Raw genomic sequence first — 239,543 nt, 5'->3', positions numbered from 1 at the left:
CAGATCTAGAGACTATGGAAATCCAGATGAGTCCCATGAATTTCAAAAAGACCCAGTGAGAACTCAAATATGAATGCCTGCTTCATGTTTTGTGTCTCCAGAGAAGGAGATGGCTTTAAAAGAAGACTGTCTCATCCACTCCCTCAAAGCTTGTCATGTGGTCCTATCACACCATGCACTCAAGCCTACTGATAAGCTGCAGATAGATCTAGCAAAAGGCACTCTGCCTTTGTATATTGCCAGGAAGAAGTCATTGTTCAGAGAAACAAAATCTACACCTTCTTCTTACATCCATGCTTGAGACACAGTGGGCATAGGAAAGAGAAAGTAGACACAGCTCTGGCACAGACAAAAAAAAAATTTCTTCTCCTGCCCACAAAGGCCAAGACTTTTTCACTGGGGGGAATTTGCCCTCCCACTCATTGCTTTCCCACTGATAAAAAACTGGTTAGTTAAAATAGGTTTTTTTGGGCTAACTCCGAAACTGCCATCTGAAATTAGATAATTTAATTCCATTTTTTGCACACCTTCAGATCTTTTGTGTGATTAGTCAATAGAATCAACATATGTTGGAGTTCATATAGAAGATACATGTATGTTTCCTGTGCAATGCAAAAAGCAGTGAGCAAATACATGTAGTGAGTACCCTGTTACACAGTTACCAAAGAGACAGCACATTAAAAGAACTGTTTTCCTTATTCCTGATCTAGAATTAAAAGCAACACCTTTTCTATTCTTGTTGAATTCTTTTTGCTTCTGTTGCTCATAGACGAGGTGCTGAATTGCTGGTCATATCCTTGTGTTTAAGATCAACGAACAACCTGTTTCATGCATACTCCTCCAAGCTGCTGAAAACCAAGAATGCAGACTCAGTCCCACCATCTCTGGGGTTGAGCAGAGTTCAGATCTCAGAGCTCTCCACTTTGTTCCTTAAACCATGCTCACACAATTTCCTGTTTAGATGCAAAAAAGGGGCTAAAGACATCTTGGTGCTTCCTGTTCTAGGCTGAGTACAGTCGTTTCTTCCACAGCAGCAGCTGACTGTCAGGGTATTTCTCTGAAAGGCACTTGAGTTGATTTTTCACATTCTTATCAGTTCAGATGGCTTATTTGTAAGAGCAGTTTCAAAACCTAATTTCAAGTGGCCAAAAAATAATCAGATAAAATAGGTTCTTTGGATTGTAAGAGCATTAGCTGAGCAGACTTGGTTTTGTGTCAGAGAAGCACAAAGCATTCTGGAGACAGTTAATACCCTAGAAAAGCTCTGTAAGCTTTGTAAAGAATCAAAGTTCTGCAGACATTGCTGTTCCTTTGCTATATTCTCTGCACTTCTCTGAGGTTTAGAAAAGGGTCCTGATACTTGCTAGCTCCTACAATGTAAACGTATGTTGTTTTACTGAGTTCGGAGGTGAAGTGATGCATTCTGGATGCTGTTGCAATGTGGATGGGGGATGAACCTTGCACTCCAGGAGCTCGCAGAGATACACAATCTAGCTGCAACCTCATTGCACGGCAGTGGAAAGCTTTGCAGCTGAGGCCCTTCGGTTGTTAATTTCTCCTTGCTGTTTGGGGAAATTAGTGTCTCGGTGACTGGGGTTAATAGATTCACTGAAAGGTCAGCAAGACACGTCGCATATGAGAAATGAGAAACAATTCTAATTGAGGCTTCTTTCTTTTTCTGGTTGGTTTGACTCAAATCTTTCCAAGATGACAAGTCCAAAGAGAAGCTCTGGCAAAGCCAACAGGGAGACAGACCTCCAAGAAGAAAACAAGTTTTTAAAACATACAGGGGGGTCAATACAGTTCAGGTGGCTGAGGGTTGATATTACTGGAGCCCTCAAAGGCCTGGCTGGGAAAACTGCTGAGTGATGGCAAGACCCCTGTTCCAGAGTATATTCCTTCGCCCAAGATGGATTATGTCCAGGACATAAAAGGACACAAACCAAGTGACATGGTACGCCTTTTCCCCACCTTCAATATCCCCTCCCCAATTTTAACATCTACTCTATTTTCTGCTCTATATTATTTTGTCACTAATTGCACAATAATTCTTCAATTACTGTAGACTGGAGAACAGGGAAATCCATCTGTCGGATGCTCTGTGTCCTTATGACTCTTCCTGACCTAAATTTGCAAAGGCTCCACCTTGTACCTCCTTTCCATTCCCTCAGGGTGTTAACTCCCAGGCACTAACAGATTAAACTGAAGTACTAAGTGCCAGCAGTCTGCCCTGTCTAGCTCCCAGCAATTAATAGTCTCGCAGAAGGGACAGATGAACCGCATATGAAGCAGCATCCTGAATCATGCTGTAATTTGTAAGCCATGATATTCAAGTCATGAAATCAGAGCTGTTTACTTACATATGCAAGGCCAGAAACTGGTGATGTAAAATTCCCTTTCTGCTTCAGGGAAAAGAGAGCTTTGGATCCCAGAGAATGTCTTCAGGAATAAACTGAGATCCTGAATTAGACGCTGCCTGTTTTTGTCCTCATCTGGACAATCGGTGCTATTTGTGCAGTGTGAAAAACAGCAGCACATAATTCAGGGTCAGAAGGACCTAGCATCCAGCAGTGCTGGTGAGGCAGGAGGTGGTGTCTGGGGCTTTTTTTAAGTATTTGCACGCTGCAACTTTGTGATCCTATTGACTCTCCAAATGCAGTAATAAGCACTTTTACATCTTCAAAGTGCTTACAGATACTATCTCGCTTAATCTCCTAGAGAAGGAAAATGATCAGTAACAGATAAGTAAATGATTTAATTTTGTAAAAGAACTCAAAGCTTAAGGGGAATTAAAGACCTAATAAGCTAAATCAAAGCAATGGAAATGAGCTGGAACTTGGATCTAGCCAAGGTTTCTAGTAGGCAAAAGTGAATTTCACCACTCCCCGAATATGGTCTAGGTGTGGAGGCCCTTGTCTGGTGAAAGGGCAGAAGAGAGAAAGGACAGTACTATATGAAGAGCTGAGCTGAGATCCCTGGGGAACAGGGCTCGTGCTTTCATTGCCAGCAGGACGGTGGGACTGGCAATAGCTGGTGCAGAGAAAACCACTCTCCCTCCAGCCCCCTGCCGTGGCCATTTGAGCCCTTCCACCAGGGCAGCAAACTTATGGCTCTCCTTGGTAACTGCCTACCTTGCCCTGGCCAGAGCCAGCCCTGTTGCAGCCCTTCTGTGACATGCCAGTGTCACTATGCTGGGAATAAATGTCACATGAAGGGATAAATTAGAGCTAGGAGCGCCCGAATCCCAGAGAAATGCCCAGTTTACGAATTAACACAGTACCGCTCACAAAGACCCTGGCGTATTTTGTTATAGGGGATGCCAGTTGGATGAAAATATTTCTTTTTGGATGCTAGTTATAGAAGAATAGGAGGACTGGGGTCATAGAAAGCTAAAATCTTTGCAAAGGCCAAGTGCTGGTTTGAATGTGCCTCTTTCTTTCAAGATCTTCAGCTATTCCCTGCATGCTTAGAAACACTTTCTGAAGAACCATTTTTGAAGTGGTACAACACAAGAAAGGCATTCCTCCTTCAGCAAGCACTGAATACTAATTTACTGTTGGCAGGTTGTAGAAAAAAAAAAAAAGACTCATCACGGTCCCCTTTCATGAGGATGTTGTTTTCCTGTCCTTTTTGGATTTAACAATGTGTCAAATTAGGATTAAAGTGCTCTGTTTCCTCAGCTCTACTCTGGCTTTGATGCTATACAAGACCTACCCAACACTGCTTTTCTAAGGCACTGCTCAGATGTAAGACTGTCCCAACGGCATTCTGTAAAGCTGCTAATTAGGCAATGTTGAAGCAGTGACAAGTGAAGTGAGTATGTAAACATGACAGGCTTTATATCCACCCCAATATCCTACATACTGATGCGAACACTGGCACCAGATAAGGCATGGTTGGTTTTATGTCTGGCTGGCCAGCACATCCCAGCTAGACACCAGACTGGCTTTGAAAACCCTATTCAGTCACCAGCTCTTGGATAAATTTTTAGTAGGTCAACTCTCAGATGTTAAACATCTGAGCACTGTTTGGGTGAGGAACCTCACTGCTTTAGGTTAAAGTCCATATATGCTGGGTATTTTGCTCTTGTTCAAAATTCCTTTAGAATAAGTTGGATCTTGAAGAAGAAAAAAAAAAAATTCCGCCCCAGGTCCTCAAGCTTTACCCATCTAAAGGCTCCCGCTATCCTTGTGGGACATGTCAGGGTCCTTTCAGAAAGAGCCTGATGTCCCACAGTACCATTGCAACTGAGGCAAATAAAAGACCCCTTGGACGTGCATTAGGGCAGAGCGTAGGCCTGCCCTTCTCCACCAGGGAAATCTCACCAAATTGTCTCAAGCCTTTACCTTGCCAATACAGACACAAGGGAAGTCTAGACTCAGGTGCAAATTGGCAATAATTTCTAAGCCAAGCCAGGTTTTATGTTGTAATGATGGTTCATTAAACTAAATTATGTCTTTAATGACATCTGGTTTGTGAAGCTTAAATAGGCAAATACATCTACAGATGTTGTCAATCACTTGGATTATAGGATTGTATATTAATCTTTTACAGCCATGAAAACATGTGGACGTTACTGTTCAGTGGTTCTCTTAGAGCTCGTCATTACAAAACACGGGACAATCCAAATGTGTAAAATGCATGCACCTTGGAAAGGTTTTAAAAGTGTTGTGTCTGTGTGGTGATTAGACCATAATCTATGTACTGATTCACTGTTTAAAAAAAAAAGAAGTCCACTGCACTCCTAGACCTCCATAAATCTCCAGGTATTTACAGGAGCGGTTTCCTTTTTTACTTATGATCAAATAGTGGTTTAGAGCAGGGCTGGCTGATAGGTAGAGAATTCAGGCATGTCCAGACCTGCCGTACAGACAATAAAAGTGATGTACTGTGAGAAGCTGGGACTTAAATCCCTTTTTATGTGAGATGCTGAAATGACTCTAAAAAGCTGTCATTATCACAGTTTGTCTGACCTAGAGCTGAAGGTATATTCAAAAAGGAATCAAACCATACTGAGCTTTGGAGGAATATCAAATGTGAAGTGGTGTCTAGTTCATATGCTATTCATTTCCCAGATACTGGATAAATGAGCGGTTGAATGAGAAAAAGAACAATAAGAGAGCGAAGTGCAGGTATCCAACTAGCTCACAATATCCAATGCTTTTGATAACATAATTATAACTGTAATGTTATAATTTTCTATCCTGTGAAAGCAATGTCAGGTAACACAGATGACAACGTGGTATTCATTACCAGGTTGTCATGCACGATTACCATTCATGCACGATTTTTGCAGATCCTGTAGCTTTTTTTGAAGTGGATTGTACACTGAAATTGAACAGAATGACCCTGAAAATGATTGGACTCTGTAAGCAGGCACTGCATGCATGGCTATGGAAAAGTTATCTTTCAGTTTTTATCTTTTCTCCTGTGAGTGAATTCCTTTAGTGATACTGTGTTTTCGGACCTGAGAGGTCAAGCCTGGGAATACTTTCCAGTTCTGAATGGTCCCGTACTGGAACAAGTAGCTCTAATGTGCAGAAAGACTTAGGCAGAGATCTTATCAAAGAGGCTGTTGTCATACTAAAATGGAACCATAAGGTCTTGTTCTGAATTTCAGCTGCATCTCTCCCTGGCCTTTGGCATGACACACGTGTTTATATTCATGACCATGTGTAATTCATGTAATTAATTGCATCCATGATAAATTTATTTACATAATTAACATCCGCATATATAATCTGGAAGGAATCAACACAGAGCAGGATTGTATCAGCCTAGTGTTTAAGGCTAGTTTTTGAAATTACATGTTCTGCATGAAGATCTTCTGAGTTGAAAGCAAGGCTCAGCGTAGTCTGCTCAGGCTGTGCCCTTGGTTTCGCCTTGCTCGCAAGCACAATTATAAGGGAGTCTGTGGTAGCTGCATAGAAATTGTTTTGGTTAAGAACTTCCTTTTCTTGGTATGAATCAAAGTCCGGCTCTGGCTTAGTTGCTGCAACTGTAGCAGATATTCCCTTAAACCAGCAGAGTACAGAGCACGGTTCAGTTCTGTCCTCTTCCTTCTTGCATCTCTCAGTGTTACCATAGTCCCCCGTGGACCCTTTTGAAGAATACAGCAAAAAATACCCATTCTCTCCTTTAGCCTTTTAATTTTGTTTAGCATGTTTTTTCTTCTTTTTCTCCCAGTGTCTTCTCAGTCTTGTTTTCTCTTTTCCTTCCTCATTTCATCTAAGCTGTTTCATGTTGAATAAAGTACCATCCCCTATAACAGGCAATTTAATTTAAGAAGAGATAACACCTATTCTTTTTTTTCTTTTTGTAGCAGTCTCCTTTGAGTAGGCAAAGGTTTTCTGCATTGTATTCTGTAATTGACTTGTCTTTGAGTCAACCAGTACGCTCTACTAATGCAAATCATTTTCTAGCTAAGATCGTTTATTGGTTGAAAGAAAATTCATGTTTTAATCAAAGTAATGTTAAAAAGTAACTCAGCTGGTTTAGTGGTTCTGAAAATTTGGAAATGGAAAATTTGCTAAGGATGTCAATATTCATGAAACCTTTGATTGGATCTGAATGGGGGTGCTTTCTGCGTCCTGCAGTTACATATAAGCCACATTGTGTTTCCTATTCCAAGATATTTCCATTCTGCAGTAGAATGGATCTTGGGCCTTTCAAAATGCCTAGGAAAAGAATCTGAGGGAGCAATGGGAGAAATGGCTTTTATCCAGCTCAGACTACTTAGTCACTGGCTGGAAGGACACCTATGAGAGATAAAGGAGGCTTAAACACAAAGATCATTTTAGTGTTTCCTAGCTAATGCTTGAACCAGAGTAAACGTGGGAGCTGTAGGTTGCAGTAGTGGAGCAGAAATACTGCAGAGTGGCATTGTCAGTGAAGAAGGTGGGTGGGAAAGTGTTTAGGATGCTCAGAATCCCAGTGTGAGTCTGCTCTAGCCCCCTTCCCAGATGAAGGGTGGGATGGGCTCTTCATCATTCTGAGAGAATGAATATTCCTCTCCTTGGAGACTCAGGCTAGAAATTCAAGCCACACTGAACCTGGTCCATATGTTCTTACAGAAAGTTCATGTTTCAGCAATCAAGTGTTTTTGTCCCAAAAAAGAATACAGTTTTGCTGTTGACCTCAGTATGTCCAAGATTCCACTTCTAAATTGCCTTAAAATCTTTGGCACTTGGCTGCAGCTCATTTCTCCTACAAATCCCTGAGGTCATGATTCAACAATACAATAATTCCAGCTTAAGGGCTCCTTGTGTCGGATCAGAAAAGTCATGACACAGAATCACATCACACAGAGCGCTGATCCAGAGTAAGCAAACTCACCTATTCAAATGTATTAAAAAAAAAATAATAATGACAAGTTTACATTGGACCAGAAGTCTCACTCCTAGATGAGGCATCTTCTGCAGCTACTGCTCCAACATTTTTACTCTATCAGAAATTGTCTGTCCTCTTCTAGGCAGGGGAAAATTAGCGTAAACACTGTGTTCTGCACTCCAGCTACTTCACCAGAAATACGATCATGTGCCGATGTCTGATCCACATCAAATGTGTACTCCTGGCAGATCAGCAGTGCAGAGGTCTGCTATTAATGATCACAGAACCAGGGCCTCAGTCCAGAAGCATGGGAAGACACTTGAAAAAAGAAACAGTGCTTTTTCAGAGGCACTCAGAGAAGATCAGGGTAGCCATTTCTCCTGGTCCTTTCATCAGGGAAGTGAGCAAAGCTGCACAGGCAAATCACTGCAAATTCTTCCTTCAGCACTGGAAAGACTTAAGAGTCCAATGAGATATCGCCAAATGAGAAAGCAGCTGTGAAACATTCCAGCTGTGGCTGGAATGGAGAGCTACTCCTCCCCAGTCCATCACGTGAAGATTTCCTAAGCTGGCCCCTGCCGAACATTCACTGGTAGTAAATGACTGAAGTGGTCAGGCCTGAAATAGTTTAAATACTTCGTCGCAGCAAGGAAAAACTTAGCAAATCAAGGTGATTCATTTCATAAATTCCTTTGGCTAATAGCATCTGATTTTAAGGAAATAAATTATACTTTCATGTAAAGCAAGTAGCAGTTCCAAACTGAGTTCCTGTTGAGAGAAAGAATTGATCACTGATTGCAAATTTGCTTGAGTTTTTCTGGATTTTTTTGTGGCCTGAAGCCATCCGTGCATTTGCTTTCAGTATTTCAACAAGACACCTTTTCTCTGTGAGACGTGTTATCGTGTAATGAAATTTTATTACCCGTTTCCATTTAGGCACTTTGACTCAAGGAGTAACTTCATTGTGCGACACAGGTGCCAGGTGAACATTTCACACTAACTGGGGATATTTCTTTGTGGTCCCTTGACCATGCTGCTAAATCCTCCCAGTGATAGAAATAATAACTAAGGCATCTGAGGTCACATTCACTATAGCCAGAACAATCCTGCAGTCTCTTCCAGAAAACAAGGAATTGCAGTAAACAAGGGAGAGGCTTCCCAGAAAGAGTCCTTTCACACTGAGCTCAGTCCATCATGAGCCATAGAGAATTGAAGCAGTTTATTGTAGTACTCCTGCAGGTCATCCCTGATGGAGAGTGAACATGGATGTTTACAGTGTTTACAAATCTGAAGGCTTTGACTGATGTATTTAGGGACAGAATCCTTTCTGAACTATAGAATCATTTAGGTTGGAAAAGACCTTTAAGATCATCAAGTCCAACGTTAACCTAGTACTGCCAGGTCCACCACCAAACCATGTCCCTAAGCACCACATTTACATGGCTTTTCAATACCTCCAGGGATGGTGACTCCAGCACTTCCCTGGGCAGCCTGTGCCAATGCTTGACAACCCTTTTGATGAAGAAATTTTTCCTAATATCCAATCTAAACCTCCCCTGGCACAACTTGAGGCCATTGCCTTTTGTCCTATTGCTTGTTACTTGGGAGAAGAGACCGACCCCCACCTCGCTACAACCTCCTTTCAGGTAGTTGTAGAGAGCGATGAGGTCTCCCCTCAGCCTCCTTTTCTCCAGGCTAAACAACCCCAGTTCCCTCAGCCGCTCCTCGTAAGACTTGTGCTCTAGACCCTTCATCAGCCTCGTTGCCCTTCTCTGGACACGCTCCAGCACCTCAATGTCCTTCTTGTAGTGAGGGGCCCAAAACTGAACACAGTATTCAAGGTGCGGCCTCACCAGTGCCGAGTACAGGGGCACGATCACTTCCCTACTCCTGCTGGCCACACTATTTCTGATACAGGCCAGGATGCCATTGGCCTTCTTGGCTGCCTGGGCACACTGCCGGCTCATGTTCAGCCGGCTGTCGACCAGCACCCCCAGGTCCTTTTGCGCCAGGCAGCTTTCCAGCCACTCTTCCCCAAGCCTGTAGCACTGCATGGGGTTGTTGTGACCCAAGTGCAGGACCTGACACTTGGCCTTGTTGAACCTCATACAGTTGGCCTGGGCCCATCGATCCAGCCTGTCCAGGTCCCTCTGCAGAGCCTTCCTACCCTCGAGCAGATCAACACTCCCGCCCAACTTGGTGTCGTCTGCAAACTGACTGAGGGTGTACTCGATCCCCTCATCCAGATCATTGATAAAGATATTGAACAGAACTGGCCCCACTACTGAGCCCTGAGGAATATGGTGGTATTCGTCCTTCAGTACAACTATTTTGTCTTTATAGCTGTTAAATATAATCTGTGCTGAAAGGAAAAAATGTTAATTAATTAATGAGTGATAATGCTCATTGTTTTCTTCTACAGTTTGTGTACAGAGCACGCAACATAGCACAGCCCCAAGGCCTTACCTATTGCAACAACCCACGGAGGAGAGCTCCAGAGACGGGATTTCCCATGTCATAACACTGATGCCCTGAACCACACAGGGTATTTTGTTCTGCTGTGAGGCAAAGTCTCCAGTCAGATAGTTATTATTGCTGACTCTTCTTTTAATAATAAAAAAAGCTCTCCAACAGCAAACTGAATGAAAGTGTGTAAGGAAAGACGCTAGTTCAATTTCTTGGAGTCCATAAAAATTGCAGAACTCCTGGAATGGATGGATTCCTGGCACTAAAGCAAAATCAGAGAGGCATAAAAAAAAATGGGAATGATACCTGGGCGTGTAAAATAATCACAATCAAGATTTGTTTCTGTTTTAAGCAAGACAAATATATAGGATTATTATGATAGGAGAGGCTACAAAAACATTTGGGTGGTTAAGATTCTAGTCAGGAGTGAGGCTCTGTTGTGTTCAGTCTTATATAAATACATAATAAGATGCAGCCCCTAGCCTGGAGAAATTATGTTCTGAAAGGCAGCACTCAGAGAGGCTGGAAAGGGACAGAGGCACAGAGAAGGGAAGCAACGTGCCCCAATTCAGACAATAGCTTAGTGGCAGCAGCAAAAATAGAATCGGAGCCAGCTTCTTCCCACACTGGTGTGACGGGATCGCACTCCCTCCTTGACCGATTGTGGTGAAATAAATCATCGTTCACAGAAATGAGACACGTACTACTCACATACTTAGCTGCAAATCTATTCCACGCAGAGGTTTTCAGCTATTTGTTGAGCTGTAGGTTTTCTATTAGATGTGTGGTCCCTGAATAGTGAATTTAAGCCTAGTAACAACAAGATTGCTTTTCTTAGTAGTGTTTTGTGGATCCCTTAGAAGTAGTCCTTGGAATCCCAGGTGTTTGCAGATTACAATTTGAAAGCCTGTGTTTTATAAGACTCTTTATACATTCTTGGTCTTCAGTGTTTTGTGGATATTTACACTAAATACGAACAGCTGCAGAAATTCTGAGCCACCCCACTTCTTGTCATCTTCTTTTGACCAAAGTAAATGAAATAATTGAACTTTGCATGCTGAATGGAAACTGTGAAAGTGAATTAAAGTGAACTTTGAACAGTTCCTACAACAATTCAGGCATGTAGAATCAAAATTGCATCCAAGCTAATTCTACTTCCTTTGAAACCCAGGGCCCCTAAGATACACATATTGCCAACAGATTTGGGGGTGTCCAGATGAGTCTCTGATCAATAGCGGAAACATTTACCATTGTACCCAGGAGTCGATATTTTAGAAATCTCCGTGGAGATAATTGCCATGGCAATTCAACAATGCCTAGTATGTGAAACACAATCATATTAATAACTCTAATTTGTCCAAAATGCCCTTTTTCCATTCTTGCAATATGCTAGAAAAAGAAAAAGATATTGCATGTTGGATTAGATTTCCAATTACTATCAGAATACTCAGTTGTTGACAGATATGTCTTCCTGTTGGAAATAAATGTAAACCAGAATAGGAAAGCTGAACTGATCAAACTGAGGTCTTTTCAAAGTGAAAAATAGAACAATTACCGGATGCAAGTAGATAAAAATTTTCCTATGGGACAAAAATTCCTTGGAACGTGCTGTTTTTGCAAAACTAAAACCTTCCCCAGGAATGCATCGATTCAGTTTAGCATTGCAGGAAAAAAAATCTAAGTTGAATTGTTTAAATTTTTTTAATTTGTTATTTATTACTTTTTGAAGAAGTAACAATAAAAGAAATGTCACTGTTAAGACACAATTTCTACGGCTCTTTATACATATACAAATGTTGTCTCGAAATCAACACAAAACGGTTTGGTTGTGTCAAAAAAAAAATTTGCTTTCCTAGAAGCATCACAACTTTTTGTGGTTTTTTTTTGAGTTTGGAACAAAGCAAATTTGGAATTACAGCCTTATAGAAAAACTGAGTTTGTAAGGGACCTCTGGAGGCCACATGGTCCAAGCTCCTGCTCAAAGCAGAGCTAATTTCTGAGTTAGATCAGGTTGCGGAGGACCTTGTCCTCTCACAAATTTTGAAATTCTGCAAGAACTGAGATTCCACAGCCTCTCTGGATCCCTGTTCCAGTGATTCACCACTCTCTTTGTGAACATTTTTTCCCCTTAGATTTGATCAGAATTTCCTTTTTTGTAACTTGTGGCCGTCTCCTCTCAAACCACAGCGTAGCATCATGCCAGGAAGTTAAGTTGGAAAAGGATAAGCACGAAGGATTCTCCTGTCCAGGCATCCTGGAATTCAAAGTCATGTTTATGCCCATGAGGTCAGTCAGCCATAACAGCAGGGCTGGGGAATGCAGGATGATGTGGTGATGAGGAAGCCAATTGTGTTGATTTGCTTTTGACTGTTGCTGTGAAGTATCATCTGAAAAAGAAACTGGCTAATACTTATCACACGGAAAAGGCAAAAAGGCAGGGTGACGGGCAGCCCAATGCTGGCAGTGTCTCACTTGCCAAATCTGTGTTTCTTAGTTGCCTTCTTGTATTCTCCCCTCCCAGTGCTCCTTCACCATCTTTACCCTTCCTCATCATCGACATCTTTCAGGGAGTCAATCTTTATCTCAGCAGCAGTTCATCAGTGCAGATCACTTTAGAGACACAGAAAATGTCTCTTGGCCTCCTTGTAATGTGCAGAAAACCGTAAGCCAAAATGGCTTTCTTACCCTTCTGCCAAGGCTCTGCCATCATTTTTAAGTAAGTGGACGATGCAAAATGTTAGGTTTTTTATTTCCTGCAGACCTGCAGCATTCTTTTCCCTGATATTTTAGCACTGGGTGGAAGTGGAAAACTCTTAACAGCCAGGGAAGTGCCTAGCGTCTGAAGATAAAGACACAGCTAAGATGGTTTCCTGAGCGCATGAGGAAAGGTGACTGCCTAACACAACAAAAGCTGGGGAAGGACCAAGCTCTCAGATTATTTTCAACTGGTTGAAATGGGAGACCAGAGCAGGTCATAAAAGGCAAACAACAGCTTGCAGGATTCCTTGGGGGTTTGATGTAAAATGCAGTTGCTGCAATTGCACTTGCAAGGAGAATAAAAAACCAAAATAGGTTGTTTGGCGTGTCCTGTGGCATAACACAACTTTCATTACTTGGTAAACGTATCAGCTGCGGTGTTGGGAAATACAGCAGTCAGAAGTGGCTCACTTCACACTGCGCAAATGTAAGGCAGTACCTCTGAGGAAGTATCTTGTAAACATTGGTGCGTTTACACTAAGCACCCTGCCTAATCAAAGGCTTCACCTTGCTGCGCTCTTTGAGACAGTAGTGATAATTTCATTAAACAATGAGTGTTTTCTGAAGCTATGGCTGTGTTTAAAAACTTTCATCATTGGAAATACAGTCAAAATGAAATAGAATATATGTCCTATTATCCTGTTATCTTGTGGGTGTATGGGACAGAAAGAGGGGGATTAATGAATAAGCTGAAAAAACTTTCAGTTCATGTTTTCTGGTAATTTGGGCTGTCGGATAGTACATGAGACCTTGCACATTTTTCACTTTGTTGGTTTTCCTGCTTGTGAAGTGATACACAAAGCCTGAAGATTTCCTGTCTGAGACACAGATTGCTCATCTGACGGGGGAGTGATGTTTCTCCTTGATGTAAGTCACAGCTGAAGAAAGGACAGAGAACCAAGTCTCAGGACAGCCCAGCATGCTTGGCTTTCCACAGGCACATACGCACACAAGTGGGATGCTAAAATCACTCAAGGGCCAGAAATACCTGGCCAGAAACTCCTGCTGAGGGAAGGTGTCAAAATGTTTCTTCTTGTCTTTTAAGAAAAGAAATTCTGAAGGCTGGAGAGAATGTGCTCAGCCATTATAAAATGAAGATAGCAAATAAATAAACAACTCAATCACCAAAGTGCCTTACATGCACAAGGACATTCTCCATAGTACAGAAAAAAATGCAAACCCATACCAGTATAGACACCGCAAACTGTCTGACACATGCACAGTTCCATTGCTGGTTCAGTTCAAAGCAAGATACGGAGCCAGAAAATGCTAGCTCGGTCACTTGGAGAAGCCGAGCACAACTACCATTGCCTGTGGCTGAGTAAAATTAAACCATCTGATTCTGCCAGAGCAAGCCACAGCCTTCAACCTGGGGACTTTTCAGGAACCAGCAATAAAGTGAACTCTTGTGTCAGACTGGCAAATTATATTACAGTCAGGCCACTCGAGAGGTAAGTGTATTTGGACACATGAGGATACACCAGTAGAGAGGATTTGCTGTTAAACTGGAGCAGACAAAGCGGGTTTCTCTGTTACTTACCCTTGCTATTACCATCAAGAGGTGCAGGAAGGCAAACATAATAGCTGTAGCAGAGGCCCCAGCTCTTGTGGCGCTTTAGCAACCAAAACAAGCTGAAACTACCCTCAGACAGATCTGAGTAGGTGCAAGGACATTACAGGGTCAGTGGCAACGATGTGGAACAGAATAATGAAATTTGGGGGTCTCCAGATGAGTCTCGGTGATTGCCATAATCATATATCACACACCACAGCTGCACCTCTGTCACTTGTGTTTTGGGCAGATAGTCTGGAGTCCTGTATCCTGCAGTAATGAGAAAGGGACTAGGATGATCAAAAAGGGTTTTTCCACATCGAATTTCTCTGATGCTGTTTCTTTTGAAAAGGACTGTAGGCTATTGCATTATTTCCACCTTTATAGAAAAATTTTATCTTAAAAAGATTCTTATTACATAGTCTCCTGCTGGGATTGAGTTACAGAGTTGGGTTATCTGAGCACTCCAGAGTGGTCTGAAAATAGAAGAGGGAAAATGCTTCAATGAGGGAGAAAAATGCATGCCTGTTCGTAAATGTTAATGTGAAATTTCCTAGTGTTGGACACACAGAGAATTGTGGCTATTGAATTAATTTACTCACTAAAAAATCTTCTAGTCAACTCCAAATAGCCTCCTCTACTCATGTATGTTTCCAAAAGCCTTCTGAAGATTTTCTCTTCGAAACCAACCTTCCTGCCATCTTCTGCTTGGTCTTCTTTGGTGATGCTTTTGGGGTCAGTTATTTTTTCTGAACACATTTCATTCCTTTGTCAGGCTGGCTCACATGTAACCAATGCTGTGTCTTCCATTGAAAACAAGCATCAGTTGTGGAAGCATCTCAAAGTCACTCATGAACAACACTTATGTGGTTTAAAGCATTGTACAGCCATAGAAAAGTAGTCCCTCCACCAAGGAATTTGTGATCTGACCCCCAGCAGTCCAACCCTAGACCTGCTCCACCCAGTCTAATCCTAACAATCTAATTTACAGTATAGGATGTCAGATACAAACACCTAGAGACAAATTTCTGACTATGTAGCCACAGTCTTCCTTCGGTGTGGCGTGGAAGTTTCCCTTTTAAATCCAGGCTGCTGTAGATTTATGTCATACTAATGACTGAATCCTTGTCTTGCCGCTTGGAAGATATTCAAGGTGAGCTGGTAGCAGTGTCTGCATATACTGGGCAGCTGGACTCCCAGGGCAACACTTGTCTACTGTGGTGATGTTCAAGAGGGTGTGCCTCCAGGAGTTCGGTTTGCTTTTATGATCTGAGGGTGTACGTATGCCAGCACTCTGATCTGTATCGTTTTCTCACTCGTTTTGTGTTATGAAGGGAGAGAATGCTTAAATGGCCACCAAGGACATCCCCGCTAATTGCTCAAAGCTAATCTGGAACTTGGGACAGGAGATAATTCAGGCCTCTGATAAAACTGCGTATTGCTCATTGCTCCTGAAGGGCATGATTATTTCATTTTGATGAACTGTGTTGAGAGCTTTGTTTTTCATATGTCTTCAACAGTTTGGGGAAATTAACTGATCCCTTACCATATCAATGTCCAAACAGATTATCCCAAGCACTGAAGTTAGACAAAAGTTAATCGCTACTTTAGAGGCTCTGATTGTGTCCTTTGAATTCAGCTACGTCTCTCCACTGATCCATGGGTGAGCTGAAGGAAATAAAAACTAGACAGGAAGGTCATCCAGTCTGTGCCATCGTTTGTCCTCTGATGCACCGTGATGTCCAGGTGGGAAGGAAATATGGGAACTATGTCCTCTCCTTTATCACCAGGTAGCAAGCAAATATAGAAAATACTGCTTTTCTTCAAGGCCTTTCTGACAGGCCTTGCAAAGATCAATGACTGAAGAACACAAAAAACATCTTATCACTTGTAAGTTCTTAAGTTATCCTGAAAAACTACTTCATCGTGTAGGATACTTTTCAAGGAACTACATCAAAGAGGAGATTACAGCTACTAGAGAACTCACACCAGTGGAGATGACCCATTGTCAATATTAAGCTGCTCCTTAAGTCAATATGAAGCCATCACACTGAAAGGAAGGTGTAAAAATGCAACCACGCTGCAGCGATGAAGCTGTCAAAGTCAGAGCACTATAATACATTCTTTTTAGCGATCGTTTCTTCCTGAGCTTGTCAAGAAGAACATCTTGGCTCAGTGATCTTGCTGAGAAACACCATTTAAATTTAATAGATACCCAGCATGGTGCCCAACCTCCAGCCATCTTTTCTGTAGCATCCACTGCTTGAAAACTAGTTCAAGACACCTGGCCCTGTGCTCTAGATTAATCTGATCTTGTTTTTAACCAGCATAGTGGGGAAGCTCTGCAACATCGCAGATGTATGCTTGATGCACTGTGCGATTGATTTATTATGGTGAAACCAAATGTACCTTCTGGTGTGAGAGGAGGTAGAGGAAAGATAATGTTACTTCTGAATCAAATTAGCCTTCTTTTTTATACTTAATTAAGAACAATCTTGCTCGAGGCTGAAAAGCTTTGGCTTCAGTTTACACGGACAGTGTTGTATCTGTCTGCCCATCCAAATTTTTTACCCTTACGCATTACAGCAAAATCTCTGTGCCGGGTCCTATAAAAATTGATCACAAAAAGCCTATTGATTTCAGCTGAGCAGGAGCCAGTAGATGCTGATTTTACCTGGACAGTGTTCTTTAACAGATGTAGCTCAGTAATAATTCATGTAGTTGAAGCCAACATAAAACTATGAATGCACAATAAAAAAATCACAGTTCTGAATCTAGTTTTTTCCTTTCCACTTAACCAACAGGAACAGAGAGAAGGACCAGATGACCTGTAACAAAAGGTCTTTAAGATTTCTTCTGTACTTCATTGCAGAAATGAACATCATCTTTCTCTCTGAAAGAGTGAGAGGGTAACACAGTACCCCATTACTATTTATAAGACATTTTCTTTGGTGATGCTTTTACCATACCACATTTGTAACTGTTGAAACACAATCTGGATCAGAAAGCCTAGTAAAGTGAAAAAGGTGGTTGTTCTGTAGAAGAGGATAGCGAAGTACCATTTCAATTATGGGTAGCAAACAGAGTTTGTATCAGACGACACAAGGATAAGAGACATTGCTGTAACTTACTTGCACGGAGGAATTGTGGAATTACGTTAGTTATTCATTGCAGCAACCTGTGGGGTATCCAGCCACAGGGAATCTGTAAGTGCATGATGAGACAGATAAGAGTTCACCGGTTCTGTCCTGGAAAATACCGATGGTCCCTGGGAGAGTCTGAGTACTCTCAGGTCTCAGGTCTCTTCAGGGCTCCATGGAGGTTTATCCTGAATCCATCTCTGCACCAGTCAATCTCGTACACCAGGCTGCTGAAGCAGGAGCTCTCTGGTCCTTTCTGAATGTTCAGTGATTTCTGAACTGGGTCTGAACATAAACTGTGAATGTGTCTTTCCCCCTTCCCTTGAAATAGAGTGGAAGGTCAAATCTGGCTGTGGATTCAAATACTGAATTTCAGGCCCATCTGTGATTTATATTGGTCTGTCATGCTTGTAACATGAAAAGTACTCTGTTTAATGAGAAAGTGGACTCTGTTCCTATTCCAGCTCCCGTATCCCTGATTCAATCTAAACCACATTTCCCTCACAAAGAACCTTTCAAAAGCAAAGAATTTAAAAAATCACTGCTATGAGTGGTCCAAGAACCTACATTGTAAAGAAGTCCCCAAATGATCTATCACCATTGCAGATTTGTTTGTTAGCTTGGATTTCTTGGTCCAGCAATGAGTCAATTTTCACACACATACAAAAAGATCTTTTGTTTTCCCAAGTATGTGTGAATCTTATGGAATCCTTTTAGAAAAAAGCATATCCTTAGTTTCAAAGTGTAACATGCCAGAACCAGTTGCTTTGAAAACATCCTTGCCTCTAACGTGTTTTTCATTAGGAAAAACGTATTCCCAAACTGAAATTATTACCAGTTTTCAGGAAGGACTCAAGTGTGTTCTTGCCTGGACATCTGTTGTTATAAATAATGTAGTAAAATGTGAATTCAGAAGAATTATTATGTATATTTGAGAAGATAACTTGTAACTGGGTAGTAATTCTGACAACCTGCTTGTAAATGCAGAGCTGTACTCAACTCAAATACTAAACCCTGCATAAAGGAACAATATAATTATTGCTGGATCACACTTGCAGATCGGTTTTACAAGTTGCAACCAAATAAAAGAGAAATTGCAGACTGGCACGGAAGTGTCACTAGGGAGCAACCTTGGGAACAGTTAAGCTTGGAAAGGAAGTTTACAGTGAAAGCTGTTTTGTTGTTGTGATTTACATTTCCAGTAAAGCTAAACCCCAGGAGAATTTTGGCCTGTGTGGGGTGTTTGCAAGCTGGTGAATGCAGAATGTGGACTTCCTCCACTAATCAGATTTTAAAACTCGCCAAAAAAATATCCTCGCAGAATGAAAAGCTGTAAGCTGTGCATTAATATTAGGGATAGTTGCATTAATAGGACAATAATTAATTGGCAGTTGCCCTAACAGGACTCTTCTGACCTTACTTTAAGATCTAATCATTATCATTTTGCACAGGATTTGCTGTGCAAAATAACTAGTAAGCAACCTCCTCCCCTTTCCTCGTATGCTGCATGAGGGATTGGTAAGTAGCACTCATTCTTTCTGCAGTGAGATTGACTTGCTGGGAGCAGTTTAAATGCTTGAATGGAAAAGACAGAAACTTGAGCATACATTTCACTGCTTTTACTTCAATTTTTGAGCATTGTGCCCTCCTGCCTTGAGTGAAGCCTCCTACTATCTGGTGTCCATAGCAAGAGTATAACCAGAACCTCTCTACCCGGCTCCACAGGCACTATTTGGGGTTGCTGCTCCATTTTGTGCCTCTGGGTTAAGTGAAGGCTTTGTGTGTTCTTGCTGTTTATCCTGTTCAGAGACTTTCAGTTTCTATTAATCTGCTGAGAGGAAAACTCGGTGATCTGCAAGCAGATTCAGAGGCCATTGTCTGGGGTGGCAGCATTTGCCAGGAGGGCAGAGCAGGTGGCTGGGGGCCAGTCACCAGTTCCATACCGTGTTTTAACCTGCCCTTACATTTCTATCGGAGCTCTTTCCCAGCACATCACTCAGACTCTTTTTTAAATTTCGGTCCAACATGCACTAGAAACAAACCTTCTTGGTTTCTTGCCTGGTTTACATTTAAGAGGATGAGCTTGTGCTGGTTTAATTTAATTCCACATCAATTCTTAAACCCTTTTCCCACTGGAAGGCTTCAGCTTTTCCGGCTGTGCTGAAAGTAGCATTTGGCATAAGTCATAAACCCTACTTCAGACAACTTAATCTATTCAAAATGGTGCTGAAAGGAAAAAAGAGCACTATTGCAAACAAAGGCTTGTGTATCCTTATCTAAGGCTGAGAACCTTATGGTTGTGAGAGACAAGTTTTGTCTTTGGATCCAGCTGTATAAGACATTACTATTTCAGCTGTTTGCTCTGTCCCTCCGCTCAGTCTAGAGTAGAGCTGGCTCGTTTATGCCTTGCGACTGCAAATGCGTCTGAGTTCAGTGAAGATGCACTTTGAATCAGTTCTTGTATTATTGTACCTGAGACAGTGAAGATGCTTGGAGTTTAGGTTCCGAAGAGTACATGAGATCAAATCTAATCATCTGTGCGCAGCAGACAATTGTATTTGCCCAGTCTGTTGAGCCCAATAATTGGTGTTTCATTCAAGCATCCATTCCAGAAAGACAGCGTTCTTACTTTGTGTAGTAGAAGAAATGGTGAACCAGTCAATTGCCTTGACTGTTTCTTCCAGAGGTTAATCACCTTTCCTTATAAAAACGCATGCCTAGTTTGTTCAGTTTGTCTATCTTCAGCCTTTAGCCGCTGATCCTTGTTATGTCATGCTGTGCTCAGCTACAAGATACCAGTTCATCCCCCAGCAAAACATCATCTTCTCTCTTCACCCCCCAGCACCAGGTAGTGTGGTTCACATTTATATAGTTTGATGCCCCATTACAGTAGGTTTTGTTAATTGGATAAAATTGTTAGTTGAATCTCCTCTATGTCCCAGGTCCCTGATTCTTCTGGGAATATGCCATCCCATTCACTGCAATTAAATCACCAGCTAGGGCAAAAATGTGCTCAATTTATGACTGACTCCCCCGTGCACTCATGTAATAATCCTCACATAAACTGATCATGAGATTGTACTGCTTAAAGCCAGTGTTTATCTTTCCAAGCACTTAAGGCATTAAGTATCAGTATGAGATGAAAATGAAATGTTGGCAGAGAGTTTTCAGAAACAGACATGAACTGGAATATTCAGAGGCTTGATGCAAGGAGGGCCATCTAGCAGATTTATGGTTTCATCTGACAGGTTCTAGCTTTTAAACAAGGCAGATGAAGATAGTAAGTTTTGTAGTGTTTCTGATTTACAGCTCTGATGTAAGATATACTGCTCTGTACAGATCATTGAGATTCTCTATCAAATCACTCCATAATTGCATCCATATTAACCCAGTGGCAGTGCGATTCTGGAAGCTTAAGGATTCTCCAGAAAGTTGGCCTAAGTGTGTTAGAAGGAAGATACGGCTAGATGCAAGGTGCTTCCTGGAAAACAGCTTGAAAGAGAAAGGAAGTGCTTATTTCTGACTTTTAAAGTCTTTTGTGATTCTGTCTGAAATGTTGTTCGTTAACCCTGTGATTCCAACTGAACTGAAGGTGTTTGGGGAAAAAAAAGTCAAAACATTTCCAAACAGAATATAGTATCTGATGACAGCCAACACAAGGATATTGAAAACAGCTGCTACAGTGAATACTGATACATTGATAGGGATACTGAAACCCTTTCATTGCAAAATAGACCAGAGTCACTTTTCATCTAGAAAAGAGTATAGTGCTTCTCTCTATTCTTACTAGTTATTTTCAAATGCTTTTAATAGCCTACAGATAACAGAATAATTTGTCACTTTATAACATGAGTATCATTTTATGATAAAGAGTTATGATTCTTTTTCTGAAAAAATGCTAGTATTTTTGCATAAAACTTTAGGGGGGGTTGCAGGATTTCTGCTCTCAAGAATTGTGACAGCTTTTATTTTTATTTTGGTTTGGAACTCGGCAAAATTCAAACACTGAAATTTTAAGTTAAATATACTTTTCATGCTCTTTGGTATGATAGCACACCCTTCGTTGTTACATTCTAGGTGGAAGAGAGCTGAAAATTCAGACTTTGTCACAGCACGCTTTAAGTCTTTTCTGAGCCCTGTATTCTGTAGTCAGATTTCATATCAGTTTCCTCACATGAAACTTTTCTTGGTGCATAGTAACCTAGAAATCAATGTGAGAAGGCAGCATTCACACCTTTGCATAGGGGTGATCTCACCACAGCTCCTTTGCTCTCAGAGTCTCTGACTTCGCTGAGGACACCCCTGAGACCTGTTTGATTTCTGATTTTGGCAAAACACTTCCTCCCATGAAAACCGATGTCAGAATTAACTTCAGGGTGACAAGATTCAACTCTTATTATTTTTAAATCATGTCACTAATATACTTATTGGAGTCTTGCCCTGGGTGTAATAAAACAGAATTTAAATTGCCGAAGGGTTCAGCTTCTGCCTTGAACAGCTGCATTGCTGTAATTTGCCAATAGGATGTATTACATCCTGATTACAGTTTCTGTTGAGTGATAGGCCAAAATTACAAGGTAGAAATGTGGCTAATCGTGATAAAGGAGAGAAGTCTATTAATTTAATATTTGCAGAACAGATGCCGTTTGTTCCCCTTCAGCTGCATTTACGTGGAAATGCGCTTTCATTCTGAAGGTGTCTTAAGGTTAATGAAAAACCTTATTGGACATTTTGATGGGGGAGGGAGGGAGAAGGGTGAAATATCTTGGAAGGTTTCTTTTTGTTTCCCAGCCCTGATAAACTTACACAAATCAATCAGTTGCCATAAGATGAGCAAAGTGGGCTACTCTAGGCCAGAAACAGATCTCTGTGAAAGCTGAAGAGACCATGTTTTGAGCAGATGGGATTGCCAGCATAGGTGCAAATCACACTAGGAAAGACTGTACCTCTCCAGGGGTTAAGGCCCAAGTGGGCTGTGAATGGTCTTTTATTGCACTCATTCCCACTAAGCAATATGCAGTTCATCATGCTGCAATTAAACCATCTCTTTCAGTGTTTTACCTCGTTGGGCCATAAAGCCAAGCCTTAGATGAGGCCTGCATTAACACATTGCCCCCATTATACACCAGAGAGGTCCCAAAAGTGTAAGATTTGGGGGCAGAGGAGGTCTCGCTTCATGGCTCAGTAAGAGCTATATTCCACTTCCACAAGCCCACGGTTCCAGCGTGGGGTAATCTGTGAGAGATGCCCCCGTTCCCTGCTTTCGGCCCCCACCCAAGCACCACCACGTCCCTAAGAGGTGCAGTGCCAGGAGTAAGCGGAAGCGCGTCCGCCGGGGACGAGGCAAGAAAATGAGCTGCGGTCGTCACGCCTGGAACAGAGCTTATAGCTCATGTATTGACGGCGATTAAACAATGTCCCTTTTTGTGCTGTGTTGTGGAGCACTGAACTGAGCTAGACTCATACCGTAATGCACAAAATATCTTGCATCTCCCCTTCACCCCTCTCTGCAGCTCCTCCGGTGCCTTGTTGCTAAATAACTGCAACAATTCAAACTGGAGAGATTAGATCACCCCAGGGGTCCGTACAGCAGAGCCTACTTAACACCAGGCAGTAATCTGGCATTATGCACTCTTTGGAACAGCAGTCTATAAAAACACATGCAGAGCACGCCGGCAGTTTCCATGGGCTGGTCCGTGCGGCCAGGGCTGCCTGGTTCAGCTATTTTCTATTCTGCAAAGGCCCACCTACTCCTCGGACTGAGAATTTGCCGTTCACGTGTTGCAGCCTGCTATGACTCAGAGCAGCCTTGCTGTCTCCCATGCTCAGACCACGACTTCGCCTCTGAGTACTGAGCCTTTTTCTCCCTGATGGCTACCACGGCCTCCTAAACATCTCCTGGGGGGTCATGCGTTCACCCCATCCCTTAGCACCATCTGACTGCACTGCATAAAAGCTTGCTAAAATGAAGTAATCTGCTGTGTCTGACTCTCTGTATTAACCAAGAAGATTTTGGAGGATATTTCGCTCAGCTCTGTTGCTCCCTCCCTGTCAAAAGTGGATGCTGCCTTGTATCTGCTGCGCTTGTAATGTGGAGGAATAGAAAATCCTTTGGCTGTGCCAAATATAAAGCAGCCGTTGAACTGTTTCAATCTGTTCCTTGCCAGACGCAGCCCCCAGCATGCTGTCACCGCCGCTCACACCCTCCCTCGCTTTGTTGGGGGCAGAGCAGAGCCTCCCCAGCCCGGAGCCCCGACATACGGCAAAGCCCCCACTGAGCTGGGGCGCGAGGGACACCGCAGGCTCCTGTAAGGCAGCCCACAAGCCTTTGTGCGGCAGCAGGTCTTTAAAGCCTGATGAAAGGGCTGATAAGGCAAAACCAGGCTTTGAATACTAAATGGACACAAAACAGGGCACCTGACTATATAAAAAATACATTAAAAATGAAAAAGAAACCCCATGTCTCATGGTCATTAGCATAAATCCCAGGATGGAGCGTTATCCGTATTGCTCTGGTAAGGTGAGGAATGCACATATGAAGAGGCTGACTCCCCAGGCTGGGCTGTGGGGCCCTGTAACACATGGGCTGCTATTTCTGCTTCAATTCCATGGTAAAAGGCCTTTTCCTAAACAAGGGTATTGTGCTCCAGAACCACAGTACGGTCTGGTTTATACTACTCTTTCTGAAACACTCCGAGACCTCCTGATGAGAAGTATTACAGAAAAAATAGGTATTCTTAATTCCTTCTTTGTCTCCACCACTCCGGGTGCAAAATAGAATCCGTAATAGAGTCCCTAATATATCTGATCCAAGCATCAGCCACTTGCAGACATTCAGCTACACTAATGTGCTGCGAAGGATGATACTGAGGAGGCCTGGAGTCTTAAAATAGAGACAGTTTCCAATTTATGTTGCGTTATTGTGATATGCCAAGCGTGAGATCCCAAATGCACCACGAATAATTGGTCTTACGCTTTTACTCTTCATGTCCCAGTCTTTCTTCTGCTCAATTTTTGTCAGTTGTTTCTTGCATCCTTAATTATTAGCAAGGAAGGATAATGCTTGCAAGCACTGTGGGGTAAATACTTTTCCAGCCAAGCAACAGCAGACCCCAGAGAGAAGTTTTAGGTGCGTATAGCCCCTGTGACTAGCTGAGCTGCTCCTATTACAAACATAAGGGTTTGACATAATACCAATAAAGTCACTCTCTTGAGGAAAATGGAATTTTCGGTAATGCTGAAGTATAATCAACATTTTAAAAACAAAGCCATTTAATGTCTAATTCAGATTAGTCTTACAGGAGTGATGAGTAGAGAGGGAGGGAAGCGCTGAATCCTTGAAACACATTTCGCCCCAAACACAGCCACCTGGGATGTACATTCATCAGCCCCCTGGGCTGGGGCTGGGATTGGGGCTGGGTGTGTTTCCAAGACATTCTTTGTGACAAAGATAATCTTATATTTGACTGAGGGTTCGACAAGCATGGACTTGATTAACTTGGCTGTTGCAGTGCTGTTGGAGGAACAGGACTGTACAAACAAGAACTCCCTGGTGGGTTTTTCAGAACTGACCCAGCTGCACTCCAGTGAGGCCAGAGACAGACCAGCAGGAATGCTTTTGTACATCTCATCCTGTTTTTTTGTCCATGAAGTTCTTCAGAGCGTTAGCAAGATGGTATCGCAAGGTAGCCTGCCTGAGAAGATGAAATTGAGGTTGGAAACAAAACAAAACCCCACTAATTCTCTGTTATTAGTATCATTCATTAGGCTAATTTTTTCCATTAGGATTTATCCTGATGTCTTATCACAAGTGAGTAATTCCTTCACTTCCTCATTTTTCTCATGTGTATCTAACGTTGCTCATGCAATTGCTGTACTAGTGACTGCAAGCTTGATATTCCTGTGGTCAAAATGGGACCACATCTGCCAGTACACTACAGAGGCGATTCAAAGAGGGAATACGGGATCTTGTATGTTCTGCAAACTGGACTAAGGGCAAATGGGATGGTTATCTTGTATGAGTACTTTGGAGTCCCACTTCAAACCACTGCAGCAGTCAGGAGAAAATCCAAGGGAGGGACAAGCCGTGTGTCGCCCCTCCCAGCCCATCCAGCCGCTGCTGGTGAGTCAGCCCCAGATGCAGGGCACTGGGCCCCAACAGCGGCTGTCAAAGAGGGCACGGAACAGACACACCTGGAGAAGTTACCTGGAGGACACAAATACTTAGAAAAGATTTAGAAAGTCTTTAGAAAAATACTGTGTGGGAGGTATATGCTGACTGAGGACAACAAAGCAACCGAAGAGGCCAGGGTGATGCCTTCGCTTCCTCCATCCCTGGAGGGAGCTCGCCAAAGGCAGCGCAAGTGCTCTGCTTTGGCTTGCTGAGATGCCTTTGAGCGGCTGAGGAAGCTGTTTTGCCTCTGTGCTGAGCTCTTTCTTGAGCAGTGCGTCAAACCCCACACCACAGCTGGTGCTGATGAATTTCTTGCGATACTGCTGCCAGGCTTCAAGACCAGACTGAGACTGTTGTCTCAGTACCCCACAAGCTGTCAAATAAAAGTTTATCGTGGTCACTGAACCGGTAAGGCAAAGCCTCAGAGCATCGCAAGCTCTCTGCAAAGCTCCTTTCCGTTAGTTATGCCTGTCCCTACTGTCAGTCCTGTAAAAAATAACCATTTCCCTTCTTTCAGGGCAAGTTTTAGTAAGTTCAGTCCAGAATTGTAATGTCCCATGTAACCCTGTGCAGGAAGCTGCAAAACTTCACTCTGAAAGTGTCGTTCTTGCTCCCAAATCTGTTCCTGACCTCTCCGCGTTTATTTTACGTGGGTGTGAAATTCTCTTTGACCTAATTACAATTCCCACTTGGCATTTTGGCGCTGGAAATTTGGATGTAAAGCTGCTGAACAGAAAGTGTGTCAGATGCACTGTGGTCACCTCTGCCTTTCAGAGCAGAGATGAGCAGACAAGGGCTGCAGGCACTGAGATCATTTTACATTTAAGCCAGTGTTTAATTCTCCTAATAGCCCCAAGATTGCAAGAGCCTTACACCCAGGATTAAGAGACCTCCTAAATATAGGCTTGTTGTTGCAGGGAAGGTAAAAGAACAACAGAGTCGCTGAGAACTGTTCTTGAAAAACATTTATTTCTGTAATGGGTTTATAGCGCTGACTCCCAAGCCCCAGTACAACACAGTTTCCCCCTACACATAATTCTGGGGACCGTTACCTTTGATGGAAAAAAAAAGCCATACAAAGAAGCCCCCCAAACAAACAGTTTGGTACCAAGCAAACTGTGCCCAGGTTATCTCTGAGCCTCTGCTGTTGCATGTTTCATCCCGACCGGGACAGAGCTGCCCTGCTCCATCCCTCGGTCACTGCTGCAGGATGGTTCACTGCCTAAAGGCCCCAAATAACTGAAGATGTTGTGTTTAACTGCAAAAAAACAGGGGGGACATGGGCAGAGAAGGCTGCTAGGATTCCGCGGCTGCTATTTTTGCAGACATCATTTAAAAAGAAAATCTATGCATTTCAGTTTCACCTCCTGAGCCCCAGCGTTAGGAAAGTCAAATACAAACCCAGAGACCAATGTACACAAAATAGTGAACAAGTGTCCAGACATTTCTAAGCCCCTCATTTTACTGTGCCATGATACCTCCAAAAAACAACAAAACCTCCACATTCGGATCATGTTGGATCTTATTTTTAAGAGGGAGGGGTAGAGATGCAGCACATAGCATAGCAACTGTCAAGCAATGTTTAAGGCAAATTTATTCCCATTTATTAAGAGTTGAAGATTTTTTTTGTTTGTTCACTTTGTTTTTTAAGCTGTTAGATAACATCTTAGCTGGACATTCAAGCTTAGACAATTTAATCCAGGTTTGAGTGAAGTCAACTCAAGTTGACCTGAGCAAAAAACTGTATTCCCAAGAATATGGGAGAGAACAAATTTAAAAAAAAATCAAAATAATCAATGTTCAGAACTCCCCCAAAACTTTCTCCCCTCAGCGACCAGGTTGAGCCCAACTAAAACACACAGACATGCATGCATACGAAGAAGGACACAATGGCAAGCCTCTACGAACACAATGCTGAACAGGACCAAAGCAGAGCCAAACCTAAATTCCACAGACGCAAGAACATGGACAGAGTTATGAGTAAAAAAATGGGGGGGGGGAAAAACCCAGAACCCCAGAGAGGGATGTTTCATGAGATGGAATGGAAAATAAAAGTCTGCTGTATGCAAAGGAAGGGAGTTCTTAGGTGCACACACAGAAAGCTGGGGATTTCAGTTGCCTCATCTCTCAGTTGTGTTAGTTTGTTGTGCCTTTCCCCTCCCTTTGAGATCCAGGTGACGGTGCCAGGAGGTTCACGCGTTTACTCAGTCTGTGCATCATAATTAGCCCCCCCTGCTTTCTTCAGCTCGTTCTTGATGTAATCCTCATCCAGCTCTTTGTGGTCACTGATCACAAATTCTTTGGCAAAGTTCTACAAGAGATAAAGAAAAAGCCTGTTAAAAAAGGGATACTTGTCCAAGTACCTGAATAAAGAAGCGTTATCCAGCTTCCATGGCTGTATGAGCTGTATACCCTTATCTGCTGTGGTAGGTATGATAAATAGAAAGCTGTGGATGAGACAGAAGACTAGTGATGGTAAAACCTAAGACTTAACCTGGAGAAATTTTATGTTTCTACTTCTACAGTCACTGGCTGCAAGACCAAATTATGCCCTATGCAACAACTCTTCCTAGTGATAAATGCACAGTCTATTTTAGGTCAAGTTTCCTAAGTAGTATGAAACTAAAAAGCCCAAAATTGTTGACCTTCTAACTGCCACAGACCCTCAGCATAATCTTCGGCAAGTCACTAATCCTGCCTGTGCCCTGGTCCTTTTTAGGAGCCGTTCTCCCAAAACAAGGAGAACAGCGCTACACTACAGTACACTACAGCACCGTACCCCACCAGCTGATGGGAGGGTCCTTCGATTAAAGGTTGAGCAACATGCAGATGGTACCAAGAGCAAGTACATCTACTTCAATAGATTTACTGACTCGTCCTCTCAACTATCTACTACACATCATGGCCAAAACAAAGATACTGTACTAGACAGGCTGCTGGTTTTGTTAATAGGCTCCACTATGCTCTGTGGTCTAATGATCCAAAGTGACCTTTAAGGACATGCTTTATTAATATACTTGTGTACTGCAGGGCAGCTATCTAGCTGCTTGAATGCTCTCCGCAACTTATGGGAGCTGGGCAAGCCCTAGGCAGCATGCTGTGATGTGAGGCTGTGAACAGAGCAAACCTTTCTCAGAACAGATCGCTGTGAACGGGAACCCACGGTGCCTTTAGGGCACTTGTCACAGCAGCGTCACTACAGTCAGGGATTTGTTCCTTTTGGGGGGACTGTCCCTCCTGCCTTGTAGCAAGGGTGGCATGCATGTGTGTGCACAGGTATTTCAGCAAACATGCACATTTGCTTCTTGCTTTAGCATTTTCCTTCCCTTCCTAACCACAGCTGAAAACACTGCATGTGTCTTTCCCTTCCCCCCCAACCCACAGAGGTTTTAGCATGAAAAATGCAAGCATTCATTGCACTCTGCAGGGCCAGAGACAAACTGACGACAAAAAAAATGAATTAAAATCCCAACAGCCCTGCTGCAATGTCTCAGGAAAGCTGCAATGCCTGGCTCCCTGGGCAGTGAGCTCCCCGAAAGGTGACAGAGGCTGCCTGGGAGAATGAGGCGAAGCTTTGAGAGAGCAGCAGTCATCTCGTCCGGGTCTCCCTGGCACTGGAACAGCCCTGGCACAACCATGGAGGGGGGTTTCTAATTGGTTTCAGACTCTAAGCCATGGGAGAGCTCTTTATTTGGCAGCATCTCAAGGGTCTCAGTTTGGGATCAGAGTCGGGTAAAGGAGGGGGGTGGAGAAGGATTCAGCTTGAAAGAGCCTCAGCACCTCTTTCATGCAGTGGAAGAAATGGAAGGGAGAGCAAAACAGCTCCCTCCCCCACGCCAGTCTCCCAGGCTGCGGCTGATCCTGTTTCACACTGTAGGAAATCCTCACTACCGAAGAGTTGCTTAGGCAGGGGAGGAAGCTTATAGCAGCTATGAGAAGCCTTGTCTGCTCTGCTTTAGTTTATCATCAGCTGGACAAAGTCCTAAGACATTACAACTGCTTCACAGCACCGTTTTGCTCCACGCTTCAATGGTCGGCTATTCTAGTGTAAGGACAGACAGACATTATGGGCACTCATCCATGTCTTAGCAGAGTTCAGGGAAAATGGGAAAGAAATTGTTTATTTAGAGAAAAAAATCCGTTTTTTGAGATGGGAAATGAAGAGGCAAACTGCCCAAAACATTGGATTTGGTCATGCTCACAAGTGTCCAAGACTGTCCTACTTCCAGATTTCCCATGTGAGATCTCTGCAAAGCTCAGCTCTTGCTGAGACCAAACAAATGATTTTCAACTATTTGATGCTCACTGAGGTGTGCTACCTACATGATTTTTGAGCTGAGCCCTTTCAATTTCTTTTCTACGTGCTAACAGGTTTAACAAATTTTCCTCCACTCAGGAAGCAGATTATCCAGGACCACTCGACTTCAGTGCTCTTTGCCCTGACTTTAGTGAGAACTGAGGCAGGCCCATTTCTGAGAGGGATTCCATGAAAAGTGTGTGTATTTTATAAATGCGGGGAGGGCTTCCTTCAATGCCCAGTCTGCAGAATCCAGCTGATTCTGAAACTAAAACTGCAAGTGCACTCATGCATGAACAGAGGGGAACTAAATTACATGTACCACAAAGTAATTATAATTACTCAAATGTCTTCTCAACTAGACAGTTATCCAGATGATTCCTGGGTGGTGATCTGTGGGCATCAGCCACTATTTCATGTCAATGCCACCGAGACACCTTGCAAGGTTTGAACAATCTCCCCCTAGCAGTGGCCAGATGGGTTATGTTCCCAGCCTCTCTTAAATATCCTATTAGCTGACTGGGCCACCTCTTGTGCCAGATTTCTACCCTCAGAGTGCAATCTGGGTCACTGCTATTAATAACTCTTTGCTTTATTCCTTTCTGCTGGCAGGTGCTGTCAGGGGCTTCTTTGGTTCTTCACACCGGCTCTTACCCACCACGATGTCTCATCTAGCCTGGCCCCAAGGGGAGAAGATGCTTCCGGTGAGTTTGCTGCCTGGAGCTCCTGATTTCAATATTCTGCTTGACCCTTCTTCAGCCATAGCCTCCCTCATCACTCTGAATTCACTGTTTGAGCTCTCTGGGGTTGAGCTTTTGTTCAGGGTGCAAATCATAAGGTGAAGGGAGACATGTAAGTATTTTAGAGGCAGTTGAAACTGTCTCCTGTGTCATCAGGGCAGGAAGACAGGAGGGACTCTGGCTCTCAGATAAGGAGATTGGGCACCCACAATCAACAGCAGCACTTTTCAGCCGAGGGCCATCTTATCCGGAGTTACTTGTCCCCACTGAAGCTGCCAGAATGTAAAACTATTCCCAACTGATTTAATTGGGTCTGATGTTAGCTAGACCAGGCAATGGTCCTTATTTGGCATGACTGTCATCTGCAATTACAAGTAACCGATCATAGCAAACCAGCTCCTGCAAAGCACCAGGAAAAATCCTATCTTCAAGTGGCTAACAGCAATGCCAACAGGCATCCAACTTCAGCCAGATTTCTGCTCTGCCATCAGATTTTCTTTCTGCCCTTAAGAGGCTGGGGTGGGGAAAGATCCTGCTTTCTCTTCTCTCACACATACCGATACCTAATGCCTTTCAAGAGAATTGCAGAAGTTATAGCCGCCTAAGGCACAGTGCGTAACTCTGATGCTTGGGCCCTCACTTTGCTGACATGCATCTTCATTTTACATCCTCCACTTCCTTTTCTCTTCTCCTCCCCCTATCCCCAAGCTTTTTACAACTGCAGCAAGCCCTGCAAGTGAATTCTAGCCTTTGTATTCACCCCAGAGTCACCAGCAGCCTACCGATAACAAAAACAATGATGCCATTTATCTTTATCACTCTCACGACACAACAGTGACCACAGACTCTTTGCTTTGCCTCTCAAATCATTGAACACGATGTAAAAAGTAAGGTTTAGTCATGGTTCTTCAATACACCTATCTAGCACGTGCTTCACTTTGTGCCTGAGTAGCAGAGGGTCACAATTTTGCAACCCAATCCCCTGTGTCAACCTCCACGCGACACTACAGAGAGAAAGGGCTCCAACCATGCAGGTCAGGTTGCAAAAAGTGAGCCTGCATCTCTCCCTGGGAAGCATGAAATTTGTACAGCAAGCTCAGTCCAGCCTTTCTCTTCCAGACAACTTTATGGGGGAAAAAAAAAGGGTGGAGTAGATTTTCTTCCTATTCCAGGCCCTGAATGTTTAGCATATGGGGCTATAAAATTTCCCTAAGCCGGCCAAGGGAAAATCTGTCTGGTGCAGATACTGTACCAAAAAGGTCTGCAGAGGCCCTTATAAATCCCAGCATGGGTAGGCGTGAAGCCAGAAGGAAAATCCTTGTATCGTCTACAGACACTTGGGTTCTTAGCAGCTAGGGACGGTGCCAGGTAGTTGAGCAGCTTCTTGCTGTTTTTATTTACATTGGGGCTTGCAGCAGCCTCCACTGATGTTCAAACTCCTCAGTTCCACAGCGCTTAACGTCACCACTCCCATCCACTGGTCAACTTATTTTCAGTCAGATGCAGTACAGAGGAGATGACATCTCCCATGTTTCTTTTCCAGCATGGTATGAGTCCTAGACCTGGGGTCATGGGGAAGAAAGGATATGTCCTATGGCTGCAGCAGAGGTATGTTCTAGCAGGGCTTCTCTGAGTACAAGGAGAGCTATGAAGTGACAAGTGCCTATAGCAATACAGTACCACTGCCCTCCCCTCTACTCTGGCTACACCAAACCTGGTCCTGTGATCAGCTGTCAGAGTCCAAGCTATCAGCAAAAACCCTCTCTTCAAATTTACTCCTTGCCGATTTTTACATGGACCAGTTCCAGCCACTGGGAGAAGCCAGCCCAAACCTCTGGCAAACACATCTCAGCAATGGGAACTACATTTCAGCTGATCTGCAAATTCTTCCTATCTGTGCTGCATCCCACTGGAAAAGTCACAGGGCTGTGTGTCAGACGTGGGGTGATGACAAACTGCATATTCTGGCCTGAAGAAGTTATTTATAAAGTTACCACCTTCTCTAGACTAGGACTAGGGGTTCTTGTAAATCCGTATCCATTTGGTATGGTCATTACAGTAAACCAGAATAGGAAAAACAGTCAAAAAGAACAATTCTGTTTGCCTTCCCAGAAGGATCTCACTCACCCTCCTGGGAAAGACTGTCTCAAAGCCACTGTGACATAGCTGTTACCATATGAGTTTGATTTTCTGACTGCCTCTAACAAAGCTACTAAACCATCTTCTGTTTAGGGCACTGTAATAACATGAGAAACCTAATGCACATACATGGAGTTCTATGTGTTGTATCTGTCCCAAGACCAGGGACAGTAACCCTGAAAGCGGGTCCTCCCTCATGAGGTACCAGCATCAGTGCAGTGAGGAATCCAGAGGAAAAGAGAAAGTTGAACAAAAAATGATCTGGCCATGAGCTCCAAAGCAGGAACTCAGTAAACTTGCTGACATCACTAAAGCCAGTCAAATTCCTCACCAAAAATAATAATGAATAAAATGCCATGAATATTTGCTCACAGAAACAGAGCTGTTTTACCCTGAATATGATTTAGGCAAATAATAGAGCACATGACTTTGTGGGGGCAAGAGTGCTGAAGAAAACAGAGAAGAGTCAAAATTCATGGAAAATGAGACAAACTGGCAAAGGTTGGGTAGTCCCTTTGCTGAGACAGCCCTGCAGAGGAATTCAGTCCCGTCAGGAAAAAGACCTCCACGCTGCCTAATAAAGGGTTAAAATCTCCTGGTAGGAAATGCAGTCATGAAGACAAACAACTTGACAGAGAGGAAGCAAGACTCAGAGGGAAACCAAGTCCTGTTTTCAGTTCTTTGGCATTTACATCAAAACTGAACCACTTTAGCACCAGTTGCCACTCCAGCCCCACAACCGTTGTGCCTGGGCTTGTCCTTACTCAAAGAAAAGCACCGTAACATCATCCCTCTGCCTCTCCTCAAAGTGAACGGGGCTGTTTACTGGAAAGCCTGACGCTCCTCTACTTAAAACCCACAGCTGCCAGGTTTCACCTTGTAGGAATTTTTATGGCTGAACTGAACCTCATGCTGGCAGCCATTCCTAGCCATGACAAGCAGCTTACAATAGCCTTGATTTCTGGGCTTAAGCTGACCGACCTGTTTCTCCTGGGCCTCTGGAATAAAACAGGTCAAAACAATGGCCCTCAGAGCACAGCGAGTCTCCTGGATGGATTTGTACTAAGGCTGAATGCTTGTGCATATAAAGGAGGTAAAAGGCAGAACCATCCTTACTGCCAGGGACGTGAAATATAAGTTTAAGACCAGCTTTGGATGATCTGCTTTTTAGCCAAGTAGAAAATATGCCCAAAGCCTTTCCGTTCAGCTGGTGTCTACTGGCAGCTGGGTACAACCTTGGCATGACTGTGATCAAACTGCAGAGGACACAAATGCTGTGGGGTCTGCTGCATGTGTGGCTCACTGTAAGCATCTGCCAGTTCACCCACGTGCACAAGGTAAGACACACTACTGCTGATGACAAAATAGATGCAGCCTTGTAGTTTAAGTCATCCTGGCTTACTGTTTCATAAAGCTCCCCAGCTGTTAAGTTTAGATCATTCGAGATCTAGGTTTAGACTGTACCCCAGAAATGAACTCCCAAACATCTTAAGCAACGGTCTGCAGAGCACGGGATGTTGTGTGCTACTACCCCCCACCCCTAGGTCTGTCCTTGGCGTAGACAGAAGCTCAGTAGGGAAAAGATGGGGTACTGCATCACCTTACTCCATGTCTCCATTTACACAGGAAAGTCTCCACACATTAGTACTTAGCTACACCCTTAAGAAGATATAGATAAATACTTGTTCCCCTTCCTGGCCTTACTTCTAACCTGCTCTCAGCTGAACCACTTGGACCAGGTCACAGGCTTGATCCAAGATTTCCAGCTGAGGTAAAGAGGAAAGGATGGAAAATAAATGGCTGTGAAACAAAGCTACTGAATGTTCCTTAAATGCAAAATGCATTTTTCTACAATCCAAAATAAATACAATAAATGCAAACCCCATTTTCCAACAACATTAAAGAGGTAATAAGGATAGTCCCAAATAAGCAAAAAGACCTGATTCTCAGCTAGTGCAGATCAGGAGAACTATGGCTATTTGCACCAGATGAGTGCACCATCCCTGTAATTTTACAGTTATTACAGCTAAAAATCAATTGTCCTTTCTTCCTGAGAGATTTTCTGGCAACCTCCTCCGATGACTATCAGCACTGCTTCCCAAGCCACCTCCCTATAGACTTCACAGCACCTGCTCCCCCTTCCAAGGGAGGAATACAAAAAGCGAGGGCAACCCAGTTCCTCTCCTTGCTTTATGGTATTTCATCCTTTTGTTCACAGGCCCATAATCTACTCTTCAACAGTTAATGTCCCTTATGTTTTCCTTATGGCAGGTGCTTCTAGGCCACCGTTAATAATCACCATGTGTGAACACTCTCTATTCTACAGATGCAACGTGGTGGGTTTTGCTTGCTAGGCGGTATTCAAGCTGACTGTCTTTCACTTTGAGTGTCTCAGCGGAAGAACGTTTATTGGCGTTTGTTCAGCTTTGAGCAGAGCTCAACCGTAGCTCATCAGTGCATCTACAACGTAGCAGAGAATATATAGCAGGCCTCCCCTCACACTGGAGCTTTGGTCTTAAATAAAGAGCCACAGTTAGCTTTTGCAAAAAATTACAAGATAGTGAGAGCCCTTCAAGTTTTACTGAGGGCTTCTCAGACTGAAGAGCTGTTGTCCTAGAATCCCAACCACTCACTTTTATAGATCACAAAATCAATGCTGTTATCTGCTGTACAAAAAGCCTCCTTGTGCCACACTTCCTTGGAAGGAGAGCCATGTCGCACAGGGTAAGTGCACCTATGGGCCATGCACGCAACTAGAACTGCAGAGAGCCAAACTGCATCAATAGTCTAGATTCTCTTCAGGGTTTGTAAAGAAAATAATTCCCACTTCAGGGTACTGCTTATTCCAAATGGTGAACCAACACTGAGTCAGATTTGTAGTTTATCATTACAGCAACCAACCAACTGTATTTTCCTATGTATAACTCACATCTCAAATAATCTCTGTAAAAACCAGAAGCAGTGGGGTGACTGGGAATGTACTTGAAGGTCAAGAGAACTAGTAAGAGTGAAATAGCTCTGGGATAAATTCCCTCCACTAAATTTCAGTTGGACTTTCTTGTCCTCTTTTGTTTTGACAGATTATCTGCAAGGTTACATGCATTAAAAAAGGAAAATAGTTCTGCTTTTATCCCACCCCACTTAGAGGGATTCAGTTGCACATGTAGAACTATTCAAAAGAGTTGTCAAGATAATGTCTTATGGAAAGGAGATCACCACTGACATTACATTCAGAAATGCTTTGGAGTGGGTGGGTGTTGCAGTTTAACCTGGCAGGCAGCTAAACACCACACAGCCATTTGCTCACTCCCCCCGAGTGGGATGGGGGAGAGAATCAAAAAAAAAAAGTAAAATTTGTGGGTTGAGATAAAGACAGTTTAATAGGACAGAAAAGGAAGTGAAAATAATAATAATAATAATAATAATAATAATAATAATTATAATAATAATAATAATGATAAAAGAATATAGAAAATAAGTGATGCACAATGCAGTTGCTCACCACCTGCTGACTGATGCCCAACCAATTCCCGAGCAGCAGTCACCCCTCTGCCGGCCAACTCCCCCAGTTTACGTACTGAGCATGACGTCGTACGGTATGGAATATCCCTCTGGCCAGTTTGGGTCACCTGTCCTGGCTGTGCCCCCTCCCGGCTTCTCGCTGGCAGGGCATGAGAAGCTGAAAAGTCCTTGACTAGTGTAAGCACTGCTTAGCAACAACTAAAACATCGGTGTGTTATCAACAGTGTTCTCATACTAAATCCAAAACACAGCACTGTACCAGCTACTAGGAAGAAAATTAACTCTGTCCCAGCCGAAACCAGGACAGTGGGTTATAGACATGGTTGCTCAATAAAAGTGTATTAAGCACAAGTTGTATTGTTTTCATATTTCAGTACAGATTAATTGGAATGTGAAAGCTTTTAAGTAACAGCCAAGAATGGTTAATGTTCCACCAGATTATTAACTCATACAGACTACTAATCAAAGATGAAACAAGTGAAATTGCAAATTATATGTAACAGACCTGAGGGACAGATCTTAGAACAGCATTCAGGAATGCTATTCAACTCAACAGGAATAAATTGTATAAACATATTTTTAAAAAAATCTTGGGCTTTGTGACTCTTACATGAGTCATTCATTAGTACTCTATAATTTCATCTTCTGCTACAATTACACAGTTTCAGCTGCTTTGCATGAACAGAGATTTGCTTTCCTGTCTCTCAGGTGTCATTACAGAAGTTTCTATTCAGAATGGACCACTCTGCGTAGCTGTCGTTTTGAAAGATTTAGCACCAGTGCTTATCTTCTGGAAGGATATGAATTTATTATATTCTTCATGCTTCTTATCTAAATATAATCTTCTGTATCATACAAACTACCAATGAATTGAGGAGGACTTCATTCTCATCCTTCATATTGTCCTATTGGGAGATTTCTTTACATAGGCAAGAACACAGTTACTGAGGGAGATTGTTTCAATGGTGAGCCTGTTCTCCAAGTGCGTGAGAAAGACCATTTCTCAGGCATTGGAGAGCTGGCCCTAGGTTTAGTTGAAAGAGCTAGTCTTGCTTTAAACAATTCTTCAGAGAAAACATGCTAAACGTTAGCATCGTCTCCCTTAAAGTCAGCTTTTTGGCAGCAGTTCTTTGCAGCCTTCCACAATTCACTTCTCTCGCGGCTGTTGCTTGTTTTCACTCGCTTGGACTGAGCTTGGAGCCCAACAGAGTGAGCCCAGCTCAGAGTGCCCTGGGAGGCCTTGACAGAGTTAAATGATAAGCTCAGCTGGGGCAGGAAAATTCAAGTGAAGCCTTTCCAAGGTGTGTACTAAGCACAGTTCTCTTTTTCCCTGATATGCCCAAAGCCAAACAGAAGACTATACAAATCTAGTTAGCTATTAAGAGCTGTTAGTTAATTGGTACTGATAGGGACTTCAGACTTTAGTTGATTAGGTCCACGAATTCATTGTGCTGAGACAAAAGGCCTCAAGAGAAAAGTTTAAACAAGGGCGTGGGGTTTTCTGTTTAATTTTACCTGCTTAACTTAACACTGCCTTGTTCTCTACCATTCAGTATTATGTTATTTCCATATCAAGGAAGGACATGGGAAACATCTTAATGGTGACAAGGAGGGGAGTGCATGTATTCCCTCTTCATGAGATACTTAAGACAGCCTTAAGCTCAGATGTGTTTCTTTATGCCTGAGTGCTCAAAGGGCAGATGTTAAGTCTTCCTAGTAGGAAGACAGGCAGTAGGAAACCATCTTCTTTTTAAAGGATTAACTACTAAGTTGAAGGATGATCCGATCCTTCCCCCTCTCTTACCTCCTGCTGGTGTTTTTAGAGCTAAAAGCAATGAGAACTGGTGGTTAGAAGCAGAAGGAAGACGTTACCTGTACTACTTCTTTGACCAGAGTCTTGTCGGTCCCAGTTTTGGCTCTCTGCAGGCCACTGACATCCTCTCCAATCCAAGTGATGAGGGCAAACTTGACTCGCTTGCTCATGGCATCGCCGGTGGTGAATCGGACAAAGCCGAACAATCGAACATCATCTGGAGAGACAAAGCAACAAGGGTAAAGTGATTGAAAACAGAAACATCCTTGCCTTGCCATTTTCCAGGGTGAGACTATTGCTCTCCACTTAAAGACCAAGTCAAGGCACTGATCCTGTGTTACAACAGCATCATTCTGGATTAACAGGGCAATACAGGGGCTCTGCTCACATGCCCTTCACTTGCAAGGTGCACTTTGCCAGTGTTAGGTCTGACTTTCCTGGGGTGTTCTGAGTTACTGGGAGGAATCTGGCTGTGCCGCCCACCCTACACCACATTGGTGTGCTGCTAGTGAGTTTGGAAATGGCTAAAATACAGTCAACAGGCATCTCAGGAGCACAGAGCCAACCCCAGCTACACTCAGCCAGATCATTCATCTGCAGGTCACTGGTCAAGCAGGAAAGAAAGTGATTTCCCAGCATCTCTTTCTTACAGGATAGCAGGATTAGGGTCACATTTTATAACATATACCCAGAAACTGGCCACTGTGCAAATCTGATCCTTTCCTTCCCTTCAGCAACATTTCTGGCTCACTTGTGGTATGAGTTTACAAGGAGGGGAGAAGAAGGAGCAAAAGAAAAATCTGCAATTACTTCCCCAGATGTGCTTTTCTACTCCTTCCAAAGGCCTTGGATTTTAAAACTGTTCTGATCTTTGTTTCACAGCTGGTTTCTGCTATATCACACCAGACGAGTTATTTAGTCTGGCCACATGTGTAAAAACCTTGTAAACTCCTTGTCTCGAAGAGTTCGTTCCTTCATTGCAGGGTGACTCATCAACCAAGGCAGTTGGACGCCTTCATGACCACAGGCTCTTAGAAAGCGTGCGATACCATCCACTCATATCCCCAGCCTCGGTGGCATGCGTGATACTGGAGCCTTCAACCAGGATTGTGCAGAAAAGCAGAGCAGATGGACAGTTGTGCAATCGTGGAATATACCTAATCATAGCTACTTCATCTGTTATAGGTCACTCAAGACCTTTTAAATGAAATGAGTTGACTCAAAATAGAAGAACAAACTTGCTGTTTGTAAAGAATCCTGTTAATCCTGGTTACGCTTGTTGTGACCAGTTCAACATGTTTTATAGTTATTTGCTGTCTTGACTACTGCCAGGTGAAAACACAGGCTCCAGGTGGAGTAACGTTTGCCAACATCCCCATCCTTGGATCCATTACAGCGTGCTCCATGAACAGTCAGGACAGCCCCAGGAGCTCTGGGGATAGGGGAGAAGCACCTTGAAATTGCTCATCCTCAGAAAATAAGCTGCTAGAAATCAATGCAAAAAAGTGGGATTTTCTCTGAAAGCTGACAGATCTCAGAGCTTCTTTAACACTTTGTTTTGCCAAAGTGTGAGTAAAGACAACTTCCCCTAGATAAAAGGTAAGAAGTTTTTAAGTCTGGAAAAAACCCACCTATGCTCTCCCTGTTTTGTTTTCTATGTACTTTTTTGTCACTGACAGAAGACTACTGGGGAAAAATGGAAAATGTTTTTTGGGGGGGGGGGGGGGGTGAGCCAGTACAGTGTTTAAAACAAACTCCTCTAAAGATTTTAAATTTGAAACAAAGAAAAAGAGATCTTACTCAAAAGAAAAATCCACATGGACCTTTGGAAGGAGAATAAGAGTCGTGTATTGACAGTGCAGGCAAACAAAACTTCTCTCAGATACCCTATTACTGGCAAGTACAAGAAATGCACAGAGAGACTCCTGTTTCTGACAGTAAATCCTCTTCCCAAGATTGATTAGAACCATAAATGAACCGACAGCCAGGAAATACCCAAGGTGAAGAGAGACAGTAAATCCCCTAACGTTACTATTAACAGTTCTATGAAAAAACCCCTTGCTTTCCCAGATCTGACAGTAAAGGAGGCCACGCTCTGCTAAGAATTGTACTGTGGTTCCTATGGGAACACAGTGCTGAAGGCGCTTTAATGTCATCAAGTCCTGGCTCCTACTATACTGTAACCGTGTCACAGCCCTTCCCATGGACCCATCACTTTCCACCTTGAGTATGTAGGTTTTTCACCCCTGCCCCTTCTACCAAAGGCTGTTACAGATCCTGAAGACTGCTTTGGAATATGCCCCTTTATAATAAAGAGAATGCAAAAATATAATGAATGTGAAGAATTCCACGTTTTTCTGCAATGCTTTTTCATTGCAACGTAGAAAGGAGGTTGAAGGAATTTATCTGTCAGCATGAACTTTAATTTGACATGAGCCCACAGATCACTGGCAGCAGCAGGATTTGCTTCTCAGCAGAAGAGTTTGAGTGCTTTCCCCTCCTGTCCGAAAGCAGCTTGATCAGTGGCACCGAAGAGAGCCAAACCCAGCAATTCCACGTGGGCTTTTATCTATTAGATCACCTACTGCTCAGTGACTATGAGCACCTCTTACTTCATCACGTTAAGTCGCAGTAAGTTTAATGAGCAACTGAGGTTAGCTGTGGGGCTCTGAGTCACTATCTTGGGCAGAATTTACCTGGGGCAGGTTTACCTGTGGGGGCTTGAAAGGTTACACCCGAGCTGCGTGCTTTCTCCTCCTACCTCCCCATGGAGGTTGTATCCCCACAGCAGGCAGAACAGGCTCTTCAGCTGCCAGTTTTCAGTCCAGTGTATTTAATATAAACTACCAATACGTGATGCTTTAAGTTGATGTGCCAGTCTGTGAACTGCAGCAGCTGAGGAGCATTTCAGCAGCTGCAGATAAAGCCAAGAGGGCATATGAATTGGAGCCCTTAGCAATTAACACATCTCTTCCAAAAAGGGCAACAGGGACAGACGTGGAGATTTTTAGCACTAGTTCAGCCTGGCTATGTGCCCCTCCAACTGCAGGTCAAAATCCCTGAGCAGAAGTGGTTGAGTTTCACAGTTAGTCTGAAGCATGTTCAGAATGATAACGGGATCAAAACACAAGTTCTTTTATACTCCCAGATTTCCTCTTTCACAGTTAAGCGGTTCTACCCTACCAGATCACCTTGCTCTGCTGGAAGTCATCAGTTCCATCAGTGCCAACTCCCCTAGAAATCTCAAGGCATTAATATCCACCCCCCTCACATCCCCCCCCACCCCTTTTCACACAAAACCACTTATAGTGGTTTTAGGAATTGCTGGGTGTGGGGGGGAGCCTAACAAGTGATAGGGAGACAGCAGATTTCCTCTGAAAGAAGAAATCCTGCCTAGCTCTATGCAACCACCTTCCTAGTCACTAAGCCATGAATTTCAGGGCAGAGAGAAGCAACTAATAGATCTGGGTAGGTGGAAATAGCAGCTTTATTTGAGAAGATCTCACAAGTTACAAAGCAGAAATTAACAACATTAATTCCTACTAATATCACTACTCCTTTAACTACGATTGTACAGCAAGACAATAGGGCTATACAAACAATGAAAAGTACAATGAATGCCTTAATGAGCATCACTTAGTATTTTTCTCCAAACCCCTTACTTATCAGTAGGCAGGATTTTCCAAATATACTGATTAAGCTGCCCTTGGCTGTCAACAAAGCTCGATGCCAAGCTGCAGAGATTTCCTTGATGGTATTCTCCTCTTTTTCATCCACTCAAGCCCTTTGGTTCAACTGTACTAAAAAATTCCCCATTAGATTAAAATGCACTGACTCATCAGTAAAAGATAATAGCTGCAGGAAAGAAATACGCTGTCAAAAGCTTCATGGTTCTTAGTCTTACGGCTCTGAATGGCCAAGCCAGAGACATGCCAAGATAAGGCCACTGCTACCCAGCTTCACCTGCCTGTTAAATCAAGGTCACATACAGCAAGACAGCTGATGGAATGATCTGCTTCTGTGTTCTGTCCAACAATGAATTACTGATGGCAGGGGACAAGTTTCATGAAGGATTCATTTTGTTTGTTTCAGTTGGATTCATGTTAGATTAATTTGTCGATTTTCCACCTCTTCAGTCACCCCTGTAGTCATGTGGCTAGAAGTGCAGACAGAAAATCCTCCCTACCTCTTACGGTACTATGTTTTCCCTCTTTAACCCTCTGTTGAAGCACATATCTCTCTGATGCAATGCTGCCTCACACCATGCAGACACGTTCGTTAAGTCATCTGATACAAAATGTTTGACCTCAGGACCATAACCACAGGGCGTGCTGTAGCAGGGGCACCAACCTTACCCATGTAACCCGGGGTGGCTGACGTGAGTACAGGGTACTCGGGACGCAAGTGCGTGGGGAGGATGACTCCACACTGACTTCTCCAGCTTTCTCTGGTCCAGTGAAGCCACCAGCAGCATTTCATCAGAATGAGTTGCTGCTACCCCAGTGACAGTGGTCCTGCATTGGTCTGTCCTGGGACAGACATTGGTCTCTCTCCTGTCCTATACTGGACAGCAGAGTGGGAGGAAACAGGGGATCCAGCTAGTCTTTGGTACCCTTCCCTGAAGGAAGAAACGGTTGCGTTAGTTGGCCAGAAGTAAGGGCCAGGCAGGCCCCAAAACCAGGGGCATGCAAAAGATGTAACGCTCTTTACCTGCTCTTATGCCTAGCACAGGATGGTAAAATGCAGACCCACAGCCATGCTATTTTAATTAAGCATCACAAAACTAAACTGAATGCAGGGAGTTACTATTTCAGTGCAGAACTCGACCTAATGAGTTACTCCCACAAAAATTAATGAGAATATTCCCTAGAACAACCTCCTGTCCATTGCAAGGGACAGTCTAAGCCACAGCTCTAGCTGGCAGCCAGGAGATCGCTGTCGAACACATGCTATTTCAGCTGACCCTCCCAAGAGCAGGACTTTCACAGCAAGCAGGGAAGGCACAAGGGCCGAGAAATGCTGCAAAGGCAGCGTGAAATTCCTGTAAGCCACCCATGGCCCCAGGTCTTCCTTTAAATAGATCTTAAGGGAAAGCAGGCAAGGTGAACATTAAAGAGGAAAAATGAAAGCAGTAGGAGACTGATTTACAAAGCCCATTTTAGCAACTTAAGATGTAGCCAAATACAGATAAGCACCTATCTCATTATACGTCCTCGTGCATTTTTACAAATCTTTCCTACAACCTAAGGTGGCAACATAATCTTGGTGATCTCTCAACTCTTAGCTCCTAAATTTTATATGCAGGCCAGGCTTTATAGGACAATTGTCATAAGCCCAAAAGAGTTTGCATTTGTCTTAGGAGCCAATTCTATTTCTATTTTCTTCCTAATATTTTATGTCAACCAGAAATTATTTTATAGTGTATTTATTTGAGACCAAAGATTTTCAGTTCTTCCTTATGCTGAATGCACAGTGTGGTTTTGGTTTCATCTTTTCAGACACGCAAATAACTATCCCATTTCATGCTGTCATTGCGATTATTTATCTGGACTGGGGCTTTCCAAATAAAAGGCTCATTATTTCTATTGTCAGAGATGCATTGAAAAACAACTGTTCACATGTGGCATGGGGGGGAAACACAGTCTTCCGACCTCTCCGTTACTTAAATGGCAGAATACACACTTTAAAAAAATTAAAATATACTACAGACAGACACAATGCAATGCTCTGCCGCTTTGTAATACAGAAACTGAAGCAAGCTGTCCAGTGCAGTCAGGTATTACTGACACACACAAAAGTTTACGTGGATGTTTTTAACCGGACTTATAGTTCAGTATCTCAGTTGTATGTCATTCTACCTTTCTCAGCAACAGCATCACCAGCCCAGTTATGAAACCTTGAAATTAAAAACAACAACCCCCAAGAGCCTTCACATCCTTCCGTACAATAACCTTCAACTCTTATCTGTGTTTCTGGCTTCAAATCCACCAACTCAGCTGTTTTTTTTAAAAGTGTACTGATGGCACGTACTACTAAACACGGAATTAATGCTACGTCTGGATCCATGCCATCTGCAGAGGCAAGAGCTGTAACTGTGAAGTAAAATGGATCAAAAGCCTTGAATTAAGTCCTTGTTTAATGCAGAGGTAATCTGTGCTGTTAAGCCCAACCGAAACAGTCCTTAGCCAGAAGACACAGGGGGTGTCTACACAGTGTGTTTAATGACCCTGACACAATTAATGTCCTCAGCTTTGGTCTCCAGACTCTTTGGGTCAAAGGCCAATACAGTCACGTACGTTGGTCATTACGCAGGACTGCAAGAGGAGGTGCCACCAGTGGCCACCTCCTAATCATATAAGGACTTTACTGTACCAGTGGTTTAAACCAACCCCCTTGACTTTACTTTGGGATAGGCTGAGGAGAGGTGTTCACACATCCGAGGCTGGTCCTTGGAGGACAGAGAAGACTACTGCCTGAGACTAAAGCAGAGTCTACTGCATCCCAGCCAAAGTGTTTGAGTCATCTTGTGGCCTGACACAGACCTTGACAGCAACAGCATGACAGCAACTGATATGGAAAAGTCCAGGATTCAGGCTGTGTTTGCAGCATAATCCCAGGACCCTGAACAAAAGGGCACTGAAGAAGCTTTTCTTACCGTGTTTTCTTCCTTTAAGAGCGGCAATTGCTGTCCCCAGACAGTGGGATGGGAAAAGGATGATAGTTTGATTATGCAGTTCCTTAAACTTTTCTGCTAGTACACAAAGCTTAGTAAAGAGCTTAGGAAGAAAAAGCCTCCACCCCGGGATATGTAACATGTAGGTCTGATGTGCAGTGCATAGCTGAGAGTAGAGCAGTGAGAGTAACGAAACCTGCACAAGGTAGACCGGGTGCAGCAGCGGTTCCTGGCTCAGGGCACGGGCCTCACTGCCCCAGGAGCTCAGCATCTCGGTCTGTCGTGTGTTCCTTCAACGGCAGCCCACAGAGCGTTGCCGGAGAGCCAGTTTCTAACATGGTCTTTTTGAACTGCTACTTCCATTAAAAGAAGCAATTTCAGTTTCTTGCTTTCGCTTTTGTCCTCAACCACTTTCGTTCCCTGAGGAGGTTTGCAGGATCAGTAACGGGTTGGGCCATGGTCTACATGAAAAGGGTTCTGTATGGGGGGAAGAAACAGCAAAAATACAACCCTGCTACCAACAACCCCCTCCAGCCCTTCCTAACCTCTGTCGTTGCACAAGGCAGGCTATCCACCACAGACCAATGTCTTCCAAACTGGTACAAAAGACCTTCTTGGTCTCAGAGCCACAGGGATTAGCACACACTGACACCGCCTACTCTGTAATTTAATGCCCTGGAGGGAAGCAATACGTACCGCATGCTGAAGGTGCTTTTAATAAGAATGGTTATTAAAGAAAGCAGGGGACACAGATGTTTGCCACGCAGAGCGGCACTGAAATAGATGGTGCAGAAAGTAGAACAGAGCAAGCTCTGACGGAGGGGCTTGGTGACCCTTTGCACGCTAAGGTTTTCAATTCCAGCTCCAGCTCTCACCTTCAGCCACCAAATTATGCTCAGCTTCTACCAGAGGCAGCTGCAGCACTTTGTGGCTTTCAGGGCAGTGTTCTTCACAAAACAGGAATTCAAAACAAGGAAGGAAGTTTATTCTGATGCCAGTTTTTTTAATCTTTTAATCACATTTTCCAAAACCGTTTGCATTGATAGTAGCTCTTCTCCCCTCCAGCAAAATGTAGAAGGAGATGGGGTGTGGACCAGGAGCGAAGAGACGTAGCAATGGGAAGGAGTAATATTTAGCAGCTCTTCCCATCCCTTCCTACTCTTTTTTACTGACGCTGTTTCAGTAGAAATATTCCAACCAGCTCTACTTCGTAGTAACATTTGGCACCTTTCTTCCAGATGGGAAGGAAAGCTCTAACTTCACTGCTGGCACGAGCCTTGTTTTCTGACTACGTCTAGTGGTCCAGGCAAAGGGTTGCTGCACAGATGGAGGCACTGAAACTTGCATCTCTTGTTTCCCCAACTGCTGCACCGTAATTCGTGGGTGGAGGAAGGTCCTTTCTAGCACTTAGCCAAGAACCCGGTACCTGAATTTGCCTAGTTCTTGAAGTCTCCGACAGCTGTGCTCCAGAGGTAGGTTTGAGGACAACCTCTTGCCCCCGGAGCTGGCCAAGGAGCAGCCCATACCAGGTGCATGCGAAGGAAGAGGGAAAGGAGGAAGAGGGAAAGGGAGCAATGGAGCAGCGATAAGGGATTTAGCTCCACATTAAAGGCTAACGATAGGCCACAGTCTACCCCACAGATGCCCTTTATTTAACTCTTCCCTTACCGTGCTTATGCCTAAAATATGCAAAATTTCCTGTTTGCTGTAAAAATGCTTCAGTATTGGGGCCAGCTTGGCACTTTGCTGGTATAAAACAAGGTTTCCTTAAACTTGGTCTGTTTTAATACCCTGTTTATAAATAAGGATTTGGCACATGCAAATGATGGCAAGAAAACAAAACTGGCCATATTCCAAAGTGCAGTATGTGCCTCCATTAGTTGTTATACGCATCCTACCCAGCCCAACCCGTGCCTGCTCTCTGCCAAAGCCCCTCTGCCTGCTTAGCCACTGGATAAAAGTATTCCCTTTGCTACAGAAGGGAAGATGAGAACTGTTCTTGAGCGGGTGCCACTCCAGACAAAACATTAAAAATCAGTTCAGACAAAAAAAGAGATGGCCTCTCTAAAAACAAGGAGAGAAAATAAATGGGGAAGGTTTCTCTGCAAGCTTCAGATGTCTGGAGATGCTGGAGACACTGAGTTATGTCGGCCACAAGAGGAGACAGAGAACATGGCACTCAGATACGGAAGCTGTTGACCTCCCAAGAAAACTACTAACCCTTTAGATAACGTTGGCATGAACTTCAGCAGTGCCGAGCCCTGGGTTTCCCCATATGCCAGGTAATTGCTTTTTTCCTTATGTTGCCCATTAAGAAGAGTTGAGTGGGAAGGAGTTCTTGCAGTACAGAGTCATGAGCTCTTCTGACATCAACTACAAGAGGATCCTTTCTGGTTTTGAGAATTTTCCCTGCAAAGGTCTCGAGGACAGCCGGAAACAAGTAGCTGTGTTAATCCTAGTAAGACCCCACTGCAAATGTCGTAGCAGAGCAGTCTAAAACGCCTTGATTTAGTGGCTGCTTTCCAAGGACTAAAACGTATTTTCCTCCTGCGATATTTATTGACTGATCAGACCAGTCCTGCCCTCGTTTAAGTTACTGGAAGTTCTCCCCTCCAACTCAGTAAAACACAGCCAAGCCCTAGGACTTGACAGACCAATTTGGACAGGGACTGGCGTTTCAATAGCTGTGGGACCCTGACTACAGTGCCTCCGGGACTCGCCCCACCTTGAGAAGGGAGAGACTGCTCAATACACAATTCCTTCGCAGTACACATACGTAATTCTAAAAATACAGGTTAACCATAATACTTGATTGTAGAGTAACTAGATGAGTGAGGAAGACTTTGTTATAGTCCAGCATTAGTTACAAATGCTTCATATCTCGTGTCACTTGGCGACATTGTTAAATAGCAGCCAAGATAGGAGGAAAAGCCATACAATTTCCCCCTGTACGTTATTTTGAGAGAAATCAAAGCCCGCTTTTGTAAAACACATCAAAAGTTAAGATCAGATGAAGTTAAATATTCCTCAATTTATTTTCATTTTCCCCAGGCTTTGTTTCTTCTGTTAATGTTCTACAACCAACAGTTAAACAATCAACTGCCACGTTTAAACCTACAGCCGCAACTGTTGTGGTTGTGCAACACCACATACACGATTGTTTTCAGTGCTGTATTGTTTGAGCCGATCTTTGGCATAACCACTCTCTTCTCGGGTTTCATGTTCTTAAAAAATCCGAGCAAGCCTTCTAACTGCAGTTACTTTAGCGCTATGAATACAATTTACAGAAGAATTCTATTGCAAAATGATCTGTATGACTGCATCTTTTTAGCCACAAAAATTGAGTCATCTTTGCTCTTCAGCAATGCTTTGAAACAAGGAGACCGTTGCTAATCAAGCGTTTTATCTTGTTCATAACCGAGAAGCAATGAAAAACTGTGCAAAGGGGGGGAAAAAGCCCGAAGGACCTTAAGTCTAAGGGTGAGACAAAGGACCGGCTGGACTATGGACTTCAGCGAGTTGCACTCTGCGGCGGCTGGAAACCCGATCATGCAGGACAGGGCAAAGACGGGGAAGCAGCAGCAGCACTAATTCCAGTTCACCCAAGTTTCCTCCCGCCCTTTCCCCCCTTGCACCGGGCATCGGGTAAGGTGCAAGCAAACATGGTAAGGTGCCAAAGCGATCGAGACGGAGCTTACCTGTGCACTTCCTTTTAAAGGTTTCATAGTCTACCCCTTGGTCTCCAGGGACGATTGTAGAACCATTGTATTTAAAAGTCACCCTTTGGGAAGGGGAAAAGAGAAGGGGAATAATACATTTAAAAGTCATCCTTTGGAATGGGGGAAAGGGAAGGAGAATAATATATTTAACAGTCAGCCTTGTGGGAAAGGAAAAGAGGAGACGGGGAAGAATGTATTGTAAAAAAAACATCCTTTAGGAAGGGGGGAAGAGGAGAAGGGGAATAAGGGCTATAAAAGCCGCCCTTTCGCGAGGGGGGCGAGGAGAAGGGGAATCACAGAGCACCGGTGCCTGTCCGGGAGATGCCGGCGGCCACCTACCAGTTCACCTCGGTGGCATCGTCCCTGACGAGGTTGTACGCCTCCCTGCACGCCTCCTTGTCGATTTTGGTGGCCATGGGGGCGGCCGGGCGGGCGGCCGCGCCGGGGGAGGGGGGGGGAAGCGCGGAGCGGCGCGGAGTTGGGGGGGGGGGGGGGCCGCCGCCGCCGCCGCTGCTGCTGCCGCCGCACCGCACCGCGCAGCGCCGCGCAGTGCCGAGCCCGCTGCCGCCCGCGGCCCGCGGCCCGCCTCCGCCCCGCCGCCGGCTGCCAATGGCTCCGCGGCCTGCGCTGGGCCTGCCCCCGCCCGCCCCTCCCGGCCCCGGCGCGGGGGTTTCGGGGTGATGCAATAGCCCGGGGACGGGGGGACGGGGGACGGGGCGGGGGGGGGGCACCTGTCTTGAGGATGCAAAGCCGGGGCGCCGCCCGGGCGGGGGGGCGAGGGGCTCGTCCCGGCGCGGAGGGGCCGCCGCAGTGACGCGTTTGTCGGCCGCTGATCTTTCTCCAGCCCCCCCCGATGTTTTCCTCGCCCCTGAGGGGCGGGAGGAGGAAGGAGGGAGACGCGACGCGCAAGATGGAGCGGCCGCTGCCTGCGCGGCGGGGCCGGGAGCCGGGCCGGGCGCACGGGAGGTAGCCGAGCCAGGAGGAGCGAGAGCAGGTAGGCGAGGGGAAGGCGAGGGGAAGGCGAGGGGAAGGCGAGGGGAAGGCGAGGGGAAGGCGAGGGGAAGGCGAGGGGAAGGCGAGGGGCCGGCTCCGGACGGGGGGGCTGGAGGCCGGCGTGCGGGCTGTGCCAGCCGCCCCGGCCGGGCAGCGCTGCCGGGGCAGGGGCGGGAGCCGGGTACAGCGCCCCGCTGCTTGTGAGACTGCCGGCGGGGAGCGTCGCATCGCCCCGCACAGCCGCGGGCGGGAGCTGGCGACCGTCCCCGTTCCCCGTCCGTGCGGACGGGCCCAGACCTCTAACGGGGTCTGTGAGGGCGACCGGGTCGTGACAGCTCGCTGCCGCTTCAGGTGTGTGTGCAGCGCTGGGTGCCTGTGCCTGTGCGTGTGTGTGCGTGTGTGCGCGCCTGTGCGTGTGTTCTACCCCGTTTCAGATGGAGCGATCTCCCCCTACAGGGCTGCGCTTCCAGCACTGCAAATTAAAACCACACAACCAATACGCTAATGAGAGATGCTGGTTTTGAGGCAAAAGGGTAAGGGTTTTGTCTGTAAGATTACGCTTCGGTCCTATGTCCACAGAAAGAGAGACGGGCCCTTTGCTTTGCAGAACGCAGCTTGCAAGAAGTGTCGCCAGATGTTGTTGTGCCCAAGGACCGGAGTTTTAAAAGCCAGTCCTTGTACGTGTTAGTAGGTTTCTACCCTAAACCTGGGGGGTTGGCTATTGCAATTTTAATAAAAGCTACATTCCGTGATAAAAAGTATCACATTTTGTTTCTTTTAAAGTTTGCAGTGGGATGTTAATTATTTATTTCACGTCAGTACGTTGTAAATGTGAAGTCTGAACAGTAAGAAACCTCCTTACCACATAGTTACTCAGTGTTTCCAGACATCTCGAGGAACAAGATCGCCGGAGCGTGTGTTAATTGTAAGGCACATCATTTACCGCCATACAGTATGAAGCCCTAATCCTGCACGAAGCTTCTTCCAGAGAGTCCTGAATGACGTGAGGTTCCCTGGAGCACCAGGGCCCAAAACATGAGCGTATTGCTGCAGTGCATCTCTGTGATGTAGATGAGGTCATAGGGAAGAGAGAGATATTCCTGAAGTCAGTACAAGTGTAGGACACGGCATCTGGGTGAATCACAGTCTCTCTGTAGGCTGCAGGCTCTAGATGATAATATAATCACACATTAATAGGTCTGAATTTCTATCGATTTTCTTTTGGAACTGTCTTTAGGAACGCTTTTTCTTTTTTAAAAGCCTTTATGCTGACCATTATCTGCTCATAATTTTTTTTTCCATAGTCTGCATTTGTCATCCTTTGGCACTACCTTGCTGTTGTTTATACCTGTAACAACTGCTGGTCGTCCTTGTCTCTTCACGCTTGTTCCTCAGCTCCTGATGTTTCCTAGGGGAGAGGTGGGTGACTGAAACGTCATTTCCCTTAGAAGGAGAAAACCTCAACCTAGTTTAGGTCTCTGCGACCCAGTGGCTGGAGTGTTTGAATCATAATCATTAGGGACTTCATGCCTCACACTTTTAAGTGCCAGATGCAAACCTCAGAAATGCATGCCTTCCTCCTGGGGCCAAACCTCTTCTCTTTGCTTCTCTTCCTTGTCTTTGACACATTTTCATGTTTTTTTTCTTTTAACGCACGGAGGAATAAATATTGTGCTCAGTTTCATCAGGCTGTAACTGGAGAGGGGAAAATACCTACTTTTCTGGCTTCGGTGAGCTCTGATTTGCTTTTCATATGGGAGTTTTGAGCCCTCCGCCTTCCGCACACGGGTCTTTTCCTCCTGTGCAGGAAGATGTCACTAGCCTGGCAGGAGCATCTGCCTACCTCACAGGAGTCCTCGGAGAGGCAGCACAGACAACAGAAAAAGTGAAAAGACTTAAAAGAGGACTTACGGACTTCCTCAAAAAAACGTCTCCAGCAAGCACGAAGTCTTGGATATCTGGACTGACCTTCAGCTCTCTAGACTGTACTAATGAAGCTCAGGAAGGGTCTCGGAATATGTGGAGGGAGCTGAGCAAACAGGATGGTTCTGCACAGCCGTGGTCCCCCAGGAGGCCTAGCTGTTCTCCTGAAATATATTGCTAGTGCCTTGCTCCTGTGGCTCTTTGCCATCACACCTTTTTGCTTCTTTTCTGATCTTTCTGTATGGCTATCCCCAGTCCTGCTTCTCCATCCGTGTCTTTTCTGGGCAGGAGCAGAGAAAATAATGGAGAGAATAATACCCTATTTCAGGAAGAGGCTGCTGTGAATTTACAGGTCACAGTTAGCATTAGGGTTGTCAGCAAAGTAGGTTTTTTATTCGGATAGTCCAGGAATTGAGGGTCTTCATCCTGGGTCCCCATGGTCACAGAGGCTACAGGAGAGACCAAAGCTAGTAAAAATGCTTCTTGTCTTCAGACTCAGTGATCGATTAGATTAGTAGAAATCTATCGCCATCTCCGGTTTCTCTGGGGTGGCTGAAGAACAGACACAGCCGGCCAGATGCTACTGCCCCAGCGCCGGAGGAGTTACCTGCAGTGGAGGGCTGGATGACAGCTGGGGTAGGTGAAGGTGCTAACATCCCAGGCAGCCCTGGCACACTCCCCTTGTTTAAAATGCGGCTGCTCCACGCTGCACGCATCGTCTTCTGCCAGCACCAACTGCCCCGTCACCACGTGGGACACATGTCCAAGCTGGGCTGTCCTTGGTGAGAGCGGATGGAGCTTGGATGCAGACATAATCTTGCTGGCTTCTGCTGTCCTGACGATAACCTCTGGAAGATACCTGGGAGCGCTGGATTAACAAAGGGGTTTTTTCACTTGTAGCGTTTTAGTGAAGACCATTGCATGGAAATGGGACTCGGTGGGGTCTGCATGCAAAGTCTTTGCTTCTTACTTCATCCCTGAAGGAGGTGTACCGTCAGCCCTGCTGTTCACCACGGTGGTTTTTATTAACTTTTAAGCCTCCTGTGCCCTAATCCATGAGGAAAAAGCCCTACGGCAGCATGCACTGCTGAAGAGGTGCCAGTTGCAGGCTAGGCATTTTTGAGGTCAGATAGTTTCATGTCCAGGTAAGCAAGGTGAGGTGGTGACCGGGCTTCTCGCTGTACCTTAATGCACACACACACGCCCCCACTCTGAACAGTTTATCACCGCTGTACAAATTAACACCGCCAAGTATCCCGCGCTCGCTGTAACAAACGCCCCCGAGACGGACGTAGCGATGGCCTTGGCTGTGCCGCCATGGATGCCAGCCGGGCTCTGCGCCCAGGCCGTGCGCTCCTCACCCTGCCAGCATCATCCCCGGCCCGGCCTGCCGGCAGGGACAGGCCCCGAGCCCTCCCGAGGGGTCCCCGCCGCCGGGCCGCCCATGCCCAGCGGGCCGACAGCGAGGGCCCGGCCGCCATTTGCTCTCGGCGGGGTCACCGGAGGCGTCGAGGCCCTGCCCTGCCCCGCCGCGCCTCCCCCGGCGCCGCCCGGCCCCGCGGCCCGCCCGGCCCCGCTTCCCGCCCCGCCTTGGTCCCTCCCCGCTCCATCCAGCCGGCATTTCCTGGGCCGGCCGCGGTCGCGGCGGGCCCGGAGGCGAGGCTGCCCGCAGGGACGCCGCGCCGCGCCGTGGTAACTCCCCGCTCCCGCCGCGGGGGACGTTGCGGCTGCAACGGCCGGAGGGTGCGGGCGGCTGCGAGCCGGCTGCGAGGCCCCTTCCCCCGGCCGCCGCCGCCGCCTCCCCGGCTCCTGGTATTTGCCGTTGCTTTGCTTCCCCCCCCCCCCCCCCCTTTATTTGCGGCTAAATAAACGCTGTGGAAAAGCGCGGCCGATGTAGCTCCCGGAGGACGGGCCAGCAGCGGGCGGCGGATGAGCCGCCGCGGCGGGTCCCCGCGGGGCGCGGGGGGGTTGCGCGGTGCCGCCGCCGCCGCCGGCGGCGCTGGAGCGGGGCCAAGGCGCAGCCCCGCCGCCCGGGTCGGCCCTGCCCCGTGCAGGGTTTGGGGCCCAAAGCGCGGCGGTGCCGGCAATGAAAACGGAATGGTTTTACCCCCGGCGGCTGCGGCGAGAGCTGGCAGTAAGTAAATCACTCGCCGTCAGTAACAGAGGCGCTGGTCTTCGGTTGTTCCCTAGCGTACGCCCGGCTTGTTGACACAGCCAAGCACTAACAACAGGAGAAAACAACATCAGGGAGCGCAAAAAAAAAAAAAATTTTAACTCAAAACATTTTCAAACTGCAGGTTAACATGTGCAGGTCGTCTTAATTGTGTTCCTTATTAAGCACAACGTGTTTTTCAGCAGTCTGAAAGGGTTGGTATGCTGCTAACATCTCTCTCTGCTTTTGTTCTAGAAGTACTGCGGATCAGCCTGTCATGGAGGGAACCAGGCAAACCAGGATTTGCCGGCCACACAAGATAAGTGAATCCTCAAAGGTTTGTACATTTTGTGTGGCCTACCAAAAAAGCAAGTTACAGAAATAACCAGAAGGGGTGTAAAGGCTCTCCTCTGGATGGACTGTTTTGGAGGAATGTAAATATTCTGAGCTTTGAAAAACAGGTGTGAAAACGGTGGTCTACCTGCTCAAATATTTTTGATAGAAGAAGTTGCTACCTAGCGATTTTTAAAAAAAAAAAAGCAGCAGCAGCAGCAAACAGGCATCTGCTTATCATGACTCATAACTTAAAAAAGAAACCCACATCGTCGCAGCACAGTATTTTCTCAACACCAAAAGTTCAGTCATTAAATGCGATGTGTTTATTTTGGGAATTTTTTGTACTGATCCATCTCATATGGATGGATCATATGAGATCCATCATATATGGATCATACATATCCATATATGATCCAGGCTGGTTACGGAGGAAAGCTGGGATTACTTTTTAGATTTAGTCTTTGTTTTGTACAAGATGGGAGTCTTGATCCCCCAAACAGTAGTTATTCCAGTGAACTCGAGATGTTTTCTTAGGTTCGTGAGGTTAATTTTCTTTGTATAGAATCTCTGTCTGCCCAAATACATTGATTTTAGTTGGGAATCCAGGGAAGTCCATCTTAGGTAGCTCTTTATGCAGGTCATCAGGATGATGACCTAAGATTTATAAGATGTTAATATCGGCTGTAATTATTACGTTCACTTTGTTTCACACCAGTGAAAACTGCTTTTCTGTCCTAGTGCGCGCACTAGGTTACAGGTGCTGCAGAGCAAGTACCTTGTACTACCAACAACAGCTAGAAGAGAAAAACTTTTCAGTGCCTGTATCCGTCTTGTCAAAGTTGAGTGAGACAGATCGCATTTTCTTTTGCCTCCCTGACGAGTAGTGGTACTGCATTAACAATCTGAAAGAAATTAGATCTTTGAATCCGAAAGAAGTTAAAATACTGCTCTAATACAATGGATAAAAGATAAACGGGACTATTTTTTTAATGCATCCCTACCAATATAATCTTTCCCTGAGTGCTGATCCTGTCTACCATTTAAATGGTTTAGTCTGAATGTAATAATAATTCATCACATTAAAAAGTAATTAACTTGACGGCATTGTTTTATTTTCTTGCTTAGACAGCAGCTGTCGCTATCTGTTAAACTTAGAATTACTAGATAATGCTAGAGCTGTTCTACAGAATATAAATAGCTTGAGAAAGATGTTCATGTTTAGTATAAAATTAGTCTTGGTTTTGAAATGTGCAGCTATCAGCTTCTGTTATTTGCTCACTGAACGAATGAACTTGCTAAGTGGCTGAAATACGTTAATGTATTCTGAGTCCATCCAATGCCATGCGTAATGATTTTCTGCTGGATTCCTGAAGTAGCAGCAGTTCTACATGGCAACAAGGATTTTAGGAGTGCAAGTTGTCAGGCGTATTTGCGGTCAGGATTATGCTGCTGACTGGACAGCCAGCTAAGCAAATAGGGATGTCTGGCAAATCTTACATTCTGGTGTAATCTGGTTATGCGCGATGGCGGTATTGGAGAACGTCAGAGAGAAATGATCAGCCAGTCTACAGAGTCGAGAGGGAGTATGGTTTTGGCTTAATCCAGTAACTGTCCCCCATGAGTCAGATTCAGAAGAGGGTGCTGTAAGGTGTTAGTTACTGTCTGTTCAGCCACTATCCTTTATCATAGTTGCCACAAATGTGTGGTTTGTCCTTTGCCGTATTTATTCTTCTTCCCACCTCTTCCCTCCCCTGGCCTCTGCTTGGGCTCCTGTATGATACCAGCATTTCTCAACCTCAGAAAAATGAAGATAAAAAACTTTACAGTCCTTAAACCCCATATTTTTTTTCTGTTACAGATCTCTGGCAGTTTTATTCCTCAGTGGAAGTTACTTTGTTGTCTATGCCATAGATCCCTTTTTAAGTTCAGAGATACGATGAGGCAATGGGCGTAAGGCAAATTAAAGAGTTTTGGCCCAGAAAACTTACAATTATTGAAGCCTCTTCACTTAGATTGGTTTAACTCTGTACACTTGCATGTACAAAGTTACTCCAGCAGAAGGCTTTTTGGCAGCTTAGTCTCCATTGTTTAGAAAAGAGCGTAAGCAGAACTAAAGAGAAGCCACTGGGATATCACGCTAAGAGCAGCACGTTTGGTTATTAATTTGGGTCTCATCGTTGGCGGACTGCCTGTCGCTATACCACCGACTGCTAAAAGGCAGACGTGGGAGGTCAGGCTCCCCAGGTTGGCGTTAGCTCAGGATGATTGGCTGCCATCACGTCTGGACAGTGGTGAGCTGCGTGCATTAATCCTGATTATCTCTATATTATATATAATAATATATATTATATATAAATATAAATATTAATATTATATTTATATTAAATTTATATTAAATAAATATAAATATATATTATATATAATATAATATATATTATGTATACAAGTACAATTACCAAATTACGTGCAGAGAGGGCATATCCTGGAGTGAGGGTCGCGTGCAGGGGAAAAAACTTGGCTCTAGGACTTGAACCTTTCCCATCCAGGTGGGTAGAGAGGTTGTCTCACCATGATTTAACCAACCCGTTAATGGCTTAGCCAGACAGCAATAATCATGTGCTTTCTGTTTGGGAAACCAGGAAAGCCACGGATAGTTAGGATTTCTAGAAGCAACGGTTTGGTGAAGGAACGGTTGAATGCCTGAGAGGCTTGAAGAGACCTCAGGTCATCTGTGTGGCTGTTTCAATGTAGATATGGACCGAGACACCTTTTCAGGGTGTCGCTTCTGGGAATGCAGTCTGAGGGTGTAGAACTGGACAAGACCCAGGGTCCTACAGCCAGAACTGTTCAGAGCTAACTTAGGTACGATACAAAAATGTGCTTCCTTTCCACCTCCTTTCATTTCTCTTACATGTTCTTACAGGCTTTGCAACTCTGCCTGTTTTGGATTTGGTAATTAAAGTTAGGTATTTGCATTTAACTTAACCTGGCTTTTATTAAGAGAGATCACAAGGTAACTGACTGTACCATCAAGCATTCCACTCCTCCAGAAGGATGGTCCTAAAAGCTGCATCGCTTGACATACTGGGGTGACCAGCCCCTTCAATACGTGTTCTGCAGGACATTCAAGGAGTAACAAAACGTTTCCATTTTGGTTCTTCTTAAGACTGGTAACGCGAGTCTGTGAGAAAGAGGTGAACACTGGTTGCCTCAAAAGCTCTGTGGCACGTACAGAGCTGGTGGGAAGAATGTCTGGACCAGAGGGATCCCAGAAGGGCACTTAATGGACATGTTCCAAGGGCATTTTCCCCTTTCTTTAGAAGAAAAATATTTAGTCGTATTCATTAAAACAAAAACTACCTCGGCTTCTGGAAGCAAGTGGAAGTCTTATGGGAATAAGTGATCCATATGTGTGGCTTTGCACATAAATAAACAGCTATTATTTTTGAATGCAGTGTGTGTGCCTGGAATAATATGGAAAGAAAGAGAGGGATTTTACCCTAACGAGCTTAGAAATGCAGAGTTCTGAAAAGATTTAAGAGGGGGTAGCTGTCAAGTAAGCACTAACCCAAACAATACATGGGCTGAATGAAAATTTGGCATACTGCTGCATGTGTGTCTCCCACTACAAATATTTAGCGCGTAGCTTAGTTGAGAAGAGCTCTGTAGGGAGTCATCTGGGGGACAAGTAAGAAAGGAAATGTCAGCAAGATGTCTCGAAGACAATGAGTGGAAGAGTTTCAGAAAATTGTGCCTGTATAAATCATCAGGGAGGAGGTTTGGATGCAGCGTTGTGGAGGAGGTAGGAGTAAATTATAAAAAAAAAAGGGGAGTAGGAAGCAGTAAAAGTCTGCATAGGCCTTTCAAAGTGAAGGTGGGGAGCTTGGGCTCATACTACGTTGCTTGCCAACTGTTTCAAGTCAGAATTTGTTACGCATGTGCAACACAAGTAAGCTTTCTCTCTCTCGTGTATGACTACATCGAATGGGAAAACACTCTGTGCACACTGAAATTTATCTTGGTGAAGATAACATCGGCCTGACAATGTTTGTTTATTACAGGTGTACAGGTGGGATGACCACTCTAGTCTAGTTCTTCAGAGCCTGAATGAGCAGAGGCACCGAGGTCTCTTCTGTGACATCGTCCTCGTGGTGGACGAACAGAGAGTCCCTGCCCATCGGAACCTCCTCGCTGTTTGCAGTGACTACTTCAATTCTATGTTCACCATCGGTATGCGAGAAGCCCACCAAAAAGAGGTTGAGCTTTTTGGAGCCTCTTATATTGGTCTCAAGGCTGTGGTGGATTTCCTTTATGGCAGTGAGCTATCTTTAGATGGAGGCAATATCGACTATGTGCTCGAAACAGCTCACCTGCTGCAGATCTGGAAGGTGGTCGACTTCTGTTGCGAGTATCTGGAGAATGAAGTCAGCGAGGAGAACTATTTGTACCTGCAAGAGCTAGCCTCCATTTACAACCTGAAGCGCCTTGACTCCTACATTGATTCTTTCATCTTGCAGAACTTCGGCACGCTGTCTTTCACCCCGGACTTCCTGCAGAACATTTCCTTGCAGAAGTTGTGCCAATACCTGGACAGCAGCAACGTGCAGCAGGAGTGTGAGCACGACTTGCTGCAGGCTGCCTTGCAGTGGCTTACCCAGTACCCGGAAAGGGAGAATGAGGCTTACCAGGTTCTGGATAACATTCATTTTCCCTTGATACCCAAAAGTGATCTCCTCCATCGAGTCAAGCCTGCTGTCTGCTCTCTTCTTCCCAAAGAAGCAAACTGTGAGGGCTTTATAGAGGAGGCGGTGAACTATCACAATAACGTCACGGCTCAGCCAGTGCTGCAAAACAAACGGACAGCCCTGCGGACCTGCGAGGAAAGGCTCCTCTTTGTGGGTGGGGAGGTTTCCGAACGGTGCCTGGAACTGAGTGATGATACCTGCTTCTTGGACATCAGAAAGGGGCAGTGGGTAGCCGAAACCCCTCTCCCAGCCAGACGAAGTCACCACTGCGTTGCAGTCTTGGGAGGCTTTATCTTCATAGCTGGAGGCAGCTTTTCAAGAGACAATGGAGGGGATGCAGCTTCAAATCTCCTATATAGGTATGATCCCCGCTGTAACCAGTGGATAAAGGTGAGACTTAAGCTGTATTATTTCTCTGTTTAAAGTCCTTAACGTTTAGAGTGTTTTCTTCTTTTTGGTGGAAGGACAGGGCTGATTAGAACAGCCAACGTAGCAACGCTTGCAAATGGAAATTCAAGTTACTTAAGTTGAAAAAGCAGCTACTTGAATCCTTTGTGGGAGTGCTTAAGTGACACACACAGCGAAAGAGTTTGGGGCAGATTTTCAACTTCGCTTGGGATTTGGGCATCTCATCTGTGAAATTCCTGGTCAGCATCCACCTGCAACTCTTTAGATTACTTTTGGGAATAATGCTAGAATGGACTTACAGAGGTGATTGCTTAGTTCATCTTTCTCAAGCAGTAGCACATATAACTAAATCAAAAATGGCTCTGATGTAAAAAGGAAATGTCTCTGACGCTTGTCAAATGTCTCTGTGCTAAATGTCTCTTAGAACAAGCTATTCACTTCCAGTCGTGCTGTAAAACCCTGCGGCCAGTCCAGGTTCCTCTATGAACCAGTCATCCTGTGTGGTTCAGTTGTGGTTTTGAGTGATTCCAATATATGTTCCTTGCAGAGTTTTGGAAGGAGGCCCATGTAACACAAACATTTCTAGGGTAACCTGTCTCTTAGATGCTTCCTGTGGTCCCCTTTTTTGAAAATGAATGCTATGGAACATGCTACTGCAGAAAAAGAAAAGTATTTTATGAATGTAGTGGTCAAAACCAATAGCTCTCCTTTCCAAATAAGTGGGAAGAAGCAACTATCCTATCCTCAGACATGAATATACCTTAAGTCAGCTTGCTTACCAGATGTTGGAAGATGTCAGCATGTTATTTTTTTTGACAGGTTGCCTCCATGAGACAACGCCGTGTAGATTTCTACCTGGGAGCTATTACCGACATGCTGGTAGCCGTTGGTGGCAGGAATGAAAATGGGGCACTTTCTTCAGTTGAGACCTACAGTCCCCAGAAGGATTCATGGTCCTACATAGCAGGCTTGCCCAGGTAACAGAGATGTTTGGAAAGCTATCCTGTGTTTGAAGAACGGTAGTAAAGGGAGCTTGTGTGACTTTAGCTGATGAATGGGTATCCCTGGGAGGGAGGCAAGGGGATATATAACCAACATGGTATCAGCAAGTAACAAACCATATCAGCATTTGGTATTTGAGCAACCATCTCGTCCAGGCCGCGTGCCTCATGTCAACTTGATTGGTTTTAATTTTCGTCCTGAGGTACGTCTGAAGGATGGGAGGGAGAGCTCTTGTAATTTTGCTCTACTATTCTTAAAATATTTTTCCTAAGGTCACTTGGAGTTGAATCTTTTCAGAGGCACTGTTTAGATCTTGATCAAAGGCTTTTATAATTTATTGGGCCTTCCTTTGTCACCTTGGTGTGATTGTTTTCCTTGTAAGGTGTTTCTCTCTGGTTGGCTGTTGCAGATAAACCACGTTTACCTCTATTGCAAATAGATAACTCCAGCGAATGTGACCTCTCTTAACTCAGTCTGAGTTAAAACTTAGCTGCTCTACTTTTGAGAGGCTTTAGTACTGCAGCTCTTCTTGTAACAGCAGCACAGGACATTGCTAGTATTTTGAATCAACGTTTGAGTGGTGACTTCATAAGAATGGTACGATAGCATTTCATTTGCAAACAGCTATTCAGATTTAGTAATATTCATGGAAATTGCAGGAGTATTGACTATACAGATGGTATTTTCACGATGCCTGAAACCTGCAACTTCAGCAGCAGTGCCCGCTTTCTTAGCGGCATCACGAACAAGATACTTGCAATTTGATTTTAGAGTTCAGGGTTTTTTTCCCTTATTCCCTTAGCTGCAGAGCTGCAGAGCCATAGGCAGCCAGTGACGGCACAGAAGCCTGTTGCCCAATTCTATTTTGGGTAGGTGCTGCAATGCGAGTCTGATCCAGGCTAACAGCTGGGCTCGAGCGCTCTTCAGAAGCAGGATGCTTTTTTCCGTTTTATTTCTGCTCACGTAGGCAGATCTAGCAGTTGAGGCTAAACACCACGATCTTGCTGGGAAGCTGTGTGTGAGTATCTTCAGTGCCGAAGGCCTTCTGTTAGTCGGGGTGACCTGTGAGATCCCAGGAACATCTCACAGAAATTGCAGCACAGCTTTTCTTTTTTTCTTTTTTTTTTTTTTTTTTTTTTAAAACCATTTTTCAAAGAAATGTAGATGTGACCTGGCTGCCTTCTATGTTATTAGAAAAACACTCACCTTAGAACCGGTATGGATGGTTTTTTCCCAGCTTATCAGTGGTCCTGGGAAAGCTTGCAGGCTGTAAGCTGTCCGAAAAGGGGCAGTTTTTCTGCATGTTCCTACTGCTACCTGTGTGTTGGCTTTGGGACTTTTGCAGCTGCAGCATTTAAAAGTGAACTTTGACGTGGGGGCTGTTAATTTTTTATTAGATTGCCTAGCTGATCCGCTTGGCCTAGGCAAAAGTCCCCCTTATGGGATAGACCCCACTTACACTGACTTAGCTGGTTGCTAAACTGCAGGGTTAGGCTGTAGTACAGCGACTATTTTAAGTTATTGCTGCATCCCCCCAAAAAATAGTTCTGCATCCTCTCTTCCTGCCTGCTCTGCCCTCGTCCCGTGCTAACTGTCCCTTGTGCCAGCTCAGGTGTTTGTGCAGCTGCGTAGTGAACTCAATAGTTTCCCACTTTTCCACGTAGCTGCTCTCTTGCATGTTAATATGTCTTTAGTTAGATCTTAATGGACCCTTAGTACCTCCCGATTTTCTGTCTTTTCAGCCCTCTTTCTCCTTTTGGAGAACTCTTGCATCGGGCAGTACGTTGTTTGCAAGAACCGTTTTTCTGCGCAGAAGGAATAAAGTTAAAAGGACTTTATGCAGGTTGCAAAAGGCAAAAATCAGCGCAGAGGTGGACAACAGAGAGAACCCTTCTGAATGCGGGGGCAAGCGAGTGCTGCTTGAGCTCAGCGAGATGTGGCTCTGGCAGGTGTGGGTGGCTGCTGGAAGGGATCTGGGCAGGCCTTTCCTGATGTACTTCAGATGGATTTGCTGACAGCAGAGGAAGGATGAGAGAGAATTTTGTGACCTATTCAAGACTAGAAGAAAGCATGCTAGCTACAGTTCCTTCTGTGTGCTCCTAACTTCCCTTCAGCATGCTCTTGATCTGATCTCCGTTTTCCTCCTTACCACATGCTTTTGTTCCTCAGCCTGATCTTAGTTACTGGTTTTACCCAAATAACATCTGCCCCAGCCCTATTCCAGCAGCAAGTCTTTTCTCCTCGTGTAGAGGAAATCAGAAGCTCCAATCCTCTGCTTCCTGATGGCCTGATCAGGCAACATGTCCCAACATAGCTGCCTTGTTTCCTGCATTTTTCTGTCTTCTTCCTTCTGAAGAGAAAATGTGCAGGTTTTTTGTCCTCTTGGGTGCACAGCCACCAGAAGCAGGCTCCCTGCCCGCAGCGCTGGTGCTGTCTCTGACTGCTCTGAGCCAGCAGCTGCCTGGAAGACTAGTCCCTGGAGTGGTAGGCACGTGTGGAGGTCATTCTGGGATGTAGGCTTGCGTAGTTCGATTTGAGCTGTGTGGGGCTGGACTCCCAGAGGTTATATTTGTTACAGCTTCTACTCTGAACATGCAGAAAATGGTTGGGTTTTTTTTTTTCTCTCTTCCCAAGGGTTACAGCTTGCCATGCGTGTGGAGATTTTCAGGGGAAAGGCAATGGCTGCATCCTTGAATGCACATGCCTCCTGTCTGCTGCCAAATCCTGCGTCCACGTTGCTGTACACAGGCACAGTCATGCTCCTCTAAGGAAGAGCTTTGCAAGCTCTTTTTTATCTCTTCTTCCCCCCGCCCCCTTCCCACCCCAACATGGTCAAAACAACACGTTGTTTTCCCTAACCACTTTCTTGGAAGGAGCTGAGCTGTTTTGGCTGAAATAATGCTGTCTTACCGAGGAAGAAAACACAGTCTCTTGAGGCAGATGCTTAATGTGGAAAACTTCAGCCAAGCTATCTAAAGGGTGGACCTGGTCCAAGTTTGCTACAAGTGAATTTTGCCTGGCTCTCATTAGGGTCCTTGGTTGTGGAATACCTTTCCCATTCTTCAGAGAGGTCCTATTTTTTTTTTTTTCCACCATTTTCCCAGGCTCTTTGGGAGCAGTTGCTGCCATAGTTTCTAGCCTGGAGGGGAGCAGCGGTGGCTGACAAGCTTGGCAGAGCAGAAGTTAGTGCAATGTGTTCTCATCTTGAACAGACCACGAAAAAGTCTGCTGCAGACATCAGTGAAATTAATTGAGTAGCCCTAGGTTAAAGTTTGGCAGAACAACTGAAAGCAGTTGTATGAGGAAATGTGTTGGAACAGGTTAACAAACGATGGTATCTGCTCTGCTCGTTGTGTCATGAATAATCTCGCAGGGTTGCAACAGGTGGACACCGAGATTCGGAGCAACCACAGCTCGCCTGGACTTTGGCTGGAGTAGGGGGTTGCCAAAGCTTTATCGAGTTAGGCCAAGTGTTCTTCTGTTTAAGAAAATAAATGGTAGATTTTCTAGCATTTACTGAATGGTGTTACTGTGTCAGAAACTGTAGTTTTTGCAGCATTGTATCTAGGTAAGTCATTCAAAATCGGCAGCTGGCTCTAGCAAATGTTCTGAATCGAAACTTCTTTCTCCTTAATGCCTCTATCTTTTTCTGGCCACTCTTACAGATAACGCTGCCAAAACGCTTGGTGCTTTCTGTTGGAGGATGTCTGGACCCACTGTATCGAAGTGTCCTGTTCTGTTGCAGATTTAGAAATGCCCCTGTTTAAACCACAGGGCTTGCAGAAAGGATTCTTATTGATTGTTTTCAATTTGTGCATTATATTTCATGCAGTTTTCTATTAATGCGGAGCAGGGTACGTGCAATTCTGGATGAGCTGTTCAGAAGTCAGGCAAAGTGAAACACCTCTAGCGTATTTCAACGGGTAATCTCCCTATATTGGAAAATAACAAATTGACGGTCGATTTGATGCTTCCAATATGATTGCCTCTTTCAAATTACTCTTGCAGCTATTGCTGTTCACTGGACATACCCATTGATTGAGGCAAAAAGAAAAGCATCAGTGTTTTTTCTGGAGCTGTCTATGCTAGACTGCTTGCATGTGCTTGAGAGAAAATGTCTATTGCTTGCTCACCTGTAGAGAATTCCACTTTTCAGTTAGGATAGGAAAACATTTAGCCTACTTCTCCAAAGGTCACTCAAATTTTTCTTAACTTACGGTCTTTTTTTTTTTTTCCCAAATGCTGAATGTAATGTGATTGCTGTCAGCAGTACAATAACCCTGGGCTTTGTGTTGGATTCAATGTCATCGCACTCTTCTCCTTCTGACTCCTCAGAACTATCTGTTATCTGACACTACCTCCACAGTGGAGTGCACTGCACGTCCTCCAGGTAGCTTGCTGGTTAGATGTGGGTTTAAAAATCTAGTGCAGTCTGAGAAAGGAAATGGATTCAAGTTGTCCATCCCACTTCCCAGACAGGTAGTCTACTTTTTAAGACCCATTCCTGTGTATATCGAGAAGCACAGACTCTAGCAACCAGACTGGGTGCCGCTGGAGGCATACGCTCCCAGTTCCTGTCCGTAAGAGACCACAAACAAGGCAGAGCAGCATCTATGTACACTACACCTGCCACAGCATTTCTGGCAGGTGCAAAAGCTGGAGTGCATGTGCTCAGGATATTTCAGGTCAAACAGAAGCACCGAGCATGAGTTATGGGCTTCCATGGTTAGGCAGATTGTGAGCTGTGGAATTTTTGAGTTGCCTTTTTGGATAAAGTCTCATAACTATGCCTTAGTCCTCTCTTCTTTTCTTTCTTCCTTCTTCCTGAGTGGCTAAGAAGCAGTACAGTTCTGAAGTCATCTCTGCAAGGTCTCCAGGGATGGTGCTCCAGCCCCTGTAGTTGAAGGGTCTGTCCTGGTCACTCAGCATTCTTAGGCCAAGTGCGTCAAGGATTTTTCTGTTTCTTGTAGCAGGAGCCTGTTAAAATACCCGATTCAGACACTGGTCAGGGATGAGAAGCTTCGGTAGGCATCTAGAATAATAAGGATCTTTTAGCTTTTCTCAGAAGTGTTGTGCTTTCAGGGTAAATGTGGGTTTTCTTTTCTATTCCACCTTTTCCCTTGGCACAAAAGTGCTTGGCGCTTAGGTGTGTGGAAGAAGTTATGATACCGTTTGTGTAGCTGAGAGAAACTATTACCATGCGAAATAAAAACAGCTCAAGGTTCTATCCACAGTGAGTTTCCAGCGTGTTCAGGCATGGTTCAAAAGCATTCCAGGCTAAAGTAATGCTAACGTAGGTTTGTCTGCCATAGAGGTCGAGTTGTCTTGAGTCCTTGACTACAAAGGATGGTAGTAGAGGCTCGTGAGTGCAGCATGATGAGCAGCCCTATGGGTATTAAATTGTTTGGGCTCTTTGTACCGGTGTGAGAGCCAGTTTGCTGTGGCTGGTGCTGCAGCTACATCTTTTGACACCCCCCACACCCGAAAAAAGAAAAAAAGGCATGTGCAGGAAGGGTGTGTTCAAAGAAGCCGAAGCTGTCCCTCACCTTAGCATTGCAATTCTAAGAGCTCAAAAGGGTTTGGTCAGGAATATCCTAGTGTGAAGTTGAGAATAGCCTCGAATCAGGTTTGTAGTGGCTTTATTATAGCTGATCAAAGGGGTTTTCTCTCTGTCCTGTGGAAACAGCATGTGTGATGTTGGTTGTACCATCTCGTTTTGTCTTGTTTCAAACGTGGACTCTGATCTATGATTGACTGAGGTCTGTTGCCTTGTCTTGGGGTGACCAAAGAAGTTACCACCTGTATAGCAGAGGGTGGTAGAGCAGATGGATAGCTCCTGAAAAGGAGACTACGTGTATCGTGACTGCAGATAAACTGGGCCGTGAACACTAGCGGGTAAGAAATGTGATTCATAATCCTGAAGCTGTGGAAGGGGAAGGCAGCGGTAGGTTTTTTTGTTGGTTTTTCTTGGTTAATCGCTGCTGGTAAGTCTGAGAGGTATCATGATTATTTCCTCTTTCTGTCATAGAAACCCTTGCCGAGATGTGGATTTTTTCCTCTCTGGCCCTCTCAGACTGATCCAACCCAAGCACTGGAGCAGGAAAATGGGAGTGAAGGCCATGCCAACTAGAGCAGGATGGGTTACTTCTGTTGTATGACACACTGTAGAGGATGCCTTAAAAAGTGATTGTCATACCTTAGCTCTCTGTAGCGACCAGGTATGAAAAGGATGCCTTAAAAAGTGATTGTCGTACCTTAGCGCTCTGCAGCGCAGGGTGAAGCAGTATGAATAAGAATAGTTACCGGGTAACTAACAGGATTAGGGATTCTTCTGTCTTTAGTTACTGCTTATTTTCTTCTTTAGCACCAGTCCTTGTTGAATGCTTGTGTATCTTGATAAAATCCCTAAGTACTAAGTCGGATCGTTTTTGTTTGCCTGTCCTAGGTTTACCTACGGCCATGCTGGAACAGTCTACAAGGAATTTGTGTACATTTCAGGAGGCCATGATTACCAGATCGGCCCCTATAGAAAAAACCTGCTGTGTTACGATTACCGCACGGATGTTTGGGAGGAGAAGAGGCCAATGATCACTGCCCGAGGGTGGCACAGCATGTGCACCTTACAGGACAGTATCTACTCCATCGGCGGCAGCGATGACAACATAGAAACCATGGCTCGTTTTGACATTCTGAGTGTGGAGTCGTACAGCCCTCAGTGTAACCAGTGGACCAGAGTTGCTCCTCTGTTGCAAGCAAACAGTGAGTCAGGGGTGGCGGTTTGGGAAGGCAAGATTTATATCCTCGGAGGCTACAGCTGGGAAGAAACAGTCTTCTCCAAAACAGTCCAGGTTTATGATAAGGAGAAAAACAAGTGGTACAAAGGAACTGACTTACCCAAAGCAATTGCTGGTGTGTCTGCATGTGTCTGTGCATTGAAACCCAAAACAGAGGACAAAAAGAAAAAGACGAAAACAAAAAAACATCAAGATCGAGGAAGATGACTACTTCTGGATAACCACCCTTTGACGGTGGACTCCAAAAGGACCTTGTATTTAATCATTTCTATCTAACCTTGATTCTTTCTTTTTCTTTTTAAATGGGGGGGGGGAAGGCATCTTCTGAAGCCTCAGAAAATGTACAGTTGAATGTGGTTTTTGGATTAAGCTCATGTTTAAGGTAAAAACAACAAAAGAAACCAAAAAAACCCACCCTCCTACTATATAAGGGGTGATATGGCAAAAGAGGTTATGCTGCTCTCCTGAATATTAAGGCTTAGTCTTTTACTTCTGTGGTTCATGGCATTTCCGCATACATCATATTAAATCGACGTTTTTAAAATAAGGTTAAGAATCTGTGGCTGAGATGATAATGTCAAGGGGGAGGAGGCAGAGTAGTAGGTGTCTGGTTTGAAGTTACAGAGCAGTTCCAAGGAGTTCAGGAGCAACTGCTAAGAAAAACTGAAGTGGATCTTCAATGTAAATCTTGAATTTTTGTAATGTTAAATTTCATTTACAACACATTCTTGAGTTGTTAGTATCAGATTTCTGGAACATGAGTGTTCAAAGAGAATATTGCTTTTGGTGAATGCAGGTCAGATCAGCTTGAAGAGCAAATAACTCCACTGTACTCTTAAGGTTAAGAAGACCTTACTGTGAGGCTAAAGAACAGATGGGATTGACTTGGGCTTGGACTGACAGCATTGTGAATTTTGAAATCTGGGAAAGGTGAGATGACTTTGCATCCCTTGTTGTGGCACTTTTCATATCTAAACACAATAGCAAGTTTTTCCTGGGCTTTAAAACGTGCCCCAGAATGAGGAAAAAGATCTGTCGAAGAACTTGAAAGATTTGAGGATTTGTGTGGAAACTGTACAGTTTGCCTTGGGCTTCGAAGCAGATGGAACTGATAGAGCTCACTGTGAGTTTGGGGTTTGCTGAATAGGGCAACGGCGGGGAGAAATGGCAGGAGGATCCTTCAGGTGAACTTGAAGCAAGATGTCCCTCCCCAGCCCTACCAGGCTGTAGAGGCTGGGATCCACTTCATTTAACTCAAGCCTCACAGCGGTCACGGCTAGTGGCCAGTGTGAGCAGGGGCCCAGACTAGACTTGTCTGCTCTCAAAAAGCTTATTAACTGAGGATGGTTAATTGGGGTTCGGTAATCCTGAAGAACAGCAACTTGTTTTTTTACCTGAGCTAATAGCTCATGCTTTCCTCTTTTTTTCTTTCTTCTTTTTTTTTTTCCCCCCCCTCAAGTTTAAAATGTCCTTTCATGAGAGTAGCCTTTTCTGACGGGTTTGGTGGGGACTCAAAGCCACGGCTCATCAGGCATGCAACCGAACACCTTCCCCAGCGAGACAGGTTCAAAAGGAAGAAACCCAAAATATACTCAGGACCGTGTTTGGGATCCAGACAGTGGGACTGAACTGAAAATCGTCTGTTAGATCCTCTGCGTCACACTATCCTCTGCATACCAAGTAAGGAGATTTCCGACCCAAGTGTTAGTCCACCCTCTACAAACACAGCTGATTCTGCTGCAGATATTAAAATTCCCCGACTGTCTGGCCAGCTTTCAGGCATTCACCCTGCGGCATTTTACAAACGCACCTCTGATTTGCAAGAGGTCGATCACCAGCAATCTGATACAACCACTTCAGTTACTGTAATAATGCCAGGCCACAGATTAATATTCCTCCTTCCCAAAAGAAGAAATTTTTAGAAAGTTTTTAAAAACAACTTTTATACTTTTTTATAACACATTTTGCTAACTCAGTCTCGTTTGCCATACATTATATTATTTACTATAGAAGCTACTGCTCTGTAATTGTGACCCCGTTGTTGCCGTCAGGAACTCATCATTTGATGGATCTTTTAGTCTTTGTGTAGTTGGTCAGGACGCGATGCAGCTGTTAGAGCAGCATTTACATTCTCAGCATTGTCAGGCAGTCAGCTATAATTGTGACTATTGTACGGCCTCTTCCCTGGTAGTCCAGCTCACCAGACATGCTAATAAACACGCTTTATTTTCAGCTATTGGTGATCTGAGTGGATTTCAAGGGCTTTGGTTTAAAGTTCTGCTGGGGAACTGTTGAGTGTTGCTGTTATTTCTTCCTCAGTCCTTCTCTCGCATCTCCCTTGTGCACCATAACCATGTATTTCAGATTTGCCTTTTTTTTTTTTCCCCATCTGGTGTACGTACAGTTGATATCTTACTACCCTCTTTTTTTTCTTTTTTTTTTCCCCCCAACTATTTACCTCAATAATTGGAAAACGCTAAGAAAACATTTTTGCACTTAATTGCATTTGAAGCTCTTGTAAATTAAAGAATGCCTAGATATATTACAAGAACATATTTGTATTGAAAGAGGTACCTCTGAGTAAATTTCTGCAGTGCAAGGAAGTTACAGGTTTCTTCTTCAGTGCTAAGAAAGGATTTAAGAAACCTAGTTCAAATTAATTTTGTGAAACTCCTTGAGGTTTTTTTGGTGTTAAAAAAAAAAAACAAACCTCGGGAGTTAGTCTTTCATTTGCATTAATGGATTTATTTTAAAGCCTTTGTACACTGCATGAGGTAATGGTTATTCTTTTTTATCCTAAAAATAAATTAAAAAAAAAACCAAACCCAAAACCAAAACAAACATGAGTTGTTTGGGGGTTTTTGTATCTGAAATCCTTGATATGTTGACTGACAGCTACTTAAACTTTTTGGGACATTTTCATGTGTAAGTGTTGAACAAAAATTTCAAAGACTTGCTTTGTTTCTGTTACTGGGTTGCTTGTTACTATATCCCCCCTTTTAATGTGTTTATGTATTGCATTAATGTCTGGAAACAATAAATCCAGTTTAGAATATTGTATTCATCACCGTCTGACTTGGTATTGATTTAATTGAGGTTTTCCTTTTTGATAAATTGGAAAGAAGTAATTTTGTAATTATTTTTTGGTAGCATTGATAATGGTGGAAACATTTTAATAGGCAGAAGCTAAATGTAACGATATGAAGTAGAAATATAACTTATTTGGCTAATCTACCTTTTCTGCGTCATGCTCCAAACCAGACAGTCAGAAATTACTTTTCACATTTTTTGCAGCTGTGACAAAAGACCCAACCCGGTTTATATAGTGGTTTCAAAGATAATACTATCTTCGAATACTCTTAATGGGGAGTAGGTAAACGCAGTTACGACTTCGTAACATTAAACTTAATTGCATAGGCAAAACAGAACCTCGGTACTCATCAAAGCAAGCTTTATTTTTCCTGGTCCATTTATCATCCCTTCAAAAACAGAGGCTGTAGGTGAGTACGGGACATCTCTCATGTTATTAGGGGTCACCGGGGTATCGTACCTGTTGTTGCCGTAAGCATTTTTCCATTATTAAAGGAACAAATGATTACCGTTTGCGCCTACGAGACCCACGGCAGTAAGCGTGGCTAAAAGCACAGTCTGGCAGAGTGCCCTTTTATATTTTGGGTGTTGTGTACCCAGACGTGGCTTATCATCACTCGGGAAGTGTTAGTAGATAGCACACGGTGCTTGAAAATAACTTAAGCTCCTAAGTGCTGAACTGCTTCGTGAAATGGCTCTGCTGGAATTCTGCAAAAATGAAGGGGAGAATACGTATGAGACGAGTGGATTTCTACTTTGATTTTCGTAGCGCAAACAGCCCTCTCGGCGAGTAATTAAGACGGGCAGAGAAAAAGCGTATCCTGCTAGTCTCTGCTCTTAGAGAATCGGGCTCCTGCACCTGTACGTGCCACCACCTTCATCTGTAAGCTTTGTAAAACATTTTACTTCTTGTCAGGAAGCATAGCTCTTTCTTCCTGCCCTGGGGAAAAATAACTACTGCTCTACCTCATTTTTAAAAAGGCTCCTGTTGCCAAATTCTGAGGAAAGCTCGTTTTACCTGACACAAAACAGCTACCAAAACCCTCAGGTTTTCTCTTCCCACACTTCCATGGCTGTATCTTGGCATCAGCATGTCAAGGAGCTGCTGCCTGTAACGCTGACGTTAGATAACATAAATCCCTCGAGATATCCTGAGGAAAAATTACACCGTGGCGTGTGAGATGCAGTTGTTTTGAAGGCTTGAGAAAGAAGCTGGAAATATTTCTGTTCTCAAGTTGAAATCTTAAATGGAGAAAAATGTGCCTGTCTTTCTCTGTAAGAGATCAGACTGCTTTCTTCCAAACGCTGCTGTTTAGGATTCAGTATTCTTAAGTGATAGTGTCTCATGTCTAGAGAATTTAAATAAATAACTTAACCTTTAGTACTCTTTTTCAGGAGCAATTTAGCTTGCAGGAAAAAAAGTCTCGATTCTAATTGTGATTCTTATATTGCTGATACGTCTTAATGAAGCTCTGACCAGTAAGAAGTTTCTATGGGGAAAAAAGCGCAACAAACTTTATATATTATTTTGTTTCAGTTTCTTGTCACAGTTCTTCCCATGAATGTAATAATGAGTGAGAAGCTAATTATGCCTTCATGAACTTCTGGCTTTGAGTTGTCTTAGGGACCAGGTCAGGGCAGAGGCATCCCCAGTCCAGATGGAGAGGTTCAGTCGCTGCGCTGTGCGAGTCAGAGCATAGACGAGCTCCAGCTACTTCCAGTTTCCTTCTCCCTTCTGGTAACTCCACCGCTAAGTGAGAGACACGCAGCCCAGCAGCGGGTTTGTTGATACCACACACATTTTTTAGCATCGCGTAGGCTCTTTCTGGAACTCAGAATAGCTTTGGGAAAAAACGTACCTTCGTTTTTATCATGATGGGTTTGGTGACAGAACGTGAAAGGAAGGTGAGAGAGAGACTTGCAGGTTCTTTTGAGACTGCAGCCCTAAAATAGACCATTGCCTGAGAAGGGAGAAGGCTTGTGCTTAAGATAAGGATGAATAAGTCACAAATAATTCAGCCAAAAGGTCTGTGTAGATAATTGAAACGCAGAGCATACTGAGTCAAGCATCCACGTGATCTACTAAAGGCTGGCCCAGACTTCAAATTTATTTCAGGTTAACTTGAACTAGTCCATGCTTAAGTTCCTTACATTGACAAATGAAATGTATTTGCCACGAATTTTCAGCAAATTTAGGAATACGGAGTTTGAAGTCAGGTTTGCATTAATGCATTTTTGGAGTGAAACACCTCCTGTTGGTGTCCCCTGCTGCTCCGCTCCTCGCTCCCGCCTGCACAACCATTCCTGCGCTGCTGCTGTCTGAACTGCCCTTCGCAAGCACCGCGATGCCTGCTGCTGGCCCGGGCAATTTAGGCCTCAGAAAGTTCAAAACTTATTCCACAAGCTTGTTTCAGTACTCGGGGTACTCTGAAGTACGAGGCTTTGGGAAAACCTCAGGAGTGACTATCCAGCACAAGCAGCTGCCCAAAAAAGAGGTTCGACAAGGACCTAAGCAAGTTCTACAAAGGAAGGAGAAGCACTTTGTTGGGGTTGTAAAAATGTTGTATTATAACCCTGAGCAGCAAAAGGGACCTCCTTCAGCAGTGACTTCTGTTCCTCTTCATAGGCACCACGTCGTACAACAGCTTTTGTGCCCCTGTGACCACTGTGAAAACAGCTCGATTTACCTCTGGCACAGTTCCTGGCGTCTCTGTGGACCTTACGCTGGAGGAGCACTGTCGCAGCTGCATTTGATAGACCATGCCGATGACGTCTCTGGGGACGTTGACCCTAGAGTAGGCTGGTTTTCTATGGAAAACTTAAAATGCAAGGAGCCAACTGACCCACGAGCAGAAGCCCCTCCCCGAGATCCAACCAGGGAAGATGACTGCTGCTTGTAAATACTTTATGGTAGGCAACGGTGCGGATGGAGTGAAAAGAGCTCCCTCCCCAACACTGTTTTTGTGCCATTATGGGCACGAGGCTGGTACTACTACGGTCCCTTAGACTCCTGGTGCTTTAAATAACGTTTCTGGTTTTCCTCAGCACAGCAGCCACCTTAGCTTTCTGTGTCTTGGTCCCCCCAAAACAGTATAGTGCCGACTGGTTTTTTAATTCCCAGTTGAATCTCATTACCAGAATGACTGGAGAAGTACCAAAGCCCTTATTGTACCTAGAAACCATTGGGATAAAAGTTCTGCATCTGTGAAGAAAAAGTCTTCAGAGCTCCTAAAGCTCTTAGCACTAGGAGGAAGCTTTACATGGACAGCAGTAAACCTCCCGCAGTGATCAACCAGTTCTTGCAACACTACAGGAAGATATTCCCTTCTGCCCCTGAAAGAACGGACGTGTGGGTCCTACCGGTTGCTTCAGAGAAGTCATACGTATAAACCCTTCACCTCCTGGGCACAGGAGCTCACTTCGTGAGCAGGGGTCTTACGATCTAGTGAAATCATGAGGAGTATGGTACGGAGGGTGCGCCATTGCCAAGCACTTTGCATTTACAGTAGGATAAGAACAATTACAGTAGTTACTGGGAGGCAGCCGTCTTGGGAGTAGTTTATTCAGCTCACCAGCTAATGTCAGACAATCCTTTCTTATTTCCATAGCCACGGACCTCATTTGTTGTTGATCAATTCACAAAATAATTAAGTCAGTACCGTGTTGTTAGGAACATTACTTTACTCCGTGAATCTTAAGAACATGGATACACAGAAAGAAAAATACAGCACCACTTTTTTACAGTCGGAAAAGCAACATGTTGTTTGGGAGTTATAATTCATGGCCACTGGCATAAAGCATAGAAGGAAATAAAACTGATTTGTGCAACGCAGTAAGCAGTAATGAAATAACAGACCACTAAAAACAGCAAAAATGAACGATAAAACAGAACTGAGGTGGAAACTTTCCAGCAGGTAAGTTTCTTCAAAGCATGCTTTGCAATAAAACTTACAAAACTTACAGTATTACAAAATACTGTGGTAAAATGTTAACAGACTTTACAATGAAACTGTATTAAGACAGGATAAAATTGAAGGTGTTTTAAACGTTGCTGAACTATGAGACAGCGACATCGTTTCTGCCCACGTCAGTTTTCACCATCAGCTATGGCTTTTAACAGCACTGGCATTTGAATTAACTGGTTTTCAGGCAGGAGGCACTGGGCTCATTTGTGTTTTCAGCCATTTGAAGGGGCAGCCTTTCCAGCAAAAACAGTCAGTTTACTTAGGCAGTATTGTGGGCAGAAGGGAATTTTGCCTTCAACCAGATGAGCTACGTAAGGGTTTTCACTCCATTATTTACCTTGTAAATTAGACTCCCAAGGGGAGAGGGGGTTTCAGATGTTTGAAATGCTGTATGCAAAAAGCCTATACATTTGTCTCCCTTTTTTCTTTCTCTCTTTTAATACTAAACAGCCATTTTCACTCCTAGTTCTCTGCCTTAGGACAGAAGAGCAACACTTGCTAGAAACAAAAGAAAGGGAGCGGCACCAGGGTGTGCCAACTAAAAGGACAGAAGCTGATATAGAAAATCATTTACATTTAATGTTCCTTCCCATTGCTGTCACGAGCACGTGTTGAGTGTTGCACTTCATAAAACGAGAGGGAAATGTCCGTATCGCAGAGGTGGATAAATCTTTCCACTTCAAGTGAACCTCCTCTCTGAACAGCCAAAGACACAAAGGTCTTTATTTCCTTTTCTTCTCTTCAACTTCCACAGTAACGTTAAACTTTCTCCAACACTTACTTCCCAACTGAAGTACGCTTTTGCAGGATTTGGGAGTTCGTTTAAGGAAAAAAGTATGGAGTAAATTAGTGATTCATTTAATGGATCCTTGCCTGGGGCTTTCAGTATTCAGTTATGACTCAGTCCTCTCAAAATCATGAGATTGGCTTAGCCACTTAATTTTTTCTTTCCCAGATACAAACGCTGAACCCATTCCCTCTCTCGTCATTTGGGACAGATGCGGGACAGCTTTGCTCTGCCAGCACGTGGGCACCCAGCCTTCCCCTCACCTGCCGGAGTAACCCTTGGCACGCGGCCTTTCACAGGCTTTCGAGGTGAAGCCGTGATTAATCCCTCGTGGGCAGCCTGGCTGCTCGCACGCTTGCATTTTTTGCAGCTGCGTTTCTCCTGCACGGCACCACCTTACTCCGGTAGCACAGGGCCAGCTGCGCTACCTTGCCCAGGTTACTCAGCTGGGCCAACGGCTGCACGGCTGCAGCTCCAGCAGTGCGGGACCAAGCTCCCGCCACGGACTCTGGAGGCGGCAGGCTCGCCTCAGCCTGGGCCCGCCTCACGGCGGCCTCATGGCCACCCGCCTCACGACAGCTCCCCGGCCACAGGCGATGCCGGGGGGGGGGGGGGGGGGGCTGAAGGCGAAGTTTTCTGGCAGCCTCGCCCTCCCCTGCCCAGCTCCCCCCTCAGGGCGCCGGCCCCGCGAGTGGCGTCCGCCCCGCCGGGTCCCCCCGGCCCCGCAGCGCCCGCCGCTCCCCGCCGCCGGGCCCCTTCCTCAGGGCCGCCCCGCCCCCTGTTCGGCCGCCACCGCGCCTGCGCCGCCGCCGCCCGCCACCGCCGCCCTGCCCGCACGCAGGCGCAGAGGCGCGGCCGCCCCGCCCCGCCCCTCCCCGGCGGCGCTGTGCGCAGGCGCAGTGCGTGCCGCCTGCCCGCCCGGCTGGTGCGTGCGAGAGAGAAGATGGCGGCGGCGGGGGCAGCAGCGTGAGGCGCCCGGGAGACGCCGAGCTCCCCACGGACGCGGGGCGCCATGGCTGTGAACAGCGCCCAGGTACTGGTTGCCCCCGCGCTGCCGGCTCGGAGCGCTGCGGGGGCCCCTGACGGGCTCCGAGGGGCGGCCGGGCCCCGCGGCGCGGCTCGCCGAGGGGGGGAGCGTGGTGGCCGGGGCTAGGCCCAGGGTGATTCTGCAGCTTCATTGAATCTGCTCGGGGCGGTGAAGGGGTCTCGCTGCCGGTCGGGACGGCGACCTCCCGCACTCCCGGCGGCGGCCCGGCCCCGCGGAGGGGCCCAGCGTGCTGGGGCTCGCCCCCTCGCCGCGCCGGTGTCACCGCGCCTTGGCGAGGGGGAAGGAGCGGAGGGGAGGAGGAGGCCTGCAGGAGTCCTTTGCGGGGTGAAGTCGGTGCTGTACCCCCATCTGAGCCGTTGCGAAGAGAGGATGGTTGGAAGAGAGTCGATAGGTTGGGGTGTTTTTTGGTTTTTTTTTTTTGGTGGGGAGGAGAGACAGAAGTGATTCTATAATGAGAAGGGAATAAGGAGATTTGTAAACTAATCCCCCCCCCCCCCCCGCCCAAACACTCACTAAACCTCAGTGCATCGGGGTGCAAAGAGCTGAGTGTTGCAAGATTGCTATGTATAGGGATGCGTGTGCAGTTTCCCTGTCTCCCACTAAACCAGCCAGAAGATTTGTGCACGGAGTAAAAAAAAAAAACTGCAATCGTGGTACTTTTTCACTCGAAGTTAAAAGCTTGATTCCTGGTCTCATCTAGTGTGTGCTTAGAGCAAATGATTGAGTTAACTTCACTATTTCTTTCCTGTAAGGTTTTTCTTCTAAAAAGCTTTAAAGCAAAAATGTCAGGCAATGTGTGTGATGCACTGAGGTGCATATTTGCAAGACTTCATACAACTTTGTCTTTAGCAAATAATAAAGTTTAGAAAACTTTGATCGTGTTAAAGATAATTTATTAAGAAACCGTGTATTTTGTGGTGGAAAATATCTTTCATGAAATTTAAGTGTTTTAAACAAGGTGTTGCTTTATACTGAATTTTGTTCTTTTTTTCTGAAGGGCAGTTAAGGTACACATGTAATAAAGTTGTGCACGGGTGGCACTGACAATGGTTTTTCCATAAAGAAAAGTTTGTAATCGGTGAAAACTACAGTGACGTTTCTTGTCCAGCTTGATTTATTTATGTTTGAGAGAAAGAGGGACGTGATTTTGTTAACAGGGGTGTTCTGAGGGTGGTTGCAGTTTCTGGAGTTTGTTTAAAATTTAAAATGGTTTTAAAATTTTGTATCCTTCAACTTTTCTTTCAAAGTGGAGGAAACTCACTTGGTTTTGGACGTTCTTTTTTACTGCCATGATGAATGATGGTTAGAATGCATGTATATCAAAAGGATTCAGTGTCCAGCTCGGAAGCGGTTTTCCTTGCTGCTTTCCCCTCCCCTCAGTACTAGACAGCAGTGCATGGGGTCAGTTTGATAAGACTGGGTTTTACATTGCAGCTTTTTTCTTGATTTAGAAGAATTAAAGACATTTTTGTGCCTGTACTTCATGAAGTTGGTGTACCTTGAAACAAACCGAAGAATTCAGCTGGTGATTATGGTGAAGCACTGCATAGCTGTAATTAAAACTAGACTGTAAATCCATCTTTAGTAGTAACTTGTACGTAGACATTTTAAATCAACCCCCTCTATAGGTAAAGGTAGATATTAGGTCTCGTGAGGATTGCTGCTTAAATTTATGTACAATTTGGAAGCAAATCTGTAAGATATATTTCAGTTAATGCTTTGTTTGTGTCATTAAACACAAATGTGTGGTTTTGTGTGTTGATTTTTTTTCCCTAATGTAAACAGTTTGTTTAAATGCTGTCTGGATTTATGTGAATACATATTCTAGAGCAATACCGTGCTATAATGCTGAAGTAAGGTAACAATGTTTTGGACTTTTTTGGATGGAGAACCTGAAAATAAGTTCAGGGATGCAGTTTTACATGTAGGTGTTTCCTTTTTATTTTAGGATGGTAATGTTGCAGATCAGTGGAAAAATTAGAGAGTTTTGATAAAAATTGTTTGTTCTGAACATAAGACTAAATAACATTATTTAGTCATTATGTTTGTGTCATAATGCAGAATCCTAGGCAAAAGTGCTTAGTTTTTCCGTGTGACTGTAATTTGAGTGTACCATAATTGAGACCTTTTTTTGTCACACGGGGGGGGGGAAAAGTCTTCCAAGAAAATCATGTTCTTCTAATAGCTAAAATGTGTAGTCAGATTTCTGCCAATTAATGGATTCATGTAAGAGCGGGCAGAAATATTTCATGAGTCAGTTTGCAGATTCTAACAAACGAATCATGAAACATGACCATATCGTATATTTTCAAAGGGGCATTAATTTTGGATGGCCAGCTAGTCAGCAAGCACATGAGTATATGGTAACATAGTTTAGATATTGCTGGTCGTTTGTCCTTCTGTATTCCGTGTCATTATTTCATAATCATTTCATGAGATATTTAAGTGTTGCTGTCAGTTTTCTGGGCGTGTTGTGAGTATATTAAAAATCTGTAAGATTTTTTTTATTAAGGTGAGCTAGAAGTAAACCTGTTGTATCACTACAAGTTTTGTATGACACTACAGATGTTGAGCTGATTTAGCATGGGATATAGTTGAAACCATTTGTCATCAAGGTCATCTAAAAATAATCTTTAAAAAAAAGAAGACATTTTAAAAACTATTTCCCTGTTTGGAAAGAGTAATACTCTGTAGGAACTGTATGAACAGTTGTTTTAGCCACTTTTCCTATTGTTTTTCATAGAATTAATACAAACGCATCATTTACAAATCTTGTGAAAACAAGTTAAGCAGAAGAAAGGATACCATAACAGAATGAATCATTTATGCTTGTTTTGTTCTTTCACCATTACTGTGGTGTCAAATTAACTCAGTGCCATTTTAAATGTGCCGTATTGCCCCAAAACCCAGCTGAAGTAAAAGCCATTAGAGTTGGAGTTCAGAAAAAGCTGAACAAGCTTGTAAGCTGCTCATCCTCACCCAAGCCTGTGTCTGACCTGGCAACCAGAATAACTGGAACTCGGAACATGGCATGCAATCCGACTCCCTGAAATACTGCACTGCAAACTACCTCTTTTATGGCTGGCTTGAAGTGTTGCTCCCTGGCAGGGTGTAGTTTGATGTTCCCTTAAGCCAGCGCTGTTTCTGGAAGGAAAAAAAAAAAAAGCAGCAGTCTGTAGGCATTTGTTCTGTGCTGTCTTTGCAGTGTATTGCCTGATGTTTGCGGGTGACCTTGATTAGGAAATCGATCTGTCTCAAAAATAATCTTAAAAAAATGGTTGTTACGCAGCTGGACGAGTTTCTTGTGCTAGCTTGCTTGCATCCATGCAGATGTGTCTAATGTTACAGTGTCCTTACAGGCAGAAGGAAGTGTTTGGAGGGAGGGCAATGTGGATTCTGTCTGTCAGGTTCCTGAAATACGCTGAAAACTATGGGGAGCACCCTGAACACAAAATGAAAGGTGGCTCTGGGCAAGGGCTGTCAGTGGGTGGATTTGGAGAGAGGTGTTTGAGTGCATCATCTTGCTGTAGCTGCTGCTTCTCCCCTGCCCTGCTCAGTTGCTGTTCTGTGTTTTAAAGGGGTGAAGAAGCTGGATTTGCCTCCTTCCCCCCCCCCCCTTTTTTTTTTTTGAGTCCCGATTTCATTGCCTAGAAGGGGCTGGGTTGGTCCTTTTGCTAGAGCTTTTGCCAATGGAGTGAGTAGTTGTTCTAGGCTTCTGTGGTCTCGGGAATTCAGGCTGCAGCTGAAGCTGGGAGTTTAGGTAGCCAGAAGATACCATTTGTCTTTCTAAAATGTGAATGGTGAATCCATGCAGAGCACAGTGGGTGAATGTGGGTTGGTTAACTTAAAAAAGGAAGTCTGGGAAAACCGACATAGAACTTAAATTTGGAACTATATGGCAGCATGCAAATAATGGAATAAAACCCACAGCTTCTGTGAGTCACTGCTATTTATTCTGTGCATTCTAGACTATAGCACTGATTCAGAGACTTTTTACAATGGATCAAGCCATTTACCTATTAAGAAATTCAGTTTTTGTAGACAGTTGCTTAGACACACTGCTTTTTCCATTTGTGTAGCTGTTAAAATACTTGTAAAGTTAAGTGGGGGTTTGTTTATAGGTAAACTAAGCAGTCTGATTTCTGTTTAGTGATATACATGCAACATGCTGTGTCGTACAAAACAGCCAAATCTGTTGTAATAGAAGTTGCTGGCCTTGGGCCATTGGATTATAGTCATTTGTCACTCTAATGCCATTTCAGCAATGTAGATGTTCATTTCCAAAGAATTAAACGTGCTAGAACTGCGGTTTTTCTTTTTGGTGGAAGTGTTTTATGTGTGATCATTAAACATACAACTGAGGATTATGGAACAAAGGGCTATGCTTCATGGTGAAAAAAAAGTGTGTGTGTATGTACATGTGTGTGTCTATATATATACACACACGAACACTCCATAACGGAGTAGTCTGATTAAAGTTGGGATTTTAAACCCTATTTTTATTTTATGAAATTGTAACTTATGCATTTAAGACTACGTGTTTTAAGTATTCCCTATAATGGTGCCTTGTTGATTATTTTTAAAACACTTTAAAGGATTTTGTTAGATTGGTGCTCATGTTAATATATTCATTACTACTCTAATAGTAAGTAGTACTTGAAGTACATTAGTCTTTCATTTTGTATTTGACTCTCTAATACCTAATTTAGTTGCAGATGTTCTTGATATTATAAATACATGTAAGAACTTTTCCTCCTTATTTGACAGCGTAAGATTTATTGATCTTTGGTGTGTGCTACAAGGTCTGTTTTTCTTCATCTGTAGTTAGGCAGGAGGTAGCTTAAATCACAGTAGCCCTAACAAAGTATTTGTGTAAGGCTTATTTAAATCATACACCTTGTGGAAAAGCATGTGTTTAACATAAAATTAAGAAAGGCGTTCTTGAGATCCTATGATAGTCACAAATGTTAGTGCCATACAAACTGAAAGAAATGTGCAAGAGTGCTTTTGGGAATTTTGCTGCTTTGTAGTGTTGTATGTGAATTCATATCATGTATGGGCGTTTTAAAAGAAGCGTTGTATGGTATTTGAATTGAAATTATAGTAGGAAAGAAAGGGATATGGATCAGCTTCCATTGAATGTAATGTTAATGCAAACTGGAAAATCACTTAAGGGTTCTGGAACTCTTACTTTGTTAAAAAAGTAAACCCCCAAATTGGGGTTCAGCTTTGAGGTGGAAGAGAAAAATGCCCTATCTGTACGAAACTGTGTAGAAGAACGTATCTCTAAAGGTTGTGTGAAAAGATGCATTTAAAAAAACATATAAAATGTAGGTTTCCTTCAAAGAATTCTGTGTATGAAAGACTTCTCTCTCTTTGTTTTGTTTGAACTAAACTGAACATACTAGCAGAAATAGCAGTGCTGTATTCCCTTAGTGCAGTGGGCATGTTTTTTCTCACAACATTTAGAGCCTGCTGTAGTGATTCACAGGTTTCCTGCCTCATTTTTCCCCATGAATGTTGCAGGCTGGCAATGGATTTACCAGCGTAACTTAAAATACAGAAGTTGTATATCATTCATGCAAAGAAGTGAAGGCTTTTGTTGTGGAAAGGTTTTGTCTTGTTGGAGTGGGATTCCTTTGTAGGTAGTGTAGCAACATGTTATCAACAGTGATTCTTACAGTGTCAAGGTAGTGTTCTTATTTTCACGAGTAGTTAAGAGCTTTGCCATATGCACATACCTATCTCAGTGGGAACATGTATATGATTTGCTCTTCAGCCTGTATTGCAAAAATGTACATTGTGTTGTAAGTTGGTTGAAGATCGCCTGTTGTTAGCATAGAAAACTCCTAGAACACAGGTAGGGTTACCAGGTATTGGATGATAAGAGTGACTTTAGATGTGCTGACTTTCATTGTGTGAATGTATCAAGACTTCAAATGCTGCACGTGGTATCAAACCACAAGTATTCTCGCTCCTAGTTGTCTGCTGAAGCGGAGTTCCTGTTGCACGTGGCTCTCGTTTGAACAGGCTGAGTGTGAGTTTTAAAGAGGGAAATGAATTCAGAGCTAACCTGTGGGAGTTAAAGAAATGACTGAGAGGAACAAAGGGGAGATGGATGCAAGATATTGATAATCCCTTTGATTCTTGCTGAAAGCATTAGGATGGATGGAGAGGGAAATGGAAAAAGTTCAGTGGCTCAGTTTAATGGTAGCAACAGGCAATTAGGTTAATCGTATTGAAATAAATGTTTTTGGACCATCCTACTTAGGAGGGTATTTGGTTAAAAATGATGCTATACTGGTATATAATATGGGATGGTCTTGTCATTTTAAATATGAGTAGGTATGATAAAAGGAGAGGGAAATAAAGCAGAGAGAAAAAGAGTCATTATCAGCACAAGTTACAGCTGAATTGCAAGAAGAATCAAGTTCTCTTGAGTTCCAGTCTACTTCAGTCTATCATTAAATCATATGGTCTCTAATAATAGCTAGCTGTTTCCAAAGAAATTAAGAAATAGTGCTGTAATGTCCTTAAAGCATGAAAAACCTCACTTTCTGTTTCTCTGCTGCCTTTGGGATACAAAACCAAAGCTGCCACTGTTTGAAAATTTCTGTGGAGCACTGTAGTTAATTGATACAAAGTTGGAAAAAAGTCAAAGACAACTTAGTTGGGCAATTCCCAATACTCATTTTCTTCTCAGCTAAAGGCTGTGACCGTGGGCTATTGCCCCTTACCAAGAAGTTTAAGCTTTCATGAATCACAGATAGTGAAAGCTTCCTAACAAAACTTAAGACAACAAAAAAAGGGTTTATGCTGTTAATATGCTTTCATAGCAAGCAAGAATGAGATACATAAAATTATCATCCTGGCTTTGCAAGCGACAGAAAATGTGCAGCAGAATCATAAAAGTGTGAAAGAGGAGTAGTTAGCTTTCAGAGCAGGAGAAATAAAGCTGTTGTTTGCTCATGTCAACAGGTTTGCGTTCTCAGTCTTTTGAACTTTACCTTTGTTCAAACACAACACTGAATTGGGGTGGTCACTCTTGTTGCTGCGAGTCAGAACTACTGTAAATACCAGATGCTGGCATGCGGTGTTTCAGAGGTTGCCAAAGACTCAGGGTTTCCTTAATTGTGGAGGATAAAGACAATGGACACGTATTACACTTAGTACTAATGATTGTCACATAAAGGCCATTATGGTTTTCTGCTTTGGTGTAATTGCATCCTTAAAATAGAGATCTCCCCGAGTTCTCATCAGTGTTCACCCCTGGAAAGATACCTTAGGGCAGTTGTGCACGTTTTTTTCCTTTGCTTTGTGCTGCTGCTAGTAATGGTGGATACCACGATCAGAAGTTGCAGTGGGCTAGAGGGATCCCTCATTCCTAGAAGTAGTGCTTGATTGTGCGCTGAGCTACATATCATGTGCATGTACAATATTTTCACGGTAGTGTGACTTTATAGTTAGTCTGAATTCTTCACAGTTTTTTCTAGCCAAAAATCTTAGGGCTTAGCTAAGAGCTAAGGTATTTTATAGCTGTTTGGTTTGCATACCAAATTTTGTATGTGTGCTTCAAATTTATTTATTTTATGACAGCTTAGAAAAAAAAAGTGCTTGTAATTAGTGAACAACTGCTTATTATATTATCTTTGAAGGTCAGCTCCAAGTATGAGTGTCCAACACATGCAGTGTGTTTACTGAGTAGCCAGAGGTTGCGATATTTGTTAATGGCAGACATCACTAATTTGAAACTTAGTTCAGTTTGTATTTTCTGTCTTGTTTGCAAAACAGCCATTTTGAACAATAGTGCGAGTGACTGATCGTGTTTACCAAATGTTTTTATGATTTGCAAGATTTTGTTATTGGATTTGGGACCAAAGGAGGCAACGTACAGCCACATGAGAAACATGTTCTTTCAAAAGCTGCCTAAATTGGTGGTGTTTGAAAGTGGAAAATATTATAAAGTCACAATCCGCAGGCTGACATATGAGGGTGTGGTTTCATCATTGTTGCACAACCTTGTCAGCATTGCGGATTAGATGGCAATTTGCTAATATTTACGTGGGGTCCCCTAAAATGCTGTCGCTCCTTTGTACTGTAGGTGGATGAGGGTGAGGATAGAAAGTGCTGGAGTTGCAGACGTGCTCGTGGAGGTGAGGGGCGCGAGCAGGGACACTGCAGACAGCAGCTGCTCTGTCTCTGTCCTTGCAGTGAGTAAGCTGAAGAGCCAGTGCTGCGTTGTGTTTGTCTCCCCTGCCATGTATCGATATTCCCATTTGTAGATGGCTGCATGTGCAGGCCAAGGAAGTGGTGACTTCAGCTCCTCCCTGGATGGAGGGGGTACGTGAGCTATCCGTTGTGTATTCTGATCGCAGTGTTGTGGACTTTATCAGTAGTAGTGTGTCAGTATATACTCTAGTTTAGTCCCTTACTCTGGTTTAGAACCCTTTAGGTTCCCCCTCAGAAAGCAAGAGAATTTCAGTATCTTCAATACTGTAAATGTGTTGGGAAATACCTTGAGTGCTCTGTTTTGCATTCTGTTCATTCATAGGTGCAAAACAAATCTGAATGCTAACAGAAGATCTCGTATAAGGAAAGACATGAAGTAGCACCACTGTCAGTGTTACTCTTTTCAAATGAGCTACCTAAAAAAAAAAAAAAGTCTTAAAATTGACAGCGTTTTTATACAGTAAACTTACTGCCATATTCATATCCAGTTTTTAACGCTGCCATTTAAAAATATGGCTGTTAATATCTGCATTCGTTCTAACAGCTATCTTGCATCTACATAAAATTGTGTTGCAGATACTTAAGCTCTAAAACTATCTCAGGAGGAGGTGGCATATGTGTGGTGTCCCAATTTTCATTTTAACTTGCATACCACTTCAAAACACAAAGTTGCTGTCATGGGCGGTGCCAGATCCTCTCAGGTTTCCACCTGCCACGTACCACGTCAGGCTGGTAGAGGAGATGGACGGCTGCGTATATACTGAGAATCAAAACGATAGATGGTGTCCTCAGTTTCTGTCTGCCAGGGGACATACAGCATACGCCGTGTGTCACGTGGTGAAGTAGTGGAAGGGGCTTGAGTTTCCTGCAGAGAGAAAATAGAGTAAGAACCTCTGTAGAATTACTCTCAAACTTCAGCAGTTACAGAGCTTGAAATATAGAAGACTTTATTATGTGGTGGTAGTTGTGTTTCGTTTCTGTGATCCCCTTGAGTCATGTACCAATCATTGTGTTTTTAGCAAGTTCTCTAGTTTATTTTTGGCTGTTTCTCTATGAGATTAAACCCATTTTTGGCAGGTCACAAGTTGCAAAGGGGAAAGTCTCATTCTTTCTTGATCCTGGCCGCTTGCATTTTTCGCTTTACGCTGGTTCCTCACCTTCTCTTAACCCTCCTTCCCCCGGTGGCGGGGGGGGGGTGGGAATCATCTGGATCATTTTCTTTCAGTTTGAGTATAATCATCTTGCTGATCAGTTCAGCGTGTGCCAGAACTGGCACAGGAGAAGAGGTGGGATTGTGAATCCAGCAAAATGAAAAGGGGAGTAAAAACTGTGTGGCTTTGGTGAATGGAGCAGGCAGTGCTTGTTTTTAGTGATCAGCCAGTGTTTTCTCTTATTGTCACTGTTGAATGTGTGATGCCTTGCCGGGGAGGTTACCCCTGTACAAGCTCTGGGTATCATTAGCTTTTGCACTGTCTTTTTTTATTCTTGGTGGCTGGTGTGGTTTTGATAGGACTTTGCACCACATTTAGATTAATATTAAACTTTCTAGGTTAAATCTCACTCAGCTATAGTTCTGACCGTTTAGCAGTTCCGAAATTGTGTTGAGCTGTGAAGTTAGGCCTTCAGAAGAGCCGTATCAGTCCTGGGCAGGTGGGCTCAACTGCCTTCTGAAGGTGCTAATCTGTATTCCTTGTCAGGATGGAGTCCAGATAGCTAATTTTTACCTCACCTAATCTTAGCTGTCTTAAATCCTGCCCTGAGTAATTGCTTGTGAAAAGCATTGTGTGGGTGACTTGTCTAGCTGTGGTGCTGTTAGGGATAGATCATCGTTTTCCACAATATTTAGCTAGTTATTCAGAGGCTGCCCATTCTTTTCCCACTTTTCTTTGTCTTCCAGTGTATTTTTCAGCTTGCTTGACAAATTGGAACAGCAGTCTCCTTACTAACCAGGGTGGTATCATCCCCCAGCGTGGGTCTGTATTGATCCTGTGAGGTATTAGTCCTCTGCAAAGATGTGAATAGTGGAAATAAGTAAAGAATATATCGAACGTACACAAACTAGTGGGAATCAAATGAAAATACAAGCAGTCTTAATTTTTGTGCAGCTTTGCTTTTGATGACATTATTTTAGAAGCATAATTTTTAGTATCATTTCCTTATCTTAAATAATAGGGTGCTGTCCTGAATCTCACATGCTGTATCTGCAAGGTTAGCACCTTTACATAATGCAAAGGGCGTCTGCTATTCAAGCGCATGGAGCAATTCACAACAGGAGGAATATTATTAAAGGAGCTGAGATACATACTGCTGTAATTGAATTAAAGAGACTTCTGACAACAGTAGAAGGATTATGCAATTCCAGAATTTTGAGTGATAGTTCAGCTTTTGGAAAGGAGAGTGGTCTGGCAGGCACAGACCCGTTCTTTCCATTTCTTTTTTTTCCTGTGCTGTCTCTACCAGTAACTTCAGATCCTGTGTCATCTCTTCATCTAACTCTTGTCCCTCCTCTTCGGCCTCATCAAACCAATTGTAATCTCCTTCTTGAACCACTTAAAAATGTGCTTACATTCAAACTTGTTTAATTTCTTAAAACTCAGGGTCTTGTTGCACTTTTTCTTCCCAGAGCTCTACCTCTCTTTTTCTCTTTTTAATGATCTCATCCAATTCTAGATGTACTAGTTTTACTTTTTTAAATAATGGATTTGAAGGATAAAAGTTGCCTATGAGAAATTCAGGTATAGTAAGCACAGAAGAAGGGCTTTCCTCTGCCAGGGCACTGCCAAGCACCTCTGAAGCTTGGCAGTGGAAGCCATTACAGGGAAAGCCTGTCTTTGTTCTGGTAGCCCAGAGCATCCTGCCTTGCCGGGGTAGGAATGTACTGGCTCCTCCATGCTACGAACTATGCGGATGGTAGAAAGGATAGCGCATGTGCTGTTCTTCCACCTGGAGGAATTGAGAGAAGCTTGTTGAAAACAATCCTTCAAAATCTTAGTTGCTAAAATACCTGCTAAATAAAGATTTTGTAAACCTCAGAAGAATGCTGATTTATATAGCATGTCTGGAATTTGGGTGGACTCCTGTGAGGTTTTCAAAGACAATTTGCTATTTAATGTGGCCAAAGCAGTCTTCTCCAGATGCAAACCTGAGTTTACTACCGTGTTCTTAGAAGTTTGTTCTGCTGTAGGAATCTGGCACAAAAGGTTGCAGCCCTAATGATTTTAGTCTGGCAGAGAAAAAAATGGCTAACATCAAGGTTTTTCTGCTGGGAAGTATTAGATAAAATTAGTAAGACATTGTTTTGCCTGCCCCACCTATAATAAAATAGTAGTTAAACTGGCTGTGTTCTTGAGTAACTTCATGTTCCAACTTCTCTCTCCTCAGTGCTTATCATGCTATAGTAAATCAGAATAATTCAGGTCTTAATTATTTTTGTTCTGCATTATAGGAAGAGTTTACAATTTGCACATGAGACTCAGTAACTAGTTCAGTGCAAGCAGAGCTTGCAGTAAATGTGTTTGCTCAATTATGAGCAACCAGCTTGAAGCTGGTTTTTTCAAACTCTTCGAGGGTGTGGGGATAGAGGCTTAGCAATAGGTGTTTTACTGGCCACCGTTCTTGAATTCAAAACTGTGGAAGGACCTATCTACCCATTTTGGAAGTATTTATTTTTCTTCTGATATTTGCAAGGACTGTCTGCTTGGAGAATTTAATAGGAAAGTATTTTTGTTTGGCTTTTATTTTGATTTAACATCGCAAGAAAATAAGTTGGAAAATGTTAGCTCTCTGGATCACTGGCAGATGTTCTGTGGGCTTGTAGTGGTGGAGCTGCTGGTGTAAAGGTGTCAGAAATTCCATCTTTTGCTCTCCAAAGAGCTAAGATTTGATGTAGTCAGCTCTGACAATTCAGTTATCTTCCCTCTTGCTTGTTGTCTGGAATGTACTTTCCAGGTATTCCTGCTGTAGTCCCAAAATGACTGCTCTTCACTGCAGCTCTTGTTTGTATAACATGTGAATGTATGTTCTTAGCTTGGGTTCCTGTGGAAGGCCCAAGGAAGATATTTTCTTCTGTTAGAAAAAGGGTAAAGCAAGAATACATGATACTCGCTCATAGGATGCAAATTAAAAGGTATATAAAATGTAGATATAATCCTCCTGTCACTGGGCCATTGCTTTATGATCACATATAAGTGATACAGCTGCATTGCCCTCTTTATACTATTATTATTTACAAAATAAGATCGTGGCTGGTTTTGGGAGTGCTTTTTTTTTGTTGTGTGGAACAGAAAAAAAATAGCAATCGGGGAAAGCTTTAAGTGTGAAACAGCAGAGGTTTTTTGCTGGGGCAGTCCTGATTTGGAGACAAGAAGATAAGAGACTTTCCATGGTTGGGGAAGGTACACCGCACTCGTAAATGCAGTGGTGTCTGTGTAAGATGATGGGTTGTTTTTTATTCTTCAATTCCCTTTTCCTCCCCATACGAACTACAGTCAGCATTTTTATAGACGGCTTCCTTGGGCTAGTTGCACTTTGTGGCAGCTGCTGTTTGTTTGAAATGGAAGAATGCCAACAAGCACCTAATTTTTGGTAATAGAATGAAGAGAGTACATAAACAGAATTTGTTTGGGTGTAAGAAATTGGCTCATGTTTTGGCAGTTTTTTTGTATGGTTATTGTTGGGTGTGTTGCTCTTCTTTGAAATATGTTATGTAATTGATGAAAACTAATACTAATGAAAGAGCACAACTTGCTCTGCTTTTGCGAATATTTGAATTACAATCTTGAGGATAAACTGTTCTGATCCACATTGTGCCCCCATGATAGTGTCAGGCTGTAGGGGACATTTGTTCATTAAACCTGTCCTTCCAGTAACTCTGTGGCCGCAACTGAAATTTCACCAACTTGTGCTTTCATACTAGCCAGTGATCTGGTTTTTTCTCTGATCAGAAAATGAGCTTTTGAGAACGGTCATTCTTTTTTTTTTTTCATAATGGAATAAATTCCCCTCAGATTAATTCATGTAAAATGTGTGGAAAATGCCTAACTTCCTTCAACTGTAAGAATTCTGTAATAACATCCAAGAAACACTGAACGGGGGGGGGGGCGGGAAAGGGAGAGTACAGTCATGCACTATATTTTTGAGCCTTTGATTGCTTAAATGGTAGGCAGGCAGAGTTGCACTGACTCATGGGCTTAGCTGACCTACATTTACCTAGCTCTGATCTTTCTCCAGGCACTATGTAGATTTGTTAATGTTCTAGTTTTAGGCTGCGGGCTAGTGATAAAGGACTGTAAGCTGTACTGAGAGTTTGCTCATGATTTGTTGCATTTTCAACTGTTAAAAGCTTTAATATGCAACTGCTCCACGTTACAGTACAACTTCATTTCCATACATTTTTATTTATAAAAATGTACTTTATTTTTCCATAGAGAGGATATATCAACATAGGATTTTTTCAGAAACTGGTTGGCCTAAAATACTACTATTCAGGCTGTGATACAGCTGTAAATACATGACCAGTGGTCTTCATAGCTCCTGGTTACGGGTTGTTGTTTGCAAATTCAGGATCTAAAAAAACCCCAACCAAACCTGATTTTCAGTGTCACAATTTTGTCTGTGTTTTTATAAGCATTTTAGCAGTAAGTTTCTTCGGATTTGGAAGTTCAAAAAACCTTGTTGTATCAAATTAGATAATCATCCGTGTACTAAGACTTGATGGATTTCAGTTTGAAAAGGAAGGAGAACCTGAGGGAAGATTGTCTTTCCTTACGCTTTTCAGAAAAAAAAGCTGTCAAACCTTGACAAAGTGAGAGAGAAGTAGAGGGTGAGGGAGAAATTCCTTATTTGCCGCTCAGATGATTAATGTAAGAGCTTTTTCTCTGCTAATAAAATCCAAGTGCAGTCATACGCATGTGCCCTTTTTTCCTTGCCAGAAAACAGACTTCTGTCTGAATGGTTCATTTTCTTCCTCTATTTCAGCCTGTCCTGATAGCTCTAAGAATAGGTACACTTTGTAGAAGTAGCTCGGTGAGCAAGATTGTATAGCTTATGGTATACATAAACTATTTCATCATTTCAATCTATATGTGAACTAGTTTTGACTTGTTCGGCCTTCTGCTTAGATACAGTTGAATTATTCCTTGCCACCATTAAGTAAAAGCTGTATTCTTAACTCGTTTGTGGAAAAGCAGTTGAAGTGGGAGTATTTGCAGCTTAAACTAATTTGACTGGAAGATCTGAAGCTGTTGATTATTAGATGAAAGCCACGTTATTGCTTCTTGAAAGCAGAAATTGACACTTCATTTTCCTAGCTTTCTTGTAGCACAGGTGATGCCAAGATGATGATGCATCAGCAGTGCTATTTCTACCCATTTTTCTAGGACAAGCAGCTGTGTAACACGTACTCCTCCTCCTTGTATTCCTCCAGGAGAGTGTTCGTGTTGCTAGACTGGAATACCAGTGGAGATTTCATTACAGGCAGTTGGGGTAACATTAGCATTCATTCTTTAAGTGGTTAAGGAGAGCACAGCAAAAAACAGTCGACATGGGGAGAGCTTGCAGGTCAGGCATTTTAATCCTTTGGGGTCTTCGGAGAACCTTTTTTCCCCTTTCTTGGAATTAGTTCTGTTGCTGCTGCTTTTGTCTGCGTAGTTAAGATGCCACTTGGTCAGTTATAGTAATCAGCGTTGTTGTACAAATATAAAAGTACTCTTACTTTCATTTCGGTGTGTGAGAAAACAAATTTTCTTGTGTAGATTTATTTGGTTAATTGGTTTTATGTAGTTTGTGTTACAATCTAGATGCAGTTAGCATCTCCAAGATGTAAAGGTGATGTCATTGATGAAATGTTTCTTCAAAGTGGTGTAAAATCTGCTGGAGTGCAGATGTATGTTATACTATTGTAATCATATTAGAGAGATTAACTTAGAAACTCATTCCAGTTTTGTTGCGACTGGAAAGAGCAGCGACTGACAATCAGGAGGGCTTGGGATGTTGCTCTGAGAGGTATTTAACATGAGTATTTTTTTTAAAGAGAACTAATATTGGAAGGCAGGTACTCGACACAGGGAAGTTTGATCCCTTACAGCATGTCAGACTGAACACTAAAATTGGTGACAGCAGCTCACTAGTGAGTTTTGGAAACGCAGGCTGAAAGTCCTTTCCGCTGTATCAGCTTCAATAGTCTCATTCATTCAATATTCTTAACTTGTATTATAGAAAAAATACATTGCAAATGTGATACACTTAAAAATTATCATCTGCAGAATATTTGTATAATATTCTAGTCTCACAATTTTAAGCTCTTCAAGAGGAAGGCAAAGATACAGGTCTTTAGATGTCCTCTCCAGTCACACAGGAAGGAGTTCAGAGCTACAGTTGTATCTGGTTCTTTCAGACATTTTCAGGAATTTGGTTGTACTTTTTTTTTGTACTCACCAAGGCTGTATGAGAATGTTTTGAATTCAGTCCTCAAACTTTAATTGCAAAATCTTGATAGGTGGAAATGAGGCAAATAAATGAAATCTGAAGTTCTGGTAATATAAGAAAGTTTAATTAAAAACTGGAGCACCCATGCCACCAGATTTTTTTTTTTTTTAAATTTACGTGCTACTTGTTGTTAGTGTCAGTATCTGAAAGGAGAGATCTTATGTACATCGTGTACCATCCCGCCTAATGCTATCTCATTTTTAAGGTTTATTCAAGCATTGTTTACTTTTATTTTCATCCTTGGTCTCATAGATGTGAGCATCTGCAAAGAGACATTCACGTTTGAAAACTCCCAGAAGTTCAGAACTTGTGTATCTTGAAACTAGCATTTAAAAGAGGGTGGAAAGCAACCCTTGTGAATAACTTCGGTTTAAAAGTGATTGGTGGTTAAACCTCAGTATGAAAGATACTAGATGGAAAAAAACATCAATTTCTGATCATGCAGTGTAAGAAAGGCATTTTGTTATGTTGGTATATGTTTACTCGCGTTAGTTAAAATCATGTTAATATTAATATGTTTAATAACTTATTGTACATCTCTGGCAAACGGTCAGATTGGGTTACAGTCGTGAATTGCAAAATAGAATAGATCCATCAGTATGTTTTAGGTTTACTGTTCTGTTTTTCCACTCCAAAGGAGAGGTTTGGAAACACTGACGAGAAGGTAGAAACGTAGTAGAGGTAGATTTCCCCTCTCCCCTGCCAAGAATTCCACAAAGCCTTGTCCTCTCCACACCGCCATGCCCCTGCCTCCCTCCAGAGGAGACTATTATCTTCCACCTGTCTTTCTTATACAGCTGCAAGTGGAAGATCATTGAAATTTATATGATACTGTTTTGACATTGCTCTTAATCTATGGCAGAAGTCAAGCTCACCAGACTGAGGTATCTTATGGGATTCTTGAATACACTTAATGTGAGGTTAATGATTGCTCTGCAGAGTTAAATAATCTGGGGAGCAGCGGGAGAAATGCAGTGTGAAATATGTGCTCCCGAAAAAGTGAGAGGATTCCTTCCCAGGAGTTGGAACAGAAAGCTTCTATGTAGGTTGCAGAGACGGTTTGAGAAGGAGAGGGAGATCAGATTTGACTCTGAATTAAGCCTCTTAAGGATTATGTATCTTTAACGTTACCCCTAGACTTACTTTTACAATTGGAAATTTTCAGAACTTCCCCCCAGTATTCTCTTAGAGTTCTTCTTACAGATCCAGTGTTGGTGTAAGATTAGACTCTCTTTTCTAAGCATCATTCCTGCTCTACCTTGTGGGTTACCACTTAGACCATTGACTTTAGCATGTTTTTCAAGCAGATGCTTTTTTGTCTGAGTATATAAATCAAAATTAATTTTTGAAATATGTAATAGAAGGCTAAAAAATATTTTTTTCCTTGAGAGAGCTTACTTTTTTTGCCTTAAAATGAAGTTTGTGTAAGCTCTGAGTAATTAAGCTTCAACTTTTCGCTGGTAATATTTTTTAGTATTTTGGGTTTGTATTATATTTGTACTTCAGTTTACGTATTATCAATGGTAATAGGCATGGATTTTGCTGACTGGGCCAATTCAGCTGTCTGTTCGTATGCATTGTCACGGCAATTGTGCTCGTCCTTTGCTCAGGTAACTACAGTTATAGTTACTGTAAAGTAAAAGGCTCTTGATGCACTGACACATCGGTAATGGGCGGCATGACAAGCAGCTTACCTCTGAGCAAATCACAATCTCTTGCCTGCGTTAGGGCTGACCGTAAGCAGTCTGTATCTGAAAACCACTTTTTCCTTGGAACTTGTGTGGTGAAGTCCCAATCTGTTATCTGTGATTGGGACTTGGAAGTGCTGTGGCGTACACTCAAGTTTGGAGATTGATACAGTGTAGGGCAGATTCGAGTTCGGCATTTAAAGGAATCAATTTGATGTCCTAGTGGGCATGTCTGTTACGCAAATGCACACCTGAAAATATTAAAATTGGAATTTAAATAGTCTGAAATGGCTTTGGCAAAGTTTTAACACATGCCAGTGTCTCTCTGCTGTGTTTTAAATGTTGTTTGCGGAGTGTGGGTTAAACTCATGCTGATTGTGAGTGGCTTGTGTAGGAGTTGTGTAAATAATTTAATTAAACTTCTGTTTGACTGAACAGAATCAAAGTATTTGATTTTATTTGTCAATTTGAAAAAACAGCTCACTGAGGCTTTTGAAATTATGTGGAATAATTTAGAGTGTACAAGCTAGGTCCCCAGAAGCTCATACTGCTTGTGAGATTGTTTCTTGCAAGGGTGTATAGCTTTTATAAAATCCTAGTGCTCTCTTGCTTAAAAGTGCATACTGCTTAGGCATTTCAGTTGCAGAAAAACCTTTTAAATTTGAATTAATGGTTCAGAATAAGTACTAAAGTGATGTCTTTCTGAAGCTGTTTCACAACTAAAATAAGTATGTTCTAACACAGAGATCATTTGTATAGCGCCAGGCACTATTCATTGGGATGTATTGGAGGATCAGGTTGGACGAACAGCAGGCAGGGAGCTAGCACTGTATTTCAATTTGCTTAAAATGCAATGGCTTCCCCCCCCCATCCTTTTTTGTAGAGATTACTGTACTCGCCAAGTGACGTGGTATCTCGGTTCTTTTTCATATCAGCACGTAGTGTTACCTTAAAAAGGGTAGAAAATTCTGTCATGCTAGCAGAGTGTGCTGTGTGGGTAGCTTGCAGAAATCTACTTCTTGAGGGATGAGGCTGATTTGAGAGGCAGAGGACAGGAAGGTCGGTTAAGTTGGGTAGGTTTAATGTCATCAGTCATATGGCCTAATAAGTTTATTTTGAAACAGTGTTTGTCTCAGTTTTTTATGCAGGGATCTTTTAACTGGTTTACTTTGTGTTTGCAGGTATAAAACATTGTTAAATAAAGCCTCATAAAATCAAATAAAATTCTGGTTTCTTCAGGCCCAAATAGGATGGGTTTTTTTGCACTATAGTCTGACTAGGATTAGTTTTTGGGTTAGATGTTGGTAAATTTTTAATGTCCTCTCTTAAATTACGAAGAAACAGTTGCATAGACGCATCATTTCCCTATGTGAATACATCATTATATAGTAAAACAGTTCCCTTAAGATAGTATTAATGATCACTTTGTTTAACTTTTGTCTTGTGTTCCCTAATTAAAAAGTAGCACTTTCTTTTGCTCAGAAAGAAGTATCAGGCCTGTGATACCTCGGTTAAAAATGTTGGTAAATGAAAAGGCTGTATTATTATCTGGAGGAATTAGGGTTGGATCTATATAACTTTTAATAGTCTATAGTTGAGATTATTATTTTGTTTTGTTGCATGACTGCATCAAAAATAGCTCCTAAAAAACATAATTCGGTTATGATTCAGCAAGTGTTTTTTTGTAGGCATGTTTTTGGAATATGATAAATTCTAGCTGGTATGTTACTGAATAAAAATGACTTGGTTATATTGAGAGAGAGTATAAGCCAAGTTTAAGTCCTATGCCAAGAACTGTGAAGCCATTCACTTGAAGCACAATGTAGGGATGCCGTTCTGTTTAGGTGTTGTACTGTCTCAGTTGGTAATTAGCAGTCAGTTGTGTGAAGGTTATTTAAAGCATTAACTGTTTCACTGTGCTTCAGATGTTTCTATCGCAGATGTTCCAGTTTGTTGTGACTGTTAAGAATTGTTTGGTGACTAAACCAGATTATATGAATATTTGTTTAAAAAGACTGAAGGGCATTAAAATGGTTAAAGTCTTTTCACACATAAGTGATATATGTATAAATCACTTTTTGTGTAAGAAAACTACATTTTGTAATCGCTGTGGAATTTAGCTTGAACTTCAGCTTTGAAATTTATGAATGTAGATGGCTGTGAGCCATGCAAACAGCAAGTACATGAGTTTTGTTGGAATAAACCACCTAAAGTCTAAAAAAAAAATACTGTGATTGAATTACTGTGTCTACAGTTTGTGGCAACAGCCTGCACTTCACTAGAGATGATTTTTCAAATTTTGAGAACCTTTTTCTATGGTTCAACCTCCCAATCTAGTTAGTTGTATCTTGATACAGTCAAGCTAAGGATTTACCATGAGCAAGACTTGACACTGATGAAAAAGCTGGTGTCTGCCCCGCTTTTCTGATGGAAGGGTGGAGGATAGCAAAGAATTGTCTCAAATGACCATCAGAGTACACTGAAGATGAGTGAGAGTGGTAAGCTGTAAGGTACTGGACCAAACTGACCTGCTTTTATCTGTAGCCATAATATTTGTGACTAGTGACTGTTAATGTGAATATCCTTCCACATGCCAAGAATGTGTTGTTAGTGGTATTTTCCAGTCCTTTTGTCTGTTTTGTCAGTTTATTCAACTCCTTGTTCAGCTTCTTTCTGTCCCAGTATCTCTCTGCTGTCCTGAATGTTCAGATGCTATTCAGCTAATTACAGCTGGTGGGGGAAGTTTATAGAAACTTCCAGGTGCTACGAAATGCCAACATGTCAGGCCTTTTTATTGGGAATGTTTCATTTTCTGTAAACTAAATATAAGCTCTCATTTCAGTGTGGAGTTTTTTGTGGTCTTGTTAAATACTTATTTTTTTTCCATAGAAATATAGATGCAAAATATCTAAAAAGGTGCAGGAAGATAATGTTGGGAAAAGGCATTTCATCTTAGGTTTGTTATGCAGAGTTTCAGGCACAGGGCTAACAAAATTCGTAAGAGCAGCTGTACTGAAATTGATGATATTTAGATCTTGTGTATTTTTCTACACCTAGGCAGTTTCAGTTCTGTGCTTATGCACTCAGGTAGTGGTACCGTTAGTTTTGCAGAACTCCGGAAAAGTAATTCTTGTTTTTTCTGTTGTCAAGGGTAGGTATCTGTGGTGTTTTAGAAGGTAAACCAGCTTGTGTCTAGGCTTATATGAACTGATGCAACTTCTCACCCTACATGTTGGTTTAAAACTGGTCACGGGATGAGCTGCAGTTTGTCCTGTGATTACCTCTAATGGGAATTTGAAGAAAAATGCATTGTATACAGTTTTAGAGCCTAAAGTACTTTGCTAAAGACTTGGGAAGGAATTAAGATGAGATTTGGGATGCAAACAGGTGAGTTTCTGGCTCCCAACACGCAGGTTTTTTTGAATGCTAGTATCTTAATAAATTTTATCATTAATTTATTAATTGTATTGAATATAAAGCCTTCTTTAACAAAGATCCTTCTCTTTTATTTTTAGTATATTTTTGGGGAGTTCAGCCCTGATGAATTTAATCAGTTCTTTGTGACTCCACGATGCTCTGTTGAGGTAAGATCAACTTTAAACTTCTTCTAGAAATAACATTTTAAAGCTACATCTCTTTGTGTATATTTGAAATGTACCAACACAATGATTTTTTTATCATTCTCTCAGCTTGCTAATTTACAAACTGAAGATATTGAACAGGAGTCTTCTTTCCATGTATGTGAATGTTAAGTCAATTTTTAGAAATAAGAAATTAATTATTCCACCTTCTGCTTGTCATCTTTCAGAGCTGGAATAGCTGACATTGTAGTGATGGGATGTTAAAAGTGAGTTATCCAGTCCTATTACCTTAGCTTTGATTTTTATTTTTTTTTTTATTTTTATTTTTAGAAGTAGGTATAGAGAACTTTTTCAGCAGTGTTCTTAGTTGTAAGTAAGGTGGGCTTCTAAATCTTGTGAGCCTTTTGAAGTATAAGGATTCTTAATATTTTTTGACAGGTGAAGCACTGGTAACCATCAAAACTATGCTTACAAGGAAGGCTGTGCGTGAGGTCTGAGAAATGAGAGATGGATCAATAATGAACTAATTACAGTGGCAGTGAGAACCACAGAGTGAAACAGTTGTCTTTGTGTGTTTGAGTTCGTAACATACTACAGATAGCACTGTAGACTCATTCTCTGTAGTTCTTGGTAGAGAGTGAAGAAACTGTTTTCCTTTGTAGGGAAGGGTATTGTGCCATTGTCCTAATCTCCAGACTTGAAAAATAATTTTCCTCTAGGTCAATTTCCATGTTCTTCCTCCAAACATTTCTATTCAAACATTTCAATCATGCTTCCGTCCTCCCCCCCCAACTTAAAGGAAATGAACGCTTCAACTGTAGATGGGGAAATCCTTTTGTCGCATTTTACAAATCTGACGACCATTGTTAATGCGACTTAGTTTCCTGTAACTTAATTTTCCGAGTATAATTAGTATAGTATACTGCTAAACAATAAAAGTGCATCAAGGGAATGGGGTGGGGTGGGGGGTAGGGGAAGCTTAGGAAGAAAAAGATAGCTTCTACTTGCCTTTAGGGATAGCTTTGTATCTTCTCTGGTAGGTGGGAAGTAATGCAGACTGGATCTTCAGGTAATACATGCTTCTTCTGATTATATTGCTGTTTTCCCACCATTAAATACAATAGCAGCAGTATGACGTTTGCATCCTGTGTAGTGTCACCTTAAGTGTCCTACATCAGCTATTCTAACGCTTACATTGTGGAAGATGGAAATGTCATATCTTGACTTCTATAAAGCTATTCTCATAAGTTATGTTGAGGAAACGTGAACCTACAGTATTTGAACCAGTCTTGCTTCATTTTATAACTGTCTCAAGTGTACCACTTACTGGTTAGCTATCAAAATAAAAAACTGTGTTGAACGGTGTTCCTTAAGTTTGTCCTTGATCTGGTTCAGTTCAATGTTTTAATTATCTGGATGATGAAATAAGCATAATTTTTATTAGTTTTACACTGTGCAGATATTTCAGAGAAAAGTGGTCTGAAAAAATAGGGTGAAATTCAAGAAGGACAAGGCTGAGGTTACAATACTGTGGTGATGTTTGACATACATTCTGTTGGGGGCAGTGCCAGTTCTGGGAGTCCCAGCATCCGTTGATGCTGGTGTTCTTCTGAAGTCCCTTACCTGTAGAGTGAAGGGTGGGCTGAGGCAAGGGACTAGTTAAAGCTAAAAGTTGTCTAGAACGTCTCTTTTTACATGGCATTTTTAATGTATGTTCTATCAGATACCTCTTGACTGAGATGATTCGGATGACCCAGTTGTATGAAACAGGTCAACTCAGAAATCTCTACTTCGCAAAGGTGCTGTTGATTATCCAGATCTGTAGGGGACCAATAGGTGGACTACTTAATTATTCATTCATTCATTTATTTATTTATTTAATTTTTTACTCTGTATTTTCCTAAGCCCTTTGAATTGGAGAAATACAAGAATTACAAGTTTTATCATAAACTGTTGACTGTAGACTTTGAGTAACTTTTTTAGCTCTAACTATAAAATTATATTGAATCTGTGTTCAATATTAATATAGATAATAGGTTCTTAACAGCTTGGAGCCTCTTTCTGACCCATTGACTGTCATTTTTGACCTGGAAAGTTGGTGTATTTAGATGTATTATGGTTTGTAAATGGATTTTACAGTATGTGTTCTTTTTATGCACTTTTTTATAATGGAATTTTAGGACTATTTTTCTTGCCACTTCCAGTGCACTGTTGTCTACAGTGCTTTAAGGCGGCAATATGTAAGTATCTGTAGCTTTAGAGAACTGAAGACTTCAATGGAAAAGTCTTTGATATTTGTTACACCATTATAGTTAATATTTAGAATAGCATTATAAAACTGCACTATACTCTCAAAGTTTTATCTCCCACTGCAGAAACAGTTCAGCTGTTCTCTAGGGAGCTGCTGGATGCCAATGTCGCAATGGCTGCCAGTTCCTGCAGGCACAGGAGGCGGCTTTCAGCTGCTGGGGGAGTTTGGGGGCAGGTGAGGGGGGATTAGAAACTGCCTGCCTGTGGTTACGCAATAACAGGGTTTCTATCAACCACTGAGTCTGTAAAAAGATGCCAGTGTTTTATACTAGACATATTTACAATCCAGATAGAAACTATATGATGTGGTTACATTATGCTTAGTCTGATGATAAAAAAAATTTTTGTTTTTGTTAAATGTGATTAAGAATACACTGTAGCTGAAATATTTCAAGGGCAACACTCTAGGTGAACCAGCTTGAGAGTCAAAAGGTTTAGGTGTGACTGTTGTCTGTGCAAAACTTTGTTTCATCCTTTCACAGGTAATTTGGTCTATCTTCAGTTATTGTCTAAAAAGAGGATGTGTTCCTCATTTTAAAATCGTGGTGAGTTACTGTTGAGGAAGGAAGATCCTGATGCTGTGAGGTGAATTGCTTGAGAAGTTGATGAGCCTATGGTGTGTAACCAAGATAATCTTTATCTTTCAGTAATTGTGGTAATCTGCAAGGACACCTGAAGTTACAGTGTGGGATTTGATAAATATAGAAGCATGAGTTCAAGACATGCTCTCAGAAAATCAAACCTTAATGATGTTATTTTTAAAGGATTCAGATGTTTCAAATGAAACTGATATCAAATGTTAATAGAGTTGCTTTGTCTTTAAATAAGTTTAATTTCTTTTTTGTGCAGCTCCCCCCATACAATGAAACAGCTTCATGTGGTATTAAGTCCACAGGTAAGTTTCATGATGGTAAGAAATCATCATCCTTTTTTTTTTAAACTTAAAGTTGTGACACTTTCCTTAGATTTACTACAACTTCTCTTTGAATTTAATCTTTAGAACTCGTCCAGCAGGTATATATGCATATATTTAGCAGGTTGGTTTTTTAAACACCTTTTATTGAATGAGATCCATGAGAGTATTTGAAAATACTGCATTGAACTTCAGCTAATTAGGGTGGACGTGCTTACGCCTCCTTGATTGTGCTATGACACAATCTTAATGTCTTGCTGAAATATTGTAGGATGTAGCTGTAAAAATATGGGGGGCTGAAGCTTGCTAGAGAACTTGTACTGAAGAAAAAAGTAACTAGTGTGGCATTCAGCTGGCCCTCCTGTAAGAGCCATAGCATGAGTATTTTCTGGCATTTGCAACCTGAAGACAGCTCTGCAAGCAGTGCTCTGTTCAGTGTTCCCATTGACTCTTGTTTCTGTCTGGCTCAGCTATTTTTTGGGGAAATTCTTTTTTTTTTTTCCTTTTTTTTCTTTTGGTGAAAGTATGACTCTTGATGTAAAAATGCATTACAGAGTTCCCGTTTTAAAGCTGTAACAGTCACATGCCTACTCTGTCTCAACCCATACACCTTACAACCTGGCCTTACTTCATAGTTATATAAAGTTGACAGTTAAGTAGGAGTTGCCATGTGATCATCACTATATAGTTTAAACTGAACTTTCTCAGTATTTTAAGCAGCAGGTAAATTAGTGTTTGTTTTTTCCCCTGAACCAGGGGAGAGCAAGGAAGCTGAGACTTACCTAGATGTATATGAGAATGATACAAATGACATCCAGATCTCCTTCAAAATAATACAAGTGTCTGACTAGACATTTCTCAAAAGTCCGTAAGAGGACCAAAATGCACATATTAATGTTTAGGAACACCTGATCATTATGCTTAGCGACTTTGGCCTTGCATTTAAAGGTAAATAAGATAGCTAGTCGTAAAGAAGGACAACAGGTCCCATTTGAAAGCAGATGTGCAATATTTGTGAAAATTTGGGAGCTTTATTTAGTACAAGACCAGTTTTAGGACCCTGAGTAGTTTTAAGTAGGAGTTTGAAATGTTCATTAAAAGGACCATGTGGTATGAATTGTCTGTTGTTGATGACAGGGGCGTCCAGTCATATATTGCTTTGTCTAACTATGGATTTGAGTTCTGTTCTTTAAGACTGAGATTTTAATGTTCGCAAGCCATACAGAAAGTTGGTTTGTACAAATGTTTTTCAGATCATTCCTAGACCCTGAGAGAACCCCTCCCAGCCCTGAGATTAGGTAATGACAGCAAATTAGGTTTTGCCTGAAAAATGTCTTTAACAAGCTTGCACTGTACTGTGCATGCATATTATCACTGTGATGGCTGCATAAGAAGCTGTGGAAACTAAAATGGAATGCTGTGCTTATGCAGAATATTTATAATTATAATGAGATGACACACACTGACCATGTTGTCACCCCCCATAGTCTAATTTTTTTCCTATCCTTATCTTCAGTATTTAACTTTATTACAGAATTAGAAGATCTGTTAATACTAGGAATAATCAAATCACGGCTGAAGCTCTAATATGCAGAACTCTGTTCAGACTAATTAGTACTGTGTATTCACAGCTTTTGTTATTGTACATAGACTTTGTCCTTGGAGCATCTGTTGATACTTGTTTCAATATGCGTGTCATGTTGTTCATGACAGATATATCTGTTTCAGTCCATTCGGAAATAGCACTGTGAACTAGATTGAAACAAAGATGCCCGGAAGCAAAGTGGAAAGTCAAAACGAACAGAAAAAATTACCTCTCATTTTTTCAGAGGAACTTCAGACAATCTTACGGCAAATGAGCTTCTGCCAGTCATCCCATAGACTAACTATACAGTAGCTACTGGTATTTATTATTCTAATCCTGCTGTAAGGTGTAAGGTTTAATTCCTCAGCTGTAACTTCCTCATTTGTGTGTTAAATGCTAGAATATCAGTTATGCTCTTGGCAAGATTTTCGCCTACGATGTTTATGTTGCACCTTCAGCTACATTACCATTGTGCCATAATTGTAAGGGATATGTTTTGTTTTCTGTTACCCACTTGCCCTGAGCTGGCTCTTGTGATTGTCTAGTGTACAGTAAGCTGATAAGTTCACCAAAACAGAAGAAAAAAATACTGGCTTGGATTATTTTTTTTGCTAGGTTAGCTTTCAGTAACACAAATGCTGGAAGCTTGCTGGAGTAGAGGAGCAGAACAGGAGTGCGGAACTGAGAACTCTCACTTTTGGCTGTGGTAGGCTTAACTCAACCACAAAGGAAAGCCACGTTCTTTGTTTCGAAGCAATTATTATTTTTTTACCTGGGATTTTGGAAAAAAAACAGAAATCCCAGATTATCTTGAATTGGTAGGGATTTGAAATGTGCCCAGTAATTCATTCTTATCATGGTTGGAGGAATATTAGGTGTTACCAGTTGTTGCTTGTGCTTTTTACTGTTACAAACGGTAATGAGCTAGCTCTTGGTTCATGCTTGAACTAACAAGTTGCTCCATAAGTAGATAAACTAATGAGGAATAGTTTTGTTGTGGATTTGTGTTCCGTATCCCTTAAAACCCATGCCCTGCATTTGCAAGCAAATGAAGCTGTGGCTGGTTTCGAGCTGTGTGTGTCCTGACAGGTCAGCCAGTGTATAGCACTGATAGCCAGTTAGTGTTGCTGCTAAACATAGGTGATGCCTGAGATCTCCCAGCCCTTCCCTCTTAAGTGGATATCAGGCAGCAGCTTTCCACCTCCCTGTCTCTAGGCTGCTGATTTTTTTTAAAAGAAACTTAAGCCCTCTTTTCTGGTGGGTGATAGCTAGTCAGTGATCGCAGAAGTAGTTGGTGAATGGTGGATTGACAGGCATGGTGTTATAAAATGCTTTCTCATGGGTGTAGGGGAGAGGTGAAGAAAATTTGAAATTCAGGCTCTTGTTAACGTGATTTAGAGAAATCAGATGTGTATGGAGAGTTTTTCTCTTTTTTTTTTAAAGTTTCCTTTAGTCTGGCAGCAAGATGGAAATTGATATGTGAAATGTGTTTACTTCTCATTTAGTTAGGTTAATAGATCAAAGCAGAAAAGCAATTAACATATCTTTGTTCATTAATTCATAATATGTTGGTATTGCATGTGTAAGTCAGACCTCAACACACATTGAATGTTTGTTACTCTTCATGTGATACTAAAAAATATGTACCCTGTAGATTCTTGTTTCTTTCATGGTTTTTTTTTAAGCTAAAATTTTTGTCAGTGGACTGTTCTAGAAAGTATTTGGAGAGTTTCAAAACAGTTATGTTGACAGTTATGTATCAAAACATTCTCTACTAGACTCTGTTCTCCCATAGGATTATTTCCTTAGGTGTGCAAATAACTTTTTTTCCTTAGGAAGTGTTGCTTCCTTTTTGTTGTGTTTAAAAAAAACCAAACCACCACACCATTTTTTTTAATGAGTGTCTGTGTTATACTTGAAAATAAGCATTTGTTGACGTGTCGTACATAATGTAAGTTGCATAAATCTTTAAAGTTTAGTAGTGTATCCACTTATATTCCTTTGGAAATAGTATCTAGTTGTTTGGTTTTCTAGTAACAGTTGTAAAAATTTGAAATGTGTTTTTTAGTCCCCCATCTTTGAGGAAACAGAAAATATTAAAATTAATGTCTTTCAAACAGTAACATACATATCATAGAAAGACCTACGAAACTTTAAGTACTAAAATGTGAGCTTACCTTTAACATTCCTGAGACTCAGTTTCATTAATATTATCTCTTTATTTGATAATTATGGAAATAGTTGTAACTGAAGTATTCAGTGTTTCTAGTTAGCATGCATGCATTATAAAGCTAATTAAGTTCCATGAAATTGCAGAACTTTGACAATATTTTGTGATATTGCAGCCTGCCATGAGAATATTTCTTAGTGTTTCTTTAAAGAGCATGTCAATGTTCCAGGGTAAGTAAGTAAGTAAATAAATAAATAAAAACCCAACAAAACCCACACCAAAACAAAAATACCCAAACCCTAAACCCAGTCCTGTTCACAAATTTTTCGGTACTGCTTGTATGTACAAGTTGAACACTGACTTACATTGAGGCATATCTGTTGTATTTCTTGTCATAAAATCATATGGTCATATATATCATATTCTCATATAATAATAAATTCAACTGTGATAAAATTAAATAAGATATTGATGAGCCTAGAGTTTCAAAAGTTGTAATTGCAGTGTTTCCATACAACTAAGAATATATTTTTCAGTTATTAAGGATTATGATAAATCTTTACACACGAGGAAAGCCAAACAACCCCCCCAAGAAACAAACTCCACATGTGGAAATTATTTTTAAAAGTTAAACAGGCTAAACAAGGCTTGGATTTTGTAATTGTCAGTGGAAAAGACTGGCTTTAGAAGTGTGGAGTTAAATATTGCACCATATTTTATATGCAGTTATCCAGTAATTAATGCAGAATATGACTAAAGTCATTGGGCTTTAATAGTTTTTCTTAATAGGTGTTAGTTGGAGGAACTGTGCCGTGATTTGGAAAATTACATGCTCTGTTTAAGAAAACCTGAATCATACTCTGTTGTCTTTAGTAGGAAAATGATGTTTTGAAATGGCCTTCAGGATTGAGATAGAGAATAAGAATAATTTTAGTTTGAGGGAATGTCGTTTGTTTTCTCAGTTGCAGGAAAATATGGGTTTTTCTTAATTTTTGTAGCTTTTTGATTAGATGTCATTCACTAACTCAGGTTTGCTTTCTCTTGTTCAGGGGAAGAGTATCAGAGAATTGAATTTGGTGTTAATGAAGTTATTGAGACACAGTCATCTGTACTAAATAACACCGACTACAGTATTTCAAGTACTCTGAATCCTCAGGCTCCAGAATTCATTCTCAGTTGTGCACCTGCTCAGAAAAACCCTGATGATAGTCTCAGTGAAACAAACTACAACTCCATTGACTGCCAGTTCACTGATCCAACCCTCGCTTTGGACAGCGGTTCTAATGCTGAAAACGATGGCTTGTCTGGAGGCCTTGGACAAAGGGAGCGTAAAAAGAAGAAAAAAAGACCTCCTGGATACTACAGTTACTTGGAAGATGTCAGCGACGGCATTGCTCCCACAGAAGCTCTTGTAAATGGCCATGCAAATTCATCGGGACTAAACAGTATAAGCACGGAGGATACGGAACTGACGGGAGACATACCCTCCCTGGCCACACCAAGGACTTGCAACAGCCCAGACAATTCTGTGGACTTCATTAATGAAGCTGTCTCTGATGATTCTGTTTCTAGCGCACTAGACAATACCAGGACTGCAGGGCAGCCTGAGGTATGCCGTGTTACTAATTCTGAACAGTTTTGCATCCCCTCAGAGACTGGCAGAGATAGCCCCTTAAGGACAGCTGTTGTACAGTCTTATGCTGGTACTGATACTACTGAAAATCTTGGCGTTGCTAATGGACAAACACTTGAATCCTCTGGTGAGGACACAGCTGCCAATGGGGTAGAATTGCACACTGTGGAAAGCACTGACTCAGACCAAGCTAAGCCTGAGGAAGCTTCACCTACTACTGAGGCAACAGTCCCGGTTGCAGGATCAGTCTCTGTTAATCAGCCTGCAAAATCGTGGGCTAGTCTTTTTCACAATTCCAAGCCCTCTGCTTCCACATCTGTGGTCTATGTTGAGACTAAGTATACCCCTCCTGCCACATCTACTCTGGTCCCTGAAAAACAGGTTGAAGTCAAAGAGGGACCTGTTCCAGTTTCAGAGGATCCTGTAGCCATAAAGATTGCAGGTATAGTTAATACACACAAGTGGATGTTACACTGGAAGGGTATTAACTCTGCTTGTAAACAGGAGCGTGCACTATTGATAGAGAAGATTCCTCTGTTAATGTTCTTAATAAGATGACTGTTCAAACGCTGCTATGAAAGATGTAATTTAAATAAGCTAGTTTTGTATCCCCCTGAGTAAACATTCCAATGAGACATTACCATGTCGTTATCCCAGATGCGGTAAAACTATTGCTACTTGTCAAACAATATGTTTAAATGATCTGTGATTTTTAAATGGCTGGTTGCATTCAGCTGTGTGCTACTGTAGTAGGGAGAACACGTTAGAAAAGTTTATTCTGAAAATGGCGTGTTACATTATCCAGTAGTTATAATCTTGTAATGCATTCTATTACAAGAAGAGAAGAGTATTAATAAATTTATGCCAAAGTAGCTGAAATTCCTGGACATGTACAGTAGCTTAAATGTAACGTCTAAATAGATACTGTTTCAGAAATTCTAATTCAGGAAATAGTTTTTATATTTATTGATTTGCTGTTTGAGAGGTCTGTGTTTCTAATTGTGAAGAATTATCCTTAACCATTATAAACAATATTATTTTATCCAGAAACAATGCTAGCTATTGCCTGTTCAAGAATAACCGTAAGAAACTGTCCAGAGGGTACATCAGGAAAGGCGATGTGTGATATAAAGGCTTTGACCATTAGTCCTGTCATATTTGTGGTTCTAATAAGAAATGCTAGAATGTGCATGAGATTGATCGTTTTTGCAGATTCAGTCAGAAAATATGAAGAAAAATATCCGTTCGGTTGCATTTTGTGTCCCTGACTTACGAATGTTGGAACAAAAATAATTATTTTAAATCTGTGAAATAGTCTCTATGTAAAAAGGCTTGTGCAAAATCCTGCTATTTATGCTACGAGCTGATTTACAAGTACAGTGGCGTTCTGCGTGTGACAGCTTCAAGTCAAAGTTTTCTGCTCTAACCAGAATCTGACCTGGAGATTTCTATTCAGAATACCCAGAAGTATAGGCCTGCCTCTCATCCCCTCCTTTATAACCGTTTCATTACTCAAAATTGTCTGTTCAGAGGAAAGCTGTCAGAATAATTTATATCTCTGTGTATTTTTCACTTAGGTGTCACAAACACAGTTGACCGTATTAAAAAAAGTGTATAAGCAGATGATTATGGTTTGTATGATCCCATACATGTGGAGTATGTTGTACTCTTAAAATCTTAAGCTGTCATTTGGTAATGAATTTTAACTTAAAACTATTTTGTGACAACCGTAAAGCTAGAACTGCTTGCCATAGATGAAAAAGTTTTTTGTCTTGTCCAGGTTGCTTCAGCTTTAAGTTAACTTTCTAGACTTACACTGTTTCTGTACTATTTTTTGCCACCAGGTGGGAGCAGAGCTTTTTATTTTGTCTTTAATGTATTAAAATAGCAATATAATTTTTATACAGTTTTCTTCTGCACCTTCGCTATTAGCTAGCTGTTTTTGCAGAGGAATAATCTGAGTATAGATCCTTTTCCAGTGAAAAGGAATTCATCTTCTCATTGCAGCTGATTTAGGTAGGAGTTATATTGCTGCAATTCCTGTCATTCAGATGCTACTGATTTCGTTATGAAACATTTACTTGAAGATCTGAATGCCATGATACCTGTGCTTTGCTCTGTGGAAAAAGGTGATTTTCTTCATTGTCTGTTCTTTTTTAAATGTTTTCTGTCCTGTTTGGGGCAATAGGTACGTTAGTGCTTTGTTCATACACCCACACTCAAAAATACGTTACATGAGTTTCAGTTTATGATTTCCAGACAGATCATTTGCTCTGTTCCATACATATTTCATTTCAAATCTTCTGCCTAGGTTAACATCATCATATAAGGGTATATAGCAGTCCTGTATGTTTTTCATAGTTAGCTGCTGATTGTGTTCCTTGTTTTCTTTGTGGCTGAGTTGAGATCCTGTTGTTTGATTTGCTGGGAATTCACCAGTTTCAACTCATGCCAGTGGGAATGAATTTTTGACCACAAGTGCCATAGGGTGCTAAACACAGGTAAAACATAGACCTAAAGTATCTCGAGTTTAGCAAGCAAAATTAGCAAGTCTTCTGACTTAATGTTGGAGCTCTGAGGCCCTTCTGTACAGTTTTTGTTTAGAACATGTGCTCAAGGACACCAGAAGATAAGTTACTTTTACTTTTCTAGGGACAAATTGCTGGTTTGTGCCTTAACTTCACCAGTTATTACAAGGGAGGTTAATGATTCACAGGCACCTTGAAGATAGTTTAATGCTACTTGATTCAACCTGCAAAGGTCTGCGGTTTCTTAGTCCTCAAGTGTAAATGAAAGCTACACAAGTTAAGGAGATGAAAATCAGGACTAGAAAATAAGTAAAACAAATTTCATGTTAATCTTGATGAGAAAAAAATACCGAAGAGTTAATTTTAGCAAGTGGCAAAGGCGTGTGGTGAGAAGCTTTACTGGCAACACTAGTGAACAAGGTAAAGGAACTTCTGAAGCAAACTGAACCATTGATGTTTATTTGGCAAAACTCCAGGCAGATAACATCAGAATGGTAGAGGAGTACAGGTACGGCACTTGCATATTTAGAAAGGGACAACTGTACTAATTACACACCTTAGCCTAACTTAGATGCTAGGGCAAACATTTTAATAATTCATTTCTAAGGGATAGTAAGATTATAAATGGTCCATATTTGTAAAAAATAAGACTCAGGCTTCACTTGCCACGTTTCACAGTTACTACCCTCTGATGTATAACCTGATGATAGTTAATAATGCCTTATATAATATTCTAAGTAAGCTAGGGAAATAAGTGATTGGCAAACTAGCTATTCTCTGAGTAGTCTTTTAACTGTTCTTGGTAACTTTCAGAAAAATTTCAATGGGAGAATCTAAAAAGATTTTCTGAATCATGTTTTCTTGCAGTGTTTTCATTGTGGATGATGGAATTAACAGTACACATAAAATTTGTTTACAGCAGGCAGAATTTCAGATGAATTGAAGAACACAAACATTTAAGATCTGACTAAATCTGGAATGATTTTAAATTAGAAGGAGGGAAATCCAATAAATGCAAGTATGGAAAAGGATACGCCAGAACAGAAATCAAACACAAGCATACAGTATGAAGAACAAATGGTTGGTAACAGTATTAGAGAATAAAAGGATCTGGAAGTTCTAGGGAGTTGATAAGTGTCCTTAGTAAAGCTGAAGAAGACTTAAGTTTTATTTCCAGTGTGTGTTAATACCAATTTATATGAAAAAGATGGAAGATAACTATGATTCTGTTGTTGCTGTTGAGGACTCGATGAAAATGCCAGTCTTTGGGCATTACTTCTCAAGGAAGATGTAATAGTGCAGCAGAGAAAACGGAAGTAAGATTTGGAAACCACGCTCTTTTGGCAAACATAGAAAATTTGGATGTACTTTGTCTCAGATGAGATTGTTGGAGTGATCATGGACATAACTTCAAATAGGTGAAACAAATTCATAAAGAAGATGGCGATTCAGTGCTCTCCCAAGACTGTAGTGAACAAGACAAGAATTGCTTAGTTTAATTTGTAACAAAGGTGTTTCAATGTTACATACGAGAAAAAAAATTCTTATTGATAAAGCTAGGTAGGCACTAGAGCAAGTGGTTGTGGAATGGAAGTGTTGCAAGGTTTGGTTGGTTGTTTTTGGTTTTTTTTTATAAGCAACTTCAGAAATTTAGCCTGTTGTACTATCAAACTGCATTCTTGCAGAAACTGATTTTGTGTAGGGTTATCCAGCAGTGTTGTCCTGGCACTTTTTATCACTGCCCGGATTTGAAGAAAGATCTGAGTGACATACATAATATTTGCTCAAGCAATAATGGTCTCAAGTTAAGCGTTAAATTGCTAACTTGTAACACGTATCTCTTCGGCATGGAGACCATACCCACATGGTTTCTCTTTCGTTAAACTTTGGACTTGCATTGATTAGGGAACTACCGTTTGTTCTGTTGTTGTGTTGTGGTTTTTTTGTTGTTTGTTTGTTTGTTTTTAAATTTGACAGGTATTTGTAATAACACCACCCAGTGAATGAACAAAATGTTTTCTGTTTACCAACAGAAACTTCTAACCATGATAATACTGTTCTAGATGTTCTCAAATCAAGGCTGTGTTTCGCAATTCGGTATCCACCAAAGGGAACGTGAATTCTTTCTGATTAGTGACATGTGCTTTATAACAGGTTTTGCAATTTTAAGAAAGCTTTCTTGTGGTTGTAAGTGTATTTTTCTTCTGATACTCTTGTAAAAATTCTTTTAGTTATTGTGTAAATGTTGGATGTGAGATGAAAATGTGGTATTGAATGTAATTGCTATACACAAAAATAATTCTTTATGTAAAAAGAAACAAAACTCACTGTAATTGCTTTAGACATTGTTTACAAAGCAGTTTTATGACCACAAGAGGATGCTAGAGGTCCTAATAATATTTTTGTGTGACACAAAAATGTGGAAGATAGAGTTAACGTAAAAAGTTATTGATAGACATTAAAAATAAATACTTTTTTCATTATTTTTATCCTAATTTTAAACAGTGCTTAATTATATTAACAGAAAGATTGTATATGTGCACAACGTTTCAAACTTTGCTGCATTAACAATACATTCTGAAATACTTGAGCATTAGTAATTTAATAACAAATATATTCCAGCACTGGCAGAACGATTTTCATCTGCATCTGTGCTAGGTGCTAATGTCTTCCCTTTTACATTTTTTTGCTGCCTGCCCTTTCAGGTGTCAGGTTCTTTATGTGATAGAGGACTGATTTAAATATTTTCTATTTTTTGGCATGTTTTTATTTGGTTAGAACTGGCAGTGTCAGCAGGAGATACGATCTTATAGGTAAAGAGATAGTTTGGAAGAAGGAGGACATGGATTTTGTTCGCAATTCTGCCACCTCCTGTGCACAGTTATGGCTTTGTGCCTCTGCTTGTCCACCTGTGTCATGTTATCTTGTCTGTTTAGATAGTCCTTCTAGTGAATAGCTCAAACTCTTAAGTTTATGCAGTGTAGCATATAAGGGCTTTAGAGGCCCTCACGTTTATTATAAAAATAAATAACCCCCTTTGTAGACAGTTGCTATGTTTATTTGCATTTTTTTATTCTGTCTTGTATACCTCTTGTCCTTATTTTGCAAATTTAACGAAAATACTGGATCTGGTATATTTTAAACAGTTTTTATTTAGGTACCTAAATAACAGGTCAGACTTCCTGGAAAACCTCCCCCTGTTGCTCTCTGTTTTGTAACTGAGACAGACTTATTTATGTGCAGTGGTTTCTAATTTTTAAACTTGGGATGTTGCTGAGTTTTTGAAGGCAGGAAAACAGTAGGCATTATATTGTGTAAGCCTGTTATCTTGTAGATTTTGGAAGTCTTAAACCAGTAAATAAAACATAAGGTTCAGAAGGCCACATTAACGTCTGTCTGTCCTGTTTGCACTAAGATATTTTTGTAAGATAGTGTATGTTGAAACTTGTAAACTGAGACTGCTATATCAGCTTCATCTCTCTTCAGAGCAGAATAATTTGGGAAATACTTCATAAAATTGGTGGCAAGGGATTACAGCTAATGGGAATTTATATATGTATCTATATCTCAATAAAAGTATTTGATTTTAGGAAAACAAAAATAAAAACAAATGGGTCTTCTCAGTTTTGAAATGACAATGATAAGTTTTTGTACCAGCATCCTCCTGACCCAAATTCTGGGATGCCTTTGGTTGAAGAAATATGTCTGATTTGAAATATGAGCAGTGTTTAAATGGAGTGAAAATTATTTGCTGAAGTTTCTGGGAATCTTGTTAATTGATTTGAATTATTTGTAACACGTCAACAGATACTTGTTTTGATGGCTAGCATGTACATTTTGTTGATGCTCAATTTACTGTTCTCGTTCTGCAGAAATACTGGAAAATGTAAGACTAATACATAAACCAGTGTCTTTGCAACCGCGAGGGCTGATCAACAAAGGAAACTGGTGCTACATCAATGCTGTATCCTTACCTTGGAAAAAATCAATACACTTAAGTTAAAATTTGTATATTATATCTGTCAAGGTTTTTCTGGATGATTCTGGTAAGTATTTTATAAAAGTGTTCGTCTTCCCGTATCCTACTGCTGTGGTTAAAATGTTTAAGGGTCGCATCTAGAAATCCGGGGGTATTTTGGATCATTGAACCTTGTGTCCGGGGTTCCCCTGCAGTTGGTTGCACAATCCTGTTTGCAATTTGCCTCTGTTACTTCTGTCAAAGTATTTCAGAACTGTAACTTTCTCTCGACTGAAAACCTTCTTGTAATTTCTAGTTATGTTTACTCATGACTCTTTGTGCATCAACCTAAGTGGTTATTTCTCTTTTGTACTTGAAGTAACTATTCTTAGGCTTTGTTTTAGCAATTTGGTAAGCGGATCATTTGGTTTTCTGTTGAGCAGGCTGTCGCTATCATATAATCTGTGTAAATGCAGTGTTTAAAATAATCCTTTTACAACGGGATGGAAGATTAGCTCGCTCTTAATGTATTAGAATTGCATTCCCCTGCAAAAATAACTTGGGTAACAGAAATCTTCCTTCTTCGGTGCTGTATTATGATAGTTTTATTAACAATATTTTTTTATTAATATATCTCTCTCTCCTATGTTAGCAATGGCTCACTGCAAGTGACAATTAGGATAGTTTTACTTCAACTGCTGGTACTACTAGTGAAAAATATTAAGACCAATGTCAAGACTGATCATTGCAGAACCCAGTAACCTATTTCCAGACCAGCGACTGTGCTTTAAACTTCAGCTTTTATCTTACATAACCAGTTCTGCACTCATCTGATTGTATGTATTAGCTCCCATTTTCTCAGTCTTAAAATGTTACATGGGAATTTGTTACTCAATTTTTGCACACTGTAGGGATCCAGTTAATATATGTCTCTAGCTGTTGAGATCGCTGCCTTTTTTGTCATTTCCCTGCCCCTCCACTCGTTAGTACGCTTCCTCTGTTCACTGTTCTCGCCAAGTAGCATGGATTTTGATGTTTTATAGTATTTTCTCCCAACATACATTGTAGTTTTACTGGTTGCTCCAAACTCTTCTTTACACTGCAGAATGTTTCACATCACAGCGGGGTTTTTTGGTTTGGTTATGGGGGTGAATCATCACCTTTAACTTGAAGTCTGTCAGCTGGCTTCTTCCATTCTTTTCAGAAAACATGTTACAGGTTATCACTTGCCAATTTTCAAATTAACTTTATAAAGTCTTTCCTATGAAAGTTTTTTTTCCTCTCCTGCTTCTAGACTAAATGTTTCCTTCCCCTTTAATTAACGTTTGTGACATTGTTAAAATGTCAGTGAAATCACTGCATGTTACAAGATGCCGGGGTTTTTTTAGTAAACTTCTGTACATTCTTAGTTAATTTTGTGATAAAAGTCCATCCATCTGTTCCAATTTAGTTATTGGATTGGTCTACATAATAAAGAGTTAGCTTTGCTTTGCATATACTTTTAAATATAATTGAATATTCAGTTAATATGCAGATTACATTTTCTGAATATTTCCTTAATGCCACTGCGTAGACCCTGCAAGCCTTGGTTGCTTGCCCTCCAATGTATCATTTAATGAAGTCCATTCCAATGTATTCAAAATCACAGCGGCCGTGTACCTCAACACCAATGATAGACAGTTTGTAAGTAGCTTGTTAAAAAAAACTAAATCTGTCATCTAAGCTCATTCAAAAGTATCTAACAAATGATTGTTTACTGCAATTGTTGAAAGTTGATACGTATCCAGAAGTCTTTTTTGTGTATTTTGTTGGTGATATATGGCTTTTATAATGAACTTGGTATTTTACAATTGCTTGACTAGTCAAGGAAGATACTTCCTGTTGCCTGAGGAATATCATTTTTGCATATTAAACACTATTTAAAACTGAATCGTGAGAGCTGCAAGAACTAACCTAACACCTTGGTTTCATTAGCAGTGATCAGGTTAATGTTTGTGTCTGAACTTTACTCAGAATTCATTATGATATTCTTTGATTTTTTTTTTTTTGGCAGTCAGTAATGACAATGATTATTTGTCCTTCTAAATCTTAACTTGCTGCTCATGTCTAGTTGTTCCTTCCATTCTGTTTCAGTGTTCGTTTAATGAATGAGTTCACTAATATGCCTGTACCTCCTAAAGCAAAACAAGGTGAGTAGGAATAGGGGGAGAAAAGTCTTAAAATCATTCTAAGAAGGCTTTGGGGTAAGGATCTGCATTGTGTGATGTACTTAAGACCTTTAAATACTGGTGCTTGGTCCCCTTCATGGCGCTCTGGACTTTTGGGGTTTTTTGATATCCTAAAAAGTTTGCTGTTGCTTTTCTGTCAATGTTAATGCTTTTTCTTCTTGGCGATACATGTCAAGAAGTCATAGGTGTTGCACCTCACATTTTTTCTCCAATGTAGACCAAATGTACAAGTGCAATAAGAATAGTTTTTGTTGAAAGTTAGCTTAATTGTTAAGATGTCTTCTAAGGACATGCCCTTTCTAACAAAATCATTTGATATTCACTGTATTTTGCTCTGCTTCCTTCCTTACGTATTTCCAGCTCTTTGGTTTATCGGCTTGCTCAATTCTATCATTCTTCCTTAAATACTAAACGCTCACATTCATTTGGAACAAAACGGGGCCATAATAGGTCTCTTTAGCAGTTAGAGATTGCCTGCAGGCATGTTATCATGGCTTTTAATTCCTCCCCATCCTGTGAACTATTTCAGTGTGAAAACTTTAGAAGTGTATGATTCTTGCTAATACGGTGTTTAGGATCAATGATGATTATGTAGTGAGGAATAGAAGATTTTTTTGATGCAAATAAATTATCTTGTAGGTTTCTTTTTTTTTTTAATCTCTAAATCAAATCTGTTGTATTACAAACTTACAGAAATAAAAAACAGTTTCAGGAATGTGTTTGTGTAACATTATAAGAAAATATCACGAGGAGCTGGTTGTTCCAGTGATTTCCAAACGGTTCAGACATTTCTGTGGTTTGCTGCTTAAGTTTTGTTTCTGTAAAACAAATCTTACTGTCTTATGCAACTTATTATACTTCTAGGTCATTTTATTGTATTGTGTAGTTTTCAAATACAGTTTCTGAGACCTTGTATTGCCACTAGGTTGAACGTTCTGTCAAACTGTTTCTTGTTTGCTTGGGTTTTTTTTCTGCAGTGAGGAACAGTGATCTGTTAGAATTATGAATATATAAAAGATTTAAGGAAGTGTTCTTTGAATACAAAAGAAGTACAAAAATTTAAATAGAACTAGAATTGTTCTTTTATGATGGCTATGGATATTCTTGTTTATCTTCAGCGTTGACTATAAAAAGAGAGTACTAACTTTTCCAGACCATCTGTAAGTCTATGTAGGGTGATGTAAGATGTTTTTAAAAAAACATTTACGGGTGAAAGAGTTGTATCTTATGAATTCTGAGCTTGAGTCACTAAAATTGTAATAAAACTATTAATAAAAAATAATTTTGGATTCCAAAATCTAGTGATGTGTGAACAGTATGTTAAGGTATGATGTAGAAAAACTTTTATATATTGTTACTTATATGTACTTCTCTTTTTGTCTTGTAGCTTTAGGCGATAAAATTGTGAGAGACATCCGACCAGGGGCTGCCTTTGAACCTACATACATTTATAGACTTTTGACGGTTATAAAGTCAAGTCTGTCAGAAAAGGTGTGACTTAAAAATCTTTGACTTTTGTAACTGCATTGCAAGGCAGTCACTGTTATTTAAACAGTGTAAATCCATACACCAGGTTCTGTGCCTAAATACTAAAATCAACTAGTTGATAGTTCATTATAATGAAGCTAGACTGTCTTGGGACTTGTAATTAACATCTTTCTATAATTTAAGTTTGGCAGTTTGATATGTCAGAATAATAAAGAAATTACTATTGGAATGGAACATCTCTTTTTATAAAGAAGATACCTATTGATTTATATTTAAGAAATGAGCAGTTGTGCATTTCTCTTTGGCCTTCAGCTTGGAACGATTGAAGGTTCACAGAGACTTCAAAATACTATTTCAGGTTTAGTGTCAGTTTAAAGAAAAGATAATAGTTCAAACCATCTTTTGATTTGTCCTTGGTTTGACAGCAACTTTTAATACTACTTTTAAAAGAAATAGCAAAAAAAAAAATTACCAACTCACATGTTAAATTGAATTTGTATTGAAAAGAATGCAGAAATGCTTGTATCCAGGTCAAGCTTATGGCAAGTTACCAATTAATGTGTTGATTCATTTTGAACTGGTTAAAAATGAGGGGTTGTTATAGTAAAATTTAAACTTTATTTGACTTTACAACTTTGACTTAGTTGGTAAATTAGCTAAATTAATAGGAGAAAGCTAATGTTCAATGTCATGAACTTTCTGTTAAAATGAAAACATGAAAATGTCATATGATAATTGAAAAAAAAACATTTTATTCAGGGCAGGCAAGAGGATGCTGAAGAATACTTGGGATTTATCCTCAATGGACTACATGAAGAAATGCTGACCCTAAAGAAACTTCTTTCTCCACATAATGAAAGTTAGTGGATTATTTTTTTTGGCAGCAAACTTAATTTCTTTCAAATATTCTCCTTTTTTTGTGGTGATTCTGTAATACAGAGTAATGTTTGGAGTAGATGTTGAGGTAGGGATAGAATGCCATGTTTTAGGGTACTCAAAGACATTAACAAATAATCTTTTGTTGAAATCCGTCCAAAGGATAAAATGAGTCCATTCTGTCCAATTTACAAATGATCTGAAGTGTTACTGGGTATTTGGAAAAGCATTATCATTCTGTAAATGCTTTGGATGACGATAAGTAGTCATACACCTGGTCCTCCTAAACAACAAATTTCTGTATCACAAATTTTTACTGAGCTCAACCGAGCATTATTTGAGGCTAACTCGAGTTGACTGGTCTTGTCTTAAGCATTAGGTATGTTTGTCTGCCATTCATAATACCTGCGATGTCAGTTGTTTACTGGGGTTTTGGCTCTCTCCATGCTAGTTCAAAAATACATCAGTGTGCTTTTTCACTGATCTTTAAACCACTGTTAAGATCCTTTTTTGAAGTGGGAACTTCTAGACTAATGGCTAATTTATATCTAATATAAACCAGAACATATTAAATTATTTTGAAATTCTTATTGACAAAGTTGGAGAAAAATTTTCTTTGGAAGAAGTATTAGAATTTGTGTGCAGAGTAAAATGCCAGTGGCTTTATGTTTGTGTCCCCTATTAAAAATGAAACAAAACACTTAGTCTTAGCCAAGTATAGAATTAAGATCACTAGTTATCCAATTTCTCTTTAGTAGAGTAAATTTTTTATGATATAAAAATGATCATTCCATATTTTGTTCTTTAGCTGTGTGCAGTTTATAGCCTCCTGACTTTGGCAGTTGCAAAGAAAATATTTGCTAAGCCTTGGGTTCCCTGTAAAATACCTGTGCAGAAAAGGAGTTGTATTTAATAATGGCATAATTATGTTTCCAGAATAACACTTGACTTTCTAATTTTCTACCCCATAAACTTACTACTAAAAATATATCAAACTTTGCTAGAAAACTACATCTGTTTACATAGTCATCAGTGAGCTGCATTCTGTTAATACATGGATGTGTTCAGCTATGAGTGAGCCTGGAATATACTTGTTCTCATTTACTTTCTCAAATCTATGATCTATGAAAACATTTTATCCTCTGAAAATTATTTGTATTGGGTTTTTTGCCTTTCAAATTCTTTATCTGTATATATGTTTTATTTGTAAGTAGAATCAATGTGTGTTTTTCTTCTTCACTCTAAGAACTCTCAGTTTCCAATGGCCCTGAGGCTCAGACTGTTCATGAAGAAGAGGAGCAAGATGAGCAAGGGGAAGGCAGTGAGGATGAATGGGAGCAAGTGGGACCTCGCAACAAATCATCAGTCACTCGACAGGCTGACTTTGTTCAGACTCCCATTACTGATATTTTTGGTGGTCATATAAGGTATAGTACTTTTTCATAAAAGTTGTTGAGACCGTAGGCTGCTTTGCCTTTACAGATAACTTCTTCCTCTGCTTTGCTTTCTGTATTTTTCACCATTATTGGATAGTTGGATGGAAAAGACTGTTACACAGTTTGTTCAGGCCAGGAGATGTGAACGTTCTACCGTGAAGCATTTGTTAGGCAAGAGAGAGTTCAGAAGGTGGACCAGAATGATCAAAAGATTGATCAATGCTCAGATGATTCTATGACTTACTGTAGAGTCTGAATCTTTTTAAGTGTCTTAAAAGAACAGACTGTTTAGAGAACAAAAGCCCTGAATTGCATATAGAGGAGGAGTTTGAAATATGTATGCTTTGTATATTAATGTCTAAGAATTCCAAAGAACTTTAGAGCTACGTAACTTTTGTGACCTCTGAGGAGCCTTGTCTCATTTTGTAAATAAGGATACTACAGGATAATGAGATTTGCTGAGAGTTAAATCTGGTCAGTAAAAGAATGAAATAAAATAAAAAATTGTACACTTTTGGTTATTTAGACACTTAGGCTTCCCAAAAGCAGGAAAGTTACATGTAATAGTTAATAAGTGTTACAGGCGAAAGAAGTTTGGAAAAATGCAAATTACTACAAGATGTTACAGGAATGAAAAGAACGTGGGACATTACTTATATTCAGGTCTGATACCGGATGAAGGCAGAAAGTAGATACTGAAAGAATATTTTTTGGAAAGGAAGTCTCATGACTTGTTTGGAGAAATGTATAATTTAAAATGAAAGCAAGGTAAACACTTGCTAAAAACATACTCCAAAACAAAAATGCTAGACTTGAAGAATTATTTTTAAATTGGAGACAGACACTTAATTGCTAGTGTTTGACTCCCTGTGTTGCCAGGTACTCAGTCTAGAGGTGTGAATAATGTGGGCTAGTGCCTTCTGCCTGTGAAATGCACTGAAATTATTCTTCTGGGATTTGAGTCGGACAGCTGGCAAATAAAATGATATTTTCTATAGAAATATGGCAGACAGATGTTTGTACGTATTGATGAAATTCCGTGTTGATGGTATGTTCAAGTACCCAAGGTATTGTTAATACCCTTAGTGTATTTATCGCGGTCAGAATTGTTTAGATCTCTACCTGATTCCATTAGTTTTTAAATTAAGAATATCAAGAGAACGCTGTCTTCTGTAGAAGTCCACAGAAAATGACGTAAAGCAAAGGTAATGCTGAAAAAAGGCAGAAACTTTCACTGAGCAACAGAACCACAGGGTCCAATCCGACATCTGTTGTCTGCTGTCACCACACCCACTTTATTTAGCCTCCAAACCACGTCACACAATTTACCGCAGAAACAGTATCCCATGTTGTGATGTTGGAAAGCTTCATCCTCTGAGGCTGAGGGTGGAGATAGGAAGGATTGAATACAGGATTGCCGGTAGAATTCCACTAAATGAAAGCATCAGAAATTGGAAAAAGCAGCTAGGGAAACATGGTTTGAATTGGCATCTATTCGCTTGGGAAACTTCAGGCTGTCCTCTCGAGGCTTTAATTGTCTATTACATGCCAATTTAGGCATAATTGCTTAAAAAAACAAACCCCAAAAGTCTTCCTTAAGCAATGTGAGACTTAAATGTGTAAGTACAAAGATATACAGTTCTGTCAGGATTTGGTTTATTCATGTGCAGGAGTCCCTTTTGACTTTCAGCTTGTGTGAACTTCAAATATTTGTTATGCAAGCTAGCTCACAAGCCAGTTAGAAGTCTGCTAAATATTTCCATAAGTAGTACCAGCTTTTCCCTTCAAATGCACTGTTACTTTAAAAAAAAAAAAAAAAAAATTAAAAAATTACATTATTGTTTAAGCAGGGTGGCAATGGGCAGTGCCTGTTTTTGAAAAATTCTTACTGTATGGTTCTTACAGTACCTGAGAGTACTTATTAATTTAAAAAGATACATTTTCCTTTGACCAATTGAAATTTGTAATTATTCTAATAAATGATATTGTTACAGAAAATCATAGTCCAGCAAAGGTTTTGCTATCAAATCAATTTCTGCGTATCTTTTTGAAGAAAGCGTTTTGAAGAAATGTTACAACTTAATTTCTAATAATAATAAAAAAAATTCCCTTAACATTATCTTTTCAGAATATTATCCGTATTATTAATTAAATCTTTAATACATGGACTTGAAAACAGTTGGAGTTGTTAGCATTTTTCTGTTAATTATTGCACTAAATAATGGTTAGCTTAAAAAGGTTTTGGGAAGGCTATCCAAAAGCAGCAAGACTTACACAGTGAAGGGTTTGTTTGTTGAAACACTGCGCTTGCCATGTGTTGAAGGTTTTGTCCTTAAATATAGCCAAGGAGGAAGTGTCAAACTGAAATAAAGATGCTACTGTTTTTCATACGCTCCCTTTCCTCTAAAGGATATACATTTGCCAATATAAAGATGCATTGGTCTTCTGTTGGTGCTTCAGGGCTTTGCCCGAGTCAAAGGGGCTCTTTTGATTGGAGTCTGCAGTACAGGCATTAAACCTGTGTGTTAACTTTTCGTCCATGACTGGAGAAGTTTCAGCATGGCTACATGGATTAGAGCTATGTTAATTATCTTACTACTTTCAAGCTTTGTAAGGCACTGTAACAAGCGTAACAATGTAATAAATGAATGATTTCTTCGGCTGTATAAAACCACATTTTTGTAGCAGCTGGGGTTTTTTGATCTAAGTACTGCTTTCAAAATAAAAAAAAAAAAAAATCTTGAGCCATGTTTGGTGGTTTTAAGTTTTCAGTGAAGTTTAAGAAAAATTAAGATCAGGAAGAGTCCACTTAATGCAGTGATGTTGTGGCTGAAGAGTGTGCTGTCTTACTGCACAAAACAAAGGTCACCAAGCCAGGCTTCTTAAAGGCTGCAACTGAATACACTTCAAACAAAAATAAAAACCAAAAAAACAGGAAATGTACTCATGCCCTAGGTTGTTACTCCTGCCAGTTTTCCAAAAGACTCCAGCTTATGTACAAAGTCTGGACACAGAAAATGATGGGAGGAAAAGGAAATGCCAGTCCTCGATGAAGCATATTTTATATTTCCTATGGCAAGATTTAAGCAAACAATTTAAAATCACTGTGAAATTGGTCTTAGTGACTAAAAAAATTTGTGTATTTTTATTGGAGAATCTGGAATCAGTTGTAATTTTTACAGTAAAACATGCAGTTAGATAAGCACTAGTATTTTGCATTTCTGAAGATCTGTTGGAAAACAAAATTTCAAAACTCTAACGTGAAGAGAGTCCGGAGGGGAATCTTTTTAAATGCATTATCAAAAATTTCAGTATTTTTCTTTAAATTTTTGATGCTTATCCAGTAACTGTTTTAATCCTTGCTTAAACAAAACAATTCAAATACAATCCCATTCAGTATGCTCTAAGTGGATGTGAAAATCATTTAAATTGCAGTAAAGTGGATTCAGGTTGTTGAAACTTACGCTTGACCTTTGTATTTGTGTGTGTTGTTTTGGATTAACTATATATCAAGTTACTAAAGTAGACTTCAATCCGTTCTTACTTGAAGGTTCTATATTGTTGAAAATTACTCTGCTTTATTACATTTTAACTCTTTTGTTTCCATAGATCTGTTGTTTACCAGCAGAGTTCTAAGGAGTCTGCTACACTGCAACCTTTCTTCACCCTGCAACTGGATATCCAGTCAGACAAGATACGCACGGTTCAGGATGCGTTGGAAAGTTTGGTGGCAAGAGAGTCTGTCCAGGGTTACACCACAAAAACCAAGCAAGAGGTGTGTTCTGTTGACCCCTTTTTACAGTCAAATATGAAACTTTTTAAAAGGGTTTTTATACAGCTCTTGCATTACAAATAGTTACTCGAACACTATTACTTATGTTAACAGAAGAGGTACTAACCTTTTCAAAGTGTCCTGCAGCGGTAAAACGTATTACATTTCAACACATACACTGAAAGGAAGAGAACTAACTCTTCAACAAAACCGTGCCTGTAAATAGGTATGTTTTCTGGGTTGGTGTAGTAATTGGTTGGAAATTTTACTGGAGTGTATATTAAATTAACAGGGTGAACTGTGGTAATAATACATGCTATTATGAGTAAAATAGCCTTTAGCTGATCTTAACAGACTGATTCCTGGGGATTGCCAGATGTCCTTAGTAAAGGAGCAGCTCTTGAGAGTATCGTTTGAAAGCACACTTCTAGCTTTAATAAGAAAACTCTTGTAGCAGAACGCTTGCATGGTTGTCTGTGTGGCTATCCTCGATGGGTTTTGATTTACACATTTCACTTACAAATCAAAAATGAAAATATTCATTGGTGGTAGGCCTGGTAGAAGTCCATCTAGAACCTCACTAAAACATCTGATGATCACTACCTTTCTCTCTGGATTAATAATCTGAAATCTTTCAGTAGCCAGTAACACCTCCATTCAGTGTCCTTGGCACTGTATAGTTGGCTGGTTTGCTGTACACAGCCCTAAAAAAACCAACTTGTCAGTAATGCTATATTCAGTTTTAGGTCTTCAAGAAAAATGTTCTTCACAGTTGGAGAATATCTGGAAAAGAGCAATCAAAATGAGTGGCAGTATAAAAGTCGTGATGTAAAAGGAACGAATAAGGGGGAGGAGCTGTTCAGCATCAAGAATAAAAAACATGGAAGTAGAGGGATGGAACCAGATGTAAAACTTAATATGTCAAAGGCTGCTCTGAAAAGGAAAAGACTGATTTTTCTCAGTGATACTCAAACAGTAAATAGGAATAGGACCTAGACTAGGCGTTGGTGCCTGTAGGGTTGTCCTTGCTGCTTTAAGAGAAGGTTGGAGAAACACCAGTCGGGATTTACACAAATCATTATAATTGGTTCAGAGGGGATGGAGTGAAGGACCTTTTGAGATCTCCAAGCCCTGTGATTCTCTGTCACTTTAAGTACCAGGACATTTTATTCTGTATTCTCATGCAGCTCTGCAAACTATCATCTTATTTTTCAAATAATACAATGCATAATAGTAATAATTGCAATAGAAAAATACTTCATAGGAGGAAAAGCATGCTTTTGGCATTACAGTTTGAGAACTTGTGATACAGGGTAATAAATTAAACTTTTTCCCCACTAAGGAATTGCCTTGCTTCTTATGGTCTGTATTAGTAAAGAACATCATCTCTGGTGTGCATGGATTGCTCAGATGGAAATTTTGCATGCACTGTTCATAACTTCTTTCAGTAGGCCAGGATGGAAAGAGGCTCTCGAGTTGTAGATGTTCTCTCTGACATTCATTTCTGTATCTGTAAGTTTTCTAAATGCTCCAAATGAGAATATGGTTAGATAAAGAAAGGATGGACCATTTTCTTTGAAAGGCTAAAGATGGATAGCTGAAATTTGTCTGCCTTATATATACTCAGTAGGAGTGTTAGAGAACATTTATTTCTCCAGTTGTCTTCGATGTGAAAAACATTTGCAATGCAAGCTCATCATGATTTACCACATAGATTTTTGTTTTGCTAGTCGTTCATTTTTTGGTTTTTACTGCAGATGGTTTTAACTTCTCTACTGACAACCCAGTGTTCAATTATGGGGTTTGGAAGAAATGGGTGTTCAAATTAGGTGCTGGAGGTTTGGTCTGGCTTATATTTTAGAGTCTGACTGGAAATACAAGCATCCACAATGTATTTTAGATCTTTTTTTCAAAAGAAATTCAAGTTGAAATAGCTGTTCTTGTATTAAAATTGTAGTGAAAACACTGAACACATTGACTGTAGAACAAGCATAGGACTTTGCATATAGTAATTTTCAAAATGTATTGCAAAGAAGTACTTCATCTCCGTTTTATGGAAGGGGAACTCAGGACTACTGATAAAGCTAAACATCATATTATTATATTATTAAAAATTATTACTGTCTTCTGATTGTTTTAACCTGGATTGTATTCTTTACAAGTTGTGGGCATAAACAATAGATATGAAAAGAATAATCTTCCAAATATATGTGAATGATTTCTCTTAAAGTTCATTTTTTTAATCACTTTGAGCTGATTTTGAGTTTTATGTGTGATTAATATAAGCAGGAAATCAGTCAGGAAATCAAATGCAGTGTTTAAAATAATTAGGCGTTTTAAATGAAAATAGGTGTTTAAAACGGAGTGGCATTCTCTTGCTGTTTCTGACTCAATTTTACTTACCCACTAGCATTTGAAGAAAGTTGTTTTGGTTCCTTCTGGTCTTGCAGATCAGTTTGTTTACTCCCGAATATTTCAAAGTTAATACTTTTTTTAAAGGGCTTAATTTTTATCCTCACTGAAGTGATTTTCTTTTCAGTCTCTTACTCCTATTTGCAGACCTGCTCATGTTTTCTAACAAAAGTGAAGACTCCTGAGTAACAAACTAGCCTTACCTCGCTTACTTTTCCAGGTTACCTTCCACATACTCCTTAGAAGGAGCCTTCACGTCCCCTGGAGTTCTCAAACTGCTCCTTGAGGATCTTAGAAGTATTTTCTTGGGACTCTGACTCGTGTTCACTAAACAAACATTTGTGGCACTTTTAGCTGGTAATGTTGCTGCCAGAAATCAGGGCCCCTTCATGCAGTCAGGACAGCAGAACATGTGCCTATTCCTCAGCTGCTGCTCTTCAGTCTGGCACCGTCACACAAAACTGCTTTGATCTGTGGTTTAAGCTAATACGGAGCCGCGCAGCTGAGGTGCAGGCATCTGTTCCCATACGCCAGCTCGGTTACTGAGGATGGAGAATGGCAACTGCTTAAACCACTGCGGTGACGTTCTTCAGCACCCTCTATTCCTGGTTTGGGCTGGGAGCTGTTAAGTTCTTTTTGCACAAAACTCTGAATTCAAAGACTTCAGATTTGAGATTTAGAAGACTCAATACAGGAAAATCTTGAGATAGTAATAACCGGGTGAATCAAGTGCATATTTTTTTCTCTATATAAAGCCTCTCTGGATTTGCTCCCTAAAAGCAGAAGCTGTTCCATGCTAAGATGCGTGGAAGATGCGTGTTCTCATGAGTTGATCAGAGAATTGTGTGAATTTCTTGTCACCTTCACTTTCAGACTTTGCCTTCTAACTTCGTATTCTGCATGTTATTTCCTGGAAATTGAGGAGATGGGCACCAGCAGGCACTTGTTGAATGGAAAAGAACAGGGTCCTGTTTGGCTTGCTGGTTTAAAAGAAAAAACCAAAAAACACAAAAACCCCCTCTCAGTTCTCAGTGAAGCTGCCGCTGTTGCCAGGGGTTTGATGGGTTTTGGACGCAGAAGGGCATATTTTGAACCCTTAAGATGAAGGTGAAATTTTACAGTTTGTAGAGACTATTCCTGTTTCAAATGTAAAATTACTTCTTGTAAATTGGATCAGCTCAGATCCGTGAGGAAATCAAGTACCCTACAAAATCTGCTTGCTTCAGCATCATGAGAGGTTTTACTTTTACAAGCTTGGAAAAAGGCAGTAGCTTTTCCCCATGAGTTTCTATTCCACTCTTAGTAGGTTGCAGCAGAATTGGGCCCTGTATTGAAAAATAATGTGCTGATGATTTACAACAAAGAGATTTTTCTCAATCCAAAAAATTCAGAAAAACCTAAAGCAGTTATTTGGAGATGTGTTTTTTATGTCATAATTTCTAGGAAGGCAAAACATTTTTGTACTGCAATTCTGAGTCCAATTTCAGGTTTTCAGACAGTAACTTTGTGGATTATTTGGTTATAACTATCGAAAAATAAAGATTTAGTAGAAAACAGTGAGGTCATAACTCCTATTTTTCCCTCTGAATTTTCTTCAGAACCTTTTTCAAGAACCCAGCACACTTTTTTTTAAAAGCCTTTAATTACTTATCTCTTCTGTAGCAGCTGATCATGATGGCTAAATCATTTTTAGATAGTCTACATAACAGCTCACTTTGTTCTCCAAGGAACTTCTTGAACAATAAGTATCTTCTGGTTAATGCAAAATAATTTTTGAACTGTTGCCGTACTGATCTCTTACTCTTTAATGTATTAATCATTGTTATCCCCCCTGTGAATAGGTCTTTATTTTAATGATACCATTGTGAGAAGGTGTTTTTCAACAGTGTTTTAGGATTCTTTTGATGAGAAGGGGGGAATAAAGATAGTACCAGTTAAAACTGGAGAAGTCTGTTGTAGAAACTAGTATTTCAGCGGGGAATCGCGAGGTATGCTCAGGACACTCTTTAAAGCGACACAGCATTCAAACTTTTTAGCAAAGTGGTTGCAATACTGCTTTTGCATTTCAACTGGTATTTCTGGAGCATTAATGAAATTTCTCAAGATTAATGTAGATTTTGTTGTAAACACCAAAATCTTTTATCTTAGTAGTTTGCCTTTGTTTTATAGAGATTCTTTTTTGGTTATAGTTAATTTCCCTGTTGAAGAGTAAGAAGTGATTTGGATTAGTTCTTGTTTTTCCTTCTATTCAGCTTTTTGTAAAAAGTTGTCAGCTTTTAGAAATGAAAACTTTTGCCTCAGGTACTGAGGCATGGTGCTGTTGTCTTCTACAGTTCAGAGTTCTCTGAATTCAGCAGCATGCGTTACAAGTTATTGACCTTTGATTAGAGTATAATAGCTTGCTAAGAATTATTAATCACTAAACTTTAACGAGGAGTTTCTCCTGGGGGATCTCCAGCAGGGTGCTTTTAGTACTGCAGTACCTAAATATCCATGCTCATTCTAACATGTTACATTCTACTAAAAGACATTGGGGTTCTCCTTTAAGACAACACTTTGGTTGAAGATCCAATGTGTGTGAACTGCAGTGCTTATCATTAATATTAATTTTTAAAAACCTGTTTTTTCTGCTAGTGTATTTTAAAATTAACTACTTCTTACTCTTTTAAAGGAGTAATTTTGAGCAGTTAAAAAAAATTACTGTTTTTCTTCATCTTTGTTCTATGTATGTGTTAGGTGGAGATCAGTCGAAGAGTGACACTAGAAGAACTCCCCCCTGTTCTTGTTCTACACCTCAAGCGGTTTGTGTATGAGAAAACTGGTGGGTGCCAGAAGCTTATCAAGAATATTGAGTATCCCGTTGATCTGGAAATTAGTAAAGGTAAAGATTTTTTCAACAGAATGTTCCCCTCTTTAGGGAAAAGATAATGTTGTGTTTCCTGGGGTATCTGTTTCTGTTTCAGTTTTCTTCTTTGCTCCTAGCTTTATGCAGAAGATTCTTCTCCGTTGTTGTCTGGAAACTTAGTAATTTGGATGAATGTCTTGTATGCTGCTTTTTTTTTTTTTTTCCCCTTCATAAAAAGAATATATTTGGGTTTCTGGGTTCAGTCTTGCCGAACCTGACATTGCCTGTATATGAGTTTGGGCATCCATTTTGGAAAGAACATTATGGTGGAAGATCTTACAACCTTTGCCACATCCTAGACATCGGGTTGGCCAAATAAGAGCTTCCTGCAGATTTAAGGAGTAAGGTTATAGACGGCTGAGGACAAATATTGGAAGTGATCCTGTTGAATGAGGGGTATGTCTCTACACAAGGCTGTTGCCAAGTAATGCTAGCTATTTTTATCTCAAATTTTATTCACAGAAGTGGCAAATTATTGTAATAAACAGTGGCTGATGAATGGAAATTGGGCACTTTACAGAAAATGCAGCCTGGAGGCAGACAAGTAAGCTGTAGTTCAGAGGTTAAACAACAAAGTTCGTTCTTCTAACAAATATCTTAAGAGACACCGGTTTTACAGAGTGTGAGAGCTTGCATATAATCCAGCATCTGAAGCTTGCCAAATTAAATGCATTTTGTTTCGATCTGACAAATTGGCTGTTAGCCAGCCAGTAGTTCAAACATGAAAAAAAAAAAAATTAATGATTACTCATATCTCAAGTGACTTACATACTTTGTCAGACAGTCCCCTTTTTTTGTTTTACTTAAAGAATTTTTTAAAATAAAATATTACGTAATGGGTATTTGTAGAACTAGTTCAGTTTGCCTTGACTGACAAAAATGGTTGTAGTATGACTTGGAATCTGAAATTGATTTTTGTCATTGTCTGACAGCAGGAATGAAAGGGGGAAAAAAAAAATTCTGATCTTTTGCCCTCTTTTTTTTTTCTTCAGGTTTTTTTTTGGTGGTATTTTTAAACCTTCCATAAACGTTAGTGTTCAGCAAACCTCAAAATTCATTCCCTTGATTACCAGGTATCAGAACCGTGACCATTCTTTAAAGGCTGCAGAAGATGTTTTAATTAAACTTTCTCCTTTATGGTAGTGTTGGCTTCTCTTAGAAATAATTGATCCCTTTAAAATTTGAATTTCTAAACTTGCTAACTATTGCCTTTGTGACTTTTTTTTCCTCCTCCAGAGCTACTATCTCCTGGTGTGAAAAGTAAAATTTTTAAAGGCCAAAGAACCTACCGGCTCTTTGCAGGTATTTTATCTATATGCCTTTAGTCCCTATATTGCAAATACAAATTCTGCATATAGAATTATAGAAACACTGGAGTTTCCTGGATTATATAAAATACTTTCTTTTAAATTACACTGAAATAGCTTGTGGGTGTCCAATTCCTGTATTTAGTGGGGGTTTTTTGCATGTGTGCATATACACATATATTGTTATATCTGTATTTGTACATCTCACTGATCCAGCTTTGTGCAAAAACAGAGTTCTGTAACAGATCCACCCTGAAAAATAGCAGCAGAAGCTGAAATATAGCTGTAATATAACTATGCCTAAAATACACCACGTATTCTCAGAATAATGTTTCAAATGTCTTTTGAAATGGCTGTTTGAATGCTGGCTTTGCATCCCTTTGAACCCTCAAGACAAGTATTGCTGGCAGGGTATGAATAGCATATTGTAGGTGGAAAAGTTTAACTTGGAGGAGATGATGATTTTTGTGTGAGGAAACAATGTTTTTAAGAGTGTCTGCGATGTATATGACATATCTAAATTGGTAGTTAAGGTTGGAAGCTCATGTAGGAATTCAGAAGCAGCATTTTAATGTTGAACAAAACAGTCTCTGGGCAGTAATGACTTTCCTGAAGTTTAAAACTCCTGCACAGTTTATGATTTGCACCTGCTTATTTGTGTTGGCATCAGGAGAACATAATAAATGGGAGAACCGGAGGTCTTAACTTCTACGTCACCAAATCCGTGCCAGTACTGGTGGCCTTATGTGACTTGGTGGTTTGGATCCAGTTTTATGACCACTGAGGTTACAGAAGGAAATAACATACCTGTCTCTTGTGGAAATTCAGGACTGTTTCTGGCAGTGTAATTTTTTTTTTTATTGATAGTGGTTTTCATGGGACAAGTTTAGACAGCGTATTTAAGGTGGCTTGAAGAAAATGTGTGACCGTTGTAATTTTTTCTAACTCCTTCTATGGAAAAGTACAATACTTCAGTCCTCTGTCAGTCTAGGACTTCTTATCCACAGAAACTGAGCTTGTTAGATGAATTTTAAATTATTCAAATAAGCTTTTGAAGAATGACATTTTGGATAGCATCCAGGATTTCCCTTACTATCTAACAATAAATTTTAGAACATCAATAATTCAAGTTGAAGCTACTGTAAATAAATTATTTCCTAAATTCCCCAAAATGTATAGATGTAGTATATTCTGCCTTTTTGCTTTGCTTAAGTTATTCTAAAATGTTTATTTTCATAGAAGTATGAAGAAAATCTGAGTAAGCTTGGAGCGTGGCTCTAGTCTGAAAGAGTGTAAACAATTTCATAATTATATACTTCTGCTCTTGTGTCAAATACGGCAATTCTTTCAGGTTTTTTATTTGTTGTTAAGTATATGGTTAGGGCTCACATGTTCCTGGGAGTTAAATGCAATTTCTTATACGCATCCTTAGAATTACATACATAAAAGATCTCTTCCATTTGGAGGCAGTTGCCACGCCTAGCACTGAGAGCTCAGCGTTAAGCCTTGGGTTTGGTTTCTGCAAGGTGAGCTGTCTTCTCTGCAGAATGCTTCTGACAACGGAGATAACTGAGGAAAGAAGCCAGTTTGAGTCTGTCTTGGAAGTAGCAGTATTGGCAGTTAATCAGAGGTGTTCAGTTCACAATTTTGTTAAGGAGGTTACCGAGAACTAATAAATGTGAACTTGTGGATTGGTACTTCACTAGAACCTGTTTCCAGAGTAAAAGTATAGTAAGGACAAAATGAAAAACACGGTCAGAGGGGGAATGACTGGCTTACATTTGTAATCAACGCTGTTTGAAAAGTCATGCCTGACTTTTTTTTTTTATAGACTACTACATAGTGTTACCTGATTTTTTTTTTTTTTAAACAAATAGTTTCAATAAAATACTGTTGTCAGCAGGCAGAGTGAAATGTGTAGCTTAGAATATCTCGCTAAGCGTGGCAATACCTGTTGGAAGCTCTGAAGGGTGTGCTGCAGTGTTGCAGATGGCCTTTGTTGAGGCAGATCCTTCCCAGAAAATCCTCTAGGAAGTTATAAAAAGGAATTTGATGCTTTTGATTCTTAATTTACTTAAACCTCCTTTTAGAGTCATGAGATTTGGTATGCTGGAGAAACATTACTAATATTACATAGCATCAAATGTAAGCAAGCAAGCAGTAAACACTTAAAGATTCTTGCTTAAGCCAGATCGCACCATCCGCAAAACCAGGAGTATGCTATGAGGAGAGCAGTATGTGACATTTTTTCTTGCTTTACTTTTTCAGTGGATTATTTATCTATGTATAGCGTATATGCGCATCATGAATTTCTCTTTGCAGTTGTCTATCATCATGGAAACAGCGCGACTGGTGGCCATTACACTACGGACGTCTTCCAAATTGGTCTAAATGGCTGGTTACGCATCGATGACCAGGCAGTCAAAGTGATAAATCAGTACCAGGTGGTGAAGTCGTCTGCAGAACGCACAGCCTACCTCCTGTACTACCGCCGAGTTGACCTGCTGTGAAACTTTTCCCTTTTACGCTGTGTGTGCAAGATACCTGCTTTGTAGAACGCCAACTATCACTAACTTTTTTTTCTCCTGTAAATGCTCTTTTGAGTGAATCTTTTTTCTTTTTTTTCTTTTTTTTTTTCCCTTGCAACTATGGGATAGAGTGATAAAGGAAACTACCTTGGGTTTGTGCACAACATAGTTTGTGTTGACTTTTGACTTTGCAGAATGAAGTCACTTGGTTGAAAGACTCAGTCTCATGAATCACAAAAATAATTAAAAAAAAAAAAAAATTAATCTGAGTTAATGCTGAATCCTAAGATAATAAAAGGGGATTTGCATTTGATTCCCACTTTCTAATTGCGTAGTAGAAGAAAACCCTGCACCAGCAACAGAACTTGTAGATTTCTGTGAAAATGTTTTATCTTTACTTAAGTAAAAAAATAAAAAAATAAAAAAAATAAAAAGCGCTCTCTGCTTCCCCGATAGTTTTTGATAAGTGGTAAAATATGAGCCGATGTGTATGAGATGGAAATGGTCCTATGTGCTTCAGAAAATGTACAAACGTACAAAATGCAGAGTTGCTGGTTCCTAATAGGAAGACACATTTTAATAATTGTGCGATGAGAAACTGCTTAAGTACACATTGCAGATCAAATATTTGGAGTTAAGATGTTAGTCTATATAGATGGGTGATTGTAACTTTATTGCTATTAAGAAATTTCAAACTGCATTTATGCTTCTGTGTACATGAAATTTAAAAAATGGGCAAAATAATTAAGATTGATATTTCTTTAAGTCTGCTTTGTTTAATTTTGCTGTCTGCTCTCCTATAATGTTGAGTTCCTAATTGTACACAGTTTAGTGATATCTAGAAGTATAAAGTTGTCGCCCATCAATAAAAGTCACAAAGTTGGTTTAAGGTGTGTGTGTGGGTTTTGTTTTTCCTCAAATGTAAATTCTACCCTTGGAAACTCGAAAAATAGCTATGTAGCACTTCTACAAGGTGTAGATAGCGTTCCCCAAGTGAAGCGTAGATTTTTTTTTTTCTTTTGCAACTTCTTGAAACTTCAGAAATGTTCCTGTTCGGCATTGAGATGGAGCTGAGCTTTGAGGGGAGAGGGAAAGGGAGAGGGGATCAGTCAGCCCAGAACAGCTACAAGTCTAACGCAGGGCCCGCACCCAGGACGTGGTCGTCCCAGGGCCGAACACCCGTCGGCCAGAAAAGGGAATCGAATCCCTCCTGTATCCTGCGTGAAAGCCCTGCACGGTTGTTTTTCAGGTAGATGTTGTTTTGTTTGCCTTTGACTAAAAGGTTCCCTTCTTTAGCCAGCTGACGTTTTCATTGAAGACTTTGGTAAAAATATTTCCTTGATGAGTTTCCTGTTGCCTTCCCTGCTGCTGAAGATGATTAAAAAAAAAAAATCCATATATTGTTTAATCCTTAATTTGATGATAGTGGTGTTATGTGCTTATTGCATCACTGGAGAAGTGTTGTAATTGTTGTCGGTGAAAGAGGGCTAATTTTAGCACGGATTGTCAGTAAAAGGTGAAACTGCGTATACTCTGACCAAATACTGTTCACCTTTTTAAGGTGACGTTTAGGAAAATAAAAAGTTATTTTCCGCAAAGCTGTGGAAATAGTTAGCTGCGTTAATTTTACGTGTGCTGTGTTCCAATGAATTCCTTCAGCATTTCTTTAAACTGCTGGTCTCATTTTACTTTGAATGGCCTTTCTGTCCGGGAGATAGGGGTGCGGGTCTTCGGTGAGAAGCGGTGTTAGCTTTTTCAAGAGAAGGACGCAGCCCTGTAAACGCCTTAGGTTTCAGCCCACTGACGTGGGCTTCCCTCTTGTGTCAAACAGAAGACGGGGAGGCCCTTCGTGGCTGCTTCCTGGAGGGAGTTAGAGGTGGAGATGTTAAACCATGGCTGCAGCGCGCACGATTTCATGGTGTAGGGCAGTCGTGGCGGATGTGTGGAAACAAAATTCCCGCGACAGACCTGGGTGCTGGACGAGCAGCAAGACCTGCTGAAGAAAGCCCCGCTGATTTGCCCTCTTGACTTTTCTACCCTCTCATCGAATGGTGGAGAACTTGGGACTTTCCTGCCCGTGAATCACTCCTGGCGATGCTGTCCCACGTAAGGAGTGAGTGTGCTGCCCGGGGCTCCGGCGGTAAGTCGGAGCGTCCAGCCCCGTGGCCGGGGCGAGGCTGTTTGGGGTGGTCCTTTCTCTCTGCTCAAAGTTGAGTGATCTTCAGATGGATGATCTTCGGTCTCTTTCTCAAGTTATTAGGCAGCGTTAGCTTTATATCACTCGCACAATTCTGATGCTGAGAAAGTCTTACGGTATTTTGTCAGTTGTTTTGGATATCCAAATGTATAGTTATTTTTTCGTTGATAAGCAAATTTTATTAGTATTTAATGATCTGAAAATTGTGACTGAGACACTTCTTGATTTTTGGTGACATTCCACCAACTCCGAAACAATTTTCTGTCCAAAGACTTGTTTTGATTTTGGCCAGTTGCAGGGAAAACCTCAGCTCCTGGCCGCTCCCTGGGCACGGTGCCCTGAAGCTGGAGCTACGGAGGCAATGTGCCAGGGGGCTGCCGAAGGGCTGGTGCTTCCAGGGTTTCCCAACGCGGGGCCGCCCGTGATGGGAATTACCCCAGAGCCAGTCCTGGTGAGACACTGCTTCTGCTTTGAATTTGAAATTTGGAGGTGGGGAGGTGTTGTTCCAAACAGGAAAGAAACCAGATTTTGAAATTACCGTTTGTACTGGTTATTATTCACATCCTGTTCCTGCACCCTGGTTGAAGTCGTTTTCTGTACTGCAGAAATGTTTGGGGTTTTTTTTTTTTTCTTTTCCCCTTGTGGCTGTGTTGAGTATTTACCTGGATCTCCAGTGGGTTGTGAAAAAGTATGTTTCTGATAATGTAGGCTTACCAGAATATTCCAGATAAAATTGCAGGCGATGAGTGATTACTACATTACTTGATACCGGGTTCCTTGCAATTAACTTCGGTTCTGAATGGACGAGATGGTTGGCTGGCGAGTTTTGACCCGTGTTACTCAAAAATTACAGGTTTGCGTTTGTGGGTAGGATGTCAGGTATGTTTAGCAGAAACAAATTGGACCCCATGTTGTTGGTCTACTCTTGCACTAACGGGACTCTCGGTGGCGAGGGATTTCCTAGCAAAGAGCTTTTACTGTTTACAGATGTCTTAACCAGTTGTGGATGGGTTTGTAATACAGGTGTATTGAAAATACAGGTATAATAAAATCACTTTATTTTGAATTTTGGGGGCTAGTTGCTGTTTGCAAGCAGCCCTGCAAGGCTTTCCCAGGACTTGGGAATGTGCATTGAAGCAAAGTTCAACTTTTTGCTATCTGAAGTCTTGCATTTTGTTCCCTTCTGGAAAGGAAACGCTGTATTAGTCTCAGTCTTCCCGTGAATAACGAAACGAGTCTTCTCGGTTATAGGTGACTCGTCAACTTCAGAAATGACAGTGTTCGACCTGGAGCGGACGCCTCTGTGACGAGCAGTTTCGGGTGGAGTCCAGTGCGGCAGAAATAGCTTAAAAAGGGTAAAGTGAAAAAAAGAGGAGGGGAGGAAGAAATGAAGAGGAGGATGAGGAAGATGGAACTGGTGTACAATTAATGAGATTCTAGTGTTACGTCATTTAGCTGTGCTTGCGCTTCTGCCGAGGTTTGCTTAGAGTTGCTGCATATGTGATGGATTGATGTTACAGTATTTAAATTGCAGTTTAATCACCTAATACAGTTTTACCTAATACAGGCTTGGTCCTAAGAACATCCTAGTTGATATTTTTTGCTATCGGGAGGTTTTTGGTGTTGAGACGTACAGTTCTGCGTTCCTTTGCAGCTGCGGAAGCTCCAAGGGCTTTTCCTGTGTCCTGTGCGTCGTCCCCTGGGGTAAAAGAATAGAAAATGAATTTCTGTCACAACCCAAGTCCTGGTATACAACCTAGACCTTTCCTGTTCATAAAAGACCTGTATAGACATCTTCTAATAAAAATTGTCAGGATTGGAGAAGATGGTAAGAGAAGCTCTTGCTGCAACAATGCAATTCACTCTGCATCTTCAGTTCTACGTTTCACTTGACGTGAGCAGGTTACAAGTGTTATTAATTATTTTAAAGACATGGCAATGAGTAATTGCTGGTTTAAAAAGAAAGTGTTGAAATCCTCTCAGTATGAAATGGAAGTTGTTCAGATGGTATTAATTTTTTGGTTTTTCACTAAGGATATTACAAATGCACTTGTTGCTAAAATCTGTCTTTTGCAGTGTATTACTCAAAGGAAAAAAAAGAGTAAAAAGTATGTGGCAACAGTCTGATGTGAACACATAACCACAATTTTTATTTTCCATATTAAACTCCTCCCGTTGTTGCAAAACAAGGATTTTGCAGCCTTTTGATTATTTGCTTTGTCTGTGAGTGATTATGTAAAAGAAAAAAAAAAAACAACAAACCAACACCCAACACGGCTCCCCCCCAATACACCATAAATCTGGTGGTGGTTTACTGATGTTTAAACCAGGCTTTAAGAAATGGTTTTTAAAAAACGCACATTAAGACCTAAAGTTTTCAAAACGAGAAACTTTGGATGTGCGACCCCAAAAGGCCGTCAGAAAAATCTTAGGCTGTAAGCCAGGTCTGCACGGGGGATGATCTGATGGGGTGGGGGAGAAAGATTATCAAAAGCACAAGGTATTTGGGGGCGGGGGGAGGTTGTTGCGGTTTTTAATTAAGAAACTCTACAGTTTTCCACAATATCCGCCCGAGACGATGTCACTCCCGAGGCGGGACAGGCCTGGGGACGCGCTGCAGCAGAGGGCAGTGGTGGCACACGCGAGTTTCGTGGTGTTACAGCTCTAAAGCTGCTGCCAAAACTGCTGCCCGGAGTTCGGGGAGCTCCCGGGCTTTCGGCAAGGGGTTTATCTTCGTAAACCCCTCTTGTTTTGAATAGGAAGGAAGAGTGCGCCTTTGACATGCGGTGGATGTTCCCAAGCTGTTGGGATTCGTGCAACTGGGGGGTTTATTCCAGGGTATTTCTAACGACCCAAAGGCTTTTGGAAAGAATTTGTATTAGCAAATAACCAGGCGTAATGGCTGCGGAGCTTGTGATTGCAATTCACCTTCTCCCTTTGGGGTGAAATCTCCAAAAATGAGTGTTGGGTTAATATTTCTGAACTGTTTCAGTCTGCAGATCTGTACCGGTTACTTTATTATTAAAAAAGCGTGTTTCACCATCTCTCACTGCAGATGTAACCAGGAAATGTGGTGAGGTGCAATAACGAGGTGCGGGGTTCTGTAGTTTTTAGCTGACGTTTCACTTGTGCTTAGAGCGGTCAGCAGTGCCCCCAAAATTCAGCAATTAGTTTCTGAAATTGCTGCTTGTGGGCTTATTTCCTTGTCTTACTGACCTAATTTTTTACCTGGGCACTGACAAAACAGCAGAGGCTTTGGGAAGTTTTGGGGGGAGTTTTTTTCCTTGCGTATCATCAGCAGATTAAATGTTTGGGGAAATGTTCTTTATTATGAGGAGGAGGAAAAGAAGCCGCAGATGAACCTGGGTGGTCACAGTCCAGGCTGCCCCAAAACAGGAGAGCAGCGAGAGAGAATAAATAGGGGTTCACGGTGCCGAGTATTAGTTGTGTTTGGGAGTAAATCTATAAATGCCTGGCTTTCACTTCAGTGATTCAGGATCCCCATGCTGTGAACTCATCTGCCGGAGCAGCCTCCGTATAACGCCAAGGCAGCAGCATGCCGTACGGTCAGGAGACTGCGGCATCTTCATCCCATCCCTGCAGGAGGGCAGGACGGACGCGGCAGGGGTTTCTTGGCCACCTCTACCCCACTGCATCACCCTCCAGTGGAGACAAAGCCCAGACAGGAGGGGAAATGTAAGTAGACAGCGAAGCCGAGGATGCGGTTCCCCCAAAGACCGGCATGGCTGTGCCGCTGCCTGCCCGGTGCCCGTCAGGAGTAGCTCGTGGGCTGCTGGTCTTCTCCATTACACTCTCGTTGTACACGACTACAGCCAAGTTTCTGCACGTTTCCTATTGCCGCCGGGTTTGCTTCATCCCCGTTATTGCCCTTGTACTCCCTCTGCTCTGGAGCAGGAGTCAAAACCAGATAGTAACAGGAGTTAGCACCGCAGCTTTGAGTCTCTCGCCCTGTTCTTCGCTCTTCCCCTGCTCGTGTTCGGTGCTGTTATTGCTGAGCTACTATGTGAGTGGGAAATAAAGGGGAATTTAGTTGAAGCTGAAAATCAAGACATGCTGTCTGCATGTTCAATTAGGAGGGCATAGTGAAATCTGTGTTTCTTCCTATTCATTGGCTATTGCATTAAAAGCCTTCTCTCCTAATGTATACTTACATATGCAGCCTGCTTTATGTGGCTTTTACCACATACGAAACGGAGACGTTATAATCAAGGCGGTAATAATGCTGAATGATTAAAAGTAACTTCTGATTGTTTTGGCTTTGGTCAAATGTATGACCTGAAACTGCTGACTCGAGACAAAATGAGGCGCATAAAAATCCTCGTTCCGGGCTGTGCTCACCCCTAAGCACAACCGTGCACCGTGTATGACTTGTACAGTGAAGCCATACTGGTGTATATTAAAAAATAAATTAAAAAAGCAAACCTTTGTAAAGCAGCAGGGTTGATGGAGAAGTCAGACAGCCTAAACCATCCTACGGGGATTAATTTCCCATAGGAACGTTTGTGGAGATTACAAAATACTGGATTTCTCTGAGACCTGGAAATCATTTGTATGTCGGTACATGAGATTTAAAATGAGTTAATTCAACTTTCTGGTAGTTGGGGTGAATAGCACCTCCTGAGGCCCGTGACTCAGGGCTGTGGAGCTGCGTGGTTTTGGGGTGGCAGCCTGTGTGAGGGCACGATGGTTCACCACTGTTGGCCTTTGTTACTCAGGGAAATTAGGAAATGGGGGCTGCAGCTTTCAGCTGACGAAATAAGCCTTCTGCAAATACAGCAAACTCATTGATCCAGAGTGAATCAGAGGAGCAAGGAAAAAAAAAGAGGATACAGTGATTTTTAAAGTAAAGCGGTGCAGAACCTCCTGTCTACCCAGTTCTGTGTGGTCTTTGAATCGCCCGTGTTGGTGGCAGCATCTGAGCCTTTCTGGCAGTGAGCTGCCCAAATTGTACTGAATCACTCCTAGCAGGATAGAAGTGCCAGGTCCAAATGATGGACCATATGTTGTCGGTTCACATACACAGTTTGTTTTGAAGTAAATAGGAACTCTTTGTAAATACAGCTGGGAGAATGTGGCCAGTGGGGAAAAGCAGCCAGAAAGGGTGTCGTGGCCGTACCGGGCTGCAGGACTGGGGCTGACTGGTGAGGACTGGCTCCCCCACGTCCCAGCTACGACTCGGTTTAAAAGACGCAAGACCAGAAACGGTGCTGAAGATACACCCCAAGTGATGAGAATCTGCTACTTCTCAAAAAATTCTGAGGAAAATAGTGTAAGAGATCAAATCAGCAGATATATCTTGGAGCTGACTTCAGAGGGGTTGTTTTCTTTGCTCAGTGGAGTTGCTCTATCAGCCACCAATGTTTGCTGCTTTGCTTATGCGCTGTTGAACAAGTTTGATAAATGTCATTCTGCTTTTTGAGCACTGCTGGGTTTAAACAAGCCTCTCGGAGGCAGAATATCTTGTAAGCTTCCTTCTTGTAAACAGTAAATAAAATTGGTTGGTGTTTTGCTCAAAAAAGTAAATATTGACTGTTTAGAAGTGTGGAAGGACTTTTTTCCCCAAGAACTTTGAAGAGAGGACTTAGTGGATTTGGAAAAATCATAGCTGCTTTGCTTGGATATGCCAAAGCCAGGAGATGGGTGCTCCCCTGCCTCTGCCGGGCCATCGCTGGTGCCCCCTCTGCAGGGGGACACCCCGGGCTGGGGCTGGGTCACCCCGGGTATGTGCCAGCAGATGTGCCGACCCCGCAGTGCTGCCGGATGGGGACCCCAAGGGACTCCCATGGGTGGTGACTCCTGGACCTGCTCACTCCGGGCGCTCGGCACCGCAGCATCCCGCTGCGGGCTGGCAGCTGCTGCAGCAGAGGTGCTGTAATAGACTCATGTTGTTACTCCTGATACAGATTTACTTTTTCCTGTTTGTTTACTTAAAAAAGAGAAGGAACTTTCAGCTTGTCTTTTGCTCAATCGTTTCCTTTCACAGTGAATAAAATCGTGTTTCAACAGCGCACGTAGAATTGCAAACGCAGGCACGGAGCTCGATGCGAAAGCAGCTTTTTGGGCATCAGCCGCGCAGCAGAAGAGGTGAGCCTTGCCTAGATGTTTCACTAACTTTTTGTCTTGCTTATTCTCTGTAGCTCCCGCTGCTGCGCTGGAGCAGCGGGGCTGGACCGTGGGTGTGCGTGGGGAATGCCAGCGCTGGGCGAGCGCTGGGAACGAACCGCAGGGGGTGAGAGATCTCCTCCCGTTTCCCAGCCAAACGCCCAGCTCTGGAAAAAAAGGGGGCTGCCATGGGGTGTGCCCGAGCTGGACCCCAGCTCAGCCCCGCTGCCAGACCTGGGGACCCCGCGGCTCCGTCGGAGCTGCCTCAGCCCCGCAGCACCAGGACCCGCTGCGGGATTTTCCCGTTGGGGAAGCGGGAAACGAGACAGCTGGCTTCGGCCCCTCGCAGAAACCCCCTTTTCTTGAATTCCCCCTCCCTCATCACCGCAGCACCTCAGCGAGGCGTCCCGGCCCCCCCCCCCCCCCCCCGGCGGGGCGGACGCTCCCGTGCCCCCGGGAACCCGCCGGGCTGCGAGCTCTGCCTGAAAGCTGGCTGCAGGGGAAGGCGAAGCAAACCCTTTCATAGGATCATCTGGCTGCACTCCTCCTTCTCTCCCCCTCCCCGGGTGTTGTGTTACCGCCTTTGGGAGGATGGTCCTAATTTGCTGAGCCCCAATGACTATCTTCAAACTGCTGAGATCCCAAGCGACACCCCTCTGCTCCTTGCTCCTGCCTCCTTTTCCTATTCCCCCCCCCCCTCCTTTTATCCCCCCCCCTTCTTTTCGTTATTACTACGGGCCCGTTGCCAAACAAGATGATCCAGGGTTGTCCTCTTTGCCTGGAGAGCATAAATACCACTGGGGAGCTCTGTGAGACTGCAGTTGGTACGGGCTGCTGAGCCGAGACCTTGCATTCCTCGCACCTCCTGAGGCTTGTTTCATCCTTTTCCCCCTCCTCCTAGTTTAAATATTTCAGATATATAATTTATTTTCCACAAGCAGGCTTGGAGGAGCTACAATTTCCTGGGGACTTGGAAGCACTCGGCAAGGTAAGTGTAAGCTTTGGTCCCTGCTTCTGAAATGTGGTTTGGGGACTGTGTGTGTGTGCAAGGAATGTCTCTATTTAAGTAGGCACAATTTTAGCAGCTTCTCCAAAAAGTTGCTTGTGTGGTATGAAATAGCACAATACTGTCTGAGCTTCCCTTATGTATGCTTTGCAGAGGTTAATGCAATATTAATAAACATTAATCTTGAATGAATGGGAGGAGTTTGCAAGTACAGGAGTGGATTTCTACACAAACAGAAAATACCTAAGGGATGCTGTAGCAGTCTCTAATAGCTGACATCTAGTCTGTTCCAGGAAGCCTGTGTTTATGCAAGTCTGCTCTAAAGTCCTGTCTAAAAGGAGTTTCACAGTGTCGCCACATGTTGTGTCTGTTTCCAGTGGGTTTTCCGTGTGGTTTTGCATAGAAACTCACCCACTTCAGTTCTGTGGGAGTAATGGAAGATCCAGATGTTTTGGCCCGTGGCCTTGAAGATGCTGAATGCATAGTGTGTTCTGTGCAGACAACGCTATGTCCTGTGTCAAGGGACTTGTCATCCCACTTTTCTTTTGAAGCCAACACAGTTCTTCAAAGCCTGAAATGTGCGCATCTCGGTTAAACAGCTGACCCGAGGTTTAATGCGTGAAGTATGTTGTGGCTTTATCTCTGGATTTCTTTGAACAGGTTAAAAGCTGATCCCAGGTTAACTCCCCTCTGCTTTGCTGGTATCCCGACCTAACTCTTGCATTTTCCTGCCTTGTCAGCTTGTTCCATGTATAACTCCGCAGGTCCCAGGATGTTTTAGCTGCAAATGTCGTCCATAACCAAGGAGTAGAGACCCACTCGTATGCTTCACCAAGGAGGCAGTTAAAGATCAATAGCTGTAAGGAATAAGGTGAAGCGAGGACATAATGAAGTACAGAAGTCAGCCAGCATGTGGCTTTAGCAGGCAGCGCTGCATGCCAGGCTTCGAATGCTACCAACTCTTCTGCTTTCTGTGAAATGCAGACACCATCCATTAGCTGGGGAAATAGCTTTCTAAAAATAATCTTTTCCAAAGTCCGGTGCTGCTTTTTAACTTCCTCAGACCCCAGAAGAAGGCCTCCCCTTTGTCCCCAGTTTGGACAGGCTTTACAGCATATTAAGGAGTCGGTTTCTGCTGACTCACTTGTTTCTGATTGCTCCCAGATGTTTACCTGGCACCAGTATCAAGGGCCTGATGTGTTTAAAGGAAGGCTGTGCTAATGCTTCTCTTGAACCCTTGAAAACAACAGCAGAGACGTACTCAGCTGACTGTCAGCTGATAATTTTCTCCGAGTAATGTCAAATCCTGACTCAAAGGCGGTATGATTTCAATCTTCCCTGATGAGGAGCTCCTGATGCAGCCCAGACGTGCTGCCCCAGCTCCGCAGGGCACTTGGGCTGGCTGAGCTTTAACACATGTCTGAGCGTTTCGTTGCACCTGGGCACGAGGATATTAAGAGAGGCAAATGGATAGACATCTGAAATCGATGAGAGCTTCCTGAAATGTGAGCATCTATCTGCTGCTTTTAATTAATCTGGCCAGGGAGCTCTTTGCTCCTTGTCCCTCTCTGATCACTTCATCCTTCCTTTGGATGCTCAGCGCTCCCCACCTCGAGCCAAAGCAGAGGAAGGGACCTGCACCCCAGGTGAAAAAGAAGATAGTGCCAAAATGACCTAATTTTAGAGAGGTGCTAGTATCCCCTCGCTCACAAATGGGATACAGGGAAGAACATCCTGAGGAATAATGCACCATCTGTTGCAAGGTTTTGGCTGGGGCACAAAACCAGACACGTTGGCTTCATTGCGTAGCCGTGAGTGGGGCACCTCCTCTGGGCTTTCAGATGTTACAGCTGATTTTTTCAAGCTGTCCTTTCTGTAAAGTCAGTGTTTGCTGGGTGGTGGATACGGGCTCCTATTTAGCAAAGGGCACCCGGCCAAATGAGGGGGTACAACTGCAGCATATATTAGCTGTCTGTTCCTGCCTGCTCTACCTACAGGACAAGCTGCAGTTAAAATTGCTTGTGCTAAATGGCCACATTGTAAACGGCTGTGGCAGAGCATCTATTTTTAAACTCTTAGGGAAGTGCCTCAAAGTAGGAATTGTTCCCTGAATTTGGGTCAGACGGTCTACAAAAGCAACAGCTCGTTTTGCCTCCCCTACCCCTCTGTAGCCGGGTTAGAAAGTTGGGCTGCTGCTTGGGGGGGAGCAAATGCCAACAAACAAGGCTGAGAAGAGGATGAGGTTAAAGCAGTATTTGTCCCAACGCCACCGAACGTCCTGTCTTTCAGGTGTGCCTGGAGCTGGGGACAAGGCGTGTGTGTTCGACTTGCTCTGCAGAGCAGGAAATAATGAGAAGCCATTACCTAAACTGAGCAAATTACATTCCTGCATTGTTCTACTGAGGCAAAGGCTTAATGCTCTGCCTGGAGAGAGACTGAGGGCAGCTGGTTTTCATCTGCCTTAATACAGCACAAGAAAGAAGCCTCAAACGGGGACTTTGTCTCTTTTGTGTAGACGGCCAACAAGTTTTCAGGGTTTCTCAGTGGCCTCAGAGTTTTTTTTGGGGGGTCCCCCACCTGTGCAAAGCACCTTGTGCTTGCCGCTGTCCTCTGCAGATGCTGTTGTGCTGGGTCTGGGGAACAGGGGTTTGGGACTTCATGCTCGAGCGCAGCTTTTCCAGCTGGGATCTGGAAGGCGCTTCCCTGCCTTGGATGGTTTCCAACTCGTCCGGTGTCAGTGTGTCCAAATCCCTTGTCACTGGGCTGAAACTTCTCGAATAATTCCTGCTAATCTGGGGTTTATTTCCTGACACTGCGTAGGAATGCTTTCAGCGTGTCTTTTTAACCATGCTGTCAAAACTAGATCCTCACCTAGTGTTGAAGATGGGGATGGGGAAGCTTTCTTCCAAAATTTAGCCTTAAGGAGAGAGGATGCTGTGCTTGCACCGTCTGTACAGGTGCTTATTGCCCCTGAGGGATTGATTCTGCTCTGGTGCTGCAGAGCCATGCAGCAGCATGTATTTCCTTCCCTGAATAGCTCATGATCTAAATAAAACCAGCCAAGATGCTCAGGGCTCATTAGATGGAGAAGTTGGGGCAGGGCGGGAGAGGAAGGGAGGAAGAGTTTGGAAATGGCAGGTGGAACGGGAGCACTGTGGAGCAAGGGAGGGGGTGGAGATTAAATGAAGCCATTCAAACCCAGTAGTGACCAAATTGAGACCACCTCTCCAAGCCCTTGGTGCTGATGGCTACCAAGCATGCATGGGAACACCTAATCTTCTGGCTGGGGGAGCACGGGTGCTCCAGCTCCTCTCCTAATCTGTCATAATTCATATCGCTGGCTGCGCTCCCGCCTGCCGTAAAGCGATGCGTCAGCGAGAACACCCCGGTGCGTCATTCGCCAGCAGGGATTTTGGTTGTTGGACGTTACGGTGACATTTCACATAAACAGCTGCTTTCACAGAGTCTGGCAGCTGCTCCGCTGGAGTCTATTGGCAGAGCGGGGCCTCCGAAATAGCTCTTGCTGATGTCTGACCTCTGTGATCTGGCTTGCTGGGAATTTTACTTTCCCTTTTATTCATATCCGTTCTTCACTTTAACAGCTGGTCTTTGGGTGAATAGCTTCAAATGTCTCCCCTTCCCACCTGTGAACGGGGGGTTATTCAGAGCTGCTGGGCATTGCTGGGTGACACCTGCGCCCCTGGGATCTTCGGTGGAGAAGGCATCCACCGCCGTGCTGGAGGGCTGCCTGGCTAACGCTCGCTCCCAGTACGACGTCAGTGGAGTTCCCCGGTGTAATAAACTGAGTTCCCATCACTTACGGTGTTGTTGAGGTCTTCCTGTCACTGGGGTGAACGATAATTGCTTAGACTGTAGGCATCACTCTTTTTTCAAGCAAAAATCTGGGTTGTGTGGCTTCCCCGGTGGGGGTCATATGCACTGAGAGCTTCTCTGGCACTGCTCTGACTGCCTGTTTCTCCCCAAAATCCAGACCCGCGCTGAGCCACAGGACTCTCTGCAAGAAAACCTACCATCGTCTCCATCTCCGCTTCTGCTGGCTGTAGAGGAGGAGGCATGAATCCTGTCCTGCCTTGGATCCTTCCTCTTGGATGTGTACTGCTCCTGACAAAGGCAACTGAATGCTTTATCTTGCCCAACTCAAGTCACCTGGAGAGCATTTTGAGTAAATATCAGGATGGGGAAAGTCACTCCAGATCCAAGAGAGCCATTTTATTCTCAGACAGACAGGAGATACTGATGCTCCACAATAAATTGAGAGGTCAAGTGCACCCAGTGGCCTCTAATATGGAATACATGGTGAGTCTAGCTCCTGATACCTAACTTTATTACTGCTTTTTTTTTAACTTTAATTTTCCTTATGGTGCAAGAGTTGTAGCAAATTTCCTCTAAAGTGAGTTTTTCTCAAGAGGTTTCCTGGAGCAGTTTCATTCCAGAGTGAACGATGCTTTAGATCATTGGACTGTTTTTGTTGGAAAGGGCCAGTAACAGGTCATCGAGTCCATCCGCTGCATAGTTTCAGGACTGGTTCCATTATTCATAAACTAGCGTCTGGCCCAGTCCTGGACGCATCTCCAGTGATGGCAATTCCACAGCCTGCCTCAGCAGGTTCTTCCATTACCTTAATGTCATAAAAGCATCGAATTTTCCCTAGTGTTTAACCCACGTTCTCCCTGTGAAAGCTTTCAGACCGTTGTGACTGGTGTTTCAGGACATCACAGTGCTCAGAGAAACCTCTGATGGTCTTTGGGTTGCCATCAGCTACCGCCCAGTGCTGGAGGTAACATCTGCCCTTTTGTCATACGCTGATCACCAGAGATTATCAATGTGAGCCAAGCATCCATGATGCTGCTGGGAATCTGCTCAGCACCTTAGAGAAACAGGGCTTGAGGAATGCGGCTTCCATCTGCAAAGAATTTCAGTCACTGGAAATAGCTGGAAAGGCTTTGGGAGTTCATGGGTGGATGGGTCAGTGCTATTGGCTTTTCATAGTTCAAGAAACCAAAATAAAAGTTTGGTCGATGTATTCTCCCACTTCAGAGGGAGAACTTAAAAGTGTGAGTATGAAATATGCCTTTACCATCAACAGTTCAGATGAATAGGGTTTTTTTCACCTGATGCCAGAGACCCTACTTTGAGTTATTTTTGACATGCCATCAAAATATTGCAGGGTCAGAAAATGATGTAGGCAAATAATCTTTTTTTTTTTTTTTGAGCCTATTCCCAATGTGCAAATATAGTTATGACCGAAACTAGCCTGACTTCGTCTGTGCGCTCCTGCTGACAGATTAAATGATTAATGATTTGTTAAGACCGTGTTTAAAAGGGTAAAAGAAACAGTACGCTAAATGTAATATAAAATTGTTTGCCAGCTGTGCCGAAATGAGTGCTGCAAATGGAAAATCCTGCCTTTTGTGACTGTAGGGAAAAGAAAAGAGCAGGGGGAGCAGAGGACAGTAAGGAAGGACAACTGTCCGTCAGCTGGTCCTCGTTAGCATTCACGCTGCTGGTCTTTCCTCCCGCTTTTGTCAGAAATCGCGTGCCCTTCTAAGAACCGGTGCTTTGTATCTCTCTCGGCGGGCTCTCACGTTATCCTGCAGGCTGCCTGCAAGGTACTGCCAGAGAAGAGGTGACCTGATTGATTTCCAGAAAGTAAACACAAAGCATGAGAAAGCCAAATGTGTTTTGGTTGGCTTTGGGGATCTGAGAGGGCTGCCGTTGCGGACTGCCCACTGGCCGACTGCTGTTTACGCTTGCAGCGTGGTTACGCTTTTATGTTTGCCTTTGCTCAGTGTGCTTTTCTAGTGGTTTTTATGGGCGATTGAGGGCAAATGAAAGGGCCTTATATGCTGTGAAGAAAGGAGCTGGGTATAAGATGGTGCTACTTGGAAAGGCTATAATCAGTCTTTCATGTATTTGTGTTTACCCAATATTACTTGGACATGCTGTGTATATTCTGAACGTGAATTTCACTTTAATCCTTTGTTCTGCATAGGACATTTCTCATTTGGACTCATTTAAGAGGATGGTCTGTCTTTAGTACCGTAGATAAACTTTTCTCTTTGCCTTTGGTGCCAGCGTGGAGCTTCCCAGGCGACGTGTGGTGCTAATTTGTGGATAAGTAGGTAGAACTTGTTCTTGCCCGTCAACCTCCAGACACTGCCTTGTGAAAGTCCTTTCTCCCAGCTCCATATCTGACGTATTTTAAGTGATCTGAAGTGGCAAGGGGAGCTAATGTATTCCAGGAAAGGGACATACTTATCTACTACAGGATGAACTTTAGTCAGTGGAGGCTGTTAATAAGAAAGCAGTAACACAGTGAGTCCCGTGACTTATCTGGAGATCAAAAGAATTACATACATATGGGATAGAGGTAAAGTGGAGTGAAGAAATGAAGAAAGAAACAGTTTTGCTGCTGGGTTTGTATAATTAACTGAAAGCTAGCACAGGTATTCAGTGTTAATGGAAAATGAGCGAGCAGCCTACATCTTCCTGACAAAGCTGGTCAAATACAGAATTACCTTAACCCCTGTAACAACTTTATGATCAACGTTTCCACTGTGTGTTTGGACTTTATAACAGCAGTCACGGCAGCGGATGGGTGCCAAGACCCAAACAAACTCCTTGTTAATGAACCCAGAGTAAAGAGGACATAATAGGTCCTAAGACATCTTGACCTTTTAAGGTGGCTTAGTCAGATGGCTTTCAGCAGTCATGAAAGGCAGAAATCTTTCCTCTTGTGGAGGCCTCAAAGACAGCAGGATAAAACAACATTGTTCTCAGTACAGATTGCTGGAAGGAAAATAGTTTGTTTTCGTGTGTAAGGTATCCATCCTTCCTCTAAACTGTAGGGTGGTGACTTTCCTTGTCAGGATGGGAGAGTATTCCTGTGTGGGTTAGCAAAGCATGCCCAAGCTTCTGCCAGTACACGTCAGTCCTGGACTCTCATGCCACTTTTAAAAAAGTGAATTGCCAGTATTGCAAAAAGTCTAAGCTGGGGAGAAAAATGAGAGAGTGACCTGATCACTACAACTCAGCTGTCCAGGGTTTGGTTTATAAACTAGCTAGGCTGAGTAAATGGACTCCTTGTGGGGTATGTTCTTATCAAATCTGAACCTACAAATTGTAGTATAGTGTATGTATGCCATGCATGAATTTAACATGTATGGTGAACACTGTACTTTGAAAGGCCATTACAAATTTGCAGGAGTAACAAAGAGAGTCCATGTGCTAAATCACTTGGAATCGCCTGTAACCGAAGGCTTCTCAATCTCTCCCTGAGAAGGAAACTGAGCATAGACGTACACCACCCCTCTAGCTTCAGTAGAGGGGTGCTAGATACTGCTTTGAATATTGGCATAAAGGCTTCTTGCAAGCGTAGCTGGGAAAGTCTGAAATCTCTTTTTTTTTTTTTTTTTTAATGTTTATTGCTCTGAAATAATTCCAGCCTCCTAACCGCATTCATGTCTGAGAAGGAAACGGCAAATAACTGCTCTAATTTAAATGGGATGGCTTTGTAATCTGACGCCCGCAGAAATGAGCTTCTCTACTCATCAAGCACAAAGCCATGCAAAGTCGTAGCTCATTCCCAATTGCCTGTTGAGTATCTTTTGACTGAGTTCACTTATTTTATCCGTAGGCATCAAAGGAAGATGTAATGCATATGTTCACATCAATTTCCATTGAATGGCCTATTGCTCATAACGTCTCTGCATTAAATTAGGAGATTTGGAACGTCTCCGCCTTTGAGGCTGCAGGCAATAATGCTCTGCTAGGAAGTCTGAAGTACTAGCAGCGCATAATGTCGTGGGAGAGTTTCCGTGGCTTATGTGTTGGATGGGAAGGTGGATTGTGGCTGGTCATTGCCTGGTGCAGAAAGTGGGGACCACAAAAGCTTGTGTGTCTAGGCACGATTGCAATAGTCTGCTTGAACAGAGGTTTGGAAATGTGTGCGTGGTGGGTCAGATCCCATACGCCTTCAAGGAGTTGAAGGGCTGAGACGGAAAATGGTTTTATTCCCTCTGTCAGAGCTGTGTCTGCACGGGGTTTTGCAGACTGACATGAATTTGCTTGGCCACTGGTCAGTTCAAAGCCAAGCTGATGAGCTCAGAGCAGCTCTCGGATGTTGTTGGAATTTGGGTTGCTGAGCATGCTTAATGATAAGCTGTTCTCAGAGGTCTGGGCTGTTACCTCAGTTAGATGAGCTCATGTTTGCCTTACGAAGATAGTGTAGACACACCAAGTTCCAGGAGACGCTGCGTTTTCCTGTCGTCTTAGCCAGGGACATGCGGTCCCTCCCCATCCCAGTTATAACTGCCCGAGACTGTGTTCAGATACTTGCTTGGAATGAGCACTTGATGTTTTCTAAATGTGTTTGAAATGCCCTCCAGTCCTCCAAACGGGCTCTGGCAGGTCCTTTGATAAGTTTGAGATCGGCAGTTGCTTTTCTTCTGGAGAAGATGGGACTTGGAAATACCAGCTGGTTGTGATGGTAAATGTCCAAAGAGGACATAGTCTCGTGCTGGCACGTGAATGGGCTGGAGACACATTACAAGACCTCTCTTCTCTTTGGTTTTACTTGTAGGAATGTGCGGTAATATTTTAATCCCAACGAATTATCCTCTAAGGACTGTTTTGAATAGACCAGCTGTCAGTAATTACACAGTGAATTCAGGGCACTGTCTACTGGGTCCAGCAAGTCTGGCCTTTAAAACAAATACACTCCTGGGCAGTGGAGCCAATGAAGCCTGCTTTCCTATTTGCCTTTGTATCGTGTTTGAGCTCTCGTTTGGCTTACAGCTGGGTGGTATTCAGTGAGGACTGACCTCACACCAACATCCTTCCCTCAGCGGGAACATAAACGGGATTTGTCACTTCTAACCTGATGCCTGTTTCACTAAGAGTGATATTAGCTTAACAGCTCTGGGACTTCGCCACCTCTGTTAAATTTGACTGGATCCATCGGTGGACTCGGCAGTTAGTCTGGAAGGAGAAGGGGAGTTGGGACCGGGAGGCTCAGACCCACACCCCTTGCTCAAGAGGTTGGGCCAAAATCTCCACCTGTGTCGGTAGTGAAGGGCAGGAGCACATCCACTGCTGGAGTTCCGCTTGATGGGAAAGCCAGGGAATGTCCTGGTAGTAAGGACAATGGATGGAAAATCGTGCTGCAGCTACATCAGAGCACTGACTGCATGTTAGAAGTCTTGCAGATCTCAGAAATAGACGTCACGAGGAAGTGCTGGGATCTCTGTCCTTGATGTTTGTTTTATTTTTTTAACAGATTAGAAAAACACCTGTGTTTTAGGGTGGATAGTCTAGATGGGTTCTTGAGGTCTTGCTGGGTCTGTTTTCTACTGACCTATGCAAAGCATCTGCTAAGCAGCATGACATCAAGCAGGAAAAATAATAGACCCTTTAGTGCCCTGCATTTCCATGGCAGGGGGGCATCTTGAGAAACTTGCTTTCAGGTCAGGGCACATCATTAAAATGTGCTGGCTTCACAAGGACAGGCCAGACACCAGGGGTGAGCTGTAATGTAGTCTCTCTTTCTCCTCTAATTGCTGTTGGTTGAGTCTCTTGATCAAATAAGCTTGAGATGACAAATTTGCCTGTTCTTTTCTCTCCCCACCCCCTGCAGACCTGGGATGATGAGCTGGAAAGATCAGCCCACGCTTGGGCTCAGCAGTGCATCTGGGACCATGGGCCTAGTGCCCTCATCAGGTCAATTGGACAGAACTTGGCGGTTCACTGGGGCAGGTAAGAGTTGGGGTGCTACAAGCTCATCGCAAAGAGCAATTTATGGATCCTCCTTTAGAGCCGGTTGGAAAGGTTTGCCTTGCTGATGCTTAGTGGAGCACTGGGGAGACGGCAGAAAAGGTGAAGATCAATAATTGGTATTGCTGCAGTGAAATGGTTATAGCGATAACATCTGCAGCCACCTTCAGCAGACTGTTCCCAGCAAACCAACTTTGGTGCGGGTTACTCCATTTATCTGCATCTCCGGGTACTGCAGCTGTAACGTGCCTGAGGTTACTCTTACTCCTTAAGGAGAACAGGTACAGAAGCCGTAACCCTTGCTCCTAAATCTGCTGTTTCGGGGGGGTTTCCTGGCACCATGCTGAGAAGCGGCTGAAAGCTGAAGTTCCTCAGGAACAACATCTGGACTCAGCTGCGAGTTGAGAACTCATTGCTGTAATTTTGTTAATTATCTCTTGTAAATATTTATCCATCTCCTAATTTCTTTTTACTGAAACCACTTTGCATATTTTTTCTTCAACTTCCTGGGGAAGGTTTTTAACCTAGAGTTAACGCAGCTAGGAAAACCGATGTTAAGGCTTTCAAATGGATTTGCCTCTCCATCTCGTGGTGAAATTTGTTTATTGTTAAGCCCCTATTGTTAAGCCTGTTATAGGTTAAGCTTGCTTTGAACAGCAAACATCTTGTATGTGCTCGGGAGCCCTAATGGCTGGAAATGCAGTTATGCTTGTTGTAAATCGGATAGAACTTGGTTGAAAGCAATGGAAATATGCTGGTGTGAAATTGGTCTGATATAAAAATCGGGCCCGTTTTTGTTGGCAGAATTAAATAATGATTGGAAAGTAGAGTGGTTAATCCATTGGAAACAAAGTCAAAAGACCAGGCTGTTCTTGGCTCTCCTACAAGTGTTCAAGATGGCCATGGGTTACTGATGGAGGTAGATCCAATCTCCCTCCCTTTGCAGTCACTGAGAGGAAAAAGAAATCAGATTTATCTCAGTTTTTTCAGGAACGGGCCATAACTTGATTGCCTCAATTTCCTCTCCTGTAAAATAGGATTCGGAAAGTATTCACTTAATGACATCATGAGATTAATGTTTTTAAAGTACCTCTAATGAATTACTTTTAATGAAGAGTTGGCTGAAAGAACAAATTCCAGTTGGTAATGATATCATTTGTATTTCTGGCCGCTTGCTTCATGTGAGCTGTTGAAAGCAATAAAAAGTAGTGGGTTTGAAGCACCGCTCTGCTTTGATACAGAATTTGCAGGTTGCTCCGTTTGCTCACTGTGCATGTAGCATGCAAAAGGCCTATGAGTTTCTATAGGTAGTTTTAACACCGTTTGTGTTGCCCCGCACGGCACAAGCGGCATCAGTGCTGCCACGGACTGCAATATCTGGCGCATAGTTTGCACAAGGTGCGTGCAGTGTATGCGGGGGCTTGGCGCAGAGGGAAATGGCTGCAGTAAAAGGTGGGGTACGTCTGTAGTGCATCAACTGTTCTGCACCAAGTCTTGGTGTGACGTGAGTGTGAAGAAGCCCACTCGCTTTCAAAGGTCTTACAGTATTAACTGCTAGCGTACTTCCAGATTTAGCAAATTGCCTGGTGGTAAAATAGGTACCTGGTGGCTTTCGGTTTGAGATGTTTGGCAAACCTTAACTTCTGTTTACTTTCAAAATACAACTTTTTGCCAAACTAGAAGTTTTTTGTAGTTGTGTGGAAAAGTCAGGAGGACATTTCAGGTCAGCGGCACTTGAAGAGCATGTCAAACCTATAAATAATACAGAAAGTCAGACCGGGCTGTGAAGCTTAGGGAAAAAAATTATCTTTAACATTTTCAATGAGATTTTTTTTCTGTTCATTAGACCGTGTTGCTGGGTTCTTTAAGCAACACCTTCTCCATGAATGAAACTTCAGAAACTTTTATATAAAATTAGCAAAACTTGTGTTTAAAAAAATCTGAGCTACCAATATGGTAGGAGGCTACAGGTATTGTTTGAAAACTTCTACCAGACCTTGGTGACTTCAGCTGTGACAGGTCTTTGCTCCTTCAGGTATCGGTCTCCAGCTTTCCATGTCCAATCTTGGTATGATGAAGTTAAAGATTACACGTACCCGTATCCTCACGAGTGCAACCCGTGGTGCCCAGACAAATGCACTGGCTCTATGTGCACGCATTACACCCAGGTAAAGGAGACGAAGGGCTTTTGTATCTATACTCTCTGCACCCCCCCACGTCCCAGTTGTCACTGCGACGTGTGCCCAGAGGGGGGTAGCTTGCTTATTTTCAATAACTGCGTTGCACTTGCAGATAGTCTGGGCCACGACGAACAAGATCGGCTGTGCTGTGAACGTCTGCAAGCAGATGAACGTCTGGGGAGAAATCTGGGAGAACGCCGTCTACCTGGTCTGCAACTACTCACCGAAGTAAGGCAGATGCGCTGGGCTCTCTCCAGCTTTCCTAAAACTGGCAGGTTGCTTAACTAGCCCAGGGTCTGGGGAAGAGATTTCAGGCAGTCTAGACTAGTGGTTGTGGCTTTAAATTTTCTCTTTAGACGGCAGCACAGAGCTGGTTCAAGACTTCTGAGCATTGCCTGGAAAACTGAATGAGGGGCCGGGGCCAGGCCGGAGCTTTGATGTTCCTGCCATGGGAAGGAGGAGCAGGAGAAGGCCAGGACGGAGCTGGCGTGTGCTGCCAAGCGAGGCTTGCGCTCTCTCTGCTGCTCGGAGGGTGGGAGGGGATGGGGTGGTGATTAATGCCGCACAGCGCTGCTCCAGCAGCCAGGTAGGCTGCCGTATCATGACACATTTTCTCACCCTCCCTGCAAAATCTGCTGGTTTAAACACACTGCTGTTTTGTGCAAAGCCAGCCCAGCAGCAGTCGCTGGTGGAAGTGAAGCGAGCTGGGGCCCGCTGCAAGGAGCTGCGAAGAAATAAATCCCAGACCCGATGAGCTCCCTGTGGCTTAAAAACAAAAGTGAAATAGCTAAGTCTTGACTGATGCAGTTAACTCTATGGTTTGATTAAATTTCAGAATGAAAATTACATTTCTTGACTACTACATCCAGGAGAAGTTTCCTCCCTGGCAAGGGCAATTAATATTTTCTGCTTAAATGGCTAATAGGAGAAACATTCCGACTCCAAGTCCTTGGCGATTTAACTCGGCAACAAAATGAAATAGGGAAATCGCTATATACATATGGGGTGGCTTGGAGAGCATCTGACTTCTGGAGCTCATAGGGCAGAATAACGCAAGGAAATAAGATGTGCGGGTTCAGAGCTCATAGCACGATCCAGGCAGAGCCCTGTGGGTGGGTTGTCTAAGCCCCTCTCCCCACGTTAGCTACTGAGCACGTTGTGCTTGTGGTTTGGTGGGATTTAATAACCTGCTCCTCATATGGGATTGCACCATCTCGCATGGAGCTCCCGCAGCAGGCAGGGCTATTTGCACGTCATCCATTCAGGGCTGCTGGATGGAAAAATACTCCATTTCTGCAGTTTCTGCTTAATCTTTTCTCTCTGGCATCAGTGCGCATTGTCCTCATCTAGCCTTGTAGGTGGAGACAGCTGAAAGAGCAATAACCGAAGGGTTCGTAGCCATGGGCTGAACTCTGGCTCCTTCAACCTTCTCAGCCCCTGTAGTCTGCAGTACAGAATGCCAAAAAGGGCTTTTGTTTCTGGGTAGTTTCTTGGGGAAAATGCAGTAATCCATTGATTTACTCCTCTTTACACAAGATTGCAGTATTTATATTGGAGTTTAATGTAAAAGCGATATTGCATGCAATTTATCTAAGTAAACTCCTAAAAATGTCATCCTGGAGTTGAAATGAGAAGGAACATTTTTCTTACAACCAGCTTTCCTGGGCTGGTTGTTTAGTCTTTGCTGAGTTGCTCTGGGCCAGGACGATGTTTCTGTGGCCTCGGAGGCAAAATTGGGGGCTTGAGGATGCCAGGTTGGGTGAGGAGAAAGTGCAAAGTGCTGCTCTGTTTCCCAGATTATCTGGCGTGAGGGTCCATGTATTTCTGGTGTTTTTCTGTTTGAAAATGGTTCCGGATGGAAAATGGAGCAGCTTTTAAATGCTAAGAGCTGTGCTCCAGCCTGGCCCATGAAGGTGCCTGGGGGTGTTGCAGAAAATGGTGGGAGACTTGTGGCTCTGATGAACAAGAGAGGTGAAGGCAAGCGTCGGGCAAATGGGAGGCAGCAAGCAGGCAGCCCCTGAGCCTGCTGGAGGACAACAGGCGGCACAGGCATGGAAAGAGTGGTGACAGGCCATTTTTTTTCCCCATTTACAGCCCCCTATCCAAGGACGAGCACAGCAGAAGCACCCATTTTCCCCACTCCCTTAGTGCCAGGAGGTCTTGTGGGCTTGGATGGGTATTTGGGTGTCTGACGGGTGCGCGTTGCTCTTATGCTTGCAGGGGCAACTGGATCGGAGAAGCCCCGTACAAGACTGGCCGCCCCTGCTCCGAGTGCCCGCCGAGCTACGGAGGAGGCTGCCAGAACAACCTCTGCTACAAAGGTACGTGGTGGGGGGGCTCGGGCACCCTCCTGGGTTGGGGAAAAGGCTGGAGCAAACTTATGCCTGGAAACTTTTAATTAGAAGCAGCCGCAGCTTTATGTACCTTTTAATTAGCCATCCTTAATATTTCGACATCACAGCACGTGGTAAATCAGTGGCTGCTGCTGAAACCGAAAAGCCCTGAACCGCTTAAAATCCGGAGCTCGGATTCGGTGTGTTTTCCCCAGTGAAAATGAGAGCGAGCGCTCGGAAGGGGGGAAGCTGCTCTGAGCTTACACGGGTTTGGCTCGGGAGCTCCAGCAGGATTTTGAGCGCTGGCAGACTGCGGGCAGGAGTGATCCCGTCCTCGCGGGGTTTATTTGGGAAGGGAATGTTCTCCAGCGCTTACCAGAGGCAACGTGGGTGGGCAGAGCTTGGCTGCCTGCCCCGCTGCTTCGGGGGCCGGGGACAGAGCGCTTCCCTCTCTCCCCACCTTGGTTTTCACGGCTGCAAAACGAATATAGGGATTCGTGTCTCTTGGAGGAGAGGAGGGGATCGTGGACAGTTTTTTCCTGAAAAAAAAAAAAAATCTAAAAAATATTCTTCGCACTGAAATCTCCAGTGAAGCAGTGCTATTCCCCCAGCACGCAGGATTTTCTGGGGTCATGCATTGAGGGCATTTTTCTTCTGCCATGTGTTTTGCTTCACAGACAACTGGGCTCTTAGAAACAGGCAGGTTCCCTGGAGAAGGGAACCAGAACTTGCTGTTCCCGAAGCAGAGGCTTATTTTGCTGCAACGTTGCATTTATCATGTTTAGCCTGGGGTTGCAGGTCCAGCGGGAGGTCCCTGGGTGCAGGTGGGCTGGGGAGGGGATGCCCTGGTGGTAGAAAGCCCTCCCGGAGCCACCATCCATCATCCCTTTGTTTGCATCGTTCATCTCCTCATTGCCGAGGACGAGAGCGGTGCAGGGTTTCGGGTAGGACTGGCCAAGCAGAATGAATTTTGCTGGCACCATTTCCCAAATCCCTTTGCCCGGCTGCAACAGCAGACAGCTTGTTCTCCATCAAAGGGTAAAGCGAGGGATAAACCCGCCACAGGCACTAAAGCCAGGATCACACTGTAGCAGGACCCGTGCTTTACCGGAGGACCGGCTGAAGCCGTGCTGATGGGGTGCTTTGAAGAAGCAAACCCAGGTGGGAGGGAGGAGAAGAGGTTTCAGCCACCTTCCCAAATACTAGGGCCCTCTTCTTGCACGCGCCCTTCAGCAAATTTGTGTTTTCCTCCAGAGAGAAAGAGCTGTATGGGAAACAGAAGAAGAAACAGCAGCACTTTTTTTTCACTAATTAGTGGGGATCATTTCAAACCTTTATTGTAAGATGCTCTAAATGCCGCTTCGTGCGCAGAGGAGCGGGAGAGGAGCAGATCTCCCCTCCTGGTGCTGCACCTGCCCTGGCAATAGCCCTGCGCTACCTTTAACCGGCATTTTTGAGTTTCCAACTACCTAAAAGCAGATCCTCATCAAACTAAATCGCATCTCTCAAAACATGAACCTGTCCAACTTCCTCATCAATGCGAACACGCTGTAATTATTTTTAATCCCCTCTTCTAACAAGATTACCGTTACGAAGATCCCGTCATCGCTGAGGCGGATGAGACTAACGAAGTGGAGATTTCGCAAGTTGCGGAGCAAAAGCCAGTGCGGTTCTACCCTCCCGAGGCCAAGCCCAGCAAACCCAAGAAAATCATCCCGGACTCCTACATGAGTAAGACGGCCTCTTTCTTTTTCAGTGCCTATAAGTTTTAAAGTACCTCTATGGGAAAAGGTGTGGAAAGCGATGAGGAGGCTCGGAGAAAAAATAACTGGGAGGATGTCTGAGTGGAGGGAGAGGTAATCTGCGTGAAAGTTCCCTGTTAGTTATAGCAGAAGCCTGCCAGAAGCGGGGAGCAAAGCTTTCAAAAGCCACTCGTGCCTTCTGCACGTCAATCTGCAATAGTTATTTGTTCTTTTAAGACATTTTAAGGAAGTATTGATGAGCCGAAGGTCCACAGATCAGCAATCACTTTAGGAAATACTGGTTTTATTTCCCAGTTAAAATACTCTACACTCAGCAGTTAGCCCCTTTGCAGCTTTGGGGGTTTTTTTTAGTTTGTTTCCTTCTTATTTCTTGCTTGGGAAAATTCCTGAAGTTATTTGTGGAGCTGGTAGTACTTCCTCAGTTGTTTTCTAATCGCTGTTAATTAAAAGAGACTTATTGTGAAAACAAGGTGAGGCAAGCCAACGTGTCCTTTTCAAGTTTTATCTACCAGCATCTCGAGAGTCTGTAATTAAACGGAGAATGAGAGCTCTGGCTGCAGACCTCGGGCTGTAAATCAAAGCCTTCAGCTGTCAGATGTTTCTTCCTTGCTAATATTTCCGAAGACACCTGTCTCAGGTGAAGGGCTAAAGAGGCACGAACTGCTCCAGGCTGGTTGGTCTGTGATAAGATTTTATCTCGCTGCACCAGAGACCTCCAGGAAAGTTGCATGGTGGTTGCTTATCTCCATAGCTCGAGAGCAGGCTGTGGCAGTCTCTTTCCTTTTTAAAATATGTATTTATCTTATTTTTTTTCTCCCCAGCACAAGTCATTACCTGTGAAACCAAGATGAGAGACAAATGCAGAGGCTCAACGTGCAACAGGTAGCGTTTTATTGATACCTCTTGGAGCGCTGTGGGAAAAAGTGGCCTAAAAATTGTCCAGTCTTGCAAACATAGGCTAAGCTATACTATGTATTTCTTGTGACTATCCAGTTAGGTCTCTTAAAAAAAAAAAACAAACCAACAAACCAACCAAAAAACCCCCTGCCTTAATTTCTCTTAATACAAAGCCTTCAGCCAAGCCTAGCAATAAGGTGACTCAGTTTATTTTATTCAGCCATGATGACCCACAGTTCCAGGTGTCCCAAATCATTTAATAAATTTTGGCAGAGTCACTTTTAAGCCTTTTTCATGCATTCCACCTCAGTCCAAGCTAGACCAATAATTCATGGCTTGTCCCCTCCCAGCCAGTCAAGAACTTCTGGTTAAGGTTTCTGCAAAGAACGGGACAGTTTATCACTTGGAGAAAAACCAAATCCGCAGAATCTAAATATTGGTCGAGCTTTTAAGGAGGGTGGAGAAACTGTTTTAGAAAGTAGCTATTTTGCAATCTTGTTTTTAAATGGAAGAGTTACGTGAAATGAATGGAATGACTATTAAATGAAATAGAGTCAAAGTCTGTTTTTCTTGAATTGTTTTTTCACCACCCTCAAAGATATATATCTTTACCAGGTATTTGTGCCCAGCTGGCTGCTTGTACAGTAAGGGAAAGATCTTTGGAACATTTTATTACGAGAGCGTAAGTACCTTTTAATAGCTCATAGATGTAATTTGTGGGGAGTTAGCGGTAATAACAGAAATGGGAAATGCCAACAATTCTAGTGTAATTTGGCTTTTCATATCCTCCAGTTGTGGTGCTGTAAAATGGTGCTAATAAAGATTATCTGTATTTTCCTCATCTTAGTGATGAAAAAAGAAGCAGTCTGGAAAGGCAAAGTGATTCCAGACTTGATTTTTTTCATGAATGCCCTTAATGTGCAATGAAACCCATGGAAAGTGAGGGATGAGGATCAATAGACAGCTCTTACAAAGTTCTCTTCTTTAGTGTGGGCAGCTGTCATGCTAAGCAGAAACTTTATACCAAAAAAACTGTTAAATGTAACTAAATAATATTTTGGGCTGATTTGCTGGATCTTGAATTAGCAAGATAATTTATAAATAAAGCATGGCACTGTTTTCCCGTCAAAACCACTTTTTGGGGTGAAGAAAGGTTGAAGATAAAAGGGTTTTTGTGTAAAAGCGTGTTTGCTTTCCCCATTCTCACTGTTGGTGCATGACTGCATCGCCCGTGATACATCTTTGCCCTGCAACTTCTGTGACTGCAGACAGCCGCCTCTTCCAAGTGGTTTCAGCAGAAATATTTTGGGTTTGAATATTTTGTTGAGAACTGGAAATATTTCATACTGGTTGTTAATTTCCAATGCTGCTTTTCTTCTAAATTATATCTAAATGTACGGGTTTGTTATTTAAAAAAGCTTGCCATTCAAACAGGCAGTGCTTAAAATAATAATAATAATAATAATAATAATAATAATAAAAAAAGAATAAGGCTGTGTTGGGAGAGTAAGATTTAACAACCAGATTCCAAAGGAGCGTACTCAGTTTGTTTTCCATTTGGCGCTTTGGTGGTGGTTTCATTTCTTCTTCATTTTTTGCACAGCGGTCGGTCAGCATTGCTCTGTGAATGAGATTTATTTTGCATACTATTTGTATTTGTACTCTTGTCAGTCATCAAGCATATGTCGTGCTGCAATTCATTACGGCATCCTGGACAATAAAGGAGGACTGGTTGATATCACGAGGAAGGGGAGGACACCGGCTTTTGTGAAGTCTACCAGGAATGGTGTGGAGTCTTTTAGGTACAGCCTTCGTGAAAAAGTTTTTGTATTTGCTTTAAGCATAAGCAGGTGTTCAGTTGTCCTTGTTACTCATATGTAGACATAGTGATTCACGTAACTCTAGTATGCTTATTTTTTTAATAAATGGGTTTTGTTTGCTTGTTTTGCAGGAAAAGTAAGCCTTCAAATGCATTCATGGTTTCCAAAGTCACAAGTAAGTTTTAAAAGTTGAGAAGAAACCATTATTGCTAGAGTTTTATGGGATCTTTGAAAACACCATTCCTTACGGTGCTCTTTTTCATTTTAAGTAGTCGTGTCAAATGGTTCAGTACCACAGCTAAACCCTAGAGTGGCGATCCATCACCCGTTCTGGGCAATTCCACCATCAACCACCTCATTTTTCTGTGGGGATCTGAGAGGAAGGTACAGAAAAAGGTGATAACTGGCCATTTCCAGCAGCGTCTCCTGGTGACGGATCACAGTCAGGTCCAAACATCAGCTGCAGTGTCACAAGCTGCTGATAGTAAAGTGATGGAAGTTGGGGCATCCTTGTAGGAAAGCCTCAGTCTAGAGTGAACACTATAAAAACTGAAAAAAAGTCACTAATATAATAGTGCAATGGTATAATGAAACACATAATACATATGAAATTAGTTTATAACAGTGAGTCGTCATATTTCTGATAAACATATAAATAAATGCTATGGAGTTCTGCTTTTTAAACAATTCCCACTTTCTGAATATCTTTGAATAATTCCTCTTCCTCCTACATATAATCATAATTTTGATTACATCCACTTGAGCCACTTTCAGGGAAAACTATAGGTCTCAGGTTATTTGGACTCCATGTCTGGAGCTGTAGCAAAAATACGCCGTCTTGTGGGTCAGCTGCTTTTCTCTTTTGAGAGCTGTGACCTTTTTAAGGCCACGTTGTAGCACGGTAGCAGGATTTCTGCTGGAGAGCTGGTCAGCCCTCTCCTGGGTGCATGCTGCTGGTAAAGGAGCGAGCAGCTTTCCTCCTGGTGCCCTCAGCTGGACGTGGGTCTCGCCAGATGCGTTGCGTGACTGTGACTTGCGTTTTCTGCAGCTGCCGGAGCTATTAGGCCTAGTAATTTGCCCTTCCACATTTATTTCCGCAGCACAGACGCTGGATTGCTATACTACAGTAGCTGAGCTGTGCCAGTTCAAAAAGCCGGCGACCCATTGCCCAAGGTAACTGTGTGCCATGAGCACGAGCCTGCTTATGTTCCGCTTAAACCCGCTCTGCTCTGAGGATGGAGGATGCTGAGATGCTGAGGTCCCCAAATCTGAGGGCTAGCAGGAATGGAGCTGATTTTACCAGATGAACTGGAGGAGGGGGTTGGGAATGGTGTGTTTCCTCCTGCCACCGTGCTTTTTCTCGGCATCACGATAGAAAATTCATGTTAAGTTTTCAGACTGCTCCAGTAACGTCTAAGTCAGGCTACGCGATCCCGTTTCAGCACACCCCTACGTATGAGCGTGCAGCTTCGCGCTCTGTCTTTAATCTCCTGCACTTGCTGGTTTTTGGATGTGGTTTTCCTTTCCACCTTAAAACATGGAAGAAGTTTGTTCTAGAAGGCTGCTTTGTGCAGGTGTACGTCGTGGCACGGCAGGAGGGCACAAACACATGCAAATAATTACGTGCACAGCGTTGAGCAGAAATCTAGGTACTCCCCTTTGAAAATGTCATAAATGACCAATCCCTCTTTTACCGGTCTAAACCCCTCTATTTGCAGTTCTGCAGTAACTACCAAATGTCATCTGAGGGGAAGGAATAATTAAATTCACTGTTGCCACCTGCAGACCAGATGCAGGCACTTGAAATCTCCCAAGAATGCAGCTTGCTTTCCTGTTGAGCCTCGATATAGAGCATAACTATGAATAAATTGTTTTCTAGGATTTATTGTCCAGCCCACTGTAAAGACGAGCCATCGTACTGGGCACCGGTGTTTGGCACAAACGTTTATGCGGACGTGAGTATGCTCCTTTCCCCGACGACCCCCTGTGTCACGATGTCTATATCGCAGAGCTGGGGTCGTACTCTGCGGTCTAGGGAAGGCAGCCAAACTCTCCATGATCATTGCAATGAGGGGATGGGGTAAGTGGGGAGGAAGGAAGAGGTAGCACCAACAAAGTGCAACAGCTACGACGCCGGGCTGGGGTCGATGGGCCTGGGGAGCCCCTCCACTCTCCGGCACCGACTTATTCTTACGGACTCAGACAGGGCGCTTAACCTCTCCGTGCCTTAGGGACTACGGCTGTGAGACAATGGCAGCGCTTGTCCGCCTTTGCAATGTCTTGAGATCTGCGGATGAGCACCGAAGGGCTTTTATTATATACTATCACACTATATAGTTGGCAAAAATAGGCCTTCTTCCCCCTCCCCTGTCCTCCTCTTTCTGGGAGCCGAACAGTGTTTTTGAGCAGTCGGGACACAGTGCAGAGCAGTGGAAAGAGAGCATGCGGATTGGTTTTATTGGTTTGTTTTTCTAAACTCTGCTCACGGGGATGAGCAGAGACTTGATGCTAAAACTAGGCAAAGAGTCATTTTTTTGAAATCTCTTAATATTAGGCCTCTAAAAACTGGGTTTCAGTGTTTTCCATTTGCGGGTGCTTCTTTTCTTTTTTTTTCTTTTTTTTCTTTTTTTTTCTTTTTTTCTTTTTTTCTTTTTTTCTTTTTTTCTTTTTTTCTTTTTTTCTTTTTTTCTTTTTTCTTTTTTCTTTTTTCTTTTTTCTTTTTTCTTTTTTCTTTTTTCTTTTTTCTTTTTTCTTTTTTCTTTTTTCTTTTTTCTTTTTTCTTTTTTCTTTTTTCTTTTTTCTTTTTTCTTTTTTCTTTTTTCTTTTTTCTTTTTTCTTTTTTTCTTTTTTCTTTTCTTTTTTCTTTTCTTTTTTTCTTTTCTTTTTTTCTTTTCTTTTTTCTTTTTTTCTTTTTTTCTTTTTTTCTTTTTTCTTTTTTCTTTTTTCTTTTTTTCTTTTTTTCTTTTTTTCTTTTTTCTTTTTTTCTTTTTTCTTTTTTCTTTTTTCTTTTTTTCTTTTTTTCTTTTTTTCTTTTTTTCTTTTTTTCTTTTTTTCTTTTTTTCTTTTTTTCTTTTTTTCTTTTTTTCTTTTTTTCTTTTTTTCTTTTTTTCTTTTTTTTCTTTTTTTTCTTTTTTTTCTTTTTTTTCTTTTTTTTCTTTTTTTTCTTTTTTTTCTTTTTTTCTTTTTTTTCTTTTTCTTTCCCCATCAGAGATTGCGCTTAGCAATGCCAGCTCCCTGGCTGGTGTGTGTAGCCTATAGGAACGTGCTTTTTGAAGGCCTGGGGGAAGCAGTCAGCAGATCGTGGACCCCTAGCTTGGGGTCACCGTGGAGCTTTGCAGACTCCTGAGAAAAAACATCCAGCAGAAATCATACAATAATTTGGGGCAAGCAATTTTGAAAGCAATTTAAAAAAAAAAAAAACAAACTATTTTTTTATTTTACTTGAGACCAATTTTTTTAAAGATAGAGCTGCACAAACAGGTTAGCCTAGATTAGCTCACGTGCACATTGATCGGGCAGCTGCCATCCCACGGTACCTGTCTCTGTGCATGCTCCGACCTGCAGAAAATGGGAAATAGTTTTCTCTCTTTTACTGAGGACAAAACTACCTCAGTTTACCCCCGAACGGGGCCTGCGATTACAAGGGTATTGGGTGAGGACCAACATCCCGGGCTGGCGTTAGTTCCTGATTTGTACTGACACAGAAGGATTAGTGTCCTTTTAATGAATCGCAAACTTCATTTCCTACCGTACCCCCGGGTATTGTTTCATAAGCAGGGGCATGGACTGTGATTTGGGAGGAAAATAAAATAGGAAAAAAAAAAAAAAGAAGTATTTGGCCACTTCCTAGAGGGTTTGGTTAACCTTTGTCTGGACTACTGTACTAATAGCGTGGTGCGGGTGTAATAAGGAAAGCATTTAGGGTTTTATGAGAGTGCGAGATTGGTAACAAAGCAGGTGAAACCAGCTGGGAAAAAGGAGTTTGAGGCGGCCGTGAAACACGCTGCAAAGGGAGAGGTATTGGTGCTGAGAAATGCTCAGGCTGGAAAGCTGACAAGAGAAACACGCGTGCCGTGCAGGGAGAGTTTGGGCAAAGGCTTTTCCCAGGGAGCACGGGCTGTGCAGGATGCCCTCCAGGAGGGGATGCTGTGAATTAACCCGAGCCCGCGGCCGAGAGATGATTAAAGCAGAGAATAAGCTGGATGAGACAAGTGCTAGTCTGCTGGGAGGGCTCTTTGGCTTCACGTCTAGAGTGGCACCTTCATGGCCCTGGAGGGACTTGTGCTCCAACTGTGTCTTCTTAAATAAGTTACCTAAAAGAAGCCTCTTGCCCCGTTTCCAGTCTGCGCTCCCTGCAGAGTGCCCTCTGGCTTTTTAGCGCCTTCTCCAAAACATTGATTTGCCGAATGCTCTGGCAGGTAAGGAGTTGATAGCCCAAGCTGCGATGACAAAAGTGCTTGGCTAGTCTGTGTGACGACCTGATGCGCTGTACTTCTGGCCCGAGATAGTGTTCGCATTTACATGATCCCAGGAAGGCATGTGAATATTTGTTTTGCCACGAAGAACAAAGCTGTGACATGAAGAATTGGCAGTTTTTATGAGATAGGTCTGATTTTTATTCAGGGGTCATAGGCTTTTATCTAGGTTTGTGTTAAGGGGTTTTTACCCACTTTAAATGCATTCTGAGCAGGTTTTTTTTTTTTTACTCATCATTATAAAATATCTTGGATTGTGTGTTCACAAGATTATCTCCTAGGTACTCCTGGTGGCTTAAAGAGATATTGGCAGCCTTTTGCTTTAAAAAGCAGTGCAGGAAATTGTTCATGGTGAAATCAGTAAGGCCGTGGAACAGGGACATAGAGGAGCCTTAAAATTTGGGGTAAATGAACAAAATGCAAGAGAATATGCTATGGGAAAAGTTCATGCCCAAATCCCAGGTCTTTCCACTGAATAGCATTACTTTTTGGTGAGAACAGACTTGCTGCCTGCATGCAGGGTTTGCAGGTTGAAGCAGCACGTGGGGGCGCGGGGGGAATGTATCCAGCATCCTTCCAGTGCTGAAATTGGTAGCGAGAAGCAGCTGGCTGGGGAACAGAAAATTTGTTGCCTCTTTTCCCTGGTGGCACGTTGCAGAAAAGTTCTTTACACTGCCATGTAAATGAGGGGAAAAAAAAAATATCTATGAACACATTGTGCCTAGGAAATAAAACTGAGCTCTTGCTAATGTGGACAGGACCGGTTCTGGGGTGATGCTGGAGCTGTGTGAACACCCGGGGGTCTTTATCAAGGCTGTAAAAGAGCTTTTACGTTTCACAAGACACTGTCATTTGTCACTCTGCCTGGCTTCTAGTGTGACGTAAGACTGCAGGGGAAACCCGTCCCCATCCCTGCTCAGGAGCCCTACCGAGCTAGGAGAGAAAATGACCCTCTGCTCTTGATAAAAGGCCTTTTATCCACGGTTGCACGGCAATTAGTTGGAGGAGGATAGATCACCTCTGTAATGAGGCAGGCATTTATCACCAGAGCAAACCAAGTTGGGTGGCTCAGCTCTCAGGAGATACGAACTTAATGATTAAACCGGTCACACTAATGAGGAAATTATGGGTGATTAAACTCATAGTCACAGACCCTTGCTAATAGCCCACTGTAAAAAGTATTGTCTCTTTATGGTGTATGCCTCAGAGTGCACTTCGTCAGGAAATGCTCTCAGAGCGTCCCGAGGGGCTATACCATGGAAAGCCGTTGCGTTGTCCATACAGCTGTTGTACTTCTGAATTTGAGGGGAAGGCTTTATTCTTGTAATGTCTCATTTCCCAAAAGCTCTGCAATCAGTTCATCAAAGCAGAGCCTGGTCTGGGATCTGAGAGGGCTGTAATCCAACAGAGCGATAAGGGGAGGTTTGGGGTAAGGCAGTAAAAAGCCTGTTGGTCAAAGCTTTGAGTAAGCGGCAGAACAGCAAGTCCCGGAAAAAAACAGGAATGCCTTCAAAAGAACATCGTTTAGGATGTCTCCCAGTGGAGAGTGCTGCAAATTGATTCAGGACAGTTTAATTTTATGAGCCAATTTTAGATTTACAGATTTCCCACCGCATACTAGGGTGAATTCACAGCATATCTTCCAAACGCAGCGTTCCCTTGCTCCCTTGACCATATATAGAAGCAAAATACCAAATTGGCACTCAAAAGTCAGAGAGCTGCCAAGACATAGGCCATCCAAAGTGATAAATATATAGTGGACAAGGCAAACCTGCCATATATGGCTGCAAGAATGAAACAGCACGATCCGTATTGTACGTACGCGACGGGAATGTTTGCCCTTGGTACTGGTTTTGTGGTAGTTTGATTTTTTTAGCGATCAGGGAGTTTATGGGGTTGGGATTTTCACCTGCTGCAGTTCCCTGTGCAAAGCTGGCTGTTGCTTTTTGTTATTCCAGCTTGCTGTATGTAAATCCTCTAGAGGGTTGATGGCCAAGTTTATACTACTATGCCTAAGCCTTCTCTGCTTTTGCTCTCTTTTCTGGATGCTTTGGGAGCTTAGTCATCAGTTGTTAGTGTTTTGTGTTCCTCCAGCTCTTCTGACTCTGCACATCTTGGAGAGCAGGGTAACGGCACAGTGTGCAATAGAGAAGCTTTAGTCTTTTCAGAAGTGTTAATCTCCCTCCGTACTCGGTGTTGTCTTATGGGGTGATGCCTGTCCAGAAACTACACCGCTCAATAGGTGTAGTCCTTCTGTTTTTCCTAGAAAGAAGGATGTGAACTGTTCTGGATAATTGGTGGTCATTTACCTTAATTCAGGAAAAGCGTCTGCTTTTCGAGCAACTGGGTGAATAAACTTTGCTGAGGTGGCTGGTCACTAGCAAAGGTTTCACCGCAGCAGTTTCTCTGGTGCAGACCCAAGAGGAACTGGCTGGAAAGTTGTCCTCGATTCAGCTTTGGCCCTGGATAATCTCCCAGGCGCAGCTCCACCGCAGAAGGGAGTGGTGGAAAGGCTGCTCGTCCTCCGTGGTGGCGGTGGATCTTCTTACAGATGTTTTGCTTTTGCATTTGCTACTGGGGCTTATGACATACCTGCAAGATCTATTCCATGACATCTGTTATCCCTAGTCTGTCCATAAGAAGGACAGAATTGTTTCATAGCTTTTCCATTCCACTTTTTTTTTTTATTCCCTGGCTTTCCTTGTTGCTAATGGAGACGGTAAATCTCCAGATATAAAATATAAACAGTTTGTAAGTCAAAATAATTATATATTTTTCAGAGCTCCAGTATCTGCAAAACTGCAGTGCACGCAGGAGTCATTCCAGACGAGAGAGGTGGTTTTGTGGACGTGATGCCTGTAGAAAAGAAGAAAAGTTACGTTGGCTCCTTAAAGAACGGAGTCCAGTCTGAGAGGTGGGATTTTTTTCTTTGTACTTCCCTCTTATTCTCAACTGTGTGTTCAATCGTATGTCAAAGTCAGCAGATATCAGCCAGAAAGGCTGGTGGATTGGAAATACGTGACTTAACAGTGTCACTGTGAATTCTGAGATGCAAAACAAATAGAGCATGTTGTCCTGCTCTTACCTTCCACAAGTGAGTAGCTGCTTTCAGACTGGTGTGAAAGGTATGAAATACTGTTAAGCCTTGTTTTATTTTATTACAGTACGAGTCCATGTTAATACATTTTGTTGTGTGTGTTTATCACATTCAAAGATAAGCACAGGTTTTTCTGCAGCTTTCAACCTAGGCCGTGCTTTGAGGCTTATAATTGGGATTTCCATTTGTGTGGGATGTGTTTGCATTTAGTTAACTAATTTCTATTCTCTTTGAAAGAAGCATGAGTATAAATTAACGTATAGAGAGATGATCAAACAGGTTTTGAAGATGGGTTTGCCACCCTTGTAATTTTTTGTAGTTTCTTTTGGGCTAAGTTTGCTGGTTTCAGTGTATAATTGCAAATCAGTGCTTCCAAAATCCTGCACCTCCGGATGATCGCAATGATCAAGTCGCAGCTCCTTCAGTCCTTTCTGATTTGAAGCTTCCGTTTCAGTCTGTGATATATTTTTTCAGATATTGCCGTGATGGTACTGATTTCTCAGAGCTATCTTTGCAAACATAGAATTTCCCGCTGTTGTGGGGAGTTCTGGTCCCTGCTAACATGGCTCTGTCTGTTCTATGTAGTTAATCTTTTATAATTATCATAAGAAATCAAAAAAAGTTTCTTATTTTTATTCTAATAGTGGATATCCCAGAATGCTGTAGAGCATCTCAGAAAATAAAAATAGACTAAGACAGGAAAGCTATAGCATTAAATATGGGCTGCTTTAGTATAGCTCTATCAGGGTCAGCGTTTTGCAGTTCTGTGATTTGCAATTCGGTACATTCGATTTAAGTGACAGACCTCCTGTTCGTATGAGTTTTCTTCTATCTCTGGCTTGCTTTCACTTATCTTTTATACTAACAGACAACTTTTTCCTTGGATGGCAAACTCTGCCCTAGCTAAGAATAAACTCTAGCGCTAGCATTGACATGCAATATGAGCACCAGGCGCTGATCTAGGAGGTGAGGGAAACCAAAGACGTTCTCACAGCAGGGATGAGTATGAAGGTTTGGAAAGTGTTATTTACACTCAGCAGTAAGGAGCACCTTCGTGCTGTGAGATCCAGTGGACAGTGAAATAGCTTTTCAAAGATCAGGGTGAAAACCGTACCCTTTAGGACACTGGAAATAACCTTTGGTGAAGACACATACCCAAACAGGTATGGGAAAAGGTTGCCTTTAAGATTTACTGAGTCTTTACCCTTCTTGGAATGTTTATTTTGTGGGAATATGAAATTTTGCCTTTTTCCTGAGGTTTTGCAGCCCAGCAGGGCTGAAGAAATAAGGGCTGGGAACAGAAAAGACCCTTTGCCCCCATGCGCACGGCCACCCCCAGCAGCTTGGAGTCAGAGCTGTTGGGGGCACCTCTGCAGACTGAAAATGGATATACACATTTATTGTCATTTAACGTGAGCTGATCTGCCCACTCCCATTGCCAGCACTAGGAGATGGGCCAGACAGGCCCTGGGAACCTGCCAGCCTACTTGACAACTGTTTTTAGGAAAACATGTTCCTCTTTATGCCTGAATCCCTGCATAAGGGAGCACAGTGTTCCCTGGATAAAAGCTAGCACTGTAAGAGAGGCTTTTGCTTCCCAGCTCCTTTTGTTGGCATTAGCACCGTAGATTGGGGTTGAAAGCATAAAATAAAAGCGAACTCGTGGATTTGTGCCTCTTCTCTTTTATCCTTTATCTTTCTTCTGCTCCTGGTGGGGCCACATCAGCAGGGAGCCAGCGTGCAGTGCACCCCAAAGAAATTCAGCATTACCTGTAGGTCTATCACGCTTTGGGTCCTGCAGTGCCTGCATTTGGTTCTTTACATGTTTTTTTTTTTCTTTTTCTTTTTTTTCTTTTTCTCCAGCTTGAAGAATCCTTCAGATGGAAACGCTTTCCGAATTTTTGCCGTGAAGCAGTAAATTCCCAGGGAAGGTGCAGGTTTCTTTGGGAGAGCGCTCTGTTGATCTGCAGAGACAGGAAGGCTCCTCTGACGGCATCAGCTCTGACCGTACCCTCCTTGCCGATCTCTTTCAGGGAATTAAAAAAGAAAAGGGGAAAAAAAAAAAAAAAAAAAGACACCAGGTTCTGACTCAGCTGTTCGCATCTCATCGCACCCGTTCAGCGTTGTATCTTTTCGTTTCGTGTCTTTGTTTCTCTAGGGGCATTCAGCAAAGATAAACTGTTCTAACTTTCAAGTTATGAGAGGTGTGCTACACAGAACGGCGGTGGCTCAATGTACAGCAGGCGTAGGGATCTCGGCCTGGATGGCATTTTTAGGATGTAAAGCATCTACTGCGATGGGCGTGAGGACGTGCGCTGCTGAGCAGACTCAGAAGTGAGCGATTGTCCAGGCGCTGGACCCTTTGAAATGAGAAACTGTTTTAAAAGTTGCATCTTTTGAGGAGAGGCTGGGCTTTGATAGAGTGTTTTTGTGTATGTTTGATGTTTTCTGTGCAAAAGAAGAGAAAACTTGGTATTTTCCCAACGAGGTGGCGTGCATCAGCACTGCTGTGTGAGGCTGCTGGGGCATTGCGCTAGGCTAAGTTGTACGATGGTGTCACGTTTGGGGAGAGGATGTTCCTGTCGGCCGGACATCAAGGTTTTTTGGGGACTGGAGTAGGGTGTGAAACGGTGGCAGAGGTCCTTGCTGCAGAAAATGAGGCCACCAGATAATCGAAACAGCAGGTTTAGTGTTTGCTGGTCAAACATTTGCAGGTATTTTGCAAGTCTGGCAACCTATGAGAAGTCAGTGAATCGGGGCTCTTGTGCTGGCACATCTCATCCTATACTACAAGCCATTTCAAATAAAATTTCAGTTAAATGCAGTGTATTGTTTTATACAGCAGTGCTGGTTGTTTTATCTGTAGTAGTTAAGTAGTGATAAAGTTAATCTTATTTCTGCTAGGAATGGTTGCATCCGTAGGAAGCATGTTCACCTTTGTGAAGCCCTTTGTGGTGTGTGCAGTTCTGAGACTTTAAAGATAAATTGCATAAATGGGGGTAGATGAATTTTTCCTGTTCAGTTTGTGACGCCAGCAGATCCCCACTTTCAGTGTAAATGCTGTACCCATGAGCATTTGATATCCAGGATAGTATGTTCTGCAAAACCCATGGGTGTTTTAATGATGTTGCTCAATATTTTGTTATTTATGTCTCAACATGCATCCAAATGCATTTCAAAGCCAAGAGAAGAGCCTGGCGTGACCAGCTCCTTAAGGCAGGAGAGTATTCTCTGCTTTACGTGGGAAGTGAATTTTTAGAATTGGTCTAAACGCAAATCTGGTTGTCTTTTGATGCACACACATCCAGTAACTTCATTACTCATGAGAAGTCAGTGTAAACTTTAGTTCTTCAGTTCTTGTAAATGCATAGTCCTTCTGCTCAGTAACTTGATCGTAATATTGTATAACAAATGGGAAAATATTTCCCTCTATTTGGCAGATGTCCGATAACTGCTCTTACGCTCAGGCTATGTTTGGTTTAATCTAGACAGATATAAAAGCCATCTTTTCAAGCTGTTTCAAAACACAGACCAAAAATTTTTATATGATTAAGCACTTCTTTAATTCTGTAAACACTATGAAATCAGCAAGGAATTTACTTTTATCACTCAGTTTGTCTCACCGATGGGGTTTCTTTCTCTGTGAAATCTGAATCTGGTAAGATTTTTGTAAAATATGAAATTGGAGCTGCTTTGCATATGGTCTCCAAAAGTGCTGCACAGCAAACCTACCTTTGGGGTGGATAGAGGGAAATGACGCTATGTGTCGTCGTTGTTTATATAGTATTGTCTTCCAAGGTGTACAGTATTTGCTCTAGATAGGAAAACTGAAGTATCTTTTTCTTACTAGGTAAATTGATGTTAAAACCAGCTGGAACATACCTTAGAAAAGCTGCTGGTTGGAAGCGTTTGAGATCTTGGCAGTGAGATAAGGCTTCCCTGTTTCTGCCCACTGTGAATAATTATGCTATACATGGGCTGGTTCAAGCCCATTAAATACCGCAGCATGAATCTATGACCATCATGGGCCAAGTGGTAGCCACAGTGCTATTTATTCAATTGGAAAGTGCAAGAGATGCAATCAGGTATGGGGGCTGCAAGAGCACGTAAAATGCCTTGACGCTAACGTAGGCTGCCACCTCTAATATGCTGTCCGTTACAATTATGTATGCTGTAAAATGATGGGAAGAAATGTGAGGGCTCTTGGAGAAAACTCCAGGGGATTATTGTGAGCACATAAAAATCCAAACAGCTTGGGATGTATCCACCTGACAAAAAGGGGGCGAGGGAAGAATTATTATTCCAACAGAAATATCCTAAAATGCTTAATTCAAGTTACAATTGTGTATTTTTATCTTCAGCCAACTGGTTTGGATTTTTAGAAACAGATGTTAATTTAAGTCTGTATCTGTTTATTTTTATATTTGTTGTACAAAAGAGAAATTGTGACTTTACTACACAAATATTATTCGAGGTCCTGGGTGCTATTAATTTAAACATACCTCCACCAGAATTAGGGGCGATCAGGTCCTCCAAGGCAGTCATGATATATCAATTACTTGCAATCGTCTGTGCTAGCTATTCATATATAGGTGGGACAGTACCAGTTTTTAGCCAAATATTTACTGATTTTATTTCTGATACCAAAACATTTCTCTGCCTAATATATTTCAATGCCGCTTAAAGATGCAGCACGTCTTTATATCACCAGATCCGTTCCTCCTTAGACCCCAGCTCAGCAGATTAGTAAGCACGTGCCGACTTGAAGCACTCAGGTGTAGCCTTGCTGAAGCGTCTGGTTAAACCCCTGGCAAAGCCGATGCTGCCTGGTTGTTCTTTTCCAATAAACTTATTGTTGAAACCAAGACTGCCGGTGCAGACGCTGCCGTTGCAGAGCATCTGGCTCAGCATAGCCAAATCTCCAGAAAACACAACCAGCGCGAAAGCTGAAGCACGGCGCTTCCCCGGCTGCCGGTGTGCTGTCGGGTCCGTTGGTTCCATTACTTTCTTCATTTTAAGACGTTCAGCCAACAGCTGATTGAGGAGTCTCCAGTTGGTCGGTTGTGCAGTCTAAATATTTAGGGCCAGTTCATAGAGTTGCTTTTTTTTCTATGAAAAATGATGTATTTTACTTCCTATGTGTAAAAGTTTCTTGTAAATTTTTTGTGTACCTTTGCATGTTTTTCAAGGGGCTGTGTGTTTGTTTATAAACTAGATTTTTTTTCTAAATACAGAATTGTAAAATATCTTTTTCCCCCTCCATTTTCTTTTGATTTCTGAATTATTTGTGAAATAAAACCTTCCCAGAATGAATGCTTCCCTTGTCCTTAATGCTCAGCCAGAGCTGGGGATGAAATTAGAGCTATTTGGGCTTACTCCTGGGGACTAGAGTATCCCCTGGAGAGCCCAAGCGAGATCAGGATGTGCAGAGTCTGTTCCATAAAAAAATAAATAAAACTGCCCAGTACCCAGGCATTAAAAGTCAACCTTTACCCCGTCAAGAATAAGATGTAGCCTTTCCTGAAGCATCCTGAGAGTAAGGGAAAATCAGTATCTGTCTGAAGTAGATTTAATGAGTTGGAAATAGCGTTTAATGAAGTGCTGCTGCAAAATACAACTGAGATGAACTCCTCCCCACCTGACCCGGCTGTTGTTAAATTTACCCTTATTTTTTTGAAGGGAAAACTATACAGATTTTTTTTTTATTTCCCCTTGAAATTTTCTCCAAGCTCATGCTTGCTGGCAGCACCGCAAATCAAACCAAGTTGTTTCATGGTAATTCAACACCATCTTGTTTAAAGGAGCAACATGACAAGGAGGTTTACAACTCAGCCTCCAGGCAATGAACACCATATGGCTTTTGACCAAAAATGTGGACTGAGCCATAGGAGGGAGTCCAGATTGACAAGAAGGCCGTGAAATTTTATGTTTTCCATTACATATACAAGAAGATCAACATAAAATACAGAGATGTTTGCATTACTCCAAGGCTGGCCTGATACAGTTATGGTTGAATAGTATTTACCTGTAAAACCCAAACCAAGGACTGACATGGTAACACGGTTATTGAGCTGCTCATGATTTCTACAGAAGGAAAGTTTCGTGGCTATTGCATGCTCTGCAGTTACAAACTGCCCATTTGAACTTGCTCATGCCCAATTTGTGCTTGCTCTCCCCCACTCTCACTGCTGCAAAACTATCTCCCTTGCTGAAAAGATGGGGGAAGATTTTCATGAGCTTAAAAATAAGCAGAGAAGGTTATTCAGACTAATGCTCATGGTCATGCTGAGGCTGCTCAGATTATCCTATTGATTGCAACACTTATTTGATTTCCTATTTGCTAGTGCTACAAAATGCCCCAAAATACCATTGCAAAATCTAGGTCCGGGTTGGCGTAGGGAGGAAAACAGCATAACATCCAAAATTAAGGCTGATATTCCCATCCTTTGTGTTAGCTTCTGTCCCTTTGATGCTGGCTCTGGTTTTGCTAGCTGTTGTCTCCTCCTGCTCGAGCCATGTGCTTTACCCTATGCTAGTCAACAACAAAAAAGATGGTGTTATCAGGAGTGCTGTGTGTGAGCAATGCTGCAGCCAAAGCTGCGTTTTCTTTCCGTACAGCAGCTGTGCAAATCAGGTAAGCGAAGACTTAAAGCAACACACAAAGAGGTAGGAGCAAAATTTAATTTTCCTTTTTTTTCCCCCAGCCGGGGGTGGGATTCAGGTTCATGCTTTAGTGAAGAGGACATAAAACCAGGAAGGCTGAATGTAAGTAGAGTGGAAAGGAAAGAGAAACCCATGTGGATCCGAGTGAGGGTAGCAGTCTACAAAAGGAGCGGACCTGATAACCCTGTTTTTCCCACTTTGCTGGTAATCCTCTGGGATCAGCAGGATGCAGGGCTCTCCCTGCTTGACGTTTCAGGAGAAATGTCTTGTTGCCTGCTGCTCTGCCTTCTGCTGCCTGCTCCTCATCTCATGCTGAGCTCATCAGAGGCTATGTATAGCATGGGCATACCTTGGGATGGGTGTTCATCCAAAAACCCACATTCATTTATAGGATGCACCCGGGCAATGTTTTCAAAGCCATTTTGCAAACGACGGGGTTGGTTCTCATTTATACTAAGGACCTACTTTAAGGCACTTAGAAGACATTTATGCCACTTTAGGGTGTGGACAGAGCAGTGTAAAGAAGCCTCAGTGTAAATAGAAACCATCCTTATATCTTGTTGACAGTGGTTAAAATAGGGTTATGGAGTTAAATCAACAGACAAGGTCTCCCTTATGCAGCACTCTTCTCTGCAGTGTTTGCTCCTCACCCTTCGTACCATGTGAGCAGGCAAGGGCTATATGCAGTTTCCCTCATCATCTGCTGCATAGCCGAGCACGTCGTAGTGCTATTAAGTGTCAAACTGAATACAAGGATATTTATAGCGGGCTAAAAGTCAGGAGGCTCAGGTGGAATATTATAGCTGAAAGCAGAAGGAGAAGGGAGCACAGGCTTGCAGAATAAATACCATCTCACTTGACATGCTTGTAATCAAAATATGGTTTAGGTGAATGCAAGGGGACTCCAAAACTGGATCAGTAACTGTGTCTGTCTGGAGAGAAATTGTCAGTGGTTCACAGCTGATATCTGTTTCGTTTCATCTGTTTAAATCTATGGAGAACTGTCTTCTGCAGGCAAAATTTCACCCTGATTCTGACTAGTAACTTCATTAATAATCTGTGTGGTGAAACAGAGAATATGCTTATTAAATCTGCACAGGGATGGATGGCACAGAGCTGAGAAGGACTGGGAGTGAAAGGTAAGGCCAGAAAACAAAAATCACTCTAAAAGTTAGAGAAACAGTCTGTGAAAACAAGCCAGCACTCAGAAGGGAGGAACACAAGGAATAATAAAAGATGGAGACCAAACAGTAGGGCAATAACTCAGCCCAACTGAGATAAAGAAGTCAAAAGCATCACGCTATTGCCAAGGAGGTAAATGTCATATTAGATGTGGAAAGAGGGATACGGTCTGCAAGACACGTGAGAAACCTTTCAGCTTTGCTTCGTGCTGTTAAGGTCTCTAGTGCAGTATGATGTCTATGTGTGATGTACACTATTGCCCAAAAAGTATGCAACCAACTGTGGGAAGTCCAGGAGGAAGCAAGGAGAATGACCTGAGAGCTAAAACAACCCCTGAGAAAGTAGGAAGGATCACCCAGGGTAACAAAGGAGAGGGAGAGAACTCTTGAAGTGTGTAAAGATATTGTAAGGGGGGAGAGAGCATTTGTTCTTTGTGCCCAAAGGGGCCCCACTGAGAAGTAGCAGGCTTAAACTGTAGAAGGAAACACTGAGACTGGCCATTCGGAAAGGCTCTGACTGGGACAGATACTCTGCATGGTCTTTTCAGGCCATCATTCAAGGTTTTTAAGAAAATGCTGTCTGTCAGTTCCAAAGAATGAGATAGCCACTGCTAATCCTGCTTTGAATGGAGGATGGACTAGAAAATGTCTTGATGGCTCTCCCAACTGTAATTTGTATAATTTTCAAGGCTAAAGGAAACATGAAATCATATGGAAAGGGTTACCATCTATTTGGACCAGGATGGTGCACAATCATGGACTGGCATTGTCCCATGGGTGATACCGATAGAGACCTTCTAGTAGAAGTGGCCTAGGTAAAGGTGTGCAGCGTCGTGGTAGTATGGATTGAGATAACAAAAACTAGTCGTTGCTCTCCTAACTCTTTGTTGTTCAGATTTTTTTTCCCTGTAGGTCTTTTGGCAGACAAATGAGTCCCGTGGGACCCTGAGGTGGGTTTGCAGAGGGACCTGTGGACCTCCTGCCACGTCTGAGGTAAAGTACTGGGGACAACCCTAGAAAAACGCTGATCTGAAATTCTGGCAAGGGGCGATTTAGGGCATCCCTGTAGGGATGTCACTGAGCAGAGTAACACAAACTGAGTGTAGGCTGTTGGAGAGCAGCGCGGACTGCTGAAATGCAGAGGAGGCATCTCGTACCAGTGCCAGGCATGTAGCACCATCTGAGGACAGGCTTTTGGTGGGAAGATGGAGACCATGGAAATTTTCTCTTCTGCAGAGTCATGAAACAATCTCAGGCGTCTGAAGGCAGCCGGCCAGCTCAGCAGGCTGTGTTCGCCTTTCCAAATACGTGAGTGAAGTTAAGCTGTCTTAAACCGTTACAGCAAAACAGATGCATGGAGCTAAGTAGCCTACTGCTGGTCAATGCTTTTCTGGGGAACAGCTTCTTTATCAGAAAACGATGATTTTTCTAAGTCCAAAGGACTAAATTGGAATTTGTTTGGACACCAATCATTTTACAAGAGTGATAAAATTATGAAAACAGTCAAGTTTTGATGAGCTCAAAACTCTCTAGTCTAGACCAAGAAAAGGACTTTAAAAGCCAACTCTAGTTGATGTTCTGGACAGCTCAGGCTGCAGTTCCAGAAAAATCTTGTGATCCTCTTTTGAGAAGAGTTACCGGAAAAGTGGTCAAGCCCTGGCCCCTTGGCCCACGTGCACAGCACAGCCCAATGGTGAGGGCTCGGTGCGGAGGGGGTCCCCGTCTCCCCCTCCCTGGGTGTCCCACGCTGACGCAGGAGAACCTTGTGTGAGGTCTCTGCTCTTCTCTTATATAATCCATGACTTCAGATAAAGTTAATGCCAAGTACCCAAAAAAGGGATTGTGTGTGTTCTCTCGCAGCCTCTTCCCGTAATCTGAACACAGCATTTGACTGTGACAGTTTTGCCAGTAAAAGAGAGGTTTTTCCTTTGCCTTGAGATCCAGATTTAAAATTAGCTGCGTGTCAGCAGAGCCATCGGCAGCGATCCCTGCCAGCCTCAGTGCTCGGCATTAGAGGTTCAGGGCCCTAAAAGAGCTCAGCAGCCCAGTTTAAACAGTGACCAGAAAAGTTTGTTCAGGGAGGGCTCCCTGGCTGTTAACAACAGGAGCCTCCATTAGCTCCTACATCGAGAAAACCAGTCAAACTTTATAAAAATACTTCCTAAAGTAAATATGAGTGAGTCACAGATACTAAATATTAATAATTCATACATGGGGAACAGAAATATTAGCAGGATCTGTAAGGTCTTTTTTACGTGCAATATTACAGAATTGGGTATGTGTTCCTCTCTTTTTTTTTTTGTCTTGCGTGTGCCAACCTTTTACATCTGAGGTGCAGGCTTGGAGCTGCTCCGAGGTCTTGGGCCAGTGAAGCTGGTCGGTGCCTAAGTCCCACGAGAGGAGCAGCTTGCCTGGAAGGGACCCAAGCAGGGAGGGCGTTGAGCGGGGGGTCAGTAGCGGGGCACTCCTGGGGAATTGGAGGGTTTGACTCCATACTTACAAATCGCAGATAAATGAGGGTGGGTTTTTGGTGGTGTTTTTTTTTTCATTGCCAGACTAACCTCTGGAAAAAAAACACAACCCCAAACCAACCACATTTATGCAAAGTTTGTGCAACCACCCAATCCCCCAAAGCACTTTTGTTGCATTAAGGAGCAAAATGGAGCAAGAACCACCCCTCATTTTTCTAGCGAGGCAGTTTTAAGTGAAAAGTGGTTTTGCTGATCAAAATGAAAAAAAGAAAATTGAAAAAAAAAAAAAATCAGAGTTTTAAAAAGTGAAATTGCGATTATTTCAGTCATTTCTTTTCATGTTTGAAAGCATGTCTTCTTAAAAGTTTGTTGGCACTGAAAAGCATTAATGGAAAATTTTAATTAGATTTTTTTTTTCTTAGTTTCCCATGGTGTATAACTGGTATTTGCTGGTTCATGGTGGAGACTGAGGTGTTATCTGGGTGAAGAGGGGAGCAATTTTTTTGTTGAAATTGAAAAGGAGTGTCAACTAAAACTAAAAAAAAGATTCCAGGCAGAACTGTGAAGGAGAAAGGCTTTTCTCAGAGGAATGGAGCAAAAGGAGGAGTGAAGAGCAAGGGGCTATGATGAAGACCCAAACTGCAGTCTAAGGCCTTATTTCTGTCAAATCTGAGGGCAGTTTTGCCTTGGACGTTGAATGAAAGCCAGTCCCCAAAAACCAGAGGGGTGAGTGGAAGTCGGGAAGTGAGGTGATCCTGATGCTTTGAACCACCACAAACACCTTTTCCTCTTCCTCCCCAAAAGAAAAGCATTTTATTCGGCCAGTTACGAAAGACTCAGTTTCGTCATCGGTGCCTAATTTCGCGACGCTGTGCCCTGGCTCTGCAGCCCATCCCGCTGAGGCTGGTCCAGCGTGGTGGCGGGGAGCCTGCTGCCACGTAGGTGGTCCCAAACTACTTCTTGCTGCTTGTTCCTCAGCTGCTTTAATCCAAACCCCAGCTTTGCAAGGACTCCGTGAGAGCTTTTCACGCTGAGCAGTTGATTCATTAATTAGCACACATGTTAGCTTAAGGGTCTGCACCTGTCTGTGGTAGATTTTGGTCTCGTGTGGCAGTGCAGGTGGAGGTCCCTTTCCGGGAATGGGTGTTCCTCTTCAGATTTTGCTTTTTGACCCTGGATCTGGTCCAATGCAAAGAGAAAAGGCACACTGTGGCTCTAGGGAAAATACTTGTTACTGAGCTGAGAGCTGTATTGGCACAGAGATGCCAGCAAGTACACATGGAGACAGTTTTCTCTTTCATCTTAGCCTGAGGGTCTCAGGGGTGTAGGAGATAAGTCCATGTCTTCCACATCTGCTCCAGGCAGTTTCTACTGAAAGGTCTCACATGATGCTGAAATTGTCCAAAAATGCCGAGGACACGTTTCACCCTTCCCCTGAAAGCATGTGGAAGAGTACCACTATCAGCTCTGCCTTCTTCCAGGAAAATCTTCTGTGAGATACCAGACCACAGTACTCTTCACTTCAGCTAAATGCAATGTAAAGGAAGTTTCTCACTAGGAAAGGACAGCCACAAGCAGCCTAGCTTTTCCTGAGCTAACGTTTGGGCTTTCTGGAAATTAATGGGCGGCTTTCCAGCTCAGCGGGTGGGCAGACAACACGGCCGTTGTTTCTACCTCTTCATATCGATGGCTTCCCAGCGGGCCTTCCTCAGAGAAAATGAAGTGGAACAGCTAACTCAGCTGGTCAAATAGCACACGCAACCTGGAAAGCTGCTGAGGATTACAAACCTGGACAAAAGCCCAACTTCTGCTGTTACACCAATGACAGATATCGTTAGTTTTGTGTTTGATCACAGACAAGTGGATGGTCCCTTGTAACTACTCCATTTGTAGGCCTGGTTTAAACACCCATGTGTTGAGGCACGCCGGTCTGCTGCCTTGTTGGGGTGCAGCGAGGCTTTGTGTCTTGGTAAGCTGCATCCCATCTGTGGGAGCATCTCAGTTTTGGTAGATGCGTAAAGGAGTCATTCCCACAGCTGGGGGTGTGCAAAACAGAGGGAAATCCCGTTCCCACAAACATCTTTTACCTACCAGCCCTCTGGGCGCAGTAATTTTGGCAGATGCGAGTTTCTCATCAAAGCCCCACTTTGTGCTGAGTTCTCCCGTCCCTTCTTATTATCACCTGCCGACCAGTCTAGCCTTCTGTGATCTCTACCTTTAATTAAAAGCAGACCGGAGACCCCTGAGACTTGCACACTCTGCCCACTTTGCATTCCCTCTCCCCTCCCGGGTGGCAGATTGGGGCAGACAGGGCTGTGCTGATCATGGAGAGCAGCAGAGGCAGCAATCTGTAGGCACAGGCTGTGCTCAGAGTACACCGTCACATTAACGGTGGGGGGAAGTTTTTCCTGGGAGAACAAGGTGGCAAGAAAACTATTAGAAAGGGAAGCAAAAAGGAACCACTGATTCCTTTTTAATGAGTGTACTGAAAATGACTGTAGATTTCAACATCTGTTTTGACTGGGGCAGGAACCCAGTATTGCAGAGGGTGCAAAGACACCGATCCTCTTTCTAAGTGAAAGGCTCACAAAATGCTGTCAGGATCTCATTCATGGAACCGTTAAGCCAGGGCCTGAGCTAGTCATTACACTTCTGCCCCAAGTTTGCCCGCTCAGGATTTGCACATGAACCCCAGTTCTGTACAAATTTGCATTCATGGGGAAATGTAGGCACAGACCCACATTTTCTGCATGAAGCACACCACCTCCCTTCCCCAGGCTGCTCATCACAACCAGCCTGCCTTGCATTTAGAGAGCCCCACGATCTGTATTAGAGGCTCTAAACCAGCCAGGCGGGAAAATGCAGATTTTCTGGAGTGGGGGCATCTCGGTGAGGGTGTCTTTACAGGGCAAATGATTTCCACCATGGAAGGAGCAGGACAAGAGATGGCATCAAACCATGCCTCTGGTTGTGGATGGCTGTGCTATTACAGCTGGCATTAGGAAAAACGTATAGGTAATGTCTCCTGTGCGTATCCGCAGGGCTGTAGGATGGGGTCTGTAACACAGGGTCACCAATGAATTTTCTAATTAAAGGATCATGAGTGGTCCTCACAATTTGTTGGAGGATATTGCATGGCAAAAAAAGAGGCAATCAGGTGCCATAGGAAGCCCACAGACTTGAACTGCAGCTGCGTAAGTCCTAGTCTGCAAAATGCACTGCTCTGATTCACGTATAGGTGATGCACTCTTTTGTAACAGCTGCTCAGTAAATTGCAACTATCTTGATGCTCATTTCCTCGTTTATTTTATTGAAGTCTGCTTTAGGCCCATTGTTAAAATAAGTACAGAGTGTTGGTGGGCTGATGTGGAGCAATGTCGGGGCGTTTCGTCATTTGGTGTTTGAATGGAGTGTCTTGCACAGACAGTCCCCTCTGGGCATGGTAGTACCTCTTCCTGAACATAATCACCCCTCGTTAAGCCCCATTAGTCTGCTGGCAGCACGGTGGCTTGGACACCAACCCTTGCGCAAGTGAGTCTGCGGATGATGAGATGGCATCACGCTTTATGCTGCAACCCCATCGCACGGTGCGACATGAGCTTTTGGTGTCTTAACCTGTTTTATGGCAGGAACAAGCGTTATGGAACGGGAAAGGCGTTTACTATTCCAAATCTAGAATCAAGGCATTGTGAGAGATGACCTGTGATTCACAGCAAAAGCGAGAAGGATATTTCCAAGTAAGTCTTGACTTCAGGGAACATGATATTACTGTGACGAGTCTGACAAGTTGGTTGCATCCTCTTAGATGTTCAGTCACTCTTCCTCCTCACACCAGCTGGGGCAGTTGTCCACAAACTTGTCATTGTAGCAGGGCTTAGAGTTAGTGCTCTAGGGACATGGGTATAGTTTTCTTTGTATTGGGTAGCTAATAACAAGACAGGAGGGAATAAAATGAAGTTTTAAGGAGAGAAATTATATTTTGATGGAATATATATGAGAAAAGCAAGAAAGTCTCAAGAGAGCGTGACATAACTATTGCAGTTCTTGACTGTATCAAGAGCAGACACGGAGGTCTTCGTGATGTGCCATGGGAAATGGGCCAGGAGGTGAAATCAGCCTCCAAGAACTGCCTGTCAGCAGGAGCCCGTATTGCTCTGTGTCAGAGAGATATGGATTCTGGACAGGAGGGCTGGGAAGAAGAAAGGTTGCTTGTCTCCTTATTAATGAGGCCAATTATTCCCTTCCAGAAGTAGGGAAGGCAGATGTGAAACATCTTTCCAATAACGTCAAAGATGTTACTACATTGTTTGTAGCCCTATTTGGCTGATTCACAATTTCCAGTGTTTGTGCCTCATCACAATAAAAGCAAGAGCTGCTCACATCCTTGTTCACCCAGCGGATCCAATCTTAACCATGAGCTTTTTGAGCCAAAGAAACCAGGGCCATGTCCTGAGACATAGAAAAGGCAGCCACTTTTTGAAGCTTGCTAGATTTTCCTTCGTTGTGCTTTTACTCATGTTGGGTCCCTGTACACAGCCTGACTCATGGCTTTGGGAAAGAGAGAAATAGGTATTGCCTGCTCAGAAAGCCAACTGCTAGCAATACACCCAAAACCACCGTGTAAGACTCTCAAGTTCCTTGCGTGGATGATTTCCAACTAAAACTTCCCATCAGTAGTCATCAAAGGATACAAAGAACAAGCAGTTCCATATTGCACATTTCACTCTACCGGTGTTGTACTCTCCTTTACCCCTATCTTGTCCCCTTTGACACAATGTCCACCAGTATCAATCTGAGATTTATTTTTGGAATGAAGATAAGATTGCCTGGTACATCTCCAAAAAACATGTTAACTCAGGACATTCTTTTGATCATAGAGCAGATAAACGTAACTCTGCACTCTCCTTAATGAATTATTTGCCCTGAGAAAGCAACTGGGTTTTTGTCAATGGACAGCAGAGCATGCAGTAGCTCTGAACAGAGCTCGGAACAGAGATGCACAAGTCATTTGGAGAGCTTTGGTGCCTGCTTCAGCAATATTGGTCTAAGGCACGGCCATTTTCTGATCAAAACTTTTCTGGTAGGAAAGTTGAACTTCTGACATCTGAATTTTGTGGCATTTTAAATAAGGAGTTGACTTTTTCTCTGGAAAATTTTAGTTCCCTCCTGGGAAGATGAGAGCATGTCCAATCTAAATACTAAAGAAAGTCACATGTTGCTTGAAACACTTCTTCCGTGCTCCGGGAAGCTGGGTGGGCAGTTACCGTGTGTTGCTCTTTTGCTTTACAGAAAACCCCTCCAACCTGTCCTGTAGGTGTGTCACCCTGACTTCTGACATTGCATGGTATGGATTCGGACAGTAGGAGAGAGAGGTCTTGCATTATGCTCTGACAATTACTATATTGGGTACTTCTGATTTTGATAGAAGCATGTCCTTATCAGACACAATTTCTCTGCCTTGCGATAAATCTTTTGGTCTGTTTTGATGTCTTGGAGAATCTGTATAACTGGTCCCAGGTATCTGGGAAATACAATTTGTAATCCTACTTCAACTTCTTAGCCAAATGAATGAGAATCTTAAAGGAAAGTTTAATCTCAGAAATTCCTTTTCCCTAAAGAAGGAATATTGCTATTCTGCTTTGGATTTGCAGCACTTGAATACGTGGCTCAGACTGTTCTTGCCTGTAAGTTATCCGTGGGACTGAAACTGTAAATGACTTGTTCAGGGTTGGAATGGGACACTCAGTTTTTCAAGGCACAGTAAACCCTCATCAGCAGTATCTGAGGTGGTGTAAATTGGCACAACCTCACCGCAATTGATGGACCGACTTCACATTTTGGCTGCAGGTGTTTGCAGCCTAAAAAACCACACACTGTTGCTGCTAACAGAGTAAAATGTATAATGTCATGCATACTAAACCCAACCCCGCATTCTGGGGCAGTTAGACTAAAAGCAATCTCATCGCCAAGGTTCAGAACATGACCTGGTGGGGCTTGCAAGTCTTAGCTATGAATTATACCATCGCTGATGGTGGTTTCCTGTTACGGTTGGAAAGGCTGCATGAATTCAGGCAGAGCTGCCCTCTCCCAAGGAATCACATGGGCCTGGAAACAGAAATAAACTTCACATGGCATTTCTTCTAACTGACTGCTTGCTCCTCTGAGGTATATGCTGTATCAAGAGACCAGCGTCAGAAAACGCATCACTCTTCACTTACTACAATGTTATTTCTAGACCCTTGCTTAGTTTACAAAGAGCAGAAATCTGATAAAATGGTTGGATGAAGCACAGGATAAATTCAGCTGTTCTACAGATGTGAAATGATAGAAAGCCATTTGGTTCTGTCTCTTTTTAAAACAAACCAGCTCCTTCACTTCTTCAGCATGCAGTCTCTTAAGCACTGTCACAGCCTCTCCACCCCAGCAGAAAGAACAAATATCGTCCCCATGCTTTCACTGTTGGAAACCCATCTGCAAGAAATGTGTTTTAGGCTTTGTACATTAATGTATTTTTCATAGTTTCAGGGCTCTTTGTGGGTAAAATGGTGCAAGTAGAGCAATTACCATGAGCATAACAGCTGTAAATAAATGGGAAACAATGTTTAATAAGAATAATTTAATGGTGAACTTGACTTTGTTATTACTAATCTGTTTTCTCGAGCTGAATTTCTGCAAAGAGGTTGCCAAAGAAGTTCAAGGATTTCCTTCGTGCATTTGTCCATTGGATGAACTCAACTCTTCTCTTGGCCTTCAGGTTTCTTCACTTTTCCTGATGTGCCCAACTGCAATTGCAGGTAGGTGTCATGAGAGACTCTCTTCAGCCTTCCTGATGGAAAATTGATACCTGTCTCATGATTCTTGTGCATATAAAGCTAAAACACGTTGCTGCCACACTATTGTCCTTTACCCTTTTTATCTATTGCAAGGCTTCTTGGAAATACACTCTATTTTCTCTTCTGTTCTGCTCTCTACATGGTGATACACTGGAAGGTATTAAACAACAAAACAGCAAAGAGGATATGTTTTATATTATTTTGTTTATAAGAACACTTTACTGGTAAATAGCTACACCCTTCATAAGTGTTTTCAATTTTCTCTTTGAAATACGAAACAAGTAACGCTTTCAACAAGCAGCTCTTCTTTGTCAAGTATTTTTCTTGTTTCAGGATACCCAAATAGTTTGAAAATCAAAATGTTTCCAGAAAACATGTTTTGGGCACATTTTTCTTTTTTTAAAGCCATGCAAAGTTGAAGCTGTGACTCTAAAGACATGATTGTTCATGATGCTGAATGCTTCATGCTGAGTAGAATATCTTTCAGTATGGGAACCAATGTGTGATCTGTAAAAAGACACAGCAACCTTATAAAACCACTTGCATGAGAGAATTAACTTGGTTTCTTTCTTTTTAAATTCAGCAAAAAGCATCTTGTATAACAAACCAATAGCTTGAGATGTATAGGGGAGAATGGTACCTTCAAACACGTCAGTGGTCTGGCGTAAGATATTCTTGTGACGATCATTTCTCAGAAACGAATGACCAGACCACGGCATTTCAGTGTCCCTGTTATATTGCTCTCAGCAGCACAAAATGATCACAAAAAGCTTATTTACCAGCTCATGCCTTTTCCCTGGGAGAATTTCTGAGTGCATGCCTGATACTTGGTCCCTTTTCCCAAGTGGGGCACAGAGGTGGGATTCTTCTTGACTTCACCATGAGACAACTTGAAAAACTAGGTCCGAAAGTGAGGTGGCCCGGACCCAACTTATTCTAGGTTAGCCTTACATCCTCATGATGGTCTTGCTGTAGCTGGGATGGTTTCCTCTAAATGTGCTGTACTCTACTGTATGTTCTACATTTCCAGAGAGTGTTATTTCAACCCAGTTTAGGGTCACCTTGAGAGTGGCTGGGCTTGGCACAGCTGATTTCTGGGCCCAGGACTTGCTGCTGATCTCGAGCCGTTGGCTGATTAAACAAAACAGTTTATAGATTAAGTCTGAATAAACCCTTCAGTTAAGGTCATAGTAAATAAGATTCTAAGGTTAAAGCACTTTATGGCAAAACAGGCTCTTCGGAACTAGTCATATTAAGAGTAATGATTTGATTAGAGAATGAGAAACAGGACTGGGAAGACAGGAACCTGACCTCAGCAATAAAATGTGCATAGTTGCTTTTTTTTTCCTTCTTGGAAACTTGTTTGCAAAGGTACAATTATACAACATGGCCAACATTTCAGCAGGCCAATGCAAACGATTTGTGCTTTTCCTGACTCTGGGCACCTGCACAGAGTTTTACTTTGCTTTAAACTTTTGGGCCAAATCTTCTTGCTAGCATGCAGCACAAAGAGGTTGCAACGTGAGGGCTAGTGCTGGTGCTGGGACCCTCCACCGCCTGGAAGTGGTGGAGGTGCCCATGAGGGTGAACTGACCATGCCGAGATGTAGGATTGTTTGGCTCCTCGAACTCAGAATAAGCTTTTGGACACTACCAATCAATAAGAGTTGAATTTAAGGATATCCGCAAACAGAATGTAATTTGGAAGAGCAACCAAGGCAGATAGCCTGGGTCACACTGTTGGAGTTAGCTGAAATTGGAGTTGGAGGGAGGCGATGGGGGGGATACAGAGATAGCCAAACACCCACATGACCCCAGTGCCAACCTTCACTGCCTTTGCAGTATTTGATTTGTTGTTTCCTTAGAAAACCAGGCTAAACTCCCAGCAGCAGATCGTTTTCAACCTCTCAGTGTCTGAGTTAGAAAGGAAAGGCTTTATCCCAAAAGTGGCTACTTCCAGTATCACTGGAAGTGCCAAGTGGTGTTTGAATTCTTTTTATTCTTTCTTCTTATCTTTCTGCAGGAGGAAGCCTGTCCCGGGAGCAGGGTTTGTACGCTTGGATCCTACTGCTGAAGTGTTAATGAGGTGTCCTCTGGTTTGCTCGTGAGGATGTAGGATGCAGCCGAGAGGGCTGGGAACCAAAGGGGTAGAGGTTCCAACCGAGAACCAACCAACCAACCGAGAGGATGTATCAGCGTGGACTACAGCTCTGTGCCTGGTGGGAGCCCTCCATGTCTGCGTGGAGTTCCCAAGGGCAGTACCAAAGGAAAAGGCAGCCTAACCCCCACTCAGGCTGTGCTGAGGATTTGCTCATCCTGACCCTCTTCAGTGAGATGCAAGCGCAGAGAGGCGGCTAATACAGTGGGAGGTTATAAGAGAAACTATCAGACAGAATTCACTGATGTATGGCCTGTTACCTTTATCCCAGCAGCTATCACATTTAATTATAGCGAGGTTCGTATAGGGCTGCCATCAGCCCTATAGCAGGAGAGGGACATGGTGCCTTCCTCTGCTGCCCAGCCCTTGTATGAGTAACCCAGCTTCTCTTCCAGGCTGCGTAACCGAGGGAAAAGCACAGCCCAAAGAAAGTGTCTTTGAGGGCAATGTCTGCAAACAGGGCACTGTGGTGGGACGGATGAGTCTATTCTTGTTTGCACTTCGACGGTTGGCTTTGGCAGCCTCAGAGCCATTGCAGCCCATGAACATCAAAGGGTTCCTGTTTGGATATGGGCAGACCAGACTTTCCCGAAGGAAAAAGCAGGACCACATTATTCAAAGTGGTTGTGTGTAGTTGAATAAAGAAGCTCGGCACCTTGCAGGGGAGGTATGGCCACCATTTCACAGAGAAGTTGCAGAAGACTTAGGTCATGGGAAGGCCTCCCAGAGTAAATACTCGTCAAATACAAATGTGCAGTAGCACTTGAAAGTCTGGTGAGAAATAATTATATTGCATTAACTGTGTCATTACACATAAGGCCACCCATGCTTTAATCACAAAGAGGGTTGGAGATACTGTATGTACACGCTGCAAGAGACCCCTCCTTCTCCAAAAAGCTGCCAGAAGATGGGCTGTAAGGAAGACAGAGTATTCCTGTGTGACTGTATCTCAAGCACTGCGTTAGTATAGAGTTTGCCACTCGTCCACTTGCTCTTACTTGGACTAATGAAACTATGATGTCTCCCCACAAACCTGACTTCAGTTACCTCCTCAGAGGTTTTTAAAGGCTCTTGACTCCCCGTGTCTGTCATGTTTCGTGTGAGGCAGGTGTCAGCATTAGAGATAGTCATTAGAAGAAAAAAAAAAGACAGGGAAGATCAAGCACGACAAACTAAAGACATGGCTGTCAGGGTTGATGGTTGCTCATAGGGAAATGTATCACTGGGTTGCAATGGTTGTGTTTCTGGTAGCGATTTGAGGGACTGCAAAGCCAGGAGGAGAAGCTGTACATGCAGATAACGTGTGCGCGCTTCTGGAGGTCCCTGCAAGACCCTGTCTTTCAGCAGTGCTTTGTGCTCCTTCAAGTTGCAACATTTCAGGGGTAGCTGAGCTGTCATTCATAAGGTAGTACAAGGCAAAACCCATCCTCTGGCTACTTTATCTTCTAATGAATGTTTCTCCAAAAACCTTGAGGTGCAGGAAGGAACGTAGCTTTCTGCTAGTTGGAAGGGTAAAAGTAATAGTGATAACACAAAATATTTCATGTGTTCTTTGTGTGCAAGAGGTAACCAAATTGTATAATCTTAGAAGCCATTTAGCTAAGTTTGGATGTTCTGTTCTAAAGCGTGATTGTGATTGCACCAATTCATTTGGTGAGGCTGCAAGATAAGATCTACTGAGTCTGCAAATGTTTCCATTTGCTTTACTCAACTTCATTGAAGTATTGAAACACTACATTGAAGCCCAATGTTGTAGAAGTTGAGGAGATTTAGAGAGAATTTAAACGTGCTTTTTTTTTTTTTTTTTTTAATGTATCACTGGCAAACGTTGAGTAATAATTCCACTGGCCTCAGTAGAAATGTCCTAGTCTGAACACAGCATTTTTCAGGTCCAAATCAGCTTGTGTTTGTGGAAGATTTATGCCATTTTGCAAAGTTTATTTTCTCAAATGAGAAAGAAACATCCAGAAATATGACTTCTACAGAAAACAAGTTGGAGTAGGCCAAATAAAATGACAGTCTCCATTTGGCAGGAAGAGGAGATGATGCAATTAGCTGATTTTTATTAAGAAATGAGTAGAAAGGTATGAATTTGATATATAGCGTTTTTCTGGCCAGAAATATCATGGCATACAGAGCAGAAAAGATAAACAGCTAAATGCTTTAGCAAAAATGACCTGTGTCTATGTCTATAGTCAGATAATGCTCAACTGTAAGACTTAAGAGATGAAAAAATAGACTAAAATAAATCTTAATTTATTTTCCTTCTCTGTTCTACCACTTTCAAGTTTCCTTCAAATCTGTCCCATTTGCTGAATTTTTCTCTGGCAGAAATCTGGCCTGGTCTTTTGCAAAACTGGAGCACAAGGGATGCTTTCAAAAATCACAAACAGATAGTTTTCTTTTTGTTCTTTTCTTGAAGATATTGAAAAACACAAGCTGTTTGTGTAAAATCTCTGCTACTGTGAAAACATATAAAGCAATCATGGTATACTCCAGAAGAACCAGAACTGATACATAAAATTCAGAACAAGTAAAAGTAAGAAAAAAAACCCCAAACTACTGAGACTTTGAGAAAACCCTGTGTGTCTACATAAACCTCTGGGGGTTTTTTTTGGCTTTTTTTTCTTTCTTTCTTTTTTTTCCATTTTTATCATCTAAAGAGGTACTGAAATACGGAGGAGAAAGAAAAAGAGGTAGCTGTGCTTAGGTCAAATGGAGAAGGATGAAGCCTGCTCTTATGCTTGACGAGATTACAACACCGCTAAGCCCTAGACAACACCATGATAACTTCCACTGGTTTCCATGGATTATTGTCAGGTGTTCCCTGGTGAAATAAGGGATCTAAAATCTGGCACCCATGGCCCATTCAAGCTTTGGTAGACACAAAGTTTTAGACAACTGCTCCAACTTCAGGGGTTTCACTCAACCACCAAACCTTTTAAAAAAATGCCCATTAACAGTGAGAAGAGCACAGTTTGGTGACTTACTCTCCCCCCTGAAGCAAACGCAATAGCAGAAGCATTTATTACCAAAGACTCCAGGACAGTGTTGTAACTGGGCTTGCTATGGCTTGGTGGCCTGGATGGGAATTCATGAGGTCATATGGACCTTCTAGCACCTAATGAGAGTCAAGTGATCTATGCTGAGCATCTGGGCTGCCTCTGCAACCCTGAAAAAAGACAGACATCCCTGGGGACCCCAAGGGTCTTTTATTGATGGTTGAGAGACCAGAGAAGGAGCACAGCTCATAACCTTAGATGGGATCTCTCATTTTTTACAAGCTACCTGAAGGCTTGTCCTAAAGAGGTCAGCTCCTTAGCAAGGAGGCTAAGCCAGTTTAAACCGGTATTAAGGGCAGCCACCACTAAGATTATGTTATTGGAGTTGCCTGTGTGAGAAGCAGCAAGGGAGATATAGGGTTAGCAGGGATCCCACAAGCCCCTCCAGGTCCTGTCATCCCATCTGAAAAGTCGGATTTGATATCTCCAGGTGTCGTTATTGCTGCTCTTTCTCAGTAACCAAATCCAATAGCTGTCCTGCCTTTATTATAGATGTATGGGTTTAAGTATGTGTCTTTATGAAAATTTTTCAGAGCCGTGGTTGACAAATCATCGTGTGTGGCTGACCCAGCAAAGCTAACATCTGTCCAAAACTGTATTTTCATGAATGTGAGTACATCTGTTCTTGCTGCTACATCTATTTTTGAAGGTATATCAACAAACGTATTCTGGTTTTGACCTCACAGAAGGCCAATACTGTAGTAGTCATCTCTTTCATTAATCAAGCTTACGTAATTTGCTCGATTTAGTAATAGTTTTGTTTTGTTCTTTTTCTCTCTTCCATTGGTGAGTTGCTGAAGTAATGTTTGCAAAATATTTGGGTTACATGTGGCAAAGCATGAAACGTAGCTCAGGGTGAAGCCCAAGCTGGCAACGGTTTGCTGCATCAGAGATCTTTGGAGTATAGTCCCTTGCATGACATCTGCAAATGAAAACCAGAGTTGTCTGAGGTCACGTCACCAGAGGTGACCCTGAGCGTTACCTTATGCTAAGAGGCAGCTTCTTCCTTTTATTTATTTTTCTGAGGTTCTCCTTGGGTCTATTTGTGGTGGTATTGCATTGAAGTCTTCTCAGAGTAGAGGTGCTTCGCAGCGCTGGACACCGGGGCCAGCTCTGGCAGCGCTGGTGAGGCTGGGTGTGTGGCTGCAGAGCTATGCTGACAGAGGACAGGAAGCTTTTTGAGAGTTTACTTGAAAGTGTTTTTTCACATTTGGCAAAGCTGGACAAAGCAGGCACAAAACACCATTCTCTTGAACGGTATAGCCGGTCCATCTACCAGAGGCTGTTAGAAATGAGAATAAGCCCATTGTCCTGAATGTTTCTCCTGTCTTAAGCCCGGAGAACTGATATAATTTATTTCCCGTATCATTTCTTGACCAAACCATACTCTGCACAAGATCTTAACATTTCCTCATACAGTAATAACCAAATCTTTTCAATTATATTACATTCTTCTAGCAGTGCAACCAACATCCTGTTTGCCTTCCGTGCTGCAGCTGCACATGGAGTTGAAAGCTTCGGGAATATTTTCTACAATCTCCTAAATCTCCAGTATAATTTGCTAGCTGCAGCCCCTGTCAGCTTTTACAGCACCTCCCGTCTGGATCGGGGATAGATTGCTTCAGGAAACATTGCCCAATGTGATCATACGTCATATAGTCAAACCTTGATTATTTGCATCCTATTTAGGAAAGCGGAGCTTTTCCTCTGCTGGGAGCTCAGTATGTCCCCTGAGGTTTGCCTGGAGCTGCAGGAGCGCAGGTGTTGCAAGAATTTTGCTTCTGCAAAGCACAGGCACAGCAGGGGACAAAAATCAGCATTTTTGGGCGAGATTTGCAGCTTGTGCAAAGGAAGCTTTGGAGGTTGTTGAGGTCACTAGTGGGGCTTCAGGGGAGTTTCAGCTCTTGCCTCAGGGATATATTTTGTCTCCATTCAGTTAGCAAGGGTGCAAATATCATCCTAATGTCACTGTGCTCTTGAAATGCATTAGCAGGACGTGCTGCAGGATAGTGCATGAAGAAAAAGGCAGTGTCCACCGTTGGCTGGGACAGTGACTTGGCTCCTCCACCCGGCATTGCTGCTCACACTGTTCCCACTGGGTGCTGCAGGGCTGCCTTTTAGCATTTGTTGCAGCAAATGTGGCTTCTAGTTATGTATACTTTTTAAAAAATAAATAACTCTTTCCAGACTGGATCACACAATCACAGTTGAATCACAAACCCTGAAGTTTCATCATGCATTAACAGGAAACACAGAGACAGGTTTTTGCTTTTGACATTCCAGCTCTGAGTTGCAGGGCTGTAAGTGCTGTCTCCTCCCCCTTCTGAGCCACTTCTAATTTTCTTAAAGATGAATGTCTCAAAATCCTAAGGAGAATCAAAACTGCATTTTAATCAAAATCTGACCATGAATTATTGCTCATGCTTCGTGCTGCTTGATGCGTTTGGACCATGCGTTCTGCGTAACGGTAACCAGCATCGCATGTTGATGACTGAAAACTCAACGTGTAACTCATTGCTCATTCAGCTACTGGTCCCAGGGGACAGGTATCATAGTTATTACGGCTCAGTACAAAAGTTGCATTGAAAACAAACGATGTCCTCATGGCAAAATGGACCATGTTCTTCTTGAGGTTGGAGTGCCTTTGCATCTGTGTCAAATTGAAGTTTTTCCAGCATTTCTGTGGGGCAGATGACTAAGCTAGCATGTTGTTTATATATATATATATATTTACTGCTGCCTTCAGGGTGTTTGATGTAAAAAGGGAAAAAAAAATCCTAACAAAGTAACAATTGCATACAGTGCTTAAGCCCTAAGACACGTTCAGGGTTTCCAGCTGGAGAAATTCCAGAAATGTGTTTTTTGGCTGGGGAGGGTGGCAAAATGCTACTTGGTCCTCTCTGCTCTGAGGCAGGATCAGATACATCTGGCTTATCTTGGACTGGTATCTGTCACTATTGAGCCTGTCCCCAGCTATCCTTAGGATCTGCAATGTTTCGTACTACCCAACCTCAGTATTCTTTGTTGCAAATAAAGCCAATTGCTTCGTGTGCTCCTCACAGCAGTCTTGGAGAGCTGCTGGTTGCTGTTTTCTTGATAAGGATCTTTATGTGCTGTGAACACGCATTTCCCATCTCCTGTTGCCGCTTTTCTAGTTTAGACAAATCAAATTCTTGTTCATACACTATGTTTTCCAAAGTCTTTTTTTCCCCCAGCTGTTCTTTTCTGTCTTCTTTCGAGTTTATTCTCATCACCTTTCCCATTCCTGAATGAAGGTGATGGTTGAGTTCAAGAGCCAGCAGCACCAAGCAGGATGGAGTAACCCTGGAGCACTCACATAACTGCAACCCTGCACGAGGTTGGCTTTATCTCAAGCAACTTGAGTCCCACTGACTCATTCGGTCTGCGGCTCCATCTTGCTCCCGGCTTCTTCACACCCAAGTATGGCCCCTGCCACCAGTTCCCCATTCACACTTGGTTTCTCCTTTCTAAGTACAACCCTTTGCTCTTGTCTTTGTGGAACTTGATCATCTTCATTTTGGCCCATTTCGCCAGTTTTCCAAGAATATTTGGAATTTAATCTTGGCTGGTGAATCTGTTGCAAACCTTCCTACTGTGATATAATCTCAGCCTTTGCAAGTTCACTCTTTGTTTCTTTATCCAAGTCCTGAGCACAAATACTACTTAGAACAGATTCATGGGTCTACCCCAAAGGCCTGACTCTGAACTGATAAAATTGAGCAGGATGTTTTAATTAGATTCACATTCATGTTAAAGGGGTTTTGTCTCCACCATATTTACCCATGTTAGTTTATCCAAATGTCATACAGAGTCACAGTAAGATTCCCAGGGAAATAAATCTCCAAAACTTTGTTTCTCCTCCACGCTCGCTGGTGTCCTGCTATGAACATTATCTAACTCTTAGCTAAAGAATGCCAGATTTTTTCACCTCTCCTGAGTGGTCTTAACCCAGACCTTTTCTTCGCAATGTTGATTCTGTATTTCTCAATGTGTCCCTTTTTCGAGCAATAGCACTGTCTTGTCTTTATTCAACCCAGGGCCATCATCTACTCTATGCTTCACATAGTGAATGAATCCCTTTGCTTTTGTTAGGGGAGAGAGAGATGAAAAGCTTCAGCAAACCAGGGTGCAATGACAAGATGTGGGTTTATTGGATTATTAACCCTGGGCCATGAAGTTTGCGTGAGATGGTATTTTTAAAGTAGTAGCATCCAAAGGTTACGGGAAGTGTCAGACCTGAGATACATGTTAGACTGATTTCTTGAAGTTCAAGCGCTGGATCACACGGTTTATTGAAATCCATATGTTAGGTTATCAACATGAATTATGTTGGCCTGAATTATAGGCATTTGGTGGAGAGTTTGTTCTTGTTATGCAAAATTTATTGTGCAATTTTCTTTGGTAATTCAGGACCTCACTGTCAGCCTGTGAACTTTGATGCAGAGAGACATGTTGAAGAGCTGGACTGTAAAGGCTTCAATTTATATTTTCTGGGGTAAAAATCTCTACCTGAGCAAGACCTGCTAAAATGTGAACGGCATTGGAGGTATTGTGCAACTTATACAGGATCAGAGCTCATGCAAAGAGCGGTTCAGCCACAGCAGTTCAGAGTCAAACTCTGAATGAAGGGAATTAATTGTCTGGTCCATAGATGTAGCAATTACATGAGTTATCCTCTTTATTCTACTTGAGCTTGTATTCCCTCCTAACGTGGGAATATACTCTCAGAAATACCTGACATATATCAATTCTACTCAATTTGGGCTAGGAATTTCTTGAATAAACCACAAAACCAAAGGACTCTCCATTTCTATTTCCATTTCCTAATTACATTTTATTATATAAATGCGATTAAACTTGATAACAATGGAACAAAATGTACCAAACATTCAGGGAAAAAATGAGATTGGAAAGAAGACAAGTTTCAACTTTTAGTAGAATTTGGACTTCTTCTCTTTTAAATAAAACCATCTGTATTTATATTTTAAAAGTTTGTCAGGGCCAAATGTTGACAAACTGTACTATTTCCTAATCTGTAACCTGGATGGTGACCCCTTCGTGTAGCCAGGCATGTCCTTAGCATTCATATAGAAAATACGGTGTAAGAAGCCAGAGAAGGAAATTATTTGCCAAAAATATTAAAAAGAAAAAAGAAAGAAAGAAAAATGAAGGGTTGTATGCTACTTGGATTGGAGCCTTAGGAAAAAAAAAAATCAGTCATTCATCCTTGTTGCAATCAGGTAGACTCAGCTAAAATGAAAAACAGGTAGACTAATATACTGTAGACTAATAAACTGTTCTCACCAATCATCTCAGATATTTCTGGGGTGTTTTCTTGATTTCAAGCACAAACTGGAGATTGGATCATGGGCTTTCCTTAAGCCTAGAGTGTGCTTGGATCCTTAGCTTGGTTCATATCTACATCCTGATTCTGTTTTAACTTAAGGTATGTTTATACACATACACAAGCAGAAAAATATGTTTTTAATTCCAGTAAACCAATTCATATTAATTAACGCTAATGAAAATAAGGATGAAAAAAAGAAGGAAAAATTGCATAGGTTCTCACTCAGTTCAGCAATTTGAATTCAACCCTGACCTAAAACCCAAATCACCTCTTGCCTGTTACTCATAACTGAAGAAGCTGGGGTGCCCACACAGCAGGTTTAAATCAACTGAGATGCAGTAATTTGTCCCACCATCCGTTACCCGACTGAGGAGCTCATTTCTGTGGGATATTGTGAAGGCTGAGCTGTCATATGAAGCATAGGCCCGTGAGAGGCTCTTACACATGTCCATCGGTTGGGACCTCTGACTTCAAACGTTTCTAAAGCTGTGGGTTTCTAAGGGCTGAATATAGTATGGGAATTAGTCACTGCTTCCCATGCTTATGTGTTCCTCCCTGAGCATATAAGGACCTTTGATCTGAACCAGTCCATATATTCTTGTAGTCTTTTCACCTCTATTTTAACCCTGGCTAGCTCATTGGGGTTGACCAAACTGAAATAAAAACATTTTTTTCTTTTCAGAGTAGACATAACATCAGGCACCCTTGTTCAAACAAAATCCTGTTAAAATGACTGCAGTTAAACTGAGAAAGGACATGGGATCTGGTCTTCATTTTTAAGTTCTTGCCTCTACAATGATTCAGATTGTCGTGGTTAAAAAAAAAACAACAAACCCTCCTCCTCTTGCCATAAATCAGTGTGTTCTGGCTTTTGTCCCCAGGAAGAGACTGTCTGTTCTGCTGCCAGCGTTATTCCCAGTTTTTTGTCATAGTTGGAGGACTTGGTTATCTTCAGGGACAGGCTGTTACCTTGTGGTCCTTTTAATGGTTTTCAGAAGACTGAGAAGACCTTCAGGTTACGAGCCATCTCCTTCACGTTTCTTCTCTAACCAAATCATTCTCTAGCATGAGCTGAGCTGCAGAAGAATTTGTGTTTTGGAATTGTTTGCATTTGCTGTCTCCAATTTATTTAAATGTGGGACTGATGGGACATTTGGAACAGAAGGTGGGGCAGCTGATGTCCCCCAGTGCAATAACACTGCCTGTGCAGCGTGTGCATTTATGCCCGGATCCCCCCAGCTTCCCACCCTCCGGTCCTCTCTCCCTTTTTAAATCCATATCCATGTTCATCTGACCCTTCCCTCAGCCTCCATCCCTTCCCAGCACTTAACGTCTACACTTAACATTTTATACATTTTAAGGGCCTTCTTTTGCTGAGGATAAAACAGGCAATATTTTCCTTTGGAAACTCACTGTGTCAGGACACCAAGGATGTCTCATTCAAAGTGCATCTCAGGCAGTGTAATTACTATCAAAATGATGCATATTAGAATATGCAAATTGTGGGCTTGCTATCGCCAAAAATTGGAAGCCACATATATAAGATTACAGGCTATTCTTCCTATGTGAGAAGGGTGTTTTTCCTTTTTTTTTTTGGCTTTTTTGGTTTCCTGTTGGATGTCATCTGTCTGAAGGCTTTAGAAAGAATCCAGAGGAGTTACACGGTTTCAGAGGTCAGTGCAATAAATTAAGTAAAGAAGGCGTGCGTCTTTGATAGGGAGACAGTACGAGTATGGGCATAACAAAGTGGGGTCAGCACCTCAGAGAGTGTAAATCATCATTGCTCCCATGAAATCCATACAGCCACACTGGTGGACGTAGGAGTTGGGGAGCTCATGCAGAAAAATGCTAAAGCAACTAAATTCATTTCCAGACCAGACTTGGAATCTGATTGTCAAAAATTTCTCAGTTTTAGTCCACGGCTTTATCAACAAGATATCCACTAATGCTGCATTTCAAGAATGCACGTAAATGCATGTTTAAATACAGTTATATTCAAAACAACATGAAAAATTATTTTAAGTTCCACTAAAATCACGCAGAATATTTGAGGTCTGAGGGAATCTCTGCTCAAAGCAAGGTCAACAACAGCAGGTTGCTCAGGAGCAACTTTTGTTTAGGTCCTGATTTTATTTACTTTTTTTTTTTTTCTCTGAATCAGGACTCCAGTTTTTCCTTTATATCTGAGGTGAATGGGACAACAGGGAAATTGTGTTTTCCTACTTTCACCTTGAAGTCCTGTGTCTGTGTCAAATGCAGTGACAGTTCAGCTGATTTGCAGACTTTATGTATTACTGCCAAGGTGACAGCAATCCTGACACTTCAGTAACGTTGGAGAAGGAACCCCCAAAAGAGTCACCGTGACAAAAGTAACGTGTTCTTGACTTCTGAATAGTTTGAGTCCATCAATAAAGGCCTCACTTCAAATTTTAGTTAATTCTGTCCCCCTAGGAACAGTGGCCAGTGCTGATGCTTCTGTGTAATGTAATGTCTAGTGGGAATAAGAGTCAGCAGGAACTGACGATGCTGTGTCCATACGAAAGTCAGCAACGAGAGGCGGCCACTCAACAAGTGTGCTCAAATGCTGGAACAAAGTCTTAGAAAGGCTGTGAAATCCCCATTTTTGGAGATTTTCAAAGCTTGGTTGCTCATGGCTGGTCAAGGCCATGAGCAACCTGATAAAATTTAGAAGTTAGCCCTGTTTTCAGCAGCGTGTTTGTCCTACCAGAGGCCCCTTTGAACCCACATTGCTCCGTGATGCTGTATTTCTTGCAGCTGGTGTTTGGAGGTGCTTGCCGGCCGCATGGTTTCACACCTCCTCAGGTGTGAAAGTCTGCCAGAAGTCTGATTTTTTGCAGGGCTTCTTTGTTTTTTGAAATGCTCCGCTTGCATTTGATCTCCCCTGCTCTCTCTGAACGAAGGCAGGCTGGCTGGCAGCTGGTGGTGGGGATGGAGGGGGTTGAAGAAGTGGAACATAAACTCCAGATTATTGTCTGGACTGGCTCAAAGTGCCATCAGGTGTGAGCCTTGGATAGAGATTTGTGGAGTTTGATGCCTTGCCCAGACAGAGCTGGAGTTCAATCACTTAAAGGCATGTCCGGCTAGACACAGCCATTGTGTCGGATCCTGGAACAGGAATATCCTGCGCGCTTTCAATCAGAGCCACAGAAGTGTTTGGTTTTACAGGTCACTTCATTTGTTTCTGGCCCCTGCCTGTGATAAATAGCCCCGTCTACTGCACTCGGCTTTTGCAAAGCAGTTTGCTCAATGACTGTAGGCGTTCAGATCTACCTGAGATGATTTTTGCCTTTTGGCCCGGGTGGTCCAACCCCCAGACTGGAAAGACACGCTTTGTGAGCTTGGCATAAGCAGTATTTATTTGAGTCTGCCCTCTTGCTCATTAGACAAAGCCTGCGGTAGAGAGTGCATATCTTAGCAATGGCATCGAGAGGTTTTCTTTGGACACAGATTGAGATTTAAAGTGTCATTTTTGACTGTTATAAATGAAGCTGTTTCCTATTTGCACCATTATTTATGCTGTGATAATATTGCATCAGTACAATATACCACTTTGGCAGTATCAGCTCATGATCCCACCTGTCTAGGACTGTGGCCAAAGCTCCTCCATCACAGATACTCCGTGACCTGAGCTGTCACTGCTGTGTCTCTTCTTTGGTCTTCACAGCACAGCAACAGTCGCCGCTGGGGCTCTGGTGAGCTGACAGCCCAGGGTGTCTCCCAGAATAACTACTGCAAAAATATGCATATTGTTTTAGCTGTGCAAAAAACACTGATCCATCAGTGCCATCCTGCCTTTTCCAGAGATCAGTGCTATCACCCCAACAGCTGAGGTGCAGCATATATCCCCTTTTTGGCAACACATCTGAGGGGGCTTGTGGCCTCCTGCCTGCTGCAGAGCTGCCTTCATCGGGAAAGCGGGGTAGGTAGCAAAGTATGGCTCTTTTTAAAGGGCTGGAGAGGCCAGAATAATTCTACCTCGGGCTTGGCAAGACACGGCATTGCAGCACATTCCTTCACCATTGTAACTCTGGGCTGGGGCTGTACAGCCAGACGATACTGGCAAGGCAACAGAAGTTGAGTTTGTGTTTTTTGGTGGGGAAATAAAGATTAATACCACCAACTGTAAACTCAGGGTGGGGGAATTTTAGGAGAGCAAAAATGTCCTTAGTCTGAATTGTGCCAGAAACTAACATCCCAGTCCTTGCAAGAAATACAATGTTGTATTTCCAGTATAGCCAGGGCCTAATAGTTACCTCTCATCTGAAAAGAATAATATCTCTCAGGCAGCACATCCGATCAGACTTGGATGGCTTTGCTTTTAGGTACAGGTGTCCTGACTCTGTTACTGAATCTGCAGGGTGGAAGGAGTCCAAGGCCGAACGGAGCATCATTCCCCAGCAATGCGTACCAGATGTTAGAGAAATGAACAGAAATTAAAGTCAGTGTTCCCTGGGACAACAGTATCAAGGTATTTCCTAGGCTTTCGTTTCATTGCTGGAAAGCTTACTTGTGTCCTGTATTTCAGTTATTAATGGGTTTTCGCTGCAGTTTGAGGGGAGCAGGTGGACAGTTTGTACTGTAGCCGGCTCTTATTAATTAAAATGGGGGGTGACAACATTAAAACCAGAAAGGGTGAGTCCAGTCAGAAGGATGAGTGGTAGGAAAAGAGAGGTGGTTAATGCTGAGTCCTCTGTTTGCTGCATGTCAATCGCCAACCTGTCAATCGTGGGTATGTCTGTGCAGGCTTTGACAGTTGATTGCAGTAAGAGAGTGCTTCTAGTTCTGCCTCACAGCTCCTTTTCATCAGCCCCACCAGCGCTTACATAATTGCCTCCTTAGTTTTGTAAAACTGTCATGCTTTCCATGATCCTTCTAAAATCATTTTTCTGCTGATCTTCAACTGGTTGTTACAACATTGTTGTTGCTTTTTGTGGGCTCGTCAAAAAAGCTCAGAGTTGCAAGGTAATTCTGGTTCCATCGGCTCTTCAAACTAACCAAAATAGTTTGGGACAATCTTGGGTAGGATTTGCTTGGGACTGGGCAAGTGTGCCATGACTACCCTTAGACAAAATTTTTTTTAAGTGCCTCTGAACCAGTATATTCCTGAGTGCAGCATCCTACCCAGGATATGGAGGAGGAATGTATTGACTGAGTTAAGAACCTAAAAATGTGCTATTGAATTCTCTATTGCGACTCAGTTACCATAAACAGTAATTAAAATAGTTATTGGGCTATCCACTGGCATGAGGAATATTACATACTGTTATGTTTTCCACAAGCAAAGAGCCAGGCTCGGGCCAGAGTCAGTCCTGATGCCTTTTATTTCATGCAAAGGGAACTACAAACATGAGGCTTTCCTTCAAAGCCCTGCAATGAGCTCCCCCCGCGGCACCCCTCACCTGAAATCGGGTTGCCTCCTGCTCCCGGTGCTCTGCAGCATGCAGTAGGACCTGCATGCTGCGGAGCGGAGGCAGGCAAGTGACAGCCCCTCCAGTCCTTCATACACATCGTTGCGGCCCCGTTCATTCCCAGCGAAGCAATAACATCTGTTTACTTAAACTTTTCTCCTCTGTGACCGGTGCAGGGCTCTGCCCCTGCAAACGTCCTCCTATTTGATCCAACTCAGACTTGCTGAAGTGACCTCAGGTGCTTTGGGTTGAGAAAGAAGGAGGAAAAAGGTAGCCTGGCTTTGCAATACCCCTTCAGGAGAAAAGCGCTGAAGTCATTAATCCTCCTGCCTCTGCTCTGAATTTTCTGAGCCTGCTGTTTCCACCTTGAAAGGTAACAAGAGCAGTGCCAGCCCCCAGATGAATGGTTTTAAAGCAATGCATTTTTAAAATCTAATAACTTTTATGTTCTTACTGGACAGTGTCTTCTCCCTGGGGAATTATTAGTTTCCCTTTTTTCATGGTTTTCTTTTAAAGCCAAGGAAGATCTTTTGCAAAGATGCCCCCAAAATCAAAACAGCAAGTGTCAGCTTATTTGTTCCCAGGACCTGGGGCTACACCGATGTGCCAGAGACCCCGAAGTACCTGGAAAGGTGATGAGAAGTGATACCAGCGGGAGCCTCTTGCTCCCCTTTTTCTCCAGCAGGTTTGCTCCCTTGTGTTTGCCGCAGATGAAGGGCCTGGGGACAGTCCCTGTGCCACAGCTGTTGGGGTTATATGACTGTGAAGGGTGAGGATGGGCTGGACTGAAAAGACTTTGCTCTCACTGGGGCACCTGAAAAATATTTTGGATCTCGAGCTGTTTCAAAATCTGGATGTAAAGTGCTGACATACCTCACGCCCTTTAGCTAGGTTTCCTCTGGAGCAGATCAAATGCTTGTAGAATTGACGAACAGTCCTAAACCCAGCAAAATCCAGCCTCGAGCACATCCAGGGATCTTGGAGGGAAACTGAGGCATTGGGAGGGTATGGACAGTGGTGCCAGCAGAGCAAAGGGCTCAAGCCCAAACTCCCTACTCTAGCTGCTAGTCTCTGCAGCTCCTAGTGCTGCATCTGTTGGTGAACATATCCGTGAGATTTACATGTAAAGGTACTGCAGTGAGAAGGTTCGTATAAATAGATTAGATAGAGAGGTTTGCTTAAAATCAACTGTCAAACTCTGAAGGTTAATAGTTTCCATCCCGAAAAACTGTCTGAGTATTCAGCTCATATAAATAGCTCCATGTTCAACGCTATTCCAGCTGACGTTACGGCAGAGCGGTTATTCATTTCAACGGATTTCTAGAGGACAGCTTGGTGAAGAAAAAAAAAATAGGCAAAAGTACAAAAAGAAAAAAAAAAAAGGCAGAAGATGCAGCCAAGACATAGTGATAAAGAGGAGCAGAAGAGGCAGCCGGAGCCTTGGACTGCAGCGCAGGACATTGTGTGCTGGAATCAGGAGTCACTCCGGAGAGATCAATATTTGTTGCCCTGTCTGTCCAAATGCCAAACCACTGTGTCACCAAGGGGGAGAAAATCCATTGTGTAAATCTGTGGAGAGTGAGTGATAGGGTGTGACGTGCAGAAAGCGGGGGATAATGTAATATGTCTGTAAAATAAGGTATATAGACCGTATACTTGGCTATTTGGTGACTGGGTTTTTTTCCCCCCTGAATCTGCCTTCTGTTTGTGCTCCTGTGCTTTTCTTCCATGTTTCACCCTCAACTTATTCTAGTATTTCCTGGGCCTTGCAGAGAAGAGCAAAACTTGCTATCACCCTGGCCGATCATGCCAGCTTCTTTCTAGGACTTGACTGAGGGTAACCTTTTTACCAAGCAAGGGATCACAAGGCCATTTGTCTCTCCTCTACCCAGGTTTTTCCACTGCCGTGGGAGGAAGAGTCACTGGGAAAGTGCTTTGGTTTCTCCCATGTGTAGCTGGAGGTGGATGAAGGCTGGGAAGTCTTTTTGCCTCTGTATCCAGACTGAGAAGTCCCTCAGTGCGGCTGAGCAAGGGATGAAGGTAACATCTGGTCCTCTTCCCCTTGTCCAGGAGAGACCTTGGGCACCAGCCTGTGGGTCTTGGGGTCACACAGCTCCTGAGCCACCACAACTGTACACTACCTGCTTCCTCAGGGCTTGCAAAGGACTTACTACTCCTCTATAAATTCCAAATTTCTGCCCTACTTATTGGATCATTCATTAATCCTAACAGTCATCTGGACTGCCCAGTGGCAGCAGTGTCTGGTTTATTCTGGAGATACTCAGCAGAATTTATTTCATACGTCACATGTTCATAACAGATCAGGCTTTAGCAGCTTTTGGGTTGCCTAACTCAAACATGGGTGTTTTTTTTCAGCCACAGAATTAGCTTGCTCATAAAATTTTTATGCTGTCTGGTGGAGGCTTCTGTATTGCTCTTTGGCTTGCAAACCTGACTTTGGTATGATGATTAGATGACAGAAAGGGTTTCTGTTTGCTTGGAAGATGCTACCATATGATGGTAATGGAACCATAAACTCATTGCTAGGATAACATCAGGCTGCAACCTACAAATTAGCTGTCAATGTAAGGAAATACTCATACTCAACCAAAACCAGACTTCACTCATAGTCTTCTGGGGAACAGGGGCAAACAGGAGGTGACCCCTGCAAAGAAACACACGGTGAGACAGTCCCAGGAAGGACGGGTGAAGGAAGGTGTCAGCAGTCTGCTTTGGTGCACTGAAATCTAGGGCACATCAGCTCTTTCTAGCAGCGAACGCTGAGCCTTAACAAAACCCTTAAAAGTTTTAAGAGTGTGTTTGGTGTCTAGCCAAGGAACTTTGCCTTGCTAAAACTTTTCCACTATAACTGGCAGAAATGTAACTACGCATGAAAGATTGCACAACGCTGTCTCCCAGTGCACAGTGAAAAGGCAACGAGCGTCCCAGATAGATTACAACCAGCATTTAGACGAGAGTTTCATAACTGTGTATATATACCTGCCATGAACCTCTCCATGTACTGGGCATAAGGACTGTGGTTCACTTCTTAATCTTTCAAGAATTACCAGACAAATATTAAGAAGTCCAGCTACAAGAGATATCAGCAGAAAAAGATGAACCTTTGGTTTGTTTTAGAAATTGCTCTTATATTGTGCTGCTTCTGTGGGTAGGAGAATCTTTCCTGCATTGCTCGCTGTAGCCTTTTCTTGATTAATCATTGCAGACTAACAGAGCTCCTGTATATTTGTGCTGGGCAATTTGTTGGCTGGTTTGTGGTGCAAAGAAATTTAGATGAGATAAAGCTCTGGCCCCATGTAATTCGGAAGGATCACGACTACTGCTTCCTTGGCACAATATTAAAACCAAAAGAAAGATTTCTATTAGGTTTTAGAGAGTAATTTAGTCATTTAATTTTGATAATGCTTACCCATACTCACCAGGCACAGCCAAATTCAGGTAGATAGCCCAAATCACGGTATCTCCTCCCTATCCTCCCCATCTGGTTTTCATCTGTTCACAGAAAGACAATAGTAGTCTTTTGGGGGAGGAAGAAAGAGAAACCAACACCAACTAGGTAATTATAGTGGGGGTATGGAGGTCAGAACATCATCTTAAAGTAATAAGTAAAATGGAGAGATGCATTAGTTGAGTCAATGAAATCTTTGCAGGAGAGGATGAATTCTCTTTTACGTTATTGAATGACATTTTTCCCCAAAGTTTAAACCAGTGATGCTTTCTACTGTAACTCACTTTCTGTGCAGGTTTGTATTGTCTTTCAGATTACAGTTTTCACTGCTGAATTTATAGAAAATAATATGGGGTTTTTTAATGCTTAGACTTGTTTCAAGTAAAGGGAAGTAAAAGAAAGGAGTTTTATACAAAGCTTGCAGAAATATACAGTTGAAGAACATTTGATTTAAAGTTCAGACATGTAATGCTCTCCATAAATTACCTACCATAAATTTTAAACTGATCTTATAATTCTGATTATATACTTTTTACGATGCATTTCGTGCCTCATTTCCAGGCAGATTTATAGCCCTTACACAAGCTAGATGAGTAACTCTACATGCTTCTTGTCAACAAGTTCTTTTTCTTTTTTTTCCTGAAACTCCTGCTGGTTAAAATTAAGCCATATTGCAGTCAAGTGCATTTGCTCTTGTCATTTTTGAACTGCTCTTGGTCATCCCAGAGAATTTGGTGAAAATGGCCAAGAGGGTTTTGACGCTACAGATGGACATCAGTAAACAAGGGTTGGTACCCCTAAAAATTGCAAAACTGAAACTGCGTCTTTCTTTTATATGTATATATGTTGTGTTGATCACCTGAGTTTTGACATGGTTAAAGGTCAAGGTAAAGCCTATATCTAACCTACAAGGTGTCCTTTCCAAAACAATCTCACCTACAGAGAGGGGAGAGAACAATGTCGCTCTTTACAGGCTAACAGGTGTGAAAATATCTACACATACAGAGTAGCCAACAATAACCTAGCACAAATCACGAGCTGTTGGAAAGAAAAATACCTTTACACTGGGCTTTGAATAAATGCTGTGGCTTAGAGACAAGTACAGGTTTTACCCAAATGTTCTGGCTGATGCTTTGCCTTTGACGGGTCCCGTAGGATGCTCCCATCACCATCCTTGCAGCACGCTGCACCACCCAAAAGTCTTACACGTGTCAAAGCCAGAAACAGTAAGCAAACACCGTGTTTATTTATATTTATTTCTGAATAAACACAAGTGTATTTATATTCATTTCCAAAACCCTCAAAAGCTTACAAGGTCTGACTAAGGCTGCTAGGACAGGATTACCCTTTGGCATATTCATAGACACGGGACATGCAGAAGCAGGAGGAATCTGCCCAGGATATCACATCACAGCTTGATGTAACCACAAGGCCACTGTACATTTTACATGCCCTGTTGCACCTGACTCACAAAGGATGTGGCTTTTTTGCCGGCTTGCCCTTGAGTGTGGAAATTTAGGCTATTAATCCCTCAAGGGGAATAAGCATCTCCGTGGGGTGTTGCAGTGATGGTGGCTGTACCCACAGCACGAGGAAATGAGTGGCTGAACCAGAGGGAGGAAGGCACGATGCCTTGATCATCCAGGCAGGCCATCCAGCGGGGATGTGTTACAGCCTGGTAGCAGAACAATCCATCTGCCGTCCTTCATGCAAGGGGAGAGACAGGCACATTGCTGAGACCTGCTGGGATAATTAATCCCCTGATGGGTCCATCAGTCCTTCAGAAGATGGTGGCTGGAGGGAGACTGCCTAGACTCCAGCAAAATTTTACCTGATGTGGTCAGTCAGGCAGAAAATATTCTCGGCATGGGAAAGCACCTAGTTTATCCTGGGGGCTGTTCTTTTTTTCCAAGCTGAGAGCCTGCTTGGAGGTAGAAGCAGTGGAGGGACGTTGTTAATGGGTTGGCAGATGCATCAGCAATGCATCTGAAGCTGGCAGCCCTGGTCCGTGGCGGTGATGTTCCCTGCTCTCACAGAGCCGCTTGCCAGCCTGCCTTGCTGCAGAGCCTGGTGGGCAGGGGTAGGAATGGACGGTTTTCGGGGAGCTGTTTCAGGAGCAGAGATTTACGCTGTGTTTGACAAAAAGAAAGTCCATTTCAGCAGCTCCTGTTTGCAGACGGTGTGCTGCAGGGAGGCGGCGGCCATTCGTCTGCTTGTTTTCCAGTCCCACATGCTTCGGTTTGGCTCTGGGGATCAGGTGGCCAGGGACGCAGGGAATAGCCCTTGGTCAAGGACAGAACATCTTGTTAAAATACTTTCTTTCTATAAAAATGGCAGTGACTTCTTTAAGGCTGTTGCCTCTCCATTCATGAAGCAGAGCTAAGAACAAATTCCTCATGTGCAGCATATTTCTTTTTATGACCTGAAAAGCAGCACACAGAGCAGCTTAAGTATTTTCTTTAGGCAGCGCTGATTTCTCTCGCACCCACTTTCCACCCCCAGAAAGAGTCTATCATCTTCTGGTTTTTATTTCTTTAAACCTGGCCTTTCCGAAGTGCTCTTTACAGCAGCCAAAACGCTGCCAGTCCATCCTCTCACTACCTTGCGTCAAACCCATGAGACTCACTGCAGTTAGGACCAGTTGTTGTCTCCTGCGATCCTCATGTTGCTTTGGTGATGGGGCTGTCAGCGGCAAAGAGAAACCCAGTCGGTTTCCCCCAAAACTGGGTTTTAGACCTTCACAACTCCATGTCACAAGGAACCAAGGACTTAGCTATTCTCTTTCTGCTTTTTTGTTTTCCTGTGGCATGTTGCGTTTTTGTGTGTGAGAGTTTGGGCTGTTGTACCAAAGGTTTATTTGCTGTGTAGGCGCTGTTGGAGTGGCTGGAAGAGATGCTGTGGGGACCCTTATGCCACTCACCTATTAAAATGTAAAAAGGAGAGGGTTTAAGATGATTTCCAAACTCCAAAGAAAAAAAACCTTTGGGAAAACCAGGCTGTGGGTCACATATATCATTGACCTCATTGCTAACTCCTCCTGGTGTTGTCTCTCTGCAGTTCCTCGCTGTTGCGCCCCCATCAATGGCTTTGTCGTACCCCAGCACCTCTGCTCTCCTTTGCGCTCTCATCCCTCTTCGTTAGGCTGAGCATGGGATTTGTCAAAACCTTACCCTCAAAAGGTTGTCAAAGTCAGTGAAAGTGCTTTTGACACAGCTTGAAAACAAAAGGTTCTTTGTTTTCATTTCTGTGTTTTTCAACAAGGGTCCAACCTTTTCCACAGCGGGAAAAATGTTTTCAGTTCATTTCCCTAACAGCTGTAATATTTTGTATGTTCTCCTTTCCTTCAAATCCTTTCTTAATACCATCTCTAGAAATCTTCTTATGTTCTCCCCAGGAAGTGTTGCATATCTTATCTGTCTTGTTCATTTTCTTGTATTTTTTTGCCTAATTTAACTTAAGCTGTAAATTCTTCAGGGTGAAGAAGAGGGCCACATTTTGGCAGCCTTTCTTTGATATCATTGACTTAATCTGGGTTAGATCACCAAGAACGAAAGCAGCAGGCAATACTTTCTGCTCAATGCAAGATCACATTTAGAGAAACTGTGGCTTTTAATATTTTGCATTTTAAAGAAGAGGATGGCTTAAGGACGGAAGAATCTGTTGTTCCGCAGCCCTCTGCTATGCAGCTGCCCATCACCATCAGATGTTTTCTTGGCATCATTCCTTTGGAACAAATAACGGTAATCTCCCCAGCCAGCTAGAACCAACTAAATGCCCGAAAGTATTGAGACTCCTGTCTCCAAGAAGTCTCTCCGGAGCACCTGACTGAGCTGAAAATGCAAATGCAGTGTTGAGTTGGCAGTATCCTGCACTGGACAAGGATGAGATCTTCGTAACAGACCTACCTCTTTCCCTACTGATTTCACGGAGTGTGTCACAGCTCGTTAGCCAAAAGCAGAGGCTCTAGAATGAGAGCTGTTATGACTGCAGCCTCTAAGGTATGCAGAGGAAATGGTAAAATATGTATGCAAAATGTATGCAAGTGGAAGCAAATTAAGAATTATGGCAATAGGCAGGTATTTATAGAATAATGGTCTTTGCGGCGTCTACTTCCCTGCAGAGATGGAGTTTTGGTCATGCTTTTGTCACAGCAATAGTAACTTTGTGCATGTTTATCAAGGTCCGAGGGCTCACGTGATCCAAAACATTTAGAATTTGTGAAATTTTTTACATTTTTCATCTTTTCTGTTAGCTGTCTTTACGGAAAAACCATTACTCAAGTCCAGCAGTAATGGAAGCAAAGGTGGTGTTGATATCCAGTCCAGCTAAGATAAATTTGAATTTGTTTCTTTCAGTGGTGTGCCAGGAAAAGTGGCAGAAATGACAGATGTAAAGATGAGCTTGCCTATTATTATGGGATGAAAGTCCTATTTCTTTCTTAAAACGTCACTAATGTTGCTTTTCCACAGAACGCTAGCGATATTTGATTATTTCCAACTGGAGGAATATATAAAATAACAAAGAGTTGTTACACTTGATAGTGCCTCATGGCTGGTGGTCTGGCAGCCGTTCAGACGATACATACGAACACTTAGAGGGAAGCGTCTTGGAGAGTTTTAAAAGCCTTTCTTAGAAATGAATCTATGTGTGATTCAGTTCACTTCTTTTCCTCAGCCATGACAAATAAACGTTACCAGTGTCAGGAAGAACAGTCCTGGTGAAGGGCAATGGCAGCTTGTTCAAAGAGGGATTAGGGCTGAAACCTGGAAGCAAAACACTGTCAGCCCTGCCCTTGGAAGAGGAGGAATGTTCTCAGAGAGAGGGATGTGACATAAAAAGAAAACCCAGAGTGTTTCCTGCCCTCATGCCAAGTTTTTTTTTCTCTCCTGAGGAAAGATTGACCCCTTTCCCTGGGGAGAGCTGTGCAACCCCATAAAGAAGCAATAGACCCCTCAGTCATGTCAGACGAGATTCTGTAGCCTTTGCTTTGTATGTGGGAGTTTCGTCCAGGATCAGGGGAATTAATGACCGATATAATTAATCTCATGTTTGAATTTTTCAAATCAGCCAATGAAGACTGTAAGTAATGATTGCATGAGTAACTGCAGAAGGGAAGAGGTACATTGTGGTGTCTGCTGCAAGATCTATTTTTCTGGAAACAATGACTAATACAGCTTTTTCAGTGGAGGATTTGACGTACATCCAGGCTACATGCATGAATCAGTGCTGAGGATAACGAACTGCAACTACTTACTTTTTACTCCTAGAGCTCTCTATTTTAGCTTCTGGACTGGAAGGACCTGATTTGTTACCTCTTGTATCCTTCACATAACTGCAACTGCTGAGAAAGGATCAGGGGAGATGACACCATAGGTCTGCTGCTGCCTGCATGTTTCTCCTTTACATGTCAACCACCTGAAGACATAGCAGGTGTCACCTGAAGTCAGTTTTCAGTCTGATGCAGCATTTGCTCATCTAGCATGGTTGGACTGTGAAACATCATGAGCACCAAATCAAAAGTGAGTATTGCTACTGTTACGTGTTGCACACATTGACCTTCCCACGGTCTACAAGACCTAATACTAATCACGCCCCAATACTCACTCTGCACGCAGAAATTGTGTTGCAGTTCAAACATAATCACTCTTTATGTCTATGATCCAAACAGTGGATTTAAAAGGAAGCGTAAGGTTGTAGCAACAAAGGCGAAGTATTGCTCATGCAATAGTAATCCCGTCTTGTAAGCAACTACAGAGGCAGTTGTATTTAATAGACTTAACCTTGCTTCAACAGTTTACCTAGCTGGAATAATCTGAGTATTACCCAGAAGGATAAAAATGACCAGAGAAGAGGCGGGTCATATCTGATATCTGTCCTTTCAGCACCAGATTTCCACAGGGTGCAAACAGAGGAGCCTGAAGTGATGGGCTGCAGGAGGGTGGACACAGTTAGAAGGAGCTGCTTTTGAAAGACACTGGCTAACAAAGCCAGAGATTTTCACCGTTACTGATGTCAATTCAAGTTTCTTCATGTTTTCTTAAATTCTATTTTTCAGTGTGGTCCAAAAGTCTATCAAGGACTGTGGCTTAATTTTCCAGTGGTTTGTCAGTATAAAAAGATGCCATTTCCACATAGCCTGTTGTTCCCAGTGTAAATATGTTTTTAGGCACAGAGCAATATAATCCTACAGATTTGCAGAGAAGCTGCAAGCCCCTCTGGCAGTGTCTAAGGCAACATAAATACTCTGTTTCCATTGCTTCTATTTATGGAAAACCAAAGGACATTTATCTCCTAGATTCCCATGAGATTTTCTATAGCTTAGTCAAGAACCATGAATTACTGCTTGGTTGGAGTTATTTCAGGGAAACTGCAGAGGCTGGGAAGAGGCTGTGCCTCAGCAAACAGCCATAGTATCTCTAGCCTGGCTTCCAAAAGGGATCGTAGCGATGCCCTGTCCTGTTCCCTAAGAAATTCTAATTTATCTAGTTGCAGAAGTGCGACTTCCATTTAAAACTCCCTTGATTGAAAGTGATCTTAGATTTTGTACCCCTGATCTCTGGCTCCTGAAAGAACGGCATCCATACACTCCTAAACCTGCTGGCTCTGGAGAGTCGCCATAGGCAATTCCAGCCCAGGGGGAAAGGAATTGCATGCGTCCCCATTGCGGCAGGACGGGATCCAAATGGGGATGTACAGAGACATAGGAGAGTGAAAAGAAGCAGATACCCTCACAACTGTGGTAGCTGCTCAGGTCTCCCTCAGTCCTGGCAGGGACAGGCACAACTTTTTTTCCCATAGACATTCTGTCATTGCAAAGATTTTTCTTGAGAAATTCCAGACCAAAAATAATAAAAAAAAGGAACATTTGAGTTCTCCTGGCTGGACCAAGAGAAATTCCTTGTGGTTTAAACGGTTAGACTTCAGCTATGTGCTGGCAGAAGGCCCAGTTTGAGAAGTGATGGGGGATGCGTTGATGGCACTGAGACCTTTCGGAGCCTCCTGTAAGGACCCGCCTGGGTGTCCTTCAAAATGCTCGTGCCACAGCTCAGGGATACACCGTGCAACACCACGATGGTCACGACTTCAGGGCCTTGCGTCATGCCATGTATGCCATGCTGCGTGCTATACATCAGCCAATTGATGCTGCTGCTGTCATGAGATTTGCCCATCGCTAATGACACTTTGGCAACCACTGAGTCGTTATTTGATTTATGTTTACAATGTAATAAACACACTTCTATTTATTTCTGCCGTTAGCACCTCATCTTGGTTTGTAGGAAACCTTATGTTTCTGAAGTACTTTGGCAAAACTAGAGGGCAAAGTGGAGTTATTTCTGGTTTTCTTTTAAAAAAACCCTGAAACACAGATTATTTATTCATTTTCTTGTGTTTCTAGAAGAAGATGCTAAAGGACATGTAAACCACTCTGCAATATCATCCCAGAAAGACTAAAGGAACTAAAGAAGCCAGAAATTAGGTATATAAAAGTCTTCCTTGGAATTTTTTTTTTAAATAACTATTTGGAGAGAAATAAGCTTCTAGATAAAATACTCTAGCTTTTGATGAGGATATCATACTTTAAAAATGAAGAATAATAGGAAAATCCCTTCCTTGGAGAGTTCTGAAAAGCAGGGAATAAAAAGAAGTTCCTGATCTATTTCTTATGGAAGATTTTCCCCCACTCAGTATCTGAACAGATGTTTTAAATTACATGATATGACTTTGAAAGTCTGGCAATTTCTGCTGGGAGTTTACTAGTTCCTAGGTTTTCTGTCAAGAAGAGCTATCTCATCTCCCTGGAGTTCCTCTAATTGGGCGGTAAGTTTGCAAGAAAGAACTTTAGTCGCTCAAGTTTATCTGCTCCATCAGATGATTTCACATTGTATCAGGGCAAGAGTGGCTGCACTGTGGAGCCCTTGGGTTTTTCCTGCCATTGCTGTGCAGGCTGGTCCCCACTGCAAGTTTAACCGGCGTCTTAAAGAAATTATACTGACACACTCATCTTTTATCTGTTTTTTTTTAAATCCAGCAGTTCAGCGAATTGTTTCAGTTTTAGGAAACTGAAGTCTTTATGACAATTGTTTTATTAAACATGGCCTTCGTTAAGAAAGAGTGAAATTATTTGGGCCAATTCATTCTTTCCATAGCACCATTAGGCTCACAGGGGAGAGTAAAGGTGTGCTGATAACAGGCTAGCTGATATTTGGCTGGCCAAAGACTGTGTAATTGCTATGTAAAGGTAGAGATGTGGATCATTCTCTAGGCAAACTATATGTGTAAATAGGATACCTATTGCATCCTTGAAGGTCTTGCCATTATAGAGATGTTTGTTTGTAACTGAAAGCACATAAATTCAAGTGTACCTTTTGCATCTGTCATGACAAGAAGTAGAAATCATCTCCCTAGTAAAATGACTGATGTAATTATAATAGCTACTAATGTCGTTATAATGTTGCGCTTGCTCATTTTTTTTCATTGGATCAGGGCCTTTGTCTTCCAGCTCTCCCTTACATGGTATTTCTCAGTTTCATTAAACCGCTCCCATGTATTACAGGAGAATAACTTAGGTGCTGAGGTTTGAAATCTTATCTCGGGCAGTTGGTTTCTGCACAGACCTTCTTTGGTGACTCTTGCTATTATTGTATGTCATTGCTGGCCTCATGCTCTTATGAAGTGAATAGCAGTGAGTGCCAGGTTAATCAGCCCTTACTGTAATGGAAACCAAAGCCAGCTGGTTTCAAAAAAAGGGTATAAGTTACTAGTCTGGTAAGGAAAATACTGGAAGAGAGTTCTTTGTGCCAATGTTGGCTCCAGAAAGATGAAGTAGACAGAAAGAGGTGCGTGTTTGGGTTTGAATTCTCTGCACCGAGGCAGAAAACCAAGACTTGCATGCTGTGATAAAATCCCATGCAAATCGTAAATGTGCACAAATCCATTTTAACATGAAACTCTGCCAGTTTTGGTCTAAATAGCTGTAAGAAGTTTTTTGCTGTTGCTCTGAGCAGTGGTAACTGTCTGCTCTGGTGCCTCAACCCCAGAGACACGAGAAATCCTGGCAGTAAAAATGCTTCCTCCAATAACACCTTCAAGCCTGGTATTGCTTAATGGGCTGTGAGATCACATGAAAGCAGCTGCTTCTCACCATTACAGAGGACACATTGCTCCTCTTAGTCAGTTTTAGCACATGGAAACCACAAAATAAGAAAAAAGCAAATCAGGGCTAAAATACGACATTTCCACCTCCACATGCAGGAAACAATAACAGTTCAGTAGTGCTGGCATGAAAGGGACTGATCTCAGCTTTATCGTATTGGGAAAGTAATAAACACCCGTATTAGAAGAGCTGTAGGTCACTTCGTTCTTCCTGCACACCCACTGTGGTCCTCCTGTTCCTGTCTCCTGCCATCCCACGGAGGAGGTTAAATAACATGAAGGATGTACTGTGCTGTGTGCCCGTAGTGGCTAGAAGATTGCTGAGACCTGGGACTCATTTTGTCCGTAGTACAGTAAGAAGAGGCAGTCTGTGCTCCAAAAAGCGCCTTAACCCAAAGAAGCACCTCTACTAAGTGGTTATTCCTGGTAGACAAACGCCTAGGCTAGAAGATGCCCCCGCTGGTAACTCCATCTCATGTCAGGAGGTGGAGACCTGCCAGCCAGAGGACGTGGGCTAACCAAGGAGGGCACATCCCCTATGCAGCATGCAAGGCATGAAGCTGCAATGAGACCAGCTCCAACTGTCCTCCACGTCAGCTGGAGCAGAACAACCCATAGACTTGCCCTAGGACATGCTCGACAACGGCGTAGGACAAAATTCCAAAATAAGGGAAGGGAGGTGGTCTGCTAGATAATCTTCAAGCACAGTTAGGACAATGGAAGGTTTTCAGGGAGACCTTTCTTTTTCTACACCTGAAAGAGGAAAGGCTACCTACAGACCAAGGTCAACATTTTGGCTGCAATTTCAAATTTTCATATTTCATGTTCATATCTGAAAAAATAAAGAGCAGGTATAGAGCTGAGTTTTTATTCTGGCATTTAAGCTAGCAGGGATGTAAGAGCTCAGACTTGAGCCTTCAATTTCATTGCTAAAAGGAAATATTCAATGCAAGCTATGCTACTAGGATAATGCTGACATGTGTTACGCTAGACCTTTCAGAAGGGACCTCAGCTACCGGGAATGCTCACTGCTTTCCAACTCTCCTTCTTCTTTTTGCCATCCCTGGAAGAAACTCCTGAATAAATTTGATCTCATGTTTTCATTCCTGGAAGAATGGAGAAACATCTTCCTTTGCTCCTAAAAGGACTGTAGTAGAGAACATGAATTATGGTGTATCCTGTGGCTGGCAAGAGAATGTCAGAAGTGGGCACCTCTCTGGAGACACAAATCACAGGTTTCCTTCCTTCTGCTGAAGCCAGAGATATTGTGTGTGATGTGACCGTGATTTTGCTGTTCAACAGGGCCTGTTATCAGCGATTCAGATTTCAGGAAGGGCAAGGCAAGAGATTCCTTCTCCTTATTGTTTGTTTTTCAGGGTGGAAGTGAGTGTCTGAGTGTCCTGCCTAGCTTTATGGGTAACTTGTTTCCTAGAAGTGTTGAAACGGATGACCTCGAATAGACAGAGCTTGGCTTTTGCCTCCTGCAGCTGGGAGGGACAGGAATTTTGCTCTTCCATTGATATTTGCTGGAATTTACACCCCTCTTCTGAATCACTACCTCCAGGTCAGGGGGTCCAGGTCATTTTACTGGTCATGGCTAAAGGAATAAAAATCCTTTGCAAGTACAGAAATCTTACTTTGGAAGTGGAGGACTTTGGAGAGATTTAGCCTGCCCTAAAGATCTGACCTGCAAGACACCATTGGATGAATATGTTCTTTTCATGTTCTGTGCTTCAGCTGAAAATTGGTCATTTGTAATTTATAGGTCTTTGCTAATATTGGGAAAGAAAGTGGGATTAAAGAAACTGAGATTTTTTTAAAGTAGCCTTTCAGTAAAACAGGTCAAGAAGCTGATGCAGCAATTCCATCAACCATGTTCATTGTCCACAATAGGTTTGGAAATCCAACAAGAAAAAAAGGGACTCCACAGTGGTTTTTGGGTGGGTCATTTTTTCTGTTGTTTCTGAACATAGTATTCTGGAGCCTAACGCTTCCAGCCAGTCTTTCTTGTTTATATAATTACAGTAGAAGTTAGTACCAACAGAAGACCACTGGTGTCTTTGCAATTGGGAGCATGAAAACTGATTTTTAACTTCACAAAGTGTTAGTCATGATCTTCTAAGAGCTTAGAGTGTCTGTTGTGTTTTCATAGTGAAATGAATAGAGGCTTGGTCTTGCAATTAACAGTGTTGTTCTCTCCCTGTTGCCCCTCTGTCAAATCCTGGTTACCTGAGTTTTGGATTGGCCAAAGACCTGATGGGACCTGCAGGAATACTCTTGTCTGATGTTCCTTCAACGAGAGGAGCAATGGCAGTGTCAATCTCAGTGGTTGCATCTAAGTGCAGTTTACCTCCCTGGGCTTCAGGTCTTATCTTCAGCACAGCAGGTCTTATCCGCAGCATCTTCCTGCCCAACCCAGCTTCTGATCTTCCTGGAAAACTCATTTGTTTCACAGCTTTTTGATGGCAGGCTTTACAACAGGATGTCTCTGTCAGTAGCGACTTTTGGGGAATATTACTTTGAAGTATCCTGAAAAGTATCACTGAGTGGCAAGGTGCAGATGATAATCATCTTCACTGCTCGCTGGAATGAACTGGGAGTCAGCTTTGGCTAGATGACCTATCCTCCTTTCCACCACTTCCTCCATATCTGCCTCTCTTGGACCATACCTGATGGCAGGCATGTCATAAATGGTTAAAACCAGCATGTCACATGTCTTGATTATAGTTTGATGTGGGATTATTTTATGTCTATCCATCTGAAAACCATTGCATTGAGACACCAAAAGCATAACATTGCTTAATGTTTATTGAATAATTTGCTCTTGGCTTCTTGCCCGTAATGCAGCAACTAAAAGTAAAAAATAGCATGCACTTAGCTTGCACTTTCTCCTCATGCTGACTCTCCCTTCTGTTTTATTTCAAGTTTGGGGGCTTCATCTAGAAAGTATGAATAAAGTGTACAATGAAAGCTTACATGGTAGTCTAGCTTTTCCGGGTCCAGCAATGCTGTAGTTTGTTTAGTTGCCAAGTAATTACCAGTTTGAAACTGCAGTTATACTCCCAAGTTTTAGGGCAGTCAAATTAAACAGGAAAAATCATCCCCTCAAGGGCAGACAGGTCTGTAGTTTTCTGAGAGACTTCAACGCCCTTGTTCATGATGTGGAGAGTGCACAGACTCAATGAGGTCAATGGGGAATTTGTCTTTCCTTGGACCAAAGTCTTCAGCCAAGTGTGGGAGATATGTCAAGCTCCCTGTTTTTCTGTCTGCTGCCCAGGTGATGTCAGCCAAGTTACTTTAAGCTGGGGCAGAATTAGTCCTATCTTACCACTCCTTAAGTGGCTTAATTAAACTTTACAGCTTCAAAACCCATGCTCAGCTGCCAAAGAAGTCTAACTTTCCATCAGTAAATGCTCTTAAACAGCTAAATACCTGTGCCTGGGACCTTAAAATTGCTTAAAATACGGCAGTGTTGAGGAGTTGGAAGTTTTAAACTTAGTAATAGGATCATAAGAGAAGGCTGTCTCACCTGCAGGGGTTACTTGGTAGACCACCTCAGAGCAGCCCCAAAGGGTGACCTAGAGGAGGTGGGAATGCAGAGGTAAGGGCACTCATTTGGAAGAAGACTCCATTTGAGTCTTTGCTCAAATGAGCACTCACATACTTTGTATGAAGCATTTATTGGCAGAGGGACAAAACCCACACATGCCAAGGATCAGAGACGTAAGAGTGCCACAAATGGATTATGGCTACTAGGGTGATCAGGTATGAAATAATGATTTACAACAGTTTTATGGCTGGCTGGTATTTTTTAGTGTTGCAGATGTACAGTCTTTAACCAGTGGATTTCCATGCACTTTTTCTGTGGTGATCTGTCCAAAAAGGCCCAGGGTAAGTGGTACTTTCTGAACCAGAACTGCTAAGGAGGTACCAACACTTCACAATAATCTGGATGTGCTCAATCCAGCAAAATAAATCTGTTACCATGTAGATGTATGGTTTCTTTCCTCTGTTTTGTTCTCCCTATCATTAGGAGCTCCATGCTGTCTTTTCACAGGCTTAGAAGGCCTTAGGAGCAGGGAATTGGTATGGGGAGAGGACACTAATTGCCAGGCTAAAGTCCTCCCTAATCCAAGTCTGTTCCATCGGCACTGTATTTTATCACATTAGTGCAGCAGATGAAGTACAAGAAGTAACACCAAATGCAAAGCAGGTAAGACATCCCCATTGATTGTGTGCCCGAATATTACAAGCAAAAAAGGGTACGTCAGCCATGTGTTCCTTTTCAGAGAGGAGGAGGACATGAGGAAGTCTCTTAATCCTTGCTAGGTTGCCAAATGATGGAAACTTGAAAGACTGCCAGAGAGAACTGGGATCAAAAGCATTGGCATTCAATTTTTTGGGGAATAAAACTAACTATCCTGTGAAAAAAAAGTCCTGTAGTTCAGTGATATATCTGTCTCTGGAAGATATTTGAGTTGAGTTCTTAAAATACTCCCTTAGTCAGTTTATGATGATGGTTTCTGAGTTCTTTCAAGTGGTTTTTTTGAAGCTGCATTAGATAGTATGAGACAATTCACACTGGTCTTAGAAACCACCAAGGGAGCCCAGACTGAGAAGCAAGAGGGCATAGCTCAGAAGGGGCTTTTCTAACCACTCTGCAGATCTTATTTTTTTTAAAAATAAATACATTCTTAATCAATCTGGTAAATGATACAAAAAGATCACAACAACATGTACTTACAAGAATGTACTTCGAAGAACACGTTGTACTTTCATGCTGAAGTATTTTACATTCACTGCAAAATATTTTGAAATGGAGCTTTCCTGCAGGGTTATTTATCCAGCCCGTGTGGTTAAGGAGCACTGCAGAGGGTTTCAGGTGTTACCTCCCTGCCTCACAGGGGCTTGGGATGATGAGCAGACAATTTAGGCACTTAGGTCTGAAGCCACAAAAGGAAACGGTTGCTTGATTGTGGCTTAGCTCAGCATGTCTCAGTCCAAAGTATAGATCCTTAATCTCCCCGTTTGGCTGCTGCCCAGTCAGAAAGCCCCTGAAAGTCCATTGGCACCTCCATTTCCACAATGAGGATCCTGAGGCATCAGGATATCCCCTTCTAGGACCCTGCCCGCTGCTGTCTCTGGGCAAACCAACTATCACTGCCCTCAGGAAAGGTGGAAGCAGCAATACAGATGTCCATCTTTCCTCATCCCCATCCTCGGACCATGGGCACTCCTCCATGAAGCATTTGGGTCCTCCTCCATTTGGCCTCTTTTCTCCAGAGTTATCTGGCTACAAGGAGGGGGTGTTCCCAAGGCTTTTGTAGTCATCAGGCTCAGTTGTGGAAAATTTATTGTGTGCTGAGCCAGAAAATGACCGTCAACATGACTGCACTGCCCAGCCAACGTGGAGACAAGGGCTGTCATCTGGGATCCAGCACACAGTTAGCATCGGATACTGAAGTAATTCTTGGCCCAGGGATGAGAGAGATGTCTCATGCCTCGCAGGTGAGTCCTCTAACAATGTAGCTGAGTGAATGTGTAGGTGAGGGCTGCGATTTGGCTGAGGAGTCTGCCTCGGGGCATTTATCCGACCATGGAGATTGTCACAGTGAGACTGGGAGCCAGCAACCGGAGCATCTAATTCCCCATGAGAGCTGTGGCTGAAGGCATACTTCTTCTATCGGCATTTTCCCTTGGCCAGCAGCTCCCTGCTTCCCATGCCAGCTATTTTGGAGCCTGGGCCAAGGTGTCTTGCTGTCTCCACAGACTGGAAAAGGAGCCTTGGCAGCAGCGGTCTGCTTTGCACCATAGGATGTCCCGGCTGCCTCGGCTCGTCAGGGGATTTAACCCTGCCTGATTTGCCTAAAGTTATGTGCGAAGCACCTCTAGTCTTTAGTCTGATTCTCAGCTGACCAGAGGAGCTCAGCTCACTATTAATTCATGAGTAAATTATTCTTGCCAACCTTTTCATCGTCACAGAAATCCTTAAAGAGAGGACTTGCTGTTTTTCTCCCCACTCCTTTATCCTATTAGTTTTTTAAGTGCAGTAAAAAGGGCTGCTATAATTACCTTTCTCTTGCTGATGAACTGTGAAGAAATAAACTTTGTAAAGCACAGTAGGCTTAACAAGAAAAAATCTGCCCTGAGTCTAGGTGACGAGTTCATAGCATCTAATAGGACCACAACAATCCCAAGCAACTATATGACTAATTTGCCTTGTGTCATTAATTATGTCTTATCTCAGCGGGGAGAATGGGATTCACATTACTCCAGGGTGTTTTCCTAATAGCTCATGCTAATGAAAAAACGGTTCAGAAAAAAGAAAGCAAAGCACAGAGCAAGGCCAGTAAGAGAGGAGTCACTAGGTGTGCCTTGCAGACCAGATCACGCTCAGTCAAGGCAATAAATCACAGTGAGGTGTTCAAGGGGTGTTGAGGAACGTGGCAATTTGCTGGGGCTCTCCACGCCTCATGGAATCAGAGGTTGGGGTTATGTGTGCATGATAAGAAGGAAAAACATGACCTAAATACCAGTGGGCAGTCTTTACTGACAAGTAGGTGCCATTTGTCTGTAAGCTTCACTGGGCTGGATGCCCATGAGCTGACTTTTCTTTGTCTGCATTTATTTTCAAACTCATTAATCCGTTTGCTATTGGTCGTGTTGAGCAATTTGTCCCCGTGGTGCCAAAGCAGGGGAGAAGGCAAGAGGGTGGCATTTAACCTTCTCCCTCTCGTTTTCTCACAGGGGAGAGAAGATCTGGTGGCCTCAATGCAGAGGGGCTGGATCCTGTCCTCTGAGCCACAGGAAGGTGGTTGTCACCATGTTTCTTAGTATTGCTGAAAGCTCTAAAGACTGTGGGGACCCCGATACTTTGAAAAGACTTACATTAAGGGTGATGGAGGCCAAACTGTGAGGTGTGTCTCTGCAGCAATGCTTGAAGAACTAACCCTCCATAGAGAAAAGAAAATGCGGATATTTCCTTTCCTTTTGTGAATTTTGACTAAGGAGCAATATGAAACACGGAGTCTTAGAAGTGGTGCCTGAAATTAGGACGCTTATCTCCCCAGTGAGCACCTCAGTTGATACTCTGCAGTTGTGCTCTTGCTAATGCTGTTTTTCTGGCCTAGTGAAGCTTTATTTTTTCTTACATGGTGTCACCCAGAAAAGCCCAGAAAATGATGTGATGCTCCAATGGGCAGAAAGAGATGCTTGTCTTTTGGTTGTGGAGAGAGTTAAAAGAAGGTGCCTAGCTTCCTGAGTGAGTCAGGAAGGTTATTGTGTAGGGCTTGCTGTTACCTCTGTTATGTGCACTTTGAAAGCGCGCTTAAGCCCTCTGCGTCAGTGAAATGAGAGACTTGTATTGCCATTTCTATTTCACTACCTTGAGCTTTTCACCCAAGGCTTCCATGAGGGACATCATTCACTGCTGTGAAGTCCTCAGATGCTAGCAGGGTATGTGGCCTCAAATGTTAGTGTGATTTATTGATTTCACTACTCATGGAAGAGCTGTGGGAAGTCCCTAAGCCACTGGCCTTTGGGAGAGTGCGTCGGGGAAAGACCTTGCACCTCTAGCCTTCCCCCCCCCACCATTAGCCGGGTAGGAGCCTGGGCACTGAGCTGGGTGAACCTCTGCTCCGATGCAGAAAGGCAGTTCCCATAAGCAGCAAACCAACATCTGTCAGGCACTTCAACTGCAGCTCATAATACTTTAATTTTTCCCTTTGTTCTCTGCCTTCTATCCTTTGATGACCTACCAGGCCACCCAAACCAGAGGAGGTCCCTGGGTCTTCAGAACAGGCACTTAGCAGCACCTTGTGCAGTAGCATAATATCAGAGGAAAGAAATGTTCCCCCAACTTCTGGGGAAAAGAGCAGTAACGATTCTCAGAAGGTTTATTTAAACATGGCTATTTATTTTTGCTGGAGATTGAGTTACCTTCCCTTATAGGAGTAATGTTTTTGTAATCCTCCTCGGTTCGCCTATAATAAATCACAGTTGTCTGAAGAAAAGGAGCGGGGCTCTTTGTCATTTTTCTTTGCTTTTCCTCCATCGGTGAGTGAAGGAAATGCCCCAAGAAGAATCATTTATAACAAACTCGCTTTTGACATTGTTGGCAAGCCCTTGGCATGTCGGCTACATAAATTACTGCCCTATCTCTGGGCAGTCAGAGCACAAAGCTGCAGCTTTCTTGTTTCTAATTGTAGATTGGCAGGACCTCTACTATCAGGCAACACAGAGAATAAAGAAAACAAGAAGAAAGGCTCACAGCTGGATCTCAGCGAGGGTGGCAGGGGTGGAGGAAGGGGACCCCAGGTCCTGTTATGACTTCAAGCCGTATTTTGTCCCAGCGGTTGCCAACAACCACACGGACAAAATTTTCTTGCTGGTATTGTGGCTTCTTGCAAATCATGGGCTTCGTTTCTCAGTGTGGGCAAACAACAATGCGAAGTTGCACCCAGAGCTCTTTAATTCTCTGCGAGGGGATGGCATTTGGGCTGAAGCACAGCAAAGGGACCTCAGGGAAGAGCAGACTGATGGTGAAGACTGAGACTTCAAAGAAGTTCTGAAATGGCTCTGACTCTTCCCATCCCCTTTTTCAAGCAGCTTTTCATTGAGATTTGCTGCTGTGGGCTGAATTGCTTGGAAGTGTTTGGCTGACAGAACAGCTGGAACTGGTAATCTCCAGCATCTAACAGGCTCTGTTATGATGATAATCTTTTTTTTTTTTTTTTTTTTTGCAATCAATCCTTGTTTTTCCCCATGAAGCTCTGAAAAGCTTTTGCAAAGGGTAACTATTTTTTGCATAATCGTGAATGTGTACAGCTAGATAAACTGCGGTTATATGAGTAGGCCAGGATCAGATAATGCATCGGCATGTGGGCAAAGGGAGAGCGAACAAATAGGATGAAAACCTGGCTGCAACAAAGTCCGTGGAACTTCTATCATATTAAGTCTAATTTCTTAGGGAAATTAGTTTTACAGTACCCATCTCTCTAGCCCTGATCACTTCTTTAAGGATTGAGATGGAATGGTGCTGGGAAATGAGACATAGCTACAAATAAGTATCTGCAAGGGAGCAGACGTGGAGATGTTTTTCAGGAAAAAAGACACCTTCCCAGCGCTGACCACCATTACTGTGGCAGAAACACCTTTATTTGGGAACCCGGCAGGCCACTCTTTGAGTTACTTGAGCTAAAAAATGGTGAGTGCTCAGTTCTTTCTGCTGGGTAGTTTTGTTTCAGCTGCCTCTGTTTGAGCCCTTAATATTATTAGACTTTTCTGAGTATCTTGGTGTAAAGGTGTTGTGCTTTGAGCGGCATTCATCCGTGGGAGTAATGTATATTATGCTTTTCCTGTAGTATCCAGGTAAACTTTGACTGCAGCCATACTGCAGAGCTGACCAAATACTCAAGAAAATAAAAAAGGTATGGTTATTTTAGGCTTTGCAAGACAAGAAACAGGGAAGGTTTTCCTCATTTTCAATCTCCACGTCTCCTTAGTGGGGCTTAGGATTTACAAGAATTTGGAGGGTGTATGGTTCAGCAAAAGCATTTCCCCAGATTAGATGATGTTCATTCTTTGGTCTCCTTTAAAAATATTATAAGAAATTTCATCGGACTATGAAACTCAGAATGTCAAATTAGAGTCTTACATAAATAATCCAGGTTTTGGGGATCTTGTCATGCTAAATGGATTCTTTGGCATCGACTAGTTTTATTATGGATGGAGCCACAGCAGAACCACATTAGAAAAGGATATTGTTACAACACTTTCAGTATTAACAATGCTACTTGGAAAGGAATAATGTATTCCAGATGGCTATTAAGAACGTCTGTCCTTTCTGGAAGGGATTTTTTCTGTTTAGTTGATTTATTCTGATAAAATTTGGGATAATTTAGACTTCTGTCAAATAGTCAGTAAACATGAAGATAAGGTTATTCACAGAAAGGGCAGTCTGAAAGGCTCCTTTCATTTAATTCAATTAGATAGGTTTTCATATTGGTTTTATTTCTTTTATCTCAAGTATTGTAGCTATTTTTGCTTCATGAAAGAGAAGGTAGAGTACAGTTACTGTAGACATCAAAACTGCTGGGTTATGTCCAGGGCTTTTCCACACCACTGGCGAGTAATGGGATTGCAGTTACCTGCGTAAGTAAGTGGGTGCAATAACAGCCACTGATATAACAGACGAGATTTTGAGGAGCTTGAATAAAAAAAAATCACAATTTGTGATATATATCAAACCAACATTTCTCACCAGACCTGTGTGTAAGTCGGGCACCAAATTGGAGCTGAACTGTTTGAAATGAAATCAAAAAGATATTTTAAATTTGGCTTTTCTCTTCTGCTGAACACATTTGGGGGAAGTCTAGATGCTGTTGGGTCAAGCCAAAGTTACTGTAAGCTTACAGGGACTTGGTTTCTACAGGCTCTGAATCACCATGTGTCTGTATGCTCCTCCTTTGTCCTGGTCCTCCGATAACACCGATGGTCTGTATAACACTGATGAGGACACACTTAGTATCTCCTTTCCATCACTGATGTTCTTCTGTACCAAATTATCCTGCACATGAGGAACAACAGTGGGCAGCACAAGGCTGATACCATCCCTGGATAATGTCGATGAGCAACAGCGCAGGTAAAATATTACCTGAGCAGTCTTGCATGGGACATTTTTTTAATCCCACTCTGGCTTTCTGGTTTGGCAGGGATTTCAATGCATCATTTCATGCCTGTCCCCAGGCACGACAGCATGAGCAAAGGCTGTCATGATGTGCCTCGGCTTTTTGTTGTCTGTTCTTCTTAAGACTTGCTGTATCTGGGCTCTCTCCCAGCTTCTCCTTAGGCCATTGCTTAGGTCCTTTGAATCAGGTATTCACAGGCCCCCAGGGGCACTGGGAAACATGAGGCATGGGGACAGCACTGGGGTTTGGGCCGGCTGAATCCGGATGTCACTTCTGCTGAGCAAAGTCCATGGTGACCTCCGTTGATAGAGCTCAACGCACGCCCCTGCTCTCTGCAGCTCCCTCTCCGCTGTTCCCAGCAGCATCCACCCGTCTCTCCAGCCACCGGATTTTCTCTCTGAAGACTTCGTTTTGCTTTTGTGTGTTTCTCCAGCAGGCATTAGTTAAGCTGTTCACTGAGAGGCTTTTGAAGACATTCCCCAGATCTGGGGGCTGCTGAGCATCAAGCAGTGGAAGAGCTTGAGGAGGTTTGTTAGTCCTGGAAGACCAGATTCCTGTTTCGTATTTGAAATAGATCTGCAGCCGGTTGGTTAACAAAATATTATGCTCAGGATAACTACCTGAGCCACCTCGCCAAGCCAAAGAGTCATAGTAGGGTTCCAGAAAAGCCAATATTAAATCCAGAGACATCAACATTAGTGAAGTAGGACTAAATTATCTCCAGCTGGCTCTGGCTCTCGCCTGAGGCACAGAAATAAGTAGCTCCCTTGAAAAGAAGAAAAGATGAAGGCTGCGTTAATGAGGACCATGACAAAGCTTGTACCTCAGGTCACGTTCTTTTTCCAGTCCTATCAAGTTCAGTCAATGACAATTTCTCGGCTCCCATTGCTTGCCCGCTGGCCACTCCACCAAACCCAAATTTCCTTGGCAGTGAGTAGGACAGCTAGTGCCACCGTCAGAGTGTCAGAGACATGAGCTGCTTCTGCTCCCAGGAGTGGCGTGGTGTAGGTGACACGCAGAGATCCCTTGAAGTTTGTGTTGTTCCTGATTCAGTTAGCTGGTTTTAACTGTTAATTACATGTTAAGCACAATCAGAACTCGCTACCCAGTGCTTCTGTCCTCGCTGACCAGCATCATTAAGTGTGAGTCTTGAAATGTATGGGGAAAATGATAGGTAAACATTGGCCATTGCTGTATGCTCAATGTGTTTTAGAATAGCAACATATGAACAAATTAAAAATCAACCTGGATATTCAGAAACCTTCACTATGTCTTTCTGATCAGTTCCTAGGACAAAAGTGTTAGAAGAAACAGGGGTTTCAGACATGAACTGTGCCCTATTTACTGCTGTGACGTGTAAGCTCTGCTCTCACATATACTGTTATGGTGCCACTATTAATTTCAATTAACATCGGTAGGTTCTCTGGAAAACCCTACTTGCCATATGAATCTATGTATATAAGTAACCACACGGAAAACGCCTGCATTTACTGATACTTCACTTATGATTAGAGACCTTTTCCTTTTTTTTGAAAGCTTCATGAACCCAAAAGGTAGACCAGGTGCAACGCTTCAGGGGAAGAGATGTATGAAAGGCTTCACTTCTGAATGATGATGTGAGGAAAGCTAGGAAAAGCTTCCGAACTCTATGTAGAGGTGCAGAAAGATGTAGCTGTTTATAAAAAATTTGCACTTGTGCAGCACTTCGGTGCGTATTGTTGGGCAAAATGGAGATGGGTATAATGAGGCATGGAAAACATAAATTCAGTTGGCCAGGATCACAGGGTAAGTAATTATCCCTATGGGAAGATAGCAGGTGGATTAGTTACTGAGCTGCATCTGCAATAAGCAATTAAAGGAAAACATCTGTTTCACATCATCCATTTCTTCTTTTCCAGGATACTCCTCCAGTTTGTCTCTCTGATATTGCAACCTGGAGACAAGTCATTTCTCTAATGAGGCTGTGCAAACATCATGTGTTCCTCTGTGGAAAGAAGTGGAGATGGCCAGGAGCAACAAGACACAGTAAGTAACATCCGGAAACATCTCCTGACGCTTTTGTTTTATTTTCTATTAGATTCTGCCTTGTTCCAATCCAAAATGAATCTGTTTCCAGTGACTCGAGAACAGTCCTATTAGAGGTGCAGAAAATAAATCCAGGAGCTAGCTCTGCTAAGTGACTCATAATATCTCTGCTGCCATCTTGAGTAAGAGGAAAGTCTGAGCATCACATCAACCTTTTCCTGTTTGATCAAGTTGCTTTAAGTGGATTTTGTTAAATTAGCCAGGCCAAACTGATATCTGGCGTGTAACGTGTTGTGAAGTCTCTGTTTGCGCCAGGAAAGGTTACCGTGTTCAGCAGTGCTTCAGGGTATCCGAGGCTGACGATGAGTGTCCTTTTGCTAGTGAAAACTAATAGCAAATGAAATGTAAATGCTGCACTTTGCATGCTCTTTTGTGCCTGCGTCATGCATTATTACAAGCATGATTTCTTTATGCTCTGGATGGATTTAATTGTGTTGGATTCTGCTCAAAATTACAGTAAATGCAGAATAACCCTGCTTTAGGTGAGCTGGTTTCAGTAGAGCTAGTACAGATTTACACGCGTTTAGTTAAGAGAATGTTTTTTTCCCCCAGTTTTGGTAATTTCTCACTGGCGGAAAACTAGCCAGCAGCCTGAATCTCATTGTCTATAGATTATCACAATGTATAGGGATCTGACTGCCAGCAGAACATTGACATAAAAATAATGTTTGAAGGTGTGGACTTCATTATTTGACTTATCCAACTTGTGGTCTTGGCTGAGTAAGCATTGCTTTCTCTGAAAGCCCCTTATCATTATTGCCTGTGTTTGGGATTTATTTTTCAAGCAGGGATTAGGCTAAATTTCTGTAAAAAGATTAAATATACTTGAGCAGAAGTGTGTGGTTTAGCAATGCATATCAGAGTGTCATCTACTGTGCATACAGCAAATGTTGGTTCGTTTCTTAATATCTGGAACTAAACTCATCTATCAGTTATGCCAGTATACAACTGGAATAACTCAATTTGGTGAAGAAATGTATCCAACCCCCTTTAGTATGACAAAAAGTAATGAATCGCACTCTTTCTTTAATTTAAAGTACAATTAAATTGTTGCTTGCCATGAAGTACTTAAGCAATATCAGAACTCTTTTTGCCTAATCTCTGTTTTACAGACGAAAATACAAATATTTCCAGCGCAATAAGAATTTATTAAAGCAGGCTATTGCCTAGGGATATATGCCTTTTGGATGTGCTTCTATCAACTCTCCTGGAAAAAAAAAAAAAGAATGTAATTAGTGTTGCATATTCTTCTAAAGAGAAAAATGGGCCAAAAATCCGTGCATAAACAGAATATTGCAACTATGGAGTGTAAATTGCTTAGTGCTGTCAGGCTGGTTATTCATGGGGGCCAACGTAAGTTAGAAAGTCCTAACTGGAAGCAAGCAGAGGTGCCGGAGATGTCCTGGAGAAAGATGAGATGACCTGTTTTATAAAATTGGGGAAACAGAGTCCTAGAGTGATAGTTACCTTCTTTTATATGTACCTTCTATATGCATCAATGAAATTCTGGCCAAAATGGACTGATTTCAGTCCACGGGGATGGTGTTTCACTCTAAGTTCAGGGACAGTCTCTTGGCTCATAAGATGTTGCTAAATAATCTTCAGTAATTGCCATGGTCTCTCTTCTTTTGCATGAAGGAATCAGTGCTGTGCATCAGCTCCTTGGTGCCTCTTTAATTTAAAGTGATTAGATGCATGATTAAACTCTCTCCTGCACTGCGAGATCCGGATTCAGATGCATCTCATAATGCAGCAGCATGATCCAGTGGGAAAGACGTGCATCTGGGACTGAGCAGATCTGGCCCCTGTTTTCAGCCTGGACAACTTGCTTCGCTCTTCAGTTTTCCTTCCTACCTCTTATCTACTTTTTTTTATTATAAGCAGGGACTGTTTCTTACTGCATTTCTGAACAGCACCTGGTCTAGGAGCATCCATCCGCTAAGTGCTGCTGAAATATAAATAAAAGGAATAAAGAGCCTTTTCCCTGTGCTAATATTTCACTGGCATTTTTATGCAGAATTTTGGCCTGGAGCAAAGTGTAATTGGCAGGCAGCTTTTAACTGGGGAGGCCACACTGACCTATTTCAGCAAGGGACCACAGAATAACAAACCCATGTTATGCTCTAAACATAATTGAAATCAGAAATGAAGCTTGGATTTGAGAACTCCTCCAGGATTTAAGGCTTGTCTCCCCCTTCCCCCCCATGAATTATCTGGGGAAAAAAACCCAAACAAACAGAAGGACAGAGATGAGGTTATTCCACATGGCAGTGGAAAAACAGTTGTAGTACTGGGAGTTTGAGTGCATTATCTGGTATTGCACTTTAGCTGTGCCCCCACAGATCGTCCTGTTAGCACAGATGCTGCCCCTCCTTCCCCCTGTGCGTGGGCTCCTGAAAGTAATTATTATTAGAGCTGGTAAAGACCTTCCATTTGTCTTTCCTTACTTTTTCCTCTGTTAAATTTTTCCTTCACTCTTTCAAAATTTTACGTAACGTGAGGAGGCAGGATCGATGCAGGTTAGATATAGAAAATAAAACAACAGATGTGCCAGCTTGTCGCTGAGTTTGGCAGCCACAGGGTAAACCCAGGACAGGGCGAGGGGGGGCTTCCCTGTCCTTTCTGCTCTGGGCCATCAGATAAGCCGGTAGGCGAAGCAAGGATGGGAAAGATGACTTTTATATCCCATGTGTGTACTTAGATACATATATAATATGCATATTATATACATTATACACAATATATATACACATTATACATATTATATACAATGCACACACACACATATATAAGCTAGTAACTAACTCTCAAAACATCCTAATTCTGTAACATGGTATGTATTCTTTCTTTTCTCTCTCAAAATGTGTTGTAAATACCACTGCATTTTTTTTTTTTCTTCCTTTTTTCCTTTTTTTCCCTCTGATTTACAGCAGGTAAACCAGTGACACTGCTTCTGTGAGACTGGTGGGATTTTCCTCCCTGGGATGGCTGTTGGACAAGCAGAACTACCAAGGACTGCCTGTCAAGGTAAGCAAGCACCAAGCTTTCTAGGAAATTCTCATTAAGTGAGCGAATGCACAACCAAAGCTGGGGAGGGGGAAAAGAGGAAAGCAGAGAAATTGGAGGTTTTTTGTTTCCTGCTATTCACTGTTTAGCAGCACGAACTGCAGCGTCGACAGAGACGATTTCCAAAACATCGTCTATGTTCAGATATTGAAGTTTGGTGTGGGACATAATTTTTTGCCCCCCTGTTACTCTTAGGCAAAGGCAAATGATCATGCAATGATTCAGGTTGATAGTCGTTTCAGAATCAGGAAGCTCGCGGTCATTTTTGAGTCAGAGAACTGGCTGGAGGGTGCTGTAGGATGTTCCATATCTCATTCAGCCTAAATCATTGTGGTCAAATTCATTGCAATAATAAAAAAACCCTTTCCAAATAGGTCTGTGAAGAACAGAGATGAGCTTCCTCCTTTGTTGCAGTCTTCTCAAACTGCCTCCCAAAACTATTGGACACCTTACGGTAAATATGTACCTCGGAATGGGCTCAAGTCTCCAGGTTAGGAAGGATCTTGCTTGTCAGAGGACTGGCATGGGGCTGAGAAGTAGATGATGGAGAAACTAGGCTCAGATCCATGAGGTCATTTTGATAAAATGAAGATTTTTGTGCAACTTGCCAGCTAGTGTGTCCCTTTAGATTAGATTTAGGCTAGATCCTAATACTTCTTGAATCCATATAGTCCCACTGAAATAAGCGGATCAGAATATGATCTGCAAAACCCTCCTGATTTCAGTGCTAGTCCCTAATAAAAGGACTGGTTCAGCATGACCACTGGTTGTATAAATAGGTATATGGCATAAAAATGCGTATCAGATCTGCCCCTGAGACTGTGACATTTACTACACTTTTGGGTTCAGAAGATTTGCTAAAAACTCTGCTTTCAGGGAATTTTGACATTGTGGCAACTCATGAATGAAAAAAAGAGGACTGTGTCATTTGCTGGTTAACTCCAATTTCTAAATGATTGATTTGATGTCACGTACTCTTTAAGACATGAAATCGGTCTAATTAAAGACAGATGTGCAAAATATAGCCTATATGATGGATATAAGGAAAATATACTTTTCCATGTGAGTGGTAAAACCCACAGCCACAAATACCTCTCCAGTTTGGTAGCCTCAAAAATGCATCCACAAATATTATTCATCTCAGTGGTCTGCAAAGATTTATCAGGGGTTATAGCTTCCTGAAAACATCTGTGAAACTAGGAGTTTTGTATATGTGTGTATTTGTCACTCAGTAAACAGTCACTTTCTTTCACTGTACCCACTAGTCTGGGAGAGCAGCAATTATGAGTAAGGCAGTCCAGAAGAGACTGAAGTGTTCAAAAATGGCTATTATGGGGAAAATATAGCTTGATGTTTACAATAATTTCTCCAATTTAAAGTCATAAAAAGCATCTTTCCAACACGTCAATAAGTCTACTTACCGCTTTTTTGTGGGAGAATCTTTTAGAAAGAAAAATCTGTCTGAATTTGCTCCAAATAGCTTCTCATTTTGGATGAGGAAGGCAGAAGATATCCACCTATAGATGAATGCAGTGGTCCTGAAACTCCAGGAGTTGAGTAAGAGGCATCTGTTATTCATTGATTTTGATGAACAACCCCTTCTTGGTTTATGGACACTGTTGAATCCCTACGTTGTATCAGATTTCTTCATGGTCACTAAAAGAGTTTTAGAAGATATGCCTACTAGAAATAAGAAAAAAGGAAAAGTCCCCATGGGATGTAGGGCTGATAGCTTGTTAGAGATGATAGGTACACCGGAGTATGCTAAAGACTGTAAGTGTATGCAAATATGCACCCCAGCCAATACCGGCATTTCTTGCCAGCATTTACAGAGACTGGAGTGCCATAAATGTTACTCAGAGCTTTGGTTTGTGAAGGAACCACAGGATAAGCTACTGAATTACAGTGCTGGATTAAATATTTGCTGATGATAGTCATCTTCTATCTTTCAATGTCTAGCTGGGATGGATGGTTTATAATGGCTGCATCTGGGTGTGTAGCTGTAGAGCGGAGAGAGGCAGTGATTCCTAGGAACTACTGGGTTTTCTCACCTCCTGTTTTACAAACAGATAAAATAGGGGCTGCCTCTACGCTTCAGTTTTGTAGACTAACCTGTCCTTTCCTATTGATTTTCTCATTTTTCTTCTTAGCTTATCCCTTTGGTGTTATCCATTAAAACTTACAGATATTGTCCCCAAAGCCTCATTAATTTCGATATGATAGCCATTTTAGATAATCCATTATTTAAAAACAAAAAAATCAGTATTTCTTTAGGTTTGTGCCTGTTTCAGCTTTCCAGTCCCTTGCATAAATGGAAGGTTTTTCTTCAGAGCACTCTACACACGTTGGTTGAAGATCTTTCCTTCTTACCCTGATGCCGAGCTCCAACAAGATCTTTGTGTGTGTGCAAGAGCCGCAAGATCAGACGTGCAAATATATAATGGATTATTGCAGCTAAAGTGGACTTGACTTTTTTTTTTGAAGTGGTATGACTTCTATCCTTTCTGAGCTTTTTATATTTGCACTTGGTTTACTTAGAAGACAACACTGAAAGGAGTAATTTGGAGGAACTCCACATTTGTCCTGAACTATTAATTTATGTGAAGAATCGCAAAGCTAGAAAATCTAGGGGACAAGAACAGAAACCAAAACTACCCAGCAAAATGCTGCACGATTTCCCTGGTAGGAACCTTGCTTTCAGCTCCTCTGTTTACTGTAACACAGATGATGATTCAGTTGATCACAGCCAAAGGTCAATTAATTCTTGATGCTTCTCTGGAACTGAGCCAAAATCTGTTGATGTTTATCATCTCACATACCGAAAATATAGTGTAAAGATATAGGGGGGAATGGAATCAAAATCTTACAACAGGAAAAGGTGGATTTTGGTGAAATTTGAATCCTCATGGTGGTAAAGCTGGATCTAGATTCCACCACAGAAATCTTAAAATACAAAAGAAAATCAAGGAAAAAGGTAAATGCTTTTAGACCCACAACTAGGAATTTGTAAGATACAAGCCAAAATCTAAGTCCTGGCTTAATTTTTGGAAATGTGGGAGATTTTAAGATATATTAACATGACTTTGATAGACGAATATCTTAAAAAGGGTGCTTTATATGATAGAAAAGACCTTATAAAATAATAAGGGCATCCCTTAAAATAGAAGGAACAACAGCAACATAAAACACTCATCGTGCTTTCAGTGCAAAGTGAGAATTTGCACTCCTAACCTCCCACACTGGATCTGGGTCTTGAATAGCGTTTCTGTTTTCTCTTCAGCTAGGCTAATGACAGATCTGAAAAAGTGTCAACACTGCAACCGAAAAAGCTCGAAGCGGCAGGAATGTCGTTCGCAGGGGAGATGGGAGTCATAGCAAATACTCTTTTCAAGGTTGGTTACTCCTGACTAATGGCATGTCGTTTTCAGCAAGAAAAGCCAAAAAACTTGCCCGCAGGCAGCGGAGTGCTCCAGATGAGTCCCATGCCTACTCCAAGCAGCAGCAGCCGGTGAGGTAATGCTGCTCCCTTCTCCCTGGCTCCGCTCTTCTCTCCCGTTGCCAGCCCCGGTTCAGGCTGGGGTATTTGCTTTAGTCAGAGGTCGACGTCGCTCACAGCCAAGGAATCCACCCTAATTCTTGACGGCTCTGTGTGTCACTTTCTCTGTTGGCAGGGGGAATTCATCTTATGTGACTTCACCTTCCAAAAAAATTGCAGGTTGAGTGTCAAAAAAATTGCAGGTTGAGTGTAAGCCACCTATGGTCCCCATGCGCTCTGTTTAGAGGGATTGGCATCGGTATGCAATTCATCCCCGGTCCCTTGGTGACCTGTCTTAGTCTGGGATGAATCACCCTCTGGATATAGGATGAGAGGAAACGGCCTCAAGTTGCGCCAGGGGAGGTTTAGATTGGATATTAGGAAAAATTTCTTCACTGAAAGGGTTGTCAAGCATTGGAACAGGCTGCCCAGGGAAGTAGTTGAGTCACCATCCCTGGAGGTATTGGAAAGACATGTAGATGTGGTGCTTAGGGACATGGTTTAATGGTGGACTTGGCAGGGTTAGGTTTATGGTTGGACTTGATGATCTTAAAGGTCTTTTCCAACCTAAATGATTCTATGATTCTATGACACGTCAATTTTTCTTTAGTGGCTGCAGAGGTACTGATGTTTCCAATCCAGATATGAAGCCTTAGTCTGGGATGGTGAAAATTAGGAGAACCAAGTTGCTCGGTGCAGTAGACGGTGATCTGGAGCAGGTGGTCTGCTGCAACCCCGTATTTCTCTGACTGGCATAAATCTGGCCCAGCGTGTGGGGAACATCTCATCCTGAGGGCAATGAAGGGGGTGAATGAGGGAAGGACTGGAAGGTTGGGTACTTCTCCTTTGGTTTTCTTCATACGTTTTGGTTCTCCGGACAGCGTGCTCCAATGTGTGTCTTCTGCTTTCTATTCACTGTTGAATATGTTGACGGTTTGGAGGAGTTTGGGCTGGATTGGTCTAAGACAGAGCAGAGCTCGGCCCAAACTCTCGCAATTATTTGGGTCTGCATTTTCGCATATAAGCCCGGCCTAGGAAAGACTCACGTGGAAAAGAAGTGATGTCATCTTTGTAGGAAATAAGTGGAAACAGAGCATTTCCCTGCCAGAGTGAAACATTGCGAAAAGTCTCATCTATGGGACACTAAAATAAGTTCATTGAAATAAGCTACCCGTTAATTTTGGTGAGTGAGCTGGAGTTTCACAAATGTGTTCATGCTTTCATGAATTGATGGTGTCAGATAAGATCTATTCTCAAATTATTATCTTTTCAAACAAAATGTGTTGTTCCCCCAAATTTGTCGGTTTTGCTGCCTGGGACATAACTTTCCTCTTAGTTATAAAAGGTAAAATTAAGCTGATTATGACTTTTGAAATCTCAGCCACGTGCACTGAGCAGAAAGCAAGTTGCCAAGGATCTCAAATTTAAGTCAGAAGCTGGTACCGTGACTGATGTTTGCAAACAAAAATGAGAACCAAAATGTTTTGTTTCTGTCCTTTTGGTACTTTTCATTTTGTTCATTACTAAATATTTTAATTCCCCCCCCCTTCTTCTGTGACTTTCAAAGTTTAATTACAAATGAGAAATCATTTTAAAACCAACAAATATTGTTTTCCCCTAAAAGTATTTAATGACGTTTGTTCCCTTTTTTTGATAATTATTTCAAGCGTTGAACAGCTGATCTCTTTCAAGAAAGGAAAAGAAACAAGAAGTCCTCTGAAATATCCCTAAGGAATACACACTGACAGAGGTATTTGTTGATGTGAGGAAAAATATGCCGTTTCAAAAATATTGCAGGCATTTCCTCTTTCTGAGAACTTACTCTTGCTTATGGAAAACAGAAGAGAAATTCAAACTGGTGCATGCAGGCATCAGGTGTTTGCTGTGAAGCGTTTGCCAGCAAGGGACAGGTTTGCAAAGGGCATCAGACTCCAGGAGACCCCATGCAGACTGGGAAGTGACGTTTTACTCAGATTTTACTCAGGTGTTCAAAAAGGGGGATTTATTTCTAAAACACCAGTGACCTGTGGCTACATGAAGATACCTTTGCAAATCCAGTTGTTATTCCCAGTGGGAGCTCCCATTTCTCAACAGATCTGAAATTCAGGCTGTTTCATTTTTAGAAACCTACATGAACACTTAGCGCTTCTGAAATTCTGGCCTTGGCCAAATGCACTGTAGCCAAGAACAAAAGTTATACGAACTCGGAAAGAACAAGCCATCAGGTTAACCTTTGGTCATCAGAAGAATGTAAAACATCTTAGATTTATTCCCCAAATCCAATTCAGGTTTCATCTGTGCTGAACAGTCAGTACATCAGTGAAATAACGGGGAATTTCATGAATTAACCAACCTGAAGTCATTGCTGGCAGTAGGGTTTTTGTGTGATTTGTGCCTGACAATTTGTAAAGACCATAATCCGTCATTCAGACCTGGTGGAAAAAGTTTTTGGTGGTTTGGGTTTTTTTTTGTTTTATTTTGTTTTTAAATCATCCTAAAGGATTTTTTCAGCAGCGTCATTGGAGCTTGCTTAACTTTCTATTTTGCCCAAAAGGTTGTTATGGAAGATAACAACTAGATACACTACTGGATCTAAAAGCAAAAGGAGTAAATGTTAAATGAATGTGTTTGGCAGCAGTAAAGCAAAATAAGTTTGTCTGGAGAGAAAGGAGGTGAAAGTCCTGATCTTTTGCTTTTCTCCTCTCCATCCTCCTGTACAATGGATGATGTTATCCCATGTCCATCACATCATGGTCCATCATGTTATGTCCATCATGGGACTTGAAGAAGGCTGTATGGTTAATGCCATCCCTGCTGGAGATGCTGTCAAAACATTGCAAAGAAAAGCCTATGTCCTCACACAGATTTTGTTCACCACCTCAGGGTGTGACTCATGACTACTCCAGAAATTTGGTGTGTCTCTAAACAACCCCAGATTTGGTGGGTTTGGACTCTAAAGGATCTCTGCCATACCCAGAGTTCTTTGAGGCACAGCTACTGAAGGATGGGTTTCCAGCAGGGGATGAAACAAGCGCTAATGCAAAACTGCCACCAAACCCAAGATGTGTTGAGGGTTTTGGCTAACTCTTTTTTTGGGGGGGACATGTTGTTTCTCGGTCAGTTGACATTAGCTTTAATGGGAGTGGTATTAGCTGGGGGTGGAGTGGCCTTTTGGAAACTGTAGAGAAATGAGCAGGGGCTAAGGCTGGAGCCAGATCTCATTTCCCCTTCCTTGTTCACCCAACTCTTTCACAGTATTGGAAGAAATAAATTGTTCAGCTTCGATGTCACTGATGGAGTAATTTGCCTCTGTTGGGTTTCCACCTATTCAGAGAGTGGATGAGGCTGGAACTGATAGTGGTTCATATGGCTGTTGCCCAGCACCACAGGATGCTGAATGTCAGCCTAAATCTCATCAGCATCCTCCATGACCAGTCCCGTGACCTTCAGCTTAGGCTGCCATGACGTTGACACTCCTAATAGGTACCTGCGTGACTGTCGTGCTTTTTAAACACACAGTGAGTTTAAAACACAGTAAATTAATTGGCTGGATGCTTTTTGGAAAAACAGAAAGATGTTACCCAAGAAATTTCTTAAACTATTTTTATTTTATGAATAATCACTACACAGACAAAATGTTTTTAGGAGATAACAGCTGGAAGAACAAGCAGCTCCTCACTATACTGTGAAAGTCACAGCACTGTGGAAATGCAATGTTCATTGTAATAAGAAATACCTGAAAATGTAAAGAGATATTTTGCTGCTAACTGTATCACAAATATAATTCAGCGATATATACCATAAGAAACTCCACCCATGAAAGGAGGGAACTGATTTAATAGACATCTGGTCTAGATAAATTGTCATGTCTGCCGTTGTAATTATATGCTAACGATATGATTTCACACTGCTTATAATCTCAGAAGCATACTGTTTCTAATTATACATTACCCAGAAAAAATGCCTTACTGGCTTCTGTCTTTCAATTATTGGTTTTATCCAGACACTCTCTCTCCAAGTAGGTAATTTTATGGCTACCGTTGCTTCTGGTACCTGAGAACCACCTGAACATTGGTGGATTTATGCTCACTAATCCCTGCAGGTTCAGGAAAGAGTAAAATTATTGCTGCATTTCAGATGGAGAAAATCTTCAAAACAGTGGTAGGGCTTTTAAATGTGCTTCCAAGAATAAAAGAAGAAAACTTCTGTGCCAAAAATACAGTTAGTGGCTTAAGTCTGCCTCATCATTTTGCATAGCAACAAGTCTTTTGTTAGGTTTTAGTGTCTCGGAGATCTCTCCCCATATGCAGCATAGAGTTACTTTCCTTTAAAAACCAGCCTCCAGAGATCGATGTGCAGCTGCCATAGCTTGCAAACATCTTCTCCCACCACTTACCTCACCAAAGAAATGTTGTTTCTGATGGCTTGCTCACGGTACTTTGTGTTCTCTCTTAATTAATCAAAGAGTTCTTATCTTTTCTGCACTTCATCTTGTCTAACAAGCATTCCCAAAAGCATCCGAATTTTATTTCTAGGAATAAGTGTGTTGTCTTATTGGGACCATATGTTCATCAGAACCTGCCCTCTGTCGTCTCTGCAGTACGTATGAGAAACCATATTGATTCATTCCCAGAGCACTATCTTTGAACATTCGTACTATTTTTATTAAACATAACTCTGTTTTTTTCTCCCTTCTCCCCTTTCCCCTGCACCCTCCAGCTATATCCAGCCTCGCTGAGTCAAAAAAGGAATAAATGGAAAACATATTAAAAAGAGGCTTATGTCCATATGGAGGATTGACATCAATTTGCAAACTGGGAAGACTATTATACCGTCCAGTTTTGTCTTTGGTTATCCATACGCCCAAGATGCCTGTGCAGGTGAGTCAATGCCCGAGCACCCAAGGAAAGGACAGATGCCCCCAGTCCTGTCCCCTCACTGGAAAACCAGTGAGGTGTTTTGCAAAAAATGCAGTTATCTTTGTACGCAGTGCATTGCGGTCAACTCACCTACGCAAGCATCGGTTCTGCAGTCCAGAGGGAATGCTCTTACATAGAAGCTCTTCCCACCTTGTTCAGGCTGCTTGCTAAGACTGGCGTGTGGGACGTAACAACCCTAAGGGGGAATATTTGCTGCTGTTGCCAGCAGGGTTTCTCATGTAGCCCACAGCTGGGTGGCTGCTCCCCCCTCGCAGCCCCAGCAGCAGCATGGGCATCTGCGCTGAGCACATGCTCCCCACACATGCTCCTCCTTCTCCTCTGGGTGAGAAAAGGGAGCAATATGGGGCAGGCAGATGTTTCTTTGCTTTCCTGATTCGTTCTGGTGAAAGCTTTTCAAACCCATAGATCTACTTGCTGGGGTTAATAACTCTGAATCATGTTGGAGTTACCTTTACCTGTGGTCAGCACTTGGCTTATGCATGGACACGAGCAGCCCCATCTTTTCTCTGCACTGAGAGAAGGTTAGAAACGGGTGGTGGAGAAAGATCAGAGGCTGGCTTGGGTCCCACCACGTCTCCTCTCACCCTAGAAGCTAGGATTTTCTCCCAGAGCCTGGTACATTCAATGTAGTAGACCTTGTTTGACCTGGTTGGCTCTCAGCGCTGGCATATTGCAGGGAGGGCCAGAGCACCTGCACACAGCCCGTAGACACATGCAGATGTAGCTGAATTAGCTTCTCAAGAGCTGCCATGTCTGTGTCCCATGGGGAGCTCAAGACCTGGGAAGAGTGTCTCAGCGGAGAGCTGTTGATCAACCCCACAAATCTCTACCTTCAAATCTTTCCTTACTGTTGCCCCACTCTGTGGAGGATTTGAGATTTCTCCTGTCCCCAGAATGCCTCTTGTGTGCTCATCGTGTGTTTCCACCAGAGACCATCCGAGGCTGATGCGTGTTCTGTGGACACCCCGGGAAATGCCGGCAAGAAGAGCAAAGGGACTGCAGGCTGGCTGTCCTTCAGGGTGATGCCAAAGCACTGAGACCCAAAAACCAGCCCCCTCCCACCTGCCACCAGCCTGTTTCCCACATCAAAGGTAGCTTTCCAAGAGCAGGTTTGTATGTCTAACGCTTGCTTGAGGTCAACTGAAGAGAGATCTCTCCCTAGCTCCCCAACCGGTCTAACTCTGTCAGGTTAAATCATTGTAAGGTAATGAAGAAACCAGCTAGAGATGTTCTGGTTCTCAGCTGGGACAGGCGTCCACTTCATTGCGATAATGAACAGTGCTGAGTAGATGTGAGGGCACCTCAAAGTGAGCTACATTTCTCCTGATGTTAATAAAACTCAGTCCCAGCCTTGAATAGATCACAGTCGAATTGCAGCTCTGACTCAGAAAGTGATGTAAGAAAGCAGGGAAAGGAAAAAGAAGAAACTGTTCAGCCCTCGGCAAAGTTTTGGTACTCTTCAGGGCTGCTTTTGTGCTGCAGTGGTTTGGAACAGAGCGCTGACATCTGTTTGAAATAGAGAGAAATGCCGTGTCGTATCACTCCGCCACCACCTTCCATAACAGTCAGTCCTGATTATCAATATGGATGTGGTGTTGAAATCTGGTCCTGAACTGTGAAATTTGCTCTATAACCTTTTCTCATTCCCAATACCCTTTTCTCATTCCCAGCGTGAAAAAATGTCCAAGCACGTCCTCATCACCCAGCTTTCTTTGGAAATAAGCCTTAACCCTCACCTTGGACTGGGAAATCGAGAACATTGAGGGATCTCTAAAGCCAACGCCTGCCAATATCAAGGCAGGAGCCCAAATGTCTTCTCCCTGGGCAACAATTGCCCAAAAACATGGTGAATACCAATATGACTATTTTAACAGTGAGAAACCCATACAAAACCCCCCTGGAACTGTAGAAACCTGAGAACTCTTAGCTGCGGTAGTAGCAGAGTGCTGAGAATCAGGCAGGATTGTGCCCATAACTCAGTTCAAAAAAATGTGCCACATTAATAGGCATAATCAAGATTAACATTGAGTAAGAGGCAAGAATGACTAATCGGATGCTAACTTAGCTGATGCTGGCATTATTGAAAGCCTGGGGGCATAGTCCAAGGATAAAAACATAACGTCTTATCTAACCAAGGAGTCATTTGTGCACCACTAGTTACAACACATTCTTAAAAAAGGAAAGAAGGAAAAAAAGTATCTATGGCACATGGAATTATTTTATGCCTCAGAAATGATAAGAAAATAAAGCTAAGTATTCCTGCACCCAATCTTTATAGGGGAAAAGCCTATCTAGAGTTAACCCATTGCAATGTCCACCGTAGGTCCCCAGGATATGGAAAAATACATTAAAAAAAACCCAACTAAAATGGGGATGAAATAAAAATGAGTATATCTAAGACATTTCAAAACTCAGTTTTGGCGTATTTCTTGCTATTTGGAGTTTGCTAGGATACACGGGGCCGCCCTGATCCTCAGTTCAGTGAGAGTTCAGGCAGTCTGGCAGTCCTCTTCTTTTGGCCAAGGCTCCTTTTCTGGCAATACGTCTCTCTATTTCTCAAGACTCTTCTTTTCCTCCAGATTCAACAAGATGTTGAACTGGATCTCACAGAACAGCTCATGGAGAGGAAAGGCCCTCTGACACAGAACAACGTCACTGGAGAGGGAACTGTAATGTCAGGGAAGGCATCTGGAAGATGAAACCAGGAATAAACCAAGCACTTCAAGCTATATCGCTTTGCATGGCTGTGTTTTATTTCCAGTCTTTTGCAGTACAGCTCATGAGTCTCAACAAGGAAAGAACTCCTGTGCAAAATTCAGTAAATTAAAAAAAAACCAAAAACCCCACAGTCCTCTGGGGAAAAATTGGAATTGTACTTCCATAATACAGGCTTTTCCCAGAAAAGCCAGACATGGGTCAGCGTGAAATGCAACACCCCACAACTGCAAGGGAGTCGGCCTGGTTCCTTCCAGCCTTTTCCATTTTCATCATTTGCCATTGCTTGAAAACTTCTGCCCTGACAACTTGCAACCACAACTGAGCTCTTTCTCAAGGGGAGCTCTGGGAGATTGGGGCTGCCTGGAGTCAGGGGGGAGAAGACGCAGGTGACAGGGACAGTGGGTGGTGGGTGGGAGAAGTCACCTCCCCTCTGCCTACGGGGCAGGG

At 42.6% G+C, this 239,543-nt stretch overlaps 4 protein-coding genes across 10 annotated transcripts; 3 read left to right on the top strand and 1 right to left on the bottom strand.

Annotated features, from left to right (window-relative positions):
* Positions 1 to 26,364: 26,364 nt before the first annotated feature.
* On the bottom strand, positions 26,365 to 48,758 carry COTL1 (coactosin like F-actin binding protein 1). The gene is made up of 4 exons (XM_076349027.1): positions 48,660 to 48,758; positions 48,300 to 48,382; positions 37,988 to 38,145; positions 26,365 to 27,728 (listed from the first exon to the last, which is right to left on the bottom strand). The coding sequence occupies exons 1-4, from the start codon at positions 48,734 to 48,736 to the stop codon at positions 27,618 to 27,620; spliced, it is 429 nt and encodes a 142-aa protein (XP_076205142.1). The 5' UTR covers positions 48,737 to 48,758; the 3' UTR covers positions 26,365 to 27,617.
* On the top strand, positions 48,228 to 69,737 carry KLHL36 (kelch like family member 36). 4 transcript variants are annotated; one of them, XM_076349026.1, is made up of 5 exons: positions 48,228 to 48,246; positions 53,644 to 53,725; positions 57,786 to 58,859; positions 59,697 to 59,854; positions 66,325 to 69,737. In XM_076349026.1, the coding sequence occupies exons 2-5, from the start codon at positions 53,666 to 53,668 to the stop codon at positions 66,878 to 66,880; spliced, it is 1,848 nt and encodes a 615-aa protein (XP_076205141.1). In that variant the 5' UTR covers positions 48,228 to 48,246; positions 53,644 to 53,665; the 3' UTR covers positions 66,881 to 69,737. The 4 variants fall into 4 exon arrangements, with proteins under 4 accessions (XP_076205141.1, XP_076205138.1, XP_076205140.1 ...); XM_076349023.1 differs by lacking the exon at positions 48,228 to 48,246 and adding an exon at positions 49,251 to 49,314; XM_076349025.1 differs by lacking the exon at positions 48,228 to 48,246 and adding an exon at positions 49,260 to 49,314 and having other exon boundaries at positions 53,647 to 53,725.
* A 5,709-nt stretch (positions 69,738 to 75,446) lies between these two features.
* USP10 (ubiquitin specific peptidase 10) lies at positions 75,447 to 131,484 on the top strand. 4 transcript variants are annotated; one of them, XM_076349016.1, is made up of 15 exons: positions 96,778 to 96,812; positions 97,587 to 97,615; positions 98,270 to 98,345; positions 99,706 to 99,751; positions 104,574 to 105,599; positions 111,558 to 111,649; positions 113,217 to 113,326; positions 113,777 to 113,832; positions 115,259 to 115,362; positions 116,119 to 116,218; positions 117,482 to 117,662; positions 121,281 to 121,446; positions 126,592 to 126,736; positions 127,997 to 128,062; positions 130,390 to 131,484. In XM_076349016.1, the coding sequence occupies exons 1-15, from the start codon at positions 96,804 to 96,806 to the stop codon at positions 130,575 to 130,577; spliced, it is 2,394 nt and encodes a 797-aa protein (XP_076205131.1). In that variant the 5' UTR covers positions 96,778 to 96,803; the 3' UTR covers positions 130,578 to 131,484. The 4 variants fall into 4 exon arrangements, with proteins under 4 accessions (XP_076205132.1, XP_076205131.1, XP_076205133.1 ...); XM_076349017.1 differs by lacking the exons at positions 96,778 to 96,812; positions 97,587 to 97,615; positions 98,270 to 98,345 and adding exons at positions 75,447 to 75,548; positions 96,481 to 96,549; XM_076349018.1 differs by lacking the exon at positions 127,997 to 128,062.
* An 8,254-nt stretch (positions 131,485 to 139,738) lies between these two features.
* Positions 139,739 to 171,524, top strand: CRISPLD2 (cysteine rich secretory protein LCCL domain containing 2). The gene is made up of 15 exons (XM_076349012.1): positions 139,739 to 139,903; positions 143,913 to 144,238; positions 149,577 to 149,695; positions 151,749 to 151,881; positions 152,006 to 152,121; positions 154,114 to 154,214; positions 155,808 to 155,957; positions 156,811 to 156,871; positions 157,502 to 157,568; positions 158,558 to 158,688; positions 158,838 to 158,881; positions 159,807 to 159,879; positions 160,586 to 160,661; positions 165,962 to 166,095; positions 168,142 to 171,524. The coding sequence occupies exons 2-15, from the start codon at positions 143,996 to 143,998 to the stop codon at positions 168,194 to 168,196; spliced, it is 1,503 nt and encodes a 500-aa protein (XP_076205127.1). The 5' UTR covers positions 139,739 to 139,903; positions 143,913 to 143,995; the 3' UTR covers positions 168,197 to 171,524.
* Positions 171,525 to 239,543: the final 68,019 nt, after the last annotated feature.

This window comes from Aptenodytes patagonicus, chromosome 11, assembly GCF_965638725.1.
Source record: "Aptenodytes patagonicus chromosome 11, bAptPat1.pri.cur, whole genome shotgun sequence".
In the NCBI taxonomy this organism is placed as follows: domain Eukaryota; kingdom Metazoa; phylum Chordata; class Aves; order Sphenisciformes; family Spheniscidae; genus Aptenodytes; species Aptenodytes patagonicus.
Note: the sequence above shows the minus strand (reverse complement) of the source record. Positions and strands in the feature narration are given on the sequence as shown.

What these genes read in the sequence shown, in the direction of transcription:
- COTL1 (XM_076349027.1), bottom strand. Translation starts at nt 48,736, where the DNA reads ATGGCCACCAAAATCGACAAGGAGGCGTGCAGGGAGGCGTACAACCTC. An exon ending in GATGCCACCGAGGTGAACTG is followed by an intron (nt 48,383 to 48,659) that starts GTAGGTGGCCGC and finishes CCCTTCCCAAAG; the next exon opens with GGTGACTTTTAAATACAATG. An exon ending in TGGTCAAAGAAGTAGTACAG is followed by an intron (nt 27,729 to 37,987) that starts GTAACGTCTTCC and finishes TATCTCTTGTAG; the next exon opens with AACTTTGCCAAAGAATTTGT.
- KLHL36 (XM_076349026.1), top strand. Translation starts at nt 53,666, where the DNA reads ATGGAGGGAACCAGGCAAACCAGGATTTGCCGGCCACACAAGATAAGT. An exon ending in GCTGTAACCAGTGGATAAAG is followed by an intron (nt 58,860 to 59,696) that starts GTGAGACTTAAG and finishes TTTTTTTGACAG; the next exon opens with GTTGCCTCCATGAGACAACG. An exon ending in TACATAGCAGGCTTGCCCAG is followed by an intron (nt 59,855 to 66,324) that starts GTAACAGAGATG and finishes TGCCTGTCCTAG; the next exon opens with GTTTACCTACGGCCATGCTG.
- USP10 (XM_076349016.1), top strand. An exon ending in ACACCAATGATAGACAGTTT is followed by an intron (nt 113,327 to 113,776) that starts GTAAGTAGCTTG and finishes ATTCTGTTTCAG; the next exon opens with TGTTCGTTTAATGAATGAGT. An exon ending in TGATCTGGAAATTAGTAAAG is followed by an intron (nt 126,737 to 127,996) that starts GTAAAGATTTTT and finishes TTCCTCCTCCAG; the next exon opens with AGCTACTATCTCCTGGTGTG.
- CRISPLD2 (XM_076349012.1), top strand. Translation starts at nt 143,996, where the DNA reads ATGAATCCTGTCCTGCCTTGGATCCTTCCTCTTGGATGTGTACTGCTC. An exon ending in GAACATTTTATTACGAGAGC is followed by an intron (nt 157,569 to 158,557) that starts GTAAGTACCTTT and finishes TACTCTTGTCAG; the next exon opens with TCATCAAGCATATGTCGTGC. An exon ending in CATGGTTTCCAAAGTCACAA is followed by an intron (nt 158,882 to 159,806) that starts GTAAGTTTTAAA and finishes TTATTTCCGCAG; the next exon opens with CACAGACGCTGGATTGCTAT.